The following is a 288,358-nucleotide window of genomic DNA, read 5'->3' on the forward strand; positions in this document are numbered from 1 at the left end:
ATACTGATGATAATGAAAATGTTTTAGGCAAAATGAGCACACTCCATGCTTCAGCCTAAAATTAATTAGAGTTTTTAACGTTTTACAATCCCACCATAATTCTTTAAATAGTACATTTACTTCATAGTAATAAATACTTGGATCATTAAGTAAAGTGCAAAATGCATGTGATGCGCTACATTTACCAACCTTTGGCCTTTTTTCCGTACTTCTGCATTCAGTTTTCCAGTGCATTGGATAAGTAATTGAAGAACACAATTAAATTTCCTGACTTTGCATATTTGAGATTCTTATTTCACTTAATACAAAAGGCAATTAATCTACCATTTTACAACTGAATTCCTACTTTAGTGGGCCATGATAGATACTGAAATGAACTTACAAGAGATGCTTAATTAAATTTACTGTAAAAAAGCATAAGAAGGTTTTTTCCTTATGACAGAAGTTGCATATTTAATTAGAAAGTCGAGGGCTATGTTGTAAACTAAAAGTAACCAGGGAGGTTCTTAGTAAACGTAGCTGAAACACATATGTCATTAAACAGAATGGAGCTATTTTATAAATCTCTCTCTTTTCCCCCTACTTAATGATGCAAACAAAAGACAGCTAATCAAAGAAATCTTCCTTTATTTAATGTTACAAACTCATATCCTTTATTTTAATAGCACATAAGATAGATAAAAGGGTGATGATGAATACTAACTTCCTGTGTGAGGACACGTGAATAATTCTAACCCCTTTGTGGAGCGAGCGCTTCTCTCTCCCACTTGTGATTCTGGAGCAGATCTAGTGGAATTGGGTTTGCTTTTCCAAGTGTTTGCCTCCTCTTGTCATTTTTTATTTCTTTGTGATGGCATCAGTAGCATGGAAATGGGGCATTTAAAAAGAAGACTTTGAATTTCCTAAGTGTGATTTGGGACCAGGAGGGAATCTCTGACTTGGGAAGAAAGAGCGTAAGGATTTGTCCAGCACTTAGGGAGGGTATATTTATAGTAAAGGAAATAAAGATCAGTAAATACAAGGGGTAAAAGTAAGGAAATAACGTGAATGATGGATGGTGAGATAGGGTAGACTTTTAATGAGCATAAACACAACTCTATAAGGTTATAATCTGCCCATAATCATGAAAAAAGTACAGCTTTTATAATGTGAATTTTTAGGTGTTTAAGATACACTTAAAATATGGCTAACTTACTGGGCTAAGAATACCATCATACTCTTTTATTCTTCTGACATGAGTTCCTGTATGAGGAATAGACCTAATGAACTCTGGGGAGCTTATGGTCTTAAAGATAAAACAAATAAACATACAAAAAAACCTGCCTCTCCTTCTCTAGTAGACTTCTAATATCTGGGCAATAAGCATAGAAGTATATGCTAGGACTCTGCATTAGAGGCCCCACACTGATAACTTTCCTTGAGTTATAGCATTTTTGGTTTAAAAGATATTATTTGCTTTTGAAATAATTAGATTGCTAAATTGGTATGTGTCAGCACTGATTATAAAAAAAAAAAAATAACACCTCAAATTCCATAACTGGCCAACATAAATACATTTCAAATGAGGACTCCATATAATTATCACCCAAGGATATTTTCCCATTGATTTTTAGAGTGGAAGGGAGGGGGGAAAGGAGGGAAGCGGGGGAGAGAGAGGGAGAGAGGGAGAGAGACATAGATTGGCTGCCTCCTGCACGACCCTGATCAGAGCCAGGGATCAGACCCGCAACCCAGGCACGGGCCCGTGATTGGAACTGAACTGGCAACTCTTTGGTCAGTGGGCCAAGGCTCTAACCGCTGAGCTAAACCGGGCAGGGCTCCAATATATTTTATTAAAGTTTATGGTCTATGAAGAGAAAATATTTAGAGAGGTCCTTTAGAAAATATTTTTATGTAAATTGTGTACTATCCACTAAATGTAACACTTCAAGAATAAAAATTGTGCTAATAGTTAAAGAAAATATATCTATATACAAACTTCTACTTTTCCAACAGGTACATAAAAAGAAAAGACATTTCCAAATTTATGTTATTTTATTTTTTGCCCTAACTATATACATACAGGTTTAAATTCCCAGGAATTTAAAAAATTCTACCAAATTAAAGTAAGGCAAAAATAATGTCAAAAAATGTTTGAGATATGCAAGATCACCAAATTATAGTCCCATCACCAAGAAATTTCCAGGTTGAATAAAAAGAATTAGTTATTGTTGGCTCATCAAAATTTTCAGATACACACATGCTTTGTTTTTTATGACTACAAATTATTCAATAACTTAGTTCATACATTTTATTTATTCATTAATATAAGCAATAACCCCAGTACTGAAATTGGTAGATTTCCCAGTAGTGCATACCTCAACCTAATTGTGAAAAAATAACAAAGACAGATCCAAATTGAGAGATATTCTACAGAATAAATGCAAAGTACTCTTCAAAAGTGTCAAGGTCATGAAAGACAAGAAGAGTTATGGATAATGAGAGTTTGGAATTTCCCTGACATGAACAGCTCATTACAGACTGCACAGTATAAATAAGTATTGACTGCTTGCTGGTAAAATCACACAGTTATTCAGCAATACTGAATGATGTTATCCACATTAAATTCATTGTCATATTTTGGGGATTCATTCAGTTTAAAACCATTAGAACAAAATTCAACTGATAATATAGTAAGATATAAGACCTGTTTGTATTATTTCACACTAGATTTTTTGGGAGGAGATGGGTAGCAGATGTACTTATTAATACTGACATTTCAGTATCTTTAATCAAGGGTTTCAAAACAATGTCTGACTAGTATGTGAAGGAAAAGAGGTACTTGGCCTAACAAAATAAATTTTTCCAAAGGAGCGTCATTTGATTTAAGGCTGACTGACTTGTGTACAAATATCAAAACAAAATGAAAATGTTAGTAAATAAAAAGCTAAAAAAAAAGGGGGGGGGGAATTTTTTCATATCCCAATGGCAAACTTGATTGTATGGATCAAATAACCTCACTTTAGAAGAGTCTGGAATATACTTGTCCCTTGACTCATATTAAACATTTAACTTTTCAAAGATGATCTTAACTCTTTAAGTAAAGTCAAGGATTCTATTCCTAGAATCCTTCCTTTCTTTCTCCTACAAATGTTTACTGAACAATGGGCAAGGTATTAGAAATAAAAATGAATAAAATGTTTTGTTGCCTAGAGGAGCCCATGTTCCAAAGCGGCGGACAGCTGTGCATAAAATTACAATACAATGGAGAATGTATATAATAAAGTTCATCGGGCATATAAATGTGATAAGAAAACAAAGTGATCCATGACAATATATAAGAAAAATTCACTTTTTAATAATTAATATTCTAGATTTGGGCTATGGCATAACGATACCCCACCACAATGTTCAAAGTTGGTATTGTGAATCTTTAAAACGAAAACTTCTCACTGTAACTTACACTGCTCTTTTATTAAGATAACCAACATCAAAGACTAAATCTTTCAGAAACAAACTTACGTTTGGAAAGTGAATTTTTAAAACTTGACTCCCAAGTGAGCAGATTAAGTTGCTCAAATATCCCTATTTCAAGTTGAATGCTATTTTTCCCAGAGTGAACCCATTAATCTTCACAGTTTTATTGGAAATTAATTGCTCATTAAACACCCAAGTAACATATCTCCTATGGCACATTAGTTTTTCATGCATGAAAAAAGTTGACTTTGCTTCAAAAATTAAATATAGTATTTTAGAAAATCCACACAAAAAATTCTCTAATAATGATATTTCATAATCAGTGTCAAAAATAGCCATATTTCCATATCTTAAATTTATATATTTTCACTTACCCACTATTTTGCTTTAAAAAAAAGATTTTAAACTATTTCCTTTAAACTGTTATAAAACCATGCACTGATATGTTCCTAAAATAGGCCACTTTGCAAGTAACCAAATGACTTGTAAAGCTCCCCTAAAAACGCATTCATTTAACCTATATTTTCTATGAACTTATTATTCTATAAGTATGAGCTATTTCTCAGTATTCCATAATCTTGGCCATATGACATTAGAATAAAATATTTTATATAGTGTCATTTAAAACTATTCTATATGAAGAAAACACATTCAGAGACCTGTATAAGCCATTTACGCATCCCCGTCTAGCTGAGTATCAGCTACGGAACAGGTATTGTGCTAGGGGCTAAAAAAAACACACAAAAACAAAACAAAACTGTGATATATAAGACACACAGTCCCTGACTTGTGAAGCTTGTAACCTGTGACTAAAACAACTGATTACCTGAGTAACTATAAAACTCAATCACAATCTGTTCAATGAAAGAAAAGTATAGTTCTATAAAATTTTTAATAGAAGGACCTAAAAGTTTCAGAGAAGACCCCACCCTCCTGCAAATGACAAATACCTTAAGACCTACAGATAAGAGGAGTAGGCAAGGACAGAAGAGAGGGAGAGCACCCCAGGAAGAGGGACTAGTGAGGAGGTCTGAAGTCAGCTGAAGTCCAGGGGCAGAGGAAAGGAGTGGGAAATGAAGGGAGAGGTACACACACTTGGTTTTAGCCTTCTCTGGTTCTAGCATTGACAATGCTCATGGATGGTTACTTGAGACATACTTTATATTTGTCCTGTTTCTTCTATGCAATTGTGTCCTGGAGGAAATTTGTGGCCAGCGACTGGCAAACCTAGATTCAAATCCTAACTGATACATTATTCAAAGCTATGCAGCTTTGGAAAAGAAACACTTACCCTTTCTGGACCTCATTTCCCCCCTCTATAAAATGGTACTAACTATTGTGGATGATGAAGGGTTTTGAGTGAAACAGCACAGATCTTGGCCCATTGAAAGTACTCAATAAGCTTTATTCTCACCTCCTTCTAGGCTTAACTTCATTACAGATTTTAAACATCAATTATCTACTGATATGCAGGTAGTGGGGTTCTCCTTCAAAAACAGTGCTTTCTTAACTGAATAACCATTATGACGTTAAATAGCACCCACTTCCACCTGTCTCTCTAATTTCTTGATCTTGAAATTGGTTGTATTACCAGATTCAAAAATAGCAACAGTAAATGAAAACATAAGTTAACCAGGTGAATGATTACACTGAAAGATACTCATTCATAAATGGTAATAATTAGGGAAAGGCAATAATTAAATAATTCTTAAAAATTATAACATGGGCCTTTGATTAACAATTTTGATTCTAGTTCCCAGGGTTACTCTATAGTCTGTATGATGATGTAATTGTAGATGAATATAAATTAATGATTTTCTCCCTGAATAAAACAACAACCCTAGTGTGGAGGTCCAACTGAAACAAAAATTATCTTGGAATCTAGGTAGGTCCAATATATAAGAACAATAAAAAATGCTTTGCTTTAGAAGTTAGAGAAATATAGTTCTAGAAGTTAGATAAATATAGTTCTTGCAAAGTTAACTTACGACCCTTTTAGGTCTGTTGTAACTTCAAAGGAAATAGGCCGTAACAACATAGACTAAGTCTTCAATTTTTAGAAATATTGAATCTTAGAATTGGAAGAGAAGTTTAAAGCAATTTACCCCCCTAAACTAATATTTAAAGTTTGTTTTTCTTTTACCTATGTATATACAGATATATACACACATCCTAAAATGGATAATATTTTAAATTGGAGAGGCATATACAGGGGATTAGCAAAAGTAGGTTTGCAGTTGTTCATATGAAAAATAACACGATTAATAAATAATAATACAAGAATAAACTGTTTCACGTACAACTGTAAATCTACTTTTGCCCACACCCTGTATAAATACAAGGTAAATATGGATATTCCTTATTATAAATGTAGTATTATTTGAATAAACAGTCAATACTGCTGGAAAGCAGGTCCACTGTGAGGTAAATTCCATATATATATAACACTTAGATAAATCTATGTTTCTTTCAAATGTGTTTCATTATCATGGTAGACCCTATTAGAAACATGAACAGATTCTAGACAAGCTATGTAGGGAAACCAATGGGGACCATCTATGAAAGTATTCCTCACTTTTTAAAATAAGCAACACAAGACAGGGACCACTTCATTCGCTTGCCTCTATGTCGAAAGGACACCATACTTAGAGCTCTTGTAGCCATCTTGTGACCATGAAGACAAGCCTAAAGTTAAAAGTCAACACACTGATAATTAATCCCATAACCACCTAAACTTCTCAGTTCTGAATATACAAAGTATAAAAGGTTAAAGTTGTTGGGTTTTCTGTTTCTTGCAGTTAAAGCATCTTTACCAATACATTGGCATTTTTCTTAAATTTCTTTCCCCTAGTTCTCTTTTTCCCATACCTTTTATTTCTCTTAAGATCCCTTTATTGCTACCTTTAATTTTTAAAATATATCTTTTCTTTATTGATTTTAGAGAAAGAGGAAGGAAGAGGGAGAGATAGAAACATCAATGAGAGAGCATTGATTGGCCACCTCCTGCACACCCCCCACTGGGGATTTGGCCCACAATCTGGGCATGTGCCCTGACCAGGAAGCGAACCTGTGACCTCTTGGTGCATGAGTTGATGCTCAACCACTGAGCCACAACAGCAAGGCACTGTCTTTAGACTTCTGTTATCCTTTGACAACCTTACATGGAGATGGCTCTAAAGAGCCTCAAATGCTGTCTATTTTTTGATGACTCTCTAATTAATGTCTTCAGCCCTGACATACATTCCATGCATTAAGCTCATATATCACTGCTACTTGATGTATCTATTGAACTTTTAATAGACACCTCAAACATACCACATGCAAAACCAAACTCTTCTTTTTCCTTCCCCAACCACCATCAATGCCCAAAAAAAAGCCTATAAGGCATTTTCAGACCTCTCTTGATCTGAAATTCACCTAATTCCTCAAGACCAAACTCTAGGGGTCATTCCTCAATTTATATATTTATTTCACCTCTGACAATTCCTATTATCTCTATCACTAAAGAGTATTTAAAATCTGTCTAGTGCTTTCTCTCTCCATTGTTACCATCTTGGCCCCAATTATCATATTTTTTCCTGGATTATTGTAATATCTTCCTAATCAGTCTTCTCGCTTCTATTTTATATTCATACAACCTATTCTCCATATGGCAGACAATAATTTTTGTAAGAGAGATGACATTTCATCCTACCCTAGCTTGAAATCCTCCAGTAGCACTGTGTTTAGAATAGAAATCAAACTCCTGTCATGGCCTATAAAGTCCTATGCCATCTGGCCCCTCCTATCGTTTGGGCTTCATCTTGTACTTTTCCAACTTGGTAACCTGGCTCCAAACATCTGGTTCAGCCTCTGATTCCTAAACAAATGGCACTAGCTGTTTCCGCTGCTTCTGATTTTGTAAGCCTCGGTTTTACGTTTTTTTGGGTTTTTTTTGGTTTTGTCTTTTTTGGTCATAAAGGTCTCGGTGGGGAGCTCTCTGACTTCATGCATGAAATCAGCTCTTCCTCCACCACCCAGATTGTTCTCTATTACATTTATCATAATGAAATAATCATTTACTTGCCTGTTTACATGTCTGTCTTCCTTCACTAGAGTGTATGCTCCATGATAGCAGATTTTCTATCTTGCTTACCTGTGTCCTCGGGCTCTCGTGCCATTTTTATCATATCGTAGCCTCTCGATGAATATTGCTTGAATCTATGAATAAATTCCCTACTATATAGATGCATAGTTTTGACTTTTTTAGTAGTCGTTCAATACTAGTATTTACATGCATTATATGTAATCCTTACAGTATTCCAAGATAAGTATTATTCCCATTTCCCATTGAGAAAATTAAGGAACTACTGTTGGTCACATACTTAAAAATATAAGGGGAGCTGGGTTTCAAACTCAGTTATCTCTGACTCCAAAAAATTATCTTTCCAATATAACAATTAGAATTGCTCATGATCAATAAATTTTAAAAACTTCATATACCGTTTCAAAACAATTCAGTTTTTGTCTAATAGATATTGACCACATTAATTACTTAGCTGTACTAATTTTATCTGGTAGAACTGATCCAAAAGCAATCTTCAAATCCCAACCAGTTCAACAGTGCTGCTCCCTGAAGATTATTTATAGAAATCTTGATAAACACACAAACTGCTTTTCATTTTTCAAGCATCCTGACATTATTCAGGATTTGTTGTGTTATATTTCCTAAATCTTATGAGGATACAGAAATACTTGAGGACAAAAAGGAGTATTGGAAAAATGTTACAAAAATCACTTTCTGAGCAACATAAAATATTGCCATTACCCTGGAATGACTGCTCTTCTAATAAGTTCATGTAAAGAGGATTTATTATGAAGGTCCATGGCTTCCTCAATTCTTTGGCGGCTATTAATGCAAAAACTTACTTTCTGAGAAAGAAAAAAATCTCCTCTATTTGTAAGAAGACTCACAGGGTCCATGAAGGACTCTTGAGGGCTCTTAGTAATGTTGAGAGTTCAAACTCATGTGTTTCAAAAGAAAACCCTGGTACACTATTAAATGGCACATAAAATTCTGACATAATGCAACAGTTAATAACAAATAAAATTATAAATTTAAATTTATAAAAATTAGAAAATAGCCCTGGCTGGTTTGGTTCAGCGGTTAGAGCGTCGGCCTGCGGTCCTGAGAGACCCGGGTTCGGTTCCCGCTAAGGGCACGTACCTCGGTTGCAGTTTGTCCCCGGCCCTGGTCGGTTGTGAGGGTGGCAGCCACTCGATGTGTTCCTTTCACATTGATGTTTCTCTCTCTCTCTCTGTTCCTCTCTCTCCCTCCCACTCTACCTGAACAAAAAATGGAAAAATGTCCTCGAGTGAGGATAAAAAAAAAAAAAAAAAAAAAAAAATTAGAAAATAAAATTTGATTTCATAACCACATTATATGACAACCACACTATTAATAAGAAATACATTAAATGTTTAAAAGTATTAACTTTTATAATACAGATGTTCAACATGATCCAGGAAACTTAAAATTCTCCATTGCACTATGAGAGGGTTTTAAATAAATAATTTTACTTTTTTGTGTGTGCCTTTTTAACTTAAAATTTTAGTTTTTATTTTTTTCCTTTGTATTGAATTTATTGGGGTGACACTGGTTAAGAAAATTACACAGGTTTTAGGTACACAATTCCACTACACATTATCTATACACTATATTGTGTGTTCATCACCTTAATTTACTTTTCTTATTTTTTAATTATTGGTGTATATTTTGTCACAGACAGAAAATTTATAAATCGTATGTAGCTTCTCTATTCAATTTGATCTTAAAATAGAATATGTCATTGGCAAAAGTAGGTTTATAGTTATGAGTAAATGAAAGTTTATTCTTGTACTTATTTATTAATTATTGTATTATTTACTTGTATTATAACTGTAAACCTACTTTTGACCACCACTGTTAAATTGTACACTCTGCATTTCACCACAGTATGAAATGCCTTATTTATATATTCAGTATCAAAAGAATAATAAAACAGGAGTATAACACCAACAGCAGGTATTTGGGACTGTGAGAGAATTTTGAAAGGAGGTAGCCCGAATCAGTGTTAGAACTTAGCACACAAGTAAGTATACCCCATAACTACTTTGTGTTACATGTTCACACATAGCACACGCAACACAATAAATGTTATAATATTTGATACCTGGAGATCTGTATGGAAAATTCAGTAACATTCTGTTCTCTAGGAAAAATGTAGGCTTTTAACACATGTAATGAATCTATATGCCTTATTTAAACCAAGCTTTATTTAAATTAATGGAGGAACTAAAAATATCCTCCTTTCCTTTCTTTTGTCCCCTCCTTTTTTTTTTAATCCTCACCCGAGGACATTTTTCCATTTTCTATTAAGATAGAGTGGGAGGGAGAGAGGAAGAGGGAGAGAGAGAGAAACATCAATGTGAAAGGGACACATCGAGTGGCTGCCACCTGCACAACCAACCAGGGCTGGGGACAAACTGCAAACGAGGCACGTGCCCTTAGCGGGAACCAAACCCGGGTCTTTCTGGACCGCAGGCCGACGCTTTAACCGCTGAGCCAAACCGGCCAGGGCTCTTTTGTCCCTTTTTAAAAAAATATTTTTTATTAATCCACACCTGAGAATATTTTCCATTGATTTTTACATAGAGTGGAAGGTGAGGAAGAGGGGGAGAGAGAGAGAGAAAGAAAAAGAGAGAGAGAGAAACATCGATGTGAGAGAGACACACTGCCTCTCTCATGACCACAACCGGGGCTGGGGATGAACCTGCAACCCACTGAACCCGCAACCATTTGGTCTGCGGCCAACACTCTAACCGCTGAGCCAAACTGGCCAGAGCCCTCCATTATTTTTTACTCAATAATTACCTAGTCAGTACCTACTACATGTCACATGTTCTTGGCAAAAGGAGAACAGAGCTGATCCCTGCTCTCAGGAATTATAACAGTTGAAATGTGAAGCTGTGTTCAATTTATGCCTCCTACCTTCTCTAATAGCTAGTCAACAGACACCATGTTTCCTTAGTAGATCAAATTATTGGGTCCCACAGCTCTTTAATAATAGAGCTGGAATCAGACTTCATGCCTTCTAAGTTGCTGTCTGGAACTAACTGTCTGCCATGATGAGTCAGTATTGACTATAATAAATCAATGTTTTTAAATCAAATGTTTGCAAAAATAGAGAATGTATAAAAACAAGACAAGTGGGTGAGGTATGTGTGTGTGCATGTATGTATTCTGTGAATTGATCTCATATTGAAAAACAGTTGTGGGATTTTCTTACCTAAAATATTTACATGAGCACAATGGACAAAGTAAAGATTTTGGTGTCACAGAAACCTATTTGAACCCTGCTTTGGCACTTACATTGGTGTGACTTTGGGGAGGACATGACCTCTCAGTCTCAGTCTCTCACCTGTAAAATGTAAAAAGGAAAAATAAAACAAAAAAACCTAACTAGCCTCAAAAATAATTTTGGGAATTAAATGTAGAACTATGCACAAAAAATGTTTGTGACAGTAGGTGCTCTAAATAATGGTAACTATGATTATAAAATTTAAAACATATTTCTAAGAACTATGTTCCACAGTTGAGCTCAGATGAACATGGTTGGAGAAAGTGTTTATTTTTTCTTACCAGAATTATAATGATCAGGCTTGTTTCCTTTTCTACCTATAAGTTTAGCATTTTGATAAAAAAATAATTGTTATATTAAGAAGCACTCAAACTTAGGAATAGAAATGTTTTAAAATAGGAATGTTTTCTAACCTACGAATAGGTGTTTATTTTGCACCAGCTCCTGTTCCATGAGATAGAGAAACAAGTGGTGGACAATAGCATGTCTTTATCCTTATGGATCTTAATTACCACAAGAAAAGATACACAGTAATCTATTAACAGAAAAATAATTTCACATTTTGATGTAGTAGGAAAAAAAAAAAAAAAACAGAGGAAAGGATACAAAGTGTGGGGTAAACTTTTTCTTGAAACAAGTACACAGGGAAGCCCCTGTACTTAAGAAGTGACAATCAGGCTGAGACCTGAATGATCTGAAGGAACCAGCCAGTCACGTACTCATCAGTGAGAAGAGAAGGTCCAGGCATGAGGAACAAGGGCAAGGGCCCTGCAGGAACATGAAGTTAGCGTGTCTGAGCACCAGAAGGGCAGCGTATTTGGCATGAAGTGAAATGTGAGGTGTGACTATGTAGGTCATACTGCTTATTCCATTTGCAAAAATAAGAATCCATTGGAGGGTTTAAGAATTTTAGTAATATGATTTGATTTTGAATTTTAAGCTTATTGTGGTTGCAGTACAGAGAAAGAAAGGAAGAGGTACATAAGACTTAAAATAAGGATATAAGGCAGAAGGCTACTGCAATAGTCCAGATCAGGAATGATGAAGTGAGTACTACAGTAGGAGTGAGAGGTACGATATGGCTTGGAGTCAGGGCAGGCTGACAGGTAGACAGGGAATAAACAAAAGAGAGTACAGTGATACCTCGGTTCTCGAACGCCTTGACTTTCGACCAAATCGGTATTCGACCAGGAGATTCGAAAAACTTTTGTCTTGGAATCCGAACAAATATTTGGAACTCGAACTTCCGAGATGAGCCGAGTTGAGCCGAATGGCGTTCATTCGGCCCAGCGCGCCTTGCTCGCGTCATCAGTGTGAGTGCAGAGAGAGTCACGCTTTGTGGAGAGAGTCACGCTTTACACTGAATTGAACCCTTAGACATACTGTACACTTTTATTTCTTGTTGAGACTTATGTTTTTCTACATAATATACAAATTAGGCCAGTAAATAGGCATTTTCTGGGGCTTGGAACGAATTAATCCAGTTTCCATTATTTCCTATTGGGGTTTCATTGCTTCGGTTCTCGAACAATTTGGTTCTCGACCGTCCTCCTGGAACGAATTATGTTCAAGAACCGAGATATCACTGTAATTAGTGATGATGCCTTTGCTTCTGGCATCCAAAAACAGTAGAAGAGAGTTGGGAAAGACTATGTGAGAAGGAAGTTGTGATAGCAATGAAGAATCAGAAAACAATAATTCTATTTTGGCAACATTAAACTTGAGACGATCTTTAGCTACTCAATGTGACTGTCAGGCAAATATCTGGGTATAAGAATTTAAGTCTTGGGGACAGTGTAAAAGCTCATGTTAGAAGTTTGGAAATCCCAACATATAGATATTATGAGATATATGCAATCATCTAGGGAATGATATATAAATAGAGAAAAAAAAGCGCAAGGACTAAGCTATGGTAATAAAACTTGGGTACAGTGGAGAAATCAGCTAAGAGATAGGAAGAAAATTAGGGGACTGTGGTTGGGGGTGGTCATATAAACCAAGATAAGAAAATGTCTCAAGAAAGAGGAACTTGTGAACATTATCAAATGATATTGGTAAGATTCAGAGGCATGACTACTGAATTTGACAAAAAAGAGATTTTAAGTGACAAGGCACTTTAAGTGTTAGGACAAGAGACATTCCAATGCAGTAGTAGAAACCAAAGCCTAATTGAAGCAGTTTAAAGAAGGAATGGGAGATGCCATTGTACATTTCATCCTTCCTCCTCATTTTCAGAAACATGGATGTAGTGACTGGAAGCAGCCATCTTTCAACTATTAACCAGGGTGGAAAGACCAAAAGAATCATAGTAAAATTACTTCTGATAGCCAGGGCTGCTAACAATTCAATTTCTGGGTTTTTTTGTTAAACAATATATTTTATATTTTATATATTAATCAAACTTCTCCCGTAGCATAAAAGTATCACTCCCCTAAAATCAAGATATAATATATTCTCTATCCTAGTCTCTAAGACTTTCAATCTGAATAATAATAATAATAATAATAATAATGATAATAATAATGAAAACAACTCCAGCATTGATTTGCACAGAGTGAGTTCAGCACCTTTACTGTAATGGAACATCTTTCAGCATCTCCTTTTGGGTTTGCATGTCCTAGTTATGCTGAAAATGACCGTATGGAGCTGACTGTATATAGTAAGGAAAAACTTTCACAAAAATCAGACTTCTATAAATGCTCATTTTTTAAAAATGTACATATGTTTCTTTATACACCCAACCATAAACAGTCAAGTTAGAGTTGTCTTCCCACATTCAATGTAATGTTCAACTTCAATTTAGTGTTCTGAGAATTTTCTCTACATGACTGTAATCAGGACATATATAATGTTTTTACTCTTTCATGTGTTTTTTTAATAAACATTTCCAATTTTGGAGCAAAGACAGAAAACGGAGGTACTGGCTATAATAGAAAACTGTTTAGATTCAGTGGTTCTCAATCTATGGGTTGCGACCCCTTTGGGCGTCAGACGACCCTTTCACAGGGGTTGCCTAAGACATAACAGTAGCAAAATAACAGTTATGAAGTAGCAACAAAAATAATTTTATGGTTGGGCGTCACCACAACGTGAGGAACTGTATTAAAGGGTCACGGCATTAGGAAGGTTGAGAGCCACTGGCAGAAGTTTTACTGTAGTACATAAATAAAATAAGCTAATAAAGGGATGAGAACAAGATTAGAATCTATGAAAGACTGGGAGATATTAAAACATGTTTCTGAAAGGAAATATTAAAAAATAAGAGATTCTTCTTGAAGGAACTAAAATTATTTCTATAGCTATTTCTCTGGTATTAGTTTAAAAAATAAAGTCTTAGATCATAACCGAAATTATTTGCTTTCAAAATATAATTTTGTAGTATACAAATAAGTAATCTATTTTGGGAAATCTGTAAAGCACTAGAAACCAGGTCATAAAACAGTGTCAGAGCCTAGATTTCCCTGGGAAATAATATAAAATAATTAATTTAATATAGTTAATAATAATAAATATTTAGGCTCAATACATTCAAGAGCTTATTTGCTATTGTTTTTACAAAAACTTTTTGAATATGAAATATGCTTCTACATTTTCCTTTCTAATACTAATACAACAAGTTTAAAATATGGTAATGTAGCCCAGTCGGTGTAGCTAAGTGGCTGAGCATCGATCCATGCACCAAGAGGTTGCTGGTTCGAGTCCTGGTCAGGGCATATGCCCAGGTTGTGGGCCAAATCCCCAGCAGGTGCATGCAGGAGGTGGCCAATCGATGTTCTCTCACATCAATGCTTTTATCTCTCCCTCCCTCTCCCTTTTTCTCTAAAAAAACTCAATTAAAAAAAAAATATATGGTAATGTATAACATATAGAATAGAATAAAAATAGACGTGAAACAGAAAACAAAAGACTTAGTATTCTAGGACATTGTTAATTTACTGTTTTAATGAAACAGGATTATGGCAATATTACATATATTTATAACATGCTACTTTTCACATTCATTAGCATAGTTCACAATGGTAAAAACAACGCACATGATTTTTTATTAGAAAAATAGATGTTTAATAGTTTGATTAAAGTAAATAAATTAATATAAAATTTTTACAAAATTGCTGTGAAACTATGCTAATTGCTTTAAAACAATAGTAGTGTTAAACTGAATAAAACAAAACACTTCCATAAAATATAATGAGTCAGTGTCTTTATATTATCATAAAGATAATTTGGAAATGCTAAATTATTTTCTGCCCATAGGGAAGTAATTGCCTAATAGACATTTTGGAGATTTGCTCATTTTCAGTCTATTTAGGTTTACAGCAGTGATAATGATACCAGAGTGGTTTTTAAAATAATGTGAATTTTTCAGATATAAAGGCTATAGGCACACAAGAATTCTTTTTCCTCCTAGATGCTCACTGAAATAGCCAATGAAATTTTTTAAATATAAGAAAGGGAAGAGAGAGCAAGTGAGAACATATGCCTATAACTGTATAGGAATCTAGGGAAGACTCCTACCACATTAAAAACATATCAAGAATATTTGCTGGGACCCATCAAACCGGGTTAGTTCCTTGCTTCTGGTTTTAACAGTACCTAGGGTTCTTTTTCCATAGTTTTCATTTTATTTGTCAATATTCTCTGACATCAAGAGAACAGAAGTTATATCCCGCCATGAACACCTGGTACTCCCAACTATTATTGGGCCTTAAACTTATAAGATGCTCAGTAAACATTTGTTAAATGAAGGCAATAAAAGAGCTAGAAAGAAATACACCAATATGTTAACAGTGGTCATCTCTGGGAGGGAGGTTATAACTTTCGTTTTCTTTATCCATTTTCCTACCTTTTCCAAATGAGCTATAAAGAACCTGTATTACTTGCATAATGAAAACAAAGTAATTACTAGCTTTTAAAATGCAGTTCTTAACCTGCCATTTAATTCCTTACTGAATACCACAGATAAGTAGCAATATCAAAAAAGTAAAAAAGTAGTAATTAAAATAAATTAATATGGCATGGTCATTTATTAAAAATATACTAAATAAAGTTAATATATCTTATTTATAAATTACTATAGCATACCATCTTAAAAAATCACTTAAAGCATATTTTAGTATATACAGAATAGTTCAATAAAATGTAAAGGTAAATCTGGATTTGCAAAACATGTCAAATAATTCTCACATAATTAAACCCTTTGTATCCCTAATTTTTAAGTTATACAGATCAAAGGCTGTATTGTTAGCTTGTTCCTATTCTATACAAATATTTAACTTTATTTAAAAATGCAAGCAATGCTAAATCACGGGGCTACATTTTGTGTATGAGCAGAAAATATCTATATTTTTCAACTTGACAACTTTTATCAACTAGCCATTACGTCATTAATGTAGTTTATAATTGTACTTATATGGGATCATTTTTTTTGAGAATTAAAATAGAAAACTATGAACTGTTAACATAAGAATTATTTCACTTATTTTTTAATATTTTAGAAGTTTCTGATGACCTTGTATATATAGTGAAACCGTGACTAAAACAAAATTGTACCATTATTTTTTCCCTATCAAAAATATCAGAATATTCTTTAAGCGAGGTTTGTAATCCTGATAGGTTAAACTTGCCATGCTATTTTTAATAAAATACTGCTTCCCTACTTTAATATATGGAAAGTACATATATTTTCCTTCAAGGAAGAAACTGCTGATGTTATCTCGGTTATAAGTTGGCTGCTGAAATGATTTAGGTGGTTTTGCTTTTCCATCCAATACCAGTATAAGGGCTTTCTTTTCAAACAATGAATTATAGCTGATACTTCAAATCTATTTTATCTGTATCTTTGAGTTCAGAAAAATGAGAAAACATAAATATTTATTCTATATAAACAAAACAGACACAAGATGTAGATAAAAATGATCCAGTATGGAGTAATGAATAACTGCTATATGTACCACTATAAAAACCAAAATGGACATCAAGTATTTAAATTTGATTATTCTTAAGATTACTAAAATAATTTAAAATCTGTAACTTTATGTGTTTGAGTTTCATGATTTTGCATTGATAATAAATTTAACATTGTTGTCTATTGCACACTTAAGAGGAAACTCAGTAAAACTATTTGTTTTGAAAAATTGTCTAAGAAATTCTAATATAAAAATAACCAGTAAATCTATTTGTTTAAGCAAATTATTCATTTTATTTTGACATACCTGATATTAGATATTCAAAAGGTGGCCACCTAAAATTTTGTAGGCAAACAATTCTGACAGTCTGATAACTTGAAGAAATTATGCCAGTATTTTTTTCTTTCATGAAGCAATATTTTTACATTTTGGAAAACTGCATGATAAGGAAAAGCAACTATCAAGTAGAAATAGCAATATCACTAATCAAGTGATATAAGTATAAAAACTTATAGATGCTAGAAACAATGTGAAACTAGGTTTAAAAATTCAAACAAAAATATAAAGAGATTCACATACACCACTTATGCAAAATAAAGTTGGTAATATCAATAAATAAATCTGTATATAGATAAAACCTCCTTATGTAAAATATGTATCAAATTATGCTCTAGATGAAACTCAGACTATTATATGACACAACACAAAGAAAATTTTAAAATAACATATCAAAATAAGGAAATATTTACTACATGTCAAACAATAAGCCCACTTAGATAATCACAGAAATTATGCAACAGTTGAGACTTTGTAGTTAAAAGAGATTAAACCACAAATGTACATAAATGTACTAGAGATTGGTACTATATAGGGCAAAGACCCATGGACTTGCAGACAGAAACTCAAAAATCTGAATCTGGGCCCTGGTACTTATATTATGAGTCTTCGACAATTTGTTCACCAATCTTCTCAAACTCCAGATTTCTATTTTCAAAATTTATGTATTTCTCTATTTTTCTTTCTTTTATTTTTCTTCCATCACCATTTATCCTTCCTATACCCTCTTCCACCTCATTCCACCCCCTCCCCCCCCAATAACCAGATTTCTTAACCATGGAGATAATCTTGAGTGAACTGAAGTCTAAGAGAATTTGACCAGTTGATCTATAAAGTCACTTCTACATTTAAATTTTGATTCCAACTACTCTAAATAAATAAGTATATTATTATGAATAAAACTTCAGGTGAGCCCTGGCCAGTTTGCTCAGTGGTTAGAGCATCAGCCTGGGTCCAGAGAGACCTGGGTTTGGTTCCTGCTAAGGGCACCTACCTTGGTTGCAGTTTGTCCCCAGCCATGGTTGGGTTGTGTGTGTGGCAGCCACTTGATGTGTCCCTATCACATCAATGTTTCTGTCTCTCTCTCTCCCTCTATCTCTTTCTCCCTCCCTCCCTCCTACTCTATCTGAACAAAAAATGGAAAAGTGTCCTTAAGTGAGGATTTAAAAAAAAACAAAACTTAAGGTGAAACTAGTATTTTCCTTAAATAACCTCGGAAAACAAATTCTCTCCGTGTCAATGCTTTATAATTTTAACAAACTGATATTTTAAGGTAAGTCTAAGCATATAATGCCTATCTACTGACCTCTATTATTAGCAATAATTTAATATCATATTAAATTCAACACTCAGGGCCTGAAATGAAAGATGCTTTACAAATACAGTATTCAGAGAATCCTGTATGAAAAAAATTGTGAGATAGTGCTATACTTTAATTTCATATTAATCCAGAAACCATAGGTTGTAAGTGAGGAAAAAGGGTCTGTAATCAAATTTATACATGGCACTCTTTTTCTCAAGCAATCTTTTTTGACAGTAACAATGATATAAAGAGCTACTATAGATTTTTAGGCATCTCTTATTCTTTGGGTTATGAAATATCAAACATACATTCAACAAAATAGCGTGACTTTGCTCATAAATTGGGATAAACATGAGATTAACAGCAATATTAATAATTGTAATAGTCATCATCATGATTGATGTGTGCTGTCCTTTATGGAGGGCTCAGTGGGCCGGAAATAGTGGTAGTCACTCTGCATGCACTATGCTCCAGTCTTCAGAACCTGCCTTACCTTTGCTAAGGAAGAAACTGAAACTCAGGAGGGCTAAGGATTTGCACAGAGTGGCACAGTTACTAAATGGAGGAGGAGATATTCAAATCCAGGTCTGTCTGACTATAAAAGTCATGCTACTCAGGTATATTTCACTTAATTTCAATTTTATAGAAATAGACATATAAAATAAGAAATTATCTCACGGATAATACATATAACAAAACAGTATTGGCTCCTTGACATTTACATGATAATACTGACAGTCTATCAAAAGATGTTTCCCAGGAATTAAACATTTCTCAGTGTCAGTACATAGTTGGGAGTGATTGCAGATAATGCCAAAATGTGCAGCATACTGCTATTCTACTAGCATGAAGCCCTTCATTTTAACATCAAGCATAGAAATTTTAATCTCATTATCTGAACCTCTTTCACATCCTATCATTTGAGTGTCTGAGTTTGAACTTCGGGTTTCTTTAACTATTTCTGCAAAGAGATATTCTTTTTCTTTTTTTTTTTGTGGTACGTGCCCTTAGCAGGAACCGAACCCGGGACTCTCTGGTCCGCAGGCCGACGCTCAATTGCTGAGCCAAACTGGCCAGGGCCAAAGGGATATTCTTGCATTTTTAAATATTATGTGCTGAGAATAAAATGGAACTTGTAAATCTATAGCTCATCATTGCTGAACAATAAAAGATCACATCACAAAGGCTTGGAAAAACCCTACACAATATTAAGATTATAAGCAAATTATTACTTCCTCCAGATTATCTGTATTTATGTGTGCACACACTTAGCAATATATAGACCTAGATATCATTCAGGATGTATTATAATACAAGCATGCTCTGATCTAGACAAAATGTGAGTTTTATGAGTTATGAACAACATTTGTTTTAAATGTGTAAATTAATAGAAAATAATAAAATAGGGTGCATCGCAAATAGTAAGGATAAGAAGGGTAAGTTTTGTTTTAATGTAGAATGTGTGTGTGCATATACAGGGAGTGAACTGGGAAGGGTCATGAAGGGCTGTGTGTAGATCTATGTGTAGAGCTGTGTATAGGAACATATGTAGGGATGTATGTAGGGGTATGAGGTTGCTGTACAGAGGTCTGTATAGAGTCATGTGTAAGAATGTGTACAGGGGCATATACAGGGTGTGTGTAGAATGGTACGTAGGAATGTGAAGGGAATTGTGGGTCCCAGTCAGAGATCTTTGAAAGTTACGGCTCCAGATAAATAATAGGCTGGGTCATCCCTACCTACTACCCTGGGTTTTCTCCTCTGGAAACCCAGAAATCAATACCATTATTATGTGAACCTGCTGATCATAAAGATGCATTAGTACATTATTAGCAATAGTACATTAAGTATATCCTGTGGAATGTTTTACTCAACTCTTATCAATTCTAGAAGTATTTACTGTATCTTTTATATACCTACTATACCTTTAAAAGTTACCAGTTACTTGTTATATATTTCATTTTTTGTCATTTTTTTTATTTCTTTCAAACAAAGCTAAATGCTTGGCACATTCCACATATTTGTCTGAACTTTTTAAATTACCTATAGGGTTAGTGTAAAATAGATACATTCTTCATTTAAATATAATACAACCTTTTAAAATCCTATAAAATTGATTTCAAACCAAAGGCTGATGATTATTATTTGTCTTTAATTTCCTCTTAATATGAAGTTCATCAGAGTGTGACAATTAGTTAACTTAATTAGGCGAACTTGATTAAGCTACTTTCTAGGTCAATATGTAAAGTTACTCAAACCGAAAGCAGAGTTTGTAAAATTAATATTATTATATAATGCAAATGACACTGGGTCATGTATTAAATACTCTCCAAATATCAGAAGAAACAAGTGAGTACACATTGAAATAAATAGTGGCTCTAAAAGGTTTAATATAGATAAATGTCTAATTCTAATAGAAAAACAAATTATTTAAGTATTTTCTCTTAATATGTCTCTTACTAATAAATCTGTAAGTATATAAAAAAAATCAGTTCTGTTCTACGGACAAATTTTACTTTACTCAAAACTAACTACTTTCTATTGTCAATTTCAGTAGGACTGAAAGAACATATCTAAAAAACTATCTGCTATAAAATAATATTTGCTTATGTATATAAATATTGTGAATATTAAGAACAACACATATTTTTTGCAGACATCCCTGCTCCTTGAGATTTTTGCAATAAGAATATTTTGAAGGTCTTTGTTTTTATTAGAGTTTTTAAAAGCTCATACAATAAAAAAAGTAAAATATTTATTCTAAAAAACAATACCCTCCTCAAGCTATAAAAATAAGAAATATATAAACACCACATGTTTGTACTTGGTTAGATTACTCGGGTTCCAGAATCACTTGTTATGTGGGCTCCAAATTCATTTAAAAAGGAGTAACATTTTTAAAAGTAAATTTTTATATTATGTGATTAAAGTCAAGGAGTTTAAATTTTACCAACAATGAATTAAATGACAATGAGAACTGAATATAAAAAACAAGTCTTCAAGCTGTAAAAATAAGTTCTCTGTCTTCATAATAAGTATTTGTAAATTGCTGGCATTTATGAATTATTAAGTCAAATAAAACTGATTATAACAATGCTGATAACACAAGTGAATCTACTATTTACTCTTAATTTGATAGTATGCCCACTGGCTTTGCTTAAAAGTAATTTCTAATACTTATTGTGTAATATTAAGCAAAAAAGGATATAAGTCATTTATGCCAGTGTTTCACAAGTGTTTCTTATTAACATACCCCAGAGTCTTTTTACAATTTTCACCCTAAATTCCCCATGAAGTTTTAAGACCACATATATACTATATATCTGTTTCTGTAGTTGGATATAGTTGTACTTTACATATCAAAATAATAAAAATAATAAAAATAAAGCTTAACTTTGTATTTGACACAAGATTGAGTGACTAAATATAATTTTTAATAAAAAATTTAAAGCTATTAATATATAACAACTTTATAACTACCTTTGAGTAATATAATTTTCATAAACGTATAGTAACAATATAAAATAAATTCCTAACAAATCAAACTATTATATTTCCAGCGAAAATAACTAAAAAAACTAAATAAATCTTAATAACTTATAGTTCATTTTAATTTTTCCTTGATAAGAGAAAGTAATTAGTTGCTAAATAACCATATATTGTCAACATTTTCTTGTTTCAATATCTGACAAAATTAATGATGGATTAACTAATTTTTATAATATTAAACTATAAAATATCTATTTTTATTTCATTTTAAAGCTAAGTTATACACAAAAGCACTGCCGATCAAGCGTCAACATCTGTGAGGTGGCAATGGCAGCCAACAGGCACACGCACAGCACTGCGAGGGAACTACCTTCAAGGTGAATCAATGGATCAAAAGTTATCTGATCATAATCATCTGTTTGTTATCGTTTTCTAACACTAATCATGTACACATTCAGTGTAGTTTCCACAAACTCAATGACAGTGCTACTTACACAATACCTAAAAAACCAGAGAGAAATTAAATACTAAGAATAAGATTTCATCAGAAAAGGTTACACTGTAGAGGGTCATAAACCAATTAATTTTGGTTTTTCACTCCTTCAAGGAGCAATTTTTGCCCCTTTGGGGTGACATTGTTCCCACTGAGAATGCATGGCATATGTTGTGGGATAGTAAGATCTTAAAAAAATACACATAGAAAAAAATAACAAAATGTTGGCAGCAGTTGTTATTCCTGAATAATTTTTATTTTCATCTTTATATATTATTTTATAATAAGCACTACTACTTATCATTTTCAAAAAAGGAATTAAAATAATTATGATCATGTTTACCACAAACATCATAGCCTTTATATCTGGACACCTAACTAGAAAGCTAGACAAGCTTCATCAAATAAACTATAGAATTTCTCAGTCTCTAACCTTCCGTTTATACATATATTTGTTTACTGACTTTTTTTTAGCTTAGATAGCCAAAACATTTGCAATTTACAAAATGTGATAAGCATGGTTAAGAATGATAAATGGACTTTTAAATGTTTCAACACTTTGTAGGATCCTGTAATAACAGAATATGGCTAAAGATATGCCCATCTGCACTGTCACTTATTCAAAGGAAAATAAACGTGCAAAAGATTAAACATAAAGAAGGAAAATGTAATCCATGCTTTGCTTGTGAATGCTGACATAAAATTTCTGAAAATCTGGCTTCTTTCATAGTACAGAATACTTTTCTATGGTAGTTGTATTATTTATGGGTCAAAAATGACTAAATATGCTAGAATAAAGAGATAAAAACAGCCAACAAGGCAAAAAAGCCAAATACTAATTTTTAAGCCCAAATAAAAATGAAGAACTCCAACTCCTTTCAGCTTGCATCCTGAAAAGATTATTTGTAATGAAAATGCTGACAGAACTATGTAGCAGCGGCCCTGCCACCACGGCAGACAATAGATTTGGCACTGGGGAAGTCACCACGCTGCTAACTGTACCAGGCCCACACTGACCTTAACATGTGATGAAAATGAAGGGCTTTAAAATATAAGAAACACAAATAGAACTGATTTTAGAAAGAAAGGACAAGAAGCTAGGCTTGAAATAAGATGTTGGGAAATTCAAACTGTTGTCAGCAATGTTACCTATGTGCACCAAAAGCTTACTGATCACTTTTTCTACCATTCCCCACCACCTGTGTTTTTTTGTTTTAATACCAGTTGACTTTAACAAGACAGGTCTGAATGTATCATGAGTTAATCTTTTATTAGTTTTCATATATCATCCTTTACCTTGGTCGGCCAGCTGAAAATTATGCAAGCTATAAATTAGCTTTAAACAAGCTGTGAATCAGGTTAGAACTGGTTTTCGAATTAAAGAGCCTTCAGTATATTACAAGGTGCTGTCATTTTATTACCTCGATCAATTCTGTGTGGCCTGAGGTGGAAGGAAATGAATGCTGTCTTCATTTGCAATGGGTTTATCTCTTACAGCAGGCTCTGGAAACATAACCACAGCAATGAATTGAAAGCTAAAGTACATTTAACATTACCAATGCAGGAAAATTGTTACTCCTTCACAAAGATGGAGTTTCAATGGAAATACACACACACACACATTTCTTTACCGTGAAAAAATATGCAAAAAATTAACACTTAAGTTTAAATTGTGTAGAGTATTTTTAAAAAAATTATAAAGCCAACATTTTATTAAAATAATTTTAAGTGGTCCTCAAATAAATAATAAAAACACAATGGATGTGCTATTCTCAGTGTTGTGGAAATATCAGACATAAATTTATATTTCATCTTTATCTTCGTGAAAGCCATTTCATTTCTTTTTCTGTGGCTATGCAATTAAATAGAAAAGTGAAATCAGGTACTAGTCAGGCTCATCATCATTGTTAATAGACTCTAAAACGCAGATAAAATAGCCACACAAAAAATCTAATAAGCTAATAAGTAGGTATTATTTATTACCGTGGAAATGAGGCTCAGAGAGAACAAATCACCCCCAAGTTTATATAGCTACCTAGACAATTTGATTCTGACTCTATATTCTTGAAGAATATTTGACTAAGAGTACAGGGACAGTGATTACATCTAAGAGATGAGTTTTTTAGAAAACACTGTTTATACCAGAAATAATGAGAAACATTGATGAGGGAAGGAATAAAGTCAAGTTTAGAAGCCTTAGAAGGGTATGTCAAATGAAGAGGTGGGTTTCAATGCCAGAAGACAGAGAAATCAGCATGTTTATGTGCAAGTACTCGTTGAATACACATATAAAGCCAAATGCTTTCATTCTTTTAACAAAGTGCTTAGACTACTGTGTTGCTCTACTTAATCATTCACTGTATCATTCTATGGATTTTAAAAAAAGATTTTTATTGATTTTCAGAGAGAGAGGAAGGGAGAGGGAAATAGAGACATTGATGTGAGAGGGAAGCACTCATTGGCTGCCTCCTGCATGCCCCCTACTGGGGATGGAGCCTGGATATGTGTCCTGACCAGAAATTGACCAGCAACCTTTCAGTGCATGGGATGATGCTCAACCAACTAAGCCACACCAGCCAGGGCTCATTCTATAGCTTTTTACTCATGTTTATAAAAAATGATTTTAGACATGAATTTGTTTTTAATCACTGAACATATTTAATATAAATATGCAATAATTTCCAAAGTGCTCAATGATAGAATAGTAAATGACTATAGAGAAAGCAGTGATTAGCACTAACCTGGTCCTTAGCTAATTGTGTAACCCTGAGGTTAACCTAAGCTTATTTCTTGAGTCTTACCTTCCTTTTTATAAAATAAGACACTTAAAAAAAAATAAGTAAAGCACTTAAGCTAGATCAATATTTTTGAAATTATTTAACCCTGTAAGTGGTAGTGGAATCAATTTAGTGGAGATTAATCAGTATTTTTTAATCCAAAAAGAAAAGAACAAAAATTTTCAGCATGATTTTATTCTATGAAATCTTTAACTTATATATAACAAAATGTATAAAATACATCTGATTTAAAAAGTTTGCAAATCACTGGTCTAAATGATATCTCCTCTTGTGATCCTTAATATCCTCTAAAGGGTACCAAACAGAACTTCAGTAGTTACAGCTCCATAACATAACATTGACAACCCTTTATAATGTGGTCTCAATCTAATCTCCCAACCACTTTGCATTAAAAACATTATTAACTGACCACAGGCTGCTTTAACTCAGTGGTTAGAGCACCAGCCTATGGACCAAAGGATAGCAGGTTCATTCCCGGTCAAGAGCACTTACCTGGGTTGCAGGTTTGATCACTGGCCCTGGTCAAGGTTGTGTGGGAGGCAACTAATTGTCTCTCTCTCTCTCTCTCCCTCCCTTCTATGCTGTCAAAATATTAAAAAAATAAAAATCCTCGGGTGAGGATTAACAAAACAAACAATAAATACATTAACTGAAAAAACTGTATCTTTCTCCATTGAATTACCTTTGCTATTTTGCCAAAAGTTGATTTTGTGTGTGTGTGTGTGTGTGTGTGTGTGTGTGTGTGTGTAGTGTCCCAAAATAATGTATACATGACCTTGAATAATTATAAAGCCAGTGTTTATTAAAATACATTTCATTTTCAAAATTTAATAGAATCTACCGATACCGTGTATACCTTTTTTGGGACATGTATATGGTTCTATTTCTGGGCTCTCCTTCTGTTCTAGTGATCTATTTGCCTACTCTTTTGCCAATACCACACTATTTTAATTACTGGAGCTAATATGGTAAGTCTTGTAGTCAGATAGTTTCAGTTCTCCAATTCTGTTCTCCTTCAATATTGTGTTGGCTACCCTGGGACTTTTGACTTTCCATATGAACTGTAGATCAGTTTGTCAATACATAAAATAATTTGCTGAGATTTTGATTGGAATTGTACTGAATCTATAGTTCAAGTTGTGAAGAACTATCATCTTGACAGTATTGAGTCTTCCTATCTATGTACATAGAATATTTCTCCATTTGGTTTTGATTTCTTTCATTAGAGTCTTGTCATTTTACTCAAATGGATTTTGTACAGTTATTAGATTTATACCTAAGTATTTAATTTTTTGGTGCTAATTAAAATGGTATTGTTTTTCATGTCCTATTCCAATTATTCATTGCTGGAATATAAGAAATCAATTGACTCTGAATACTGACAAATTCAAAGTCTGGAACACTTGAACATCACATGAAAATAAGAATCTACACAAAGACCTTACACTTTTCACAAAAATTAACTCAAAAATGGATCACAAAACTAAATGTAAAATGAAAACTATAAAGTTCCAAGAAGACAACAGGAGATCTAGGTGACCATGGGTTTGACAATGACTTTTTAAATACAATACCAAAAGCACAATCCACAAGAGAAAAAAGTTGGACTTCATTAAAATTAAAAACTCTCTGCAAAAGACACTGTTCAGAGAAGGAAAAAACAAGCTACAGACTGGGAGAAAATATTTGCAAAATACCTATCTGATAAAGGACTAGAATCCACAATATACAAAGATCTCAAAACTCAACGAGAAAACAACCAACCTAATTGAGAAACAGGCAAATGATATAAAGAGACAGCTCACTGGTGGGAAAGCAAAATGGTTAGTCATTTTGGAAGAAAGTGGCCGCTACTTATAAAACTAAACATACTCTTACCATATGATCCAGTAATCATGTGCCTTGGTTTTTCCCAAATGAGTTGAAAACTCACTTATGTCTACATAAAAACCTCTGTATGCATGTTTATAGCTGTTTATTTATAATTGCCAAAACTTGGAAGCAACCAAAATTGTTGTACATACAACAAACTAATTGTACACACAACAAACTAATTGTACACATATGTTTTCTCTCTCACCTTCAGTAGATGAATGGATAAATCAACTGTGGTACATTCATACACACCGTATGATTCCAACTACTATATGATATTCTGGAAAAGGCAAAACTATGAAAACAGCAGAAAGATCTGTGGGTGCCAGAGGTTTGGGGGAAATGACAGGGGGGTAAATAGGTACAGCATAATGGATTTTAATGATATTGTATATGGCATCACACATTTAAAATATAATACATCACAAAGAGTGAACTTAATGTAAATTATGTACTTGAGTCAATAATAATGTATCAGTATTGGTTCATCAAGTCTAACAAATATACCACACCAGTGCAACATGTTAAAAACAGGGAAAATTGGTGGGGAGAGGGGCAGTAATGAGGGGCTATATTAGATCTCTGTATTTTCTACTCACTTTTTTTTGTAAGCCTATAACTCAAACAAAAAAAACAATCTATTAAATAATCAAAATGAAGTTTAAAACACACTAGCAAATATTATTAGTAGAATTACTACTTTTCAAACTCTTAGGCATTTTTCCCATACCGATTGTACACATACTCTTTCTCCAGGGATTCCCCTATGTGGCATCAAGTACCAGGAAGGCCTTTGAAGTATGGTAGCACATGGTAGCATTATACTTCCCTGCCCTCTTCAACTATGTACCTTGTAGAATATAAGCTGGAATGGCATGTGCTAATCTTTAATTATGATTTTTAAATTCGTTCTGCAATTTTCCATGTTTCCTCCTACAGTGTCTTGGACCATATATGTTGAAATAAAACTATCATCAGCTTGCATCCTTGAGTGACCAAATGTGCAGACTTGCTCTCCAACCCGTATTGACATGTTACTTGCATGAGAAATCAACCAGTGTTAGTCCACCAATAATTTGGTAGTTTTTTTGTGTATGTGTATGTATTTGTGCTGTATAACCTAGCCTACCCCGATTTACATTCCTATCAAACCCTACCTAGTTCCCATAATCCCATTCCAATCACATATAATACACAATCTCTTTCTGATCCTTGGAGCTGAAAACAATGTTCCAGTTTCTCAATTCCCACAGTAGCTTATCTGCACCTACTAATCATATTTAACACTTTAAATCTTGTATTAATTACAATTATATACATACAGGTTTTGTATATCTTCTAGAGCATATGCTTTTTAAACACGAGATCATGTCTGATTATCTTAGTATATCCCAAGTACCTAGTAGAGTATGCGGCATACCTTTTGACTACTATACAGATTTTTATTTAATCAAATGGGGTTCCAACTACAGAAAGAAAAAAATAAATAAACCTGTATAAATAAAAAAGTTACTGTTCTCAAATTTATGTACAAAAAATATGAAATAGACATTTTCTTTTAGATTAGTTTTACACTCTTCAACAACCCCAAGTTCTTCATTCTGGAGAACCTGGTTTCTTTTTAATTTAACACTATATTCCAAAGAAATCTGTAATCAACAGGTACTCTTAAATGTTAACAGAAATGCTGAGAGAACTAGACAAGAATAGAAACTATTCTAAGAAAGAATATTATTTTAAACTGGCTCGCTCTCTCTCTCTCTCTCTCTCTCTCTATATATATATATATATATATTTGGTCTCTTACTCTCAGTATTTCTGCAAGTTTGGGTCATGGCATTTATATTTCAGACATAATTTGTTGTTTTAACAAATAGCCTTGGGCATCTAGGGCAAAAACTAGAATCTGCACCCTTCCACTGCTATTCAGCAACATAAAGGTATAAAAACAATTTCAATAAGAACTAATAGGAAACAGGCTAGCAATGAAGAACTACCAGGAGTAATTTTAAATCTTCCTACCTTAGAATAATATCATGTGCAACTATTCTAGTTCCTTGTCTTCAAGGAGGTATGAGAGAAATATTCTCTGTCATCAGAGTTGGCAATCTAGCTGGTAAAAAGAACCAAGACATAAAAAGATGTATAACAATATAAAGAAACATCTACCCAAATGCCAAATGAACAGTCTAGCAAATGCAAAGCAAATTTAGTCTAGTCCTAAGGACCAGGGTTTAAGGTGGACATTTACTTAAAAACAAACAAATAAGAAAAAACAAAACAAAAAACTGATGACATTTGTGAGAGAGGGAAGGAGGGAAGAAGTGGGGAGAGAGAGGGAGACGGAGATTAAAGGTGGCCTTCAAACTCAGGGGTATGGCCTGCATACCTGTCCTATGGTTTGGACAATGGAGAGCTCCTTCCTTGAGTTTTCTAACCTGGAAGAACATATGAAAAGTCACCTTTTAAAAAGACTGACTTGGGAAAAAAAAAAACTTCTAACATGGCTTAATGAGAATACAAATAGAATCTGAAGAGAAAGATTTTTGGATTAAAGAATAAAAGTAAGTGACTTTTTTTTTTCTTCTTCTGAGACAGAAAACGAGATTGAGGTGGGGAAGGTAACAAAGATTGAAGTAGGAAAAGTACAAAGACTATTTCTCAGGGTGAGAGGAGATAAGAGGAGGATATAGCCCCTTTTTCCTCAGTGAAGTAAGACGGAATCATCTTGATAAATGAGAGTGCTGGAAATAAAACTGAGACGTGAGATATGTGGCAAAGATCTGAAATAACTGTTACAAGGTATCTGATAAGGAGCTCACATGATGGCCATGAGGCCTTGGTTTAACTTAGGAGGCATACATTCGGAGGGAACCTAAGTCCATCATTTCCTCCAGTTATCTGGCCAGATAAAGAAACAGTTGCAATGGATCAGCACAGTGGATCCAGAGAAAGTTGAAGAATTGTAATACAGGCCTCTAATGTGTTGTAAAGGGCGACATTAAAATGCCATGTCTTAGCCCTGGCTGGGTTTCTCAGTGGTTAGAGCATTGGCCCGGGGACCATAGAGGCCCGGGTTTGGTTCCCACTAAGGGCACATACCTCAGTTGCAGTTTGTCCCTGGACCCAAGTGGGTGGCAACCAGTCCATGTGTCTTTCCACGTCAATGTTTCTCTCTCTCTCTCTCCCTTCTTCTCTCCTCCTGCTCTGTCTGAAGATAACTGCAAAAATGTCCTCGGTCCTTAGGTGAGGATAAAAAAAAAAAGCCATGTCTTAGTTGAGAAAAGGAGAAGGGGGTTCAGTGAGAAGGAGGAGGATGACCCGGAGTCCTGGAGAAGACCTGAGGAACTGGGAGAAAGTGGATGTCCTAAGAAAAAAGCTCACAAGTTGAATCACGGTGGTTGGGTGTTTGACATACTCACGTTCAAGGGCTCATGGGGTGAGTGAAATTTTCACTCTCAATCTCCTATAAATGGTTTAAAATTTCTTTTTTTAAAAAAACATATGCACTGAAGAAAATACTTCAGGGAATATTTCATTTCCTCTGAAGCATTTCAGACCAGAAGTTGGTCTGGTACCTCAGAGAAGAAGCCAGAAGAATGAGGAAAGGTGAGACTGGAGAGCAAGGATGTCTTTAGACGCGGTGCTTTAAAGAAGTCCCTAGACAGGAGGGACTGTCTGAAAAGCACTGAGAGATTTGTGCCCCAAGGGTTGAGGGACACAGAGACCAGGTGGTGCTGCATGTCTGTCCAGCTGTAGTGACAGAGCAGAGAGAAGATGCAGGGCTCAGGGGGAGCGACTGCTCTTGAGCTGAAAGGCAAGCGTTTGCCTGTGCTCACTTAGGACAAATGGTGACCCGTGGAAGAGAGCAAGACTATGGTTGTCTGGAAAGGTATCCACCAAACAGGACAGCCTAGTGTGGATGAGGTGATACCAATCAAAGATGAGGAAAGGAACTTAAGTTCTGAAAATGAGTTGTAAGCAAGCCACAGGCGAAGGCATCTCTCACGTCCAGGGAATGGCAGGTAGGAAGCCACAGCAATGACAGATTGCTAAAAGCCCACAAAGGAAGCAGGGACAAGATCTAAGTCCAGTAGGCCCTTCCAAATGATAGACTTCCCACTTTGGAGCAGACCTGGGCGGGTGAGAAGAAGCTTTGAACTGGTTGAGAGACTGAAGCCCTGACATTAAACTGGGCTGGGTTTTTCATATATTTTTTAAAAAGACTATTAATACCTCAGGGAGACTGGAAAAAAAATATGAGATATGCTTAGAGTCATTTAAGAAAAGATCCAAAAGAGCTTTTTTAAAGGCATTGGGCTGAAAGAATTAATTTGCTTTTCATTTGTATCTTGTCTTGAATTCAGGACAAATATTTACCTATATCTGAGTAAAAGTGGAAGATCAATCTTTTAAAAACAGGAATCTGGATAGTCATTAACACATTTCATATGGAGACTAGATAAGACCACTTGTACTGTCTCCTTTTGTACCTTATCTTTAAAATTAATTTGAAGGTTTTTTGTTAAAGGGGTTTTTGTTTGGTTTGAAGGAGTTTTATTTTTTCTTTTTTCAAATTGCATGGTGAATAAAAAAAAAAAAAAGGCAACTAACTATAGTTGACCCTGTTGTGGGGGGGAGTTCCTATGTTCAAGAAGCTATTTACTGATGAAAGAACACCAATATCCCTGATAAATATGTAGAATGTGATGTTTCCAAACGCTGCCTTCATTAATTCAAGGGCAAAAGAGAAAGAGTTGAAAAGAAGAGAAAATTTGGAGATTTGGGACCAAAATCATGAAGACAAAGTTTACCTCACACAAAATTAGATTCATGAGTAGTAGCCTTGGGGGCATTCCAAAGAAATGAAAGACAAGATGATACTTAGATACAGTCCTTATGCTGTGGACAGGTTCAAGGTTCCACAGTCACTAAATGTCACAGGGAAAAGGTAGAAAATGTCTAAATTATATAGCCAGTTGCCTGCGTGTAAAGAGAAAAAAATGCTTTCTAAAAATATCTACTTCATTCACAATCTTAAAATGACTTGAAGTGGGCGAAAATTGGTGATAAGTAAACTAATGACTGGATACTGGAATAAATGTTAAACTGAGTTATTAAATATTGTTTTATTGTTATATATGTTGAAACTGCTGTATTAAAATAAAGAAAATAATGCTTCATTACTGTATGTTTATGACTTGCTTTAACCTATCTAGATATCTGTACTTTGGAAACTGATTCACAAATAGCTGGTAATCTAAATTTATCTGATTTTAGAAAAAACAAAATTTACAGAATCTACTTGTTTTGAAAAGTTCAGAGAACAGTTCAGTTCCCTGGGAACACAAAAGTGAACTAATAAAAATGCTATGATGCAGCTTGAACTTTTCAAAGTGATTTTTAAAAATTTTAACCTCTATAGGGATACTTTAAAGAGTTTTCAAACCAGCGAAGCAGATAATCATTTGCAGGCATTATTGAAGGTACATTTAACAAAAAACCAACTGAACTTCAGTGAAGATGTAACACTACAACATAAACCTTTAAGAAACCTTCAGAGAAAACATTAAAATAGATTGCATCTTAAGTGACCAGAGTTTAAGTTTAGCCTATGAATATAGTTCAGAAGAAAAGAAGAGAACAATATATCAAGGCTAAAACAACTTGTAGGAGTTTGAAACCACAGAAGAACCTAGATGGCTGAGTAGGTCACAGATGGAAATAGAGTAGAGTAAAATCAGTTAAATATATGAATCCTTATCTGTCAAGGAGGAAGTAAACATTTTCTAACATTTTATAGGTGAAATAATAATTTCATACTCTTCAGTTAACAAACAAAAGAATTAACCAAAATGAGTCTGAATTGCATTATAATTAGTATTTGAATAAGAGAAGTTTTTACTGCAAAAGAATTGACATTGAAACAAAAAAAAATAAAAAATCTTCCAGTTTGTACATAATGTGGCTGACACTTCACAAATCAGAATATTCTTAAATTATTTTTGCAGAGAGAAGAATGTGGTTGGTTTTCGTTTCTTTTCACAATAAAGGTTTTCAAACTTTACAATTCATGATAAATATTATGAAGGAATATTTGACTCAGCTAAAATACAGTGCTTAATACCTAATAAAAATTCACGTTTAGATCCCTCCCTCCACATAACAGATTAGATTCTGCTGGCTCTACATAAATCATCTGTGGCAGCTCTCTTAACACAGATACTTATTTCATTGAATTTTATGAGGAAAAAGCCTTAAGGAGTTATAATCTATCTTCCACTCCTTACAGTAGGACCATCTTTAATCAATTTGTTTGTTTTAAGAATAACCTCCAGTTTTTATTCCCCTACTCGTTAGATAGACCCAAACAGAGCCCACTTAACAGTAGTGTTTATTTCTAACAGAAAAATTATGAGTTTCTACATTATGAAAATAAAAAATGGCTTCAGGACAAAATCCGACTTGAGAATCTCTTGCAACAAAGAAATAGAAAATACTTATTTCAATATATGTATAAAAGTAAGTTTCTAAAACATAGGATGTAGAACAAGGCAGATACAGGTTCGAATCACTGCTGTACCACTTATTAGTTGTATAATCCTTAAGTTCTTTAAACTTCTCTTTTCTTTTTAAACAAGGAGATAAAAACAACAACAACAAGAAACAGTAATTATCATAAGGACCAGGGTGAAGATCCAACATGATGATACATTTAAGTGCTTAGATAGTGCTAGGCACATAGATGTACTCAACAAATGTCCATTGCTGTCATTACCACCGAGGTGCTTTCTTATTTTAAAAGTATTTATATTTTGACCCAGGAATTACAGTAAGAGTATATGTATGCAAAGAAATATTTCACAGTACTTAAAAATCTGGTTAGAAAGGAGTATTTAACATGAAAAATTGTTATATATATAAAATTACATGAAAAAGGCCATTAAAACAATGTATGATTGCAATTCTTAAATTTAAAAATATTTTTCAATTACAGTTGACATACAATATAAGTTTCAGATGTACAACATAGTGATTAGACATTTACATAACTTACAAAGTGATCACTTTAATAAGTCTAGTACCCACTTGACACCAGTTATAAAAATATTATTGACTATATTCCCTATGGTATACGTTACATCCCTGTGACTATTTTTATAACTGGCAATTTGTACTTCTTAATCCTCTCATCTTTCTCACCCTATCCCCCCAACCCACTGTGTGTATATATATATATATGTACTACCTCTTTTTTATCCATGGACACTTACATTGCTTCCATATCTTGGCTGTTGTGAATAATACTGCAATGAACATAGGGTTGCATGTGTGTTTTTTTAATTAATATTTTGGATTTCTTTGAAAAAAAATACCCTTAAGTGGAAGTGCTGGGTCATATGGTAGTTGTATCTTTAATTTTTTGAGGAAATTCCATACTGTTTTCCATAGTGGTTGCACCAATCTGCATTTCCACCAATAGTACATAAGAGGGTTCCCTTTTATCCACATCCTCACCAACACTTGTTTATTGATTTATTAATGATGAACATCTTTTCATATGTCTATTGGCCATCTGTATGTCCTCTTGGGAAAAATGTCTATTCAAATCTTCTGCCCATTTCGTATTCACATTTTTTTTTTTTTTTTTTTGGTGTTAAGTTGTATGAGTTCTTCATAAAATTTTGGATGTAATCCATTATCAGATGTATCATTGCTAAATATCTTCTATTCAATATATTTTTTGTTTTGTTGATGGTTCCCTTTGATTAATATGCTTGCAATTCTTAAAGAGTAGCTTGTAGTAGCATACACTACCAAAACATGAACTGAAATATACTACTTTTAGGAGCTATTATTGCAGGTAACTTTAAATATTTTTTGCCATTCTACAATGACCATGTATTATATTTATAAAAAACTTAAACACACACATACAAAGTTTGTAACTTATTTTTCTGACTCCAAGTTTCTCCAGAGAGGTAGAATCAGAGAAAAGAAGTCAGGAGAAAAAGAGTCAGAAACACATATCTTTTTAAAGTCAGATTTTATAGAAATAGTTCTGTTATATTAAAAATTGTTATTTTTAATTATTACATTCTAGATTTAAAGTTAAACACAACTTAGAGTACAACACTCAATTATAGCACATTGAATCATATTTCCAGAATAATATATCATTTGGAGATCAGTTGATAGATATTCTGCTACTTAAGTAAATACTAAACTCTGTAGTAAAAAGAGTCTGTTAGATAATAGAAATGGCCAACTAGAACTTATTGGTAAATCTATCACTACATTATGTCTTAATTAGACCACAGGATAATATTTAAAACGGCAGAAATTCAGAGAAAGTAGATGGATCATTTTCCTTTAGCAAAACTAGTATGATACTGACCTTTGGGTATGGATGCTGTCATCTGCAGAGTGAGAAAAGACTGAAAATAAGCCAAAGAAACCTAGCAAAAAGACCAAAGAAATGGTCTGCTAAGACAGGAGAAAACCAGGAGGGAACTGGTTCACTAAAAGAGAGAAAGAAGTTTATAAAAAGTAGGAAATTACCGACAGTGTCAAATACCACAAAGAAGTAACAAAAACATGACAGAGTAATTCAGGAAGATTCTTGATAGGGCCGAACTGAATACAGCTCAAAGAAGAAACTTGAGATATTGCTGGACAATTCCAAAACTTGGGAAGAATGGGCATATGGTATACTAGTAATCCAGGAACAGTACTGAACCTGACTCAGGTGTCATCAATTTACCTTGAACCTGCTGTAGGGTTGAAAGACAGTCCTATTATAGAACAGCAAAATCTGAATACTGAAAATAGAGACAAAGTATGTATAAGGAATTTAAAAGAAATTAGGGTCAAAAGCAGTGGTTCTTAAATTTTATTTTTTAATTTAATTTAATTTTTGTTACAGATGTTTCTCTTTTTGTACCCCATTGACACCCTCCTCCCCATCCCCCCCCCAACCCGTCCACGGCTTTGTTGTCCATATCCATTGGTTATGCGTACATGCATATAAGTTCTGTGGTATATCTCTTCCCTCCCTCCACCCCCTCTTCTGAGGGTTGTCAGTCTGTACCCTACTTCCATGACTCTGAATCTACCCTATTCCTCAGACTGTTACATTTATTATATTCTACAAATAAGTGAGTTCATGTAGTTTTGTCTCTTCTGCTTGGATTGTTTTGTTTAGGATAACACTTTCCAGGTCCCTCCATGTCGTCTCAAAGGATAAGAGATCTTTCTTTCTTACAGCTGCATAGTATTCCATTCTGTATATGCACAACAGCTTTTTTTTATCTATTCATCTACTGATAGACACTTGGGCTGTTTACAAAACTTAGCTATTGTAAATAGTGCAGCTATGAACATGGAGGTACATATATTCTTTCTGATTGGTGTTTCAGGCTTCTTAGGGTATATTCCTAAAAGTGCTATCACTGGGGCAAATGGCAATTCAATTTTTAATTTTTTGAGGTAACACAATATTGTTTTCCATAGTGGCTGCACCAGTCTGCATTCCCACCAGCAGTGTACTAGAATCCCCTTTTGTCCACATTCTTGCCAACACTTGTTTGATGATTTGTTGATGGCCATTTTGACAGGTGTGAGGTGATACCTCATTGTTGTTTTAATTTGCATTTCTCTGATGATTAGTGATGTTGAGCTTTTCTTCATATCTCTCTTGGCCATTTGTATGCCCTATTTGGAGAGGTATCTATTTAGGTCCTCTGCCCATTTTTTAATTGGGTTCTTTATTTACCTTTTGTTGAGTTGTATGAGTACTCAATATATTTTAAAATTAACTCCTTATCTGATGTATCATTGGCAATGATGCTCTCCCATACAGTGAGGTGCCTTTCCATTTTGATGATTGTATCTTTCGCTGTGCAGAAGCTTTTGAGTTTGATGTAGTCCCATGTGTTCATTTTTCCTTTGTTTCTGATGCCTTAGGTGATGTATCAGTGAAAATTCTACTGCGTATGACATCCGAAATTTTGTTCCCTACATTTTCTTCCAGGATTTTTATGGATTCACGGGTTACATTTACATCTTTTATCCATTTTGAGTTTATTCTTGTGTATGGTGTAAGTTGATGGTCTACTTTCATTTTTTTGCATGTAGCTGTCCAATTTTCCCAACACCATTCATTAAAGAGGCTGTCTTTTCTCCATTGTATGCTCTTGCCTCCTTTGTGAAATATTAATTGAGCATAATGGCTTGGGTTCATTTCTGCATTCTCTGTTCTGTTCCACTGGTCTATATGCCTGTTCTTGTGCCAGTACCAGGCTGTTTTGATTACAGTCACTTTGTAGTATAACCTGATATTTGGTATTGTGATCCCAACTACTTTGTCCTTCTTTTTCAAGATTGCTGTGGCTATTCAGGGTATTTTTTGGTTCCATATGAACTTTTGAAGTATTTGTTCTAGTTCTGTGAAATATGTCATTGGTATTTTGATGGGGATTGCATTGAATCTATAGATTGCTTTGGGTAATATGGACATTTTAATTCTTCCAATCCATGAACAAGGTATGTGCTTCCACTTTTTTATATCTTCCTCCATTTCTTTTATCAATGCCCTGTAGTTTTCTGCAAATAGGTCCTTTACTTCTTTGGTTAAATTTATTCCTAGATATCTTAATTTTTTTTTTTTTTGCTGCGAGGATAAATGAAATTGTGTTTTCATTTTCACTTTCTGTGAGTTCATCATTGGTGTATAAACATGCTGTCAATTACTTGATGTTAATTTTGTATCCTGCAACTTTGCCAAATTCATTTATGAAGTCTAGTAGATTTTTGATGGAGTCTTTAGGGTTTTCTATGTATAATATCATGTCATCTGCAAATAATGACAGTTCCACTTCCTCCTTTCCAATTTGGATCTCTTTTATTTTTTCTTCATGTCTGATTGCTGTGGCTAAGACTTCCAGTACTATGTTAAATAAGAGTGGCGAAAGTGGGCATCCCTGTGCTGTTCCTGTTCTTAAGGGAAATGCTTTTAGTTTCTACCCATTGAGTATGATGTTGGCTGTAGGTCTTTCATATATGGCCTTTATTATGTCAAGATATGATTCCTCTATTCCCACATTGCTGAGTGTTTTTATCAGAAATGGATGCTGGATTTTGTCGAATAATTTTGCAGCATCTATTGATATGATCATGTGGGATTTATTCTTCATTTTATTTATGTGGTGTATCAAAATTATTGATTTGCGAATATTGTACAAGCCTTGCATCCCTGGGATTAATCCCATTTGGTCATGGTGGATAACTTTTTTGGTGTATTACTGGATCTGATTTGCTAGTATTTTGTTCAGGATTTTGGCGCCTATGTTTATCAGGGATATTGGCCTGTAGTTTTCTTTCTTTGTTGTGTCTTGTTCTAGTTTTGGAATTAGTATTATGCTGGCCTCATAAAACAAATTTGGAAGTCTTTCTTCTTCTTGAATTTTTTGAAATAGTTTGAGGAGAATGGATGTTAGTTTTTTTTTGTTTTTGTTTTTGTTTTTGAATGTTCGGTAAACGTCCTCCGTGAAGCCATCTGGGCCTGGGCTTTTGTTTGCTGGAAGAGTCTTGATTACATCCTCAATTTCCTTAGTTGTTATTGGTCTGTTCAAGTTTTCTATCTCTTCCAGGTCCAGTTTTGGGAGACTATGTGTTTCTAGAAATTTGTCAATTTCACTTAGATTGTTGAATTTGTTGCCGTATAATTGTTCATAGTAGTTGTTAACAGTCTTTTGTATTTCTGTGGTGTCAGTTGTTACTTCTCTTTCATTTCTGATTTTGTGTATTTGGGTTCTCTCTCTTTGTTTCTTGGTGAGTCTAGCTAAGGGTCCATCTCTCTTGTTTACCTTTTCAAAGAACCAACTCGTTGTTTCATTGATTCTTTGAATTGTTTTTTTTGGTCTCCATGTTATTTATTTTTACTCTGATCTTTACTATTTCCTTCCTTCTACTTGCTCTGGGATTTTCTTTTTGTTTGCTTTCTAATTCTTTATGTTGTGAGGTTAGATGGTCTATTAGAAATTTTTCTTGTTTCTTGAGGAAGGCCTGTAGTGCTATGAACGTCCCTCTCAGAACTGCTTTTGCTGCATCCCATAGATTTTGTGTTGTTGTATGTTCATTTTCATTGCTTTCCAGGAAGTTTTTAATTTCTTCCTTGATCTTCTTGGTAACCCATTCATTGTTGATTACATGCTATTTAGCCTCCATGTGTTGAAATGTCTTTGCATGTTCTTGTTGCAATTGATTTCTAGTTTCATGCCACTGTGATCTGAGAAGATGCTTGATGTGATTTCATTCTTCTTGAACTTGTAGAGACATAATTTGTGTCCTGACATGTGGTCTATCTTTGAGAATGTCCCAGGTGCACTTGAGTAGAATGTGAATTCTGTAGTTTTGGGGTGTAATTCTTTGTAGATATCTATTAAATCCATTTGGTCTAGTGCTTCATTTAGAGTCTCTGTTTCCTTGTTCATTTTTTGTCTAGAGGATCTATCCAGTGATGTCAGTGGGGTGTGAAAGTCCCCTGATATGATTGTATTGTTGTTGATTTCTCCTTTGAGGTCATCCAAGAGATTTTTAATATAATCTGTTGCTCCTATATGATGTGCATATATGTTTATCAAGGTTATAGCTTCCAGTTGGAGAGGTCCTTCTTTGTCTCTAGTTATGGCCTTCACTTTGAAATCTACTTTATCAGATATGAGTATTGCTACCCCAGCTTTTTTGTTCCTTTCCATTTGCTTGGAAGATTTTTTTCCCTCACTTAACTTTCAACCTATGTGAGTCTTTTGTTGTGAGGTAGGTCTCTTGTAAACAACATTTAGACGAGTCATGCTTTCTTATCCAGTCAGCTACTCTGTATCTTTTCATTGGAGCATTCAATCCATTTACATTAAAGGTGATTATTGATATGTACTTATTCATTGCCATTTTTGTTTAGTATGGTTATATTTTTCTTCCTATTTGTCTTGCTAATTACAGCAGTCCTTTTAACATTTCTTTCAGTGCTGGTTTGGTGCTAATGTATTATCTTAGCTTTTTTTTCTGAGAAGCACTTTATTTGATCTTCTATTTTGAATGATAGCCTTGCTGGGTAGAGTAGTCTTGGATTCAGATCCTTGTTTTTCATGACCTTGATTACCTCATGCTATTCCCTTCTGGCCTGTAGTATTTCTGTTGAGAAGTCAGCTGAGAGCCTTATGGGGGTTCCTTTGTAGGTAACCTATTGCTTACCTCTTGCTGCTTTTAGGATTCTCTCTTTTTCTTTAATTTTTGGCATTTTGATTACTATGTGTGTTGGTGTGGGCCTGTTTGGGTTCTTCTTACTTGGGGCTCTCTGTGCTTCTTGAACTTGAATGCCTTCTTCCTTCACCAAATTAGGGAAGTTTTCTGTCACTATTTCTTCAAATATATTCTCTAACCCTTGCTCATTTTCTTATTCTTTGGAGACTCCTATGATGAGAATGTTATTACGTTTCCAGTTGTCCCGTGGTTCTCTTAAGCTGTCTTCCTGCTTTTTAATTGTGTTTTCCTTTTGGTTTTCTGATTGGTTGATTTTTTTCTACCCTGTCTTCTAATTCACTGATCCGGTCCTCAGCTCCCTCTACTCTGCTTTTAGACCTTCCAATGTGTTCTTTATTTGTGATATGTCATTCTTCATTTCTTCTTGTGGTTTTTAATTTCCAATTGGTTGATTTTCAACATTTCTATGTCTTTACTCATTGTGTTTATGTCCTTACTCATGCTGTTTAGCTTCTTCAAGATCATGGCTCTGAATGCTAGCTCTGTTAACTTGCTTAACTGCTCCTTATTTATCTCATCTTCAATAGAGGTCTCTTGTTCTTTCATTTGGCATTTGTTTTTTTTGTTTCACCATTTTGGCTATCACAGTGGGCTTTGGAGCCCGCCAATTTTTTCCTGTGGGTGTTGGTGTTCTGCTGTTTGTGGTTCTCTCCCCTGTGTTTGGATGAGCGTCGGAAGACCCATGTTAAACACCACTGTCAAGTCTTACTTTAATGGGCAGAGCTGTAAGCCCTGGAATGGTTCAGTTATCCTCTAACTTTTTGTCTGCAGGCTATCAGTAGCGGTTACTTGAAGAGCCTTGGGTTCTCAGTTGAATGAAAAACTCCCTCAGGTGCTCAGCATAAGGGGATTTCCCAAGGGTGGGGCAGATGCTGGTGGTTAATGATCCTCAATTTTCATTTCAATGGCCCACCAGGTGGCGTTGAATCTCTGAGGGAGGGGCTGTCCCCTCTCCCCAGAGCCCTGGGAAGGAGTAAGATGGCCACCATCCTGCGTGGCTGCAACTCAGCAAAAGCTCTGAGTTCCCTCCAAATCCCGAGTGTCCCCACACAGTTCCAGTACAGTCTGCCTTCCCTCTGCCGGAGCCCAAGGTGAGTGGCTGTGGCTATTTTAGCATCTGTCCTGGCTCTGTGCTGTGGAGCTGCTTGGGAGTTTAACCCAAGGGTGCTGCTTACAGTAAGGCTGATGTTGACCATGGGCTCCCAGGCCCCCTCTCGCGCCTCTGCAATCTTACCAGGATTGAGTCAGTGTCCCTGTTTATATGGTCCTCGCAAGCTGCTTTTCTTTTGCTGTTTCTCTGAATGTTTGTCTTTACTTTAGTTGTAATTCCAGTTTGGTCCTGGGATATGGTCTGTGTTGCTTCCATTCACTCCTCTGCCATTTTTGAATCTGGTTCTTAAATTTTAATAATGATCACCTATGGTGTTTATTAAAATGCTGATTCCTGACCACCAATCCAGGGATCCTGGTTCAGCAGGTCTGCATGGGGCCGTCTGAGCCACATATTTAATAGTACTTTAGGAAAACCTGGTGCAGGTGGTTTGTAGACTTCACTTTGGAAAGAAATCACTAGCATTTGGGCTGTGTGGATTGACTAATGATAATTACAAATTATGAGGTAAATCAGAAAGTTAAAATATTTTTATAAATAAAGCATTAGAAGAAATATAGTGATGTTTACCTAACCTATTAAAATTAGTTAAAGGTAGCTCACAGGACCCTGCCAAAATAAGAACTGAGGCTAAGAATCTATGGAGAAGGGTGGACTATGCTGGGACTATGAGGCAGTGGAGGGTAGTGTGGACCAGTCTTGTAATTTGCCTTACTCATCATTTACCATTGGAAAATATGTTAATAATAACATATATGAAATTCCCAGAAGGAGATAAGTAAAGTCAAGTTTTTAAGTAACATGAAGATAAACAGAAAAATGTATATGCTACAATTAAGGAAATACAGTCATCCCTCAACATCCATGGGGGATTGGTTCCAGGACTCCCGGGGATACCAAAATCCTGGGATGGGCAAGCCCCATAGTCGACCCTCCCTATCTCAAGATCCCCATCCCTAGATTCAACCAACTGCAGTTCTCGGTTGGTTGAATCATAGATGTGGAATCCGTGATACAGAGGGCAGACTGTGAGTTCTTCCACTGGGAATCGGGAGCAGGTGTGAAAGGGAGAGAGAATGGGGTATAAAAATAAATCAGTAAACATGTCTTCAGTTAAAACAAATTTCCCTTGTATGCACATATCAGTCATATCTTCTCATTATTCAATATTTGGTAGAGCCATTGGTTTAAATATGAAAGTAAACCTTTACTTTCTAAATATAATGCGTTCTACTTATAAAATCAATATATTAATGTACAGTCTTTGTGATTCACAGAGGACCGTAATTCTATATTTAATGTCAAATAGCCATTGCCATAAATATTTTTAAAATACCAATTATTTGATAATGGTATACAATACATTTAGCAAAAATACTTTATGGAATACTATATAATTTTAAGTCTGAACTACCATAAGTGCCTTAGTTGAAAAATAGATTAATTACAAAAATACTTTTTCTTACCTCTTAACTCTAGCAAGAAATTAAAACGAATAGGTCTTGCTGTGAGTAAAGAATTTAGATATGACCTTACTCTAGTGTGAAACTCTAGAAGAGACAAGAAAGATTTTTCACTTTGTATGTGTGAAGACAAAAATGAAACACAAAAAGTTGCTCTTCAGAGTATGTTTTTAAACACATTTTTTTAAATTAATTTCTTTATGTTACAGATGTTTCTCCTTCTCCTCTTCTTGACACCCTCCTCCAATCCCACCCACCCCCGTCCCCAGCTTTGTTGTCTATGTCCATCGGTTATGCATACATGCATATAAGTTCTGTGGTTTATCCCTCACCCCCATTCTGAGGAATGTCAGTCTGGACCCTACTTCTATGACTCTGGGTCTATTTTGTTCATCAGTTTGTTTAGTTCATTATATTACAGAAATAAGTGAGATCATGTGATATTTGTCTTTTTTCTGCTTGGCTTGTTTCGCTTAGGATAATACTTTCCAGGTCCCTCCATGCCGTCTCAAAGGAGAAGAGATCTTTCTTTCGTACAGCTGCATAGTATTCCATTGTGTATATGTACCACAGCTTTTTTATCCACTCATCTACTGATGGACATGGGCTGTTTCCAGATCTTAGTTATGGTAAATAGTGCTGCTGTGAACCTAGGGATTCATATATCCTTTCTGACTTCAGATCATTAATACTAATTTTGAACTTTTTTTCACTGTGACTAAAATGCTTGCTTATTTTTATTTTATTTTATTTTATTTTATCCTCACCCGAGGATATTTTTCCATTTTTTGTACAGATAGAGTGGGAGGGAGAGAGAGAGAGAAACATCGACGTGAAGGGACACATCGACCCGCACGACCAACCAGGGCCGGGGACAAACTGCAACCGAAGTACGTGCCCTTAGCGGGAACTGAACCCGGGTCTCTCCGAACCGCAGGCCGACGCTCTAACCACTGAGCCAAACCGGCCAGGGCAATGCTTGCTTATTTTTAAAAATAAGAAGAGGTGCCACGTATTGAGTGTCTCCATTATTCCAAGTATTACCATTAAACTCTTCACATATGTGCAAACTGAAGGTCACACACATTGTAAATAGTTACTATATGAACCTAGTTTATTTCTTTTGAAAGATCATAAAGCCACTTTCTCTATTTCATATTGCATACTTTGAGTATTTTAAATTATTCTATTTTCTTATTCAACAATGCCTCAAATGATAAGAAGCTCCATAAATGAAAAAATATTATCACTTACAGATATAAACTGCTTATAGATATACAACTGAATTTCAGAAATGTCAAAAAATAAATGTCAAAATGTAAATAACATGGTATAACCCAATTTCACTATATCCCCAAACCCTAATCTATAATTTCTAATCAATCTTTGTAAGGATTCTATCAAAACATCAAGATTAGAACGCCTAAATATATTTAATTTCAGAACTCAATTTTATTAACTATCAGAGTTCACTCTTTGAATTTTCTAGCTTAGATTTGAAGAAGTCTGTCTTTGTTGTAGGCAAAGGTACTTCTTAAACCACAATATGTAGACAAATTTTAACAGATAAGTAATTCTACATAATGATGACACAGCTAAACTAAATATATTAGAAGGAATAAACTATCTAACTGTATCCACATCTAGAACATATGAAATCTCACTCTCTTTAAAGCTAGAATTTGAACCTTTCTGATTTGGGTGTTACTTTCACAGCTCTGATAATGGCCCAGTTTATTTCAATTAGGACCATATTTTTGCAATGAACAATGTCCCTCACACATTATATACAAAGTTTAAATAGGTAATTCATTCTACATTACTTCCGAATTTTTACATTGGAATATAATACAACTGAATTTTAATAAATACTGGGTTAATAAGGTAAAAATATTCTAACTTTTTAAAAGTGGTAATAAAATATCTTTCAGACAATCTACCATATTCTTAGTAAGTGACTTTCTTTTCTCAAAATAATAAAAATATGAAACAAAAAAAATTAAAAGCTAAAGAATATTATTAAGTTGGTGAGCTCTGAAAGACAACCCTAGTGTACTTGATTAATTACCTCAGTTTTGATTTAGTTTCTCATCACATAAGGCATTCCACAGCATGCTACGAAAATACATAGGCCCACGTGCCATTTAAATAAGAAAATGGCTTAGTTTTTCTAGTTTGTAGTAAGTATAACTTAAAAAGCAACTTAGTTTTTCAAGTTTGCACATTATTAATATAGAAAACACTCTTCTAATTTTAGAGGTTCCAAACCATTTTTTTCCTCTATGCATATGATGCTGAAATATATAAAAATGCATATCATGAACATTGATACATTTTACATAGAGGAAAAAAATCACATATTTGAAAAGATTCTTAAGGAATGCCTGACCATAATTTACTTAAGTAAACCAGTATGCTTAATATATATTACACAGTCCTCATGAAAACTACCTTAGGTTACAGAACTAAACAGATCAGCATAAATTCCAATTCTATTATAAAGAATAATCATAAACAATCTTTGTTTTGCTGAAAATTGTTACTTGATAAAAATATTACCTAGGGAGAAGTTTCAGCAACATGACTAGGACACTCAAGCAAGCAACCTCTTTGAGCAGGCCATCATGACAAATAAATAACAAATTTAGTTCAGTTATATTAATGCTTGGTTAAACCAGCAGTTCTCAATCTGTGGGTCGTGACCCCTTTGGGGGTCGAACGACCCTTTCACAGGGGTTGCCTAAGACATAACAGTATCAAAATTACAGTTATGATGTAGCATCGAAAATAATTTTATGGTTGGGGGTCACCACAACATGAAGAACTATATTAAAGGGTCGTGGCATTAGGAAGGTTGAGAACCACTGGATAACATACTCTAAAAAATGCACAGAATTGTTAATGGCTATTTTTATTGCATTCACAAATCATTGTTACAAGTCTGAAAGCACAGCATTCCGTTAGGAACTAAGGGCTTAAAAAACACACACAGCCCTGGCCAGTTTGGGTCAGCAGTTAGAGTCGGCCTGTGGTCCAGAGAGACCCGGGTTCAGTTCCCGCTAAGGGCATGTACCTCGGTTGCAGTTTGTCCCCGGCCCTGGTCGGTCGTGCGGGTGGCAACCACTCGATGTGTCCCTTTCACGTCGATGTTTCTCTCTCTCTCTGTTCCTCTCATTCCCTCCCACTCTACCTGAACAAAAAATGGAAAAATGTCCTCGGGTGAGGATAAAAACAAACAAACAAACAAACAAACAAAAAAAGACACACACACAATTTTTCCTGCCAGGGAAAATGCCAGAGTAGTGGGCCACATCTTGAACTTAGTCTAGGATAAGATAGACAACCAATTGGAAGATTGTGGGCTTTATCCACACTAACAAAGAGGGCATCTAAAATTTAAATATTTAACTATAGCCATCATCAAGGATAACCTGTTTACAGACTTACTAAAATACCTTAGTAAGTTTTATATTTGTTCTATGGGATTCTAATGCAGGGTACCACACACAACTTTTGTCCAGATTTTTACATACCTGTGTCATTACAAAGGTGAATCAACATCCAGTAAAGCTTAATGAAGTACGGAAGCTCTACTGCTTGTTACACCAATGCGAGAAGAATGCTGAATTAAAATGGTTAAGTGGCATAATTTTAACCTGAAAATGACCTATCTGTCAACCATGCTAAATTCAAAGATTTAAAATTTATCCTATTGCCAGATAAAATCTGAGGCCAAATAAAGTTAAAATATTAAAAAGCCTTTTTTTATAAGTCAGTTATCTACTTCAAATTAAAAAGGACCTTAAAGGATAACTCATTTTGAGTTTATATTTTTCACAAATCTTCATAATATATAAAATTCAGACATTCATTTTCTAATATTTCCAGGTTCAATTAAATGTGCTTGCTTAATGTATTGTAGCAAGAGACTTTGGAGAGAGTGTTCTGTTCCATTCTTAAAGAGGCAAAATTCTAATGATATTTTACTTGAAAATAAATATTTACATATGTTGCTTTGACATAAGTATATCAGTTATAGAATTCTAGTTGCTCAATGCAGAAAATTTGGAAAATAAAGCAAAGATGAAAAATAAAAACCATACTTCCCCTACTCAGGGATTTCTGATACAATGATTATCAAAAAGTATCACATGTCTCAGTTGCCATTTGTAGTTCTAGAAAATCTTCCATAGAGATTTGAATGATATTTGTATGCATATTTATGACTTAAAAAGCGTCGTGTACTAGAAATATCAAATACGAGCAAACCACACACAGGCCTCCAAGTTAAGACAGCTCATCTTGTACTAGTCAGATCATGACCTGTCAATGTGTACTCTGCAGCTTTTCACAGAACAGACTTTAAACAAGGATGAAAAGCTCAAATCATAACTGGCACAGTCACTGTAAAATATATGATGTATATTTAAGTTCTCAGAGGCTCTTCTGAATATAAATGACTTGGATGATGCACTTTAAAAATAAATATTTATACATATTCATTAACCATGTCAAAATAAGTTGTCTTTGTTTCAGGTGTTTCATCCACAAAAGTTGTTGAGATCTATATCAAGCATACCCTAGAAAAAGACTGAATAGTGAACTGTGCCCTATGTTTTAAAAAATACAATATTAAGTCTACCTTATATCATATAGGTAAGTATATATCATAATTTTTAAGTGTCAGTTAAAGTTTGATTTGGGTTATATGCATTGTGTGTATTTGTTTTAAAGTTCTAAAAAAGTTGATTTTTTAGCTTAAAAACTTTAATAATTGAAGAATTCATAAACTACATAAAACAGTGGTTCTTATTCCAGACTGCTCATTAAAATAATTTGAGGAGCTTGTAAAAAGTATAAACATCCACCCTCATGCTCCTCTCTCTTCTTCCTGAACAATTTAGTCTAAAAGCCATCAAGTTATGGTCAGCAAAATAGGTATCCATGTGGGGTAGAGGTAAAGGGTGAAAGAGATTTCTTTTATATCGGGGTTAATCATGTAAGAATATATATTAAGGATAATGGGAGCCAGTTTTCTGTCAGGGAGTTACAAATATGGACAGGGAGAAAATTAGAGGGTTTATAATACCTATAAAGACATAGAAATATAGGTGTAAATGTATATGTGTATGAATGAACATACAGGCATACCTTGGAGATACTGCAGGTTTGGTTCCACACCACCACACTAAAGAGAATACTGCAATAAAGTGAGTCAGTTTTTGATTTCCCGGTCCAAATAAAAGTTATGTTCATACTGCATTGTAGTTTATTAAGTATGAAATGCATTACATCTAAAAATACAATGTATATGCATAGCTTACCAAAATGTGACAGAGAGACATAAAGTGAGCAAACGCTAAGGGAAAAAATGGTTCCAATAGACTTAGTCAACATAGGGTTGCCACAAACCTTCAATTTGTACAAAACATAGTATCTGTGATGTGTGATAAAATAAGTCCTAGGTATTGTCTACTGAGAAAACCTAGTAGGAGCAACATCCCGGTAGCAATGAGGACATCTAGTACCCATATCTTGGTTCTGAACACCATTCTCTGCTACAAGGAACAAGAGCTTCTTGGAGAGAGAGCTGGTTCTGGGAGTAGGAGAATGCGAAGTGCAAGTGGAGCCTGGAACATTTTAGTAGGAAAATACACGATTGCTGGTCGTGTCAAAAGGACACGGATGCCAAGTTGAAGTGGCTTCCATTACCCAAATTTGGGACAATTTAAACATCAAAATAAATAATAATAATAAACCCATTGGAGTAAAAAAAAAAAAAAACAAAAAAAAAAAACAGAAAATGAAAATTTGATGAGGACTAGGCTATTTACATATTTTCAAGTTTCTTCCTTACAAATTACTTGTTAATTAGAAGAGGAAGGAGAATGGAGACGACTTGGAGATAATTCCTTGAGTCAAGTGATTAAAGTTAACCTCAGCAACTATGGTTCAAATCAAAATCATGTGTCATCTGACAGAAAGTATACTGTATCACAACAGTGTTCTTATCAAAGATGCAAAACAATGAATCTAACTATAAGAAAAATGTAATGGGAAAGACATTTTACAAAATAACTGCCCTGTAACCTTCAAAAGTGGCAAGATAATAAAAGTCAAAAAGTGATGGACAAAGATTAGAGACTAAAGAAACATGAAAACCAAATGCAGCAAGTGATTCTGTACTGGATCATTTTGCTATAAAGGACATTATTGGACAAATGGCAAAACTTGAACGGAGTCTGAAGATTAGATGGTAAAAATGTATCAACATCAATTTCCTGATTTGGGGGGGTATATTTTAGATTTGTAGGAGGATGGAAAAAAACACTAACAAATGTAAAGCAGAGATGTGACAAATACACTTTTTAAAGTTTAGTTAAGTAGCTGATAGGACTGTGGTCTTCAAATACTTTTGTTGCTATATTCCAATACTTAAAATATTTAAATATGCACATTAACATAAGTACATATGTGTGGCATTACATATACCTGTTCTACAGCATTAATATTATTTACACTATAAAACAGACTCAGACATATAAATTAAAATGGGCTATAACAGAATTAAGTTGATTTAATTAATCATCTTGTCTATCTCCTGGGGTGCAAACACTTCATTTGGGAGGCCTCTAGTGAAGTGAATGGATAAAAGGGGAGATGAGTCTGGTAGACCTATTTAGATAGCTTCTAAAAAATAGGAGGAACTGATAGAATGAGAAAAAAGCGAGACACTGAATCAAAGTAGTAGCAGTGGAGAAAAGGAGCAAAGAGCAGATGGGAGAAACATTTAAGGAAGATACTTTCACAGGACAGGAAGTGATCTTCTGTATGGGACGGGGATGGGGAAGGCAGTTGGCTTGGTTGAACTGATGGAAGTAGAGATGAAAGAACAAAGAAGAGATTGGTGGAAAAGAAAGAATAAAATACATTGCTTTTCCAGGCATATAGCATTCCCTACCAGTAGTATTTTTACAAAATGGTAAAGAGTAAAAAAATAATAATAATAATAATAATTCATGTTGATAGGAAGCAATGAACTAGCTCCATTGAAAACAAACACAGTTCACTGTCTGCATAGCTGCTGCCTTAATCAAATGTCTTCGAGGCAGAGCCTATGGGAGAAGGCATGTTTTGTGCATCTGGGTTTCCACATTTGCGTGAGTGCAGATTTGCATCACCATGTATACACATGTAAAGATGTATATTTTCATCCATGTAGTTGGTCATATTTCATGGAAACTAAAGTGACTACCTAGGTTTAGGAAGTTGACAAGGCAGAGAAAGTTTTATCATGCCATATTTCATAGGTATGAGTAGAATAAAAATTCATTTTATATACAAATATTGAATGGTTATGTTGTACACTTAAAACCAATATAATGTTTTATCAATTATATTTCAATTTTTTAAAAAGCCATTCTAACCTGGAAAGTATTATCCTAAGTGAAAGAAGCCAAGCAGAAAAAGACAAATACCACATGATCTCACTTATATACGGAATATAATGAACATAACAGTCTGAGGAATACAGTAGACCCAGGCACATGGAAGTAGGGCACAGACTGACATCCCTCAGAAGAGGGGATGGGGGGTGGGGGGGGTGGGAAGAGATAAACCACAGAACTTATATGCATGTATGCATGACCAATGGACATGGACAACTAAGCCGGGGACAGGGTGGAGGGGGGGTGGGGTGGGGGGTGCCAATGGGGTAAAAAGGTAAAATGTAACAAAAAAATAAATAAAAATTCATTAAAAAAAATAATAATAATAAATAAAATAAAATAAAAAGCTACTGCAGATTTCAATTAAAAAAAATAATAATAAAAAAATAAAAAGCCATTCTACTCTTAGGTAAATTAAGGCATTATTAAAACTAAGTAACTTAGGTATAGTTTATCTTTCATGTGCTAAAACTTAAAATTATATATTTAGATATGATGCATCTTTTTAGATTTTTGTGGAATTTCTATAAAAGTATTAAGCAGCCCTGGTCAGTTTGGCTCAGCGGTTAGAGCATCGGCCTGGGGTCCCGAGAGACCCAGGTTCGGTTCCCGCTAAGGGCATGTACCTTGGTTGCAGTTTGTCCCTGGCCCTGGTTGGGTGGTGTGGGTGGCAGCCACTCGATGTGTCCCTTTCATGTCGATGTTTCTCTCTCTCTCTGTTCCTCTCCCTCCCTCCCACTCTATCTGAACAAACAAATGAAAAAATGTCCTCGGGTGAGGATAAAAAAAAAAAGTATTAAGCATAATGACATATTAGTGACATAATGACATAAAGCCCACAGTGAAAAGCCTACTACTTGGAAGACAAAGTCATGTATAAATATATTATGCTGCTGAGAGTAATCATGGCAATATTTTATTTTATTTTATTATTATTATTTTTTTATCCTCACCCGAGGACATTTTTCCATTTTTTTTTGTTCAGGTAGAGTGGGAGGGAGAGAGAGGAACAGAGAGAGAGAGAGAGAGACATCGATGCGAAAGGAACACATCGAGTGGCTGCCACCCGCACAACCGACCAGGGCCAGGGACAAACTGCAACCGAGGTACACGCCCTTAGCGGGAACCGAACCCGGGTCTCTCAGGACCGCAGGCCGACGCTCTAACCGCTGAGCCAAACCGGCCAGGGCTATTCATGGCAATATTTTAGAGTTTCCCCTAGTGTGTAAAATTTGGAGACAATGTTAGCAGTTAAATAATGTTTCAAGTACAACGCATTTTAAAATAAATATTAAACTATATACCCTCATTCTGTATTATCTAAAATTCTAAGCAAAATAGATAATTTCTTATGTGGGAGTCAAGTTCTATTTGTAATAGAAGTTAACACTTCTTGAGCTTAGTAATCCTGACTATGACAGAGCAAGGGAGTTAGGTATATGTTTTATGACTATGACACTTTCACATCCATTTCCCCCTACCTAAATTCACTGGCAACCGGTTCACTTCCTTTCTTCTGGCAGTAACTATTTCTGCCTTAACTGTTTATATTGTTAAAATATATGAACACGGCAAATATACTCAGTATTACCCAATAAATAACATCCCACCAAAGCAAAGAGAGAAAACTAAAGGACAAGCAAAGTATATTAATATTCATTCTGAATTTCTTAGTGGCCTTAAGATGACATTAATTTTCTAGACTCAGATGTTAATAATATACTGCTTTTGTCATTGAAAAGCTTCTGCAGCAATTCATTGACTTACAACGCATGACATCAATGCTTTCTTCTTGGGGCCCAATACTAGCAAACATCTTTCAAGAGAGAATATAAAGAGAAATTTACTACCTGCTGGTCAGGAAAGAAAGTCTTCAAAAGTGAGCAAAACAGAGTCGATGTACACACATGATTTAAGTTTTCTTAATTTGCAGCTTAAATGTGAACACTAAACTTAAAGTGTATAATAGTTTGTTGGTATGACAAAAATACAAATTCCTTTCACTGCTGTGGTCCCTACAGTAAGCTATGACATTCCAAAACTTAGATACCACATTTGGATGAAATTTCAAAATGCTGGTTACTTATAGCTTATTCAGTCACTAATCAAATAGTATAGCAAATACAATGCAAGTTTTCTAACAATGTGCCCCCCTAAGGATTTCCATTCAGAGTCCAAAAGCCTATTTATTTCCTGGCAGAGAGGAAAAACAAAAACACCTTACCTTTCTCAATGGTTACTGGCACCTACTGCATTTACAAATGTATGATATACTCCCAAACTATGTGAAATACGTCCCCTTGCATTTTCATTAACAAAATTACTATATAACTTAAAGCAACTCTTTGCATTTAATACGATGCTACATATTTATAGTACAGAGCCTTTTCAAAAGAATGCGTGCAAAAAGACATATTTATAAAAGGCAATAAATCCTTTTCAAAAATTGTTTTTCTAATTTGCTTGTTAAGGGTAGGAAGAGACCCTAAACAAAAACCGTAATTAAAACATTGTTTTCTACTACAAAGAGTCCCATAATACAAGTATCTAAAATCTATAGTATGCCACTATTTTTTTCCCCCATTTAAATTCACTTTTTGGAAAGCATTTTAAAATTATGCAATAAAACCCTTTGATATTAAATACTCTCCCTCTTAAATCTGGGTCTTAATAAAATAAATGGAAAAATAATTCTTGATATTGTATAGTTTAAAACCTTGGGCAAAATGTTTTGTTATTAAATAAAATGCATACTATGTTTTGTTTTAATAATCATTGCATAAATATATAAAACTTTTAATAAATGTGCTACTTTGAATAGTTTATTTTTCATAGACAAATGCTCTTCTGCATTTTTAAATAAATAAAACATTTACAGATGGCCTCTATGGTAAGCTGGGCCAAATCATTTTAACTAATGGTAGAAAGAATACTTTTGATTTCATGATCAGATAGGAATTTAGTGTTAATTTACTCTAGGACAGATAAATGCATTTAAGTTGCATTTTTAAAAGGATGGCTTGATGTCCATATCATGATAGTTCATTTCTATTGTCTATTTAAGAAGGAACAATTTGATTAACCCACAGCTGACCAGAATGTCTTAGTTCAAATATATTCAATATTTCTGTCAAATGAATCAAAATATCAGGAGTTTAGCTATTCATTCATACACTTTAAAGAAACACAATGATCTTAAACTATAGATTACCACTACTTAAGGTTATAATAATAATATTCAAAAGATATAACTTTAATAGTTTATTTTTTGGAGACCTTATTAGAAATGTTATCCTTTCTACTTAGCTAAAATAATATCAGAAATAAATTTTAGAATATGAAAACTAGTTTTCTCAAAAAACAAACCTTATATTCATTCACAACGTACTTATTTATGTTAAGATGAGTCATCTACAAAATAAAATTGGATTTTATTGGTTATTCTTTTAGTCAACATTTACACATATTAATGTTATATTTGTCAAAACAAATTTCTGTGACTCAAGTAAGAACTTCCCTGTTATTCCCTATTCTCTAGGTGTGGGAAGTTATCAGAGGGTGACTTTTTTGGTAGCACTATCATAGCCTTATTTAATATGCTATAGTAATATAGAAAATACACAAAACAGCTAAAATATTTCATAGAGGAATTTATATAATTCAGTAGAGCTATTTATTCCTTACTTAAGGGCAATAAAATCACCATGGCAATATATTTTTTAAAATGCATTAGACAAAAATGTTGGTTCTTCATATTACAATTTTCTTTGAAGTTAGGAAGATGACAGTAGATACAGAAAAGCTATCAAAATGAATAGAAACGACACTTTTTCTTATAGGCTTTTCCCCCTTACCTTAGAAGATGAAGAATCACACTCCTGACATATCCATCCATAGCCTGTTTGTTTAGGAGACTTTTTCAAAGGAGGATCCAAACAGCCAAAATGATAGCACAGTCTGCATTCATCACATCTGCAGGGTAAACAGATTTATGGTATATCTAAATAATATTTTAACAACCACCTTTCTCAAAGATAAATAGCAAACTGTTGCACATTTCAACTTAAACACTGTTAATTCTACCTTTAGCTCACAAGATTATGAAATTAATGCTTATGACAAAAACAATCTAAACCTGAAATAAGAATGCCAGGAAAAATAAAATATAACAACAAATTTAACAAACAAAAAATATCATTCAGAACACTTTGATAATAGAAATGTTAAGAGCATATGAATGAATGTATGTGTATAGCCATATGTGTTCAAAACGAACACAACAATTTTTATTTTGAACTTCAAGAATTAATCTTTTGCCCATTAGATAGCTAGGAAACATTTAATGATATACATATAATTCAAGATTATAAATTCAATTCACTACATTATCATTGTTCTAAAAAATTTTAGAACTCTAAAAAATTCTGCTGGCTACATACACTAATCTGTAATTGATTCTATACAATTTATATCTCATCACTCTCTCCAAGTTAATGTAGATAGTAAATAAACTCTCCAAAGTTTATAGTATGCTATCACAATCTATAGCAAATAAAAACCATGCTAAGAACTAGATGTTATTGTCTCAAAAATAACTTTTCTCAAAGTTTACCTGTCATTTTTTCTCAGTGTATTTAGTTTTTCAGAGGACCTCCTAGTATATTGTAAATCTTATTAACAAATGTTTGAGTGTCTTTGCCACCTATGATGTACAAAATCTAAGAAAACTATCATACCTATTCTTCGTTTCAGACAATCTCATCCTGCTGACAATGAAGAAAGATTTGTATTATTTCAGTGTCTTATAAAAAAAAAGTTTTTATCAGTCGGAATAACAAGAACAAAATGTAACAACAAATAACAAAGATGTATACATCTTATAGAAAGAATTATATACCTCCTTTTCTTTGTGCTCTCAAGTTTAAAAAAAAAACTTTCTCTAAACCAATCTGTCAGGTTCTCTTTATGTTTTGTTTCTCTTACTGATATAAGACTTTTAAAGTTGAGAAATCCACAACTAAGAAACCAAGGGAAAAATTATAGGACCCACATTACTTGAATATATCCTAGTTACTATTCAATAACCTTTATTAGAAAAAAAGGGGAAGCAGCTATTGTTATAAAAACACACAAAAACTGTTAATTTTTAAAAAACACAATAAATGGCATTATAAATATACATCTATACTAAAAATTTCATATAATGCTAAAAAATCCAATCTCCCAAAGACCCATTTCAGAAATTAAGAATTTTTAGAAAATTAGCAGCTTAGCTAAGTTATTCCAGTATAAAGAAGCTTAAAACACAATTATATGGCATAAGTTTATATATGTCTTGTCTATAATTCCCCCAAATTAACATATGTATTTTTGGAAAAACCTTTTAGACTCAAGATATGGACTTGGAAAAAAAAGAATGTTTACTATAATAATTCTAACTATGGAAAAAATAAAATCAAATAAGTACTTTATTCACTATGCCAGTATTAAAAATGAACTATCCAAAATTATATTTAAAAGCAGTTAAAATATTTAAATATTTTTGTTCTGACATTAAGAAATAATAGATAATATATAGCTTATATCAAATATAGACTAAATGGCAAGCCCACACAATTTTATGTTCTTTCTTTTCAATTCAACTTATTTATCTTTCAATCGTTAAAATTTCAATTACATTAAATATATGGATGGTTATGGAACCTTCAGAGTATAAACATTTCTGAGTTTATAAGACTGTTGAGATTTCTAGATAGCGAGGGCACACTCCTTCAAGCATGAAAACTAGGATTTCGATCATCTTTGAAAGAGAAATTTGAAAAAAAATTACATTCTTTACTTCATCAAGAAAATACATTAAATATAATTTACACTATCTTTGTCATCTCATGGACATGAGTATGAGTAACAGATGTTGCTATGTATCTAACAGTGTGTCAGACTTTTCTGTTTGGAGCGAATACCATCAATCTGTTGTTCTGTTGGAATTCTTGTATTCAACACTTCCATATGTTTTCAGAGTCTGCATTGCTTGAAAATATCAGCCACTGCTTTCTGATATTGTCATTGTATCTGTCTAAGCAGCATTTCCCAAACAATAATTTGTTATGGATTCAGAAACCAAATCACCAAAATTATTAAGACAAATGGATTCAATTTTCAGTAACTATATAGTCTTTTTTTTGCTAACTTCAGGTTTTGGGGCAATATTACAGTTCAGAGTAACAGTAATCTGGGCTCCTGATAGGTGAAGAGTTATGGTGTTAATGTCCCCCTAGTTCATATCAAATTACAACAAAATTACTGCATATTTACTTTATAACTCTTTGTCATAATAACTTGAAAATTAATATTTCCAGTGGATATTTCAAATCCAACACCATGATGAATATAAAGAGTGAATCTTAATTCATTATTTTTTACCTTCATGTACGCAGGTGATTCTTGTTGGAATATCTATGAATTTCCAGCTAATACATTTAGAACAAGTTTGTTACATTGATATAGTTCCAATCTGTAGATAATTCCAGTTAAGTGTAAAATCAAGTTATCTTTGAGGTCAAGAATAAGTGCAAAAGGGAAAAGAACAATTTATATACTAGATTTGTTAGAATATAATGTTGAAGTATATGACATTTGGAAATGACCCAATCCATTACTAATTCCTTTAATAGTGACACATTTTAGAATAACTTAGTCTACATATGGAACTCTGATGTATTTGTGGTGGGTCCCAGAGGAGAAGTATTTGCTTGTTGGAACTGGGGTGAAATATCTCTCATGTTAGAGCTCATTCACCAGTAAATAAAAAACTGCAATTCCAAGAATAAATTAAAAAAAAAAAAAAAAAAGTAGTAGTTAATACACTTAGGAACTACCAAAATCCAGCAGAGAAAAAACAAAAACAGAAATAAATAACGCAATCTTGAAATCATTAGCTCTGTTAATAAACAAATATACATATATAAGCTCTTTATAGAAATTACTAAAATTATTTCCATGAGGAAAAAATCTGGTTGTTTCTACACTAGAAGGTTGAATTGAAGAAATCTTTATGTGCTGGTAATAAAAATATCCAGAATGACACACTGAACTCGAGCAGAATTTGCAAAAATACACCACATACAAATGTTAAGATATACCATTAAGAATCCTAGAAATGGAACAACAATGTAAATGGTGTAAATAGTGGATTACTTATTTCATGCACACAGACACTACTTAGTAAACTTTAGCAAATTTTGTCAGAACAAATTCTGGCTATGTTACAAATTTATATAATTTAAAAAGCTAAAAATGTCTGCAATCATTCTGTGACCTAAAAGTGAAATAGAGTTGAAGTAGTTATTGATCAAATTGTTATTGTTGTTCTCTACCTCTATTTATTACATATACTTGGAAACACATAATTATAGCACTTATATAGTACATAGTTGATTTATTAAAATAGTGAATAAAATGTTTTAAAATATTTTGCAAAAGCAGTGATTGACCCACAAAAACATAGTGATATCACACAATATATTTTATTAAATAACTCAAATGTTTATGTAATAAAAACAGATTGTTACCAATAGCACATATATTAAATAGGAAGAAAATGTCTTAAAATATGAAAGGAGAATATAAAACTAACCTGTAAAGAAACACTGAGAAATTTTTAACAAAATGCAAACTGGATGCTTAAAGAAGTATCCTTTAAACATCTAATAAATACTGTACACATCAACATGATAGGGCACTCTAAAATTACAATTTTAAATGAGATTAAATGAATCCCATTTATAAGATAAAAGGAAAACTGATTGTTTAGTTAGATTCTTATTAAATACAATTTCCTAGGTATCAGATTAATAATGAATACAGATGTAAATAATAAAACAGCTATAAATGTGGTATTTTACATATTGATTTAACAAAATGCAGTGAGCAAATAAGTATATTTCTATAGGTATTTAAAATACTTACTTAGCATATGGTTAAGTATAGCACCCTAGACAAAGAAGAGGAAGAAAATGATTTATGTTCATATGTCCTATGATCCATATAAAAAGCAATCGTTCATGTTTATCTGATTGCTGAGAATATACATATAAGTGAAAAAGAAAAAAAAAATTGATTTATTTCCTCCTGTGCCAGGTTAAAACAGGTTAAAAGCTAGTGTTCCAAAGGGTTTCTTTAACTTCTCTAATTTCCAGTTGATAATTTCACTAGGAGAGTATAATAAATAATTTTTAAAGTAACAGAAACAATTAAGTGCATCTCCTATGCATATAATTTGTAGCCAGATGATAAGCTAAGCTTCAGGAAGAAGAGATATATCCCCAACATGGGATTTGAAAAAGAATGTACTTTTTTATGATCAAGTTGATCCATAAACAAGCTATTTTTTATATCAATGAAACATTTTATTTAGATCCCTTCCGACTCTAGATAGGGTAAAATAAAATACTGACTCTAAACATAGATACTATTACATCTGTTCACTTTAAAGAAACCAACGGTAAATATTGAGAGAATTCATGGATTGGATTTTCTTACTTTTGCATTATTTCCGTGTAAAAAAAAAACTATACAAGAAAGATCTGGTCTTGAATATTAACATTACTTAAATAAAATCTCACTAGCAGCTTAAACACCTACACAAATCTATTAACCAGTAGTGAAAGATTCTTTCATTGAACAGTAGCCAGTTACTCATTTTAAAAGATGTTGAAAATGCAGATCTGTGGCCCATCTGTGGCCCATGAGTTAAATCACTTTTAACATAATACAAACATGCACAAAATTCTGCATTCTACCAATATCAGAATAACATTTACTATCAATAAAGACATATTCTATTCCTTATATTTTACAACAATTTTAGTGCAAACCACTTATATAAGCATTTTCTAAACAAAATAACTAGAAAATGTCTTCATAGAATTTTTCACAAATATAAGACTAATATGGAGGTCTTAAACATATTTTCATTAATGCCACTATAAACTTTTATCACAGCAGGAATGAATGAATGAGTGATCAGAAAGACAAAAATATTCTTTATACAAGAAAGTATATTAACTGAAAAAATATAAGGATAATTATCAAAATTCTAATTCATATTTAATGATCACTTAAATCATGGGAACACTTCAGGTAGCTACATCTGAACAGCCAGGTTACAAGATAAAAAGTGAAACAAAAAAAATGAAACACGAAATAAAAGAATTCACATAAAAAGACACAGTCAGGTCAAGTACCTCTTCACAGCATGAGAGAGTGATTCGACATTTCCATACCTGAACACGTCTGCTTTGTTCTTTAGTAAACTGATCTCCATCTGCTCATGTCCTTGGACATTTCTCAGCAGTACAACCTGCTGTGCTCAAGCCCCACATAACTTTGTATTTACCAGTTCATAATTAACTAATTATTCTCTAATCAATAGTGTAGATTTTCATTTTACAATGTAAATCAGATAAATGAGATAATGGCTGGGGGTCAATCTCATTTTATTTACAAAGCCCAGCATGAGCATCCAATTTCATTATACCTTATGTACCTGAACAGCAGTGAATCTTATCAACAGACCTGCAGAAAGTCTTAGAGGCAGTACTGGGAGAAAGAGGTCTACATTTTTATTAAGAATGTATTTGCAAAGCATGTCTATCTCAGAAAAAAATTTAATCAAAATCCTTAGTATATGTAAAATTTACAAAGTGCTGACTCAGATTATAGAAAAAGATTTCCGCCTTCACATGCCATACAACACTAAAGCTGAGTCTCATATACTGTTACAATCATCAAAAACTCTTTCAGAAAACAAAATTAATAATGTTAATACTCTGTCCTGCTGCAGAGTCCTTCCAAATTCCTTGAATAGATTTTGGTGAAATATTAATAAAATATTCCTATACTGTGAATCAAGTTTGTCAGTTTTGTCAAATAAAGAATATTAAATGTTTAAAAAGACAGTGGTATCATTAAGTAGTAGGACACAAAACCAGGAAATAGGATAATGGGTGTGAATATCCTTATTACTTATGGTCAGCAATCTATTTTTAATATTATAAATGTAAAATCAGATAAATATTCAAGAAACACATAATTAACAAGGATATACAAATGATACAGAAATATTATTTCTATATTTAAGATGGATAAAAGTTAAGGCTAAATTTTGTTTTCATGTTCAAACATAACCCTAATTTCAAATCTTTTTTTAAGGAATTAATTAATTATGGATGCAAATATATATGTCCCTTGATTCATTTCTGAATCTAAGGTACTGCTTCCCCCATAATAGGTACAAAATAAAATAAACATTTGTTTAACTGAATTTATAAAAATAAAGAAATTTTGTTGTATGTGTTGTGGATGAAACGACCACAAACTTTTTTATAGAGACACAAATCTTTTTGAAAGTGTAGGACCCTTTTAATGAGATTAAAACAACATTCAATCAATCAATGTCAACCACAACACAATGATTCTTTAAAAAATATTATATACAAATGGTTCTCAAAGTGGTGTCCCTGGCCAGCAGCATCAGCATCACTTGGGAACCCATTAAGAATGTAAAATATAAGGCCTCACTGCAGACCCACTAAATCAGAAATTCCTGGGAGCCAGGAGGAGGGAGTGAAGTGGAGAGAAGGAAGGGAATGAGGGAAGTAGAAAGAAATCCTGTGCGTCAGATGCACTGTAAGTTTGAGAACCACTGCTACATACTGCCATGTCATTCTTTTTGTATTTCAGTCATTTAATTTCCTTTCTGGTGTTTTAGTATCTTTGTTTGCCTTTCTCTATTGCATAACAAACAGCCATCATTTACCTGTTGTGCTGTTTTTGCTCACTATGTCTGAATTGATTCATATTTTATTAAGTACTATTAATATTTCCTTGACTAGCAGCTGGACCAATTGTGGAAAAAGATTAATTTTATACTATAAAGATATGAGAGCATTTAGGAGATTATTAGGAGAAAATATTTTGTACTCCCTTCAAAAGTTCTCAAATTCCAAAAAAATACTAGGACCAATAATTTTGAGTTATGCAGTTTATGTTTGTGATGTGTAACAAAGATTCTTAGGGCTAGCACCAAATCTGGAATAGCCAATCTACCACTGAAGACTGCAAGTTGGAGAATAATGATTATGTAGTATCCTAATTAGAACCAAGGGGGAAAGGATTTTGATTAATCGTGATACCAAAACCACAAGACTTAATGATGTCTCAAGAAATCTAAAATAAAATCACTAGTAGTTTCTCACCATATATCAAAGAAGGGCCAGGGTCTAACACATTAGCAAATTCTTTTCAGAAAATGGCAATCTGTAATTTTTCTTAAAACCAGGTGGAGTTCAGCAATAGTAATAATTATCAATATTAATAAACATATAGTAATAAATAATCAGTCCTTATTCTTAAAAAAAAGCTACTGGTTTTGTTATAGGTTATTTAATATTTTCCCTCCAATGTTATAAGATATTTTGATAAGTTAATCTCAATTTATACACGTTTTATATACATATTACTATTAGTAAACATCTTATCCCATAATATGGTTGATTACTATAACTATAGATTACTAGCACACAGCCACTTTTTTTTACACTTGCTTTTGATTATCTATCACATTGCCTACTCTATTTCTAAAGTTTAAGCGATTTTCAGTTGCGACTATACTTGAAAAGATGTCCAAAACCACATTTACAAATCAGGAAATTCCAAGAAACCAGTTGAGAATTTACATGTATATGTGCATTTCAATTTCAGCAAAAAGTCTTTTCTAAATCAGTTCAAGATGGAGTGATGAAATATTCAACATATGTCTGTAGTTGACTTAAAACTCGATCATTAAAGCTTGAAGATCAAATTTTAATTCTGTAAACCTCTGGAAAGGTAAAGATGTTGATGGAGATCTTTCAGCTGGCGGGTTGTATAGGAAATAACTTTGTATATCCCTCCTTATTTCTTAACCTCATCCTTAAGGTTGAAGAAAAAAAATTATACTGAACACAGAAAGTCTGTATTAAATCAAAGACTGAATAAGTTTGAGAATTACTAAAAAATATCTAGAGATCAACACAGATATACTCTTACTTAGGAGCTTAACATCTGAAGCGCTAAAAATTTCATGCTTATAATTTTAGTGCTTTCACACAAGGACTAATGAGCCAAACCTAGAATACATATGCTTTACAAATCTTTCACTTCTACTGAATATTATAAATAGAAATGTTTAATGTAAGAGTCTATAGTTGTTTCTCAATGCAGCAATTAATATATGAATAGTATTTAGTTGAATGGAACAGGATAGCAGACTAATGGAATGCATTGTCTTTCTTGTTTGTTACTGGTATTGTTCAACAACAGCGATAATAGCACATTGCATTTAAGTCCCATAGGCTTCCACAACTCTTCAGCAAGTCCAAATACTGTGTATCATCATTTGCCAAAGAAGCATGAGGGAAAAACATTACTTAATAGGACAATTCCAACAAGACATTATCTATTACTTTTCAACAATGCACATATCAAATATTTCTGATTAGTGCAAAAAAAGAAAAGAAAAAATCCGCACAGGTGAATTAAGTGCCTTGTTAGTCCAAGTAACAAACCAATCAGTTACATTCTATCCAAACCTGACAAGCAAAGGCAACTTTTTGCTGCGATAAGCTTATGGGAAGGACAAGATAGCTGTTCTCCTTTACTTTATGTACTCTATTGACAGTGTTATCCACATTTTTAAAATCACACTTATAAAAGAGGTTTCCAGGATTGCCTCCGAGGATGAGCTGTGGCAGAGTTGGGTCTCATGAAGGGTATCTACACAGTAAAGTGATAAGAAAAGAACATTAACATTTAAAGATCATAGCAGCTCTGCACTATGTCTTATGAAACATACTAACAACACCACAGTAGATTCAAATAACATATGATCTGGTCCAAAGAGATAGATACCTAAACCAAAATGCCACGATCTTGTGTAGGTTCTTACTGGTTAAAACGGAACTAATTTTTCATTTGAAATATTGAGTTGCCTCCTCTTGTATTATTATTACTTTTAGTTGTCAAAATAAATCTACCTTACTAAAACAAAAAAAAAGAATATATAAATCTGATGAAGGGTTTGTATTTATGTAAGCAAACATGTGTTTGCTTAATAAAGGTCTTGAAAAATAGCAGTTTGCTATTTTTTCTCCATCAAATATGGCATTTTAACAATGCTTGTAACTATGCTGAAAACAAGTACACCAGCTAGTATGTACAGGGCTGGTTCTCCCCAACTCTGGAGTCTCAGGGAGGACATTTTCAAATGATTCTTATTCCCCGTGCCAACATTGCCTCCCTTTTTAAAAAACTATACCAGAAATGTTTGGTTACAATTGTGAAAACTCTATCCCTAACTAGCTAGTTTAGTGAATTGCGCAACAAAAATGACAGAGAATACACCACACTGTAAACCTGGTCATTGGTTATAAATGCACCAATTTTAGTCAAATTTTCAAAACTCAGACACTTGCATTTATTTCTCAGAACTTTTTCTAGTGTTTCTTGTATTGACTCCCTCTATCAACATATATTAATTTACTACCATTGTTCCTTTATTTTTGGAGGGGAAATTATAGGTGCTTAGTGATTAGTATATTTTTTTTTACTAGGGTAAACTTAAAAATTGATCATTTCCTTCAGATATTTATATCAGTGTACATGAGGTGTAATTGCCAAATAGTCACACATCATAGAAGAAGTTCCCTTTAATATTTAACTATTGGAGAGATGTGTTTAATGCTTCTAAGTTCCACTGAGAAAAAGAAAGTGAAAAGTGGCATGATCACACACAAAAAGCACTACCGAGAAGAGCTCCCATGCTGAAACGAGTAACTGCAAAGAAAGCCAAAACAAAACTGTACAAGGAAAAAAAGAATATAATGGGAAAGTTTTTAGAGAAATGTACTCATCAACCAACATATGAAAATTAGAGCTGAATCCCCTAGTTGTATAACAGAGAAGTAGATAGGAAGATTTGAATTCCTTTGTTGAACAGTTGCATGTGCTAACTTTTCTCAATGCTTCAGTCTCTCAGTAAGAGCTTTAAGCACATTCTGTACCTAATATTCTGAGAATTACTTTGTCGACAAGGTAAACACTACTAGGTCAGCACAATGCAAAAGGAAATAACCACATCATTTATCACAGAAGTACAATTAACTCTTAATTATACAGGCACAAATGATGGAGGCTAGCAGACAACACAAAAGAAATACTTGTATTTAATTTTGATGTGAATATGAATATGAATATAAACACATTGGGTATTAGGAAATCTGCATTAACCATCAATTAAATATAAGTTGAAGTTTAACTTTGAAGAAATCAAAAAAGCTATTGCTAATATTCTCCCATCCTAAAATTTCACTTAATATTCCAAATCTCCCTTAAAGCCAGAATAAGCAATGTGACTTGTTTTGGCTGCTATCTTCCTAGGATAAAAGACTTCTGGTCTTTTACTTCAGAGATCAAGTTTTTGGCTTTGTCTTCATTCCATATGCAACTAGAAAGCTTACTTATAAATGTAAACAACAACAACAACAAAATGAACTCATTTCAAAGGACTTCCCTGATGATGCACCTGTAGTCTATGTCTTATATAGCTGGGATTGCCTGCCAAGAAGCATCTACTTCTTTTGCCCTGACAGATTCAAATATGCTGAAACAGTACAGGTGGTGAGGCAGTATGCCTTCTAGAGCATGAGCTACACAGTTCAGACTGCCTAGACTCAAACACTAATTCCACCACTTTCTAGCTCTGTGATTTTGGGCAAGTAATTCTAATTTTCCTCACCCATAAAGCAGGGATTAAATTAATACCTATCTTATGAAGTGACTGTGAGGATTACTTGAGATAAAGTACAAAAAGCACCAGAACACTGACCAGCCCATAATACATGAGAACTCTATAAATCTCAGTAGATTAACCAAACACTATAATAGTGTTCATTGGAAGGGACGACATTGTATTTTACTACATACTTAATTTACATAGTATAATTTCCATATATAATTGGAATAATTTCTATTTCATGATGCTTAGTGTCTCTGTACCTCAGTTACCTAATCTCTAAAATGGAGGTGTGTATACCTCATGGGACTGCTGCAAAAACTGAATGAGCTAATACATTTAGAGAGCAGAGAACAGTCTGGGACATAGTAAGATCTAACATTAGCATTATTTTAATTCTCTGTCAATAAAGACTTTAACATTTGTCTGGATTTAATTACAAATATTAAAAATATAAGATTCCTATATATTATTATCTAGATATCAAAATCTATCAACTCCAAACTGTATATCCAATCTTATTTTCAAATTCATTTCACTTTTAACTTTATTATTATATCCATTTCATATGTCCAAAACTATATAAAAATAATACAAATCAAAACCTTGTTGTGGGAGGAACAGATGAAAAAAAAAGTATGGTTAATAAAATAAGAAAAAATAGAAAACAAAATACAGCAGGTCCTTGAATAACGTTGTTTCATTCAGCATAGTTTTATTATAATGTTGTTAGGATGATGTGGGAATGTAAATCTTGTTTATATCAATTAGTCTATGGTAAAACCAGTTTTGTTTTTATTTCAAGTCGCAGAACGTATGCATGACAGTAAGTGAGGACTTACTGTTGTTGGTTTCTGATATTAGAAGCTGGATTATGCTTGTTTCCTGTGACTCCAAGGGCTGAAATTATTGAGAGACCTGTCAGCTCACTTGGAGAAGAAAACTACCAATGGTCAGAGCTGCCTCCAGAGGGAATAGGTTACTTACACACTTCTGTCCCCAGCAGAAGCTCGCTCTCTGTCGCTTAATAGTGACACTGGGCAGATGATTCAAGTCTCAGGTGAATAGTGGGATAACAGACTTGGAGAGCATTTTCAGGACTGTATAATGCTTGTTTTGGCATCTCTTTGAGTAACAAAAGTTATAAAATGACTTTAGTGGTAACTTAATTCAAGGTCATTCATCTATCTAGCCAGTAACATAATGGTGGCTACTCTCCCAATCTTTCCAAACAACTCAATACATAATAAGCAATCCCTTCTGTAAAAATTAACAACATTAACACACTGCAATAAAATATAAGTAAAAAATTACAAAAGCAAATTTTACTAAAAAATAAATGAATGAAACGAGAAATATTTCATTGCTATGTGTGCTTGAAATTATGATGTTTGCTACTCTAAAACTGCATACTCCAGAAATACCACACTTCACTATGTAATTAACGGATACCATGTTCAGGCTTCTGTTTAATTTAAATATGAATTACTTGTCAATAATGCATTTATTATTTTTTAATTTAAAAATTAAAATATTAACACAATATAAAAATATTTATGAATCATGAAAGTTACTTAAATATTTAGTATTTCAATACAGATTTTGAAAGTCAGGGAATGTCATACATTAAATACTAAATGTGTGAGGCAGGCTAGCCATTCCACACATCTAACAAAATCATCAAATCAACTTAATTATAAAAGAAAAAATATACTGAGTAAACATTTTCTTCTTAATCCAAATTTTATTAGAATACTACCTTAATACAAAAAAATTAAGTGGCAGCTTGGCTACTTTAGTTATATAAACACAAATATTTCAAAAATTAAATAGCCCTTCCCCAATTTTTACTAATAGAAAAGCAGTCTTAAAAAAATAACTTTTAAGTAAAGTTTCCTTCACAAGACCCAGTTTATTTTCTAACTTCCTCTTTAGAATTTCTTCTTGATGCACAACACAGCATCATTTTAGGTCTAAAAACATTAACCTAAATCATTGATCAGAGTTTTTTATAAAGTGAGATGTATGGCAAAAGGCCATATTCTTGGTGGTAGGTATGGCCAAGTAACTTATAAGAACAGTTATATAAAACATTCAATTTTAGATGTTAGACTGTTCTGTGTATAAGACCTCTCCATTACCCTAAATTGCTCAGCAAATGCTCAAGACAACCTTCGAAAAATGGCTATTTGGAGAATAAAGAAAGAACAGCTGATTCCAGTGGAGAATAAAGAAGCAAGAGAATATATGGCCTTCTCTGAATATTAGGATAATGGTGGGCTTTCCACAGTGACTGGAGTTCCAATTTGGGCCATTTATCAGGCAAGAGAAAGCCCCAGAAGGTTGGGGAATTGAGACATACGAGAGGTACAGAATGTGGTTATACATTAGCAATAAAAATGAGGAGAGCCAAGGCAAACAGATCCAAGGAGGCTAAACAGAAGTGAGAAACAAAAGAGCACAGGAGGAAAGAGTGAAGCAGCTAAGGCATACAGAATGACGTCGTACAGAATAGTGAAACAAACAGTGAGAAAGGTCTCGAGGAAACCACAAGAAGAGGAAGGAGAGGAAATGGATATCGAGAAATGCTATAATGAGCCTGGCTGGTGTGGCTCATGGATTGAGAGGTTCTGGTTCAATTCCTGGTCAGGACACATGCCCGGGTTGTGGGCTCGATCTCCAGTAGGGGGCAAGCAGGAGACAGCTGATCAATATTTCTCTCTCACATTGATGTTTCCCTCTCTCCTTACCTCTCTCTCAAAAAATAAACAAAAATAGCCCTGGCCAGTTTGGCTCAGCGGTTAGAGCGTCGGCCTGCGGTCCGGAGAGACCCGGGTTCGGTTCCCGCTAAGGGCACGTACTTCGGTTGCAGTTTGTCCCCGGCCCTGGTTGGTCGTGCGGGTGGCAGCCACTCGATGTGTCCCTTCACGTCGATGTTTCTCTCTCTCTCTCCCTTCCTCTCTCTCCCTCCCACTCTATCTGTACAAAAAATGGAAAAATATCCTCGGGTGAGGATAAAAAAAAATAAATAAAAAATAAAAAATAAACAAAAATATATATTTTTAGAAAGATGTTATGATGGAAAATTGTTCCCAAATTATTCTGATGTTTTTAGTTTTCAAATAAGACACAATAGCTATATATTTTTTATGGGCAGTTTTTTTTATTATCCTTTTCTGTAATTTTTTTTTATTGTTGAAACAACTATGTTTTTAAAAATTAAAACATAATCATTACAACTGCATGCATAAAAATATATGAAGATGCTACAAGAGCCCTGGCCGGTTTGGCTCAGCGGTTAGAGCGTCGGCCTGCGGTCCTGAGAGACCTGGGTTCGGTTCCCGCTAAGGGCACGTACCTCGGTTGCAGTTTGTCCCCGGCCCTGGTCGGTTGTGCGGGTGGCAGCCACTCGATGTGTTCCTTTCACATCGATGTTTCTCTCTCTCTCTCTGTTCCTCTCTCTCCCCCCCACTCTACCTGAACAAAAAATGGAAAAATGTCCTCGGGTGAGAATAAAAAAAAAAAAGATGCTACAAGAAATAAGAGAAGAGATTCAAAATGTATAAAGCAAAAATTAATAGAACTGAAAGGTGATATATACAAATTTACAGTTACAGTTGGAAGTTTAATATTTCTCTCTCAGTGATGAACAGTACAAGTAGAAAGTAAGTATATATAAAAAACACCTGAACACTATCAACCTACTTTTATAGGATAGTCCACTCAACAACAGATAAATGCACATTCTTTTCAAGTGCACATAGAATAAGACAGACCATAATCTGGGCCATAAAACAAACATCAATGAATTTGAAAAAACTGAAATCATACGAAATATGTTCTTTGACCACAGTGACATTAAACTAGAAATCTTTAACAGAAAGATATATGAGAAATCCCCCAAATATCTAAAAATAAAATAGCATACTTCTAAATAACCCAAGAGTTAAAAATAAAGTCATAAGGAAAATTAAAAGCTTTGAGTGTAAAACCTGTAAGTTTTGTTATAGACTATACTGCACTTTCTGACTATAGTAAAAAAAAAAAAAAAAAAAAAAAAATCAAGAGCTATTGGTCTTAAGAGCTATTATCAGATATTGCACTATTTCAGAGCTGCTAGAGCCACTGTTATTGCCAATCTGGTTCATGGGTCACTGTGAGGGGAAAAAATGTTTTTAACTGGTCTGTCATTTTGCATGCAGAGTTTTGAATGATTCTGAGGTTATCTGCATGCCTCCTTCAACATTTTATTATACTTAACATACTTAAGGATTTTGATCATGGTAAACAAAATAAGGACATTGGGCATGCGTTGAACTTTGCTGCATCCATGAAAATATTGAGTTTTTGAAAGGGCACATGGCTTAGGCCAGATACTCGGATGTTTTGAGTGCCTACAAAGAACTATATGATAGAAAAATGCATGAGGCAAAGAAGTCAAGCATACTGTCATATTTCAAGTCTTCCATATCAGCCACACAGATGACAAAACTTGACCTTTGACATCGTCAGCCAGACGTAGAAGACATGCCTGCCCTGATGGATTCAAACGACAGTAAGCTCCTAATAGATTACCTTTTTCCTCTCTCCTACACCCCAGTCTCCTGTACCTCCCACCACTACAACCTCGATCGACTTAGCCTGACATCACTAGCTCTCCAGTGTGCTCCCTGCCTTCCCACTTCTAGTTAAGTGAAACTACATTGTATGTACATTATTTTTACCTTAAGAGGCTGTGCAGTATATCATTCCTGCCTTCATTATATGTTAGTGTTATCTGAGATTTTATGTGTTATTTGGTAGGTTCTTTTAAGGGTCTGGGAATGATCAAAGATTTTTCCATATAAATTAATGGCAACTGCTTCTTTGCTTTACACTATTTCCACTTAACAAAAAACTTCACAGGAAAACTCTACTTTCAGATAGCAAGGAAAACCTTGTTATATTAAAATCCACCAGTTTTGTTTAACATACACCTTTCTTGCTTGTTGCTCATTTTAGTTTATTATCTGCTATAACCTCTAGTGTGAATTTATATCTTCTGAATCCTTTCCATTCATTTTTCTGTCAGTCTAGATTCCTAGCCCCCAAACTGGTCTACTTCCCGCTGCTCATTCATTCATCACACAGAACAACACAACATCAGTCTTCTAAAGCACTATCCTCCTTATCATCTCTTGCCTTCAGTGAATCCCCATTAGGACTCTTAAAATCTTTACCCCGAATCCCAGCCCCAATCTGCATCACACAGTGACTCCAACAATCCCGCCCTGTGTCTCTTCATGTTCATTCATTCTCTTGAAGAATTTGCTACCGTCCATACCAATCTTCTGCAGCTTGCCAATACTTCAAGATCCAACTCAAATGTCACCTTGGTTTAACATAAAGATTTCACCCTCCTCCTTTTAGAAATATTCCCATGACCCTCTAAATTCATATGCCACATATACACACCATATAACAATCTGATGAATGTATAAATGAATGGATTTTAATATCGTTCATGAATATGAAATCAATTAGGAAAATAAATTTGATGGCAATAAACAGAAATCTTATTTTTAAAAGAAGAGGAAAAAAATGGATGCTATAGTTTCTTTAAAAATGAAAGCTTCAAAAGAACAGTCAAAGAAATCTTTGTTCAGTGTGCTTAATGTTCTATATGAAACTCAACTTCTCTTTTGAAAAAGATCTACATTTATAGGCCATGTCACAAAAAGGTCCTTGATATAATCAGGCAATTTTTCAATTCTTTAATAATTGACACAAATAAGTAACCTGACAAGAGAAATTGGGTCTGGAAGATTTCAGTCACTTAAAAGGAAGGTTATTGACTGATGTAATTTCACTGGGATGTGACTGCACCCCATTGATTTAGTTTCTGGTAGGCCTATCTGCCTGGTGCAGCTGTCTGTGTCCATCTGATTTACTGAGCAATTACAGGGAGTGCCTAACAGTTTCATTCAAGGCGCAACTCCTCTGCTCGCAATTATTTAGAGAGAACATACTTAAAGAGTTACTTTTTCTGTAGTTCAATCTATCAGTTCTCACAGTGTTCAAGTGGTTGCTATTTATGAACTAAATCACTCTTAGAGTTCTTGGCTTCATATATTATTTTTACACTAAAAAATGGCATACATAGAATGCGTGGGCACTTTTACGCTAAAGTCACATCATGCAGTTACGTTTTTAATAGCATCATCATTAGGTAATAATCAACCTCTAACATGTCACTATTCTCTTTACCCATAATGCTTTACTCAAATTGCTGAAGTATTTTAGGAATATAGAGATATATTAAGTACTTCTTAAAAAATTTTCTAGAGTATTCATTTGCAGTTTAAAGGAAAACCATAAAGCATTAAACTATACTGGGCCTAAGAAAGAAATACTTAAGAAAATGGGTTATTCACTTTTTTTCCCCCTCACCCAAGGATATATTTTCTATTTATCATCAGACAGAGTGGGAGGGAGGGGGAGAGAGAGAAACATCGATGTAAGAGAGAGACACTGACTGATTCCCTCCCATATGACTCGACTAGGGCTGATGAACTGCAACCAAGCTACGTGCCCTTGACTGGAATCGAACCCACAACTCTGGTCTGCAGGCCGACGCTCTAACCCTGAGCCAAACTGGCCAGGGCTGGGTTATTTGCTTTAAAAAACATTTTTTTAATGTCTTTCTCTCTTTTTCACCAAAGAACTAAAGTAAGGTTACAATAAAACAAACTTTGGCTAAATAACAGAATACCTTTGCCTAGGATAGCATTAAATATTATAATAACCAATCTGCGTAAATAAGAAAATGTATTGCTTTAGAGAGAAATGATAAATCCTGGAATCAATAACTTAATTTTCAGATAATACATGCAAGGAAGTAAAGATCAGAAGAACCTTTCTAATATGCAAGGTTTTAGAAAAAAAAATCCAAATTTAACAGCAAGTAAATCTTTTGAAATTTATGGTAAGGCATGTCACTTATCTGTGTTCTAGTTTCTAATTCTAGTGCCACCAACAAATAAAGTTAGAGCAAATAAAAATTCTATTTGAGCCCTGGCCGGTTTGGCTCAGCGGTTAGAGCATCGGCCTGCGGTCCGGAGAGACCCGGGTTCGGTTCCTGCTAAGGGCATGTACCTCGGTTGCAGTTTGTCCCCGGCCCTGGCTGGTTGTGCGAGTGGCAGCCACTCGATGTGTCCCTTTCACGTCGATGTTTCTCTCTCTCTCTCTCTTCCTCTCTCTCCCTCCCACTCTATCTGTGCAAAAAATGGAAAAATGTCCTCGGGTGAGGATAAAAAAAAAAAAAAAAAAAAAAAAAAAAATTCTATTTGATAAAAATAGCAACTGGTCCTGGCCTGGTAGCTCAGTTGGTTAATGTGAAGTCTGCATACACCAAGGCTGCAGGTTCAATCACCAGTCAGGGCACATACAAGAAGCAACCAATAAATGCATAAATTAGTGGAACAACAAATCGATGTTTCTCTCTCTCTCTCTGAAATCAATAAATACAATTAAAAATAAAATAAAAATAACAATCAAGATGAAGACAAATAATCTAATTCCAAAGATAATCTTACCTTAGAGTATTACAGGTCAAACAATGACATAGAAAGTAAGCAATGCCGCTATTTACATACATATATAATATGTTTACATTATATTAATATATGAGTCATTATTATTTACCAGTATAAAAAAATGGGCTTAATGACACAGAAAACTTGCCTATAGATAGGAATTCTATATGATATCAATAAACCACACATTGTTACTAAAAATTGTTTTCAGGGATTTAAGACAGCCAAACATCAGAACATGAAGGTCTAGGACATGTGTAATGTGAATAATTTTATATATGGGATATAATACTATTGCTATACTGGCTGCAGAATTAAAAAGCTATGACTATGAAGATTAAGAAATATATCATGAATTGATCATCAATTACACTGAAGTGACCAGGCTAAATGAATAAAACGTCATAGACTAGAAGTAGTATTGTCACAGAAGGGAAATGCGGAAACCCAATGAACTACAGTGCCACAACACTGCAAAAGGTTTTTCAAGTAGTTAAACAATGAAGACTTGTACAATTTACGCAGAAGGGACTATATACTCTAAAACAACAATTAAATTGATAAAGTTAGGACACCAGAATAAAAGTGTTAAAATTATACACATTTCATTAAAAAAATAATACTGTTATGAACATAATGCTGTGGTACATTTACACAATGGAATACTATGCAGCTGTAAGAAAAGGATCTATTACACTTTAAAACAGCATGAAAGGACCTAGAGAGTAGTATGCTAAGCAAAATAAGCTAGTCAGAGACAGAGAAGTATCACATGATCTCACTTATATGTGAAATCTAATGAACAAAATAAACTCATGAATAAAATAGAACCAGAGGCATGGAAACATGGAACAGATTGATGAATCTGAGAGGGAAAGTGAGGTGGAAAGAGATTAACCAAAGAACTCATATGCATATATGTAGAGCCCACTGACACAGACAATAAGGGGTGAAGGCCTGGGGTGGGGCAGGAACTGGGTGGAGGAGGTAAATGGGGGAAAATGAAGTGGGGACGTCTGTTAATACTCTCAACATAAAGATGAAAAATAAAATAAAATTACAACCTGTAAAAAAAATGATAATGTTGCTGATAGGGCATATAAAGATACAACTGTGTATCCTAATAGGCTCTTCAAAAAGAGTAGGATTATTTTTTAAAATTTTGTATTGATTTTTAGGGAGAGGGAGAGAGAGAAACATCCATGTGAGAGCAGAACATCAATCCCCTATCAGGTATCAAGCTTGCAGACCTGGACATGTGCCCTGACCGGGAACAGAACCAGCAACCTTTTGGTGCACAGGACAATGCCCAACCAACTGAATTACACAGCCAGGACAAGAGTAGGAGTATTATAAGAACTTAATAACACAGACCCTATAGAAACAGTATGATAATTAACAGCAAATTTAGGAGGTCTGGGTTCCAAGCCTCACTCACACTAAACAAGTAATCATTTTACAAACATCCATTCAAAAAATTACTGAAATATTATAGCATCCCGAATTTTACCCTGGCTCTTCAGATATAAAGTAAAACTCTTTCATTAAGTTCACAGTCCAATTGGTGGTAGTGGTAGGGGGAGTCGGGGGTCAAGTGAACAAAAGTATAAGACTCTCAATTGGAAGAGGTTTAATCCAGTGTGACAAGTATTACAGAGGCCTGCATAAGCTGCTAATGAAGTATATTGGGTAGACAGACAATCTTTGCTTAAGAAATAGGAGAGAGGGTTAGGAAAAGGATTAACAAAAAAGAGTTACAAAGATTAAAGCAAGTGTTAAAAAAATAGTAGGAATTTATCAGGCAGAGAATACGTGGAATAAAATTTGAGGCAGAAGGAAAGTACAGAGGAAAATTTTCAAAAATTATTTTTAAAAATCAGTTTGCTGTGGCTGGAGTAAAGGGTGCTTATAGATGAGTGACAGGGGTCTAGATATTTTTCTGAACATAATCTGAAAAGATTTAAGCAAATAGATTACATAAGTATGTGATACAGAAAGAGGACTATGGATGAATTAACTGGAGAAAAGGAACACTATAAATAAGAGGAAACTTTTTTAGAAAGTTTTCTGCAAAAGCTCAAATAAAACAGTACAAAGGCCGAACCTAGGACAGTAGAAGTGAAGATGCAGATTGAAGGTATACATTGTCATGAGATGTGAGAAACTGAGTCAACAATTTACATATTGAATCTGAGATGCCTGTGAAATCTCAATAGGCGAGGTCACGCTAGGCATTTGGCTATACCTGTCGGAAACTAGAGAGTCTGGCTAGAATTAAAAATTTGGAAATATTCAGCATTAATGGAATAATCAAAGGTATGTCAAAGACGAGATTACCAGGGACTATGTAGAATGAAAAAAAGACCTTGAGCCCTGGCTGGTTTGGCTCAGCGGTTGGAGTGTCAGCCTGCAGTCCAGAGAGGCCCGGGTTTGGTTTCCACTAGGGGCACCTACCTCGGTTGCGGTTTGTCCCAGCCCTGGTTGGTCGTGCGAGTGGCGGCCACTCGATGAGTCCCTTTCACGTCGATGTTTCTCTCTCTCCCTCTCTTCCTCTCTCTCCCTCTTCCTCTCTCTCCCTCCCACTCTATCTGAACAAAAAATGGAAGAATATCCTCGGGTGAGGATTAAAAAAAAAACGACCTTGAACAGAATGTTAAGCACTAAATGTGCAGGGAAGGCAGACAGAGGCAGAGAGGTCTATAAAAGGACTATCCAGAGAGACAGGAGAACGACATGTCTTGAAAGCCAAAGGAAAGGAATCAATAAAGATATAGAAGAGTAGGAAATAATCAAGGAGAACAAGATACAGAGTATTGGTAGAAATATTAGCTTCAGAGGGAAAAAGTAATACCTCTTCCACTGTACTGTTATGAAAGGAGGAGAGGGAAGGGTTGTGGAAGAGATGTCCATGGATATTAATAAGTTTATAGGTAAGTTATAGGTTACACGTCAGAAAGGCATTTCTTAGGCATTTCTTTCTGATGGCTTCTGTTTCTAATGTGAAGCAGGAGGTGAGGTCATTCATTAAACATGGAGCAGGAGAAGAGGTGCTGAGATTTAGAGCAGGAAAATGGAACAAGGTGATACCAGGAACGAAAGCTCAAGATGCCAGGAAGGATGGCCCGACAATACTGGGGGCCTGATTTATACTGACTAGGTACATTAAAAACATACACATATATCCGAGTCAAGGAGTGAGAGCAAACAAATCCTTTCACCCTGTTTAGTTTTTTTTCAACAGAAATTATGTGCACAAAAACTTATTTAGGTCACTTTTAGTGTCTTTCTTGCGGAGGAATTTTGATGTTTCTTTCATTTGCATATGTTTTCCCTAGGAAATGGTTGTTTCTGAGCAAAGGTTTGTGTCAGGTTTTTTATATGCTATGGTCAACTGATTCTAGCCTTTTTTTATTATATTTAATCAGCCTTTCTGTGTGTGTGGTTAAATCGGGCTCTATTTGAACATTAAATTCATGTAAAATTTTGTAAAACAATTTTAATTTTACACATTCTTACCATACTAAAAAAAAAAAAATTTTTTGCTCATTTCTTGTTTCCTTTTAATCTCTATCTATCTACATGTAACAATTTAGTAATAGATACTTATGTCCTAAAATAAGTTTTATCATCCTATGTAATTATCTTGTAATTTATATAAAATACATAATATTTTTAGCTCTGGCCAGTTAGGCTCAGCAGTTGGAGCATAGGCCTGCGGTCCGGAGAGACCCGGGTTCAGTTCCCGCTAAGGACACGTACCTCGGTTGAGGTTTTCCCCAGCCCTGGTTGGGTCATGTGGGTGGCAACCACTCGATGTGTCCCTTTCACGTTGATGTTTCTCTCTCTCTCCCTCCCACTCTATCTGAACAAAATATCAAAAAAGAAAAAAAAATGTTCTTGGGTGAGGATAAAAAAAATACATAATATTTTTTATTCTACTGATTTGCTATAGTTTATCATAACCTTCCTATACAATCTTTAAGCTGTTTTTAATTTGGGATTTATGTGTTTCTAGTGTAGATAATTTTTCTATTATAAATATAGCTATGAATGTTCTTTTATAGCTTTTTTCCTTGACCATTTCCTTGTGATAAATTCTGAGGAGGATAAAAGATAAGCATATATAACTATCACAACCACAACAAGGAAATACATTTTTTTAAATGAAAAAGTAGAAATATATAAAAATTATACTAAATTTGTAAAACACACTTTTAAAGTGCCTGAAGATAAAAATTACTGTATTTTCTTTTGTTATTAGTGTTTGAATCATTTGAAATTTGTCAAATACTCATCTAGGAAACAGGTTGTTGAGTGTATGTGTGTGCATTTATGTGTGTGACCAATACAAATTTCCTTTTGAAATCTTGCAAAGTTAAATTTTATACCAAAGAAAACAAAGTAAGCAGTATTCTACCAGAAGATAAAACTTGTAAAATTATGTACTACAAGCAGTAATTTGTAGGTGATTTATAATCTTTATGTTAGTTTGAAGATATATATTTTAGTTTTTAATTTTGATTTTTGCCTCCATTTAACTTCTGGAAAATTATCATGATTTTCCTAAATTATTCATAGTTGATTTTCTTCTTACATATTTAAAATGCTTATTACTCAATACCAGAAGAGTGCTAGAGTTAGAGTCTTATATATGTGTCATACAAAACACACACACACACACACACACACACACACAGCAATGAATGTGAATGAAATTGCCTAGAGATTAATTATCAAGTGAGAAGGGTACTGGGGGGTCAGAAAGTTTATACAAAGTAATTCATATCAGTAAGAGCCACTGAAAGAAATAGCTGCATGAAGACCCCTTAGAAGCTGACCAGTAGAGTGAAGCAAAAGAATATAGCACTATATATCAAAGCACCTATATCAAAAAATACAAACCAACAAACAAAAACAGGTAACAAAAGCAGCTCAGTATCTTCTATTGCCATGGAGTTACCTCAGGATGCCAAATTAGGGGTTCTTAACCAGTTAAATTTCTTTCAGGCAGTTACACATTACAGAACAAAATATAGCCTTATTTCTTATATTTTGACCAAAATTAGGTTAAGATATAGTCATATCTAACTTAACTGACTCTTCAGATATAGTAAGGGCATACTATATGTTAAAGGCATTGAGCTTAGACTGGGAAAATTAAAATTAATTTGTTTAATTACTAAGCTATGGCACTTACACACTAAGAATCATGGACTGACCATGACACAGACTAAATACAAATGATCGAGAAGCCCTCATTCCAGGGAAAACAGGGAGGTCGTTTTAGATGAGAGGGTACAACATAAAGTAAAAGCAAGATGGCACGAAATTAACAAGAAAGTTTTAGGAAGGAGAATAGCCTGCCATGGTTTGAAAACAGGTCCTCTGGAACTGTGAATAACTGGAAATGAAGAAAAAAGAATAGACTGGAGGTTTGGAGGGCCTTATAAGCCATGTTATAAACTCTGGATTTACCTTGGAAGAAATGGGAAATTTCTGGATAAATTTAAATACAACATGAACAGATTCATTCAGACAACTGGATAGAGACTAGAGACATTCAATCTAGTGAAGGAGCTGGTTACTGCAAGAGACTATGAGAGAGTCGATGAAAGCATATAACCACTATGTATTTCTGTTCATTAAGCCTCATAGCAATTCTGTGAGGTAGAGATTATTATTATTCCTAGCACACAAATAAGGAAACTAAGGCACAGAGAGTAAATAACCAACTCAAAGTCACAACTAATAAGTTAGGCAAGAATTTGAACCCAAAAAACTGGTTCCAAAATTAAAGCATTTTAACCACTATTTTGCTGCTGGCAAGAACTAGACTAAAACACTGCACTATGAAAACTAAAGTTTTAAGAAGACAGGTTGATCAATAATGTTTAATGCTGAAATGAGACCAAATACAGTGAGTACTTGGAAATTAAAAGGCCATCAAATGTAGCAATATAGAGGTCACCAGTGACTTCTTCAGTGGAAACAATAATTGTTGCATTTGGAACCAATTTCCAAACATGTATTCAACTTACTCAAGGTCTAAAACACTATACAAAGTCGACAAGTAGCTTCAACATGGTTTTCAATTGGAGTCTAAATATTTAAAAATTAACAAACTAGAGTCCCTGAAAACTAACTTATGTTTTAAATCAACAGAAGAATATGGCATATTCCATTAGAGCAAACATTTTTATATTAGGCTAATGCCAACACATAAAATAAATAATTATTTCTAAATGACACAGCACTTTAGCAGATTTTTAAAAGGGCAAAGACAGTATGCAATGCCTGCCAAGTAATATATAAGATATTCATTGGCTATTTCATAATAACATGTCAGATTAGTTTTTTTCAGACATAAATATCACAACAAATAAAAATTAAAATTTTGATTTGGCAAAAGTACCATTAGCAAACAATGCTCACGCATGCATACACACACACACACATAAACACAGCTATACATACACACACCTGAAAGAAAATATTTGCAATTTATACAAAGATGTAATAAATTCATTTTATAGAAAGAAAAAAAAAAAACACCTCAGTAAAGAGGCAGAGGATATGGAAAACAACACGTGACTAATCAATATATGTATAAATGCTCAACCTCATTGGCAGTCACAAAATACAATCAAAATGCCAATTTCTCTCCACCAGATTGTCAAAAATCTGTCCCATGAGATTGTCACATATTTGGGTCTGTTGGGAAATGAAACAACAGAATCTATTAACATGTAAAATACATATATTTTTGTCCCAGCAAACTCACTTTGGATAGAAATCAAATAGAAAAAAAAGAAATTCCATCAATAGAGAAATATTAAAATTATGATACATGCACAATAGGATATACTTTGTAGCTATTTAAAAGACTCATTTAGTTCTGTATTTATTGAAAATAAGTCCACTGTGTATGCTTAAGTTTTTAAAAATAGGGTTTCAGAGTAAAGCCTATACTAGATATAACAAGGAAAGGAAGATAGGTTAGGAGGGAGGAAGCCAGTCAATGGGTCCTGACTATGTTGTTTGTACTTAGAAGAAAAAAAGTATGGATGATTAAATACTAAACTATACTGCCTGTTATCTCAAAGGAGAGGGATTTAGAGTAAGTAGGAAAAAAACATTTCTTTAAATGTTAAAAAATAACTTATTTAAATGATTACAAACAATATATATATTGCTTTGCTATTTAAAAAATAAATTAGTCTGTGACCTTGCTGGGTAGATCAGTTGGTTGGAATATTAGCTCATACACTAAAAGATCTCAGGTTCAATTCCCAGTCAGAGCACATACCCAGGTTGCAGGTTTGATCCCTAGTTGGGATGCATATAGAAGGCAACAGGTCAATGTTTCTCTTTCACATGAATGTTTCTCTCTCTCTCTCTCAAATCAGTAAGAACATACCTTGGATTAGGATTTAAAAAAAAAAAAAAATCAAATTGATAAATCAATAAATGTGTTCTGATCCATTATCTTTAAAATAAATCTATGCTGAAACATTTTTATTTTTTCCAGAGTATATGTGTATGTGTGAATTTTTCTTTGTGAACATTCTGAAGTTTAAATTTTGAAATTGTTACTTTTAAAAACATTTTTAACAAACAGTAATAGTTGTAAAAATAGCATCTTATAAAATATTTTTTATCTTACTTATGTAATGTTATGGTTCAAGCAACCACAAATTGTGCTGTTTTAGGTCAAGTAATTCTCCGTAGATCTCTACTTGAATCTATTGCCATAAAAGAATGTCCCGTCTTCCTGGCCTCTCTCCTCTTGTGGAACACCTTGCTCAGTTCTTCCTACTTAGACCTAATCATTCTCATATCGCCCCGCTGATTTCATTAGCTACCACTCCTTTTTTACATTATCTTATTGGGTAATCCTATGCTAAGAGTTCCCACTATATGAAATTCTTAAAAAAACACTATTTCTATATAACATATTTTTGTGACTTTCTGGTCATGATGATGACCAAATGATATAAGTGAATGAGTTAGTGAGTAGACTGGCTGACTTGGTGGGGTGGGGAAGGGAAAAGAAAGAGGAAGGAAAGGAGAGAGGGAGGGAGAAATCTGCTCAGCATGCACTTTAATTCTATCACGGACAAAGCCTTTAAGTCATTTTTAGTTGAAAGAATGGGGATATAAATCCACACAGTATATCATCCTGATTAGTTCTTCTAATCTAGATAGCCAGTTTTTGCAAGAAATTAAAATAAGATAAAAAATTGTTGAACTCAATGTAAACCCTTCTCTTTAGTGCCATTTGGAAGAAAAAGCAGCAGTTACCCTTTGTTAGAAAACTAAATCTGATCTACACTTATAGAGTTCATAAAGAGAAATAAAGTAGCCTACTAAAAAAGTTAAATGTTTAAAAAGAAAATCCGACTGAGAAATTCCAAGTTAAATTTCTATTTCTTTAATTGAAATTACATTTTATGGCCATCCCTGTAATAATGGAGTGGGGGACCAATGTAGTGTTTAGTCAAACACTATCTGATGCATTCTTTTTTAAATGAGATATTAAGAAACATGCATTTGTAAAATAAATTCTCAAGTTGTTAAAATAATCGTGTGACTGGGCCCATAGCCAGACACTCCATATCAACACTGAAACTGAAAACCCGATGCTACATACGTCTTACAAACTATATTTTGTAAGCTACTTTCTCTTTCTGAGAATGTTTTCATAGGTGTAAAAAGCTTTGTATTAGTTGTTATTTTTAAACCTGGTTTCCAAAGTTTATTAAAAATCAAAGAATAGAAAATCTCTACATAAAAATATATCAGTTTTAGCTTCCGCATTATTGTCTACACACACACCCACATGCAAATTGAAACATGGTATTCTTTTGTTAAACATTTAGCGCAGGACCAGTGGTAGCCAGGCCAATTTATGGGGTTCACCATAGGGGAGGAGTATGGCAACTATGCCTGTGAATTGAGTTTCAAAATGGGCACCTGCAGGACACTAGCTGCTGTCCCCACAGTGGTGTCCTTAATGTCGGGTTACAGTCAATATTTCTAATGCATAGCTTTGTGCTACTTTTTTGGGACAACTTGATGATTTCATTTCCAATGGAAATGTAACCTGACACACCATTGTGGCTCAGTGGTTGAGTGTCGAACCATGCACCAAGAGGTCGCCAGTTCGATTCCCAGTCAGGGCACATGCCCAGGCTGTGGGCCCGATTCCCAGTGAGGGGCATGCAGGAAGGGGCCAATTGATGTTCTCTCTCATTGATGTTTCTATGTCTCTCTTCCTCTGCGTTCCTCTCTCTCTAAAAATCAATAAAGACAAATAAAAAATGTATCCTGACAAAGTTAACAGACATTAATCTTTTGGAACTCTGAGTCTGTTCTACTTTGTTTTCTTATATAATCAGCTCCAGTGATATACATCCAAAGTGACAGTAAAAAGTAGGACATTTTCGGACTTACATGTGGTAAGTGAGATCTGTGTAACTACTAAACAAAGCTTTCCTGATTTATTGACCTGTCATTTATGATTAGGGGTTGCTAGGAAGAAAAAAGAAGAGAAAGGCAATGAAGGAAAAAAATTAACCTTAAAGAAGAAAATAACACCGTTGTAAAATATAATAGAACAAAGTGATTTGTATATCGCAGTTAACATACAATGTAAAGCGAGAAAAGCCACGTTCCTAAAATATTTATTTATTTATTTAATTTGAAAACAGATTCATATAATAGAATTCAGTGGTTGGTCTCTCTTCCCCTACATCCCTATCCTAACTTTGGTTTCTTTTTAATGAAAAAAAGGAGTCAGCAAAACAAAATGCCACCATTAAATCACTTTGCAACATTTGGTGTCCAAAATGTAATGGGAAATGCACACATCAAGGGAAAGGTTACTGTTCTTCCAGAACATCTTTTCGCTTGGTTCATGGCTCATTCTTCTACATAACTGTGCAGGCACTACTGATGGTTTTCTCTCTCGGTTTAATGTGGCATTTGAAGGATTACGGCATTTTCAGGAAACCACAGTGCAGTGATTTTAGTGGTTATCTGGCTGAAAGTGATACTGTGATTGAGAGTAAGTGCATTGTTTATGTGCGATGGTAAAAGTCAGCTACCAAGTCATCTCACAAATTCAAACCAATCCTTGATTACGTATTTTCTTAATAATATATGAGGTCAGTCTAGAAAGTGAGACAAAATTAGAGAAAACTTCTTTTGAATGGGAGTCTGCTGTATGTGTATAGGTACACTATATTTAGCTTTAAATCCTAGTAAGAACATGGTAATAGGAAGAGCCAATTTAGAAACTGATAATCTTAATTCACTTCAGTTTAGGATAAATGTATACTCATTTAAACTGCTTCACAAAAAGGAATACAATGAACTAAGAATTAAATTAAAAATTCTTAAGAATTGAAATGAAAAGAAACCATATATCATATATGCAAAACAATTAGGAGCTATCAAATGAATAAATATGAGAAATGCTATAAATATTTAACTCAGCTAACATGTCATTATTACCAACTAATAAATTTTAGCCTATTTCAAAGCTTAGTATAATAATAAGATAACAAAATAAAACAAAAAAAAAAACTTTTCAGATTAAACTAATATAAACCATTCCTGACAAACCTACATCTCAGTGAAAAATGAAAAGTGGCTGCCTTATAATTAACACATATTTGTGACAGGCTATGATCTATAAAATACATAACTGAATTTAGAAAAATATTATGGGCTGACAATACAATTAATAGCACTGTTGGTAAGAAATTTGTGTCATAAATTATTCAGAATTCCTTACACCTGGATATTTTTAATTTCCAAATTTCTCTTTTTCATTTCTATAGTATTATAAAATCAAAGAATATGAAAATTAAAGTGATCTTGAAATCGATCTAATACAGTACTCATTTTATGAATGAAATAACTGATTCCCAGAAAATCTGTCTGCATGCCTCATGGTGACACAGCCTCTGGCTGGCAGAGCCTTACTGAAAATTCCAACCTTTCAATTTCAGCCCTACGCCCTCCCCATCATTTTCCTGGTTAGTTACTTAAGTTTTCAAGGGAGGCTCACTTTTTCAGCTTATTAAGATAAATAGTAAATGCACTACCATTGCCAAATAGAAAGAGAGAGAGAGAGAGAGGAAGACTGTCCCATAATAAGCAAGTAAATTATCATTTTGGTTTTCTTAATTGACAACCTCTCCATATACAACAATAGTCAATGGAAAATTATTTATACTGAAGATGCATACCACATGGAGAGAATGAGTGAATAAAGTAAAATAAGGGGGGAAATTGGGTTTGATAGCTTTTCTTCTCTATTCTTAATCATAAAATACAAATGTTCAGGGGGGACTTCCAGTCAAGATGGTGGCATAGGTAAACGCAATATCACGTCCTCCCACAACCACATCAAAGTTACAACTAAACTACAGAACAACCATCATTCAAAACAGCCTGAAATCAAGCTGAATGAAAGGCCTACAACTAGGGAATTAAAGAAGCCACATCGAGCCTGGTAGGAGGCAGGGAGGTGGGCAGGCTGGTCCCACACCCACATGTGGCAGATAGAAATCAGGAGGACACCTCAGCTGTGAAGGTCCTCCCTGAGGACTGAGGGGTCCCCGTTCCACACTAGGTGCCCAGCTAAGGGTCCCAGTGCCAGGAAGAGAAGTCCCCATAACTTCTTGCTGTAAAACCAGTGGGAACTGAGGCTGAGAGAGGCTGAGGCTGCGGGAGCACCATACAGCTCCTCTTAAAGAGCCCGCACGAACTTACTCGGACTCACTCCCTCCAGGCTCCAGCTTGAAAGGCACCAGAGACATATGGGGAAGAACTGAGTAGCTTGGAATTGGAGCGAGGGCTGGAGAAGTAGCTCTGTCCTAGACAGATGTGCTGTCAGAGGCCTTTGTTCCTTTGGTGAGCTCTTCTCTGGGGCAGCAGATGGCCGCCATATCTGGGACTCCAGCAACCTGGCTCACACTGTTGGCCCCACCCTGGTGATTCCCTGAGGCCCCGCCCCACCCAACTTTCAGGCCCACCCAAGCTATTGCCAGTTGCTTTACCATAGGATTGGCCTGTCTTGGATCCTGCTTCAAGTTTTCCTAAATGCTTTCAAACAAGCAGCATCTGGTCTCAGGTAGCCCCATACCTCTTGTTAAGTAATACATAAAAACAAACACAGGGAGGCAGCCTAAATGAGGAGACAAACAAATAGGTGCCAAATGAAAGAACAGAACAGAACCCCAGGAAAAGAACTAAGCAAAATGGTGATAAACAACTTAACAGATGCAGAGTTCAAAACACTGCTTATAAGGATGCTCAATTAACTTAGAAAGAACTTATATGAACTTAGGAAGGGCCTCAAGAGCATAAAAAAAGGACCAGTCAGAAATGAAGGATGCACAGTCCAAAATGAAGGAGGCTCTAACTGAAATAAAGAATAATTTACACAGATACAATAGTAGAGTAGGTAAAGAAGAAAACCATTGATTTGGAATATAAGGAAGCAAAAAACACCCAATCAGAACAGCAAAAAGAAAAAAGAATCCAAAAAAAAATAGGGATAGTGTAAGAAGCCCCTGGGACAACTTCAAGTGTGCCAACATTCGCATCTTGGAGGTGCCAGAAGGAGAGAACAGGAAATCGAAAACCTATTTGTAACGATAATGGCAGAAAACTTCCCTAACTTGGTGAAGGAAATAGACATACAAGTCCAGGAAGCACAGAGAATCCCAAACAAGATGAACCCCAAGAAGCCCACACCAAAACACATCATCATCAAAATGCAAAAGGTTCAAGACAAAGAATCTTAAAAGCAGCAAGAGAAAAGCAGCTAGTTACCTACAAGGGAGTTCCCATAAGACTGTCAGCTGATTTCTCAAAAGAAACTTTGCAGGCCAGAAGAGAGTGGCAAGAAATATTCAGTGATGAAAAGCAAGAACCTACGACCAAGATTACTGTATCCTGCAAAGCTGTCATTTAGAATCGATGGCCATATAAAGAGTTTCCCAGACAAGGAAAAGCTAAAGGAGTTCATCACCGCCAAACCATTATTATATGAAATGTTGAAGGGTCTTCTTGAATAAAAAGATAAAAAATATGAACAAACAAAATGGCAATGAATACATATCTACTGACAATTAAATCTACAAACAAAATGAACAAGCAGAACAGAAACATTCTCACAGAGACAGAGAACATTTTGTTGGTTGCCAGATGGGAGGAGGGTTGGGAATGGGTGAAAAAAGTGAAGGGATTAAGAACTACAAATTAGTTGTTAGACTGACATACCTCAAAGAGAAGAAATAAACCAAAGAACTTATATGTATATATGCATAACCAATGGACACAGACAACAGTGTGGGGAAAGGCAGGAGGGGGGTGAGAGTGGGGCGGAGGCGGTCAATAGGGGAAACATGAGAAACATCTGTAATACATTCAACAATAAAGATAAGTTTAAAAAAATACAAATGTTCAAATACCAGTGTTCACTAAAATATACACACATACTTTAATACTTGAACAAGGTTACCTTAAGTTTATATAATTCTGAGTGCACGTATTTCTGAGATTTAACTCTCAGAAATGTCTGCTAAAGTTAAATGTACTTAACCCTCAGTTTCATGTGCACTAAAGAAAGAATCAATGATGCAAAATTTCTCAACTAAGGAACAAATGGCCATTTTATGAAGGTTCTGCCACGACAATGTTCTTATTTACTAAATATCAAAGGGCTGTAATTCTTTGTCTATTCTGTTCTATTGTTCCACTCATTTAAACCCCTCCTCTCAGAAAAACAGAAACAAAACCCCTCAGATCACAAGTAATCCAGAGGCTAGCTATATGCAGTTATATATGATTTCCAAATTTTATTCACAAAATATCAGTAAACTGTGCTTGTAATCTTGCCCCCCCCTTTTTTGCACAACTGCAGGTTAATAGAAATACTCACCTCTCTAAAATTTCACACCATTGTGTCTGTAAATTCAGAGATTTCGTCAATCTACTGTTAGAACAATGATATGTGTTCTTCAAGTAAAGACAGACTACAAAAGCATTTAGTAAACAGATGACCACAATTAAAATTACTAATGACCACAAAAGTAAAACTATAGATGGCATCACACATTTTCATAAATAGCTAATTCCATTAGTATATAGGATATAATATTAAATATATATAGATGTGTGAACTAAATATGTACACAAATACCATTTTAATATGTATATATACAACAAACACAATATAAATATATTCATATATCATTAGATGTTAACATATCTTAAAATAATCTGAAAAAGATGTAATCTTGCCCCCCCCCCAATGACAGTTATTTCCTTAAAAACAAATATTTCAGAAATTTCTACAAAGGTCAGATCCATTTAGTACTATGAAACTCATTCAATATAAAATATAAATAAAGAATAATTCCATAACATCTAGAGTTAAAAAGAAAAAGTAGTACAATTTTAGAAATTCTTTAAATATCAAAGAAAATCAAATAGCATGGTTAGAAGAATAAAGATTATAGCACTGGTCTTGAAACACATTAACTACAGTCTTGAAAACCATAAAATAATTAGAATAAAATATCAAATATAATCTTGAAAGGGCTGTCATGACTTAGCCTGCAACAAATACATTGACCAAAGGCAAGTTTATCCAGCCAGAGAGCTGTCATGTAAATTACGCTGACAGTATAGGGGTAAGAGTGTAGAACCTGGAGCCAGACTGCCTAAATTTACATATCAGTTCCTCCACTTTCTAGCTATGCAACTTTTTGGGAAGTTACTTAAGTTCCCTATGCCTTAGTTTCCTCAATTCAGTGGAAATAGCAATACTGCTTACCTCATAGAATAGTTGTAAGGTTTAAATGATTTAATATGTACATATGGGGTGCCTGCTATATAGTAAGCATTATACAAGTGTTTTATTATACTTGTTATTTGCATATATAAAGCATTCATAATTCCCTAACTATTGTGCCAAGCCCTTTACTTGTATTTATCTCATTTAATCCTCCAACAACTTATGGCATATTATTGATTATTGTTATTTTACAGATAAGAAAACTAAGCCACAGGGAAGATAAAGACAGAGTTGACAAATAATAGAAATACTAGGTTTCAAACCCAACTTAGCAGGTGTAAATCCTCATGATTAATCATTCATTATACAATACTGTCTTCAAAAATGTAGAAAGACTTTGAAATTTAATAAAATTTAGATTCTTCACATAAATTTAGCAGGCCTCTTTTTTAAATATCCAATGTTAAACAATATCAATTTGCAGAAGAAATAAAATGGGATAATTTTTTCACATTTCAAGGCTGACTTTAGTATTTCTTTCATCAGAAGTTCATTTGTTAAGGGAAAAAATATACACTTGTTAAAGATGGTAAGGCAGACTTTATTTAGGACCATCTTGATAAAGGGACCACTGCAGTGGTATTTTTATAGTGGAGGAGAGAGTTTGGGCTCAACTTTGAAGTTGGAAAAGTGGGAATTTATAGCCAAAAAGCAGGGTGGGGATCAGTGGATGAAAAATTACTAAGATAAAATGTCAGGGGTGAGGGGGTTCTTGCTGAAGACAGGCCAGGGTGATCCAACATCACCTGGAGGAAGGAGGGGAGGGGGTCAGGAACCTAATTAGACATCTCTAGGGTAATGAGATAGCAAGGTTTGAGGGGTTCTGGTTTAAATGACTAACAGGGTTCATGCTAAAACTGGATTTTACAAGGAAGTGAACAGATAAATGAGCCTAGAAGATTCAGAAATCTGACTAAAACTTGGTCCAGGAAATGATCATTGTTGCCTTTAGTGCATTAGAAATTTGGGGGGGGGGGGATCTAATTTACACATAATCAGAAACATGTATCATAGTAATATTAAGATAAAAAAACATGAGTCAAGAAAAATCTAAGCTATGAGGAATGACTGACAGGAAAACATCTGCAGTGGGTGGGAGCTAGGACTGACAATAAACAGGCACACTGCTTTTTGAGGCAATGGGAATATCCTAAAATTGAATTGTAGTGATGGTTGAATAACTCAAATTTACTAACAATCATTAGACTCTACATTTATCATTTTTTATGGTATGAAAATTAAATCTCAATATAGTTATCTTTAAAACAGAAATATTTGCTATTTATCAAAGAAGTAGGTATTTTGACATGGCTTATTTTCCACTCCTCTTTAGCTAAAAGAGACAGAAGGCAATAAGAAAACTGCTTTCACTTTAAAAGACGTAATAATTAAAAATAATAATAATCACATTCTACATAGTTACATAGTCATATAGAAATATTCTACTGAGAGTATGTGTTTACAGAAAAGCCTGTGATAGAATTTAAACAAATGGGCAGGATGGATTTGGGATCTTAGAATTACACATAATCTTTGAATAACATAGCTAGTGTGTTAGACATCAGAGATGATATACCCTAAGGTCCTCTCCTAAACTGAGGAAATTGACATCCATAGAGATTAAGTTGACTGGCCTAAAATTACAAAACTGGCAAGTGACAAGCTTGGACTAGCTAATATCTCCAAAGTCTCAGTGACCAAATAATCAGTCAATCAAAAGCCTTTATTCACCTACTCTTTTTTGTTTGTAACATGTACATACTATTTTTAAGTTTGTTTTTAAAATTAAAAATATTTGTAAATTTTAAAACATAAAAAAAGTCAATCAGGATTATTTAAAGAAATGTCCTGCCTTCAAAGAGATTATCAACTGTATAAAGCTGCAAATGTGTACAAATCCAGCAATGCATCAGTAGATAATTTAACAGGCATATATTCTGAATTAACTGCCTGTGCCACATTGTATTAGAGAACCATCATAAATAAATGGAAGGCCAAGAATCTGCTCTCATTTAGTGGAAAAAGTAAAAAGAATTCATAGATAATTTCTAAGAAAGTGGGTGACAACATAATGTAGGATTTTATGTGGGTCCCTAGAATAAGCAACACAAGAAAAAAAATCATTATGGGATCATATACGTCAGGATGGATACAAGAAATAAGTAAATACTGATTAATCTTAGAGGGAAGAAGAGAATATGATCTAAAATATTACAAGAAGCATAAAAGTCTTAAGCAAAGAGTTATACACATTCAAATGATAAGTATGACTAAAGCAGCAACTGACAACTGAGATGAAATAAATTCCTTGAAAAACACATCTTACCCAAACTAACACAAGACAAAAAAGTCAATGGCTCTCCATTTTTTAATAATTGAATTAATAACCTTCCAACAAAGAAAACTCGGATCCATGTGGTTTCATTGGGGAATTCAACAAAAATTCAATGAAGAATATCAATCTTAAACAAATGCTTAAAAAACAATAGGAGAGAACATTTTCTAAGGCCTTTTAGAAGGTCAGTATAACCTGATAACCAAACCTGATAAAGACTTTACAAGAAAACAATTAACAGAACAAGACTTGTGAATAGAGATACAAAGCCCTTATCAAAATATTAGCAAATTAATTCCAAAAATATATAAAAGAGACTATACCCCATATTCAGGAATTTTTTCCAGGATTGCAAGGTTGGGGGAATTGCACCCCCACATGGGGCTTTTATTGGCTTCCAAAGTCAATCTTTTGTTTCTTCTTTTTTCTTTTTCTTTTTTATTGTTAACAGTATTACAGATGTCCCCCATTCCTCCCCAACACACACATACAAGGCCTCCTTTTGTGGAGGAAGGAGGAGCTAGACTAAAACACTGCTCATGCACCTTTACCAAGATCCCCTTGTTGAGGGAGGGGTCTTAAAGGCACATTTATTCACTAACTCAGTACTTTTCTACTTTATATCCCTTACCCACTCCTTCCCCCAGCCCCTGGGTTCATAAAACAGCAAGAGCCTTTTGTTCAGGGCTGTCAGCAGAGACATTAATGCCCCCCACCCCATCCAATGTTTGCAGTGATCCATCAGAACTTTTTTACTCAGTTCTATTTAGTGGAGAAAAATGGGACATTTGGGGAATCAGCAACCATTCCTGTTTAGCCTCTTGCTTATACTACTGCAATAAATAAGTAATTTTAACTGTAACTTTTAGTTTGGTTTGTGATCCTAATTGACCACCTCAACAACTGGCAGCTCTCAACATGCATATACAGTTAAAAATTATATTTAATTTTTTCCTATACAATAGCATCAAAAAACATTAAATACTTTGGAATACATTTATAAGATTTCTACAGTGAAAACTACAAAAATACTGATGAGAAAAAGTAAAGGATAGCTGAATATCTGAATAAATGTAGAGATATACCAAGTTCATAAATTAGAAGACAATACTGTTAAGATATTAGTGCTCCCCAAATTCATCTATGTGTTCAAAATAAAGCTAATCATAACCCCAGTAGGCTTTTTTTGTCTTTTTTTTTTTAATTGTGTTTAAATACACATCACAAAGTTTAGCACTTTAACCATTAAGTGGACAGCTTGAAGACAGTAAGTATATTCACAGTTGTGTAACCATCACCACCATCCATCTCCAAAACTTCTTAATTTTCATCAGTTGAAACTCTGTATGCATTAATCATGAACTACCCAGTCACCCTGCCCCTGGCAACCACCATTCTACTTTCTGTCTCTATGAATTTGACTATTCTAATTCCCTCATATTAAATGGAATCATACAATATTTGTCATTTTATGACTGGCTTATTTCACTTAGCATAAGGTCTTCAAGGTTCTTCCACGTCATAGCATGTGTCAGAATTTTCTTCCTTTTTAGGGTTGAACAATATTCCATTGTATGTATATATCGCATTTTGCTTATCCATTCATCACTCGATAGACAAGGGGCTTCCACATTTTGTCTATTGCCAAAAATGCTGCTATGAACATGGATGTATAATATCTCTCTGAGTCTCTGATTTCAGTTCTTTTGAGTGTGTGCCCAGAAGTAGAATTGCTATATCATATGGCAATTCTATCTGTAACTTTTTTAGCAACCATCAGACTGTTTTCTATAGTGTATGTACCATTTTACACTATAGTGTATGTACCATTCCTACCAACAGTACAAAATGGTTCCAATTGTCCACATCCTCACCAGTACTTGTTATTTTCTGGGTTTTTTGTTTGTTTACTTATTTTCGTTTTTGTTTTCTAATAGTCATTCTAATGGTACCTCATTTGAAGTAGTACCTCATTGTGGTTTTTATTTCAATTTCCCTAATGATCAGTGATGTTGAACATCTTTTCATGTGCTTATTGGCCATTTACATATCTTCTTTGGAGAAATGTCTGTTCAATTCCTTTGCTCATTTTTAATAAGGTTTTTTGTTGTTGTTGATGAATTTTAGTTCTTTATATATTCTTTATAGTCCCTATCAGATATATGATTTGCAAATATTTTTTTCCTATTGTGTGGGTTTCCTATTGTTGACAGTGTCCTTTGCTATACAAAATAATACCAATTTATCTATTATTGTTGTTGCCTATGTTATTTCATCTAGTATCATACTTTCCTTTTTAATGAAAATAGACACAGTGTTTCTAACACTTATAGGGAAATGTAACGGATATGGAATAACAAAAGAGCTTACTCTAATGCCTCACAATCAAGGCAATTGGTACATAGCTTAATGGAAATAAATACAAAGCCTAGAAATAGACCCACATTTAAAAAGTCAACTGATTTATAACAATGGCACCAAAGCACCTTAATCGAGTAAGACAAGAATTTTCAACAAATGGTGCTGGAAAACTGGAAACCACATGGGATAATAAACAAAACTTCCTTAACTCTACGTGAGAACATAATTAATTTTGGGTGGATCACATATCTCAATATAAAAGTTAAAATTATAAAACTTCTATAAGAAAACAACAGAGATAATTTTTGTGAGCTGAACCAATGAAAAGAAGTCTAAGATAGAAAACAAAAGCAATAATCCTAAAAAGGAAATGTTGCTAAATTGGGCTTCAGCAGAACTAGTATCTTCTCTTTAAATGGTACCATTAAGAAAAATAAGCCCAGCTGGTGTGGCTCAGTGGCTTGAGCATTGTCCCATGAACTGAGGGGTCCCAGTTCGATTCCCAGTCAGGGTACATGCCCAGGTTGAAGACTCGATACCCAGTAGGAGGTGTGCAGGAGGCAGCCAATCAATGTCTCTCTCTCACATCAATGTTTCTATCTATAGCTCCCTTCCTCTCTCTCTCTAAAACATCAATAAAAACATACCCTGGTCAGCATGGTGCAGTGGTTAGAGCCTCAGCCTGCCTGCACACTTAAGGGTCATGGGTTCAATTCCCTATCAAGGGCATGTACCTTGGTAGCAGGACGGATCCCCAGCCCCAGTCGGGGACAGGATAGGAAGGCAACCAATCAATGTGTATCGCTCACATCGATGTTTTTCTCTCTCTCTCCCCGCCCCCATCTCATCCACTCTCTCTAAAAAATCAATTGAAAAAAATATCCTTGAGTGAGGATTAACAACAAAAATATATAATATTTGTAAATTGACTCTCAACCAGAATATATTATAAACCCTATACTTCAACACTAAACATACACCACAATCTTTTTATAAAGGGGATAAATAATTAGTTCACAACCGAAGACATACCAATAGCCAGTGGATGCATGAAAAGATGCTGGAAATCATTAGACATCAGGGTAATGCAAATTAAAAAATAGATTCCCTCAACATCCATTAAAATGACTGACATCAAATAAAAACTAAACATGCCATTTATATAAAATTCTACAAGAGGTAAAATAATTTATGATGAAAAATATAGAAGAGTGGTTCCCTCTAGAAGGAGTGATTGGGAAAGGGCACAGCTTTTTGGAAGTGATGAAATGTTCTATATCATAATAGAAATAGGGGTTACGTGAGTGCATATTTTTGTTAAAATTCACCAATATTTTTACTTAACATGTATACATATCATTGTATATAACCTTTTACCACCCTTTCCCCCATACACACACAAACAGCTATTGAATTTAGATTTACTTTTTGAGCTGGTTTAGACTGGCAATTCTGAAATGACTTCCTATATATTCTAAGTTTGAGCAAATAGGTAAATATATTGCCCTGAAAATCAAAATGTTAGCAAGCTACTGAACAAAACAATTTGTAAATAAATTTTAATATAGGAAATAGTATTTCCATGAAATTGTTTTAGCTTGTTTCATCATTCTGTCATCACTTCAAAATTTACAACTTTAAGGAAGTTGAATTATTCAATGTAGTTTATAAAATCTGGATTTAAAAACACCGAAACAAAGCACATATGATTAAGTTTCTATTTAGGTACAGCCATTCTTTTTAAGATGACTTTTACTTTTTTTGTTGTTTTCATCTAAATTACTTTAATTATATTTCATCAAAATACCTATTTTTAAAAACATATCATCAAAAATATATTATAAAATTTAAAATAGTTTTAATATTGCTATTTTTCCTACTTATCTTTAATAAAAAAGGAAAGAAAAATATATTTATTAATCAATGTTCAGACTGATTTCCTTATACATTCTAGCATTATTCATATTAAATACTGGCATTCTTATAGAGTTTCACTTCTGGTATAAAGCTGATTTAATTAGTTAGCTTTATAAAAGGTAATACAATTGAATGATCAAGTTTTCAAAAATAATAATAAATTAAGCTTTCAAAACAAAAGGAGACCTCATTGGGTAGCTTCTCTTTTAAAATTAAATCAACTACTAAACAAAATAGAAATTTATGAATATTTTATCAAATAGGGATATAATTATGTTAAATACTCCAAAATGTGGCAGAAATAGGTGTTTCTAATTTTACTGAACTTTAATTTTCTTAAATTTAGATTATATTTTTGTTTGGTGATCATATCAGAATTTCCTTGAAACACAATGGTCTCTATAACAGTTATTTAAGAAATAAAGTAAATGTATAAATATAATGAGAGAGTTGAAAACCTTAGAAAACATAAGGTTCAAATGGTCATAATTATATTCATTTGTTTAAATGTTCAAATAATTCCTAATGCTTCATCAATTTGGATTTAGAATGCCAGACTTTTCTTCTCTTTCAACATGAACTCTGTTAAAAGAGACGGGCAGCATATTTCGTCAGGCTAAGAAGTGCAGGGAGTCCAGATGTCTTCTGAGACATCTTGATATGCTGCTTTATCTTTAACTATTAAAAATTAAATTAATATAAAAATTAGGAATATTTAGTATCTTGCCAATGATTCCTTAATGCAACTTCCTATGAAGTATGTGAGTCACTAACCACCATGGAGTAGGAAGGGGCTCTTTGTTCAGTGATTGGAGCAACAACATAGAGCTAGCTATACAAGGACAAGATGGTTATACTTTCAAGAGAGAAAGCCAAATTAGATGTACACCAGATATAAGAGTAGCCAAACTTGAAGAAAGAGGTATATTACACAGGTTCTCAGTGTGACATGAAAGGATACATTTTACTACATATAACTGAAAGAAATATTAGAAATATAAACTTTGGAAACAATCCCTTAGGATATAGTAATTGCACTATAGTAATCACTGACTCAGGAATACAAGAGTAAATTAAACAAAACAAAACCCTGAAATCTATGCTTGAAATTGCTCGTAGAGGTATCAAAAGGAAACAGAAATGTATCCAGAAATGTCTTTGTACAGAAAATGTGTTTTTAAAACATTTGAAATTTATTAGAAGACAAATCATTTTAAAACTTATATTTGTTTCTGAGTTTTAATTTTTACCTACCCATATGATATATATTTGCACCACCACTTTACAATCATACGATATTCCTACATTAATATGCATATTGTATCATCCATAGTGATTATGTGATAAACTGCATAAGAAAAAATAAGTACATAAAAATTTAAAAATCTATTTGTTTTAAGAAATATATCAAATGCAGTTGTAAGCAATCTTAATAGAGGTAAAACTAGGTTTCATTTTTTTTTATGTTAACTGAAACCATTTTAAGTGACCTGCTGTTCTATGAATATAGTAACTAAAGTTACATCTTAGCTTTACTCTCTTAATCTAATCAACTCTCTGGTAGAAAACAGCCCTTCAACTCTGATCCAGGCAATCTAGAAGCCTCCATACAAATTAGAAGAGAAAAAGTAAAAAAAAAAAAATCTGAGTAATTAGAGACTAATATTTAAAATAAAAATATGATAAATATGAATTCTTGCTGATGCTCCTAATAACTGATGATACAATCAAATTTAGTTTTGAGTGAAGCACTCAAAGGCCAGATGTTTAAAATATGAAATAAATAAAAGTGCTGACAAATTGTTAAGATACCAAACAGACATCTAATCTTGTACCTAACATGGTTCAATACCTATATAATCTGTCATATATTCAAATAAGGAGGAGAATATAGCAGGCACTTAATAGTTTGGAATTAGCTATAAAGTGATATAGCTTCATAGATCATTTCCGACCCTCTGAGTAATGGCCATGATACAAAATAATATTAAAAATGCTAAGGTTCTTAGTTTTAGGAAACTGTTTTCCTCTCCCGTCTTCCATTAAGTAGAAAATGTGTCGCAATGAGTTTACACATTTAAAATAAAATTTGAGGTCTTATTTCTAATTTGATAGCCTGATTAAAATTTATAGAGAAGAAAGGCCCACCTATCTTTAAAACTTATCTTTTAAAAATCAAATATGTCCAAGGAGAAGAATCACTTCATTTCTATTTATCCACTAACTCATCTCAAATTTGTGGTTCCAATTTCCTTACCTAATACCCAGGAAAAAATGGTCCACTATTCTTTAGTGACATAAACAGAGTTCTCCTTTATTAAACTTTTTAAACATGTTCATCAAATACTTATATTTAGTGACCGATTTTTTCTAGGAAAAAATTAAGATATTAAAAGTTTTGGATTAATTTAGCAAAGGATAATCAGCCATTACTTATGTGGGGTAGACATTCATTACCAAGCATTTATTGAGCATAAAATGTGCTAGGAACTGTGGAAATAAAAACAAATAAGATATCACTAAGTGGGCCCGTAATTACCTCCAACAAAGAACATCCATCACAAAGAGATAAATACCTTAAGAAGATCTTACATTTCCAAGTCAGAGTTTCAATTTAGCCTTTAGCATTTAATTGCTAAATAACATAAAGAAATATATTTTAAATTGGAAACTTCTCAGGTAATTTTTAATTAAATTTAAAACATAGATGGCAAAAAAGGAAACACTATTTATAAAAAGTCCATAAAATACTGTAAATTATCTTTCTCTTTAAGACCTTCACAATTTTTATATTTCCCATATCTAATGGAAATAGTTCATGCTAATCATTTTAGAAAAACATGTTTCAACAAATTCAATTTTCTTGTCCCACATATTCTAGAAATAATTATAAACAAAAACCGAACACGTACATTCTCTGAAAGGTAAAGTAATAATAATAAGCATTTATTGGAACATATTTACCAATTGGAACCCTTAATTCAGAACCCATGTATATGTATCCTCTGCATGTATTACTAAATTATATCACTACCCCACTATTTTATACAGAAATAATTTACTTTCACTCAGCTATTATTACAAAGTCCCTAATGAAGCAGAATGGGCTTTTTACCATGCACAATAAAGGAAAAAACTTAGATACAGAAGTACTAAATTACATGCCAAAGGAAGGCCTAAGAAAAACTTGAGGCAAAACAGAAAACAACAGTTGGAACCTACTATTACAATTAACTGGTAAGTGGAATGTAATTTTCTAGTGATAGTAAAAAATTATACATGTAAATTGTCATACACACACATATATATAAAGAACTGGAAAAGAAGAAGGAATTTTTTATATAGCCTGAATTACATAGAGAAGTGTGGTTTCAAAATCAAAGCTGTTAAACAGCAGGTTCTAGTGAGTCATGTTTGTTTGTTCAAAGACACTTGAGAAATAAATATGGTGCATTCAGAGCTTATTAATTAAATTGTGTCCCAAGTTTAATTTTATAAGAGAACCTAATAGACATATATAATAAATATAATGTAATCTGATTAAGCACTGAAATATATCTTTAGAGAAAATAAAGTCTAATTTAAAATGTCTTAAAATAAAAGTTACCAAAAAAAATTTCATGTGTACATATTTAAAATGCAAATTAATCAGAAAAGTGTGGACTTTTTAGGGAATTTGCAAACAATGATGGTGCCACTTACAAAATAAAAGAGATGTTAAGGGGAATGGCAGATATTATTAGCTTATTACCTTTTTAAACATTAAATTCTACATGAATTGAAATTCTGCTTTAACTGAAGAGCAATAGTGCTTACACTGACTGTGTATTTTTTTTATATATAACAACCACATTATAACTATAAAAAATTTTATGGCATTGTTTTATATCTAGCTTAATTTGTCCCCAAAAACTTTAATAATAATATTTATAAAACTTTTTAAGTCCCTCTCCATTACCTCTTTAAATCCTTTGCAGAAAATCTGTGATGTTATCTTTTTAACAAGGTAAAACCAAGAAAGAAGGTTTTGTATATCCATCATTTCTATACTATCAAAAATATCTTTACCTTCTACAAGACTTTCACAGAATCCCAGTCACTGGCATGTTATAATAATGCAATTAGGAATGAAAACTTTATAATAGAAACTAATTCATTAGTGAAAAGAAAGACTAATATTATTCAAAAATATTATCAGAAATCAAAGATGGTACCTATTTTTTTTTAATACAACTAAAATACGTATTGAAGATGCTTTTGTTATAAAACATTTTTTTAAATAAAAAATGTATTTATTTCCTGGATTGTTTCTTTCAAATACATGACCAAATAAATAATAAAACCTGGTAAAAACGTATAGGTCTTGTAGTAAAAAGGTCTACTATTTTAAAAATAAATAATAGAGTAGATATTTCCATAGGTTTAGTTAATTAAAAAGAAGATAACCAACTCTCTAAGTTTTTAAGTATTGTTTCAAATTGATGTGATCAACAACACCAACTGCAACTCCAAGGAAATTGCCCCTAGACTAAATTTTTGTCCACTATATAAGATTGTTTTTATCCTTTCATTTATTAATTTTTGTCATTTTATTGTTTGATGCATTCCACTATGCTATGCTTATGCTTGGAATTTCTTTTCTAACATAAATCAGAAAACTACATTGTGGTCAGAATTATTTATGAATATCTTCTATTAGAACTGCTTTACCCTAAATTTAAATGAGTTTAATCTCAGGAGAGCTCTCAAGACATTCCAAAAATACGGGCCAAATGTTACAGACTTTCTTGACTTTATTAAAGCACTTTGTATTTCTTCACTATAATTTTAATTTTCTCCTTATCTTCTTTATTGATAGTATAAAAAAACTCATAAATTTAAAACTTCTTGCCTTTATTTGATGCATTAAAACAATAGAAGTTATATTTTAAGTGACAAATAAATGACATCATTTTAGAACCAAATATTTAAAATATAAAATAGTACTAATATCTGTTTTATCAATTTACTGCTTTTGAAACATTTCATTTCTGTGCCCTCAGGTAATTTAATAGGGGTTTATAAAAAGATAATTTTGCAAGAAATGAGAAAGTGTTCCCTTGACATACCAGAAGATTACTTATGTCACTATCCTTTGATTGATGACTCTTAAATGAGGTCTCCTTAGTTCACCCACCCACTCCTCCAGCTCACCCAGGGCTTTGAGCAGTTTTTCATCTCAGCAAAAGAAGCAAATGGCTAAAATTAGCAGGGTCTGGACCATCAGGAATAGTCACTGTGCAACATCAGCTGAGATTCCTGATTAGCAATATGTCTGCTTTAAAAAAAAAAAAAAAAGTACCAAAACAAAACAAAGAACAAAACAAAAAACAAAGTAAAATCTATCTAGGCCATCTTTTCACCTTTCTTTATTTCATAAGAGAGAAGCATTTAACACATTTGTTTTGATAAACAGTAAAGAACTACCGATGAAGCTCTTATCAATAAAAAAGTATCTCTATCTTACCATTATTACTAATAAACTTCAAGTTTTATAGCATGCTAAGAAAACGTGGTAATTTTATTGTTTAACGAGATAAAACATAATAATCTTAGTACATAGTGTTTGGATTAAATTGTTTCTGTGGCCCTTATATGCAGAGTATTGTCAACTTCTCTTGTGCTCAATTCAGATTATTGCTCCTAATTACATCTAACTCCAGAGAATAACCAAGTGTGGCAGGTTAGTAAGTGGGTGAAATCTCCTTCTGAAGTATTCTTTCCACTAAATAAGGTTTTTAAAAAGGCCCTGTACTGTGATTTCCCTCCCATTATATCTGTGATGAGAAAATGATGAAATGCAACCTTAATGCCCTAAAGACAAGGTCTCAGCATCCAACTTACCTGACCAGATTTTCATTGTCTCCCGTTCCCTTGCAGGTTGCACACTCAGTTCGTAAATCTTCAGCCTTGGGCTTCTTTTGTAACACAGACTGCCTCTGTCTTCTCTCTCTAGGAACTCTTTCCTGCCATCCCAGGGAGAACAAAACAAAACATTAAAAAAAAAAAAAATCAGGCTATCAGAAAAAACAATTTTATGCAAAACTTTTTCAAAGTTTAGACTGTGTAAAAAATGCTTAACTTATTCCAACCTCATGTTTTTCTTCATCAGGAATGAAGCTTCTTTTTCTTCCTCTGGTTCTCTAAAAATAAAAAAAAAAATCTATAAAAATATCTAATGTTTAATTAATGATAAAAATTATTTTCTGTTAAATAATATTGTTTAGGTAAAGCACTTGCAAAATTAGTATTTCTAATTAAGATTTATTGCTCTATTGCACTGTTATAATTTATGTCACAGGAAATAAAAACATGACAAATTAAACATACTTTGCAGTGCTCTACTTTTAAATAACACAAGTATCTGATAGGGAAAAAAAGTTATCCAAAATTAGTTTGAAGAATTTTTTCAATACTTCATATATATCACACAATTATGATTTATGCAGAGAATTTAAATTTTCATAACTTATAATATATGATTTCTACAGCTGAAATACTAAACCTAGATTCATACTACCTCTGCCATAAGCCCTTGTATGTGTGTGTGTGTGCATTCATGTTTGTGTAACATAAACAATTTTAAACAGCCATAAAAAAAAAAAAAAAAGGAAGGAACTGATCTTAGATGTCCCTAAATCCTAATTAAAATAAAACTAACCATGATATAAATGACTTATTTTAAGCTTATTTAATTAAAATTTACATCCTATATTTTAGAACACATTTATCACTTGAAAGACAACACCTAAATGTTGAAGAGTAATTGAGTATGATATACAGAAGTATTTACAACTGATATGTTAAAAATCTCCACCCACATAGCACAGCCTCTGGAAACCTTTAATTCCATGTGTAGATCACTACTCTTCAGAGAATGAAAGAGAATGGAGGCACCACTCCCACAAATTACTGTATTGAGATCCTAGGTTAGAGTAGTTACCAAATCATTCTAAATAGAATTGCTGTCCAACATAAATACATTGATGTCTTCCTAAACTATTGTCATTTCAATTCACAATACTGAGTCCCTTGTTATTTTAAAACCACGGCTCACTGCATACTATTTAATCTGCCCCTAGATAACCAAGACTTGACTGAATTAATCATTCAAAAGAAGTCCATTTATAAACTATTTCTTTACATTTGTACTGCCAATTAGTATGTTTTAATCACAGTATGTAAGGAATTAGGAAGAAAAAGTAAGACCGTATCAGAAAGTCTTTAAATGCAGGACCTACATCTATTCTCAATCCCAAAGAAGAGTACTGAGCCTTGCTCTTCAAAATACCAATCATGGCTCATAAGCACTGGCCTTCTCCAGGAGCTTGTTGGAAATGTTGAATCTTAATTCTTACTAGATACAGAATTGGAATCTGCTTTTTCACAAGATCCCCAAGTAAGCCACACACACACATCAAAGTTTGAGAATATCAGAGCACAAGAGTCTGTAATATTGACAACACTTATCTAAGATCTAACTAAAACTTTTTGTCTAGCTCTTCACATACCCATGCTTCCCTTCTGTAACATGCCTGTCCTTTATGCTTCAATTTCTGTCCCCTAACACAATTCATCCCCAAACTGGTAAGGATTATGTGATACTCATGTTTCCAAACTCAGCTTACTACAATACGTATTACATAAAGGCTGAATAAATTTGTTGTGATCAAATAAATAATGAATGGTTAGATTGAAATTCATAAATGGCTATGCTGGATAATACAAATGATAATACAAAAATGGGTGAATTATTGTTTTCTTATCTAATAAGCTATTTTTCAATTTGCATAATTTTTGCATAGAGGATATTTCAAAAAGGAGGTTAGAATACCCAATAACAAAGGAAAAATATTTAAATTACTCATTTTAGTTCTATAAACATCTCAGAATGCTCAGAATGCCTTCACACACTCCCATATTTCTCTTCATTCAACCCATCTTTTAGGTATTGAAGTAGCAAATGAATCATTTAGTTTTTGAATCATCTAATCAGTGAATTATTTTTGAAGTATATATGTGAAAGCTCCAAGTTCACATTTTCAATTCTTTTGAAGATATACAATTATTTATAGTTTCTAATTAATACTTTAAATCTCTAAGCATCTGGAATGACTCCATCAGTCGGAAGTTTTTCACACTCATACTGCAATTAGTATCATAAGGCACAATACTGCCAATAAGTGATCCTAACACACAATGACAGTTACATTTCTCTATATTTATAATTTCCTTCTTATATAAGTATGCATATATTTAAGTTAAGTGCTATTTTTAAAGTGAATAAATGTATTTATTATTATCTAAAACAGTCCTTTTAAATTAAGTGCGTTTATTACCAAATAGTAATCATTGATGTTTTCCTGTAATAATTTTAAATAACTAGCCATAAGCAACATAAACAATTTCCAGCCAGAAAAACATTGCTATAAGCAATATGAAATGACAGTGCCTTAGAGCTTTGAAAAGGTAGTACAGGAAAGGGACTGATCACACAGCTGATAACTGACAGAGGTAAACTTCAAACTCAAATATCTCAACTCCCAATTCAGTGATTTTTCTTGCATGCCAAATCCAAAATTAATAAATTTAATCCCAAATAGAGAAGAGCAAAATCATCATGAGAAAACAAATCTCTAATTCTCACTTGACTACTTAAACTGTAACATCATAATGCCTAAATGAAGAATTCTTACATTTTGAAGTAAGTAAATTAGAGAATTGAACCCAATGGAGAGACCTTAATACCTCAAATGAATACTATATCCTACCCAATTTGCTACCCTACACAGTATAATGACTACCATGATCTATTACCAAGGAAACTATAGCAAGCTTCTTTAGCATTTATCACATCACTAAGATTTACTAAGAAAAAAAATAATAAGGTGATTTAATCCAAACACAACTCTTCACAATACTAAGTCTTCCATGAAAATGCCAAGAGTTGTTGGTTTCTTTTTAGCTTTAATGAAGTAGCCATGACAAATCACAATCGCCTATGAACATATCTTAAACATGGTGCCCTGAATAAATCGGAAAATATAAGGGGAGTGGAAAAGTGGGAGAAATGATGCAAAAAAGCAAAAAGAAGAACAAACAAAAACATGTTTGGCTCATCCAACAAATTTCAATGATCAAAGATGTATACAAGTATTCATAACCAAGTAGTTATTTCATGATATACATTGAGGCTGACACTATTTTAGAAACAAAATAAAGCAGCAGGGTGTAAATAACATGTGGAAAGAATAAATTTAGTTAACAATTATTTGTCTTAGAACTTAATATAGATACATTATCTAGAAAATTCCAAATGATCAACTGGGGGTTCAATTCCAAATTGTGGTTCCTTTAGCAATTCTTTAGCTAAAAAGGGAGGACATCTGTACTATTTTCAACAATAAAGATAAATTTTTGAAAAAGCAAATGGAAAGTCTGAAACTCGATCCAAATCTTGACACATTACTATTTTTTCTGTTTTGTTATATTTTAAGAACTTTATTTGTCTAGGGAACAACTTAGTCTGAGATGCTTAGATCAACTGGCTCTTCATCTCTCTGTTGTACATTCATTTGAAAACAGGAGGTGATAAAAACATCCACAAAGAGTATGAAATGATATTGTAAAAGAATAAAATATTATTAGTCATCAGGCATTATTTTAATAGTTTATTCATCTGCAACAAATAATTAAATGTTTCAATAACTTCATTTGGACTAGAAAACATGTAACAAATTTAAATTCTGTAGAGCTGGGGTTATTTTAATTTATAATTAAGTTTGATGCAGGATAATTTTTCCAAGGTTAGAATAATTCATTTGACAAATAAACTAAAGAGCATTGACCCATGCACCAAGAGGTCGCTGGTTCAATTCCTGGTCAGGGCACATGCCCAGGTTGTGGGCCAAATCCCCAGTGGGGGGCATGTGGGAGGGGCCAATCCATGTTCTCTCATAATGATGTTTCTATTTCTCTCTCCCTCTCTTTCTAAAATCAATATAGAAAAAAATTAAAATAAATAAATTTAAAACTAAAAGACAGTGCCTTCTCTTCTTTAAAGTCATAAGATGGGTTTCACACATTCATAGGTGCAGCTTTCTCCTTTCTCTAAATTTAACAATATGCCTTTTTTATGACAAATCAACATTTACTAATAAATAAGCCATTATGTAGTCAGATAAAACATAAGGAATGCTTCCATATGTAATTTATATATAAAAGAGAAAATGGTTAGCCCTGGCCGGTTTGGCTCAGCGGTTAGAGCGTCGGCCTGCGGTCCTGAGAGACCCAGTTCGGTTCCCGCTAAGGGCGCGTACCTCGGTTGCAGTTTGTACCCGGCTCTGGTTGGGTCGTGCGGGTGGCAGCCACTCGATGTGTTCTTTTCGCATCGATGTTTCTCTCTCTCTCTGTTCCTCTCTCTTCCTCCCACTCTACCTGAACAAAAAATGGAAAAATGTCCTCGGGTGAGGATTAAAAAAAAAAAAAAAAAAAAAAAAAAAGAGAGAGAAAATGGTTATTCTTGAGCAAAATTTCAAATTCAGTGTTAATTAGGACAATTAAATGAAGCCTTGAAAATCTCTGTAAAGCTAAATATCTTCAGATTTACACTGAGGAATAAATGCCAGCAGCTGTCTGGCAGCTGTTCAAAATGCTTCAATATAAATTTTATATGTATATATAAAGTTTACATACATAGTCTAAAAAAATAAGTCTTTTTTCCCCCAATTATAGAACAATATATTGAAAACAATCATATCTTACGTAAAGCTCATGAAATATGGAAAAGAAAAACGTTACATATATAAACAAGGTTGAACAAAGTGCCATCTGTTTCTGTTGGCTACTGGCATACAACAGATGGACCAGTGAGCTCTGAAAACGAGAGTTTCCCCTTCTCATCAACAGGCTGAAGGGTTTATTTTTATCTAACTTAATGTACATTAACAGGGTTTGGGAAATACATGGAAGAATAAAGAGAAAATTATGACCAGTTGGGTTAATACTGTAAAATAACTACAAACTTAATAATATAAAATAAAATATACACTTTATATAATAAATAGGAAATCTTATAAAATCTTTCTAATGATAATGGTATATTCAAAATAAATAATATCCTGATCTGCCTATTCTTCATTCTCTTTATTTCATATTCTTGTTAATAAATAAAAATGATAGATTTTCAAGAGGTAAAAAGCATAGAAGAAGCCTTTAGGTTCCAAAGATTACTTGACACCCACAGTGAATCTCTTCCAAGTGAGCCAAAATGAGTTAAGTATGGTCCAGTTCCATCACAAAAAGTTTTGCCAGCGTTTCTTCTAAGGATGATAGACAGAGGTTATATAATCTGTTTAGTTCTCAAAATTCACCTTGAGTCTCATAATAGATTCATTAATAGCTCTGATATCTATAGCCTCCAAATGAACCTTCCTTCACAGATCTGTAATAATTTAATTAAAGCAGTATAAAATAATTAAATTGAGAAAAGGACACAATTCATGGTAACTGTTAGTATTTTATTAGGGCTAATTCATCAAAAAAAGTAAATATATATAATTAAGTTAAAAATTAAATTTAAAACATATATATATAAACATATTCCAGATTTTCAAATTCTTAGGACTTAAGCTCTAACTTTGTTAAATAGGGTGCTACTTTCTATCTGTAAAACTAATTTAACAACAAATGTAATAAAAGCAGACTCTAGAATATTTGATTCTCAAATGAAGACTGCCACTTGGAACAGGCTTTTGATTTACAGTGTTAAGTAAAATGGAAAACAGATTAATGAAGTTAAGTCTATTTCCAAAATAATGATCTATAAGAAAAGGTACATCTTGAAAAACAACATGTTTTCAGTCAAAACTGCTAAAATATTCTTTGACTTTCTGTTTTTGTTTTTTTTTTAAAGAGAGATATACAAAACAATTTTTTTTTTAAATGTATGAGAGAGGAAGAAAGATCTGACAACTTCAAAGACAACAGAAGATGATGCTTGTGTGCAAAAGACTATGAATAGATAGTCCCAACAAGTCCTTTGGCATTTGTATAAAAGATGAAAAGTTACTACATAACATAGAATAAAAAGAAAATCTGAAAGCTTTCAATACATTAAAGTTGTTAGAAAATATGCCAAAGAGTACAAACATCAATTTTAAAGTAACTTCAAAAGGGACATTAGTAAGCTAATTTATGTTTTCTTCAAAAGTCATTTGCTTGCCCAAAAGGAAATGAAAAGTTTCCACATAAATAGTAGTGCCGAGAAAATGTCTAAATAATGGGCACTTAAACAGAAGTATCCCAGACTACCTTTACAGTAATTCTCTAGTCTTACCAATGAAAGGTGATTTGCATACAAGGAGAAAGGGACTGATTTCCTTCCTAACAATAAAGGACTAGAAAATAAAAGTCTTCCAAAGTACACTGGCTTCAAATACATCAACATGCTGGAAGATGGAAGAACTTACTTTTGAAATACTAAGTACTACTGTGAACCAAACCTTATGGTAGTTGTGAATAGAGTGGTAGACAGGGCAGCTCCTGTCCACGGGGTTTCAGGTCTATGAGTCTACAGATAGCAAATAAGTACATGAATAAGTACTTATAAATAAAGTAAATACAACACAGGTATAATAAAAGAATACAATCACACTGCTCAGATCTTTCCAAATCTCAACTATAGTCAGAACTGTTCTTAAATTTAAGAGTCATATTTGTAACACCCTTCATAATGATAAAAACTCTACATTCATCTTACAGGTGGGTGTAGATAAAATGCCTAAAGGAACACATTTCAGGAATGGGAACAGAGCAAGTTTGGATTAACAAGAGGGTGAGAGAATCAAGGATGGTAGCAAAAGCGCTATACAATGACTAAACATAGGACCCATGTCAGATATTAGAAGTTTAAGTGAGAGCAGGAGGTGCCTGGGGAAGTAGATTGCTGGGTCGGATGAGAGTACAGAAGGCTATTGGACTGGAAATGTAAAGGAGGACCCACAACATACTGAGCTCAAAGGAATCTGGATGTAATCATGGTTATTTCACATATACCTTAAAATTATATTATCTAATCTTCTCTCTCTACCTCATACAGAAAGCCCTTCGTAAAATGTAAAATATCCCTGATAGTCATGTAGCTTTAACTATTTCAAAGAACAAGCAGTATGTTCCACTGTAAGACAGTTCTAGTTGTTGGGCCCAGTTTTATTGTCTGAACTTATCCTAGTATTCATGGAACAGCAACTTAAATATTCCAAGATAAATGACCAGATCATTATTATGTAACGAGTCTCTGTTCATTCATTCAGTAAATGGATAAACATACAAAAAATTTAATTATAATTGTGATAAGGGCAGTAAAAGAAAACAGTGCTATGAGTATACTCTTTCAATTATTCTTGAGTATCTTTCTGGATCTTCCTCATATCACATTAGGTTTTTCTTTCCTAACTCAGGGGAAATAGATTTGGGGGATGATGGCAATAACGAAGAGGATTAACTACACTTTACTACAGATGTATAATCTCAGTCACTTTTCATTTGTTTGACAGTCCAACTAGAAACATTTTAGCATTATATGAAATAGCACAGGTAACTGGGAGGGAAAGGGGGCGACATTTTTTTTTTTTTTCTTTTAAAATATCATCAGTGTCATTAGCCAACAAAGAAATGTAAATCAAAGCTACAGTGAGATACCACTTCACACCCACTAGGACGGTTAATTGAAAGGACAGACAATAATAAATGCTGATGAGGATGTGGAAAAACTGGAGCCCTCATGCATTACTAGTGAGACTGAAAACTAGTACAGCCACTTTGGAAAACAGTCGGGCAGTTTCTTAAATGTTAAAATTAGAATTACCATGTGACCCAACAATTCCACTCCTAGGTATATACTCAAGATAAGTGAAAATTCATGTTCATAGAAAACAACTTGTAGATGAATATTCACAGTAGCATGACTTATAACAGCCAAAAGTGGGGGAAAAAAATCGAAACCAAACAAATGTTCATCATGTGACAGATGAATAGATAAATAAACTCTGGTATACCCATAATGAGGTATTATTATATAAAAATAAAAAGAAATGAAGTACTGATATATGCTATAACATGAATAAATATTGAAAATATTATGTTAAGTGAAAAATTGCAGTCATTAAATAATACATATTATTCCATTTATATGGAATGTTCAGAAAGCAAATTTTTGTGACAGAAAGTAGATAAGTAGTTGCCTAGGGCTTGAGGTTGGAAGAGTGGAAAATGGGCGGATAAAGGATTTAAGATATTTTTTTGCATGACAGTGATGAAAATGTTCTAAAATTGATTGTGTTAATTGCGGCCCAAGTCTACAAATTAATAAAGTCACTGAATTGTCCAATTTTAATGGGTGAATTGTATGGTTACTTGAATTATATCTCAGCAAAGCTGTGATTAAAAAAAATCATCAGCCATAACTGGATCATGAGTCAATTTTAATAGTAGTAAACTTAACAAAATAAACAAATTTTCCATTACTACTTAAATAATTAGATTTCATATTTGTCATATCTAATAAGGCTAAAATGCCACTTACAGAATTATTTTAATTTCCATTGATGAAGAAAAAACTAAGCACTGTAAATGCACCTATGGACTCTATATTAGTTAATGATGTAAAACATTTAAGTGAGTATGAACTACTTGCACTGCAGAACTTTCCAAAAGTGTGACTGAATATATCATTTACTTCTAACATCTATGCCTTCAAGTAAAAATTATGTGGTGTTATAAATCATTTCCCATGTCAAAAGAAAAGTAGAGTCCTGGCTGGTTTGGCACAGTGGATAGAACATCGGCTTGCGGACCAATGAGTCGCGGGTTTGATTCCAGTCAAGGGCACATACCTTGGTTGTAGTTGGCCCCTGCCTTGGTCGGGTCGTGCGGAAGGCAGCCAGTTGATGTGGCTCTATCACATTGATGTTTCTTTCTGTCACTCTCTCTCTCTCCCCCCCTCCCCCCCACTCTATCTGATGATAAATGGAAAAATATGCTCGGGTGAAGATTAAAAAAAAAGAAGAGTAGAAATCATTCTGTGTATTAGTTTCTATCACTGCCATAATAATTATTACAAGTGTAGTGGCTTAAAACAAAAAAAATGTATTAACTCACAGTTGTGTAGGTCAGAATTCTGACACGGGTGCCACTGGGCTAACAAAGGTGTTGGTGGGGCTGCATTGCTTTCTAGAGAGAATCAGTTTGCTTGCCTTTTCCATCTTCTAGAGGCTGCCTTCATTCCTTGGCTCGTGGCCCTTTTCTTCTATCTTCAAAGGCGGCAATGCTGCATCTCTCTGACCCATTGTCTGCAGTCACATCTCCCTCTTACTTAAAACCAGGAAAGATCCTCTCCTTTTAGGTACTCATGAGATTGAATGGGGGCACAAGGATAATTCTAGTTAGTTTTCCCATCTCCAGGTGCCTAACTTTAATCATACCTGCAAAGCCCCTTTTGCCATGTAAGGTAACATTCTCAGGTTCTGAGGATTAGAACATGAGTGCAAACAAGATAAATTATAGTACTTACCCACAGCAACATAAAGGGTTACTGGCAGAATATGGACTAGAAATCAAATCAACCTTGTGTTAATTCAAGTACTTTCCACCATATGCTATACTGTCTTCTAGATTTTAATGTTATCTACAACCCTCGATTTGATTTTATAGCATCTAGAAAGAAAAATACCATTACATTTTAAATGGTTAGTTACTTTCTTAAGTGTAATTCTAAATTATATCCATATACAACGTATTTCTAATGGAATAAATTCAAGAAATTTATTTAAGCTTAAAAAACTTGATCAATACACGAATGATTGGAATTTTCTTAGTACAGAAATGATTGCAGTGGGAAGGAGTATGGAAAAGGGCATAGAGGGGACAAATGGTGATGGGAAAAGAAAAGAGCCCAGCCAGTGTGACTCAGTGGATTGAGTGTCATCCCATGCACCAAGAGGTCATTGGTTCGATTCAAGTCAGAGCACATGCCTGGGTTTTGGGCTTGATCCCCAGAAGAGGTGTGCAGGAAGTAGCCAAGCAATGTTTCTATCTCTGTCTCCCTCTCATTTCCTCTCTCTCTCTCTAAAAAAAAAATATCAATAAAAATGTATTTAAAGAAAAGAAAAAGAAGAAGAAAAAAGACGCTCTCCCCAAAAATATGCATACCTATTTATCTGAAAAAATTAAATGGTTGAAATAGTGATTTTTTTCTTTCAAAAGGTGTGCTAATACTCAGTCATTAATAACCTTAATTTATCAGTAAATCTGTATTAAAACTAAATTAGTAATATTTAATTCAATTAACATCTTTAATATTTTGCCAAGATAGTAATGCAAGAGGCTGTTGCCATCAAAATGCCTATCATAAAAACATGCTGTAAGAAAGATGGCTATAGGTACTACGATACTCAAATGTGGTTCAAAATTTTTACACTAAATTTTATGCTAAAGGTTCCAATGCTTTTACAAGTGTCTGGTTTGCTCTTACTTTAACATTTTCAGCTTATTAATGCCCAGGCTTTGGGCAATAACAATCAACTTGCAGTCTTTGTTGCTCACCTCAATCTTCTGTCTTTTCTCTTCCATTTCAGTACTATCATGTTACCTACTAGGGCAATTTAACTATGCCTCTCAGTATGGATACTTTCTAATTTATATTACATTTCCTTGACAATCAACTTTCTGTTTCCTAGAGGGCATAGAGCATGTCTTCATTTTGGTATTCTATTCATCATCTACTGCACAGTGCCTTACATTATTAGTTCCTCAATAGATATATGTTGAAAACATTTACTTGACCATGGTTTAAGAGTAGGACAAGAAGTCACAAGCAAAAATTAGAGAGTACACAAATACCTAGATTCCCATGCATCCAATTTTTACTGCTTAACATAAAGAACTATTCAACTTAGGAATAAATATGACCAACACACTCATACCAAAAATAATTACCTACAATTTTAACAATTGTGAGGAAAACATAACATAAATTCATGTTTCTCTCTATTATAAACAAAAGTTTACCTTAAAGTATTATCTTCCCTTTACTGGACTCTGAAGGTTCACCCAAGAGGACAAAATATGCTAAAGATCAAATCAGTGAGCCTGAAAATTATGTTGCATGCATCAGACATCATGATCTACCCTTTAAGTGCTGTGAGATAAAGCTGAAAATTAGCAAAATCGAAATAGATGAAATAACTGTAGAATTACTGGGATCTCGAAAGATGTGAAAAACAAAACGATTAAGTACTAAAACTAGAATATTATAAAATCATAAAATGGACTATGTGATACTAGACAGTGAATGCTTCATGGATCAGTAAAACAACAACCTACAGGATCAATGGGATTAGAGTTGTTTTGGCTTAATGTCAAAGAAACGACCTGGAAAGGTGGAAGAAAAAATATACTATTTGAAACTAGTGGAAGCACTATAATAAAAACTCAAAGATTAGAACCATATGTTTTAATAAGTTCAAGAAAAAGTTTTTCTTAGTCCAAGTAATATATGAAGTATGGCAGTGATTCTCAGCCTTCTCCATCTCATGGCACAGGAACTAATTACTAAAATTCTGTGGCACACCAAAAAATGTATCTTTTGCCAATCTGACAAAAGAAATAAGTATAATTTTGATTCATTCACACCACATGGCTAATATTGTGTTGGCTGTTGTCATTTTTTTATTTGACAATCGAAAGGAAAAGAGGTGGGTATCCCTGACTAAACAGTCAAGTATTGCATGTTTTAAAAATTCTTGTGGCACACCGGTTGAAAATCACTGAAGTATGGTGATTTAACATTTGAAGGTGGGCTAGGTATATAAATTAATTCACTGTCCTATAAAAAGCTCTCATGCAGGAGAAGAAAAGCAATTTTCCCAGTATAAAGTAAGTTGAATTATATTATGATAGATGAGATTCCAGTCCTAAAGACTAAACATTTTCATTTCTACAATAAGTGTATTAAAAAATTATCCCCAGTTGTTATTACTGGCTATCAGTGCAGAAGTTAAAACTACTAGAGAAAACTATTAGCTTTCTCCGGAATGTATAATTAGACATATGAAAGTTATTATTTTATAAAGTGATATTACTATATAAACAAAATGTAGATTCAAAGCATCAGCTCAACCACTAAAAAATAAATTATATCAAAGCCAACTTTTGAAATAAACACTGACAATAAATGGTACAAATTATAGGAATTGTGAAGGAAAGAGTTGCCTAATGCAATCAAAATAAAAGGGCTTTTCATTGCCAAAGTCACTAATGTAAAAAGACCTCAAGTCATTTGTGTAGCTTCTATAAATAAAAAGAGAGAAAGAACGTCATCTATCACAAGAACCTTTATTTTTTAAGATTCTCTACTTCACTAATGTTACTCTCTTTTAATTAAATTTTTTTCAAAAAAGAAAAAAGAGGGAGAGAAAACCTGTGATTCACTCATAAATGAATGGCAAACATTATGAAGGCTCTGCTGGATATTCAGCAAGCTAGGGAAGGAGTTAACTCTCTATTTTAAATACCGCTGGGCCTATAAAAGCCCAGTTTCACTTTCTTTGGCCTACACTTAGGTTATCCTCTTGGTATTTTGCAACTCTTCAATTCGCTGTTTGCCTTCATGCTATCAGTGAGTGATTCACTGAACCACTTTATCAAGAACTCACTGCATGTCATGCAGAATGCTCAGAGCAGGGAGAATATGAATGAAAAAGACAATATCACAGTCCTCAAAAAGGAAGGAGAAGGGGACAGAGGAAAGGAAATGTCAATATTTTGGGCACCTTACCCATGTGGCCAGTAAGCACTACAGTATCCACTTTTAAACAGCAGCTAGTTATGTCAGATTGCCTGTGGTCACTTAACCACAGCCACCTCACTTACTCTAATGCTGGAAATCACATTTCCTGGAGTCCACCTCCCTGTATAGTTCCATGATAGTAACCTCAGAATTGAAACAGAAAAGGAAAGTGAAGGTCATTTTTCTCAGGCGATCCAGGGACTCTGATGTTTGCCTTTTACAGATGCTGCAGCCTTGTAGACCTTTCCATTAACTTCCACATCACAGTCCTGGCAGGCTTTGCAGACTTCCCCCCAAATCCATTTCTCCACCCACTCGCCAGTGCACTTCAGGCTGAGATCTTCACTGTCAAGTTCTCTGACCTAACGTCAGCTCCCACCACCTCCTCAGTGCTACAGGATAAATATTTCATTGACAATTTCGTTCATGTTCAGCAGAGCTCCTCTAACCTATGGTGACAGCTTTCTTAACATTCACACCCAGTGGTATAAGCCCCTATTCCTCCACAGAGTGACTTTCATTTTCCTGACCAAACCCTCAGACTAAGCTGCTGGAAGCATGAGGAGCTTCTGTTTCTGGCCCAAGGGGAAGACTACTCTAGAAGGCAGCACGATAAAGTAGTTAATATGGACCCGGGAGCTAGCTAAGTTTGATTTCGGGCTTAGAAGCTGCATGTTTTTAGGCAGCTATTTACTTAAACTCTGTCTCAGTTTCTCATCTATAAGGCAATGATATCAGTAACTATTTCATAAGGTTGTTATGACAAGTGGGGAATATAAAATACACAGTAAATAACAAATAAAGGTTAATAAAAATATGCTTTTCATTCTTATTCTTCTTTAGACTTACTTCTCCTATTTGTATCCAGAAACAAAAATAAAGAATAATGGGTACTGAGATGCCAAAATACTGGAGATGGGATATTTGTGAGCCATCTGAGATGTTACAAAGTTATATCTTGGAAGCAGTAAACAAACAGTATGTGAAGATTTTTCTAAATCCAGATCACTCTTTTACTTATTAATACTTTAATATTTCTATGTTTCTTGAACTATCCCCACACTACTTTCCCAGATGGCTCATTGATAATTCATTTCTTTTTTTTTTTTATGTATTTTTTAAAAATACAACAAAAGAAATATCAGATAATCAAAGTTCAAAATATGCACCCTTGTATTAAAGGTACACTTGAGGAATGTGATTGGGGTTGGGCGAGCGGAATGCTGGCAGGGAAAAAAGGAAATTTTAATTATATTTCTAATTTCTTACAATTAAAAAGTATTCATTCACATATTACTTTATACTAAAATTAAATTTAAAAATTAATTCTAATATTTGGAATAATAAATTACAAAAAAATTGATGGTAATTTAACAATTAAATATATTAAAATATGAATCAGAGAGAATCTCCATGTTTGTATAAGAAAGGTATTTTCTGAAAGTATAGTATTTTCATTTTCACATTTAGAAATAGCTCTTTTAATCATTATTTTTAAGCACTGAATCTTCAATGCTATATATTTCTTTCAAGTAACTTCTTTGGCTAATCTTTTTATCACCTTTAGGTAGAAAAAGAAAATCTAAGAGAAAAATGTAATTCTAGGGCTATTCACTTTGAAGAGCATCCATATCTTATGGAATTGAATGTCTCAAAATATGTTATATTCGTTCAGGTTTCTATAAATCCTTATTAAGGAAACCAGAGTAGAATGAAATGAAAACTGACTTTCCTCAGTATCCAAATAATAAAAATATAGTAAGCCTTGCCGAAGTATTCTATTCCCCACTGCACTCTCTGGCCATGATTAATGGAAACTGCCTGTCAGCAGGAAAAAGTGGATGCCATTCTTCTAATAGCAGCCTTGTCTGGCACAAAGGAGGCATCGGAGCACAAAGATTGAGTCTATGGGCCCATCTCTCTTAACAACGATAGAATCACGTGAACAAATCAAAAAGATATTCGTTGCTTAATCAAAAAAGCTAAGATTCTCCATGGCTGCTTTGGTTCAGCAGTAAGAGCATCAGATTGAGGACAGAAAGGTCGTGGGTTTGATTCCCGGTCAAGGGCACATACCTGGGTTGCAGGCTCCATCCCTGGCTCAGGTTGGGGTCGTGCAGGAGGCAGTCAGTCAGTCGATGTTTCTGCTTTTCTCTCTCTCTCTCTCTTTCCCCCTCACTCCCTTCCACTCTGTCTAAAAATCAATGGAACAATATCTTCAGGTGAGAATAACACACACAAAAGAGCGGAGATTCAATAAGCTAAACATTTTAGGTACATTTGGAGTGACTACTTAGGAAACAAGAAATTAGGAAAGAAAACCACATACTTTCCCAATTTCATTCTCAATACAAAAGCATACAATCTTTTTTTCCAACAGCAGGTCTCATAGTATTCATAACTTGGAGGAAACACAAGCAAACCGACATAGAAAAATAGCAAAACAAACATCTGCTGGTGGCTCAGGTATGCGTGCTGTCAGTGGACTTACTGATTGCTGCTTCCAAGTTTTTTCTTTTCTTTTTGTTTAATTTTTTAAATATCAATTTCCTCAAGGTAGAAACTTTCAAACATTTTATTCACTTCAACACCTTTGCATTATGATTGGCAGGACTGATGCCAATGCTCTTGAACAAGCTTGAAAAGGAAAACTGTTCACACTAAACTAAGAGTACAAAGAAAAAGAGTATTGAATCTATATTTAATGTGAATGAATTCAGTTATGCAAGACAGGAAGTGAATAGGTGCCTGCATTCCCATTACACTACGCTGTGGAAAGGCACATGAACATTCTGCTATCGGATTAGAACACCAAATGTTTTACAATTCTATTTGTCCCTCAACTAAATGCTCCTCTACAGACCTCTGTCAAAACACGATATCTGAATCAGGCCATCTGGGTTCTAATCTTATCCGCTTACTATCTATAAAAGCACATATAAATTACTCAAGCTTTCTGTTCCTCAGTTTGAATAATACAGAGGTTATAATAGTTAAATACTAAGTTAATTTTTTAAAAGGGGGAATAGGGTGGAGAATTATAATACAGTGTCTGGCATATGATGCAGCATCAAACATTAGCTATTATTAAATCATCTTATATACAGGTGAAGTATTTACCCTCTTCTGACTTACCTACCTTTGAAAAATGTAATGAAGTATAAAACACCTAATGGTTAAGTGGTAGGAAGAAATACAAAATAGATGGTTGGATTTTTAAGCAGTATAGATAAACAGAATTTAAATTAATGGTAGCAATATACTAGAATTTATTCAACTATTCCACCATATGAATCCCTTCCTCTCCCCTTTCAGTATCTTACGCCTGAGTTTACTTTTTTTAAAAATTATTTTTACTAATATATTTTTGTTACAGATGTTTCTCCTTTTTCTCCCCCTTGACACCCTCCTCCTGATCCACCCCCGACACCGTCCCCAGCATTGTTGTCTATGTCCATGGTTAGGTATACATGCATGGAAGTTCTGTGGTTTATCTTTTCCCTCCCCCACCCCTTTTCTGAGGTTTTTCAGTCAGTACCCTACTTCTATGTCTCTAGGTCTATTTTGCTCATCAGTTTGTTTTGTTCATTATATTCCACAAATAAGTGAGATCATGTGATATTTGACTTTCTCTGATTGGCTTGTTTCACTTAGGATAATACTCTCCAGGTCCCTCCATGTGGTCTCAAAGGATAAGAGATCTCTCTTTCTTACAACTGCATAGTATTCCATTGTGTATATGTACCACAGCTTTTTTATCTACTCATCTATTGATGGACTCTTGGGCTGTTTCCAGATCCCAGCAATTGTAAATAGTGCTGCTAAGAACATAGAGATACATATATTCTTTCTGATTGGTTTTTCAGGCTTCGTAGGGTATATTCCTAGAAGTGGAATCACTGGGTCAAATGGCAGTTCAAGATACAAAGTATAAAAAGTGAGCGCTGGCCAGTTTGGCTCAGCGATTACAGCGTTGGCCTGCAGTCCAGAGAGACCCAGGTCCGGTTCCCGCTAAGGGCACGTACCTCGGCAGCAGTTTGTCCCCGGCGCTGTCTGGGTTGTGTGGGTGGCAACCACTCGATGTGTCTCTCTCACGTTGATGTTTCTCTTTCTTTCTCTCCCTCCCACTCTATCTGAACAAAAAATGGAAAAATGTCCTCGGGTGAGGATAAAAAACAACAAAGTATAAAAAGTGAGAAAGTAACCACTTTGAGTAAACAAAACTATTCAATAAAAATGGGACTTCAATCTATAGTAGCCCTGATCATTTCAATTTTTGATGGTCCTTGGACAATTCTACAGAGAGGACTTTAAAAAAAGACAGTATAGTGTTGTATGCTTAATTATACAGTAAAGTCTGAATTCTTAAATATTTACTCTAACAGAATACCAATTCTCATAGACCACAAAATAGATCATTACAACAAAAGAAAAATCATTTTACTAGTATGAAATAACCTCAAACTACTTCCCCAAAAAATGTACTATACCTGTAACCCACGGGAACAAAATTGAACAGAATATGATAGAACAAATGATGATTTTAACAGTTTTCTTAAATGATATATTATTTTGAAATGAGAACTAAAGCTTAGAGTATACCATAAATCCCTTATATCACAAAGGTCAAATTTTCTTCAAAATTTTGATAGAATAATATAACTATTGTAAAATGAACTACACTGTGATCAATAATGGCAGAAAAAATATAAACTAACAAAAGCAAAAATATTATTATAAGAAATTTAAGCATGGACTATCCCAAAATGTTATATATGTACTAAAATAAAAGTGCAAAGAGAAGAAGATACTAGGAACAATTTAAAAAATTAAGGGAGAGCCCTGGCCAGTATGGCTCAGCAGTTGAAAGTCAGCCTGTAGACCAGAGAATCCCGGGTTCGGTTCCCGCTAGGGGCACATACCACAAAAAAAAAAAAAAAAAAAAAAAAAGAAAGAAAATTAAGGGCGAGAGAAATCAGTGAATTATTGTGAAAGGTGTGTGGCTATACAATTCAGTAGGCAGTTACCTACCTAATTCTCATAATCAATAGTGTGCTAAGAAACTAGAGCGCTTCATTTTAATATACCATCTAATAATTTAAAATGATAATACAACTCTGGCCCTGGCCAGTTTGGCTCAGCAGTTAGAGCGTTGGCCCATGGACTGAGGGGTTGTGGGTCTAAGTCCTGTCAAGGGAATGTACATAGGTTGAAGGTTTGATCCTGGGCCTGGTTGGGTTGTGCAGGAGGGCAACCAATTGATGTGTCTCTCTCACATTGATGTTTTTCTCTCTCTTTCCCTCCCTCCCTTCCACGCTCTCTAAAACAAACAAACAAAAAAGGTAACATATCCTCAGTGAGGATTAACAAAAAAATAATAATAAATAAATAAAAACAATGTTTATACAACTCTGAAACGAAAATGATATAAAAAATTAAGGTAAAATAGGAATTTAGCCTATATGGTTAAGATAAAGATCAGTATGCTTGATCACTCTCTTTTGCATCTTATATTATTATGTTCTTTGATCTGGTACCTGACAAACTGAGCGTGCTCATCAAAGGCTTTCTACATTGCTGTACAGGTTGACGGAGGGACGAATGAAGGTAAAAAGTAAGAGTAATGATCATAAATGCCATCCAGATAGTCTGCATAAAAAACAACACCTAAGAAGTCTACTATGGCTAACCCCTAATTAAAATTAATTAGCTCTAGGATACCAAAAGTCTACATTTCAACAAACACCCAGGTGATCCTAATGCATATAATCCATGGCCTCTGGAACACAATTTCCAAAACTGGTACCCTAGAGTACTCTATGTTCCAATAGGGAGAAAAAAAAAAAAAAAGTGCCCTGAAAAAACTACTGTTTGATAAAAGAAGTTAGGAAAAAAGATAAATCAGAAAAAGTAACCATTTTTCTAAACAGCAGTATTTCTCAGAGCTTCAATATGCATCTGAATTCCCCCAAGAGAGAAAATAATCATAATCATGCTACATTTCCTAAAATTAGTGGCCACGGAATACTTTCTTATGTTTTACCCACCAATATCTACAAGATTAAAACATTTACACAAGAAAATTAGAAACAAAGCCTAAGACGAAAGCAATTAGAATAAATTAGAAAACTTTAAAGCTTTGTTATAATTCTAATTATAAAAAAAATAAGGGATCCTCTTTTATCTTAAATAATACTAAACTATGGGCACATATATATCACTATAATATGTATAGTATGCAAATATCACAAACGTTCCCTCTGCATTAACTTGAAAGTTATAGATATTAATACTGGCCATAACCAACAGAAGCACAGACCAGCAGCTGAGACCCATCCCCAAAACTACAGCAAAGGCTGAGCAAGAACTGAGCCCCACAGTACAGCAGCACTCCCCAGCCGCCAGCAGTGGGACCTGGGTTTCCACAGAGGCCTGTGATACCCAGCGGCCTACAAGAGCAGTGGGAAGATGGAGCCGGAGAGGTACTGGAGCCCGAGAGGGACTGGTGCGATCCTGCTGCCCGCAGGACCTGCAGGCTGCTGGGGCACCAGACAGGCCTGTGTGACCCAACTGCCCACAAGAGAGGCGTAGAGCGGGATCTCCAAAGGGACTGTGCTATCCAGCTGCCAGTGGGACCTGTGGGGTGCGGAGGCAACAGAGGCCTGTGTGACCCAGGTGCCCACAAGATAGGTGTGGAGCCTGGTCTCCAAAGAGATTGAGCAATCCAGCTGCCCGCGGTACCTGCGGGGCACTGGGGCACCAAAGAGGCCTGTGTGAAAAAAAAAAAAAAAAGAGGCCTGGCTGACCCAGCTACCCACAAGATAAGTATGGAGTCGGGTCTCCAAAGGGACTGCAATCCAGCTGCCCGTGGTGTGGGCAGGGAGTGTGGCTCCAATAGGGCCTGAGCTATACAGCTACAGGTGGCACCAGTAACCTGCTGGGAACACAACTCCAGAGGGGCCCACGTGATCCAGCAGCAGCACCTACCAGGACACACCAATACCAACCCCCAGTAGTCAATCCTCCAGGATCCACAGCAAGCAAGAGGCGACACACAACAAAACAGAATGGGAGGCACAATAGCCTTATCTGATATACAGTGAGCTGCATACACATCCAAACATCCCTCAGTGGATCTAGAGCTACCAGATGGCTAAAATAGGAAGACAAAGAAATAACACCCAAAGGAAAGAAAAAGAGGAATCACCAGAAAAGGAACTACAGGAAATGGAAGACAGCAACTTGTCAGATAAAGAATTCAAAGCAATGATTTTAAAGGTGCTCAAATAATTTGGTGAGAACTACAAGCAACTTAATAAGAATTATAAAGAGCTCACTGGGAACTACTTCAGCTTTAAAAAAGATGTAGAAGCTATGCATAAAAATCAAGAGGAAATAAAGAATGACATAGTGGTTATGAAAAATACCTTAGAAGGGTTCAGTAGTAGATTAGAAGAAGCTGAAGACTGAATCACTGACTTAGAAGACAAGGTAGAGAAAAACACTCAAATAGAACAGTAAATGAAAAAAAAATTAAAAAGCAAGAGGAAAGTTTGCAACTTAATAAGAATTATAAAGAGCTCACTGGGAACTACTTCAGCTTAAAAAAAGAGGTAGAAGCTATGCATAAAAATCAAGAGAAAATAAAGAGTGACATAGCGGTTATGAAAAATACCGTAGAAGGGTTCAGTAGTAGATTAGAAGAAGCTGAAGACTGAATCAGTGACGTAGAAGACAAGATAGAGAAAAACACTCAAATAGAACAGTAAATGAAAAAAAATTTAAAAAACAAGAGGAAAGTTTAAGGGAGCTGTGGGACAATTCAAAACATAGCAACATTCGCATTATAGGGATACCGGAAGGTGAAGAATCACAGAAAGGAACAGAAAACCTGTTTGAACAAATAATGACAGAAAACTTCCCTAAACTGGTGAAGGAAAACCTCACTCAAGTCCAGGAAACACACAGAGTCCCAGCAAGATGAAGCCCAGAAGACCCATGGCTAGACAACATCATAATAAAAATGGCAAACATTACAGACAAAAGAAGAATCTTAAAGGAAGCGGGAGAGAGAGACAGAAAGTTACCTATAGGAGAACTCCCATTAGACTGTCAACAGATTTCTCAATAGAAACCATGCAGGTCAGAAGTAAGTGGCATGAAGTGTACAAAGGAATGCAAGGCAAGGGTCTGAATCACAGACTACTCTATCCAGCAAAACTATCATTCAAAATTAAAGGAGAAAAAAAAGAGCTTCACACACACACAAAACAAAGCTAAAGAAATTTACTACCACTAAACCAGCACTGCACGCAATGCTGAAGGGACTATTGGAAGAAGAAGAAGAAACAGAGAGAGAGAGAGAGACACAGAGAGAGAGAGAGAGAGACAGAGAGAGAGAGAAACACAGGCATAAAATTAAAATAGCAACTAGTAACTATCAATAATTACCCTAAATGTAAATGGCTTAAATGTTCCAATCAAGACTTCCAGTCAAGCCCTGGCCAGTATGGCTCAGTGGTTAGAGGGTTGGCCTGCGGTCCAGGGAAACCTGGGTTCGGTTCCCGCTAAGGGCAAGTACCTTGGTTGCAGTTGGTCCCCGGCCCTCGTTGGGTTGTGCGGGTAGCAGCCACTCAATGTGTCCCTTTCACGTTGATGTTTCTTTCTCTCTCTCTCTTCCTCGTTCTCCCTCCCACTCTATCTGAACAAAAAATGGAAAAATGTCCTCAGGTGAGAATAAAATAAATAAAGAAAGAAAGACGTCTGGTCAAGATGTCAGTGTAGGTAAATGCAGTATCGCGTCCTCCCACAACCACATCAGTTACAACTAAATGACAGAACAACCATCATTCAGAACCACCTCAAATCAAGCTGAATGGAAGTCCTACAACTACGGAATTAAAGCAGCAGCCACACTGACACTGGTAGGGGGTGGAGGTGCGACAGGCTGGCCTCACACCCACCTGTGGTGGAAAAACTTCAGGAGGACACCTCGGCTGGGAAGGTCCTCCCTGAGGACTGAGGGGTCCCCATCCCATACAAGGCGCCCTACTCAGGGTTCCAGTGCCAGCAAGAGAAGTCCCCATAACTTCTGGCTGGAAAAACCAGTAGGAACTGAGGCTCAGGGAGGTTGAAGCAGCTGGAGCCCCAGGCAGCTCCTCTTAAAGGGCCCATGCACAGACTTATCAGACTCACTTCCTCTAAACTTGGAAAGGAGGCAGTTCGAGGAGCACTGAATACATACAGGGAAGAAATGAGCTGTTTGGCACTGGAACGAGGGCTGGAGAGGGGACTTTCTCCAGGACAAACGTGCTGTCAGAGGCCTTTGTTCCTTTGGTGAGCCCTTCCCTGGGGCAGCAGACAGCCACGATATCTGGGACTCCAGCAACTTGGATCACAATGTTTACCCTGCTCTTGTGATTCCCTCAGGCCCCACCTCACCCAACGTTCAGGCCCACCCAAGCTGCTGCCACTTGCTTAACCATAGGATTGGCCTGACTTGGATCCTGCTTCATGTTTTCTGAATTCTTTCAAACAAGCAGCATCTGGTCGCAGCTAGCAACATACCTCTCATTAAATAATACACAGAAACAAAACAGAGAGGCAGCCAAAATGAGGAGAAAAGAAATAGGTCCCAAATGAAAGAACAGAACAAACCCCAAGAAAAGAAATAAGCAAAATGAAGATAAGCAATCTAACAGATGCTGAGTTCAAAATACTGTTTATAAGGACGCTCAATAAACTTAGTGAGAACCTCAGCGAACTTAGTGTGGGCCTCAAGAGCATAAAAAAGGACCAGTCAGAAATGAAGGGTGCACAGTCAGAAATGAAGGAGGCACTAATTGAAATAAAGAATAGTTTACACACACCCTGGCTGGTTTGGCTCAGCGGTTAGAGCGTCGGCCTGCAATCCGGAGAGACCCGGGTTTGGTTCCCGCTAAGGGCATGTACCTTGGTTGCAGTTTGTCCCCGGCCCTGGTTGGGTCGTGTGGGTGGCAGCCACTCGATGTGTCCCTTTCACGTCGATGTTTCTCTCTCTCTCTCTCCCTCTCACGCTATCTGAACAAAATATCGAAAAATGTTCTCGGGTGAGGATAAAAAAAAAAAAGAATAGTTTACACAGATTCAATAGTAGAGTACGTAAATCCAATAAGCAAACCATCGATTTGGAATATAAGAAAGCAAAAAACACCCAATCAGAACAGCAAAAAGAAAAAAGAATCCAAAAAAAAAAAATGAGGACAGTGTAAGGAGCCTCTGGGACAACTTCAACTGCACCAACATTTGCAACATGGGGGTGCCAGAAGGAGAAGAGAGAGAACAAGAAATCAAAAACCTACTTGAAACAATAATGGCAGAAAACTTCCCTAACTTGGTGAAGGAAAGAGACATACAAGTCCAGGAAGCAGAGAGAGTCCCAAACAAGATAAACCCCAAGAGGCCCACACCAAGACACATCATCATCAAAATGCACAAGGTTCAAGACAAAGAGAGAATCTTAAAAGCAGCAAGAGAAAAGCAGCTAGTTACCTACAAGGGAGTTCCCATACGGCTATCAGCTGATTTCTCAAAAGAAACTTTGCAGGCCAGAAGGGAGTGGCAAGAAATATTCCGAGTGATGAAAAGCAAGAACTTACAACCAAGATTACTCTATCCTGCAAAGCTGTCATTTAGAATCCATGGCCATATAGTTTCCCAGACAAGAAAAAGTTAAAGGAGTTCATCACCACCAAACTGTTATTGTATGAAATAATGACGGGTCTTTTTGAAGAAAAAGATAAAAAAATATAAACAAAAATGGCAATGAATACATATCTATCGATAATTGAATCTACAAACAAAATGAACAGGCAGAACAGAAACATTCTCATAGATACAGAGAACATTTTGTTGGTTGCCAGATGGGAGGAGGGTTGGGGAAATGAGTGAAAGAGATGAAGGGATTAATAATTACAAATTGGTTACTAGACTGACAAACCTCAAAGTGATGGGGGTTGGGGGGTGGGAAGAAATAAACCAAGAAACTTATTTGTGTATATACATAACCAATGGACACAGACAGCAGTGTGTGGAAAAGGAGGGGTCAATGGGGAAAAAATGAGGAACATCTACAATACATTCAACAATAAAGATAAAACAAAAAACCAAATGCTCCAATCAAAAGACCTATATAGGGTAGCTGATTGCATAAGAAAACATGACCCATATATATGCTGTCTACAAGAGACCTCCCTCACAGCAAAAGACTCAAACAGGATGAAATTGAAGGGATGGGAAAAATTTTTCCAAGCAAATGGAAATGAAAAAAAGCTGGTGTAGCAATACTCATATCTGACAAGATAGACTTCAAAACAAGGGCCATAATAAAAGACAGAGAAGGTCACTACATAATATTATAAGGATCAATCCAACCAGAGAATATAACCCTAGTAAACACATATACACCAAATACATGAGCACCAAAATATATTAAAAAACTTCTGGAGGACTTCAAGAGAGAGTTAAATAGCAACACGATCATAGTGGGTGATTTTAACATGCCCTTGACACCACTGGATAGATCTTCTAGACAAAAAATTAACAAGGACATAGAATCCTTACAAGACAAACTAGATCAGGTGGGCTTCCCTGATATTTACAGAACATTTCACCACAAAGCTGCAAAATATACATTCTTCTCAAGTACACCTGTGTCATTCTGAAAGATAGACCACATGTTAGAACACAAAGCAAGTCTCTACAAATACAAAAAAAATTGAAATCTTATCAAGCATTTTCTCAGATCGCAGTGGCATGAAACTAGAACTCAATTACAATAAAAACACAGTAAAACATTCAAATACTTGAAGGCTAAATAGTATGTTATTAAACAACAAATGGGTTACTAATGAGATCAAGGGAGAAATTGAAAATTTCCTGGAAACCAATGAAAACAAACATACAACAACACAGAATCTACAGGACACAGCAAAAGCAGCCCTGAGAGGGAAGTTCATAGCACTACAAGTCTACCTCAAGAAACAAAAAACAATTCCTAATGTTTGTCTAACCCTATAACTTAAAGAACTAGAAAGTAAACAAAAAGAAAAAACCAGAGCTAGTAGGAGGAAGGAAATAGTAAAGGTCAGGGCAGAAATAAACAACACAGAGACTAAAAAAAACAATTCAAAAGATCAGTAAAACAAAAATCTGATTCTTTGAAAAGATAAACAAGATTGATGTACCTTTAGCCAGACTCACCAAGAAACAAAAAGAGAGAAACCAAATAATTAAAATCAGAAATGAAAGAGGAGAAGTAACAACTGATACCACAGAAATACAAAGGTCCATCGAAACATACTATGAACAATTATACACCAACAAATTGGACAATCTAGGAGAAATGAACAAATTTCTAGAAATACACAGCCTCCCAAACTAAATCAGGAAGAGATAGAAAACTTGAACAGACCAATAACAACAAAGGAAATTAAAGATGTAATTAAGAAACTCCTAACAAACAAAAGCCCAGGCTCAGATGGCTTCACAGGGGAGTTATACTGCACATTCAAAGAAGATCTAATACCCATTCTCCTCAAACTATTCCAAAAATCCAAGAAGATGGAACTCTTCCAAACTCATTTCATGAGGCCAGCATAATCCTAATTCTGAAACCAGATAAAGACACTACAAACAAAAGAAAACTGCAGGCCAATATCCCTGATGAACACAGATGCCAAAATCTTTAACAAAATATTAGCAAATCGAATCCAGCAATACATCAAAAAAATTAATCATCATGACCAAGTGGGTTTTATCCCAGGCATGCAAGGATGGTACAATATTCGCAAATCAATAAATGTCATACACCACATAAACAAAAGAAAAGATAAAAACCATATGATCATATCAATAGATGCCGAAAAAGCCTTCGACAAAATCCAGCATCCATTTCTGATAAAAACACTCAGCAATGTGGGAATAGAGGGATCATATCTAGACATAATAAAGGCCATATATGAAAAACCTACAGCCAACGTCATACTCAATGGGCAAAAACTAAAAGCATTCCCCTTAAGAACGAGAACAAGACAGGGATGCCCACTTTCACCACCCTTATTTAACATAGTACTGGAAGTCTTAGCCACAGCAATCAGACATAAAGAAAAAATAAAGGGGATCCAAATTGGAAAGGAGGAAGTGAAACTGTCATTATTTGTAGATGACATGATATTGTACATAGAAAACTGTAAAGATTCCATCAAAAATCTACTAGACTTAATAAATGGATTTGGCAAAGTAGCAGGATACAAAATTAACATCAAGAAATCAACGCAATTCTTATATACCAATGATGAAAACAAAGAAAGACAAACCAAAAAAAAAATCCTATTTACCATCGTAGCAAAAAAAATTAAGATACCTAGGAATAAACTTAACTAAAGAAGTAAAGGAACTCTTCACAGAAAACTACAGGTCATTGAAAAAAGAAATAGAGGAAGATATAAAAAAGTGGAAGCCTATTCCTTGTTCATGGATTGGAAGAATTAACATAATTAAATGTTCATATTACCCAAAGCAATCTACAGATTCAATTCAATCCCCATCAAAATACCAACAACATACTTCACAGAACTAGAACAAACACTCCAAAAGTTTATATAGAACCAAATAAACTTTTGCTTTATTTGGCCCCAAATAGCTACAGCAATCTTGAAAAAGAAGAATAAAGTTGGAGGGATCACATTACCAGATCTCAGGTATTACTACAAAGCTACTGTAATCGAAACAGCCTGGTACTGGCACAAAAATAGGCAGATAGCTCAATGGAACAGAATAGACAACCCAGAAATTGAGCCAAGACAATATGTTCAATTAATATTTGACAAAGGTGGCAAGAGCATAGAGTGGAGTCAAGACATTCTCTTCAAAAAATGGTGTTGGGAAAATTGGAGAGCTACTTGCAAAAAAAGAAGCTAGAACACCAACTTACACCATACATGAGAATAAACCCAAAATGAATAAAAGACTTAAATGTAACTCGTGAATCCATAAAAATTCTAGAAGAAAATGCCAGCAACAAAATCTCAAACATCATACGCAGCAGAATTTTCACTGATACATCACCTAAGAGAAACAAAGGAAAAAATGAACACATGGGACTACATTAAACTAAAAAGCTGCTACACAGCAAGAGTCAACCATCAAAACAGAAAGGCATCCCACTATATGGGAGACCATAATCGCCAATGATGCATCAGATAAAGGGTTAATTTCCAAAATATATAGAGTGCATGTACAATTCAACAAAAGGAAGACAAAGAACCCAATTAAAAAATGGGCAGAGGACCTAAATGACACCTCTCCAAAAAGGATATACAAATGGCTAAGAGACATACGAAGAAATGCTCAACATCACTAATCATCAGAGAGATGCAAATAAAAACAACTATGAGGTATCACCTCATACCTATAAGAATGGCCACCATCAACAAATCATCAAACAACAAGTGTTGGCAAGGTTGTGGAGAAAAGGAAACTCTAGTACACTGCTGGTGGGAATGCAAACTGGTGCAGCCACTGTGGAAAACACTATGGTATTACGTCAAAAAAGTAAAAATTGAACTTCCATTTGACCCAGTGACCCTACTTCTAGGAATATACCCTAAGAAACCTGAAACACCAATCAGAAAGAATATATGCACCCCTATGTTTGTAGCAGCCCTGTTTACAGTAGCTAAGATCTGGAAACAACCCAAGTGACCATCAGTAGATGAGTGGATAGAAAAGCTGTGGTACATGTACACAATGGAGTACTATGCAGCTGTAAGAAAGAAAGATCTCTTATCCTTTGAGACAGTATGGAAGGACCTGGAAAGTATTATGCTAAGCGAAATAAGCCAAGCAGAGAAAGACAAATATTACATGATCTCACTTATTTGTGGAATGTAATAAACAAAACAAACTGATGAGCAAAATACACCCAGAGACATAGAGGTGGAGTACAGACTGACAAGCCTCAGAGGAGAGGGGATTGGAAGGGAAGAGATAAACCACAGAACTTACATGCATGTATGCATGACCAATGAACATAGACAACAAAGCTGGGGATGAGGCGGGGCAGGGGGAGCGGCGGAGGGTGTCAATGGGGGGAAATGAGAAACATCTGTAACAAAAACAAACAAACAAATAAACAAACAAATAAATAAATAAATAAAAAACACTGGCCGTAAGGATTTCTTTAAACAATAAAGAAACTAGAAAATACTGTTTAAAAGGATAATTTTTGCAGATATTGATGTATGAAGTAATAACAGCTTTTCTCTAGGATCTTAAGAATAGCTGTAGATATTGCCATCAAACAGTTACAGAAAATATTTTAGAAATAGAGAAGAAAGCAGACTTATTCAAAGAAAGAAAATTCTTTCTAGTTCTTTTGTAAACAAAATATATTTGTGAAGCTTTAAAAATGTTTTTTTTTTTTATTTTTTTATTTTTTTTTTTTATCCTCACCCGAGGACATTTTTCCATTTTCCGTTCAGATAGAGCGGGAGGGAGAGAGAGAGATAGAAACATCGACGTGAAGTGACACATCGAGTGGCTGCCACCCGCACGACCAACCAGGGCAGGGGACCAACTGCAACCGAGGTACGTGCCCTTAGCGGGAACCGAACCCGGGTCTCTCTGTACCGCAGGCCGACGCTCCAACCGCTGAGCCAAACCGGCCAGGGCTAAAAATGTTTTGAACTTGTGATAATTTACAAGTAAAACTATTTAAAGTTGATCAGCTTAGAGCACCCAAAATTAACTATTTCAATAATCTAAGAGAGAACAATTCTCAGATTTGCTTCATCAATATCAAATGAGCTCATAACACAAAACTGAATGAAATAATCTTGGTAACTCTCTTAAATGAGTTCATTGAAGTGATTACAATAAAGAGGGTTACTATGGATTAAAGAAAAATTTTATTTTAAGGAAAAAAATAAAAGACTCTAAAACTGTTTAGATAACAAAACGAATCATGACCACTAACCCTAAAATACTTTTATGTCTTCCTCAAGGGATGTCAGATTTTTTAAAAGTGACTGCCTAGGCTCAAGATAAAAAACTAAAATATCTCCCCAAAGAATTAATAACTGCAAGCCAGCCCTCATGGGTTTGGAACAGAAATTCACACATTCGTGTAATGGAAAAGACACACAATAAGCTTTAGAGCTCCCAGGCATCTGGTAGTAACTCGTATAAAGGTTTTCCAGAATAAATTCTTTAAACTCTGACCTCGAAGAATTTTTAATGTAATACAGGCTAATGACCTGATAGAAAAGCTGGAAAAGACATGAATATACATTTCCTGAAAGGAGAAATACAAGTGAGCAAAATATATAAAGAGATGTTCAAACTCATGAGTTTTGAGAAAAATGAAAAATAAAGCAACAATATACTATTTTATATGTACAGCATTGAAGAGCATTAAAATAGTGAACAAAACAAGTTTGGTAGCAACAGTGACATTAAACATTGCTGGTATGAGTGCAAACTGGTCTGAGGAACACTGGAATTATCTTGCAAAACTGAGATACAAATATCCTAGAGCTAAACAAAGCCACACTTTATAAATACACTAATTCCTTGTAACCATGCTGCAGGAGACATTTGTAAAAATATTTAAAACAGAGTTGATTATAAAAGAAAAAAGATGCAAACAGCAAAACTGACAATCTACAGAACAAAAGGTACACTAAATAATGATCTGATATTTCAAATAAGAAACATCACACCTTAGTGAAAAATAACTGAACTTCAACTACACAGGTCAGCATATATTAATCTATCAATATACTGCTGGTCAGAGTATCAAATAAAAGAAATGTTTGACTCCATTGATACAAATTCAAAATCAGAAAAACCAATTATTATTTATGAATACATTTGGAGTGTAATTTTAAAAAATGAGGAGAAATATGAAGTTGAGGAGGGAGATGACTTCTGGGCTAAATGGATGGGAAGATGACTACTGAGGAATTCATAATGGACGAACAAGGCTTTGGTAATGTTCTATTTTTGAAGTTGGTTGGTACGTTCATTATATTAATGGGTGTTTATTATGCTTTAAATGGAATATATAAGCTATAAATTCTTAGGTATGTATGGTATATTTCATTATGTAAAACAATACAGTCTTAAGAATAACCAATGGCAATATATATGTTTATTTCTTTGTCTCCTGAGTATATGATCACCCTTTGTCTTTCTGAATTTAAGTTTCAGCCTCAGAATTTTTTGATGATTATGATAAGTAGGGGATAATTACCGTGTTTCTTATTGGAATCTTCTTGGGTTCCGGAGGCATGTCCTGCGGAACAAATTTCACTGGTTCCTTAATCTGCCGCCTTGATCGTTTGGTCCCATCTGGTAAGGTTTCCATGGCCATCTCTGCTTCCATGTCACTGCTCCCAGCCTGGTCACACTCCGAACACTGCCTACACAAAGAAAAGGAATAAGTTCATACATTTATTTTTACCTTCTAGTGTTAGCATTGGTTTCTATAAATACAAAATTCAGGTATATGTGAAGAATATATAAAAATATACATGGGTATATGTGACCACAGGGTATATAATGACTATACATACAGAAAGGCATATACACTCCTGTAATAAGTATAATAAGAACATATGTTATAATGCTGCATGTTTAAGTGAACTAACATAAAAGAGTCAGCACTGATTAAAAATGTAGTTTCCCTGATCTGGCTGGTGTGGCTCAGTTGGTTAGGCACTGTCCCGTGCACCAAAAGGTTGCCAGTTTGATTCCAGGTCAGGGCACATGCCCAGGTTTTGGGCTTGATCCCCAGTAGAGGGTGTGCAGAAGGCAGCCGATAGATGTTTTGCTCTCACATCAATGTTTTTTCTCTCTCCCTTTCCCTTCCTCTCTCTCTAAAAAAAAAAGAAAGAAAAAAAAATCAATAAAGTGTTTAAAAAAAAAAAAAAAACAGGTAGTTTCTCTTTGGTAATTATGACTTTTCCATGAGTGACATGTACTATGGCACCTGGAAATCAAAGTCATTTACTGACCCTGACTCAGCTATCATCTTTTCATCTTAATGACAAGCCATGATGAATATACCAACTAAAAAACTCTGTAGAAAGTTTCTAAGAAGTGTTGAAAAATAAATGGGTCATTTAGTTAGTGGCCCATACTATTTATGAAAGAGGAAATATAAACTTACTCATTAAAAGAATTCAATGAAGCGTTTTTTAAAACACGGGGATGTGGGAAGATGGCAGATTAGGAAGCAACAGGAATCTGTCTACCTAGAACACAATTGTACTAATGGAATCTGTCTGAGGTAACCGCTTCGGAACTCTGGAGTCTATCGAAGGCTTGCAGCTTCCAGGGAAATGCTTGCATGGGCAAACTGCTGTTATTTCAGTCACCCTCAGCTCGTAGCGCAGTAGCAGCTCCCAATGCCCATCCCACCCCACGGCAGGCAGTTGTGTACACATTCCTGCACTAGCTTGCACATAGGCATTAGGAGCCAGGGTGGGCAAGATGAACCCTGACTTCAAATATTGGGATCTGTTCTCTGATCAGATTGCTGCTTTTGATCGTAGAAGTATGGACAAAAAGGTGGGTGACCTCCCCATCAGTCTGAAGTAACTTCCAGGACTTAAAGACCAGTGTCCTTTATCCCTCCACCTTCATTTTCCTCTTCTTCCCCTTTTGGGAGCCATACATTAAAGACTAGGACATTCAATGCCCGGCCAGTGTGGCTCAGTGGTTGAATGTCGACCCATGCACCAAGACATCACCAGTTCGATTCCCAGTCAGGGCAGATGCCCAGATTGTGGGCCCTATCCCCAGTGGGGGACATGCAGGAGGCAGCCAAATGATGTTCTGTCTCATCGATGTTTCTCTCTCCCCCTTCCTCTCTCGCTAAAATCAATAAAGAATTTTTTTTTTTTTAAAAAGACTAAGACATTCAAAAATAAGTGCATATATGAGAAATTAGAAAGTGACCACCCTTGCCCAAGAAAAAAAAAGAAAAAACTCAGAATAGCTATGAGAAGACCATAATATTATACCACAGGCTGATCCTCAGCACAGAGACAGCCCCTATAATAAACAAACAGACAAATAAAAAACAATAACAAAACACAGCATACCCTGGGGGCAGAGGAGAATTTAATTTGTAGAGTTATCACATTATTAAATTTAAATATCCATTTTTTATGAAAAAACATAAAGCACACAAAGAAAGGTAAAAGTATGGTACATTGATGGGACAAAAATTAAGTAAACAGAAACTGTGTCAGAAGACTTGATGGCAGATCTATAAGACAAAGACTTTAAAACAACTCTTATAAAGATGCTCACTGAACTAAAGGAGGTTGTGCAGAAAGTCTGGGAAACAATGTATGAACAAAATGGATATCAATAAAAAAACAGAAAACCATAAAAAAATTAAAAAGAAATCTGGAGCTGAAAAGCACAAAAACTGAAATGAAAACTTTGAGAAATTCTTACAATAAAGCAAAAGAGAGTTACAAACACACTAGACAGAATTCATGCTTTAAGAATCCACTAAGATACCAAAATAGCCTCAATTAACTTAAAATTCATTTCTCAAAAAAAAAAAACCCTTTAACAGGCTTATTCATATAATACTACAATAAACATTTATGCCAGAAGCATTTTTACCACAAAAATAGAAAACAGTAACAATGTGAGGTGATGAGCATGTTAATTAGCTTGATTGTGGTGATTTTTTTACAATGTATATGCATATCAAATCGTTAAGTTGTACACTTTAATATATATTCAGTTTTTAATTGTTGATTATAACTCAATAGAGTTGAATAAAAATGAAAGTATCAATTTTAAAATTGCCACAAACTTTATTAATAAGCAATATAACACTTCATCTTATGCTGTTGAAATGAAGCCAACTCAATTCTAACATCTAAATCCTCCCCATTTTACTTACCAATAACTGTTTTTGGTCTTTCTTGGCATCCTCGTAAGAGGAGGGTCCAGACATCCAAGATGGTAATGAAGTTTACAGGTATCACACAGTAAAAGAAGATGCTGATCATGGTTCTTCTTACAAATTCCACAACTTTGAATAAAGGCAGCAAATAAAGTATTAGATTATAATTATCATAGTAAAACAGTTAATTTATAGCATACTTTTAAGTTTCAAAATTTCATCACAATTAAGATTCTTTTGTTGAAATCAAATATTTTTCATAACCTATCTTTTTGTAATGTCAATAACAAATTTTTAATTCTAATACTTTTGAAAATATAGAAAAATAGCTCAGATCTAGTATAAATTTAAATAGTGCTAGAGATCAACCTTTTGGAGTAGGGCATTTATGAGATATTTATTCTCAACATCTTTATCTGACTTATCACTTAAAACCCATTTAACATTAGCTCAATTTTCCTCTAAAATTATAAATTATTAAATAAGAATTTTCCAGCTTTCTACTTCTCTAAAACTATAAAAGTGACTTTAAAAACAAAATTCAATGTTGTCTTTTCTACCATTAATTATAAATCTTTCAAAGAGCCCTCAATATGTAAATAAGCTACTTATATACATGAGTCTCTTTTCAAAATCAGACTTTCAATCTTTAAAATATACTATAGCCCTGGCCAGTTTTGTTCAGCAGTTAGAGCATTAGCCCATGGACAAAGGGGTCTCGGGTTCGATTCCTGGTCAGGGGTGCAAACCTGAGTTGCAGTTTCGATCCCCGGACTGGTCGGGGTCATGCAGGAGAAAACCAATCAATGTGTCTCTCTCACATTGATGTTTCTCTCTCTCTGCCTCCCTCCCTTCTACTCTTTCTAGAAATCAATGGAAAAATATCCTTGGGTGAGGATTAACAACAACAAAAATGTACTACTGTATAGATGTTTACTGCAGAGAATGAGGAGCTTTACTATTGGTATTACTGCTATTTTGGATTTTTGCTTTTAAGGAATCTAACTTTTCTTATGCATAAAGGCAACTTAGCTGAGAGCACATGTACCATGACCTGAAAATCTAGAGTATATTTATTTATATTGGGAATGTAAAGACTGGGGAAAAGCTTATGAGAACCGAAAACAGCCATCCATGTACAGAAATAGCAATGATGTTTGAATTTAAATAATCCTAGGAAAAAAGATCATACACACACACAACAACAACAACCACAACCCATATTTGGTTTCAAAGTTGCTCAGGGTTAAAAAAAAACAATCACCTAAAATATATTCAAAAATTGAAAATGAACTGTAGTGATAAAACTCAGAGGTATAGTGATATGTCTGATGATTCCAAATGAACCAAATTGTTTGGGAAAAGTTTGATTGAGAATGAACTTGTCTTCACACAATACACTAAGACATTAGTGGGTTTTCCCCACATTTCAAGGAAGTTATTTTGTACTACCTAAGGAGGGAGCCTTCAACCAAGATTGGAAAATAATTATAAAGATTGATGTTGTGGCTATTGCTGCTATTTCCGGAAAAGGAAGAGGTTGTAGGGATATTTATGTATTACATAAGCATATATGCATGTTTACAAGAATATAAAGGTTTGTGTATGTATATATAAACACAAATGTAAATTTACTAGCATCTTCTAAACTTTTCTCATTTAATCAATATAATCAGTTATATTTAAAAGAAGATTGTTCGGGGTTGAGAACACAAATACAGTGCAAAGATGATGTGTTGTGGAATTGTGCACCTGAAATCTGTATAATTTTGTTAACCAGTTTCACCCCAATAAATTCAATTAAAAGGATAAATAAATAAATAAATAAATAAATAAATAAATAAAAACAAGATAGAAAGAGGAAAGAAAGAGCAAAAAAAAAAAAAAAGATTATAACCTATTAAGGTATGGAAAGAAGTCTGAACTATGCAAAATTACTATAATGGTGGACACTGTAAAATATTGAGCCAAAAAAGTAAAGAACAAAAATTTTCTGAAAATAAAATTATTACAACTTAGCATAGAGAGAAAAAAATATAGACAGATTTAAATCTAAAACTTATCTTCATTATCCACCACTGTACAAAGGCAATAATTCAGAATATATATATATATATATATATATATAGTACCCATCAGTATCTGAAAACACATGCAGAACTCTAAAACTCATTCAAATAAAACACAAATGCCCATTATCTAATGTATTGTTTAATTATTTATAAAAATAATTAAACTCACTTTCCAATTCCCCAAAGAATGAAGTTTATGCACATATATCCTCAGTTACTTAAAAGATACAAAAAGTCATTTACCTTATTAAAAGATGAGTAAAAACACTCTTCTATCAAACTTGAAAAGAATCTTTGATGATGGTATTAATAAAATTGAACTTTAAATGCTATTAACTTAAATTCTGGTGTGGACATAATTCATTCTCAAATACCTGAAGTATCTTGTTACTAAAAAGTATTAGTTTAAAAATACACAATATTAATTTGTGATAATTTCATTACTTGCCTATAAAGTACTGTAGGAAGAGTGGATATCTTTTGCGCGCCTCCTTCTTTTTTACTTGGTTTTCGCTCCTTGGGTGCTCGCAAAATTGCCGGTATGTTCAACTTCTATTGATTTGAAGAAATGCAGTTTATTTTGTTTTAAAGAAATATAAAGTAACATTTTCTCTCTATGCCACTCAAGTCAAGTGACAGTGCTAGGATTGTGAGGGGAAAATGTTTTACCAGCTATTACACTGGCAAAAAGGATTAAAATGAGTTTTTGTTTCAGTTACTTCCATTAGAAACCTATAATTACATACTTCCATCAATTTTCAGTGGAACAGTAAAACATTATGAAAATTAACTTCTTTAGCTTTAAAAAGCGAAAGACGATGACAAGCATTTAAGAACATTAAAAAAAAACAAACAAAAAAAAAACCCACATACAGTACACTTAACAAAAAGAATATTAAAGCCGTTTATTTTCCTCAACATCCCAACTGCACTGGTGCTCCATAGGTTAATTAGAAAAGTTATCTTATTGGACCAAATTCTCCACAATGTGAATGAGATTCTCTTTGGTTTTCTACTACTCTGTAGTATGCTGGCTCCTCAGACAGCAACCATCTATCAAAGTCATTTGTCAGTGGCCCAATGGGCTAGCATCTGTTCAACCTACCGGAAAAAAAGTGTCATGCAAGCAGTACAAATGAATTCTACCTCTGCTGTGTATTTTACATTTGTACAAGGAAATCTGTGAACTTCTGTTAAAACTCATTTAATAAATGAAAATGCACTTTTATAGCAGATTTGTGTGACACCAACATGCAAATCAAGCCAAAAGATAATGCTACCTTGGCAAATAAAGAACAGGCTTGTACTCAAAATTAACTTCTCTAAATATAAAATATATAACACCAGCCCTGGCCAGGTAGCTTGGTTAGAGCATCATCCCATCCTGATATGCCAAGGTTGTGGATTCCATCCCCAGTCAAGGGCACATACAAGAAACAACAAATCAATGTTCCTCTCCCTCTGTCTTTCTCTCTCTCTCTCTCTCTCCCCTCACCTTTCTCTCTGTTTCCCCTCCCTCTTTCTCTCTAAAATCAATAAATTCATGTATATAAAACACCATAATCTTACAAAAATCCATCAACAACCTATAGCTAGAACAATGTCAGTTCTCCATAAGAGAGTGTTCGTTCTCACCTTTTAAATTGTTATTCACTATAAGCCAAATACACCCTGTTCACGAAAGCATCCTCAAAGCTAGCATAGCGCAATACATATCATCAGTACGTGTTACTTCCTGAAATAATATGTCTATACAAATTATATGATGAATTTGTCTCTTTGTAAACCTATGAAACAAGTACAATAAAAAATATATTTTCTTTGAAAATCATCCTTCACAAATAAAACTACTTTCATAGTGGAAAGACCACAGAGTGTGTCCATCATCCTTAAACAATATAACTGAAATTACTTGAATGAATTCTTAATTTATGAATTATACACACTATACTAAAAAACAAAAAACAAAAAAAACAAAACAAAACAAAAAAAAAAACTTCAAAGAAATCCATTTGGCAAGGATTCTTCTTTTCAATGCCAAGAATGTTAACAGGCTAAAAATGTTCAAGGGTAAAGTTATTTTTTTCACAATAAATACCTACTGAAGGGGAAAAGCTACACTTTAAAGTTTCAAAAATCATTTCTTACATAGCTAAAAGGTAAATCAACACAAAAACAAATCTCTTCAGCTTGCCTTTCAAATTTTACATTAAAATTACAAAATCTCTCATGTCAATGTTTCTCTCTTTCTCTCCCTCTTCCATCCATCTCTCTCAAAAAAAAATAAATAATTGAGAAAATATTATTTTTTAAAAAGCCCTTGCCAGTGTAGCTCAGCTGGTTGGGCATCATCCTATACCCAAACGATTGCCAGTTTGATTCCCAGTCAGGACACATGCCTGGGTTGCAGGCTAGATCCCTGATAAGGGGCATGCAGCAGGCTGCCAACTGATGTTTTGTTCTCACATTGATGTTTCTCCTTTATTTTCCTTGTCCTAAAAAAATATTTTTATAAAAACCCAAATATATAACAAGAACAAGACAGAAGAAAATATGACAAAGAATCTAAAACTGCTACATTTTAGGAGGGAAATGCTTCAAATCTTAACTTCATCACAATGATAGGTCAATCATTTAGAGCAAATGAGAAAAAATCTGGAAACAAGAAAGCTGTTAAAACAACCAAACTAAGCTACAGGTTTGCAACAGGCAGCTTCTAATGCTCTAGATGTATTTCAGGCAGAAATCATTACACCAGAGGATTAGGTGACCCTAATCAAACAGAATCCTTTAGTTAACAAAGTGACAGTTGTATCAGAGATGTGGTTTTCGAAAATAATACAGAGAACAAAAATAGAAGGAGAGAGCAATTGGAAAGAAACTAACCTGCCCTGTGATTCTGCCTAGTAAGGCCCATATTCCTTGTCCTTCACTCCGAAGTTTCCCATTTAGGTTTTGTAGTTCTTCTAAAGATTCACATAGCTACAATGCAAATAATTAAAATTAGTAAACCATTCAAATATATAGTAAAATATGTAAAAATATAAATGACTCATCAATGAATATCCAAGAATATCTGTATTTATATTCCATACAGTTTTAATATATTCAAGTCTCAATACTACTGACAGATGAGGCTATCCAATTAGTTAAGAAACCGCAACAAAATATAAGCATTTTAGTTTATGTTAGCATTTTTATTAATGACAATGATACCTAATTTATATATTGTTATAGTTTAATACAAAACTTCACACACATTATGCTAATTAATTCTGATTATTAGCAAAGCGCATTTCTACTATATCCCAAAGAGAACACCAAGAAACACAGGGTTTTTGTGACTTGGCCAGGATCATAGAACCAGCAAGAACCCCAGGTCTTCTGAATCTAACCCCAGTACTCTTCACTACTATGTGGCTAATTATGGGATTTTTCTTCCTACTAATTTTTTATCACTTAAAATGTTACCTAACAGTAAGTCAATACCAGTTTTATATGCTCATATTACTTATTACCTAACATTTTAGCTACCTATTGTTTTTTTTAATTATTTTTATTAATTTGTTTTTGTTACAGATGTTATCTCCTTTCCCCACCATTGACACCCTCCTCCCCTTCGCCCCCATCCCCGACCCATCCCCTGGTTTGTTGTCCATGTCCACTGGTTATGCATACATGCATATAAGTTCTGTGGTTTATCTCTTCCCTCCCCCTATCCCCTCTTCAGTCTGTATCCTACTTCTATGTCTCTGGGTCTATTTTGTTTATCAGATGTTTTCTTCATTATATTCCACAAATAAGTGAAGTCATATGATACTTGTCTTTCTCTGCTTGGCTTGTTTCGCCTAGCATAATGCTTTCCAGGTCCCTCCATGTCATCTCAAAGGGTAAGAGATTTTCCTTTCTTACAGCTGCATAGTACTCCATTGTGTATATGTACCACAGCTTTTTTATCCACTCATCTATTGATGGACACTTGGGCTGTTTCCAGATCTTAGCGATTGTAAGTAGTGCTGCTATGAACATAGGGGTACATATATTCTTTCTGATTGGTGTTTCAGGCTTCTTGGGGTATATTCCTAGAAGTGGGATCACTGGGTCAAATGGCAGTTCAATTTTTACCTTTTTGAGGTAACACCATAGTGTTTTCCATACTGGCTGCATGAGTCTGCATTCCCACCAGCAGTGCACTAGAGTCCCCTTTTCTCCACACCCTCGCCAGCACTTTTTTTTTGATGATTTGTTGATGGTAGCCATTCTGACAGGTGTGAGGTGATACCTCATAGTTGTTTTAATTTACATCTCTCAAATGACTAGTGACATTGAGCATTTTTTCATAGGTCTCTTGGCCATTTGTATGTCCAATTTGGAGATGTGTTTCTTCAGGTCCTCTCTACATATAGTTTTTTAGGATATTTCTTTTTGAGCTCCCTCATCATTAGAATAAAAAAGTAGCCCTGGCCAGTTTGGCTCAGCAGTTAGAGTGTCCACCTGCGGACCAGAGAGTACCAAGTTCGGTTCCCGCTAGGGACATATATCTCAGTTGCAGTTTGTCCCCAGTCCCAGTTGGGGTCATGTGGGTGGCAACCAGTCAATGAGTCTCTCTCACATCAATGTTCCTCTCTCTCTCTTTCTCCCTTTTTCCCTCCTGGTCTATCTGAAGTTACATGCAAAAATGTTCTTGGGTGAGGATAAAAAAATAAATAAATGAAAAGGTAGAATAATAATTTTAATTGGGAGGTATGTTTTAAAACAAAAATAACATTACTAAACAATTCAAGATAAAAATAGCCATTTAATAATAAGCTTTTTATTCTCCTCAAACTATTTCAAAAAATTCAAGAAGGAAGACTTCCAAACTCGTTTTATGAGGCTAGCATAATTCTAATTCCAAAACCAGAAAAAGACACTACAAAGAAAGAAAACTACAGGCCAATATCCCTGATGAATATAGACACCAAAATCCTGAAGGCAAAATACTAGCAAATCGGATCCAGCAATACATCAAAAAAATTATTCACGATGACCAAGAGGGGTTCATCCCAGGGATACAAGGCTGGTACAATATTTGCAAATCAATAAATGTCATACACCACATAAACAAAATGAAGAATAAAAATCATATGATCATATCAAGACACTGAAAAAGCATGTGACAAAATCCAGCAACCATTTCGGATAAAAACGCTCAGCTATCTGGGAATAGAGGGACCATATCTCAAATATGAAAGACCTACAGCCAACATCATATTCAATGGGCAAAAACTAAAAGCATTTCCCTTAAGAACAGGAACAGCACAGGGATGCCCACTTTCGCCACTCTTATTTAACATAGTACTGGAAGTCTTAGCCACAGCAATCAGACAGGAAGAAAAAATAAAAGGGATCCAAATTTGGAAAGGAGAAAGTGAAACTCATTATTCGCAGATGACATGATACTATACATAGAAAATTCCAAAGACTCCATCAAAAATTTACTAGACTTAAATAAATTTGGCAAAGTAGCAGGATACAAAATTAACATCAAGAAATAGACAGCATTCTTATACACCAATGATGAATTCACAGAAAGAGAAACTGAAAAAAAATCCCATGTACAATTGCAGCAAAAAAAATTAAGATACCTAGGAATAAACTTAACCCAAAAAATAAAGGACCTATTCGCAGAAAACTACAGGTCACTGAAAAAAGAAATAGAGGAAGATATAAAAAAGTGTAAGCACATACCTTGTTCATGGATTGGAAGAATTAACATCATTAAAATGTCCATACTACCAAAGCAATCTACGGATTCAATGCAATCCCCATCAAAATACCAACGACATACTTCACAGAACTAGAACAAATACTTCAAAGGTTCATATGGAACCAAAAAAGACCTCAAATAGCCACAGCAATCTTGAAAAAAAAAAAAAACAACGTTGGAGGGATCACATTACCAGATTTCAGGTTATACTACAAAGCCACTGTAATCAAAACAGCCTGGTACTGGCACAAGAACAGGCACATAGACCAGTGGAACAGAACAGAGAACCCAAAAATGGACCCAAGTCAATATGCCCAATTAATATTTGAAAAAGGTGGCAAGAGCATACAGTGGAGTAAAGACAACTTCTTTAATAAATGGTGTTGGGAAAATTGGACAGCTACATGCAGAAAAATGAAACTAGACCATCAACTTACACCATACACAAGAATAAACTCAAAATGAATAAAAGACTTAAATGTGACTCATGAATCCATAAAAATCCTAGAAGAAAATGTAGGCAACAAAATTTCAGACATCATACGCAGCAGAATTTTCACTGATACATCACCTAAGGCAACAGAAACAAAGGAGAAAATGAACACATGGGACTACATCAAACTCAAAAGCTTCTGCACAGCAAAAGATACAATCATCAAAATGGAAAGGCAACCCACTGTATAGGAGAGCATAACTGCCAATGATATATCAGATAAGGGGATAATTTCCAATATATAGAGAGTGTTCATAAATTCAACAAAAGGAAGACAAAGAACCCAATTAAAAAATAGGGGGAGGAACTAATAAACACTGCTCCAAACAGGATATACAAATGGCTAAGAGACAAATGAGGAAATGCTCATCATCACTAATCATCAGAGAGATGCAAATTAAAACAACAATGAGGTATCACCTCACACCTGTCAGAATCAAACAAGTGCTGGTGAGGGTGTGGAGAAAAGGGGACTCTAGTACACTGCTGGTGGGAATGCAGACTGGTGCAGTCACTATGGACAACAATATGGTGTTACCTCAAAAAGGTAAAAATTGAACTGCCATTCAACCCAGTGATCCCACTTCTAGGAATATACCCCAAGAAGCCTGAAACACCAATCAGAAAGAATGTATGTTCCCTCCATGTTCGCAGCAGCACTATTTACAATAGCTAAGATCTGGAAACAGCCCAAATGTCCATCAGTAGATGAATGGATAAAAAAGCTGTGGTACATATACCCAGTGGAGTACTATACAGCTATAAGAAAGAAAGATCTCTTATCCTTTGAGATGACATGGAGGGTCCTGGAAAGTATCATCCTAAGCAAAACAAGCCAAACAGAGAAAGATAAGTTTCATATTATTTCACTTATTCGTGGAAATAATGAACATAACAGTCTGAGGAATGGGGTAGTCCCAGAGACGTGGAAGTAGGGTACAGACTGACAATCCCCAGAACAGGGGGTGGTGGGGGAGAGATAAACCACATAACTTATATGCATGTATGCATGAACAGTGGTCATGGACAACAAAGCTGGGGACAGGACGGGGAGGGAGAGGGAGGGGGGAATCAGTGGGGGGAAAAGGAGAAACATCTGTAACAAAAATTAATTTTAAAACAATAATTAATTTTTAAAAATAATAATAAGTTTTTAAGTTTTCTACAAACTTAGAGAAGTTCACAGTACAGGGGTCAGGAATGAAGTCAGAGTGCTTGGCCTCAAACACCAACTCTATGATTTGACAGACTACCTGAGCCTAAGCAAATTACTTCACCTGTTTAGGACTCAATTTCCTTCTCAAAAAAGGGAGCAGTAAGCATAACCCATATTGTAAAGTTGAAGTGAGAATTAAGTGAATGAATAGATGTAAAGTTCTCAAAATTGTGGCTGGCATATAACAGAGTAAGTGCTAAGTGTCAGAGATGAATATGAAGATGATGAGGGGTGGGAGCCATAAAGGGCCTGAAAACTCCAGAAGAATTTCAAAATGAAAGATAAATAGTAATACTGTAAAAATCACAAAAGAACTAATCAGATCTATGATGTTGTTTGATTGATAGCCAACTTACCTTATTATATTCCACATGAAGCTTTTCTTGTTCATTCTCTAATTTATCCTTTATATTCTTTTGTTCAGCCATATTTTCCTGAATTTGAATCATGCGCATATTTCTTTCTATTTAAATTAAATATCCAATTTTACTTTAGTAGAAAATAAAAACTGATATAAAAAATACACAAAGGAAGAAGCTAGCCCTAGAGATGAATGTAGTTTTAAACCTACATTGTTTACAATACTTTTACCTCTATTCACAAACACATGAACCTAGCATGTTACAAAAACCCACAACTGATTAGGAAAATAAACATGCTTTTGCTTGATATATGCAGCATGGCTAACACATTAAAAATTGAGACTATATCAAATAGATTCATTAGCAAATTATTTTCATTGACAATATATATGTAGCAGTGTCTATACTGACCAAAATAATAATTCACAAAGTCAGCAGTGAGAGCAGGTTGCTTATGCTTTCTCCTTCCATCCACACTAGAACTAGTATCTGAATTGTCCACTGGGAAGATATCTGTACTGATCCCCATTAGTTCTGCTTTCCGCATCAGTTTACGAATAGCTGAAGCACTGCTAGTGAGTGGTCTGGGCAGTTTTTCCCTTGGAACCCAGGCCTGGGGTCTGGTGGATCGAGCTAGTTCTGCTTTCGCACGATACTGCTGAAGCCGGGCATTGATTCTTGCCTATAAAAAAATGTATACAAATTTTAAAATATATTAAAATGGAATCTATTCCTTATGATTTTTACTTCCATACTCAGGGAAAGTAAAGATGGCCAGAATTTCCCATATCAAGGCAAGTTAGATTTATCCACAGTCCTTAAGGTTTACTGGTCCTTAAGATACACTGTATAATTCTTGGGTGACAGTAAATTAGGTTTACCCCTAGTAACAACAGTCTTCCTCTATGATCAGAACTGTCACAAACTAATTTGATTCCGCTAAGTTTCTCTTCTTAGTAACTGTAATAGTGGTCATAAATTTACTTCATTTACATAGAAATACATTTTAAATGATGGGCAAACTGATCAAATCTTTTGCATAAACATCAGAGCAGACTGAAAAAAATGTGGTCAACATATTGCACTGATGGAATAATTTCTTCTAAGCCACAATTTTTTCAGTGTATTTGGAAACATGCTTTATAAATGTCTCCTCTGTTGACAAGATGAGGAGCAATGTATTTAGTCACAAACTATACCCGCCATGTAACTTAATGACAATCCATTTCCTAAGTAACTAACCAAATTTTATAACTAGACTTCATTTGTCATTTGCAAACACACATGAGATCTGAAATACATAACCTCAAAAGAATAAACATGAGTTTGGCATAAATTCCGTACCTGTGCTTCTGGTGACAGCTGCTTCTCTCTTTCTTGTAAAGACATTTTACAGTAGGATTGTAGAGCCAGGTAGTTTTTTCTCTTCCACTTTCTGTCTAACCTATCTGCATGTTGTTTACAATAAGCAAAAAATGGATCTGCTATATCCTATATCAAAAAATGGGAAGAAAGTGAACATTTTTTACTTCAAAAGACCATAAGACAAACCTAACACAAGAAATCATTTTTTGAAGATTCTCTGTCAGTGTTGGTTATTTCTAAAACAAATTCTAAAAGTAATTTATACACATAGTGATAAAAATTACTTCTTTAGAAACTTAATCCTGGTATATCAACGTCAAATTAACAAACTTTTTTCTTTAAAGGGCTTTGTGGAATTAAAAATACTAAAATCAAATCTAATGTATTATATCTAATTATACCTATATACCTTTAAAAATCCTGTTTATAATAAGATTTTATCAATCTTAGGTAGAAATTATCATTAAATAGTAAAGCTATGCACACATAGATTAATATTATAAAACAACAATATATTCAGAAAATACAGAACTAGCCAACACAGATAAGTGGGACATTTCTAACTAGCTAGTAATACATGAACAGACTCTATGCAGGACAAAATTGAATTAAGAAGGTTAGGTCCTGTCAATAAAACATCTTAGATGACCCTTTTAACTCTATATAACCCTAAGACCGCAAATGAAAACACAACGCTGTCATAGCCATCTTTCACGGCACTAGCCTAATGGGTACATTTTCATTCATAAAGAGTAGGGTACAAAAAAAAAAAGAGAGAGAGAGCAAGAGAAAGAAAAAGAAATTTATTCTATCAAAAACAAAAATACTTTTTAACTACATAGCCTAAAAAAACAATTTACAATGAGATTGATAATGAAATAACAGGTAGTCTCAAGGAGGAGAAATAAAGATAAGCTATCCATACAGGTTTTATCTAAGTTATAGTAAAAGGGTCTCTTAGTAAGGTGGAGTTTTACAACCCAAAGAGAAATGATGACACTAAAAACAAAACAAACAAAAAACAGAAAGAGAAATAATAACTAAAAAAGAATCTAAGGCATGCTTAACATAAAAAAAAAGATGCAATTCTGTAGTGTGATATCCACAGATATCATACTTTAACACTGTAGATAAGGTCACAAAATTAAAAAATATAAAACCCTGGATACAAGTTTTAACTCTACTATTTATGGGTTTTACAGCTTCAAACAAGTTGTTAAACATCTTTGGGCCTCTGTTGTTAACTCATTAGTAAAATGGACTTAATAATAACTACAGCATATGCTATAAATATAAAATATAAAAATGTAGACAGAAGGTTACATTCACACACACACACACACACACACACACACCCTACACCTGCTTTTTCATGACATGCTCTAAATTTTGGTGACAGAAAATCCTAAATTGAAATAAAGATTATACTGAACTTCAGCCAAATGGCCAGATCTGAAGTATTATTCTTTTGTTTTAAAGTAGGAAAGTTTGAAATTGAGTTATCACCTATTCATGCTTACATAGGTGAGTTAAACATTAGGACCAAGCCTAACTTAGGAAAAAGATCAGTCATCTTTGTCATAAAAGATATCTGAAAGTGAATAAGTAGCCCAACTAATTTTTGGTGTTGTTTTAGTCAGTTAATTTTAGACTGAGAGATGTTTTAAACTCTTAATTCTAAGGCTATCATGACCAAGGGATTAATCTTATTTAGAGAATGAAACAGAGACATCAAGCAAATATTAACTAGTATAAAAACCACTGCCTTCCAATACCTATTTCCCCCTTTTCTTCCGGTTAGTACCAGAACCCTCTGAGTTTTCACCGGATGCACGGCTACCCTGCTGGGAACTCTGCTCCAGCCTCCTTGCAGCTAGATAGGCCATGTGATGAGCTCTGGCCAATGAGGTGTGTGAAATTTCCAAGCCCTTGAAAGAAAACTGCCCACTCTTAATCTCCTTGTTCCTCCTTCTAATGGAGTAGAACCTAGTCAAAGTGGTGATAAACTATCTCTGAGCATGTGAGAAAAGTACTGTACTTTACACACACACACACCCATACCCACCCCCCCCACACACACACACATACATAGAGATTTAATAAAAGTGGCACCATTTTACATTTTTGCAAATCACTTTAATGTCTAGATAACTGACAAAAAAGAAGACTGCTAGATTCTCAGAACTGTTTCCACATTCAAAATGTAATATTGTTATATAATCTCTGCACATCTCCACTGTTGCTCATGACAGAATTAAGAATAAAAACAGTATATACCATTTTCATATTGTCATGAAGATAGCTTTAACCTCACAGACCCCTTGAAAGAATATTAAGGAGTCTCCAAAACACACACTTAAGATAACAGTTTGCTTAATCTAAAGCTGATAAACCTAGAAGGAAAATTATAGAATTAAAAATAATTGTAAAGAGATAGAAATGCAGATTCTCAAGACAAGGTGATGATTTTATTTAGACAGTAACAGAGCAAGATTATTACCCAAATACAATGTCAGATTCTCATATAAAATATACTGATATTTTAATGCTTTAAAACACTTTGGATTGTGTTTCACTACCAAAATTTTAACATTTTCCAAATGTCTGACTTGCTTTAAAACTAAAAAAAAAAACCAACTCATATATATTGTTAACTCTTTTCTTAGAGAGAGAGAGAGAGAGAGAGGAAGGGAGAGGGTAAGAGAGAGAGAGAGAAACATAGATGTTAGAGCAGAACATCTATCAGCTGCCTCCTGCACTCCCCACATCAGAGATGGAGCCCCCAACCTGGTCACGTGCCCTGACCTGGAATTGAATCGCCAACTTTTCAGTGCATGGAACTATGCCCAACCAACTGAGCCACACTGGCCAGGACTATATTGTTAACTACTGAAGTTTTAGACCAGTGAGCTAGGCAAAGACTTTAAGAATACACTTGTATGTTTAATTTATGATGCATACCTGTTGTAGTATATAATGGAGTAATAAGAAGTCTCATGAACAAATTCATCAACTATAGGTTCAAATAAACCTACCTCTTCGGCTGCTGCTTCTGAAAGCAAACCTTCCTTCTGGGCGCAAGTCACATGGAAGTAGGCTCTGCACATCCCTGCATCACAGCTAATGCAAACTCCAGTTCTAGCAAAACGAGCGTCTTCACAGAAGCTACACTCCTGCAATGGAACAAAAGGAAAGTGCTCAGAGTACAAATATTTCCAGAACAAAGGTAGCATTCTCATACAGAGCTCTACAAAATACAAAGAGTGAACCAATTAAAACAACAATGAGGTATCACCTCACACCTGTCAGAATGGCCAGCATCAACAAATCATCAAACAAGTGTTGGCGAGGGTGTGGAGAAAAGGGGACTCTAGTACACTGCTGGTGGGAATGCAGACTAGTGCAGCCACTATGGAAAACAATACGGTGTTACCTCAAAAAATTAAAAATTGAACTTCCATTTGACCCAGTGATCCCACTTCTAGGAATATACCCTAAGAAGCCTGAAACACCAATCAGAAAGAATATATGTACCCCCATGTTTGTAGCAGCACTATTTACAATAGCTAAAATCTGGAAACAGCCCAAATGTCCATCAGTAGACGAATGGATAAAAAAGCTGTGGTACATATACACAATGGAGTACTATGCAGCTGTAAGAAAGAAAGATCTCTTATCCTTTGAGACGACATGGAGGGACCTGGAAAGTGTCATCCTAAGCAAAACAAGCCAAACAGAGAAAGACAAGTATCATATGATCTCACTTATTTGTGGAATATAATGAACATAACAATCTGAGGAATGGGGTAGCCCTAGAGACGTAGAAGTGGGGTACAGACTGACTATCCCCAGAACAGGGGATGGGAGGGGGAGATAAACCACAGAACTTATATGCATGTATGCATGAACAACGGACATGGACAACAAAGCTGGGGAGAGGGCAGGGAGGGAGGGGGACGGGGGAATCAGTGGGGGAAAAGGGAGAAACATCCGTAACAAAAATAAATAAATTAATTTAAATTTAAAAACAAACAAAAGCAAACAAAGAGTGAACCAACAGTATATCAATACAAACAATAACAGTAGGCAAGCCAAGAGTTCATATGAAATAAGTAATTCTCTGTGTGATTCAAATAAACCAAAGTTCCACTGACATAATGACAACAATAATGGTATTTGAGGGCTTACCATGTGCTAGGCACTATTCTAAGCACTTGACACATATTAATAGCATTTGACAGTATTCTACACTAATATGTGAATGAGGTACTACAAGGATTCCCATTTTACTCCTGAGAAAGTTTAGGTGAAGACAGGTTAAGAAATCCACTCAAAATAACACAGGAAATAATTGGGAACCATTCATCAAACCACAGCAATCTTACTTTACATTCCATGCTCTTAACCATGAAGCTACACTGATAGAACAATGTAATGCTGCTTGGAAAAGTGAATAAAAATGAATAAAAAGTCAGAGAAAATGCATCAAAAGATCTAAGCAGTACAATCAAAGAGATCATGCATTTTAAAAATATCTTTAAGAAACTTAAAAGTAGTCTTAAATAAACAATTTGGTGAAATCAGTAGTGGGACACAATATAGAGTCAATTATTTATATTATTTTTGTATGCAAAAGGAAAAACTATAAAACTAAAAGTATAAATTGCTGAAATTACCCCAAGTCCCCTCCAAATTTATTTATTTTTTCCTTTTAACTATCTTAACTAGAGAGAAAACAAACAAACAAAAAAAAAATCTAGTCTCAAAATACATACTGCTCTGGTAACAGGAATCTTTATCAAGGAAAAACTTGCTAACTGGTGGAAGACTTCCAGCAGACAATTAAGGAAGTACTATTTAGTAAATGTATTCTAAGTAAATTAAATATGAGAGAAACATATCAAGGGAAAAAAATTTCAGTAGGCACTAAAAACATCGTTATAATACTGTAACAGTTAGTGACTACCTACTGGGTAGACATCACCAGACGGACACCTCAGCCATGAATGAAAACAGCAGGAACAGGGCTCTGGGTACTGATGTGAAAACACTCTCAGATCCTGATACTTTCCTGCCTAGGGAAGGGTCTTTTTCCAATAAGAGTAGAATGTGGCCCTGGCCAGTTTGGCTCAGCGGTTGGAGCGTCGGCCTGCGGTACAGAGAGACCCAGGTTCGGTTCCTGCTAACGGCGCGTACCTCGGTTGCAGTTTGTCCCCGGCCCTGGTTGGTCGTGCGGGTGGCAGCCACTCGATGTGTCCCTTCACGTCGATGGTTCTCTCTCTCTCTTCCTCTCTCTCCCTCCCGCTCTATCTGAACAAAAAATGGAAAAATGTCCTCGGGTGAGGATGAAAAAAAGAAAAAAAAAGTAGAATATGTATGCCATGTAATACCAGCAAATAGTATTCAAACCATGATACCGAAAAAAACAGGAGAGAGAGAAAATAGAGAGAAGGAGCCGGGCCACAGCGGCTCAGTGGTTGAGCGTTGACCTCTGCACTGAAAGGCAGCCAGCTGGATCCCTGGTCAGGGCACACACCTGACTTGCAGGTTTAATACCCAGTCAGGGAGCCTATGGAAGGCAAGTGATCAATGTTTCTCTCTCGTGTCTATATTTCTCTCTCTCTCCCTTCCTCTGACTAAGCATGTCCTCAGGCGAGGAATACAAAAAGAGAGAGAAGGCAGTAGAGAAAAAGAAAAACTAAATTATTTTTAAAATGTCAACACTATGAACCAAACCAAATTGTTTAGAATAGTTTTCTGAGCAATTTAATGTAATGTGACAAAATTGAGCAAGGGATTTAAGAGTGAATACAAAGAAAAATTTCCTGACAATAAAGTTTTATAACAGTATAGAACAACCGATCAGAGAAAATTGAATATTCCTCTAATGCCTAAATGATTTAAAATGCTAGGGAACTAAGCAACTGAGAACACAGGGGAGAAAGTAATCAGGATTAGGAACTGGGTAGACAGTGTGGTCTAGAAAGGCTGTCCCTGTTATAATTCACAGCTGTTTGATTTCACAGAGAAGCTGGAGAATACATAATTTTCTACTCCATTTCCTAGTAATACTTCAAAATCAAGTGATAATGAAAAAATCAGCTGACAATTGGACATTTAATGACTCTTCAGTCTAGAGGTCATTGCTGGCTTCAGTTATATAAAATAGTATCTAGTTACTATCTTTTTGTTCCTAGATTTATATTTATGATAATAATGTATACCAATTAAAAATTGGTATACAAGCCGGTTCCTTCTAGATCTGTGCTTGTCAATTATGGAGCTGCTATCAAAAGTAGTAACTTCTACTTCCAATAATGATGGACTAGGTAATTTGTATTCTTGTGGCTTAACCAGAAACTGTGGACCTTAAAGGCACAGAGAAGTAACAAGATAGTGCAGAATTACCTGAGGACCAGGAAAGTAAGTTCAGTGCTTGGGCCCACTTTCTGCCCTGGGGTCTTTAGCTAATACTGGAGGGCAAAGCTGCAGACAGTTTAACAAAAATTACCCAAACTAAAGCACAAAAGTACTGGAGTGCAAGGGGGTGCAGGGTGGAGCATGGGGGTGGTTAGTGCCTAAGGAAGATATTCTGACTGTAAGAGCAGAAACTGTCAAATTTCTAAATGTCCAATATCAAAATTTTTCTACAGTCTCTAAGTTTCCCACACCACCTTTAATGTGTTACTTATGCTATTCAAGAGTCTTCCTTCACAATTTCCCAATAAATAGTAATGGAAAAAGAACATATTGGAGCTCAATTAATTCTAGTATTCCAGGGAGTCTGTAGTAATTATATACCTGTTTAAATTAATAAGTGGGTATTTTTAACATTTATAATCCAAAAGGTCAGTCAAAAAAACCTATTTATTTATTTTAAAGAGAGAGAGAAAGAAACATTAATGTGAGAGAGAAACATCGATCTGCTGCATTCTGCATGCCCCCCACTGGGGATGGAGCCTGAAACCGTGCATGTATCCTGACCTGGAATCGAACCAGGACCTCTCAGTCCATGAGAGGATGCTCAATCCACTGAGCCACAACAGCTGGGCTAAAAACCAATTCATAAACAATCAAGGCTAAGAATCATTTGCTCGACGGGTTATGTAGTCATAACAATAAAACCAGTCCTTGAAATCTGAGCAAAATAACAAGTGCTTCCTATACTCTTTTTCACTATTTTGATAAATTCCACTCCAAAAGTAAAGTAAAAAATTGATAAAAAATTATTTGATCCAACTAATTAAAAATAAGGATTTGTTCTGAGAACTCACTGTATACTAGGCAATGTGTTAAATGTCAGGGAAGTAGTCGTAGTATCAATTACCACTTTATCCTGACAGGTTATTCTAAATTAAAAATACATGGAAGAATTTATACATTTTTGGCTTTCTGAGAAAATGAATATAAATAATGATTTAGTGCTAACTGTTATACAAACAGCATGATTAGCATCTCTGCAGTCAGTAATATAAGTAAAAAGCCATATAAACTAATAAGTAAAAACTTAATATTTTAGACATCAAAAACAGTGTCTCACCTTGGCACCATATTTGGAATAATTCATTTCAGTTAGTGTTACTGGTCGTAATTTGTCAATATCTCCAAATGCTACTCCAGGAACATACAGGGCACAAACAATGTGAACCCATCTGTAAGAAAAGAACATATGATTTTTCTTATCAAACCCTTTTATAAAATGTCCACAAGGAAAATGCACATAAAACATACACCATCTCAGATAACTACTGAGAAAGTTCTATGGTCAGATTTCAAAATCTCAGACATATAACTGAAGAATATGGAACACATATAGAATGATGCTATTTTGTTACAGAACGAGAGACTGCAATGAGCACCGCCTTCCCAGCTGCACACTAACAACCATAAGTGCCTTTCACTTAAAATTCACTGATCTTTGCCCTCTTAGTCTTAAATGTTTGCACAAAACCATTAATCAAATGAAACAAAAAATCTTTTTCATATGCGTGAAAAAAATATTCTCTATTTTAAGAACTTTGAAAATGGAGGGTCCTAATTTAAGAACTTTGAAGTTACTCTACAGTAATCAGGTAAAATTGTTCTTGTTACATTTTTTCTAGAGGGTAATCCTTAAGGACATATTTTCAAACAATTTTTAGTGTGCACCTTGACTTTCTTTCCAGGTTACAACTGATGGCTAGAAAACTGTACAGAACAGTTATAGCGATATAAGAAAGTCATATTTCATTCACTCATCTCTTCACCATACAACCTATGTGTTATAAAACAGTCCCCACATACAAATTTTTTAAAGTCTGACTGATGCTGCAACACTAAACAAAGAATGCTCAAAGTTTCAGTGCACTAAAAAAGAACAAATAAACACCAGTTGATTCTAACTCTGTTTTTGTTTTTTGTTAACTGCTCTGAACCTTTTTTATATATTAGGCTCTGTTTCTGTATGCTTATAACCAAACAAATACGGATCACTGGATTTTCAAATTTAAACAGATCTGTACCACTTCTGTAAAAAAGAGGGTAAAAATGAGATGTATCACACCTCTCTTACCCTTGTGAATATATTAACAACAAATTCTGCTTTATCACAGGAGCCTATGATTGCTACATGGTTCTGTTTTGTGATGCACTATGTGTTTTAACGAAATAAAACTAAGAATCATTGTATAGAGGTACTTGGGAAAATAGTTACACATCTTTAAAAAAAATTTTTTTTTTTATTGGAATAAAGTCCAAGGTTTTGAGATTGTTCTTGATAGAATGTTTTAATCCACCCTCCCAAAGGCATCCTGTGGAGTTCAATATAAAGATACACATCTGCAACAAGCAGCTTTCTCGATTTAATTTACGCAGTTTTTTCATGCTCCACTGGTGTAGTAAATGCTGCTGTACCCTACAGGAGCTTATCTTTGATAAATCCAACAGCTGGCTGCTCACTTCATACTGACCTTCTTAAAATGTTTCAGTACAAGTCATGCAAGTACTACAGATATAAACTGCCATTTCAGTGTGATTGGCACACAAGGGTATCATTTCCCCCAACCACTCATGAGAGGATGCCAACATGCATCTTTATTAAAATGCATATCAAAAAGCTGAGGCAATGTTGCTCCTTATTAATACCTGTTGTGAAAAACTTTTTGTTCATTTGTTTAGCTGCACATGCCTTAGAACTTTGTGATTAAGGCAAATCAAGAAATCAAAAAGGAATAATCTTCCTTGTTACTTTACCACCCATTTTGCTTGGAGCTATGATGACAGATGTTGATTGGGGAAAGGGGCAGAAAACAAGCACCACATAAAACCACCAAAACACAAAGAGTCAGACTTGTCATTCTAGTATAGAAACTATTAATAGGTTCTTTTAAATTCACATATTTTAATAAAGCAAAATAAGGAGAAAAATACATCACAAAAGACTCATTTCAGAATAGGAGCTATTAATACTAGTCAAATTAGTCCAATTTTATTCTGAAATGCTTTGAATTTGTAGTGCCTTCACAACATATAAAACAAATTCAAGCCCTGGCCAATTTGGCTCAGTGATTAGAAAGCCAGCTGTGGACCAAAGAGTCTCGGGTTCAATTCCGGTCAAGGGGATGCACCTGGGTTGCAGGTTCGATCCCAGGCCCTGGTCAGGGTTGTGCGGGAGGCAACCAATCAATGTGTCTCTCTCACACTGATGTCCCTCTCTCTTTATTTCTGTCTTTATCTCTCTCTCTCTCTCTTTCCCTCCCTCCCTCCCTCCACACCACTCTATCAAAGTCAATAGAAAAATATCCTCGGTAGAAGATTAAAAAAAAAACAAATTCAATTGCAATATGTTATTTTCAGTCCCTCATTTCTTCATTCACCAATTAAACACCAGGTATCTGCTAGGAACAGAGCACCACAGGCAGTCTGGAAGTCATGACAATGAACGTGACCTGCTTGCAGTTATCGTGCTGTCTCTAGATACTAGAGTGTGTTTAATATTTCCCATAATCAGGTTTATTAAACCACTTAAGACAGGGTAAAATACTTTAAGAAATAAAATAAAAATTTAATGACAAGAATATACTGACGGTTTTCTCACATTCAATTACATCATTTTCTACCATCAGAAACAGGGAAATAAGTCTAATTAGCCCATGTGATAGAGGTCAATTTCAAAACCTTTTCATTCTTTCCTTTCACTGTTCTTTCTTTTCCATTTTCCATGTGCAGCTAGAATACTAGATGCCTTGCCAAATCTTCTTGTCTTTCTTTTGCCTTGAAACAAGACCTATAACTTCCACTATAGCCTATAGGTGAGTGTGGACATAAACATAAATAAATTGTTCAAATAGTAGAAAGAGCTTTTGCCAGACTGCACAATCAAGGGAAGTGCTTATAGATATAAGGCCCACGGAGTCGATGCAAATATCTCTCAGTAAGTCTGAATGGTTAAGGAGGCCTCCCTTTTCTTCACTCAGAAACAACTTTATAAGTTGTTTTGTGGATTGTGATAGCATGAAGAGACATCTACTTTAAAGATATTCAATAGAACTTTCAAATTATTAACAAACGAACAAACAAAAATTCTCCTCCCTGAAAGGAAGTTCTATGTTTTCCAAAGTTGCCTTATTTATTCACCACAATTTACCTCCATAAACTTCAACTCTCAGAACTGAAGAGTTACCAGAAAGACCTTAGGCAGTGGGCACTCTATGATTACATTAAATTAGTAGAATAATATTTTAATAAGAAAGCGCTAGCAGCAGCAGCAGCAGCAGCTGAACTAAGGTGACATTCAGTGAGCACTTAATATGTTTTAGAGACTGTATAAATGTTTTACGTGAATCATCTCATTTCATCTTCTCAAAGTGCTAAAGGAAACTGAGGCACAAAAAGGTTAAAAAGCTTCAGTAAAATCACAGTTGCTAAAAAAAAGTACAAGAATCCAAATACAGGGAGTCCAACTTGAAAGCATCCACTTTATTTGTTTTGTTTTGTTTTTGTGGTATGTGCCCCTAGCGGGAACCAAACCCAGGACTCTATGGTCCGCAGGCCAATGCTCAACCACTGAGCCAAACTAGTCAGGGCAAAAGCACACACTTTAAATGCAGTACTAGCTCTTCCCAAAAGCAGCCAGAGGTGACCTCTGAAAATGGTTTGCTATTCACTTGACCCAGAAAACCCCACAAAATCATACAAATCAAGAGGTTCAATTCTTCGTTTTCACTTTAAGAACACTAGGGAGACTGCCCAGGCCATCAAAGACATGCATATTCGAAGGCCACCAAGTATCTGAAGGATGTCACCTTACAGAAGCAGTGTGTGCCTTTCCATAGTTACAATGGTAGAGTTGGTAGGTGTGCCCAGGCCAAACAGTGGGGCTGGATGCAGAGTCAGTGGCCTCAAACCTGCTGAGTTTTTGCTGCACATGCTTAACAATGCAGACAGCAATGCTGAACTCAAGGGTTTAGACACAGATTCTCTGGTCATTGAGCACATCCAGGTGAACAAAGCTCCCAAGATGCAGCGTAGGATTGCAGAGCTCAGGGCCAGTTAAGCCACACATGAGCTCCCCCTGCCACACCGAGACAGGATCCTACTGAGAAAGAGCAGGTTGTTCCTAAACCAGAAGAGGAGGTTGCACAGAAGAAAAAGATATCCCAGGAGAAACTGAAGAAACAAAAACTTATGGCCTGGGGGTAAATTCAGCATAAAATAAAGACTAATAACAGTAAAAGCAGGAAAAATATATATATAATAAATGCAGTACTAAATTCCCTAATTCTAGGCCACAGTCAGTCCAAACATAAAAAAATGCCCGTGTCTATGATATAGCCCACAGACTCATGTCAACACATCAAATTCTTTGTTATATATTTCTTTTATTTTATTTCTGGGATGGGCAATGAGAATAAAGAGGTAAAAAGTTTAACCTTTTTTCTACACATCGACACACAGGGTTCTCCGAGTTTATGGTAAAGTGTGCCCCCACAATGTTATATGACAACATTTCTCAAGGGCCTACGTACCAATTGAGGCAAAAATGAGAAAAGTAAGTAAAATATTTCTTTTTTTTACTTTACTAAAGTAATATTTATTACATTTAAAATCCGATCCTTTATTTGGGGACAGAATGTATTCTACCCTTTCCAATGCTAAAATATGAGAAATGATGGTGATTATTTTTTATAGGTTATTTTGTTATTGTTAAAATATTAAACAAGTTTGTTGAAAATACTAAAATGTCTTTATGTTGCAAAATTAAAAAAAAAACTCAGCACCTCCTTTTTTGGGGGGTGGGGGGAGATGGGAGGTGGTGTGGGGAGTAATCCACCAAATATAAAAGATTGGGGACTACCCTTACATTTCAGTCATCCATCCATATGGTGGTCTGTGGGGAGAAAACATGAAAGACAGCAACACTATACTGATGACAAACTGCTCAGAGGTGATAATAAAGATGAGTGTGAACACAGCAGTGAAAAGAACATAGGCCTGAGCCAGTTAACAATGTATTGCCTCTTAGCTCCAAATCCACCTTTCCACATCTGCTCTGCAAAAATGGACAGAAGCCGTCCAGCAAGCATGTCTGCTTTACAGTGAGCATGATGTTAAGCCTTCTTAGAGAGGTGGAGGACATTGCAGGAGGAAAGGGCTTCTCAGCAGCAATGGAGGATGGGAGCCCTGCCCCAACCACATGCGTCATCCCTCAGTGACCTTGCAGGCCTGGACTGGAGATCACTTTTCTGTGGCTCTCGAAACACAGACACCACATATAGGGCCTCAGCTTCCTCTGCAACCTGTACTCAGCCACCTGTACTTGCCAAGAAACAGATTAGTTCTGGTCAAGGCAAACCATTAGACTTCTCTGCCATCCAGTAGGCTGCACCCTCATCTTCTCCAACAAGGTCGGAACGCCAGCCTGGGAGAAGGGGCTACCCTTCCACATTTAGAATTCTTTTATATCTTATGGTTACTTTTTTTTTTTTTTTATCATAGCTTAATAATTCTTTAAATTAAACTTCCCCTTTTAAATCACTATATGGGTCTTATCTTCTAATATATTCTTGGAGTCAAAAAGTATGGGTTCAAACTTGACTATTCACCAGCTTGTGGTTTTGAGAAAATGAAAATTACTTAAGTGATCTGAGCCTTAGGTATATAAATAAAATAAAATAAAAATTTTTTAAATATATATATAAAAAAATAGGTACTACATCTGTAAAATCAGAAACTTTATAACTCGTCTCACCATAGGGTTAATATTAGGATTATAATGGGTATAAAGGCAAATGTAGGTACTCAGTAAATGGTCTTTCCTCCTCCCTGCTCTGATCTTTGGCCTACTGTTCATTTACTCTTTGCCAAGAAGATACAAAAAAGTGATCGAATGAAAGGGTGTAACTCAGAAAGTCAGAATTTAGAATAGTCAGAGGCAGATACATTGTAAAGCAGATATATCAACCCAGCAGAACTGTGACATCAACCTGCCAGCATCTGTCTCCTTGAAGATTCCATCCTGATTAGGACACAGTTCACAGCTGGGGGAGACACCACATTTACAGGCATCACAAAACCATGGTTCAGTGGAGTTTTCAGAAGCCGAACTCATAATAGAGTCACTCTCTCCATCAACTCCATAGCAACCTGAAAAAAAAAAAAGGCATGATTAATCTATTTTTTTAACTTACATTTATAAAATCACCAAAAGAGAAGGAAAGAGATATAGAGAAAAATTCTGAAAAAATAGTTTATAATAAGGATATTAATGTTAAAACACAAAGATGAAGTCATTTTATAAAAGATACTTTTTCACCTACCATAGTACATGCAATAAAATAAATGACTTTTTAAAACAGTTTTAGACCTACTGGAAAAGCATTAGAGAAAGGAAAAACTTTACAGTTCTTTTAAAAATGTTTTGATTTAAAAACATACTTAAATATGAGTTTTCACTAGTAAAAAAAAAATCAGACTGAGTCTAGGAACTATTGATTAGCAAATATATTTTGAGCTCCCATTCTACAGGACACTAAAATATATATAAAACACCATATTATGCAAAACTTTAAAGCCTCTGATCTAATTTTGGAGGTGGCAACTTAAAGTGCAAACTCATACAACCATACATGCACAATAAGTGTCAGTAAAAGGAAAATAATACAGAAGCATGTGCACCACCCCTCACACACATCACATACATAAAGAAAGGCTATAGAACATCTGAACAGTTCAGAGTAGAGTTAGACAAGCCGAGTTCCATTAAAAAATGAGCCAATCTCTAGTATATGAATTTTTTTAAACATTTATAATTCTATCTTCTGTTAACATTTATTCATAACTGAAATAAATGAAAACATTCCTCTTCTCATTCACTAATAACTCATATTCTGAGAGGGCTGGGCATTTTTTTTTTTTTTTTTTTTGATCTCTTAAGACACATTTATTACCTCTCAAGATATGTTGCTTCTACGGAGAGCCAAATATCAACCATCTCAGGATACTTTTGACCAGGTTTATTCTAAGAAGGTAGTCTTAGTGACACCTCCCATAAAATAAAGACATTAGAAAAACCTCCATGAGAAATATCTAAATAATGATCATGTCTCAAAAGGCTTTACCACTTAGGTAAGTTTATATATCCAATGTAAGATCACATGAGTATTTGAACTGGTTATACACTAAACAGACAAAAAAACCTAAATTGGAGAGTGCTTTCTTATAACCACCAAAGATACCCAAATTAAAATAAATAAATAACTATATAAATAAGTCATCAGCCCGCGGACCAATGAGTCATGAGTTTGATTCTAGTCAAGGGCATGTACCTCGGTTGTGGTTTGTCCCCAGCCCTGGTCTAGGTCATGCAGGCAGCAGCCAGTCAATGTGTCTCTCTCACATCGATGCTTCTCTCTCTCTCCCTCTCTTCCTCTCTCTCCCTTCCACTCTCTCTGAACAAAAATGGAAAAATATCCTCAGGTGAGGATTAAAAAAAAAGAAAGAAAGAAAAAGAACAACACACAACTAGTAAATAATTTAAAGTAATAACATTAATTTACTAGATGTCATTAATAGGTCAACAGTCATGTGTACGTATTTCATTCATATATTACTATCATTCAATACAGACTAATTAAAACAATCAGTATGCAGAAAACTAAAAGTTGTTTTGCAACTACAATTTACATAAGTTGCCTCAACAATCCAGTGGTTATTGTCATCCTTAAGCTCATCAAGGCTGTATGGTAGTGAAACTTAACATGAAGTCATATAAAAAAATACCAAAGAAAAGATGTTAAAGAAACTAGACTAGAGTATACAAGATAAGCAAATTAAATTGTAGTTGGTACTCATCTTCATCACTTCTGTTGAGATATACATTTTTAAAATGAAAACTCATAAAATTAAAAGAAAATACAATGTCCTTCTTGGGAGCAGTTATTATTGATTTTCACCAACAAAAGACAATTTTTCAGTAAAGGCAAGAATAAGCAAAATATTCTATTTAAAGAAAAATCATAAAACAAAATAAAATAGTCAATCTGCTTTCGCAAATGGTTATGCAATAATACAAAGGAAAAATGTCTATTTTCTTCACAAAATAATGTTCCCTGTGAATCAATTCTTTTATCTGTATTAACACAAAGGAGGCAATTACCGAAATAATAAATCCCCAAAGGGGCTATCCATTTTATTATTTCTGCTCACCAAAATCAAAATAAATCACAGCATTGTCATTTTTAGATAAAGCAAAATTTCAATTCTATTTCTTGAAGAATATACTACACACATAGCAAACATTTGCACAGAGATTTAACCACCTAGGAACAACCTCCAGAATGATTTCTGAGAACCTCTCCTAGAAAATTTCTACTTGTAAGCTAGAAGACTGAAATCGTGCAAGCTCAAAACACAGAAAGTGGATAAGTATTTCTTTTTATTTTTTTTATCCTCACCCAAGGACATTTTTCCATTTTTTATTCAGATAGAGTGAGAGGAAGAGAGAGAGAGAGAAACATTGATGTGAAAGGGACACATCAAGTGGCTGCCACCAGCATGACCCAACCAGGGCCGGGGACAAACTGCAACCAAAGTATATGCCCTTAGCGAGAACCAAACTCGGGTCTCTCTAGACTGCAGGCCAGTGCTCTAACCGCTGAGCCAAACCAGCCAGGGTGATAAGTATTTCTTCACTGCCCCTGAAAAATAAACCACAATGTGTAATCACCTTTAGAGAGTTTTTCTCTTGTCTTTCACCTGCCACTTTTCCCAGATTTTTTTGCCATATCTTTTGGGTTTACTCAGCAAAGTTATAGCACTTACTATCCACTCTAATCCATTTTAATTAGTGACTAAATACATTTTTAAATCTTTTTTTCTTTCTTCCATACAAAACAGAATTTAAACTACCACAAAACAATATTTATTCTATTTTACCTATCTAATTCTGAGTAGAATATGCAAAAAAAATGCATCTTCAATATGATTATTGGAAAGGTTTTTTTATATAAGTAAACATAAAATGAAAAATATACAGACATAAAATCCATTTCAGATGGATTAATCATGTCAAATGAATAAACACAGAAAACATGTTTCTCTGGCTATCTAATTAGGATCAACATCTAAGTAACACATGCAACTAACTCAAATTATAGGTAAGAAAAAATAATATAAAATGTATTTATAATTGTTTTGAATTATACAAGGGTATAGATAGTCCAAATAAGTGCAATTTTTCCCCGTTTAGCTTGTCACGAGGGACCAAAAGACCTGAAGTTTTCTATCTTCTGGATATATAACTACAATTCTGAGACTGAATTGCCTCATCTGTAATATGTATTTAATTATATCTATCCTAATTATCTCTCAGCAAAGAAAGGAAAAAAAATAGAAACACAAAGGTTGCCATCTAAAAATTTAAAACAATTTTAGTTATTTAACATCCTGTCGCTAAACCTCTGATTATGATATCCACTGAAAGATTTTAAAGTGAGTAATGCTGTTTATGAGAAAAGAATTGTACATGACATCTGTAAGAAATATATCCTAAAGTATAAAAGAACCAACTTTACTACCCAGTAAACACTCATGCAAATCTATTTCTACATATACTGAGAAATAAAAATGGTCTAGGGCTAGGCTAACAGCAGAATGAAAAATAAACAAACGGGTGGAAAGCATCTCTTGGCAGACCTGATCTGATTGAATGCATAGCAACTAAACTTAAGAGTAATTGCTGGCAAGTGCACTGCCTAATGCTCTGTTATGTACTGTGACACATACCTGACATTTGTCTTCAGACACGGTGCAATCAGTGTATCATGATGACTGACAGCACAGTCAGGGGTACCCTAGTATTACAAGTCAGTTACAAGATCTTGTCACAAAAGTGTTTATGCTGACAGTTTGGAACCCTTCTATTTTAAAAAGAAAAGAGATTTATCTACATTTTGATGAAGTAAGTCCTCCAAAAACTAATTAGACAATCATGCATTTAAAAAGCAACTTCTGAAGTACTACCTCTTAGCAAAACCTCAATTTAAAACCCTCTCTTAATTGTGATTACTTAAGGAGTATGTTTAAAAAGAAGGAGGACTAGCCCTGGCCAGTTTGGCTCAGTGGTTAGAGCGTCGGCCCACAGACCAGAGAGTCCTGGGTTCAGTTTCCGCTAAGGGCACATACCTCAGTTGCAGTTTGTCCCCGGCCCCAGTTGGGGTCCTGTGGGTGGCAACCAGTCAATATGTGTCTCTCACATCGATGTCTCTCTCTCTCTCTCTCTCTCTCTCTTTCTCTCTTTTCTCTCTCTCTCTCTCTTTCCCCCCACTCTCCCCCCTGCTCTATCTGAAGATAAATGAAAAAAAAAAAAAAAAGTCCTTGGGTGAGGATAAAAATAAATAAATAAAAAGGAGGAGGAGGAGGAAAAGAAGAGAAAAAAAAGTAAAGAAATACACCAAAACACTAACATGGTTATCTGCATATTAGGACTAATGGTTTTTCTTTTCTCTGTTCTCTATTTCCCACATTTTATTTAATATTTGTGTATTATATTATGATGGGCAAATTGTTCCTCTCTAAAATAAAACATTCAAGATGTTTAGGATTAGCCATGAGATATTTAAGGGAAAGTTGCATGACTGAACTATACACTATGGAAATATGTCAATTAAGCACCTGAAGTTTAATTTTATTTATTTAATTTCTGTTATGTTTTAGAAAGTTTCCCTTTCTCTGGATTAATTAATTTTAGATGAAAATTCACTTAAGGAGTTAAAAATTAGTAAGAAAGATCTACAAATATGACTGTATAAAAAAGAACATTCTAAACAGTGAAAAATAGCACAAAGTGAAAAGGTACAGGACGGGGTGGAAAAAATATTTGCGAGGATGGAAAATAATTTTAACATACAAGCAGGCAAAGGATTAACATTAAAAAAAGAAGAAGAATTCTAATTAGTCAATGAGAAGACAAGTATAACCTATTAAGAAATGACAAAGAAAATGTAAAGCAAGTGACAAAATGAAATGCAAATGGCCTGTTGGGGAAGGTCATCACAAGGTTGACCCAGGAGCTGGACCTGGGCAACTGGAGGCTTCCCACTCACTCCCCTGTGTTTGGAATGTGTTTCCCTGCGTTAGAAGCTACCCAAGGACATTGACTTGAGAAAGAAATGTGCCGATGGGATTATCAGGGCTTGGTATATGGCTGACCCCAGTTAAGGCTTCTCTGTAAACTTTTAAGATTTTTGCATCAGTGGGTGCAAAAAACTTCGGCTTGTGGCTGCCTATGACTAGCCTCCTAAATTCCTTGGCTTATTAAGCCTGCCACCTACCAATCTGGAGTGATCTGCCTTTTCTTCAGTGGCTCCCTGCCCTCCAGCATACGGGGGCCAATTTCAGATTTCACCTGGGAGGCTTTCCCATGGTTCTCCTCCTATCTCCTCCTATGGGCCAGCCATGTGTTGCCCATCCTCTGAAGTGCTGGGACCACTTTTACATCCCAGAGAGCACATCCAATCTCACACCTTTAAATAACATCTGTAGGCTGATGAGTCCGAAATTTGTATCTCTAGTCCCAACATCTTACCTATGCCCAGTTTAAAACAAAACTTATACTGTCTACCTCAAAACCTATTCCTGTCTTGGATCTCTGCAATGGTCTCCCTAAACTGTATCCCTGATTCACACCTTAGACCTGATAGACAACTTCAGTCTACTCCCAACAGTCAGAGTGATCCTTCCAAAATAAATCAAATCAGACTAATTCTCTGATCAAAACTCATGTATGTGTTCCTATATCCATCACAATAAAATCTAAAACAGGCCTGGCCGGTGTGGGTCAGTGGTTGAGCATCGACCCATGCACCAAGAGATTGCCGGTTTGACTCCTGGTCAGGGCGCATGCCCAGGTTGAGGTTAAAGCCCCAGTTGGGGCATTCAGGAGGTGGCCAATCGATGTTCTCTCTTATCAATGTTTCTATCTCTCTCTCCCTCTCCCATTCTCTCTCTCTAAAAATAAAGAAAGAAAAAAATTTTTCTTTAAATCTAAAACAGTACTATGACCTGCAAGGCCTCACTGGTTTGTCCCAATCTCTACCCCACCACTAACCAGCTCACTCACTCAGCTCCAGCCATACCAATTGCTGTGTCATTACACAAACATCCCAAGTATGTTCCCACTTCAAGATCTTGACACTCACTACTCTTTCTTCCTAGCGTGCTCTTTCCCCAAATACTCACATGGCTTCTTCCTCTCATTCTTCAGGTCACTGCTCAAATATCACCTTATCAGACAAGATTTTCTTTATCACCTTTTATAAGTGCAACCTTCTACCTATCCACTCAATCAGCTGCACCCAAAGCATTCCCAATACTCTTTGTCCTGCTTTGCTTTTCTCCATTGTCCAGATTACCACCTAACAGATATTTTATTTATTTTATTTTTTCATCGCCTGTCCCTCTTATGAACATTAAGTTCCACAAAGTCAGCAATTTCTATATTCTGTTTATTTTACATGTATAAACCTTACAGAATGCCTACCACATGGAAGGTAATCAATGAACATTGCTGCAGAAATAAAAAATGAATGAGTAATAGGAAGAGGAGACATTCCCAGAGTGAGCCTTAGCAGCCAGCGAGGGCAGCTTCATACGAAGCAAGAGGATGGGTTACACAACACAGGCCCCACAGGCCCCAGGCCGACAAGTCCAGCACACTCCCAGAACTATCTGGGAGAAGGGCTGTAATACCGAAAAGGTAGGTAAGGGCAAGGCCACAGAAGTACTGTTTTGTGGAAGTCATGGCCCTGATCGGAAAAAATAATAACTTTATCACAGAGAAACCTGGAAATCACCTTCTCACCCAAGTAATCAAAGTAACATCACTAGCAACTAGACAAATATACATAATATGATACACTGAGAGTACAATGTAACTTTTGTGACAATCCTGCCTAAAGTTCATAACCTGAATCTAATCATAAAAAAACATTGGGGAAAAAAAATTAAAGACATTCTGTGAAAGAATAGGCCTGTATTCTTCAAAAATACCATGAAACATAAAAGCTCAGGATATGTTCTAGATTAAAGTTGACTAAATTGTCAAGACAAATGAAAGCAATCAATGATCCTGGATTTATTTTGTTAGAATTGACATTATTGGGATAAGAGGTAAAATGTCAATACAGTTGGTAGATTAGAAAATAGTACTCTATCAGTGCTAATTTGCTGACTTTGATAACTATGTGCTTATGTAAGAGAAAGCCCTTCTTCTTAAGAAATACACACTGAGGTATTTAGGGGGAGAGGAGGCATTATGTCTATAGTTTACTCCCTCAGAGTTCAGGAAAAAACAAAACAAAAAAAAACTATTATATGAGAGAGAAGATATAACAAGTAGAGCAAAATGTTACTATCTGTAAAATTTGAGTGAAGAAAATATGGGTGTGCTTTGTATTACTCATAACTTTTCTGTAAGTCAGAAATTACATCAAAAGAAAAATTTTAATTAAAAAAACATATAATGAAGGTTTGAAAATTATCATCAGAAAATAATATTTTCAAGTATATTACAGTGACTCCTATTTCAGATTTAAAAGATGACCTCTGCTCTGGCCGGTTTGGCTCAGTGGTTAGAGTGTCAGCTTGTGGACCAATGGGTCATGGGTTTGCTTCCCAGTCAAGGGTACAGACCTAGGTTTCAGGTTCATTCCATGGCCCCAGACAGGGTTGCGCAGGAGGCAACCAGTCAATGTGTTTTTCTCATATTGATGTTTCTCTCTCACTCTCTCTCTCTCCCCCCTCTTCTACTCTATCTAAAAAATAAATAAATAAAATGACCTCTATATATTCTCCTTTCAAGTTCAAAATTAAAAATAACTATGAAAGAAGAAAGTGTATAATACCACTAGACTTAGAATGTAACTTTTTAAATACTGTAATGCATTCTACTGGACTAATATATTAAGACTTTTTCTACAATTAAATTTCATTTAAAAACTAAAAATAAATAATGCCATGAAAAAAAAACTATAACACTGACCATCAAAGAAATACTGTGGTTTCCACATAATAACATTTCTATTTTAATTATTTAAAAACACATTTAAAGTGGTGAGAGGTTGAAGAGGGTAAAAAAGGTCAAATATATGGCAACAGAAGGAGACTAAACTTTGGGTGATGATCACACGATGCAATATACAGATGATGTACTATATTATACACTTAAAGCTTATATAATTTTATTAACCAACATCACCCCAATAATAAAAAAAATTAAAAACACATTTAAAGTTAACATAATCTGAAAAAGAATAGCCATCATACTTTAAGGATTCAGTATGTCTTCTATTGATTGAAAATTATATGAAAATCTTAGAATAATACAAATATAGAAGAATTGATTTTACTTTTTTAAATGCAGGGTCTATCAGCCATTTCTAAAAGGAGAAAAAACAAAGCAAAATTACCTTCATGGACTGTAATGCCACAATTGTCACACTGAATTATTTCATCAGCATCTTCGCTATTATCTCCCAGACAAACACAGCAAATCATAATATGGTCCATTTTTTGAGAACTCCAGTTTTGACTCTTCTCAAGAATCAGCGAGTCCTAGTATTAAAATATATCAGAAAATCACATATTTAAATTAAAAGGTAATTTTAATAAAATTCTCACTTAACATTATTTTATGCAATTCCATAATTATGCTGCATTCTCTATTCTTGTAGTATATTACATTTGAGAAATATACCTCTTTGTCAAAGGACCATATAAATGCCCTCTAATTTTTCACTTCTCTTTAAGTCCCATATACTCTCTCATGGAAATGAGAAAACAACCATGCAACTAACAACTCTACATCTGCTTTGCCATTCTAAATTATAGTCTAACCCCTTAAACTAGGAGAAAGAAAAAATTAACCTATAAGTAATTATTAATCTTATACATCAGTTTAAAAAGTATAAAACATTGGGCTCTTACTCTTTGGAAACTTAATAATCCTACCTAGGGAAGACAAGACATACATATATTAAACAGGAATAAATCAGTAACATATAAGCAACCGTGTATGCGATGGCATAGTTATAGACTCTATAATCCTAATGTGTATAAGGGGCATTCAGAAGTTTCAAGGTCATCCAATTACTGGATGATAGATACATGAGTGCCTACCTAGGTATATCTGTGCATACAGGTACCGAAAACCATCTAGAAAAGGATCCAGGTTAAATAGTTGTAGAAGAATCAATGCACTCATATTAGGTTTATGTCAAGAAATATCAAATGTAAACTAGGTAATAAAGATACTTAGCTAATTGTAATATAAAAGGAGAAAGATATATTAATAAATATAAAAATATAAAATTTCAAAAAAGGGGAGAGTTTGCTTCTTTTAATTTAAATCTTCTGAACTTTCAAGGATAAGTTAACAAGATAATTCTTGTCATATTTAACAGATTGGGCTTAGTTTTCATAATAAAAGAGGCACCTGAGTCTATATATTTTAAGGACCTAACCATATTCAGAAACAAAATTAATAAATTAGCTACATATTGTACATTCACTAAATACATTTTTATATTAATTTTTTATATTCTTTTAAACTGACCAATATAGAAATGTAACACTTAATCATTTCAATAGCAATTTGTGACACTAAATGACATCAAATGTCACAATAATACTTTCAATATATTTCTGTGTAATACATGTAAACTTGCAATTGATCTGTAAAAAAATAAGAAAAGAGTACACAAGTCAACAAGGAGGTATGCCATTTCTCTTGAGAATTCTAGTATTCTAAAATGTTATATTTTGCTTCTTTTTGTTATAAAAGTGAGATAGATTACGGGCTTTGGACATGGCAAGCAAATACAAGTAAAAACTTCCTAAAAAGAAAACAAACTCATGTTTTACAGTACATTCATACAGTGAGCAAAACAAAAATATGCCCAGCTTTTCATTCCATTAGCCATACTTCAAATGTAATAGCATTTATCTTAGAGGCAAATGTGTGGTTTCATTCTCATCTCTCATATAATAACTGCTGAACCTTGAAGATGTAGTTTTCTCAACTCTAAAATGGGATGATAAATACCTACCTCATGAAGTTGTTGTGAGAATTAATTACATAATGTATGAAAGAATGTTCCCAAGACATGCTAGGTACTCATTCCCATTCTCCTTTCCTCTGCATTGCTTGTAGGTGGGTCAAAAGAGACACTGAGCTGGGAATCTTCTTTGGAACCCCAAAAGAAAAGTTATAAGCCTCAATGACCATCGTTACTGTAAATATTTCCCCATGGTTAAATCCAAAAAGACTTTTTTTTTTTTTTTTTTTTTTTAGAATACCATATCTAGGTTTAAAAAAAGCACAGGCTAGGGAAAGACCTAACAAACAACCAGAGTTTGATGACTGAGAGAATACTGGTGTTTATGGGCTGTGACAATATTTCTTTGCTGGAATTACAAAAATTAATCAGCCCTTGGAAAGGGTTTATCCATGTGGGGAAACAAGTAAATTTTCACGGATCAGAAAAATTAACATCAACAAGTAGCTCTAATTCAATTACTTTCCTATTTTTCTATTTTGCTCAGGGAAACAGTAAGTGGGTAAGTTGTATCTCTGCACCAATTTCTCTATATACACATTATCATTTAGAGGCAGAGATAACAGTTAACTGGAATCTTTGGCCCTCTGTTCCCATTAGAAACTCATAATAGAAATGTAATGCAAAGAGAGAGAAATGGGGAGAACTAGTGCCCCATAATAATACTACCCAATCCAATGGTTGGAAGGCAATGTTTCCACAAGAAAATCTGAATAACACATTCTCTTAAAATCATGCTCTAAGTTGTCTTTAATAGATCAAACATGGGTTTAAGCACACTTATAATCAGAATATAAAAGCCAATTTAATATCAACTTTTATTATATTTCTAAAGCTGTATATCACTTTTCAAGTTTCTGGAAAAATACTTAAGTTAAAGCTTTCACTACAAAACATATCACTTGAAAATATAATTTTTACATAAAAATAGAAATTGGGAAAGTCGGTTTTGAATGGCACAAGAGAATCACCTAGAATATAACTTGAATATTGTGGAATAATTTAAAGGATTTCTGTGGTAATTATAAGAATAAGTGAGCCCTGGCAGGTTTGGTTCAGCAGTTAGAGCGTCAGCCCGAGGATCAGAGAGACCCGGGTTTGGTTCGCACTAAAGGGCACGTACCTCAGTTGTAATTTGTCCCGGGCCCTGGTTGGGGTTGTGTGGGCGGCAACCAATCCACGTGTCTCACTCACATCGATCTTTCTGTGTCTTTCTCTCCCTCCTTGTCTATCTGAAGATGAATGTAAAAATGTCCTCAGGTGAGGATTAAAAAAAAAAAGAATAAGTGGGACACTTCTGTAAACTAATTATAACAAGTTATTTCATTTTGTTTTCCCTTGGGACTTAAATGTTATACCAAAAATGATAACATTGCCCAATGGTCTCATGACTCTGAAGTATGTTTAGTGTTCATTTATTTGTGTATTCCACATAGATGATTATAGATAATATACACAAAGAGTAAATTCTAAGTTATATGTATTTTTAATAGAAGGAAATTGCAGCACACTACATATAAAACCAGAACTAAATGAATCTATTGCCTTGAATAAGAGAAAATAATTAGTATAGCAAAAAGTTTGACCAACAATTCTTCCTCTGTGCTTTTAAAGAAGGTTAAATTCATAAGAATCTCAAGTAATTTTTATACAGTGTTATAAATTGACTTTTTAGGCCTTAGATAAATTTGTTTTATTTTGAAATGTGTAAGAAAGCAAGTGATTAATAAATAAAAAGCCCTAAACAGTGACAATTTATAAATTTCAGCAAAATTTTTACATTTTAATTAACAAATCAGATGACAATTGCCATTTCCTCACATGGCAAGACACTAATATACATTTAATATAACTGAGTCTTTTATTTAAAAAAATACTTCCATCTGAAAATTTCTATTGATATGATTTCCCATCATATATTTATCCAAAGCTCTCCTTGTAAAGTCCTAAAAATGAAAAACAGACTCTAAAAATACTACACAGCCCTCCAAAAAAGTTTACTTCAGAAAACTAAAAAGGTGAGATAACCTTAGTGAATCTCAAAGCGTCAAGATAAAAGTTTGAAACGACATATAACTGTATTCCGAGGGGATTGTTCAAACTGTAACAAATTCGAAAATACCATAAAACCACTGACAAAAGCAAGTGCCCATATGCAAAAAATGCCCAATTCTAGAACAGTAGTTCTCAAGATGTGGTCTAGGAACTCTCCTTTAGGGAGGTCCACAAGGTAAAGGCTATTTTCATAATAATACAGAGGTTGTCTGCCTTTTTCAGTCTCTGCCATGGGTGTAAGGTAGTTTTTCACAAGCTATGTGACTTGGGATAGCATTATCAACCCAGTAACTTATGTGCTTCTATATGTCTTATTTTTTGAAATTTCAGAGTTTTAATTTGAAATGGTAAATATTGATATATAAACTACATAAATAATAACTGGGATTCTCAATATTTTTTAAGAATGTACAGAGGTCCTGAGACCAAAATGTTTGGGAATCACTGCTCTAGATATTTCAAGGTCTGCAGCATAGATAGGTATGTTCAGGCCATTAACAACCAACAGTTATAAAGGGCCCCTTCTCAAAAAAATATAAAATTCCCCCAAGAAACTTCAAAATTATTCAAGTTCCTGGGTATCATTTACATGACACCCAACACCCTTTCCCTCCAACGTACTAGACATAGAGGCCAAGAAAAATGTGTATCTCCTTATAAAACTAAATATAATTCTACTAGGTATTTCTTAAGCTGTATTTTAGCTATCTCTGCTACACAGTAGTATTTGACACTTAAAGTAAAAGCAGAGAAAAATAAAACTTCAAATAAATACATAGTAACTAACGGACACTTGGCAAGGTATAACTACCTAAGACAGCTAGGAAGATACAAACATTGGCTATAAGGCAACAAAGATTACCTTTAGTCATCTTTTTACAAAATCAAGATCATATGAATAGGAAATTTAGAAACATAAGATGAAATAATAATCTCAATTGATTAGTTTTTATGAAAATTTTGTATCTAATTTGAGTAACATTTAAATAGAACTAAAGTAAAAGAATTATTGAAGAAGGTGAATAATAGTCTTTGGGGGAAAACATTTATCAAACACTCAGACAGACTATTATTCAGGAAAAATTAACTTTCTATAAGTTTTCCTACATTTCTACATAGAGTAGAGCAAAAGGAAAATAAACATAAAATAACAGAAGAGGAATTAATTTAGCTATTTAAGAAGAAACAAGGCACTTTTCCAAGAAATGCTCTGGAATCTCATTTCCTTGGGACTGTTAACCTAAATATATCAAGTCCCGTTATTCACTAAGGTCTTTTCTGGTAAGAAATAAACTACACAGCACATGTGGCCTTTAAATGCATCATAAAAATAGCCTACAACCTCTTAATATATTATATATTACAGGTTATTAAGAAATGGAAAATGAACAGATTTTATGTGGCAAATTTCTAAACATATGAAGGTATCCCCGCACCAAAGCATAAATCTAAACCACAGTGCCTCAATCATTAGCCAGCCTACGTTTGTGAATGTCAGGCCAATAAAAATGAAGAGAGGAAGTGATGCTGCCGAAGGTAAACGTATTCAGTAAGTACAGCTGGAATACTAAGTGCTGTAAAATAAACTGCAAGCACACCTATAAATCAGATATGAACAATTGGATTCTCCATAACTTCCATTTCCACAGATTGGCATTGAGAATATGGAAATACTGTACTATATTCCATATGACAATTTTCCTTTACCTAAAGAAATAGTTAAGATAGCACTGGAGGCAAGCAATACTCTTCATATGAAAGTGGATACATTAGAACTTAAAAAATGTTTATAATCTAAAATATAAACTGTTGTTTCATCTCTATTGACATATAACCCCTCACCAACTGCTATATAGTATTTGGTTAAGAAAAATCACCAAATGTTTAAATGAAACTTAATTAAGATAGATAATCACTGCTATATAAAATTTGTAAGCAAAAGAAATGTAAAATAACAAATAAAGCATAAAAAGAAAAACTTTCTACCAGTTTAACCTATTTCAATGGTATAAATAAAACAAAAAATAAGTGCTTGATAAACTGAAAGTGAATTTTCATGACTATAAACACGCTAACAAAATGCCAGACTTAATTATTGTAATTCTACATATGATGTAACAGATACATCTACAAGTGAGAAGACAACTCAATCTTTCTTTTGAAGGAAAACATATACATAAACACACAGACAAAAAGACACAAATGTGTTTGACTGAAGAGTCTTGAATGTTGCATCTTGGGCCCCATGGATAAACCTAACTTTCAGTAGTAGAACTTCAAGTGGAAGAACTGAGTCATTACTGTAGTTTTATGATAGAAATGTTTGTTTTATAATAGAAATGATTGTTTGTTTTCATTTCTTTGTAGAGAGAAGTTATTCACTAAATACATGTAAACATATGGTTTACATTTACTCCCATACATCTAAAGCAAAGATTTAGTGACCATTCAGTTGATGGTGCTACAACGGTAAAAAAAAATTACCTTGAAAATTAATCTCTAAAAGGCTGAGACAATCCTTAAGCTGTTTTCTGCCCTGCTCTAAAGTATTCTAAAAATCTAAACTTTTAGGTGGATATGAATATAAATAAGTTGAAAGAAAGGTGACTATTCTCAGAATCCACTTAGCACCATTCAGCAGTCCTATGAACAATGGGGTGAGAGGATAGAAAGGTAAAAGAAAAACCCTACCATTTCCCAAGCCTATGAATATAAAAATATTCCTCTAAATATATAGACTGTGAGCTCCTTGAGAACGATGGTTGTGAGCTCCTTGAGAACGGTGACAAATAGTAGGTACTCAAGAAAGGTTGGTTGGTTAAATGAATAAATGTTAGTTAGGGTGCTCAGTCATTCCCACAACTGTCTATAAATAGGATTTCAAGGAAGCCACTTAATATAATGAGTAGACTTGCTTAGAGAAGAATTCCCTTTACCCCAGACAGACAGATATCATAAAAATTGGGTTGATCTACCTCATTACTCTTGCTTTGAGATAGTGTCAGGCTATCATTGGTCAGTTCCTCATCATCAGCACTGTTTCTGCTAAGAACTTTACTCTTCTTCTTCTTGCAACCCCCGTCACTGGCTGGGCTGCTATGATCTTCATCATTGCCTTCATCATTCTCATCCTCATCACTCCCACTCCCCTCATCTTCATCATCCTCATTGTCTCCATCACTTCCTTCTTTCTGAGATGCAGATCTTCCCTTTCTCTTTACTACAGTAGGCCGCCAATCATTGTCATCTTCACTGTCATAGTCATCCATGTCATTCAGTTCTTCCATGGAGACAAAATCCAAAAGTGGCCGATTCCGACGAAGGTTCCACTTTTTTGGCTCACTGACTTGTTCCTCTGTGGCAGCTGTCGTGGGGACTGAAGGAGATGTGTTAACAGCAGGAGGGCTTGTGGCTGGTGTGGAGGCAGCAGCAGAAGCAGCCACATTATCAGAGACTGTTGCTTTTTCTTTCTCCTTCTCTCTCTCCTTCTCTTTCTCTTTTTCTTTCTCCTTCTCTTTTTCTTTTTCTTTTTCCTTCTCTTTCTCCTTTTTCTTTCTAGGTCTTTCTCCATTTTCCTCTTCTTCCTTCTTTTCCACTTTAATTAACTGTTTTTCTGATGACAGTATTTCTTCTTCTGCAGAATTTTTAAGTTCTTCTTCTTTTACTTTAATATCTTCATGTATTTCTTCCTCTAAAATATTTTCTTCAGAATCACTACAGGAACCTTCTCCACTGTCCTTTGAGGGGTCTTCACTTCCATTACCACTCCCTTCAGAATCTGTTGAAAATATGAGAAAAAAAAAACCACACATATGTATATACATACACACACACACACACAACGCTGACACAAATGAAACCACCAAAATCTGTAACTTGCAAAACAATATAAACAAATTTAAGTCAAATGATGGTAGACATTACTAACCTGATTAAATAATAAATCAATGAAGTTGGTGTAATGGTTTTAGTTCAGTATAGCACTAATGAAGATGAATATATGTAACTTTAAATTAAAATATGCTTTAAAAAGAGAAGCACTCTTGTGTCATATAGCACATGCTTTATTTGGTACCCCAGAGGCATTTTTTTTCTAAAAGTAAATGTCACTTTAAAAATTGGGCACCAGATTTTAACTTAATAATAGAATGCACTCCAAAATCTTCTTCCCTTATATCTTCCTTTCATAAACTATATGGACTTACAAACATTGAGTCACATTCAGAACAAAAATATCCTGGCCCAGAAAACTTTGTTTCGTTGTTTCATGCTTTGCTCAGCAAGATTCAGCATAGATATTAACAACAGTCGACTTGTACCACATCCCTAAGATACCAATCAATTTGAGAAGCAGCAAGTACACAGGTGACAAGAGACAATAGCAATGGCACAGAAACTGGAAGCTGCAAGAGAAGCAAGTTATCAATGTTCCTGCTTTCTAGGATGCTTTCTAGGATATCAATAAAAGAGTCCCCTAAACTTTCAAAAATTCTAGGCAGTAATTGCTATATCCCCTAGAATGAAAAAAATTAATGATTTTTTAAAAACTAAGCCTTGTAAATGAGCAACCATAGTAGTCACTAAAAAGATAGGCTAAGGACATTAAAGAGTTCACATAGTTCTAGACTAGAAGCCTTCTGGCAAGTCTTTTCCGTTCCTGCCTAGCACCGCCCACACGCTCTTTGCCCAGCACTGCTCAGTAACCTTCAAATCATCTTTATGCCTGATCAAATAAAAATCTAAAACATCTAGGGAGAGGGATACAGGAGAGGAGCACAAAGGAAGTAAGAAACAATCACAGTCAGGTCATGGCCAACACCAATAGTAAAATCTGCGGGGTGATGAATATTTTGCATCTATAACCAAGAAAAGAGTAGTAGTAAATGATGAAAAAGTGTATGTTTCCACACCATTTTAATTTCTGTTAACCAGCCTTAGCCTCTGTAATAAATTGGGCATTAGATGTAAAGAAAGTTGTCTATAATTAGTACCTGGTATTTAAAATAGCTCAAAAATCCTTTACAAATGGTGATAAAATAAAAATCCTGCTAGTTAAATCACATTTTAAAAACAGAGCCCTGGCCAGTTTGGCTCAGCGGTTGGAGTGTCCACAGGCAGACCAATGTGTCACGGGTTCAATTCCAGTCAGGAGCATGTACCTTAGTTGCGGTTCCTTCCAGCCCTGGTCGGGTCATGCGGGAGGCCACCAGTTGATGTGTCTCTCTCACATCGATGTTTCTCTCTCTCTCTCTCTCCCCAGCCCCCACTCTATCAAATGATAAATGAGAAAATATCCTCAGGTGAAGATTAAAAAAAAAAAAAGACTAACATTTAGTGGATGTTGACTGACTTTATAAAATTATTGTCAATCTCTAGATTATCATACAGGTACCCACAACTTATTCAGGACTGTTGTGAAAAAACACTCTCATCCTAAACAATCTTGCACAGGACACAAAATCATGTAGGTCAATAATTCCTTCTCTTAAATTTTTGGAGCCAAATGTGATTCAGAAGTTAGATTTCTTTTTAATAGACTTCTATTGATTTTTAGATAAAGATAGAAACATCGATGAGAGCGAAACATAGATTGGCTGCTTCCTGCATGCCCCCTACTGGGGATTGAGCCCACACCCAGGGGATGTGCCCTGACCAGGAATCGAACTGGCAACCTCTTGGTGCACAGGATGAAGCTCAACCACTGAGCCACACCGGCTAGGCTAGATTTTGTTGTTGTTGTTGTTACTTTTAGAAGGGTAGCATGGTATATGCAAAATATATCACACTAGCACTCCATTGAAGTCTATGGTCCTGTCCTATAATCAAACACATTATTTCTGCAGTAAAATATATGAATATTTATGTGTAATAAATACACACTAAAAATAAACTCCTATCAGTACCAATCAGGTTTTACCTTCAAATAAGTTCACGCCAAACTTAGAAAACACCTCTGGATTTGTGAGCTCCTTGGATTTCAAAAAAGTATATGAACCCAATATCACTCACAAATAGGTGATTTCTTTCAGGCCAATAGCTCTATAAATCATTAAGAAAATTATGATTTTTTTATACCACTCACAACAATTAAACCCAACCTAACAAAAACAAACAAAAAATCTACCTCTGGAAAATAATAATAATAATTTCTTGATATTTTAGATATGGATCTATTAAATAATAAGTAGAGTTGAATAAAACATCCAAGGTACAAAAGAATCTATGTGCATACTGACTAAAGAATATTGAAAGGTCTTGTAAGCAAGACAATACTAAAGAAAGCTGGGAAATGGAGAAAAGGTACTTTTCTTTTGGACTAATCTTCTGGAAGTCTTTTTAGAAGTACCTAATAAGTATTCCTAGTTATTTTACCAATAAAAATGTAACAATACAAAAGTAAAATTAACTGGGGCACAAATGTAGGTTACTGATCAAGAGGAATCCAACTTTGCTATTAGTAAATTTTGCAAAACATCAAAAATATTTGTAATTTTGATTTTGTAATCTTTAAAAACTTAAATGCTTGCCCTGGCTGGTTTTGGTCGGTGGTTAGAACGTCAGCCCCTCAGACCAAAGGGTTACAAGTTCGATTCCCTGTCAAGGACATGTACCGAGGTTGCAGGTTCAATTCCCAGCCCAGTAGGGATCATGTGAGAGGCGACCAATTGATGTATTTCTCTCATATCAGTGTTTCTCTCTCTCTCCCCCCCCCACCACCACCTCCCTTCTACTCTATCTAAAAAAAAAAAAATTTAAATCAATGGAAAAATATCCTCGGGAGATAAATAACAAACAATAACAACAACAAACAAACCAAAAAAACTTTAACATAACATTAGAAGAATATGAGTTTTTCCACAAATCCAAATCCTAGTAGCTTACCCAACCCTTCATTCTCCAAATATAACATATTAGCCATATTCCAACTGCAGGCATCAGTAATATATCAAATTTTATTTTTCTTTGATCTCTGAAAAATAACTTCCTCATCTGATTAGTCATCACTTCTTTTTTGGTACATATGCACTTGAGGGATGGAGATAAAAATATTTAGTTACCGGCATAGCTTGGCAATAATGACAATGAGTAAATCATAGTCCTTGGCTATCTATATTTTTGTAGGCTGCAAAGAAAAATTTCCTGTTGCTATGAATTCAAACAAAGACTCTCTGCCATATTCCAAATCTATCATTCTTATACCCTTCAAGAAAAAAGAACAGATAAGAGAAACAATCCAAATACTTCGAATACAGCTAACCGTGGGGATAAGGACCAGTTAATTCTAATCTGTAATAAAAATGTTTATGCTAGAACAAAATATTTAAAACCAAAATCCCTACTTCCTACTCAGTTAAACAAAAGGTAACCTTCTTAAACATACTATCAAAATCTGTCTAATCAATAGCTATTTCAATTTATAGACAGTTACAGATTATTTTACAGTTAACAGAATTAAAAAATCATCATTCAAGAATCCCTTCACAATAGTCAATACTTAAGTTTTCCCCATGATAAATATCAAATAAAACCAAAAACAAAAAATAAAACAGTATGATTTAAATCAGAGTATCATGTTAGCTTTGCAATATAAAGATTCATCTTTGTTCATCAAATCAAATTATTTAATTATTCTGTTCATTGATGTAGTCCAACAGTGATTAGTATTATAAATATACACAATCGACAATAGATCACCAGTCTATTGGATATTCAGTTATCGTCTTGTGACCATATTGACTAATCCTGTATAGCTCTTTCTAAAAAGCCAATCAGTGAACACAACTCACCCTCTATTTCCAGCTGTGGCAATTTTTCCCACAGAGGACAGTTGGCAGTGTCTAGAGAGAATGGTTGCCATGAAAAGACAAGGGGTTGCCCTGGCTGGTTTGGCTCAGCGGTTAGAGCGTTGGCCTGTGGTCAGAGGGACCTGGGTTCAGTTCCCGCTAAGGGCATGTACCTTGGTTGCAGTTTGTCACCGGCCCTAGTTGGGTTGTGTGGGTGGCAGCCACTCGATGTGTCCCTTTCACATGGATGTTTCTCTTTCTCTCTCTTCCTCTCTCTCCCTCCCACTCTATCTGAATAAAGAATAGAAAAATGTCCTCAGGTGAGGATTAAAAAAATAAAGAAAGAAAAGACAAGGGGTGGGGAATGCTACGTAGGGAGGATGCTACTGGCATTTAGTACCTAGAAGACAGGGATGCTGCTGAACATCCAACAATATATAGGACTGGCTATTGACATAAAATGTCAATAGCGCTGAGATTAAGAAATACTGGTCTAGCATATAAGGCCTTCAGTTGATCTCATTTTAATTTTCCAGGCTCATCTCTTCTATTGTTTTATTCAGTCATGATCTAGGATTAATAACCAACATTCCAAACTCTACATTTTTAACACAATGCTTTCTCCACCTAGATTTCAGTTCCTAATTTAACTCTTATCTCCTCATCAATTCTCCTAAATCAATCCAGTCTAAAGTAGTCTCATATCCTTTGAAAGATTTAAACTGTATAAGTAAGTGATCAATCACTATCCATTATTTTCTTTAATTATTCAAATACTATCACTATTTCTTAGTGCATCCACCATTACATCCAGAAAAGTGCTTTTAAACAAAACTACAGATGGTCAATGAACATATCTTGATCCACTTAAGCTAAAGTCAAATTTAGCACAGAACATTACCAAAGTCAATTTAAGCACAAAACATTTCCAAAGTCGCAGCCTGACTCTTCCAGTTAAATTACTTTATGACAATTTCACCTAACTAAACTATGACTTAAGATACAAAGTTAACCATCTTACTTTGGCCAGAGGGTTGGGGGACAAAGCATTGCTATTTTTTCTTGTTTAATAAAAGCAATACAGGTATTATTTTTCAAAAAGTTTCTATTTATATAGCAGATTACTAAATGGAACTTTCCTAGCCCTAATCCTAGGTCCAATTCTCAAATACAACCACTTTAACTAGGCCAAACCATGAAATTGCCCATATTTGACAGTTTTATACCTATAAAACTGTTAATTTTATATGGTTTCACTGAACATTTCTACATATATGGTTTTTCTGGTGGTTATCACCATAATTCTAATATACTTATATTTTGTTTTAATTTCAGATTTTTATTTATTAATTTCAGATTTTATTTACTAACTCTATTCAATCAAAAATAAAAAATTTAGCTCTATTTTCACATTATATATAAAATAAGAGATAATCTATTTGCCCTGGCCGGTTTGGCTCAGCGGTTGGAGCGTCCGCCTGCGGTCCGGAGAGACCTGGGTTCGGTTCCCGCTAAGGGCACGTACCTCGGTTGCAGTTTGTCCCTGGCCCTGGTTGGGTCGTGCGGGTGGCAGCCACTCGATGTGTCCCTTTCACATCGATGTTTCCCTCTCTCTCTCTTCCTCTCTCTCCCTCCCACTCTATCTGTACAAAAAATGGAAAAATGTCCTCGGGTGAGGATAAAAAAAAAAAAAAAAAAAAAAAGAGATAATCTATTTTTAGTTCATATTTTTTAATAGTAGAGGCTTATAATTATTAACTGTCAATAATCACTTGAGAGGTAATTTTTGAGCACTATTTGTCTTTTTAGATTTTATCATCTGAAAAACACATGAATAAAATTATGTTTATCTACAAGGGTCTTAAATATAATAACCTTTTTCTATAGAATTATATATATTTATTATTAAAACCGAACAGAAATATGAAGTTTTGCCCCGGACGGTTTGGCTCAGCGGTTAGAGCGTCGGCCTGCAGTCCTGAGAGACCCGGGTTCGGTTCCTGCTAAGGGCGCGTACCTCGGTTGCAGTTTGTCCCCAGCCCTGGTCGGTTGTGCGGGTGGCAGCCACTCAATGTGTTCCTTTCACATCCATGTTTCTCTCTCTCTCTCGGTTCCTCTCTCTCCCTCCCACTCTACCTAAACAAAAAATGGAAAAATGTCCTCGGGTGAGGATAAAAAAAAAAAAAAGAAAGAAAGAAATATGAAGTTTTGTAGTTAGAATTTCAGATGTCAAAATGAAGATCAGAAGAAATTGATGCACAGAATCCAAATAAATATTGAGGCCAATCAATCTAAGCATTTTAACATTTAGTTTTAAGGAAGTCAGGAGTCATTTCTAGAAATTCTTTTGAAAGAAGCTATGATCAACAAATGGTTTCTATTTCTCCACTTTCAGTTTAATCTCCTATTCATAAGTAAGGCTGGGATTCCACAAACTCTATTTAGAGTTTACAAAATCAGAATGTATTGCCAAAAATAATTATGGAATACTTAAATAAATTAAGCTTTGGAGTATTTCCCATAATGGTATTCAAATAAGTCAATTTCTGAGACCCAGCTTATTTTGTCACACTTTACAATCTGGACCGTAACAAACCAAAATAACATTCTAGCCAAGAATATTCTATCTGCCAAGGTTTCACCAAGAGAACTAAAGTAAATTTGGATTTTACCCCCTTGTCCTTCCTTTCCTTTCCCTTCTCTGGAAGTACCAAGCATCAGTGAATCAACTAAATGGAAGATACAAGTGCTAAGAAGCCATGGTTAAAAAAACAATTAATCAAGATAAACTTAACAACTTTTGATTACTGGGAGTGATCTCAATTAGGCACCAAAACATATAAATTGTTTAAGATTATATCCTATCTCTTTTTAGGATCTAAACAGAGAAAAGATTGTAAATTTTGGAATCAAAAGACAGATTAGATTCCATTATGGCCTGACTGACCTCATACAAGTTCTTTAAACTCAATTCCCCTATCATTTGTAAAATATTTCCTTCACTAAATTACTTTAAAAATTAAATGAAATTATAGAAACAAAAAGTTATCAGTAAATCACAAGTAAATTCTGATTGTTGATGCTATTAAAAGTAATAATAGTAACAGAACCTAACTTCATCCCTTCTTATCACCCCTAGCAGGACAAAAACAGAAAGGAGATTGACTAAGCATAGACAATCTCTATGCTTAGAGATTTTGTGGAAGAATACTTAGAAACCAAAGGGATGAGCCTTGGCCAAGTAGCATAGTTGGTTAGAGCGTTGACCTGATACGTCAAGCTTTCGGGTTCCATCTCTAGTCAGGGCACATATAAGAAGCAACCAATGAATGCATAAATAAGTGGTACAACTAATTAATCTCTCTCTCTCTCTCTCTCTCTCTCTCTCTCTCTCTCTCAAATCAATAAATACATTTTAAAAGTTTTTTTTTTAAGTTAAAAAGATGAAATTATAAAGGTATTCATTTCTCACTTTATTTAAATTTCCATTCTAAAGGGAAAGGATTGTAAGTAATGTTTATTGTCCATGTGTCTCTTGGTCTTTTTCACATAAAATATGTAAATATAATTTGTATCCATTTCTCAGATTCCTAAGATTAAAACTTTGTATGTATCTCTATATGAGTTACAATGAACAGAAGATACAAAGTAAACTATGCTTTTATGTTTTCCAATTTTGTACAATGTGAATATGTGACCCTTTTAAAAAGTTCATTGTTTTCAAAATCATGAAATATAAAGCAATCAAGCATGCATGCTTTACATCTCAGAGATTTCTGAAAAGCCCAACCCACTAGGTCCAGTGGCTACTAGGAAGCACAACTTTTTTCTCTGGTCAGAGGGTGCCAAGTGATTTGAAAAAAGAACCTGGCTCATGAACAGTTCCTAGCTCACATCACTCACAGGATGTTACTCTACCTAGTAATATCTCTCAATTTTTTTTCCCTCTATCCATAAAATAAGTATAAATGTACTTTCAAGTAAAGAATAGAGAAAATGTTTTTGCATCTTTGAAATAAGTAAGTCCTCCTGCAGGCTCATTATCTAAGTATCAACATAAACAGAAGCAATGATAGGACCTAGTGACAGGATCTTAGAGAAATGTGGGAAATCAAATGGACAAAATAAATAAAGTTTATGTGCTTTAACTTTAAATTGGCATTTTTAATAAAAACCAATTCTTAAAAAAAAAAAAATCTGAAAATAAACCCAACTCCAGAAAGCTGGGAAAGGGAAGAGAGAAACATTTACCTGATGCATCTCCAACTTTAAAATCACTGTCATCTGAACTATCATAATCGAGAGCTTCTAGCAGAGAAGCTGCCAAAGGCTTCACCTGCCTCCTCTTGGAGCTTCGATCCACTGTTAAGAAAAACAAAACAAAACAAAACAAAACAAAACAAAACAAAAACATTATAGAGTCATTTAAAATCACACAAACTATAGGGGAGAGCTCTGGTGCTAAGGGAAGGCACAGAAGACCTTGGCCCGGGATCTTTATAATTCAATTCTCAGCAAAAGGCGTTGGGGGAGGTTGGGGTGGGAACGCGGGCTGGGGAGGACCGGGAAGCAACGTGGGCAGCTCCAGCCACGGGGTGGGCCGAAACCAAAGCTGACCCTCAAGCACATTTTGTGATGTTTCTGCGACTCGCTCGTAAATCCTCATTTAAGAACCGTAACAGTCAATAGAAAGAAAACGCAAAGCTCAGGTAATAAAAGCCCCGATCGTTCCCGCGGACAGTGGAAGGGAAGCGTCCACGAAGTGCCCCACCCCCGCCCTGCTGTCCCACCGGCTCTGACTTCCAGAAGGGCTGAAATGGACCTTCTCCCCGCGGAGGCCTTCGACACTTACTAAGGAATCCGTGAGGTGGTCGTTTGGAGGAGACCTAGGGAGAGGCTGCGAGACCCAGGCAGCGCCGAGGTCGGGGACTGAGACCGCGGAAACGAGTCGGAAGATGCTATTTAAAATCGGGGGTGCCGCCGAGCGGATCGGGCGTCCCAGGTGCAGCCCCGTGGTCCCCTCCCGCACCCCACCCCCCGACCCGCCCCTTAGTCCTCGCAGAACCGGCCCCAGCCGCTCGCGCCCCTTCCCACTGTGCTCCCCGGGCACAGGCGCCCTCCGGTCCAGGCAGCGCGGCCAACCTGGCAACCCTGGGGAGTTAATTTCCCCCGTTAAAACTGTTAGAAAAAAAGAAAAGAAAGAAAAACTTTATTAGCCTGCACCAGAAGCAACAAAAGACCCAGAATTTGCACTGTCCAAGGCCGATTGCCTGAGACAATAGGGAAAGCAACGACCCGGATACAGCTCGGAAGAGAAGGAAGTGAAAACACAAGGCTGAGAGAAGCCCTAATGCAGCAGGAGCCGAGAGCGCCTGCGCGGAACTCGCCGCCTCTCTCCCTCCGGGAGCCGAGCAGAGCCGAAAGGGAGCCGAGAACAAGCGAGCGGAGCCAAGTAGTGCCAGGGAGAACAGAGAACACACCCAGACCCTGTGTGGCTCCGCCCACAAATCCCTGAGGCTCCACCCTCAGTCCAAATCTGTAGGGGGCTGGTTTTTGCTTTCTGGTAAATCCTTTTTTTAAGGATTTACTCAGAATATGATATCCACAAAGGGACATTTGCTAACTTGCGTCACTATGAAAAATCATAAGCAATACCATCTCTTCTGCTACTCTATAAATTGCATCCCTTAAAATATCTTGGAGCATGGGGAAATTTTATTTCCCGGAAGTGGGTAATGTGAGAATAGCCTTAGACCTTGTTTAATTGCTGCTTTGATATTTACAAGTCTAACAGAAGAAAAAGCATTCATTTAATTATATTAACTGTTGTTTCAATTATTGTAGTATGGACAGACATTTCCGCATAAATAAAATATACAGCGGCCCAGCCGGTGTGACTCAGTGGTTGAGTGTCCACTCATGCACCAAGAGGTCACCAATGCAATTCCTGGTCAGGGCACATGCCCAAGTTGTGGGCCCAGTCCCCAGTGTGGGGCATGCAGGAGGTGGCCAATTGATGTCCTCTTTCATCGATGTTACTATCTCTCTCTCCCCTCCCTGTTTCTATCTTTCCCTCCTCTCCCTTCCTCTCTCTCTAAAAGTCAATAAAGAAAAAAAATTTGATAAAATATACACAGTAATGCTAAGAGAAAGATAATACGCCTAGGGGAAATATTCCCTCTCAGAAGTATAATGTGCATTAAGTCATGATGTGTGTTCACATGAATGTGAACTAGTACCTTGCATCCACTTAGATAATTTATTTATTAAAATGAATTTTTAAACCTATAAAAACATGAGGACAGTATGTACAACCAGACATGGCAGTCTTCTTTCAATGGATGTTGGCACCTATTCAACGCCAACAGGGATCCCCAGTTTGGGGTGCAGTAAAGAAAGAAATTGTACTCAGTGCAAACAGCTTAATTGTGATACAGAACAGCTCACTAGTGTGCAGCTCAATTATGAAGCAGCACAGCATGGCTGGGAGGCAGTGCCTGGGACTAAGCCCATCTCTGGCTAGACTGCTCTGCTCCTGGTCGGCTTCCCTCTGCTCTAGCCAGATGTCTTCAGAATATCTTTGGTGTTTCAGCTCCAGCCAGAGAAACACAGTTTTCAGTCTCCTTTGGAAAGTGCATTTTCTCAGTGCGAGGAGAGTTGACATAGAGACAGAGGTCTCCACCCATGGGACTTTTGCAAATGAGGACTCCAAATCCTCACAGTTTGATTGGTTCAAAAAGCACTGTCCTGATTGGTCAAAATGAAGCTTCTCTGATTAATCAGTGAAGATTCTGATGAGGATATAACTGTACAGCTCTAATTGGATGATTGGTTAGGGAAAACCTCAGTACTATTGATTAAAATACTATTTTAGGAACTTTTTTACAAGGGCTGGCTCATCTGGCAGGAACACAATGGAGGCAGGCAGTTCAGTATAGGCTTCGCTCTGAAGTATGGTTTGCATAAGAGGCCCCTATTTAAAAGTGGCTGCTTGGTCCAGCTAGTGTTGCTCAGTGGTTGAGCATCAACCCATGCACCAAGAGGTAGCCAGTTTGATTCCTGGTCAGGACACATGCCCAGGTTGTGGGCCTGATCCCCAGTGGGGGGTATGCAGGAAGTGGCCAATCGTTCTCTCATTGATGTTTCTATATCTCTTTCCTCTCATTTCCTCTCTCTGTAAAATCAATAAAGAAAAAATAATAAATAAATAAATAAATAAATAAATACAGGCTGCTTGGCTCTGCATTTAAATTTGAGCTCAGCTACCAGGAATCCTTTTCTGTGGGTATCTTCTTTCTTAGGGGTCTACACCTTCAACAGTTATAAATGCCATGCTTAATTCACATACAGGTTAGCTACTTTTTTTTCCTTTATTGATTTTAGAGAGAGAGAAAGGGAGAAGGAGAGAGAGATAGAAACATTGATGAGAGAGAACATCAATTAGCCACCTCCTGCATGCCCCCACTGGGGATGGGGCCCACAACCTGGGCATGTGCCCTGACCAGGAATTGAACCAGAAACCTCTTGGTGCATGGTTCAATGCTCAATCACTGAGCCACAGTGGCTGGGCATGCTTAGCTACTTTTAAAAGCAACATTAAAATGTTAGAATCTGAGCAGTATTAATACTTTTTTAAATGTTAATATATTAAGGATAGAGAAAGATTTGCATGAAGTTGATTCAATTCATTTGTTTATTCTACAAGTATGCATTAATAATGTGGCAGTGTTTGTAACAAGGAAATACAGTGTTATGAAAGACTGCAAATTAAATATGTAGGTATCAAAACAATGCAGTAGTGGAGCTTACTCTTTAAAGAAACATGTTTAATGCTTTTATAAACTGGAATTATATTATATACCATTAAATTTGAAAAATAGTAAATATTTATGTGGTGTGTCTCTCAGCCTGCCGGGATCGGTGCAACACAATAAAACTACAAGCACTTGTGGCTTGGAGTGAGGAGGAGCTTTGCAAGGTAGCAAGAAAATGCTCCAGTTCTCTGGATGCAGTCCCATTTATTTGCAGATTCATACACCCAGGTCACAAGTGGATTTAAGTAAATTATTTCCTTGAGATGGCATTAGTGCAAACATACACCCTAACTTTGTCTCTTGCCCAAAGATAACAAACCCTTATTCACATGCAAATAAAGCACCCAATACATCTGGGCAGGCCAAATATCCCCCTGGGCTAGGATTCTGAGAATGCATTAACACAAGGTTGAGAGTGCTTAACACAAGGTTAAAAAAGTCCATCTTCCAACCCCCTAGCCCCACAATGTGGTACAATCTGTGGGATGATTATAGAGAGGCTGGACTTTCTGCAGGACAGTTGTTGTCTTTTCCTTTTCCAGAGCCTAGGATATAAGTGAGGATACAAACCCATCAATAAACAGTTGCTGTATATTGTGAAAAGCATTACCAGAGAGAAAGTATACATGTATACAGGAGAGAAGGCATTCAGGGAAGGCTTTCTGGAGAAAGTTATATTTAGATCCAGACATAAAGTATCTGAACTGGCCTGGGGAAGGAAGGAAAGGAGACAAAGGTATTCCAGACTAAGGAGAGGGCATGTGCAAATGCCCAGCTCCAAGATGGTATGATTAGTCAGATTCCTTAAAAGCTGGACTGTGGACTACCTCTAATGCCCTCAGGACATGGCTCCATAATGTACTTGTACCTATTATTATTTTTTTAATCCTCACTCAAGGATATGTTTATTGATTTCAGGGAGAGGGAAAGGAAGAGAGAGAAGGGGGAAGAGAGGGAAATATCAATGTGAGAGAAAAACATCGATGGGTTGCATCCTTTATTCACCCACACCAAGGATGAGCCCACTACCTAGGTATGTGCCCTGACTGGGAATTGAACCCAAGACCTTCTGGTGCATAGAACAAAGCTCCAACCAACTGAGCCACACCAGCCAGTGCTCTTGTACCAATTATATTGCAGCCTCATCTTGCTGTTTTCCTCATCACTGCTAAAAATGTAACCTTCCAATCTTTCCAAACCTCTAGTCATCTGACCCAAACTATCCCTGCTATGTGCCCCCTCAAACCTTTCTATTATGCTGTAGAAACTTCCATTCCAAATTTCAAAACCTACTTAGTAAATTATTTTTATGACTGAAACCAAATCCAAGAGGTTTTGAGGTAAAAAGATGGGGTGTTTGGGGAAAGTAAAATAAAAGAAATGAAAACAAAAACTGAATAGTCTTACCTGGTGTGAGGGAGAAGATGTAGTTCCTGATTAATTTTTTAAGCATGCAAGAAAATGCAAATCAATTTATTATAAGTCTAAGGATAATAGGTCCAGTTCATGAAGGGTAATTGAACATCTGAATTGCCTTTCTACCCTCCCCAAATTTCACTGAAGTCACAAATATATAAATAGAAATACAGCCATAAAACCATAGTACTGCCATAAACCTGATAGAAATGCCACCAGCAAACTTTTGAGGGCTACTGAAGAATTTTGACAGTTATAGAGGTGGGCTCAGATTGCCAACAAAATGCACAAGACTAAGAAGCCAATAATCTTATCCAAGTGACAGAGAGGAGTTATTGAATAAGTCTCACAGTAAACTCTCCATATAATACTCAAATGAGAGATAATGAGGCCTGTGAGAAGGGCTGACTGGGACAACAGGGTGGATAATTCATTACAAGGAAAAAAGCCACTTAGCAATCCTGTTTTCAGAGGAACTGAAAACAGTGTTTCTCCCCAGAATACAACTTCAAGTTCAGTTCTACTACGTAGGAAGTCTGACTCCAGAAATTACCAGAATGGGTACCACATTTATAGGGGAAAGAAAGAGTGAGCTCAGTGACTATCAACTGCCACAAGAAATAGAAAGATCCAGTATACAAACTACTCATAAACCACAAAGGGAGCCTACTCATGTGCATCCTCCCTATACCCTGAATCTTCTCTTCCCACCCACTACAACCATTAGAACAAGTATATCTATAAACAGAATGTGCATTCATATCTTCTGGGTGAATAGGGCTTCTTATTTAGGCAAGGAATATACATTCTGGCTGCCAATACCACACTATCTGTGTTTATAGACATAAGGCAACTGAGAATCATTAAATATTTAAGTAAAACTAACAACATCAGAGAACCTAAATTTTTTAAAACCTTTAAAACAATTATATGATTCAGATATATACATAATGAGATTTAGAAGGTGAAAGGGAGACAAAGACCTTCTCTTAATAGAATCTCCCTTCTAGCTTCTACCTTCAAAGATATAAGGTCATGATGGAGAAGCAGTTCTGGAAAAGGTCAGCAGCAATAACTACACTGGTTTTCTGACGTCTAGATCACAGCTACATTGTATGAACTTGAAACTAAAAGTCTCATTGTATCGGTTTTCACTCCACTAGCCTTTCAAATGATTTTGTATGCACCAAATTTCTCAGTATAAATTACCTACAGTGGTTTCTATTTCCTCTACTAATATCTTTTCTGATACAACATTTGGTACAGAAAGGTGTTCATTAAATAAATAAAACCTCAACAATAGAAATTTAAGAATTATTATTTGACTTGGTATTGGTCAAAAGACAGTGATAATTTTATTACCAGTGGAAAATAAGATAGTAGTTGAAGGCATACAATGGTAAAAGAGTTACTTATATTATCACATATAAGCACCTGGAATAAGGTGAGTGTTAATGGCAAGCCTTTGGTAACAAGCATTTGATAGAACATTAAGATGTAAATAAGAAATACTGAGCAGGGGTAGAGGCAGCAGCTCCAAACATCTGTCATTTATGATCCCTAAAGGACATCTTTTGCAGAAAGTCCATGGGTCATTAGATTTCCCTGTAATTAATATTTTCAAAGATATTTAAGAGAAAACAATATTGATGAAGAAAAGGTTGTGCTGCAATTTATGAACTTCAAGAGAATCTTATATGTTCACGTAGAGAAAAGACAGAATATCTACAAAGGAATAGGAATCAGGTTTAAATTAGAATTCCTAATTGCAACTTTGGATGGCTGGGAGCTTCAGTCTTTTCAATGTTTTTAATAAAGGATTTACTGGTAATCACCCTTCTCAAGTTATGTAAAATATACTGACTACAGAATTTTCTTCAAGGATTTAGGCAGTAAGAATCTATTCTATTATTACATAAGTCAAAACTTTTCTATCATATAGCAAAGAATAATATTGAAAAAATTTAGGTTAAGCAATTAAGCTTTCATAGCTATATATTGTACAAATGAGTATCATGAAAATATATTTTCATCTTATCTTTGTGCTCTAGCCAGTCAGTCATCTCTCTAGACATAACAAGAGTAACTTTTTTTTAAATGTACTTAACTCAGGGCTGAGTTTTTATAACAGTTTTATTAAGATATAATTCATATAACTTAAAACTTACCCTTTCATGTTTTAAATTTAGTGGTTTTAGCATATTTAAAAATTTAACCATCACCACTATTTGATTTTGGAACATTTACATCACCCCAGAAAGAAACCCCATTCCCATTAGCAGTAACTCCTCATTTTCCCGATTTCTAGCCTTTGATAATCACTAATCTACTTTCTGTCTCTCTGGGTTTGTCTACTCTAGACATTTAATATAAATAGAATAAAAAATGTGTGGTCTCATGTGTCTGGCTTCTTTTTGCTAACATAGTGTTTTCATGGTTTATCTACATTGTGATATAGCTTGTCTTTAAATTAATATGGTACTGTAAAATGTGATTGGAATTTGTGCTGCATGGAGAAAAAAAACAAAAGTGAGAGGTGAGTACCTCAATAGTTGCTATAATAGCAATTTACTAGGCAGATCTCTTAGACAAGCCAAGGTATTTTACCTTGTTTCAATGCTTATGAATAGCAGTCTTAGAGGCTGAGTCTCACAAGGGGCAAGTCCCAAGAAAGCAAAGCAGATGGGCAAAGACAGCATTAGTGGAGCAACATCATAAAGTTTACATTACATGTAAGACCGACAAATAAGGTTAGTTAGAGGTAGGATGTTTCATGTCATCAACTCAAAAGGTGGAAAAGCTTTCAAATAAACACAAATGTATAAATGATGCCTTCTGTTCTTTTGAACTCATCAGATCTTTAAGTGATAAATCATAAGCAAACTTCCTAACACTGTTCTAAATCTATTCAACTTAGTTTTCAAATAATTTTCATTGGCAAATATAACAAAGAAAAATGAAAAATAAGTAAATATTTAGATCAAAGGATCATCAAGAAGTAAACGCCCTTATAAATACCATCCATGACAAGACACAGTTAGCCTTTCTTGAGCCCCCTCAATTAATACTCCCTTGGTGCCTATAAAGATAGTCATTACTTTGAGTCTAACACTATTTTAAAATTTTATATGAATGAATTCATACTGTATATGTTGTTTTGTTTGTCTCTGATTAATCTTTTTTTTTCCTGAGGATAATCTATGTTGTGTGTGTAGTTGTAGTTCATTTGCATTGTGGAGACACATGCTTGAATGTACCACAATTTATTTACTCATTTACCCTTAGTCAACATTTTGGCTCTTTCCAGTTTAAGGTATTATAAGTAATGATTCTATGTGTATTCTTGTTTGTGTCTCTTGGTGTATATAAGCACATATTTCCTAAAATAGGTTTCTGCCCTCCAAAAGTTTACATTCTAGTTGTAAAAATAAGTTAGAGTACCAGCTGGATCATAAATAGGAAAAGATAAAGGAGGATACTTCTCTATTGCCTAGACTCCTTTCTGTTTCTGGTTTCCCAAATCTTCCTTTTCCCATTTATACTTACCAAAACATGAAAACCACTGAAATAAAAGGTACAAGAACAACTGTAAAATATTTTGAACTATGGACCTGCTTACAAAACTGGACATAAATTACAATTAATGATGCCAGACTTATATATGCTAGTATTGAGGAAATTCCGATGACATTCTTTTTTTCTTTTCTTGTTTTTGAGAGAGAGGGACGGAGTGGGAGAGAGATAAAAACATCAATGAGAGAACATTGATTGACTGCCTCCTGCACGCACCCCACTGGGGACCTGGCCGACAACCTGGGCATACGCCCTGACCAGGAATCAAACCCAGGACTCTTCAGTTCCCAGGATGCTGCTCCAACCAACTGAGCTACACCAGCCAGGGCAAACACCAAATTCTAATTTATTATATCACCAAGTGAAATACTTGGTCATTTAGTATTCAAATAGTCAACTCTAGTAGAAAAAGTCAAACAGATCTTCAAAGTGCAGTCACTTTTTAAATTGACAGTCTAAGAGAAAAGAGATCAGTGCCCTGGCTAAATAGTCAGATATTACATGCTTTAAAAATTCTTGTGAAAGGGGGACATCTATAATACTTTCAACAATAGAAAATAAATAATTTTTTTTTAAAATAAAAATTATTTTGGCACACCAGTTGAAAATCACTACTCTAGTTTTCTACTCTTCTCCAGAACTTCAACTTCACATATATTTATATATATATGAATATGTATATATATGTATACATATATATATAGATACATGAATATTACACTCTTATTTTCTATGTGTCTTGGACTATCTCCATTTTGTTTCACAGTTCCTTTTCTTTGGCTGGGTGCTTGTCGTTTATTTTCCACTCAGTGAAAGGCACACGGTTACAGGGTGTCAGAAAGTCTCGGGTATGGCTTGGATAGTAAATTTCCTTTTTGGTGCTTTGCTGTTTTGATATTTAAAAAATAATAAATAGCCCTGGCCGGTTTGGCTCAGCGGTTAGAGCGTCAGCCTGCGGTCCTGAGAGACCCAGTTCGGTTCCCCCTAAGGGCATGTACCTCGGTTGCAGTTTGTCCCCGGCCCTGGTTGGTCGTGTGGGTGGCAGCCACTCGATGTGTTCCTTTCACGTCGATGTTTCTCTCTCTCTCTCTCTGTTCCTCTCTCTCCCTTCCACTCTACCTGAACAAAAGATGGAAAAATGTCCTCCGGTGAGGATAAAAAATAAATAAATAAATAAAAAATAATAAATAAATAAACCATCTAGCCCTGGCTGGTTTGGCTCAGCAGTTGGAGCATCAGCCTGCGGACCAGAGACACCGGGTTCAGTTCCTGCTATGGGCATGTACCTTGATTGCAGTCTGTCCCCACCCCAGCTGGGGTCATGTGGGTGGTAACCGGTCAATGTGTCTCTCTCACATCGATGTTTCTCTCTCTCTTCCTCCCTCTCTCCCTCCCACTCTATATGAAGATAAATGCAAAAATGTCCTTGGGTGAGGATAAAAAACAAACAAAAACCATCTGCTTCTGCTTGCTGTAGCCTGCCTAGTCTATGGGATGGGGTAGGGAGGAGAGTAGGAAAGGTGGGAGAAAGGTAGCAGGGAAGGGCTCAAAAGAGCCTAGCACTTCTGGAAGTCTGGTGGCTGGTGGTGGCCACTCAAGATGGGAGTCTGGCATTGGCTTTGCTGGGCTGGCTGCCAAGCTGCTTCCTGATGGCTTCCTGAGCCAGGTCAGAGGTGGTCATGCAGCTGGAGGCTGAAGGAAATTCCAAGTGCTCTGGGGACTCCAACACTGTGGCCATGAACAGCAGAGTAGACTTCCCCAAGTAGAAGCTCACCCAATTAGGTCTTGGAGAGACCAGAGTGGTGCAGGATGGTTTCCCCAGGGTATTCAGTCAGCACTTTTTTTTTTTTTTTATCCTGACCCGAGGATATTTTTCCATTTTTTGTACAATAGAGTGGGAGGGAGAGAGAGGAAGGGAGAGAGAAAGAGAGAAACATCGATGTGAAGGGACACATCGAGTGGCTGCCACCTGCACGACCAACCAGGGCCAGGGACAAACTGCAACCGAAGTACGTGCCCTTAGCCGGAACCGAACCCGGGTCTCTCCAGACCGTAGGCCGACACTCTAACCGCTGAGCCAAACTGGCCAGGGTTCAGTCAGCACTTTCAGAAGAGCTATTACTAGAAGTGGAATGCAGGCGGTGCTGGCAGTAAACTTGAATAGCCACTAGCAAGCCATTGGAGGGGACCACTGTCATGCTCTTGGTTGGGGGCTGGTGGAAACCTCAGTGGTGACCCCTCAAAGGCCTTGGTGCATGATCACACATGGCAGGGAAGGGGGCACCAAGTATGGAAGCCCAGTTGCAGGGAAACAGGTGGGAAGCTGCTCTATGAATGAGTCCATGGAGTAATAATCCCTTCTTTACTTTAATCTCTTTCCTCTTGCATTTTACTGTATGTAGCCAGGAGAAACAAGGCTCTTTCTCCCTTCAATACTTCACTTGGAAATCTCCTCAGCTAATATCCAAAATTATCATTTACAAGTTCCACATTATGTTCAATAATAGAACACAATTCAGCCAAGTTCTCTGTCACTTATAACAAAGATCACCTTTCCTCCAGTGTCCAAAGACACGTTCCTCATTGCTTTCTGAGACCTCACCAGAAGCACCTTTAATGTTCATGCTTCTATCAATATTCTGCTCATAGCAATTTATGTATTCTCTAAGATGATGCTCCTCACTTCCATCTGAACTCTCACCAGAACTGCCTTTGATGTCCAGATATCTAGCAATTGTCTCTTCAAGGCAATCTCAACTTTTCTATCTAGTGCTTCAAAATTCTCCCAACCTCTACCCATTGCCCAATTCCAAAGACATTTCCCCATTTTTAGATATTTTTTTACAGCAGCACCTCATTTCTGGCACCAAAATCTATTAGCTTTCAAGGACTGCCATAAAAAGTACTAAATTGCATGACTTAAAACAATAGGAATTTATTTTCTCACAGTTCTGGAGGTCAGAAATATGAAAGCAAGGTATCAACAGGGCACATTTCCTCCAAAGGCTCTAGGGGAAAATCTTTCCCTGCCCCTTCCAGTTCCTGGTGACTCCTGGTGTTCCTGGGCTTTTGGTAGTTTAACTCCAATCTCTGGGTCTTTCACATGACCTCCTTCCTTGAGTGTTTCTTTGTCTATCTGTCCACTCTTCTTCTTATACGGATACCAATCATTGGATTTAGAGCCAACCCTAATCTAATATGACATTATCTCAACCAGTTACTTCTGCAAAGACCCTGTTTCCAAACAAGGTCAGATTCTGAGGTTCCAGGTGTTCACAGATTTTCAGTAGACACTATTCACCCTCTACACTCTTCATTGTCTTTGAACAGAAAAACATAGTCTGCATTGTCTGAGTAATCTAGAGTGAAAGTCTGTGAACAGTTTTAAATCAAGTAATTTTAAATCAACATTTTACTAGGGCCCTACATTTTGAGGAATCTGATATTTATTTGATAAACTGCTGTCATTAATCTGGTTGGGATTAAAGAAAACATAAGTGGACTATTTGTGTCAAGTTTTATTTATGAGGTTAATACTTGCTTTGCAATGCGAATTTGGAAGACTCTTTTTTCAATGTTATGGGGCAAATTTAATAGCATAGGAATCATCTATACCTTGAAGGTTTGATAAATGTTATGAAATGAATGTTTGTGTCTTGCAAAAATTCATATATTGAAGCCCTAATCCCCAATGTGACAGTATTTGAATATGGGGCCTTTCAGAGGTAATTAGGTTTAGATGAGATCATGAGGGTAGAGTCCCTATTACTTGATTAGTGTCCTTATAAGAAGAGAGAAAACCATATGAGGACACAGTAACAAGGCTTCCACCTGCAATCCAAGAAGAAGGTTCTCATCAGAAGCCAAATCTGAGGGCACCTTAAACTTGAGCTGGTGAATGCTTTTATATCTACAGCTGTTATGAAAGACCATCAAAAGTAGTTTGCTTTCTGTTGACTAGTAACATACTTTGACTGTCATACCTCAGGGATATATTAACTGTGGAGCCCTCCTGAAGGGTCCTTGATCATCACTTAATTCCACAGAAAATCATAATGGTCAATTACATTGATGGTATCATGTTGATTGGACCTAGTAAGACAGAAGTAATACGTATTCTTGACATATTGGTAACATAATTGTAGACAATTATGGTAGGAACTAAATCTGACCCAAAAATCAGGTTTCTATCACCTTAGTGATATTTCTAGGGTTCAAGTTGTCTGAGACTTGTCAAGATAACCCTTTCAGAGTGAAGGACTATATCTGGCTCCTCTGATCACAAAGATGCATAATAATATATAGGCCTCTGGATTTGGGAGGCAACATTTACCTCATCTGGGTGTGCTACTCTGACCTACTTAGCAAACTGAAAAGCTGCTAGTTTGGGGCAGGGCCCTGCAACCAGTCTGGCATGCCAGGAAAATTGCCCTTCAACTGAGGTGTATAACCTAGCAGATCTATTAGTGCTTGAAGCAAATTACTACTTGTTACCTGAGTTATCTATCACGAACTGGGTCATATCTAACACAGTCAGAAGACTGAATATGCACAGCAGTAATCTGAAAAGGAAACCAGATGGGTCTGAGCACTCCTGAAGGCATAGATAAGCTGCATGAACAAGTATCACAGATGCCCATGTCGATGCCTCCTTCCCTCTCAACCTGCACTATGGTTACATGGAGCATTCCCTATGACCAGTTAACTGAGGAATAAATATTTGAGCCCTGGTGCGTGTAGCTGTTGGTTGAGCATCATCCCCTGGACTGAGAGTCACTGATTCAATTCCCAGTCAGGGCACATACCTGGGTTGTGGGCTAAATCCCCAGTAGGGGGCGTGCAGGAGGCAGCCAATCGATGTTCACTGCTCATTGTTGTTTCTCTCCCTCCATCTCCCGGTCTCTCTCTCTAAAATCAACAAAAACATTAAAAATATATATTTGAGCCCTGGCAGGTTTGGCTCAGCGGTTAGAGCGTTGGCCTGCGGTCCTGAGAGACCCGGGTTCGGTTCCCACTAAGGGCACGTACCTCGGTTGCAGTTTGTCCCCGGCCCTGGTCGGTTGTGCGGGTGGCAACCACTCGATGTGTTCCTTTCACGTCGACGTTTCTCTCTTTCTCTGTTCCTCTCTCCCCCTCCCACTCTACCTGAACAAAAAAAGGAAAAACGTCCTCGAGTGAGGATAAAAAAATAAATAAATAATATATATATACATATATATATATTTGATATATATATATACATATGTATATATATGTGTATATATATATATATATTTGAGCCTGGTTTACAGATGGCTCTGTATGAAATACTATCAATATACCAAAGTAGACAGTTGTAGCACTGCAGTCTCACTATGGATTGACCCTGAAGGACAGTAGAGAAAGATAATAAAGGATTGGCTCTTCTTAGTATTTTCCCTAGTGATCTGCTAACAAAATTTTGACTTACCTTCTCTGCAGCATGGCTGTGCTGGTCTAGACGTCTGTTTCAAGGGAAAAATGCTTCTATCAGGAGATAGGGTAATGATTCCATTACATTCGAAGCTGAGACTGCCACCTGGTCACTTTGGGCTCCTCATGTCAATCAACAAACAGGCAAACAAGAGGGGTTACTGTATTAGCTTGCATGATTGATTTTGATTAGCAAGGGAAAATTAGGATACAACTCAATGGGGGTAAGGAGGAATATGTCTGGAATGAGTGAGATTCTCTGGGGTGCCTCTTTGTACTTGCCAAATTACTCTAGTTTCCATATTCCTTGATTAGGTTTATGTCTAGTTCTGTGACAAATGGTTCTCATGTCTTCTGCAGGACACCTACCGCATTGAATTTGAGTTTGGAGGCAACAGGATCTTTCTTTCCTCATGGGTTCCACTCATTCTCACAAGTTCTAATGTGTCTTTGCTTCTGCAATTCATGTCCCTCTTCTCTGCCCAACTGCCTCCCCTGAGGACAGCAGGCTGCAATAAGAAACACTGCTCCACAATTGCATATGGTCAATTCCTTATAATAAATCCTTTATTATGTATGTATATATCCTTGAAGTTCTGTCTCTCTGATTGAACCCTGACTGACATATCTTCCTACATTTCTGACTTATTCTAACTTTTCTATTCTGACTCTTCCCTCCTGGTCTGGTCCTCATTTTGTTCCTGTTTTCTAGGGTTTAAACATTGACTTTCTTCTCTCCTTACACTTTCCTTCTTACACATTCTTTGTAGACAAACTCCCCAATATGTCTTGCAGAGAGATAATAAGTGGCAACATAGAAGAGTAATAAAACACAGAACTTCTAAAAAAAAGCTATAACCTGATGAGTTAGAGGTATGGTTTAATATTCTAAAAACTGTAAATACAGTTATTCTAAAATATTATTTAACCATAAGGTTCCAGTGATAAGAAGTACCACTTATTTCAAACTGCTAGAGTTTCTTTACTTTTTAGTATTCATTGAATTTTGCACATAAAGTGCTTCAGGTACTTATTTAAAATGATGAAAGTATATGAAGCTTTGAGATTTTTAATAGTGGAGGTAAACTTTCACAGACCAAATATGTTTTCATTTTTCTAATAGAAATTTTATAATTAAATACAGTTTGTGCTGTGTAACCATGATACTAATGGAAGAACATATTTGTTTTTAGATTAAGGATAGCTGCAGAATCTTTATTAACAACTGAAGGTATAATTTGTATTTGTATTATCAGAAAAACAACTCCAGTTGTCAATTTACCTGCTAGAAAAATAATTAAATGCCTAAATGCAAACAGAGTAAAAAATATAAGATTCTGCTTTCAATTTGCATTAATATAATTATATTCCATGGCTAACTTTTCAAATTATTCCTCTCTAAAGAAGCTTTTTTTACTATCACACATTAATAACAGTACAAAATCACTATACCTTCCAGAATTTTCTATGCTTTAATATTCAGAGAAACTATGCAAGAGAAATCATTTTGGGGGATCCTATTGATACACTTGCCTAGACTTTTTTAGAGCTATTCACTGTACAATTACATTTAATTTGGACAACTAATATTTATACTTTCTTTTTATATTTTGAAATTGTCCACAAAATTAAATCAAGAAAGGAACAAGAAATCTAGAGAGCATAAGTCTCAGAGTGGGAGGATAAAAAACAGCTGCAATTCATTTATTAAGATATTGTGCCCTGCGTTTGTTTTATCTCATTAATAGGCACAATTTTTATGAGTCTTTGCTGCCTAAAGAATAGTTCTAAATCTAAAATTCTTTAAAATATAATTCAATTAAAACAATTTAAGAAAGAAAAAAAAAACAAAAAACAATGTCATTCCCCCAAAATAAAATGTAAAGAAATAAAATTCTTTAAAATCTGGGTTAACTTTTTCCATTTCATTTCCTATAACTTCGTATGCAACCTAAACCCTAATCAGACGAACCGCATCTCAATTCCTTCTACACACTATGAACTTACACTGGCCTTTCATTTCTGCTGCTTAATTTAAGGTATTTCATCTATATGGAATGCAAATTTCCCTCTTTTTTTTTTTGGTCTGATCATTCTGCAAAGACCACAGTCTTCATTAAGTTTTTTGCAGGCCCCACACTCTTCTTTTTTTCTGTATTATTAGTACTTTTACTTTTGTACCCTTCTTGCTCAAATCAAGTCATCTGGCTAAGCTTGGTATAAACAGGGAAATACAAATATAATCTTTTCCCAGTAAGACATTACATATTTATGAACAAAAAGACAATCTACCACAGTCTGCCTTTCTGATTGCAATCATTTCAATTGTTCTCCTTTCCTGTATCAAAATATACTCACCCTCCTCACCAACAGAGATAACCTAAAAGTCCCATATTATCATTAATGCCAGCTCAAAGCCTACGATCTCTGAGTGATGCTGTAGTCTCTGTGTTTGTTCTGGGTATGTTTCCTCTTGATCTGGAGACCTGTGAAGTAACAAAGTCAAGTTATTTGCCTCACAACATGCAAAATACAATGGCAGAACAGGGATTGGATAACCACAATGAATGATCCTATTCAGAAAGAGAAAGAATGGGAGGCATACACTGGACCTGAAATCTTACAAGACAGGTGTTGCTATTGACTGAAGGTGTGGAATATTCTTTGATTAGACTCTGATTTTACTATCTGGGGATTTGTTCTAGTCCACTCTTCCCTGTGGTTCCTGTCTCCCTCTCTGGGAAGTATTGCCTTAGATTCAATCTAAGGCAATTATAGAATAAAAGGATATTATAGAACAGGACCTCCTTGGAAGAAGATCACATCTCTCAACCTATTTCTCATCTTCAGAAGATTAGAGAGTCCAAGTGTCATTACGCATCTCAAACAGTCACTGACTCATTATTCCAAGGCTGATGTTTCTTTTAGCAGTAATTGGTCTACTTCTCTTGAAGCAAACTCCATCCATCACAGGCCATACTCGCAATTCTTTTTAGAGACACCTCTTTTTTTCTTTCTCTAGACTTGTCACTTTGATCCTATCAAACTTTGGTGAGAGAGCTACACCTTTATCTGTTTTTGACTTTCAAATTATTCAGTCGAGAGAATTTACTGAGACACCTTAACTTACTGAGATGTTTCAACAAAGGTATGATGGCTACATTCTTGAATGGGTCATTAACTTGATGTTTGAATTGACCTTTTCAGCCAAACACCTTCTCACTTTTATCTTATACAGCTGGAGATGAGAATCAGTTTCATCTTCCAACTAAGCATGTCTACAAATTATTAGATGCTCTATTCTCATTACAGCTTGCAAACTGACAAATTATTTTGAGTCCATATCTTTTGTCAACTGTTGCTAATAATACCTGACACATGTTGCTAACATACCCTTTGTCTGCCATTCACTGAAAGCTAGGAGTTCATCAGTAACACTGACTGTCTTCCAATTAATTGAGAACTGTTTCACCAAATGTTTCAGCACTGCATAAACAGATTGCCATCCTTCTAGTCTCTGTTACCTTGTCACCCGTTGCTAGGAATCAAATACCACATATTTTAGGATTTTTATTATAAACTGCCATCACATTTTCAGCGCCAAATTCTTTATTAGACAGAGTAGGCTAGGTTATGCTGCAGTAATTGACTACTCTCAAATCTGGTGACTTGTAACAATATAGATTTATTTCTCATTCTCAATGCATGCCCACTGCAGGTCAGCAATGTCTACTCCAGGTAGTTTCCATCCTGACACCCAAATTTCCATCTAGAACATTACTGATCTTGTGGCAGAGAGAAAAGAGAGAATATAGCACCCTTTGACTCTTAGAGCTTCTACTTCTGCATCACACATTTCTTTTCAGATCTCATTTGCTAATAAAACAAATCACCTTATGAAGCTTGACATTAATGAGGCAAATAAGTGATATCCCTGTCTAGGGTGAGGCAGCAGGTATAATACAGTCTACCACAATACCAGTTCTACTTTCAAGTCTAAAATTTATTTTTATAATATGTAACCTCTACTATGGCTTTTTTTTTCTAGACTGTCACTTGTACTTTTTCAATTCCTGCTTAAAATATAGGTCACAGACTCTTTAACCTAACTTCAATGTGAAAAATTTAAATTTTTACAATTTGACATTTTGGTTAATATTTAATGAAATTTATACTCTGTAACCCTGCTTTGTTAACATTTCCAAAGGCATCACTTGACTGCCTATATTATTGTTACATTAGAAACTAGGTCAATGACAAAAAAGTAAGCCACTGGATTTTACTTTCTTATTAGCAGTGGTATTCCTTATTTTATTATGAACTGTTTTCATTAAAAACAAAATATTGCTAAGGAGAGGTCTTCCCCTTTCTAATTATTTTGCTGAAACCCTACCTACACTTACTGCTCTTAGGTTTCTATATTCATTTCTAAATATTTTCCATGATTTTTGTGTTTATTTTTATTTTAACATAGCCATACTCCTTATCATAGTCTATAAGGACAATGTCAGAGAGGCCTTTATAATCTCTGATTTCATTTTTTTCTCATCTTCTCTGTTATGGATCAGCTACAGTGGCCTCCTTGAGCCTTTTTTTTCTTTAACTTCAAAACCATTTCTCCTGACAATTGAAATATTCTTTCCCCAGATCTTCACCAGATTACCTCCTTCCTTCCATTTAGGCTTCAGCTCAAATATGACCTCCTCAGATGGACTTTCCTTGTCTATTCTCATTAAAATAACTTTCTTTCCTCCACTCCCCCATGTCTTTCTCTCTATTCATTCTACTTTATTGGTTTATAACTATTGAAAATTATCTTGTTTATAGTTTGTCTTTCCAGCCAGCATGGAAGCTCCATTAGGGCAGAACTGTTTTCTCATTCCCTGATATATACCTAGTCGAACAGTGTCTGGTGCAGAGTAGATACTTAATAAATATTTATTGAATGAATGAAAAAGACACCAATCTTCTTAAGCTTCATGATACATCATCTTGATAATAACCATTTATCTTTTTTTTCCCTACCTCGCTGGCCATTATTTCCTCTTCCAAGCATTGCATGTTGGAATTTCTCAGCTCTCTATGTCCTTGTCTCTCGTCACTCTACCTTCTCTCCCTAAACAAACTCATTCAGTCACGTGGCTTCAATTCTCACCAATAAATGGAGTCCTAAATATAGGGTGTCCCACAAAATGCATACACAAAAAAGTATGATTATAAAGCCAGTGTTTATTAAAATCCATTTCATTTTCAAAGTGTAATAGAATCTACAGATACCCCGCATACATTTTTGGGGACACCCTGTACATTCTTCCAGTCCAGATCGTTCTTCTGCCCTACAGAAATGCGCTTGAATTTTACATACATATCCATCATTCTCTATTGTTCTTATCCCAATAATTGGCATTACATCAATACAGATGGTTAACACTGAATTTCTGAACCAAGTATCCTAGACTCCTCTCTCACTTCTCTCTCTCGTCACCAAGTCCTGTGGGTGCTACCTCTTAAATATCTCTGGAATCTTGTCTTCATCATCACATTCCCTATTCTAGTCCAAGCTACCATTATCTCACACGTGGACTATTGCAATGGCTCATTACCCAGTCCCTCCCCCTTCATGCTCATCTCCTTTAATCCTCTCTTCATAGACATAACAATCATTCGAAACCACAGTTATCTTGTTTTGCTTAACTTCCTAATTGTCTCAGCACAAAACCCACGATGTGTAAGTGGTCACTGGCCCAGCACATCTGGTCTCCACCTTGCTGCTCTCCCTTTCCGACTTCCAGCCGTCCCAGACCTCCCTCACCTCCTCAAAAGCCCTCTGTAGATTCAGATCCTATCACCTATAACCTCTGTTCTGCACACCTGCATCCTCCGTTTCGGTCGGTTATCGTCTACTCCTCCAGGGCTCACGTTACTTTTCCGGAGGAGCCTTTTCCTCCTCTTCTCAGACCCAATTGCTTGTGTGAGCATTAATGCTTTAAAATCAGATGATCCCTAGCACCTCCTAAAATCTGACCCATGGAAGGTTTGGGGTTAAAAAAAGAGAGAGAGAGAGAGATAAATGAAAACTGTACTGGGGTATTAGAAAAGACGTGTAGGGACACGATCATTGAAAACACATTTTAAGAAGACACCTTTGAGCTCAGCGAGAGGGCAAGGTCGCAAAGGTCTTTGTGGCGTTGAACATTAATTGAGGTCCAGGGCCTGAAGGTCTAGGGATACCCACAGAAGTATTGCCATCTTTAAAGCATTTACACTTTTAAACCTCGGCGCATAAGCGACAGTCAAAGACAGGAAGCAGCTGCAGTCTTCTGAAACCGCAGTCGCTGACCTAAGCCGCAAGAGACTCGACCTGCCCTCCAAACGCCGGGCGCTCAGCTGCTCCAGGCGCCGCTCTGCTCCCTCAGCGGCCGGCCGGCCGCCCGGCGCGCAACCGGCACGCGCGTCCCCAGCGCCTGGGCGCGCGGACCCGGCTGGCAGGCGCCTGGCCAGAGGACCCGGCTGGTGGAGCGCGCGCCTGTCCGACCGCCCGCCCGCCCCCGTCTCTCAACGCGTGGCCTCCCGAGAAAGTGCCTGCCTATTCAATACCAATGTTCCAGATTTGGCGGGAAAAATATTGCCCATGGGAAATAAGCATTGCACAGGAATAAGAATATTGCCCTTGGAGTGCACCCCTGAAGGTCTGGTCAGGTTAGGGCAGACGCCTGAGGCGCTGAAGGAAGCAGGCATCATGATGGACAGCCGCATCCGGGCCCTCCTGCCGCAGGGTGCCCTCCGAGCCAGGGGTCCTTCAGGTAGGAGGTCCTGAGTGACTTTGGACGTCCGCTGATCCTCGGTGAGCTGACTACCTGCGTACCGGCTGTGCAGGTTTGTTTTCCTCTGCTTCCGGGCCCTCTGCCGCAACCATGCTCCGCCAGATCCTCAGCCAGGCCAAGAAGCATCCAAGCGTAAGTTCGTGACCCCTTTCCCAGTGGCCCACCCAGTGTCGGACTGCGGCTGCCTCAGTCCCCTGGGAGCTTCCTCCTGCACAGCCTCTTACCGCTCCTTCCTCGAGGCTGGACCTGGCCTAATTTGTCCTGTCCTGCTGGTCGCTCCAGGTCCTTGAGCTCTGACCTTCCACGCCGTGCATTGTGGGCTCTGGGCTGGCCGGCTCAAGGTGAGGGAGACGTTGGAGGAAAAGAAACTAGTGACTGTTGGAATAACGTGGCCGCGCCTTCTTTCAGGTTGCTCGGGCGAAGAGGGATGGTTGTGCGCGGTGTGGATTACGACGAGGAAAGCTTAGGTTACCCATTTTTTGGTGCTGTCTGTTAAGGATCTTGTATACACTGGATTGCACCACCAGGCCTTGTGGCAAACGTGAGGGTCTGTGGTCTTGGAATCCTCAGTTCGTCTTGCTGCCTTGACATTTTGGGGGAGTTTGATAGCGCAGAATATAACTGCAGTGAAGTTCCTCTGAATCCCTCGTCTCTCCCCCCCCCCCATCCCCCCATTACGTCAATGTATCTTGGTTTAAAAACTCAATTACGCAGCCGGTAATCTGTACCCTAAATGCACCTGTCGACGCATTAAGCATTGGTAGCAGTGTGTTTTCAGAGGTTCTGCCCAAAACTAATACGTGTATCAAGTGTGTTTATGTTTACTCATTCGGGCTTTTTATTCCACACAGTTTGTGTGTTTTTTGTAACGTATATGTCGAGAGAAGCTTAAGTAATTTGCCAAGAGCTTGTTTTTCAAGCTTCAAAATAAAGGAAGCTGGGGAATGTATTGGTAATGATGCATAAATGTTAAAAAGGTAAAGTAGATGATATGTTTTATTGGAAATTTTAAATTTTGGATAATTTTTCCACAGTAAGCCAATATCATCCTCACATTCGTTGGAATTTCCACTTATTTGAATACAGTTTTTTAAAATATTACTTCAATGTAACGTCTACCCTTTTTAACTTTTTTTTTTTTTAATCCTCACTCGAGGACATTTTTCCATATTTTCTTCAGATAGAGTGGGAGTGAGAGAGAGAGAAACATCGACGTGAAAGGGACATATGGAGGGGTTGCCACCCGCATGACAAACTGCAACCCGCATGACAAACTGCAACCGAGGTACATGCCCTTAGTGGGAACCGAACCCCGGACTCTCTGGCCCGCTGGCCGACGCTCAAACGCTGAGCCAAAGTGACCATTTAACATTTTAAGACAGAATTGAAAAATAGCAGTTTGAAACTTGGGAATCAATGAGTAGAAACTACTGTAGCCTTCCCATCATCAGTGTCTGGGTACTTGAAGATAACTATTAATTCTTGGGTTTTGTGTTTGATTCTAGTTGATCCCCCTCTTTGTATTTATTGGAGCCGGAGGTACTGGGGCAATGTTGTATGTTACACGCCTGGCATTGTTCAATCCAGATGTCTGGTAAGTACTTAAAAACGTTTGTAACTTTGATGATTCATCAAGCTGGTTTTGGAGCCACAGTCTTTCTGGGGAGGCAGCATCAAGTAATAGAAAGAACTTGAGTTTTGTAGTCGTACAGCAAGTTCAGATCCAAGTTCTGTCATTGTCATTTGCTTTTCCTAGTTCATGAGATTATCTAAATTTCTGAATCCCATTTTCTCATCAGTAGAATAGAACTGCTAATATCTATCTTGTAATCTTGTAAAAATTGAGATAATTGTTTTTATAAAATAATCAGGGTTGCTGGTACTGTAAAATTTTTTTGCCTGCTTTTCCACAATAACATATGGATGATTTTTGGGGTGTTGTTTTTTAAAGTTGGAAAACAATAAGCAAGGAGAAAAGATTGATTCATTGTCATTCTGTGCACGTTTCTATATATCACTTCATTGATGAAGCAGAAAACTTTAGTAACAGCCAGGTTTGAAGTTTTCTGTGCCAAGAATAGGGACAAGGACAGCTGCCCCATGAAGCTCTGTGTTTACCTTGGTACTAATCGATCACATGGAATTGCTTATTATACATTCAATCTCTCAGCTTTATAATGAAAACAAAATCGTATTTCACCTAATAATAAAAGATTGATCTATTCAAAACATTAGCTTTTTAAGAAGTACAAAACTATTCTAAATAGTTTTTATTGCTATAACAAGTATAATGTTTTATTTTAGTTGGGACAGAAAGAACCCAGAACCCTGGAACAAACTGGGTCCCAATGAGCAATACAAGGTAAGCTATAGAATTGTTTAAGAATTGCTGGAAAGTGTGTTTTAATACATTTTGTCATGGAACAGTTTTTATTTTAAATTGGATGTACAAGTAAAATTTCATTATAAAGAACTTTGAAGAGCTTCTAGATTATTCTGTGAAATTAAAATGGTACATTTTTCTAATAAGTATTTTTTGTTAAGGATTTTATTCACAGACTAGACTCTGGATATGAAATTAAGATAATGTCTCAATTCTACTGATTTGATGAAGGAAAAAAAGAGAGAGAATATAGCTCCTATTTACTGTTTTCATAGCTTTTAGTCCAGGTAGTTTTTCTCAAACTTCAGTGTACATAGGTGTCATCTGGAGAGTTTGTGAAAACAGATTTTTTTAGCTCCACCCCCAGAGATTCTGATTCAGCTGATCTCTTGTGGAGAATGAGAATTTTCATTTCTAACAAGGTTTCAGGTGATGCTGACACTGCTGGTCCAGGGACTATGCTTTGAGTATCACTAATCTAATGGATGTTTTCATTGGCTGTTCTTTTTTGTTGGTGTGGTTGAAATATTTCATGTGAAGATTAGTAGGAAGAAATGAAAGTCAGTTGGAACTGAAATTTTACCATGGACCTTCTAGATAAACTTTTTCACATCTTTTCTGAAGAGTGGTTCATGGACTGAAACCATTTATTTATTTTTTTGAGATATAATTGACATATAATGTTGTGTAAGTTTATATGTGTTGGTTTGATACATTGATATATTGCAATATGATTACAGTAGCATTAACTAATGCTTTCATCACATCACATAATTATTTCTTTTCTTGGGTTGGAACAATTAAGATCTAATTTCTTAGCAACTTTGAAATTTATAATACAGTTAACTATAATCACTATGTGTGCATTAGGTCTCCAGAACTTATTTATCTACTAATTGCAAGTTTGTACTTTTAAACATCTTTCTGTTTCTTTCACCTTTTAGTAACCGCCATTCTACTCTCTGTGTTTATAAGTTCAACTTTTTAGATTTCACATATAAGTGATATCATACAATGTTTGTCTTTCTCTGTTTAATGTGTCTCACTTAGCATAATACCCTCAAGGTCCATCATATTGTTGCAAATCTGAGACCATTTATTGATTCCCCAAACATAACCTTTCTTATGTGTAAAATTTTTGTATATAAAGACAAGCCCTTGCAATGCCAAACAAAACAAAAAACAGGACAGTTTTATTAGGGCATAATTTACATACCATACAATTTCCCTATATGTTCCACTATACAATGCTGCTTCATCAAAAGAGAAATAGCAATTTACTTAAGCACTTTCAAGAAGAGCTACTCTGACTAATGTGTGCCTAAGACCCCTTAGGAGATATACCTCCATAATGGAGTTGGATACTAGCATTAATGATAAAAGCAGCTTTTAAGATAATTGTCACCTTTTGCTTATTTCAAGCTTTCTACTCAAACTTTAGATTATAATTTGGCTTCCAAATCTCTAAAAAGATCTCCCCACAAGAAACAAACAAAAATACATCGGCGAATCTGAAATGAGCCATCTGATCGGTGTGTTAAATTTTGCCTCAAAAACGTGATAAACAGGCATTGCGGTTTATTTTTCTTTCTTTTAAGTTTGTTTAAATTAAGTCCATTCTAGAGAAAATGGTATCATATCCAATGAAGTTTAAAAAAAGAAAACCAAAAAAACAGATGTTGATCCTCCATCAAGGAATATATATTGGAGTCTCTGGCTCTGTGTAGTTCATAAAGCTCCCCAGGTGATTCTGATAATGAAGCCAGTTACCAGTGCTCTCGGACATGATAACACATGCCAGTGTGAGGCCATGTGAATTTGGAAATGGAATGTTGCTACAACAAAATACTAGTATGTATGTCATAAAGTGGGCTCTGAGTAGCTATGGCACTGACGTTAGAAACTGGAAATATGAGTTATATAATGGCAGAATATTTGATAAAGTGTCACCTGCTGTACTTGGAAGGTGGACCATGAACCTGAAGGGCTTTATAGAAAGATTTTAGAAAACGGGATATTAATGGACTATTACTGCTGGATGTATTTGCCAAGAGATGAGCTTATAAAAAAATTGACTGATTTGCAAGAAGAAATAAAAGGGGACCAGTCTAGAAATTAGTGAGCCTATAGTGAGTGAAGCCTACTACTGCTCCTAAACCCAAACAGTGAAGTAGACTAGGTTATTCTATCATTCACTGTCTTTCACCTAAAAGAATTTGTTTTTCTGGCACACCCATGTCCGGTTTGGCAACATGACTTGCTCTGGCAAATCCTAAGTGAAGGATAGTGGTATCTGCCACTACTGAACCAGTGTGTGGTTGCCTCCATTGTTCCTTTCCATCTGTCATGAGAGCAGAATTGACCATTAAGGATTACTCATTCATCCAAAGATTGGAACATGGAGAACATGGAGCTGTCACTTTGTAAGTGTTATATAATGTGAGTTAAAAATAAACCATTGTTGTAATCCACTAAGATTTGGAGGTTATTTGTTGCCACTTTATCATCTACCTAAAGCTAACTAATACAAACCAGAGAAAGTACTAAAATAGGATTTATACATCAAAGGCCAGGAACACTTCTCAGCTGAATAAAATGTCCAAAACCAAGATAAGAATATGTCGTGCCTTCTCAACTGTTCCACAGACCTTCAGGATAGCCACCATTAAATTGAGAAAAAGAATGGGGACATGGAAGCTGAAAAATAAAGCAGATTTGAAAATTACTTCAACAGAATTTTGATACTGGCACATGGAACCTAATAGAAGCAAATATATCAGAAGCCGGCTTAGTTTTGAGAAAATTGAGAAAGAGGCTATGACCTTTCCACTCTGCATGCGTATAGGGACTTGATCCTGCTTATTCATTGTTTGGCAACTTGATTTTCACTTGTCTCTTTTATAAAGTAAGAATGAGTAAGGTTGTAATAATGAACTAAGGTAAACACAGCCTTTACTGCCTGAAGTCCATTAAAAGAGCCCAACTAATGTTTATTTTCTTCTTAATATATAACCTGCAGTTTCTTTTATAAATATTCCCGTAATATTTTGTTAGGGATAGCACTTTTTTTTTAAAGTCTCATTATTTTGGTTCAGTTGCTTCATAAGAGAATACTGTAAACAAAGAATACTGCTTTAGTGCTCATTTGTTCTTTTCTCTTTATGAAAGTCAGTGCATCTGAAGGATAAGCTTTATCACCTGGGTTGTTGTTTTTTTAAGAAGTCAAATAAATAAGAATTTTTCAGTTAGATTAAAAGAAAATTGGGGTATGTTTGGAGAACTAAAGCAAAGGGCTTGAAGAAATAATGGATACAGATTTATGAGCTTCTTGCTTAAAATCCCTGAAGACAATGTTAATGGTTCTGCAATTTTGTTTTGGTTTTGTTTGTTTGTTTGTTTGTTTGTTTTGGAATTGATTCAGTCTTCAAGTAATTATAGCACAACTTTTTTAGTTTTCTTTGGCACAAGAACGAGCAGACTCAAAATTATAGCCTTATTTGGGCTTATGTACAAATTCTAATGTTTCTTCAGTCTGGAGCAGTTTACAACATGAACCATTAAAAAGAAAAGTTATTGAGTGTTAAAGCTAGTTTTTTAAAAGCAATTTTAGTAACATTTCTAAAATTAAGTCTAATTGAATATATGGAAATTACATAATTTCCAAATATACAGTGTTATTTAAAAGCAAAAATACAGTACTATTTAAAAGTTGTTGTACCAGAAATGATCAGGTGTCAGTTTGATATTGATGCAATCTGGGTTAAAAAAGTAGTAGGAAAAAAGCCACCAAGGCAAGCCAGTATTTGTCTAGAAAGTTATGTAAGCCACACATCAAAACATTACCATATTACTAGCTATCTTGGTTGCTATACATCTCTCCTATCTAACTTATAAAACTTGGCTAACCAAAATAGAGATTTGTCTATTCTATCAGAAATTCATCTGTGTACTTAGTGGACATAAAAGTAAAAACTTAAGAATTGGAAGTATGAAGGAATTCTTATTCACTATGAAGCAAGACTTTTTTTATGGGTTCAATAACAGATTATACTAATACTGCTTTTCTGTGGTAGACTGAATAAATTGTCCCTATAAAACCATTATTGAAGGACTGGAGTTTTAGTGTCTTTGAATGACTTTCACCTTGTTAAATATTCTTAATAAAAAATTTATGTCTTTAATTTTTACTATAGAAAGCGAATAAAAATAATTCTAAAACTCTGTACCATCTCTGGGTTATTTGATAGATAATGTAAAATATCTTTTTTCTTTTCAAAGTTCTACTCGGTGAATGTAGATTACAGCAAACTGAAGAAAGAAGGTCCAGACTTCTAAGTGAAATGTTTCACTATAAAGCTGCTTAGAATGAAGGTCTTCCAGAAGCCATCCGCACAATTTTCCACTTAACCAGGAAATATTTCCCCTCCAAAAGCTATGAAATCATGTTGGTGTATTATATTGGGGTTTACACTGATTAATAAATATTTGAAACTTGATAATGTCTCGCTATTTAATGCTGAAAATGTGCTCTGAATTCTATAACTAGGGTATAGGAAATAAGTATTAGAGTTTAAGGAATTTCATGGAAAAAAAAAATATGTACGTATAATATGAAAATAAGACTTGAGGTTGCTCAATAAAACATTTATTTTGTGTATAGACCATAACTTCACTAAAGCATAATTAACAACTGCAACTGGAAATTATACAAAGGTAGATCGGGAAGAATATTTAAGTCTCTTTGGCATTGGCAAAATGGAAACTTCTGGATTTCTGTTACTGGCTGATAGTGAAGCATGTGCAATTGTTAACAGTGATTTTTACTGTGGCATTCTCTTTGCTAAAGATTTTCAAGGCTATAGTCTCTGTGGTCTAGCTGGGGATTTTAGTTGGATCAGAGTCTATCACTGCTAACCACAGGGCCAGTGGCCAAGAACAGATCTTGGGAATTTCTGCAGTCTTGGCAGGTTTTCAAAGGCCAGGAAGTATATTAGTAGTAATTTTAAGGTGGGGAAAATGTGAGAGAATTATCTTTTTCAAAATGGGCTGTGGAATTGGAATTCAGTTGAAGAAAATGTATGTGTATATTGATATTACCTGTTATGTGGCTCAGGCCTTATAGCCAAGTCTGAAATTATCCAATGAGTGAACATTTCAATGGTGGCTAATCAAGAATTGACCGTATCTTATGTATCAAGTTTTCATACAGGTGTGTGTGTGTGTGTGTGTGAGTCTACACCATAGAAAATTTTGGATTTTAATATGTAAATATTTTGTGTAAAAGATAAATAACACATTGTACGTGTCAAGAACTGAACTAAATATTTGAATCTAATAACATTTATTTTTAAAGTTGAGAAAACTAAGACATGAATGAGTTAAATTACTCAAGTGCGTTCTGTTAGTCAAACATGGATATTTGAATCCTAGTAATTTTGAGTCTACGGTGTAGGGTGCATTTCAATTATTTTAAGCTCCTTTGTCTCTTGGATAATTTTGGCCTCTGGAGCATGGTTTCCCAGCCTTGCCACTGTTACCAAATCAGATAATTTATAGTAGCCTGTCCTGTGCATTTTAGCTTATTTAGCACAACCATGTCCTCTCTCACTATAGGCCAAGAGCATTCCTCTCTTCCCCAGGTTCTGAAAAGCAAAATGCCTCCAGATATTGCCAAAAGCCCCTGGGCAAAGTTGACCATCTTCAGCCGCCTGTTGACAACTGCTATATTTGTACATTGGCACAAATCAGAAGTTTAAAATTATGTAAAGACCCATGGTGGCCAAAGTTATAGGTATGCAACTAATTCATAAACATTTTATTTTATTTATACACTAAGCAGTTCCAAATGAATGCTACGTTACTAAAGGAATTAGTAGTAATGTTTTCGAGTATTGAAGATAATTGTATGTATCCTTAAAGATTTTTAAACTTTAATAGCATTCGCTTTGTGTTCAGTATTCCTGGAATTTCCCATGTCAGAATGAATGTTAAATTTGGCATGAAATATAGTACAGTTTTGAAGAAACTAAATCCTATTACTGCTATTTAAGAAGCTGCAATGGCAGTTATGTAGACTCACTTAGGCAAGCATCAGGTGTCAGTGCTGCCAGGAAAGATAACTTGCTCTTTTTTGTGCGTGTCCTTAAATGAATTTGTTTGGAATTGTACTTTCAGTGTGCTTATTTAATCAGACAACAGAATGTTGTGTCAGTTGCTGTCTTAATGAGGTCACCAGGCAAAGCTGCATTTAAATACAGATGTCTTGGGTTAGCATTTATGTGTATTCAGGAAGTTGCAGTTATAAGAATTTATAAATGCTTTCCTGTAGGTACTTGAAAAAAGAAAAACAAGCAAAAATTATACTATTTTTTTGCTTTTAAGTTTATTAACCTACACTGATGAGGTTTTATCCTACTCCACTAAAAATGCTTTTAGTCATTGATGATCTTTATATTTCTAAAACGAGTCAATTATTAGTACTCTCTTTGACCAGTTGACACAGCTCCTCCTTGAAACATTTTCATCCCTTAGCCTGCCATACTGTCTTTGTTTTTCAACATCATTGGCTTTTCTTCTCTCTTGGTGGTTCACTTACATTTCGTTACCTTTTAATGTTGGAATGCCACAAAGGAAAATCACTTTGGCCCTTTTAACTATCTGCAGTCTCTTCACCCAGTCTCATATCTTCATATACCATACTCTAGATGTTCAAGGTTATTTTGCAGACCAGGTCTTTTTCCATCTGTATATGTATGTACATGTGTAAACCTTACATATTTCTGTTCATGTAGATGTCTAATAGGCATCTTAAATTTAACATGTCCAATTTTGAATTTACAAACATCTTAATCCCCACATCTATAATCTTCAGTCCCACTGTTTTTAATCATATCAGTTTATAGTAGCACCATTCTTTTTTTTTAATTAATTAATTTTTGTTACAGATGTTTCTCTTTTTTCCCCCCACTAATTCCCCCCTCTGTCCCCACCCTGTCCCCATCTTTGTTTTCTATGTCCATTGTTCATACATACATGCATATAAGTTCTGTGGTTTATCTCTCCCCCCTACCCCCTTTTCTGGGGATTATCAGTCTGTACCCCACTTCCACATCTCTGGGACTACCCCATTCCTCAGACTGTTATGTTCATTATATTTCACAAATAAGTGAGATCATGTGATATTTGTCTTTCTCAGTAGCACCATTCTTAAAGTAGTTCAGGCCAGAATCCTTGGAATCTCTATTACTCTTTTTTTTTTTTAACCACCCTATGTTCAGTCATTAAGTCATCTTTATTAAATCAGTTCAGTTTTGCTCTTTGTTCAAAATGTACTAAGAATCTCACTGTTTTGAACACAATTTCCCTACCATCACCTTGGTCTTAAGCAATCATCTAACCAGGATTATTAAAATCTCTTAGCTGATCTTTTTTTCTACATTATACTCTCAACACAACAGCCAAAATGATCTTTTTTATTAATCCTCACCTGAGGATATTTTTCCATTGATTTTTAGACAGAGTGGAAGGGAGGGAGGGGGAGAGAGAGAGAGAAACAAACATCGATGTGAGACACAGATTGGTTGCCTCCTGCACAACTCCAACCTGGGGCCAGGGATTGAACCTGCAACCCAGGTACGTGCCCTTGACTGGCAATTGAACCCACGACCCTTCTGTCCAGAAGCTGATGTGCTAACATGAGCCAAACCGTCCAGGGCCAAAATGATCTTTAATGCATAAGTTAAAGTATGGCATTTCTTTGCTCAAAGCCCACCAACATTTCCCCATTTTATTTATTTATGTACCTTTTCAAACTATAAGAAAATTTGTTTAGGAAGTCACCTAGGAAGAAGTGATCTGTAGAAGAAATGGGTTTAGAAAACAAATTACAGAGGAAAAAACGGGGCCTTTGGAGTTTAGGAGAGAAGGGTAGAGGTAATGGGCCTGGGGGAAAGAGGAGGCGGGTCCAGGAAAGGCTTGGGTGTACTCCCAAGAGGGAGAGGTGCCAACATTTCACCATTTTATTTTATTTTTAAATATTTGTTGATTTTAGAGACAAACATCCATGAGAGAACATCAATCAGCTGCCTCCTGCATGCCTTCCACTGGGGATTGGCCCACATCCTGGGCATGTGCCCGACTGGGAATTGAACCTGGGACCTCCCGGTGTAGGGCTCGACTCTCAACCACTGAGCCACATGGGCCAGGCAACATTTCACTATTTTGATCATTAAAAGCTACATACTAAAACTTTCTGACTCCAGTTTGTACTATCCTCCACTTGCTCACACACCTCAACCGACTGATCTTCCACAAATAGAAGCATATTCCCACCTCACAGCTGTGCCCTTCCCTGGCTTAGAATTCTCTTCCCTAAGTATTGGCATGGCTCACCCTTATTTTTCTAATTTTTGTCCCAGCATCACCCTTTAAATACCTTCCCTGTCCAAAATTTCACATCCTACTTCACCCTCTCGACTTTTTATCTTCTTTCCCTTCTTTGTTTTTCACCTTAGTAGTTATTACCATCTGATACGTAATTAGCTAACTTGTTTGAAATATCTCCCCTCACTAAAATGTAAGCTCCATGAGGACAAATATTTCTGTTTTTTTGGTGTGTATCCTCAACACCTACAATGTTACCTAGCACATACTTGGTGTTCAATAAATACTTGTTAAATGAACAAATAAAAGGCCAGTTCATCACTTGTCTAGAACAGAGTATCTGGTATTAAGTGGCTACAAGTGACTCTTGATGGAGGCAGAGTATCAGATCTGGAGACGGTGTAGTGCCTTTTGCCAAAGGACTGAGCTACACTCATCACCACACCCTGCTGACAATTTTTAATAGGTTTTTGTTTTTTTATTTTCCACTAGAGCATTATGCTTGTACTAAAATATCTCTTATCCTGAATTTTCAAGGCTACTTTCTTATTTCACATTTCAGTCAAGATCAATTTGAGTGAAGAAAGAAAATAGATGAAAGCACAAAACCAGATAGGTCCTCTTTTTATTTTATTTTTTAAATTCCCCTCACCTAAAACTATTTTCTTTTGTTTCCATTTATTTTCTTCCCAATAGTAAAAGCAGTGAATGCTCAACAGAATTAAAATTATTCACAGAAAACATTTTTATATAGCCAAGGCTGTCCTTTAGTGGTGTAGAGGATATATTAGAATGCTATTCTGTATCTACTTTCTCAAAAATGTTCAAATATGGCATTTAGGAACTTCACCATCTTAATAAATAATAGTTACTGTTGAGCAAAACAGACTTTATATAATTTTTTTTGTTTTATTTGTCAGTTAAAGTTTACATTCAGTATTATATTAGTTTTAGGTGCATAGCATAGTGGTTAAGCATGTAATTTACGAAGAGTTCCTCCAATAAGTTATGTTTGCAGTAAAAATAATTCTTAAATGCTTATTTTCTCTAAATAGAGAGTAATTATGTTTTATTTCTGTTAATTTGACATTTAAAATTTAAATCAAATAATAAAAATATACATATAGCCCTGGCCGGTTCGGTTTAGCAGTTAGTGTCGACCTGGGGACCAGAGTTGTAGGTTCAAGTCCAGTTAAGGGCATGTACCTGGGTTGCAGTTCGGTCCCTCGCCCTTGTCAGTATTGTGTGGAAGGCAGCCAGCCAATCGATGTGTCTCTCACATTTCTCTCTTTCTCTCCCTTCCACTCTATCTGAAGATAAATGGAAAAATATCCTCGGGTGAAGATTTAAAAAAAAAATTATATATATATGTGTGTGTGTGTGTAGACATACATATATATATAAACTATATGTACATTTACTGCATTTTAATATTTTCCATTTTAGTAATTTGTCCTTTTCCTCTAGTGTGGTTGATAGAATTCATTTTTGGAGGGAATCTCCACTTTTCTTGGTGATGTAGAAGGTAAAAAAAGACAAGAGAAAGGGTCATATTCGTATCAGGATGACAATAAAGCAATAATAGGTAGCATTACTAAGCCAGGTACCACACAAAACTCTTTACTTCATTTACTACTAATTACAACATTATAATGCAGACTTATTACACCTTCCTTTTTTTTTTCAGAAAAATGAGGAAACCAAGGCATAAAAATGTGCCCAATAGCAAATAATTATAAAATGGTGGAGCCTGATTTTGAATCCATGCAATTTGACTTCAGAGTTCACTTCCTGAACCATCTAGACCTGTCTTATAGGATTGTTGGGGTTTTTGTTTTGTTTTGTTTTGTTTTATGTTTTTATTGATTTTAGAGAGAGAGGAAAGGAAAGGGAGAGATCCCCACTGGGGATTGAGCTCATAGGGTTGTCTTTAGAATTCAGTAATATAATGTATGTAAGAGGCTTAGTATACCTCCTGGCAGAATAAATGTTACTTAAGTATTAGTTATTAAAATTATAAATCTGGAATAATTTCTTTCTCTCCTTTCAGAAGCTTTAATGGAAAACATCTAAAAGGTGTATTTTATGAAACTAAGAGGAAAGAAAATGACTATTTAGTAAAAGCTTATCCAACTACCAACAATGTGATCAAATGATTTTTTTTTTTTTATTACATGTATCATTGATTTCACCATGTGGACAAGGTTACCATCTTTATACCAGACCTGTAAGAGTGGTATTTATGTTTCTCCTTAGGTTTGCTAAAACAATGTCTACCTACATGGTAGGCTACAATAATGTTCCACCCTCTCTGATTTGCATTATGACTCAGTGAATTAAAATCTTAATATGCAGGACATCTCTCCTAGGTTAAAAATGATACTAAGTTAATCCATGTCTGATACTGAAAAAATTATTTGATGCTATATGAATGACAAATAGCACCTGGAAAATTTTATCTTGGGTCTCGTCTCTTCTTCCACTGTTGTTTTTTAATCTTAAAAAGCAACAGCTTTTATCCTCTGTAATAGCCTTTTTTCTGTTTGTTTCTAAGCAGAAAGATTTTTGGACTTCATTTAATTCATCCCAATTGAAGATACTTTGCAAACTTCATTTGTTTAAAACTGATCAAAGAGTAATTTGTCCTCCCATTATGTAGTATATTTAAACATCTTATATTAGAAAGCAACTTGGTTAGAAGAATCTTACTGAATTTCTTTATTCCTATAATTCATATAAGGGATATTTATAGGAGCGGTATGCTGGTGTTTAACAACCATATCTCCAAGGTAAAAATCCTGATTTGTAGAATTTGCCAATTTCTGTGGTTGGCAGATTAATGCTTCCCCCAAAGCAGTACCCTTCCTAATGCCTGGAATCTGAGAATATATTGGGTTACATGGCAAGGAGAGTAGGGTTTCAGATGAGGTGAATGTTGCCAATCAACAGACTTTAAAATCAGGAGATTATCCTGGATTATCCAGGGCCCAGTGTAATCAGAAGATTCCTTAAAATAAAAGAGGGAGGTGTGACTATAAAAGAAAGATCAGAGAAATACAATGTTGCTTGCTTTAAAGATGGATAAAAGGGCCATAAACCAAGGAATAAAGAAGGCCTCCAGAATCTGGAAAAATGATGGAAATGAATTCTCTTAGAGCTCCCAGAAAGGTATTCAGCTCAGCGGGACCTATGAGGGACTTCTAACCTACATAATTATAAGATAATATATGTGTGTATTATGCCACTAAATGCATGGTAATTTGTTACAGCCAAAGAAAACTAATACACCCACTGTGGGAGGTGCAAGGACATCTTGGAGTTGCTGGTCACAGGTTGGAAAACAATGAGAACAATCAGTTCCTGGAGCCAATGTGATGCAGCCCCAGCACACCACTGAGTGGAGTCAAATGCAAAAACTGTCTATTTCCTCCTTATATTTTATAGTAGAATAATGAATGAGATGAAAAATGACTAATCGGAAACGTCATGCTATCATTAAACTGTTTCCTAGTATTTCCTTTTCTTGCTTTTTTCACCCCCTTGGGACCTAAGGAAGGTAGAAAGTGAACAGTTATGGAGGGGAAAGGAAATGGGACAGGTAATCACATTAACTAACTCCCAAGGCTAAGGAGTTTTTCACATAGGCGAAGGCACAAATGATGTGCCGTGGAGTTGAGCAAAATTAAGTGTCCAACATTGTTTTAGATTTTTAAACAAAAACGAAAACTGCTGCTCTGATGAAGTGTTTCTTTTAAAATTTTGACTAGAAACTAAAGTAATTTTTTTAATTAAAAACTCAGAGCCAAGCCCCGGATGGTGTGGCTCAGTTGGTTGAGCGTTGTCACATGCACCAAAGGATGGTTGGTTACATTGCTAGTCAGGGTACATGCTCAGGTTTTGGGCTGCATCCCTGGTCAGGGGCATGCAGGAGGCAGCCTATTCATTTTGGACTCTCACATCAATGTTTCTCCCCCTCTCTCTAAAAATGAGTAAAATATTGTTTACAAAACAAAAAAACTTTGAGTCATGTAGGAAAAAGAGCATTGGGTTTGTAATCATGTACAACTTGGTTTTGGTTTCTGTTTAGCCAAAAGAACAGAGAGGAAATGCAAGAGATCAAAACACTGTAACAGAAATGAAGAATGCTGAGGAAAAGGTAGAGGATATATCAACAGAAAATTTGATAAATGAAAGCAAGGAGAACATGGACTGGAAAACAAAAAATAACCTCAATGCCGTCTCTTGGCCTGCCAGGAACACAATGAAACTATAAGCACACACTGCGTGGAGTGAGGGGGAGCTTTGCAAGGTAGAAAATGCTCCAGATCTCTGGACTAGTCCCATTTATTTGCAGATTGGTACCCCCAGGTCACAAGTGAGTTTAAGTAAATTATTTCCTTGAGATGGCATTACTGCATACACCCTAGCTTTGTCTCTTGCTTTTTATGGGAAGAGACCTTGAAGCCAAAAGACAACAAACCCTTATTCACATGCAAATGAAGCACCTAATACACCTGGGCAGGCCAGGTTCCCCCCTGGGCTAGGATTTCGAGAATGCATTAACACAAGGTTGAGAGTGCTTAACACAAGGTTAAAAAACATCCATCTTCCAACCCCGCAACCCCACATCAGAATATCCAAGGACTGGGACAACTACAAAATGTATAACATACATGTAATGGAACTACAAGAAGGAGAAGAAAAAAGCAGGAAGACATATTTGAAACAATATTGACTGAGAATTTGCCAAAATTAATGTCAGAGATCAGACCACCACAGATCCAGGAAGCTCAAGAATACCAAACAAATGAATGCCAAAAACCTACTCCTAGGCATAACGTTTTAAAACTACAGAATATCAAAGACAAAGAAAAAAATTTCTGAAAGAAGCCAGAGGGGTAAAATTACCTATAGAAGAACAAAGGTAAGAATTACACTTTATGTTTTCTTAGAAACCATGTAAGCAAGAATAAAGTGGAGCAAAATATTTAAAGTGTTGAGAGAAAAAAAAATTATCATCCTAGAATTCTGTGTCCCACAAAATTATCAACAAAAGTGAAGGAAAAATAAAGCATATCTCAAAATTGAGGGAGTTTTTGTTTGTTTGTTTGTTTGTTTTTGCCAGTAGATCAGCCTTGCCAAAAAGAAGCGGTGGAAGAAGGGAAATAATGTACATCAAAAACTTGGATCTACATAAAAAAATAAAGAGTATTAAAGATGGATCCCACTGTTAGGAATATACCTTAAGAAGTCTAAAACATCAATCAGAAAGAATATATGTGCCCCTATGTTCATAGCAGCACTATTTACAATTGCTAAGATCTGGAAACAGCCCAAGTGTCCATCAGTAGATGAGTAGATAATAAAGCTGTGGTACATATACACAATGGAACACTATGCAGCTGTAAGAAAGAAAGATCTCTTATCCTTTGAGATGACATGGAGGGACCTGGAGAGTATTATCCTAAGCGAAACAAGCCAATCAGAGAAAGACAAATACCACATATTTGTGGAATATAATGAACAAAACAAGCTGATGAACAAAATAGACCCAGAGACATAGAAGTAAGGTACAGACTGACAAACCTCAGAAGAGGAGGACACGGGGGAGGGAAGAGATAAACCATAGAACTTATATGTAGGTATGCACAACCATGGACATAAACAACAATGCTGGGGACAAGGGTGGGGGTGGGGGGCTAGGGAGGAGGGTGTCAATGGAGGAAAAAGGAGAAACATCTGTAGCAAAAATAAATTTTTAAAAAAAGATGGAATAAGTGAAAGTGAAAGAAAAACGTTTACTTTTCTCTATAATTCATCTAACACATAACAGTGTGTTCAAAATAGTACCAACAATGCATTTCTTTATTTATGCTATGTGTATACCTTAATATTTATATATGCATTCATGTATTATATATGCTTATATCTAAGTGAAATGAATAATATCAATGATATAAGGGACAAGAGGAAGGAGTTAGGATTATTTTGTTATAAAATACTCATGCTATGTATAAAGTGATACAGTGTTATTTAAAAGTGGACCCAAGTCCACTTTTTTACCTTTAAATGTATATTGCAAACTCTGGTAATCACTAAAAGAGATTTTGAAAGAACTATAATCAGTCTGGCAAGAAAGAAGAAAAAAATTAACTCATAAAATGCTCAGGTAAAACCACAAAAGGCAAAAAAGGAGTGGAAGACAAAAATAGAAACAAAGAACATGGGCAACACATAGAAGACACTAACAAATAGGGTATATATCATTCCATCTATATCAATAATCATTTTGAATGTTGATGGTCTAAATGTACCAAATAAAAGAGATTGTCAGAGTGCATCTAAAAACAAGACTCAGCTATATGCCACCTACAAGAAACCCACTTTATTTTATTTTATATTTTAGTTAAAGGTGAATACTTTTATTCATATACTGGCATGTACAGATTTATCTCACTGAACAGAGAAATAGAGTTTGATATGGAAACAGGCCACAGTCTGCAAAAGAGTAAGTGGTGCTTTCTCATTTTTTCACCCCCCCCCCTTTTTTTTAATTGAGGTATAGTTGACCTAGAACATTATATTAGTTTCAGATATACCACATAAGATTTGATACTTGTATATATTGTGAAATAATCACCACAATAAGTCTAATTAAAATACCTTCACCATACAGTAACACACTTTTTTCTTGTGATGATCTTTTAAGATTTTCTTTTAGAACTTTCAAACAAGAAACTGACATTAAATATATGCCCAGCTGGTGTGGTTCAGTGTTGAGCATTGACCCATGCACCAAGAGGTCACCAGTTCAATTCCCAATCAGGACACATGCCCAGGTTGTGGGCCAAATCCCCAGTGGGGGGCATGCAGGAGGTGGCCAATTAATGTTCTCTATCATTGATGTCTCTATCTCTCTCCCTCTCTCTCTCAAAGCAATAAAGAAAATTTTTTATAAATAAATAAATAAACAAACACATATAGATTAAAATTAAATGGATTAATAAAGATATACCATGCTAATCAAAAGAAAGCAGAAGTAGCTATAATAATTTCAGAGTACACAACAAAGTAAAGAACATTATCAGGGATGAGGAGGGGCATTACATAATAACAAAGGGGTCAATTCTACAAGAAGATAATTATTAAAGTGTATGCAACTAACAACAGAGCATCAAACTACATGAGGCAAAAAGTGATAGAACTGAAAGGAGAAATAGATGAATACACCATAGTTGGAGACTTCAACACCCATCTGTCAGAAATGGACAGGTCCAGCAGGCAGAAAATCAGTAAGGACATAGCTGAACTCAACACCACCATCAATCAACTGGATATAATTGACATCTATAGACTATTTCATGCAACAATAGCAGACACATACTTTTCAGGCTTACATGGAATGTTATCCAAGATAGAACACATTTGGGGACACAAAACACACCTTAACAAATATAAAAGAATGGAAATCATACAATGTCTTCACTCAGATTACAGTAAAATTAAACTAGAAATCAATAACAGAAAGATAACAGAAAACTCCTCAAATACATAGAGATTAGAGAATGTACTTGTAAAGAACATGTGGGTTAAAGAAGAAATCTCAAGGGAAATTTAAAAATATTTTCAACTAAATGAAAATGAAGACAATGTATCAACATTTGTAGAATACTGTGAAAGTAGTGCTTAGAAGAGAAATTTATATCATTGAGTGCACACATTAGACAAGAAGAAAGATTTTATTAATAATCTAAGTTTTCACCTGGGTAAACTAGAAAAAGAAAATCAAATTAAATTCAAGGTAAGCAGAAGAAAATAATAAAAATTAGAACAGAAATCAATAAAATTGAAAACCGGAAATTAATGGAGAAAATCAATTAAACCAAAAGCTGGTTCTTTGAAAAGATCAATAAAATTGATAAGCCTCTAGCCAAGATAACTATAAAGAGAGAGAGAGAGAGAGAGAGAGAGAGAAAGAGAGAGAGAGAGAGAGAGAGAGAGAGAGGATACAAATTACTAATACCAGAAATGAAAGAGGGCACATCACTACAGATAGCATGGATATTAAAAGTATAAAAAAAAAGAATATTATGAACAATGCACAAATTTAATAAGCTGGATGAAATGGACCTTGAACAACACACTTTGCCAAAAGACACACAGAAGAAAGAGACCATCTTAATAGGCCTATATCTATAAAATAAATTAAGTCAATAATGAATAACCATCCCAAATGAAAAGCAGTAGGCCTAGATGGGTACACTGGTAGATTCTACTAAACATTTAAGTATGAAATTGTACTATTTTTTCATAATCTCATTCAGAGTATAGAAGTAGAGGGAGTAATTCCTAACTTATTCTATGAGGCCAGCATTTCCCTAATACCCAAACTAGAGAAGACATTATAAGAAAAGACAACTATATATCAATATCTCTCATGAACATAGGTGCAAAAGTCCTCAACACAATATTAGCAAAACAAATCCAACAATGTATATAAAAATTATACTCCACAACCAATTGGGATTTATCCCAGATGTGCAAGGCTGGATCAACATGCTAAAATTAAAACTTAATTGAAAATTAAAGTAGTCCATTACATCAACGTGCTAAAAAAATAAAAATCACATGATTATATTAATAGAAGCAAAAAAAGTATTTGACAAAATCCAGTTCATGATAAAACGTCTGAGTAAACTAGGGATAGAGGGGAACTCCCTCAACTTGATTAAGTACATCTGCAATAAACCTACAGCTAACATCATACCTGATGGAGAGAAACTCAAAACTTTCCTACCAAGATCAGGATCAAGGTAAGCATGGCCTCTCTCACCACTTCTTTTCAACATCATACTAGAAGTCCTAGCTAAAGTAGTGAGACAAGAAAAAGGAGAGAAAATGTATATAGATTAGGAAGGAAAATGTATATAGATTAGGAAGGAAAATTGTTTTTGTTCTCAGATGACATTATCATCGATGTAGAAAATCTGAGAGAATCAACTAAAGAAATGTCTAGAACTAATAAGTGACTATACAGCAAGTTTGTAGAACTCTAGGTTAATATAAAGATATCAATGATTTTCCTATGTATCAGCAATAAACAAATGGAATTTGAAATTAAAAAAACAATACCATTTACTTTACAATGCCAAAATAGAAATAGTTAGGTATAAATCTAATAAAATATGTACAAGATCTATAAGAGAAAACCATAAACTTTGATGAAAGAAATGAAAAAAAAAACAAAACACTTAAATAAATGGAGAAATAGGCTATGTTCATGTGTAGGAAATTTCAATAGTTTCAAGATGTTAATTTTTTTTCAATTTTATAGATTCAATGCAATCTAAACCAAAATCTTGATGAATTAGTTTGTGAATATTGACAAATTGATTCTAAAGTGTTTTTTTTTTTTAATTTTTGATTTAAATTATATTTTATAGGTCAAATATGTAATATTTTAATTATTTTATATATACTCTTTTTAAAATAATTTATTAGTTTTTAAAATTACAGATGCCCCTCCGTTTTCCCCCTCTGACATGCTCCTCCCTGCTCTGCCCCACGCCCTCCCCCCTTCAAGGTACTGTTGTCTGTGTCCATTGGTTTGCATATATGCATATAAGTTTTTTGGTTAATCTCATCCTGTTCCCCTACCCTCCTTCCCTCTGAGGTTTGTCAGTCTGTGATTCTAAAGTTTATAGGGAGAGGAAAAAGACTCAGAAGAGCCAACACCATATTGAAGGAGAAGAACGAAGTTGGAACACTAACACTACCCAACTTGAAGACTTGCTATAAAGCTACAGTAATCAAGACAGCGTGGTACTGGCAAAAGAACAAAGAAATCAATTAATGGAACAGAATACAAAGCCCAGAAAAAAGGTGCAGCCACTTTGGAAAACAGTATGATGGCTTTCTTATAAAACTACACATACCCTTACCACAGAATCCAGTAATTGTGCTTCTTGGTATTTACACAAAGGAGCTGAAAACTTGTGCTCACACATAACTTTACATGGGTGTCTATAGCAGCTTTGTTTATAATTGTCTAAACTTGGAAGCCAGCAAGATATCTTTCAGTAGGTGAATGGATAAATAAACTGTGATACATCCAGACAATTGAATACTACTCAACACTAAAATGAAATGAGTTATCAAGCCATGAAAAGACATGGAGGAATCTTGAAGACATATTACTAGGTGAAAGAAGCCAATCTGGAAAAGCTTTACACTGTATGGTTCCAGCTATATGACATTCTGGAAAAGGCATAACTATAGAAATGGTAAAAAGTTCAGTGGTTGCCAGTGGGTGGGGGCAGGGTGGCAATACAAATACTCTATGTGATACTGTAATGATGGATACGTGCCATTATTCATTTGTCTAAACCCATTGAGTGAACATCAAGAGTGACACATAATAATAAACTATAGACTTTGGGTGATTATGATGTGTCAGTGTAGATTCATCAGTTGTAACAAATGTACCACTCAGGTCGGGGATGTCAATAATAGGGAGGCTGTGCATGTGTGGAAGCAGAGGGTTATGGGAAATCTCTGTACCATCCCTTCAGTTTTGCTGTGAACTTAAAATTAAAAAAATAAAATCATAACTTTAAAAAAAGAAGAAAAGAAGGTTAAAACAATTTTAGAATATGACTTCAGGACAATCCACAGTTCTTTTCTCCCTTGGACCTCTAACAACACACTGCCATGGTTTTATTATATACAATGACTACAAAAACCTTATGCATAAATCCACTTACCAATTTCACATGTACTGAGTGCAGCAGTGAGGTTTTCTATATATCCATGAGAACAGGGCCTATGTCTGTTTTGCTCGTCATTATATCTCCAGGGCCTGACAGTGTCTGCAATTAATAGGCCCACAAGTATCATTGATTCAATACTTAGAACATAATGTGATTGCAGAGGCTTTTGATTCATAGACATTTTCTCAGTATGACTTAATTTGTAAATGGTAGCGGAATTTTGAATAAATGTTTAGAATAAACTCAAGTGCTTATAGGTTATTAAAACGAAAATAAAATGCAGTAAAATTTTTTATAAACACTGAAGACATCATATATAAAACAGCAATAAAATTGCTGTTGAAAATTCTAATTAGTGACAATTGTTTACCATGTTGATACCTTATATGACATTTCTAGATGGAAACTATTAATTTGAATTACTCTAGAAAAATAATGTATATAGGCATTTGTAGTTTATCATTATAATATGGTGATATACTCCCTCTTCTTTATTAGAATCCTACAGTGCCTAACAGTCATGAGTAAATTTATAGACTTGTTTTTCATATTGAAGCAAATTGACTATGAGCATGAAATGTCCTCTTCTTTTAGTTTCCCTACTGCAGACAAAACAGAAGACCTAATGAATAATGAGAACAAATTACGCCATAGAGAAATAACAACTAGATGCTTATTATTAATTTTGGGGTCCATAAACAAACAAGCAAATTTGATTATATTACTTGGTCAGTATTGGTACAAAAAATAATTTTAATTCTAGTTTTAAACTTGACTTTCAAATAAATATTATTTTGGGGTCAAAATAATGTTTTCAGGAGAAGAAAATGAGTATGGTGTTTGCGGGCATATCAGTATATAGACATGATCAAAGATCATAAACAGTTGCAAGAAATACAGTGCTATTTATTTATTAGAATGCAGTGAGAATTAGTTCACTGTAGAAAACCCAGAAAGACATTTGAACTAATTTATATTGATTCTTAAGAGTACAAACCTAATAAAAATATTATGTTAGGAAATTAATGCTTTGAAAACAAAGAACATGGAGAAACAAATAATCAGAGTGCTAGGGATACAATATAACACTTCAGGAATTAAGAGGATTACTTTTGCTCTTGCTTCTGTAATGGATAGAGAGGGGAGAGAAGAGAGCTCTTGTTTAAATGTACAAGGCTATTTACATGGGGTATCTCACTTTTTATCCTCACATCAGTCCTTGGGCTGCCATTATTTAACTCTGTTCCTAAGAGGCTGGTTGAATAAGTGATTCAAAGTCACACTACTATGTTGTAAGAGCAGGTATTTGAATTCAAATCTACATGGCTCAAAAGTTCATTCTCCTTCCACTATACCATGGCTAATGATGAGCAAGATTCTCTCTACTTGCAACTATGTTTGTCAGGGCAGTTCGTGAAAGATGTCAGTAATTTTGAGTCCTAAAGCCATTTTAAAAATGATCTGGCTTTACAAATAAACCTGGTGGGAGTGGCTTAATCCGGCCTTAACTATAGCTAGCTCTTTTCATTGCCTTTGGGTTATTTTTATTCCTATTTTAACAGATGAAGAATCTGGAGTATTGAGGTTAAGTAGATTTCCTCTGGTTACACAGAACACAAATTGCTAAAATGGGATTTGAGACCAGGCAGGGTAACTCCAGAACACACATGCTTAACCACTGTGCTAAAATGTCAGGCCTCATGGAGAAGGAACGACATAATCCTTCCTCCCTACCACAGGTTTCATTACCTCATGCTGGTTTATACTGTGTTTGGACAGGTGACTGGGGATAAGGGGATGGGGGTGGGGAGTGCACAGGGAAGGGAACTCAAACGCAGTTCTTTAATACTTACTCTGGTGCATTCTCATTCCAGTTAGTATACATACATGTGCATATGACAGTGGAAATAATACATGTAGAATTTTCAGATCAATTACTCTCTGAGAATAAAATTTTGGAGAATATTCAGAAAATGAATGTAAATCAGCCACCTGTAGAGAATGCTCTTTCTGAGCTAAGCAAAAGAGAGATTGAATTTTAAGGACTTCCAAATCTATCAGTTAGTAGAATATAGGTTCAGAATAGTAGTCAATAACTTATTTATCTGTTAATTTATTCAACACAATACATTGAGTGACAAGCATTGTGATAGGTACTACAGATGTAGACATAGAATGCCCCTTTTCTTATTGGGTAAGATAGATAAACAGGTAAATGTGTTAGTTATAGATTGTGAAGGGAATTAACAGGATGATAAGTTAGAGAGCAAACAGAGGGCAATGAAGAGGTGGGAAGATTTTTTTTTTGGTATGTGCCCCTAGCGGGAACCGAAACCAGGACTCTGGTCCACAGGCCGATGCTCCAACTGCTGAGCCAAACCGGCCAGGGTGAGGTGGGAAGAGTTTTAAGTCAAGTCGAAAGGGAAGTTCTATGTCAGGAAGTCATATAGCTGAAGTCTGAGGGGGTAGGAACAGCTTTACAACCATAGTGTTAGCAAGTGCAGAGACAGTGAGGCTTGAAAGAAGAGCCAAAGGAAGCCCACATGGCTAGAGTGTAGCCATGGGGAAGTTGCTACAAAGAGAGGTGGGAGAAGAGGCAGGAGCCAGGGAGTTTGAATTTTATTCTGGTAATAGAAAAATTTTATTCAGTAAGTGATAAGATCTGTTTTTTGGTTTGGTTCGGTTTGGTTTGGTTTTACAAAGAACAATCTGATTGCTCTTTGGAGAATAGATGGAAGAGGACAAGAGGGAAGGCAAGGAGCCTAGTTAGGACCACTTCTAACAATTTTGGTGACGCATAATGCCCTTTGGATTAGGGTAGTGGCAATGGGTAAGAGAAGAGAATGGATTTTAGATATAATGTGGAAGCAGCCGTAATAGGACTTGATGATGGATGTGAAGGGGGATCAAGGATGACTCTCTAGCTTTTGGCTTGAGCAACTTGAATGGATGTAGCCTTTATTGACCTGTGGAAAACTTGGAAAGACACAACATCTGTGGGAAAATCAAGATTTCTGCTTGGATAGATGGTTTGATATACTTGCTGGACATCCAAGCGGTTGTATCAAGTAAGTGCTTGGATAGGTGTGGGGTGGGTCTGGAGACCTGGAGAAAAGGCTGGGCTGGAGATGCCATTTCTGAGTCATCAGCATATCGCTGGTTTTCAAGGCAGGGGAGTGGTTAAGAATGTCCAGGGAGACGGTGTACATACAGAAGAGAATATAGTTCTGGGCAGAGCCGGTGGCACTTCTACACTTAGAGGTTTTGCAGAGAAGGCAGAACAGGAAAGGAGACTAAAAACACAATGCAGTGTAATGGACAGCTAGAGAGGAGAGTTTCAGGAAGTGGTGGTGGTTAATTGAGCTATTGCTGCTGAAAAGTTCATAAGAAAAGGACAAAATAGCCACCCAATTTGACCACGTGGAGGAATGAGTGGAAAATGAGGCAGTGGGGACAGAGAGTGTGGATAAAGACCCGCAGGCATAAACTAATCATATGAACTATAAACAGCTGTAACATAATTAAATCGCAGCTTAATATATCAGAGTAAATAGCAAATTTACCAGTTTATAATTATATTACTTATCTCTAGATGGAAATTAATTAACCAAAGGTGGTAGTGAGCAGAGAACCTAGCAAGGGGAGACCAAATCCAGGAATCCAGCGGCTGGTCCAACAGGCTCAAAGGGACGGCGACAGCGAGCCTGCAGGGAAGAACTGCTGTGGTGACCACGGAGCTGACTCTGACGAAGAGCTGGGGTTCTTCAGATTTCACTGTTGTGGGAACATTTCTCAGAGCTCCATCTCTCTTCCCTTCGATCTGTGCCCACCAGACAGCCTTCTCCCTAACGGCCCGGTGTTCCAGAGTGACTTGGTACTAGGGAGAAGGGAAGGGAAAACAGGAATGTTGATAAAAGGTTACAAATGGAAGGATTGAAGATAAGAGGTTTTTATTTTTATTTTTTATTTTTATTTTTTTCTAAGAGGCAAGTGGAAAGATAGGATCCAATCAGACAGTGAAATGTGTCGTAAGTGGCCAAGTGTGGAACTCCTGTAGGTTGGTGTTAGTCAGCTCAGGCCACCATGCAGAGTACCCCAGACTGGTGGCTTAAACAGCACTAATTTATTTCCTTCCTCAGAGTCAGGAGGCTGAAAATTCAAGATCAAAGGCTGGCAAATTCAGTGTCAGGTGAGACCTCTTTTCCTGGCGTGCAGACTGCTGCCTTCTCCCTGTGTCTCCACGTGACCTCCCTCCTCTGCGTGTGCCTGTGATAGAGAGAGGTCTCCGTGTCTCCTCCTCTTTGTATCAGGACACCAGTCCTGTCAGAGTAGGGCCCCAGCCTCATGACCTCATTTAACCTTAATTGCCTCTGTAAAGGCCCCATCTCCAAATACAGTCTCTTCGCAGGATTGGGCTTCCACATATGAATTGGGGAGGAACACGATACAGCTGGATCAGATGGTTTTATTCTTCTTTAGAAAGTGTAAGATGCATCTCTGCCCACGGACATTCCGTAATAAGAAATAGAAGGGTCGTGCACCATTTATTCCTGTTTGAGTGTTTTCCTAGGAGAGACTTGGCAGCCTGAGAGTTGGACTGTGTCATAGCCAGGGGTTAGACAGAATTGGGCAATGGAGTAGTAGGCATGAAACCAAACTGGCAAGGAGAGTGGGGAACAGATGATATTGTTAATGAGAGCTGCCTTAAAATGCTTGGCTATTGGATTTCACCTAATGCCTTTCAAACATTTTTTTTTATGCCCTGGTAGGAAAATGACAGAAATAACAATTTTGTGGCATTTGGAGGCCTCTATATATGGGTGTTGAAGAAAGTTTGTGTTATAATATATATGATAATGAGAATAATGAAGAGCAAAGGACATGGAAGATACTACTGTTGAATTTGTAACTTTAAATAAAGTATTTTTTAAATATGTTTTTATTAATTTTATTTTAAAGAGAGAGGAAGGGGGAGAGAGATAGAAACATCAATGTGAGTGAGATACATTGATTGGCTGCCTCCTGCATGCCCCCTACTGGGGATCAAGCCTGCAACCTGGGCATGTACACTGACCAAGAATTGAACTGGGACCTCTCAGTCCATGGGACATTGCTTAATCCACTGAACCACACCGGCTGAGTGAATTCTTGATGAAAACCATTTTTCATATAGTGTGTAAGAAAAAATCAAAACAAATTCTTTAGGAGAATTCACTTTTATAGGAGTTAAAATCAACTTTAAAAATGTTTTTTAAAAAGATTTACCTTTTTTAATTTATATTTTATTTTTGTTAATCCTCACCCACGGACATTTTTCATTGATTTTTTGATAGAGTGGAAGGGAGCGGGAGAGAGAGAGAGAAAGAGAGAGAGAGAGAGAGAGAGAGAGAGAGAGAGAGAGAAACATCGATGTGAGAGAGACACATTAATTGGTTGCCTCCCACATGACCCTGACCAAGGCCAGGAATCAAATCTGCAACCCAGATACGTGCCCTTGACTGGGAATCAAACCCATGATCCTTTAGTCCGAGGGGTGGCGCTGTAAACACTGAACCAAACTGGCCAGGGTGCTTTACTTCTTTTTAAATTGACAAATATAATGCTGGACTCTTTTGAGATAGTGGAGATGTCAAATCCAATTGAACTTTTCCAGGCACATGGATTGTTAGAGGAATCATCCTGGATAGCAAGCTTGGTGGCCACTGAAAGGACAAATGAACCATGCATATTATTTATGAGGGCAGACTTTGGGATGTAGTCTCCGGCTGATTCTGCCAGGTGCACTGCCTGATCTCTTCTCCCGTCATTCTGGAGCATGGGCTGTATTGCCTAAATGTCTGGAACACAAACTCCTTCAACAGCTTCCTGGTGCACTTGTGGAGAAGGGGCAGTGACTGAGTGCTGAGGCAGAATTTGAGGATGTCCTGATGATGGAGCACATCCTTGTCCATACTCATCATTGTATGACAGCACAGGGGGCACCAAAGGTCCCTCATGATGACTTTCGGGCAGCACTTGACTGCCCTCTGAGGAGCCCCAGAGGAGGTTGTTTTTTGCTCCACTATGCTCCCAGAGATTAAAGAGCCCATCAGGTTAGGGAGCTGTGCTTAGGGTTTATAAAGAGGCAGTGAAACCAGGGAGGGGTGATGGTTTCAAGGGACCAGGGGAGTTGTAATGAGAAAAAAGCAGATTCGTTTACTCAGAACTTAAATTCTAAAAACTTTCTGTTCTGGTATCCTGGTTTATCTTTGTAACATACAAAACCCCCCCAAATGCCATATATTTATTTAGACCAATGGATTACTCAGCTTTTTTTTTTTTTTTTTTTTTTGTATACTGGCACCAAGAAACATTTTATCGGAAAATAAAATTCTCTTCAAGCAAGGATTAAAACCAAATTTTCAATTTTCTCAACAATCTATTATAGATAAGGCATTTGTGCATTTGTGTCAATCTTCTAGAATATACTGTAATATCCTTCTGATAGTAGCCAATATATTTTTTAAACAGCTTTATTGAGATATGAGTTATATAGTATAAACTTCACCCCTTTGAAGTATATAATTCAATAGTTTTTAATGTTCACAAATATTTGCAACCATTGCTACACTCAATTATAGAACACTTTCATCACCTCAAAAAGAAACTCTGTTCCTTTTAACAATCACCATCCTTCTCCTCCATAACTTTCTTAGCCCTAAGCAACCACTAATGTATTTTCTGCCTCTCTCAATTTACTTATTCTAGTCTTTCATATGAATGCAGTGATATAATGTGTGGACTTCTGTGACTAACTTCTTTCTCTTAGGCATACTGTTTTCAAGGTTCATCTAAACTGTATTATGTATCAGTACTTCATTTCTTCTTATAGCCAAATAATAATTTATTGTATAAATATACCACTTTTTGTTTATCTTTTTGTTCATTGATTGACATCTGGATTTTCCCCACCTTTGAGCTATTATAAATAATGCTGCTATAAATATTCTTGTACAAATTTTTGTGTGTGGGCATATGTTTGATTTCTTTTGGGTATATATAGGAGTGGAATTTCTGGGTCACATGGTAGCTCTATGTTTAATCCTTGAGGAACTGCCGGACTGTTTTGCAATATGGCTGCCTCATTCTGCATACTCATCACTAGTGTATGAGTATTCAGATTTGTCCATGTTCTCATCAACACTTGTTATTATCTGACTGGTTAATTTTAGCCATCCTACTTTGGTGTGAAGTGGTATATCATTGTGGTTTTGATTTGCATCTGTCTTTTGACTAACGATGTCCAACATCTTTTCATGTGCCTATTGGGCACTTACTTGTATACCTTCTTAGGAGAAATAACTCTTCAGATCTTTGTCCACTCTTTAAATATTAGGATGTAAAAGTTCTTTACATATTCAAGATATAAGTTTCTTATCAGATATGTGATTTACAAATATTTCCTCCCATTGTATGCATTGTCTTTTTACTTTTTTGATTGTGTCTTTTGAAGCACATTTAAAATTTTTTTTGATAAAGTTGTATTTATCTACTTTTTCTTTTGTTGCTTATGATTTTAGTGTTTTACCTAAGAATTCTTTGCTAAGTTCTATGTTTTCTATGAGTTTTATAGTTTTAGCTCTTGTATTTAGGTCTTTGATTTATTTTGAGTTAAGTTTTGTATGTGTTGTAAAGGGCATCTTGATTACCTCCAATTTACCCAGTTGGTGAGAGAGATGTTCCATATCCTAAATAGTATGAGACAGCAGAATACATGATATCTAACACTGGACAGATGAAATCAAATGGGAGTTTATTGATCAATCATACAGGTGCAGAGGAGGACATAGAGTGTCGTATAAGGCCACATGGGGGTAGAACTGGGAATAGTAGGAATAAGCAGAGGCTGTGGAAGTTATATGTTTTATATCTATCTATCTAGATATAGATATGGACAGGTAGATATAAAACATATGTAACTTGATTTTATCTTTACTACACACTTAACTGCTTCTCTAAAAAGGAGTAGACTCTAGTAGATAATTAAGGCACAGTTGAAATAACATTCTACTGAATCTTTGGGATATAGCTGCTAAGGTATTTATTTAATATCCTTACATTATCAATCAGTGTCAACTTTCCTGCCATTAGCTGTGTTTGGAATAAGTCAGGAGACATGAAACTCAAGGCTGGCCCTGTGAATTGGAAATATTTTGCTACTTGACTTTTTTTTTTTTATCCTCACCCGAGGACATTTTCTTTTTGCATTTATCTTGAGGGGGAGAAAGAGAGAGAGAAAAACATCTACGTGAGAGAGACACATCAAGTGGCTGCCACCCACACGACCCCAACCAGGGCTGGGGACAAACTGCAACTGAGGTACGTGCCCTTAGTGGGAACCAAACCCAGGCTTCTCTGGTCCGCGGGCTGATGCTCTAACCGCTGAGCCAAACCGGGCAGGGCACTACTTGACTTTTTAATTTAATTTAATTCATTTGTTTTTGTTGTGTTGTGGTGTGTGTGTGTGTGTGTGTGTGTGTGTGTCTAATGTGAGTGATGATCTGCTACCTAACTTTATACTTAAATGAATTGGGAGCAATTGGGACTAGCTTTACAAAAACAAATTCAATATAAGACTAGGGATATATTATAAAACCATGTTAACTGAAAAAGAGAAAGAAGCTGCTCATGTAGCATTTGCTTTGTTGTTTTTTTATTATTTTAACATTTTAATGAGATTTGAATATAGATGTATACAGATCACATAATTAACTTACATTATTAAATTATTTAGCATTTTATTAAACTACTGTTTATATATCTGATACTTTATGTAGGATAGAAATTCCACTATACTTACTATGTAAATTAGTCCCAAAACAATTTGGTTGTTACCTTCAGCTATAAACAGATATGAGAAATTCAAGCTGATTTGGGAAATTATTTAATCAGTGAGAGACAAAATGTGTACAAATGAAAATAAAATGTCATAGTGTACAAATCAGTTTCAAGCTGAATAATATAATTTCTACATATAAATTGAGCTTTCCATAAATATTAACAATGTAAAGTCAAAGCTACATTTTTATATTTATATCACACTATGATATCATTTTCAAGGATATGTTAATGTGACTTACAGAAAATGAAACTCAAGTTGTAAAACTTTATCAGAATGAAACTTAGAAGGAAAAAAATACAAGTTTGTGTATTTTCCTTTAATTAGGTTTATTGCATATTGGTGAAACTGGAGTGAATCACTGTCTTTCTGACTATAAATCTTATGCTATAATATTCCTGCTGCCTCCCAAAATATTCTCATATTAATTTAACCACATTCTGGAGAACTGTATGATTAATAAAGAAATATGTAAAAATACAAACTTACTTCAGATTAATTCTGTTCTTTCAAATGGAAATTTCATATGATTTTTTTTTCAGTGTACATTTGAAAATCTCATTAGATGATTTAACAGGATGTTGTGACTTAAATTTGCCCTAAGAATGTTGGAAACTTTAGTAAAATTGATAGAAAAAGATTTAAAAAAAAGGTTCATTCACCCTGGCCCGTTTGGCTCGGTGATTAGAGCCTCGGCCTGCGGACCAGAGAGTCCCGGGTTCGGTACCCGCTAAGGGCACGAGTAGTTTGTTCCAGGCTCAGTTGGGGTCATGTGTGTGGCAACCACTCAATTTGTCTTTCTCACGTCAATGTTTCTCTCGCTCTCTCTTTCCCCCTTTCTCCCTCCCACTCTACCTGATGATAAATGCAAAAATGTCCTTGGGTGAGAATAATAATAATAAAAAAGGTTCAATCAAGCCTAGTAACTTCTCCCCCCTTTAAAATCTGGCCTAAAAAAACAGCTAACTTAAATTGACTTAAAAACAGAGTTTCTCTGTTCAGCAAAAAATGGGCCTTTTTATTCTACAAAACTACCAATGAAATTGGAAGAGTCTGGGCATCTGTGGCTCTAAGGGGCTCCTCTGTACTTTATAGTTAATCAGTATTTGTCTAGGTGCAGGCATATCTACATTTCTGCAGCAAGTGTTTCCTTTGGAGAGCAGATTCTTTTTCTATGCATGTCAGGCAAACTATACCTGAGGACTGGATGAGTCAATTCATTAAACAAATCGCGTATAGATCAGACACCATGGGAGGTGCTAGAATACAGCAGTAGAAATGATACAGAAATCTACACAGCCTATATTCTAGTAGAGGAAGGCAGACAACAATCACACATAAGTAAAATACATTGTGTAGGAGATGTTGATAAGTGCTCTGACGAGAAATAGTGGAGAAGGGAATGAGAATGTATTGGGTGACTTTACAATTTTATTTATTTATTTAGAAATAACTACAAACTTACAGAAAATGTAAGAATAATGCAAGAAACTTTTGTTTTCATGAACAATTATAGAGTAAGTTGCTATTGCCCCTAATTACTACAAACGTGGACTTGCTCTGACACAACAATGATACAGCCATAAAGTCGGGAAGTTAGCATGGATTCTTCACTGCCGTCTCATCCAGTGTCATCAACTGTCCCAATAATGTTTCTACAAAAGGACTCTATCCAGGATCATGCACTGCATTTAGTCATCAGGTCGTTTTAGTGTCCTTCAATCAAAACCAGTTTTTTATCACCAGAGGAAATCCTTTCACAATGTATATGTATATAGAATCATCACACTGTACACTTTAAATACCTTACAATTTTATTTGCCAATCATACCTCAATAAAGCTGGGGTAAAAACCCTGTTTTTCATTGTTTCTTTGACTGTCAATCTTTTGAAGATTATTGTCAAATATTTTGTAGAATGTCCCTGTGTAAGGTTTTGTGTGGTGATTCCTCATGGTTAGATGCCAATTACACATTTTTGGTTAGAATGACACATAAGTGAAGTTGTGTTATTACTGCCTCTATCAGGTGATAGGTGATTTCAATTTGTCTCATAGTTGGTACTGTTAACTTTGAACACTTCATTAAGAAGATGTCTGTCAGGCCCGGGCCGGTTTGGCTCAGCGGTTAGAGCGTCGACCTGCGGTCCAGAGAGACCCGGGTTCGGTTCCCGCTAAGGGCATGTACCTCGGTTGCAGTTTGTCCCTGGCCCTGGTCGGACGTGTGGGTGGCAGCCACTCGATGTGTTCCTTTCACATCGATATTTCTCTCTCTCTCTCTCTGTTCCTCTCTCTCCCTCCCACTCTACCTGAACAAAAAAATGGGAAAATGTCCTCGGGTGAGGATAAAAAAAAAAAAAGAAGATGTCTGTCAGCCATCTTCACTCTAAAGTTAGATTTTTTTTCTTTTGTAATGAAAAGGCATTTTATGGGGAGGTATTTTGAGAATATGTAAATATTCCATTCCATATTAATATTTTTTTTTCTTCATTGATTTTTTTTTTTTTTTAGAGAGGAAGGGAGAGGGAGAGAGAGATAGAAACATTGATGAGAGAAAACATTGACTAGCCGCCTCCTGCATGCCCCCCACTGGGGATCAGTCCCACAACCTGGGCATATGCCCTGACCAGGAATCAAACCAGAGACCTCTTGGTGCATGGGTCAATGCTCAACCATTGAGCCACACTGGCTGGGCCATTGCACATTAACTTTCATTCACTAGTCTTAGCATCTATTGATGTTAATTGATTACTACTATGATGTTCCGTGATTTTCAGTACATTTATTAGAGAAAGTTTTTGTCTCAGAAAAAATATTTTTTTCTCCAGTTATTTATTATTTTATTTTTAAACTTTTTATTGAACTTATTGGCGTGACATCAGTTAATCAGATTATGTAGGTTTCAGGTGTACGATTCTATAATACGTCATCTGTATATTATATTATGTGTTCACCTCCCCAATCCAATTCTCCTTCCATCGCCATTTATCCCCCTTTTACCCTCTTCTACCTCCCCCACCCCCCTTCCCTCTGGTCATCGCCGTATTCTTATTTGTATTTGAGTTTTTTGTTTGGTTTTATTTTGCGTAATCCCTTCACCTTTTTCAGCCGGCCCTGCAAACCCTTTCATTTATTTATTATTTAAAAAATTTATATCAGGATGAACTCATGAATTTTATTCTATTCAGTAGGTTATAATTTTAGCATTATTATTTAGCTTGATGCCCGAATTTTGCCACATTTGGTCAGTGGGGGCCTTTTCAAGCCGATAGCTCTGTCATTTTGACAAAGCAGCATCTCTGAGCACTTCCTTTCTCTTGGGCATAAGAAGATGCTTCAGGCTGATTTTACAGTTCCTCTGGTCAGCCCTGGAATCAGCCACATTGAAGGATCCCTGGATCTCTTAAGCAGACAATGACATTGTATATTTGGAAACTAAGATCTCAGTGCTGGGTATGCTTGTTGCTAATAGGGTATTGGCTCCTAGGTCTTTTTAGTGGACAGAGCTGGGGTTATATGTATGTATGCACACACACATACATATATTTATATACATAATGATTTCTATATTTATATATTCTGAAAACATGAGTTAACATTAATCTCCTGCTCCAGTCTCACACCACAGGGCTCATTCTAACTTCTTCCCTTTCCATATTAATAACTCCCATCTCTCCCAGAGAGAAACATGGGTGCCATGATTTTTAACATATTTACTTTTTTTTTTTTTATCCTCACCCAAGGACATTTTCAATATTTTGTTCAGATAGAGTGGGAGGGAGAGAGAGAGAGAGAGAGAAACATGACGTGAAAGGGACACATCGAGTGGCTGCCACCCACGCGACAACCAGGGCCGGGGACAAACTGCAACTGAGGTACATGCCCTTAGCGGGAATTGAACCTGGGTCTCTCCAGACCACAGGCCAACGCTCTAACCACTGAGAAAAAACGGCCAGGGCTAACATATTTACATATTAAAGTCTCTTTGAATAGAACAAATCTCCTGCTCCCGCTCCTGCTTCTAGCTCCCTTCCTCCACATGGCTGAATTTTTCATTCTCCACCTACTTTATCCTGTTTAGACTGGATATCCTGCTCCAAGCTTCCTCCGTCTGGGCCCTCTGCACCGACGGCCTCCTTACCTGGTGGATTCCACACCGCGCACAGGCCTGCTGCCCAAACCTGACCTGCGTGGATGTCTACCTCGCTGGGCTTCCGGACTAATTATTTAGGAAGGCAGGAAGACTGCAGGCTTGCAGTTTTCAATGAAGAGGTCAATGAACACATCTTGGTAAGAAGATCCGTTTTGAAAGAAGATCTAAAGTTGGTGAGGAGTGGGTCATGTGGGTATTTGCAGAAGAGTATTTCAGACAGAGGGAGTAATACTTGCAAAGGTCCTGAGGCACAGAGGTGCCCTGTGAGTAAAAAACTGGAAGGCTACCATCATGGGAGCACAGTGAGAAAGGAAGAGAGTAGTGGGTGAGGTCAGAGAGGTGTCAGCAGGCCAGATTCTTCAAGGCCTTTAGATCACTGTACATCTAAGTCAGCTAGGGCACTGTAGGAGAATTTTGAGCAGTGAAGTGATGTAATTTGACTTTTCTTTGAAAAGGATCATTCTAGTTCCCATGTTGAGAGTAGACTGTATATATTTGTGGGGAGTGGAGGGAGAGGGAAGTTGAAAGCAAGGAGGTCAGTTAAAATACTACTGGGATAATCAGAGGAGAAATTAGACTAAGTGTGGCAGTTGGGGTGGTGAGAAGTGGTCAAATTCTGTACATGTTTTGAAGATAAAACTGATAACATGTGCTTGTGGTTTATATTAGTGTAAAAGTAAAAGGCACGTAAATAGCAAACACTTAAAGGTATTGAAATGTAAGTTTACAGAGGTTGGGATTATTTTTTGTCAGTTTTGTTCACTTATAACATTAGTTATAAGGTTACTTCCTCCAACTATGCCTGGCCCATGACAGATATTCAACAACTAGTTGTAGAATTGTTGAATTAAAAATAAAAAGTAAGGAGGAAGCCTAGTCTTTGTGCTTGTTGGGAAATTAAAATATTATTTAATGATAGGTTTAGATATTACTGCTGAAAAATATAAGGAACATATTTAGTCAACTGATAAAATGTGAGATGAGAACAATAAAAGAGACTCAGAAGGGCCACAAAAGAAGAGTTTTAAATGTTTTCTTTTACCAAAAATACCTCCTAGAAACTAAAATACTGAAGGTTCCTGACTGTGTTCAGCACTGCCTCCAGGACGTCAGCGCTCAGCTGCTGTGACGTGGTGGATTCTTGTGCACCTGGGGTGAGAGGCATTCAGTTTGCTACCCACAATGAGGATGCACCAGAATTTGAGTAGGATTTCTTTCTTTCTTTCTTTTTATTTTTATTTTTGCCTATATTGATTTTTAGAGAGAGAGGAATGGAGAGGGAGCGGGAGATAGACACATTGATGAGAGAGAACATCGATTGGCTGCCTCCTGTATGCCCCCAATGGGGATCAGGCCGACAAGCTGGGCATGTGCCCTGACCAGGAATTGAACCGGTGACCTTGTGGTGCATGGGTCGATGCTCAATCACCGAGGCACACTGGCAGGGCTGAGTAGGATTTATTCCAAAGAATAAAATAAGTGCAGATATGCTAACTATTTGCATTATGACAGAGTCTCCCTACTTTTGAATTGAGACAGCAGAAGATTTTAGCAAGTATGCTAGAAAATGTACACAACCCGCAGCTATCTCATGAATCCCACATCTCTATGTAAGTTGGTATAAACTTTCTAGAAGGATATTGACATTATACACTGGAGACGTTAAATGTATTTGTGATGACTGATACCACGATTCCCATTCTGTATCCCCCTCAGTTTTATGTACATAGACTGATCTACTTCCCCATCCTGTTTACACAAAGTTCACATTTCGTTTAAAAATTCACATAAGTCATGGAAACTTTCCAAGACTCCACACGTTCACAGCAGTAGACTATCTGGTAACTTACTTTTGAAGTCTACCCCACATAAATTGTTGAAAAATTTAGTGGCCTTAATTTGTCAAAAGGGATTGTCTTCCCTAGAGATTCTCTGGGCAGAGAGGCAATAAGAGAATGTGAGTAACCCTGTGATTTGTCTGGCCATTGTAACGTTTATCCCACCCAGACTGATACTATCCATGTCCTTGCTACAATGATGCCACTATCATCACTATGGTGTCCTGCACAGGCCACAGTAGTTCTTTCAGAAGTGTACTCAGTCTTACAGCCAGACATGAGTGACCCACAGCTTAGCACTCATGGATGCAACCTTGATGATTATATAATGTTACATAGGCTTATTGGATAATACAAAAAAAGACTACCAACTAACATTTCAGACCATTTCTTTTCTTTCTCTATTATTGGGGTCTTAGTGTAGTTCTTCTTTATTTTTTAATGTTTAGATATTGCATTTAATTTATTATTTATTGATATATGTGAAAAGCTATAGTTTTGGAGTTTTTTAAAACATAATTTTTAATAGTCACAAAATATACCATTGTAAGAGTTACCAAAATTTCTGTTTTTTTAAAAAAAAATTTTTAAATCTTTATTGTTGAATGTAGAATGTATTACAGATGTTCCACATTTTTCCCCCATTGACCCCCTCCTCCCCACTCCCGCACTCCTCCCGCCTTTTCCCACACTATTGTCTGTGTCCATTGGTTATGCATATAAGTTCTTTGGTTTATTTCTTCCCACCCCGCCAACCCCTTTCCCTTTGAGGTTTGTCAGTCTAGCAATAAATTTGTACTTCTTAATCCCTTCACCTTTTTCACCCATTCCCCCAAACCCCCTCCCATCTGGCAACCAACAAAGTGTTCTCTGTATCTATGAGAATGTTTCTGTTCTGCCTGTTCATTTTGTTTGTAGATTCCATTGTTGATAGATATGTATTCATTGCCATTTTGTTTGTTCATATATTTTATCTTTTTGTTCAAAAAGACCCTTCATCATTTCATACAATAACGGTTTGGTGGTGATGAACCCCTTTAACTTTTTCTTGTCTGGGAAACTCTTGATATGGCCATCGATTCTAAATGACAGCTTTGCAGGATAGAGTCATCTTGGTTGTAGGTTCTTGGTTTTCATCACTCTGAATATTTCTTGCCACTCCCTTCTGGCCTGCAAAGTTTCTTTTGAGAAATCAGCTGACAGCCTAATGGGAACTCCCTTGTAGGTAACTAGCTGCCTTTCTCTTGCTGCTTTTTAGATTCTCTCTTTGTCTTAAACCTTTTGCACTTTGATGATGATGTGTCTCGGTGTTGGCCTCTTGGGGTTCATCTTGTTTGGGACTCTCTGTGCTTCCTGGACTTGTATGTCTGTTTCCTTCACCAAATTAGGGAAGTTTTCTGCCATTATTGTTTCAAACAGGTTTTCAATTTCTTGTTCTCGCTCTTCTCCTTCTGGCACCCCCAAGATGCGAATGTTGGCACGCTTGAAGTTGTCCCAGAGGCTCCTTACACTATCCTAATTTTTTTGGATTCTTTTTTCTTTTTGCTGTTCTGATTGGGCGTTTTTTGCTTCCTTATATTCCAAATCAATGGTTTGCTTTTTGGATTTACGTATTCTACTATTGAATCTTTGTAAATTATTCTTTATTTCAGTTAAAGCCTCCTTCGTTTCTAACTGTGCATCGATAATTTCTGACTGGTCCTTTTTTATGCTCTTAAAGCCCTCACTGAGTTGAGCATCCTTACAAGCAGTATTTTGAACTCAGCATCTGTTAGGTTGCTTATCTCCATTTCGCTTAGTTTTCCTCCTGGGGTTTTGTTCTGTTCTTTCATTTGGGACTTGTTTCTTTGTCTCCTCACTTTGGCTTCCTCTCTGTGTTTGTTTCTGTGTATTACTTAACAAGCGGTATGGGGCTAGCTGAGACCAGATGCTCGTTTGAAAAAATTTAGGAAAAGCCCTGGCCGGTTTGGCTCAGTGGTTAGAGCGTTGACCTGCGGTCCTGAGAGACCCGGGTTCGGTTCCCGCTAAGGGCATGTACCTCGTTTGCAGTTTGTCCCCGGCCCTGGTCGGTCGTGCGGGTGGCAGCCACTCGATGTGTTCCTTTCACATCGATGTTTCTCTCTCTCTCTGTTCCTCTCTCTCCCTCCCACTCTACCTGAACAAAAAAATTGGAAAATGTCCTCGGGTGAGGATAAAAAAAAAAGAAAAGAAAAAATTTAGGAAAAACCTGAAGCAGATCCAAGACAGGCCGATCCTATGGTTAAGCAAGTGGCAACAGCTTGGGTCAGCCTGAAAGTTGGGTGAGGCGGGGCCTCAGGGAGTCACCAGGGCGGGGCTACCAGTGTGAGCCAGGTTGCTGGAGTCCCAGATGTTGCGGCTGTCTGCCGCCCCAGGGAGGGGCTCACCAAAGGAACAAAGGCCTCTGACAGCATGTTTGTCCTGGAGAAAGCCCCCTCTCAAGCCCTTGCTCTAGTGCCAAACAACTCAGTTCTTCCCTGTATGTCTCTGGTGCCCCTCGAGCTGCCTCCCCTACGAGCTTAGAGGGAGAGAGTCAGACAAGTCCATGTGCGGGCCCTTTAAGGAGCTGCCTGGGGATCCAGCCACCTCAGCCTCCCTGAGCCTCAATTTCCACTGGTTTTCCAGCCAGAAGTTATGGGGATTCTCTTCCTGGCACTGGAACCCTGAGCGGGGCACCTGGTGTGGGACGGAGACCCCTCAGTCCTCAGGAAGGACCTTCCCAGCTGAGGTGTCCTGATTTTTATCTGCCACACGTGGGTGTGGGACCAGCCCGTCCCCTCCGCCCCTCCTACCAGTCTCGTGTGGCTGCTGCTTTAATTCCGTAGTTGTAGGACTTCCATTCAGCTGGATTTCAGGCGGTTTTCAATGATGGTTGTTCTGTAGTTTAGTTGTAACTTGGATGTCCCAAAATTTCTTTAAGTAAGTCCTGACTGTTGGACATTTAGGATGTTTTTGTCCCTTCTTCCTTTGGCCGTGCTCCTATTCCAGGATTTCAATTGAGCAGGTGAGGGGAATAAAGAATTGGACTGGTGAAAGGCATTAGACATGGGCCGATAGATTAAGGTGTAAAAGAATCTGTTGCATGAGGATACATTGTCATTAGCCCGTTATAGACCTAAGTTTAAAACCAGGTTCTGACTCAGACCTATGGGTGGGGGCATCACAGACAGTGTCATCGGTAATATGTCAATTTTTAAAGGTTGTATTTACATGATGCTGAAACAACACATGGAGGAATTCAATTCAGTAAAACGATGACTTTATTGTCTCAGATTCTGCCATGGTACTAATGGCTGCTAGAGGGCAGCAGAAGCCAGAAACTGGTAAGAAAAGCAATAGCTTGAACTGGCTAAAGAGGCTCTGCCTAGGCCTGGGGGAGCCATCTGCTCAGGGTTGAGGCAGAAGATTGGGTTCAAAGAGTCTGCAATAAAGGTCAGTTTAGTAACTTGAGAGACCAACAAAATAAAGAAATAACAAGAGTGCTGAAAGGTTTATGTATTTAACAGGCACTTACCTTAAAGCTTTTGAAGGATTAAAACAAACCAATGAAGACTAGGAAGAATCACTAAATTTATGCCAAAAGCCATGGGCTACCAGGTAATCCATTTGAAGGAGAGGGTAGAATGTAAGCTGTGGTAAAGTTTGAAGTGCACGTATTAGGGAAGCAAGATGTCTGTCCATGAACCCGGGATGCCAGAGGTCCATGACAACATGGCTCTAACTTCATCTGAGCAGACCGTCCGTTAGAGGAAGCCACATCTGAGGGCAACACGTCAACAAGTGTTAGGCCATAAGAACCTATAGAAAGAGGTAACATTTTAGTAAGACAATTTCTAATTTATGGTAGAAGAAAGAACATGGGGCAGGTGTCCTGGGAGCTAGATTTAATGTATAGCCACTAACTAGTGATCAAGTCACTTACCTGTGTTGGGCTTCTGGTTTCTCATGGACAAATTGTGGCAGGGAGTGTTTGGACTGGATGAATTCTAAGATACTGAGGATATCTGAAATTCCAGGGCTGGAGTAATTGGTGATTAGTTTAACCAAAATCATCACCCAGTTATACTGTGTAAATAGAGGGAGAGAACAATGGAGCATCGGTCTTTCCTTAGTCTCTACAGAATGCCCAGTGTAGCTAGCCAGAGAGTGTTCCATTCAGTGATAAGGAAGGGAAATGATAAACACTTTGACAATTCTTGTTTGTAATTCAAAGAAGCGAAGCCACACTATTTGATGTTTCATACTGCTCATTCATATAAAAAGGAGAAGAAGAAGCAAGGCTTCCCAGAATTCATTGATCCTGTCTGAAATAAACTGCTGTGTATCTTTGTGAAATCTTTCAAGAAATTGTAAAAGAATACACAGAACCACATCACTGAAGTTCACACTCTTAAGATGTTAACACTTTGAGTCATAGAGTTAGAAAGCTTTTAAAGGATCTTTGGTGTATTAGATTTTTTTAATCAGAGCTTATATTTTTGAATTCTAAAATATTATTAGATAATGATGAACATATTGTCAAAATGTTTATCATTTCCTCTTCCCTATCACTGTATGATTACAACAATTTTTTTTCAAATTTCTTTTAAATTTCTTTGTAATGCTATTTTAAATTGGGAGTTACTGCTGTTTGAATTTTATACCTTTATGGAAAAATGTAGTAAGTAGAAAAATCTAAGAAGGCTGTCTATAGTTATTAGATAAGAAAACCTACTCTCTTGTAAGTAGACAAAGGAGAAAGTAAAATGTAGACATTTTACATTTTCTCTGAATTGCAATTATTTTTTATCCTTACCTGAGGACATTTTTCCATTTTTTGTTCAGATAGAGTGGAAGGGAGAGAGAGAGAAACATCGATGTGAAAGGGACACACTGGTTGGCCACCCGCACGACCAACCAGGGCCGGGAACAAACTGCAACTGAGGTATGTGCCCTTAGCGGGAACCGAACCTGGGTCTCTCTGGACCGCAGGGTGACGCTCCAACCGCTGAGCCAAACTGGCCAGGGCGACATTTTACATTTTCAAGCAACTTTAAAACAGCTTGGAAATAAAATCTGATCTGCTTTCATTAATTTTATACAAAAATTTAAAAATATTAAAAATGATGCATAATTGATTTTTGAAGTGGAATGTATCATCACCATTGTGTGGTAGACTGCCAAGAGCTCTTTTAATTATTTTTTTCTCTATGATTCAGTATTTTGAAATATTTTGTCTTAATTTTCCCCACCTAAAGCATTCCTTAAATTACAATTAGATTTTTTTATTTCAAATTAATCAGAAACACATACGACGACTGATCTTTTTAGCATGAGTTCAGCAGTAACACCTCCCTGAGATGATGAATTTCAACCAATTAAAAAAATCCTAGTGTTCAGTACAGATGCACTATGAGCACATACATTAATTCTATTATAGTTTTGAAATATTGAAAAAAGCTCCAGGACTCCTGTGGACCCTGGGGAGCTACTTCTTGTCCCTACCTGTCTCACTTTGCAGGCGAGTAGTTCAATCAGTTGTTTAAAGTTACAATGATGCAAGTCCAGTGCTCTATCTCTAAGGCTGGGTGTTCCCTCTTCTGTAGGACTAATCATTACAGCCAGGGCACCTTTAAAAACAGTCAAATAATTATAGTAATAAAGGAAGTTAAGTTCATACTTATCTCCAAAAAATGAGTTTAGAAATTTGGGTTGGTTATTCTATGACATTTAACTAAACAAATCTAACTTTAGGCGGCATCTCGGGTAGCAGATTCAAGGAACTAAGTTCTGGCTATTTCCTGGAAAATAAGTTCCAAGGTAATATCTTTTACATTGTTTACTTTATGGAATCCTTCAAGAATAACAATTAAGAGATTATTTTGTTTTGTCAGCATGACTATCATTTCATTACTTAAACTTTGTTAGGTACTAACTTATTTGCAAAACAGGAATCTTTAAGTTCTGACTCCATAGAAGCCAAATAGTAACATTATGCATACATGCATGTGTGTGTTTGCTAATTTCACAGGCAGCCTTCCCGTCCCTGCCCATAAACATGTTACACATGTATAGTTTTCTAGAGGTGAGGAAGAAGACTCTTTTGAGTACTCCTGAAATACCAAAGTGTAGTTACCTACTCCTACTTATAGAACTAGCTCCTTGCATATACATAGGCAAAACTGTCTCTTGCCATTCTCTACCTTGATGCTTAGAAGTCCTGTATCAGCCTTTTAAAAAACAAAATAGCCCTGGCCAGTTTGGCTCAGCGGTTAGAGCGTCGGCCTGTGGTCTGGAGAGACCCGGGTTCGGTTCCCGCTAAGGGCACATACTTCAGTTGCAGTTTGTCCCCGGCCCTGGTTGGTCGTGCGGGTGGCGGCCACTCGATGTGTCCCTTCACATCGATGTTTCTATCTGTCTCTCCCTTCCTCTCTCTCCCTCCCACTCTATCTGTACAAAAAATGGAAAAATATCCTCGGGGGAGGATAAAAATAAATAAATAAATAAATAAATAAAAATAAAAAACAAAATAAAAATATGCAAATATGTTATCTTGGAGGGCTAACATAATGATTTATTATCAGCATAACCAAGTCAACATGAACTAGGTTAACTAGCAGAGAGTAGAAATGAGAAATAGGAAAAATAGAATTTGGAAGGGTGGTGAGATGAAGGACAATGGAAGTCAGAATGCTCAAGAGACCGACAATGATAGCCAGAGTTCTGCTCAGAAGGCACCAGGCAGCTGGAGCCGGAATCAAAGAATAAATGAATTTTGTACTATTATTAGTTTTGTTTAGGTTGGTTCTATCCACAGTATTTGTGTTCTGAGGAAAACCAGGCCTTTAAGAACATATGTGGCAGTACCTGCTTCTAACACTGATCTAGCATTGGAACCCTCCCTGCTAGACTTTGCTTTTAATACTGCAGTTATTCCTAGAGTAAAACAAACATCTAATTTTATAGTTTTAAAAAGATAAATAATTAAGAAATACTTTAGTCTTATACCTGAAAAAACTCATTATATTTTGTCTCCAGAGAATATTTACTTATTATTTATTTTAATCCTCATCTGAGGATATTTTTCCATTTATCTTCAGATAGAGAGAGAGAGAGAGAAACATCAATGTGAGAAACATACATTGACTGGTTGCTTCCCGCACAGCCCCGACTGGGGCCGGGAGCTAACTGCAGCCGAGGTACATGCCCTTGACTGTAATCGAATCCACGACTCTTTGGTCTGCGGGCCGTTGCTCTAACCGCTGAGGCAAACCGGGCAGGACTCCAGAGAATATCTAAAGAAGGGCACCTTGAAAAACAGTCAAATAATTTGACTAAAAAAAGAAAAAGAAAACACTTAGAACTCCGTGGGAACAGAACATTGCAGGGTTTTTATAGAATTCTGTAGCTCATATAGCATAGTTGGTTAGTGGCAAAATCTGGCATAGAGACAAGTGTCCTGCTCCTCTCGAGATGTTCAATTCACAGGGCAGGGCCTCCTGAAGAACGGAAAATAAACCTGAATTCAAAATGTTTTAATTTCTGCCCAGCCAGTGTGGCTCAGTGGCTGAGTGTCAGCCCATACACCAGGAGGTTGCCAGTTTGATTCCCGGTCAGGGCACATGCCCAGGTTGTGGGCCCGAACCCCAGTGGGGGGCATGCAGTAGGTGGCCAATCAATGTTCTCTCTCATTGATGTTTCTATCTCTCTCTCTCCCTTCCTCTCTCTCTAAAATCAATAAAGAAAATATAAAATAAAATAAAATGTTTTAATTTCTCTGTTAATAATAAGTACCACTTTTCTTTTTTCTTTTTTTTACTCATCTTTATCGTTCATGTATTACAGATGACCCCCTCCTCCCCAATCCCTCCCCCTCCTGCCTTCCCCACACTATTGTCGGTGTCCATTGATTATTCATATATGCATAGAAGTTCTTTGGTTTATCTAATCCCCCCCTCCCTCCACCCTTCCCTTTGAAGTTCATCAGTGGTACCACTTTTTCATCAGTGTTTCATGAGCCAGGCATTAACATGCATCAGCTACAATCTTTAAAGGCACCTGTAAGGTGGTGATAGCTAACACTGAGAGGTGGAATAGCACAGTGGTTAGGAGCACTGGTTCTGAATCACATGGAATAGTACCTGGTACCCATCTGGATTCAGATTTCACCCTTGTCACTTAATGGATGTGTAGCCTCAATGTCTTCATCTCTAAGATCCTGATAAGTTGTAGTTACCTCATTGTGTTGCTGTAAGTGAGAAAGAGGAAAGCAACACCTGAGAATCAGGAGCTGGCCTGGCTCTATCAGTTAGGGTTTGGTGTTGCTAGAAGCTGGCTAGATTGTTGGTAGAACACTAATGGCAGACAGGGCCACTCTGTGATTGTGATGGATCAAGGCAAACATTAAGACTACTCTCTAATCACGTCTGAACACAGACAAAACCAAGAACAATGTCCAAACCACAAAAATGAAAAATGAACATGTGTCTCCCTGTCCTGGCTAAAATGAATGACTGTAACTTGATCAATTGCAAATCTAGCTTTACTTTATTCTTCCTGCCTCTTAGATAAAAATCACTAGGATAGCAATTACAGAATTAACTTCACTTTCTTTTTTTTAAAAAATCTTTATTGTTGAATATATTACAGATGTTCCTCATTTTCCCCCCATTGACCCCCTCCTCCCCACTCCTGCCCCCCTCCCGCCTTTACCCACACTATTGTCTGTGTCCATTGGTTATGCATATAAGTCCTTTGGTTTATTTTTTCCCACCTCCAACCCCTTTCCCTTTGAGGTTTGTCAGTCTAGCAATGAATTTGTACTTCTTAATCTCTTCACCTTTTTTACCCATCCCCCCCCCCAATCTGGAACCAACAAAATGTTCTCTGTATCTATGAGAATGTTTCTGATCTACCTGTTCATTTTGTCTATAGATTCCATTGTCAATAGATATGTATTCATTGCCATTTTGTTTGTTCATATATTTTATCTTTTTGTTCAAAAAGACCCTTCATCATTTCATACAATAACGGTTTGGTGGTGATGAACCCCTTTAACTTTTTCTTGTCTGGGAAACTCTTGATATGGCCATCGATTCTAAATGACAGCTTTGCAGGATAGAGTCATCTTGGTTGTAGGTTCTTGGTTTTCATCACTCTGAATATTTCTTGCCACTCCCTTCTGGCCTGCAAAGTTTCTTTTGAGAAATCAGCTGACAGCCTTATGGGAACTCCCTTGTAGGTAACTAGCTGCCTTTCTCTTGCTGCTTTTAATATTCTCTTTGTCTTGAACCTTTTGCATTTTGATGATGATGTGTCTCGGTGTCGGCCTCTTGGGGTTCATCTTGTTTGGGACTCTCTGTGCTTCCTGGACTTGTATGTCTGTTTCCTTCATCAAGTTAGGAAAGTTTTCTGCCATTATTGTTTCAAACAGGTTTTCAATTTCTTGTTCTCTCTCTTCTCCTTCTGGCACCCCCAAGAATGTTGGCAAGCTTGACGTTGTCCCAGAGGCTTCTTACACTATCCTCATTTTTTTGGATTATTTTTCTTTTTGCTGTTCTGATTGGGCATTTTTTGCTTCCTTATATTCGAAATCAATGGTTTGCTTCTTGGATTCATGTACTCTACTATTGAATCTGTGTAAATTATTCTTTATTTCAGTTAATGCCTCCTTCATTTCTAACTGTGCATCGATCATTTCTGACTGGTCCTTTTTTATGCTCTTGAGGCCCTCACTGAGTTCATTGAGCATCCTTATAAGCAGTATTTTAAACTCAACATCAGTTATGTTGCTTATCTCCATTTTGCTTAGTTCTCCTCCTGGGGTTTTGTTCTGTTCTTTCATTTGGGACCTGTTTCTTTGTCTCCTCCTTTTGGCTGCCTCCCTGTGTTTGTTTCTGTGTATTACTTAATGAGAGGTATCGGGCTATCTGAGACCAGATGCTGCTTGTTTGAAAGAATTTAGGAAAACCTGAAGCAGGATCCAAGACAGGCCAATCCTATGGTTAAGCAAGTGGCAACAGCTTGGGTGGGCCTGAAAGTTGGGTGGGGCGGGGCCTCAGGGAGTCAGCAGGGCGGGGCTACCAGTGTGAGCCAGGTTGCTGGATCCCAGATATGGCTTCTGTCTGCTGCCCCAGGGAAGGGCTCACCAAAAGAAGAAAGGCCTCTGACAGCACGTTTGTCCCAGAGAAAGCCCCCTCTCCAGCCCTCGCTCCAGTGCCAAACAGCTCAGTTCTTCCCTGTATGTCTCTGGCGCCCCTCGAGCTGCCTCCCCTCTGAGCTTAGAGGGAGTGAGTCCGATAAGTCCGTGCGCGGGCCCTTTAAGGAGCTGCCTGGGGCTCCAGCCGCCTCAGCCTCCCTGAGCCTCAGTTCCTGCTGGTTTTTCCAGCCAGAAGTGATGGGGATTCTCTTCCTGGCACTGGAACCCTGAGTGGAGCACCTGGTGTGGGACAGGGACCCCTCAGTCCTCAGGGAGGACCTTCCCAGCCGAGGTGTCCTCCTGATTTTTATCTGCCACACGTGGGTGTGGGACCAGCCCGTCCGCCTCCGCCCTCCTACCAGTCTCGTGTGGCTGCTGCTTTAATTCCGTAGTTGTAGGACTTCCATTCAGCTGGATTTCAGGCGGTTTTCAATGATGGTTGTTCTGTAGTTTAGTTGTAACTTTGATGTGGTTGTGGGAGTGCGCGATACCGCGTTTACCCACCCGCCATCTTGACTGGGAGTCTACCTTTACTTTCTTACAGGATGAAATACACAGCGATGTTCTTCTTCTTCTGGCTCTCCCTAAATCATCTTACTCAACCCTGAATACCAGTCCTTTCTAACACCCACTTACTGAGATACCCCATAGTTCTCCATGTGTGTGTGGTCACTCTCATTGTAACAACTCAGTAAACTCAACCTTGGTTGACCAGAGGTGTGCTCCTGTGGTCCTCAGCTGGAGGGCATTGACCTGAGGAATGCATGGATTAATCCATGTAAAACACTTAGAATGGTGCCTTATACCTAGTAAGTGCTCAATGAATATTATCTATGTAGTGTTTTATGATTTTTACAGACGGTGATATGGAAATTCAGAGAGGGCCCACAGCCGGGAGGTGGTAGCGCTGAAACTCCAGTTTAGGTTGACTGTGCTCCAGAGCCAGGTTTTCACTACACCACACTACTGTGCTCTGATTCATCACCATTGTTTCCCCAGCCCTCCTGCTAGGAGGTGCCTTTATTGGCCTCCTGGGGTTCTAATTTTGTCTTGGTCTATGTTTAAATCAGGATTATTTTTTCTTTAAATGGCATTAAAATTCAACCTTTAATTCTTTTCTTTTATGCAAAGGCTTGTTAGGTGAAAGACTTTAAGATGGTCTCTTTTACTACAACTTTAGTCTTTTGATCATGATACAATTTTATTTTATCCTTTAAAGTCTCATTGACTCAAAAGGCTGTGGGAAAGAATGTTGACTTCGATTTTTTAAAAAAATCTTTATTGTTGAATGTGTTATAGATGTTCCTCATTTTTCCCCCATTGACCCCCTCCTCCCCGCTCCTGCCCCCCTCCCACCTTGACTTCAATTTTTGACATGATAAGGTAGTTGAAGAGAAGAATGGCAACAGTCCTAAGCTAGCACCGATGTAGAGACATCTGAAGAGGGGAGCCCAAATATAGGCCTCAGTAAAACCATCCAGCCAACTGCTGATGTGATACAGGGATACGGAAAACCTCAAGGAAAGACACTGACAGCCAAAGCATGCGTGACCTTCAGAGCCAAAGGTGAAACAGACATTGGTAGCAAATTAGACTATGGGTGGAAGTGTCTTTTGCATCCACTCGTGTTCTGGTTTATTGATCATTGGAATTTGTATGTGTTCAAGGGTGGTGGAGTGAGGTCATCTGCATATATTTTCTTTAGGCTAAAACTTCTAATTGAGTTCTTCCCGAACTGTGTTTCTGGGAATGCTGGTATTCTAGGAGATGTTAGTATCTGTGCAAGAGAATTTGAGGGTTATTTTTTTGAATTGTTCCAACTGTGCCTACTTCTTGTGGATCCACAAAGGCATATTAACAGCAATTCAAAGCTCTTAAAAATTCAGTGAAATATCTGTTTACTCTTGTAAGTCAGACATTTATCAAATACTTTGGAATTTAAGACTTTTTCCTACAATGTATCATCATCATCATCATCATCATCATCATAGCTAACAGTTATGGAGTATTACCATACCCTAGACACTACTTTAAGTTTTTTTCATGTATTAACTCATTGCCTCAACAATTTTATTATTGTTAGGGAAACTGAGGCACCGCTAGTAAATCAGTACAGAATACTCCTTTAACTGCTAATGTCTTCAGAGAAAAAGTGGGAAGTGCTCTTTTGGCTTAAGGAGGTAACAAAGATAAAAGAGCTACATTTATTCAAGTATTTTGTCAACCTTTATTGAGAAACTAGAATGAATTAATGCTATTCAAAGTGTTGGAGATACAGCATTGAGTAAGATAGACAAGATTCCAATTCTTTTTTATCTAAAATTTTTTTTTTCTTTATTGGCACATTTGTGGTGCTACTGCATTGTGATAATTAGGTCACTTAAAAGAAGTTTTGATCTTTTGCATTGATTTAGAATAATTCCTTAGTAAATTCTCCTCTGTTAGAGTTCTGAACAGAGGAGAAACAGCCAAGTTTCAGTTGCAAGAGAAATAATATTTCATAGAAAAGTACTGCTCTTACCCTGGCTGGTTAGAGCATTGGCCTGCTGACCAAAGGGTTTCACGTTTGATTCCTAGTCAAGAGCATATAGCTGAGTTGCAGGTTTGATGCCCAGCCCCACTCAGGGTCAGGCAGGAGGTAATTGATCAATGTGTCTCTCACGTCGATGTTTCTCTCTCTCCCTCCCTCCCTCAGTTTCACTCTATCTAAAAATCAATGGAAAAAAATATACTTGGGGAGGATTAACAACAAAAAAAATAAATAAAAAGAAAATTACTACTCTTTAATATTCTGAAATCTTATTAATTCTGTTTGCTGGCATTTAGGTTAGTGGGTAGAAGATTAGACTGAGAACTAGATAAACTAGTTTCCCCCCCCTTGGCTCCTTGTTTTATTATTGTGAATCCATTTTTCTTGACTAACCTATACAACTCTTGGCTAGTGGGCACGATGTCTTATGTGCTGTTTCTCTGTCAATAGGTAAAAGAAATTGTACAGCTTTCTGTCTTTGTCATCTCACAAGAACATAACAAAAACAGGAATAAAGCTTTCCCTGAATGTACAGTGAAACAAGTTTTCCCCTCACCAATTTTCCCAGTTCCCAAAGGCAAAAATTGTTACCAGTCCCCCGTATATTCTTCTAGAGATATTTTATTATTATTATATGTATATTCTAAAGATATTGTATATAATATACATGTTATTTCACAAATACATAATAATATACATATATTATATATCATATCTACACATATTATGTATCATATTATATATGATATACATATATGTAATTACACTCACATACACATAATACTTCCCCTTTTGAACACAAATGTAACATATAATAGCACACTGTTCTATCTCCACTTCATGCATGTTGCAGTTCATTTTGGAAACGATTTCATATCAGTTAGTAAAGTTCTGCATCAACAATGAAAATAAAAAAGAAACAATAACTCCTACAGAGTATTTCATTATATATCCAACTATATCTAATTTATCCAACTATATTCCACTGTATGGATTATTATAATTTATTTAGTCTCCATTTTATAAACAATTTGGGTGATTTTAAAATCACTGTCTAAAATAAAATAGCCCCTTAAATATTTTCTTGTGACTGAGAGAATTTTGCCTTGGCATTTTTATTTTAAAAATGTCATGATTTCTAAATTGACTTTTTACAATTTGTAAAGCTTTTTCACTTATTATTTGACTTGGTATAAAAAAGTTTTTAGGTTTTCAGAACACTGACATTTTAAAACAGTGCTAAAAGCAGCAGGCTTATAAAAATCAGGTGTCCTTTATTAAAATTCTAATTTTTATTTTTGCTGATGTTGTAAGTTTTCCTATTCATTAAGGCCTAATATGAACTACATATGTGCACCAAAATATTAAATTTTAATAAAACTCTTATGTTCTTAATTTTTGAACTTTAGACCTAGGACCCTTCTGCGTGGATCATTGTTCTGAGGTACACTACACTGCACATTTGGTTTACTTCTTTCTATATAAACAAGTCACGAGTAATATAAATGAGTTTAGATTGGATCAGATACAAGGAGGGTCGAAGAGTGATGGCTGATGCAAACAAGAGGGGTGATTAGTATTGTTCTTGCTGCATGATGAATTACACTATACCATGCTTTAGAAAACGGATTGTCCTTCAGGATATCAAAGACTTTTTAGCAAACAACATAATGGGAAATATATAGTCCTTTATCATTTTGCAAAAAGTGAGTTACAATAACAATTTTGAGAAGTCTTTTCAAGTCTCAAAGAACATCATGGTGCCAGCACTGATGAGAATGTACGCACCTTGTCCTTGGTAATGGGCACGGTGTATTTTATTGTTCTTTTTCTCTGCAGTACTATTCGGTGTCAGCTGTTTTGATCTCTGGGTACGTTAGCTGAAAGTGGACCAGGAACTCTGCTACCCTTGAGGGTGTTAGTAGAATTCTAATGATTCTGTTTGATCTACCATGTTAAATACAAGTGAAATAAATCAGGAGAAATACACATAGTGAGTATATCAAAAAGTTATTTCTACTTCTGGGTATAAGGCAGTTGCTAAGCAACCTGTGTTAGGCTTCATGGTCATCTGTTAGGAAGGACACAAAGTCAATGCTCACTCAAGACACATAAGATCGTAAATGAAAAAAGCCATTTTGTTGGATTCAATAAAAAAGCTGCTTGGATGAATGTATAATGGTTGCAGGATACAAAGCGTCTATTTGCGGATGTGTTTTAAAGAGCAATGGAATTGCACCCCCCCCCCAAAAAAAAAACAACAACAAAAACCCTACATTCAATCCAAGCAGGTTGGAAGGACAAAGAATATAAATTAAATTTTGTATGAATTGTTCCCAATTTGCAGAATCCACCTTCAGAACACTGTGGTTATCTGTGGGATGTAATAGCCTTAATAGGCTGTGCTGCCAACCTTCTAACAACAGGGTAGTCCACAGTACACCTTTAGGATTTGGGTTTCTATTGATAGTAATAAAATCACTTACAATCTTCTTTCATGTTATTTCTCAATGCCACATTTTAATATATGAAGTCTATAACTTAGAAAAGAATTTTTTCAAAGACAAGAGATATGGGATAGGTTTCAAGCTGAGTTTAACAAAGATACCCAGGGCACAAAGTGTGGAGGAATTATACTTTGTGCTTTGCAGAACCTATATATTCAGTATCTAAAAATGACTGATGGTTTTCCTTCCTTGTTTTTTTCTTTACAATTTATTTTATTTTTTATTAATTAATTATTTTATTTTTGTTACAGATGTATCTCCTTTTTCAACCACTGAATCCTACCCCTCCCCCCTCTCCGCCCTGTCCCCAGCTTTGTTGTCCATGTCCATTGTTCATGCACACATGCATATAAGTTCTGTGGTTTATCTCTCCCCCACCATCCCCTCTTCTGGGGATTGTCAGTCTGTACCCCACTTCCATATCTCTGGGTTAACCCCATTTCTCAGACTGTTATGATCATTATATTCCACAAATAAGTGAGATCATATGATACTTGTCTTTCTCAGTTTGGCTTATCTTGCTTAGGATAATACTTTCCAGGTCCCTCCATGTCATCTCAAAGGATAAGAGATCTTTCTTTCTTACAGCTGCAGAGTGCTCCATTGTGGATATGTACCACAGCTTTTTTTCCATTCGTCTACTGATGGACACTTGGGCTGTTTCCAGATCTTAGCTATTGTAAATAGTGCTGCTATGAACATGGGGGTACATATATTCTTTCTGATTGGTATTTCAGGCTTCTTAGGGTATATTCCTAGAAGTGGGATCACTGGGTAAAATGACATGTCAATTTTTAATTTTTTGAGGTAACACCATATTGTTTTCCATAGTGGCTACACTAGTCTGCATTCCCACCACCAGTGTACTAGAGTCCCCTTTTCTCCACACCCTCACCAACACTTGTTGTTTGATGATTTGTTGATAGCGGCCATCCTGACAGGTGTGAGGTGATACCTCATTGTTGTTTTAATTTGCATCTCTCTGATGATTAGTGATGTTGAGCATTTCTTCATATGTCTCTTGGCCATTTATATGTCCTGTTTGGAGAGGTGTCTTTTTAGATCCTCTGCCCATTTTTTAATTGGGTTCTTTGTTTTCCTTTTGTTGAGTTGTATGAGCACTCTATATATATTGGAAATTAACCCCTTATTTGATGCATCATTGGCAAATATGCTCTCCCATACAGTGGGTTGCCTTTCCATTTTGATGATTGTATCTTTTGCTGTGCAAAAGCTTTTGAGTTTGATGTAGTCCCATGCATCCATTTTCTGTTTTGTTTCTATTGCCTTACGTGATGTATCAGTAAAAATTCTGCTGAGTATGATGTCTGAAATTTTGTTGCCTACAGTTTCTTCTAGGATTTTTATGGATTCATGAGTCACATTTAAGTCTTTTATTCATTTTGAATTTATTCTTCTTTTTTTTTTTTATCCTCACCCGAGGACATTTTTCCATTTTTTGTTCAGGTAGGGTGGGAGGGAGAGAAAGGAACAGAGAGAGAGAGAGAGAAATATCGACGTGAAAGGAGTACATCGAGTGGCTGCCACCCGCACAACCGACCAGGGCCGGGGACAAACTGCAACCGAGGTACGCGCCCTTAGCAGGAACCGAACCCGGGTCTCTCAGGACCGCAGGCCGACGCTCTCACCTCTGAGCCAAACCGGCCAGGGCTTGAATGTATTCTTGTATATGGTGTAAGTTGATGGTCTAGTTTCATTTTTTGGGATGTAGCTGTCCAATTTTCCCAACTAACTTTCTTTCTTTCTTTCTTTCTTTCTTTCTTTCTTTCTTTCTTTCTTTCTTTCTTTCTTTCTTTCTTTCTTTCTTTCTTTCTTTCCTAACCTGAGGACATTTTTCCATTCTTTATTCAGACAGAGCAGAAGGGAGAGAGAGGAGAGAGGAAGAGAGAGAGAAAGAAACATCGACATGAAAGGGACACATCCAGTGGCTGACACCGGCATGACCCAACCAGGGCCAAAGACAAACTGCAACAGAAGTCCGTGCCCTTAGTGGAAACCAAACCCAGGTCTCTGTGGACCACAGGCCAATGCTCTAACTGTTGAGCCAAACTGGCCAGGGCCCAACACCATTTATTAAAGAGGCTGTCTTTACTCCACTGAATGCTCTTGCCACCTTTCTCAAATATTAACTGAGCAAATTGCGTTGGGTCTATTTCTGGGTTCTCTGTTCTGTTCCACTGGTCTATATGCCTGTTCTTGTGCCAGTACCAGGCTGTTTTGATTACAGTGGCTTTGTAGTATAACCTGAAATCTGGTAATGTGATCCCTCCAACTTTGTTCTTCTTTTTCAAGATTGCTGTGGCTATTCGAGGTCTTTTTGGTTCCATATGAACCTTTGAAGTATTTGTTCTAGTTCTGTAATGTATGTCATTGGTATTTTAATGGGGGTTGCATTGAATCAATAGATTGCTTTGGGTAATATGGACATTTTAATTATGTTAATTCTTCTAATCCATGAACAAGGTATGTGCTTCCACTTTTTTATATCTTCCTCTATTTCTTATTTCAATAACCTGTAGTTTCCTGTGAATAGGTCCTTTATTTTTTTGGTTAAGTTTATTCCTACGTATCTTAATTTTTTTGCCACAATGGTAAATGGGATTGTTTTTTTAGTTTCTCTTTCTGTGAGTTCATCATTGGTGTATAAGAATGCCATCAATTTCTTGACATTAATTTTGTATCCTGCTACTTTGTCAAATTCATTTATTAAGTCTAGTAAATTTTTGATGGAATCTTTCGGGTTTTATACATATAGTATTATGTCATCTGCGAATAATGACAGTTTCACTTCCTCCTTTCCAATTTGGATCCCTTTTATATTTTCTTCCTGTTCACTTCCTCCTTTCCAATTTGGATCTCTTTTATATTTTCTTCCTGTCTGATGGCTGTGGCTAAGACTTCCAGTACTATGTTAAATAAGACTGGCGAAAGTTGGCATCCTTGTCTTATTCCTGTTCTTAAGGGCAATACTTTTAGTTTCTGTTCATTGAGTATGATGTTGGCTGTAGGTTTTTCATATATGGCCTTTATTATGTTGAGATATGATCCCTCTATTCCCACATTGCTGAGCGTTTTAATCAGAAATGGGTGCTGGATTTTGTCGAATGCTTTTTCAACATCTATTGATATGATCATATGATTTTTATCTTTTATTTTGTTTATGTGGTGTGTCACATTTATTGATTTGCGAATATTGTACCAGCCTAACATCCCTGGGATGAGTCCAACTCGGTCATAGTGAATAATATTTTTTATATATTGCTGGATTCAATTTGCTAGTATTTTGTTCAGGATTTTGGCATCTATGTTCATTAGGGATATTGGGCTGTAGTTTTCTTTCTTTGTAGTGTCTTTTTCTGGTTTTGGGATTAGAATTATGCTGGCCTCATAAAACGAATTCAGAAGTCTTCCTTCTTCTTGAATTTTTTGAAATAGTTTGAGGAGAATGGGTATCAATTCTTTGAATGTTCAGTAAAATTCCCTCATGAAGCTGTCCGGGCCTGAGCTTTTGTTTGCTGGCAAAGTCTTGATTATATCCTCAATTTCTTCTGTTGTTATTGGTCTGTTCAAGTTTTCTATCTCTTCCCTGTTCAGTTTTGGGAGACTATATGTTTCTAGAAATTTGTCCATTTCGCTTAGATTGTCGAATTTGTTGCCGTATAATTGTTCATAATATCTGTTAACAATTCTTTGTATTTCTGATTTTGTATATTTGGGTTCTCTTTGTTTCTCAGTGAGTCTAGCTAAGGGTCTATCAATCTTGTTTATCGTTTCAAAGAACCCACTTTTTGTTTCATTGTCCTTTGAATTGTTTTTTTGGTCTCCATGCCATTGATTTCTGTTCTGATCTTTACTATTTCCTTCCTTCTACTTGCTCTGGGGTTTTCTTTTTGTTTGCTTTCTAGTTCTTTAAGTTGTGAGGTTAGGTAGTCTATTAGAGATTTTTCTTGCTTCTTGAAGTAGGTCTGTAGTGCTATGAACTTCCCTCTTAGAACTGCTTTCGCTGCATCCCATAGATTTTGTGTTGTTGTGTGTTCATTTTCATTAGTTTCCAGGAAGTTTTTAATTTCTTTCTTGATCTCCATGGTAACCCATTAATTGTTCAATAATATGCTATTTAGCCTCCATGTTTTCAAATGTCTGCATGTTCTCATTGCAGTTGATTTCTAGTTGCATGCCATTGTGATCTGAGAAGATGCTTGATATGATTTCAATCTTCTTGAACTTGTAGAGACTTTGTGCCCTAACATGTGGTCTATCTTTGAGAATGTCCCATGTGCACTTGAGAAGGATGTAAATTCTGTTGTTTTGGGGTGTAATTCTCTGTAACTATCTATGAAATCCATTTGATCTAGCGCTTCATTTTGAGTCTGTGTTTTCCCTGTTAATTTTTTGTCTAATTGATCTATCCAGTGATGTCAGCAGGGTATTGAAGTCCCCTGCTATGATTGTATTGCTGTTGATTTCTCCTTTGAAGTCCTCCAGAAGATTTTAAATATATTTTTGTGCTCCTAAATTGGGTGCATATATGTTTACCAAGGTTATATCTTCCTGTTGGATAGATCCTTTCAATATTATTTAGTGCCTTCTTTGTCTTTAGTTATGGCCTTTATTTTGAAATCTACTTTATGAGATATGAGTATTGCTACCCCAGCTTTTTTTTTGCTTTCCATTTGCTTGAAAGATTTTTTTCCATCTCTTCACTTTCTACCTATGTGAATCTTTTATTGTGAGGTGGGTTTCTTGTAAACAACATATATGTGAGTCATGCTTCCTTATCTAGTCAGCTACTCCGTGTCTTTTTATTGGAGCATTCAAACCATTCACATTTAAGTTGATAATTGATATGTACATATTTATTGCCATTTTTGTTTAGCGTGGTTATATATATTTTTTCCTATTTCTTCTGCTAATTACAGCAGTCCTTTTAGCATATCTTGCAGTTCTGGTTTGGTGTTAATGTATTTTCTTAGCCTTTTTTTTTTCATCTGGAAAGCTCTTTATTTGACCTTCTATTTTGAATGATAACCTTGCTGGATAGAGTCATCTTGGATTCAGATCCTTGTTTTTCATGACCTTGATTACTTCATGCCACTCCCTTCTAGCCTGTAGTGTTTCTGTTGAGAAGTCAGCTGAGAGCCTTATGGGGTTTCCTTTACAGGTAACCTGTTGCTTATCTCTAGCTGCCTTTAGGATTCTCTCTTTGTCTTTAACTTTTGGCATTTTAATTACTATATGTCTTGGTGTGGGCCTTTTTGGGTTCTTCTTACTTGGGGCTCTCTGTGCTTCTTGAACTTCCTCCTTCACCAAATTAGGAAAGTTTTCTGTCACTATTTTTTAAAATATATTCTCTAAACCTTGCCCATTTTCTTCCTCCTCGGGAACTCCTATGATGTGAATGTTATTACATTTCCAGTGGTCCCACAGTTCTCTTAAGCTATCTTCCTGTTTTTCAATTGTTTTTTTCCTTTTGGTTTTCTGATTGGTTGATTTTTTCTACTCTGTTTTCTAATTCACTGATCTAGTCCTCAGCTTCCTCTACTCTGCTGGTTAGTCCTTTCAATGTGTTCTTAATTTCTGCAATGTCATTCTTCTTTTCCACTTGGTTGGTTTCCAATGTTTCTATATCTTTACTCATGGTGCTGATGTCCTTACTCATGCTGTTGAGCTTCCTCAAGATCATGGCTCTGATTTCTACCTCTGATAATTTGCTTAGCTGCATTTCATTGATTTCATTTTTGATAGAGTTCTCTTGTTCTTTTATTTGAGATTTGTTTCTTTGTTTCACTATTTTGGCTATCACAGTGGGCTTTGGAGCTGCCAAATTTTCCCTGTGGGTGTTGGTGTTCTGATGTTTGTGGCTCCCTCTACTGGGTTTGAATTATCTTGGGTGGGCCCAAGTTAAACACGACTGTCAAGTCTTACTTTCCTGGGTAGATTTGCAAGCCCAGGAAAGGTTCAGTTATCCTCTAGCTTTTTCCTGGTGGCTAGTAGTTTCAGTTACTCAGTTCCTTGGAATGTAGCCCTGGTGTTCTGCATAAGAGAATTTCCAGAGGGTGGGATAGATGCTGGTTATTAATGAGCCTCAATTTGCATTTCTTTGCCTCACCTGAGAAAAGCTGAATCTCCGAGGTGGGGGTAGGGGGCTGCTGCTTTTCCCCACAGCTCTGGGAAGGAGCACAATGGCCACTATCCTTTGTGGCTGCAACTCAGGAAAAGTTCTGAGTGCCCTCCAAATCCTGAGTGTCCCCACAGAGTTCCAGCTCAATCTGCACCCCCCCCCCCAGGTGAGTGGCTGTGGCTATTTTAGTGTTCTGTTCTGGCTCTTTGCAATGTGGAGAGGGCTTGGTCTTTATTCCCCCAGGGCTCTGCTCACAGCTAAGACTGCTGCTGTTCTTTGGCTCCCAGCCTGCCACCCTCTCACGCCTCCAAAGATCCTACCAGTGTCCCTGGTTATATGTTCCTGTAGTGCTGCTTTTCTGTTCCTTTTTTCGAGGACTTGTCTTTATTTTAGTTGTAATTTCCATTTGGTCCTGGGAGATTGTCTGCGTAGCTTCAATTCACTCTGTCTTCGTTTTTCACATCCTCTGTGCCTATCTTGTGTGCTGGGTTTCACAGGCCTTCCTGGTGCCCCAGCACCCTGCAGGCCCCGCGAGTAACTGGATCGCACAGTCCCTTTGGGGACCTGGCTCTATGCCTGTGTTATGGGCTGCTGGGTCACATAGACCTCTCTGGTGCTTCAGCACCCTGCAGGTCCCATGGGTAACTAGATCGTGCAGTCCCTCCTGTGTTGCACAGGCCTCTCTGGTGCTTCAGCACCCCGCATGTCCTGAGGGTAACTGGATGGCACAGTCCCTGCTGGGTTGCACAGGCCTCTGTGGTGTTTCAGCACCCCACAGTTTCTGGGGGTAACTAGATCGCACAGTCTTGCTGGGTTGCACAGGCCTCTCTGGTGTTTCAGCACCCCGCAGGTCCCATGGGTACCTGCATGGCATAGTACCTGCTGGGTCTCACAGGCCTCTCTGGTGCTTCAGCACCCCACAGACCCTGTGGGTACCTAGATCGCGCAGTCCCTGCTGGGTTGCACAGGCGTCTCTGGTGCTGCAGCACCGTGCAGGTCCCATGCGTAACTGCATCACACCGTCCCTGCTGGGTCACACAGGCCTCTCTGGTGCCCCCGCACCCTGCAGGTCCTGAGGGCAGGCAGCTGGATTGCACCAGTCTCTCTTGGGCTTGGGCTTCCCACTGCTCTTGTGAGCTGCTGGACCACACAGGCCTCTGTGGAGCCCCAGGTCCTGCTGCTGGTGGCTGGGGAGTGCTGCTGCCCCGTGGGGCTCAACTCCTGCTCAGCTTTTGCTGTAGTTTTTGGGGATGGGTCTCAGCTGCTGGTCTGTGCTTCTGTTGCCTGGGGATGGATTTCTGCTCCCAGCCTCTGTTGCTGGGGGTATATCTGGACTCTGATCAGGCTGCTTCTGTGGTGGATGGTGCTGGGCTCCGGGGCTGTCCACGGCTTCTGTGACCAGCACCTTGGGAGCTCCCCTACTGTGCACCAGTCTGTGTTGACACAGAGTGTCCACTGGTCTGATGGTGCCAGGTGCGCTGGTGGGCTCAGGTTGCTGGGGCCTAGTCACTCCCAATGCCTCCTCTCAGGGGAAACCCGGGATCTTCCAAATGGTGGGACCTCCCCACGGGCAGGGAGAAGCACCCTGAAGGGCCACTGACCGCGATAGCTGGCTGCTCCGTCCACAGCACAGAAACCTTCTGCTCCACAGCTCTGCACTGCTCGGGTTTGGTCGTCCACCTTCGAGTCCACTCACACTCTCTACACACACTTGCTCACCCTCTCACACGCTCACCCTCCCTCCGGTCCTGCCCGCCGCCATCTTCCTGCTTTTTTTTTCTGTAATATATATATTCCCCTCACCCCACCCATATTAGACTATTGCTTGGCTGATCAAAGCATTATTTGTGCTGTGTTTCACAGACACATGTTTAACAGCAAGGTACCATTTACTAGCCACTTGACCTTAGACAACATTTCCTTTATTTTTTTAAATTCCTCTGAGACCAGTTTTTAAATGTAAAATAGGGCTATAAACAATTATCTCAGAAGTTATGAGAATCTAATGTAATAATATTTATACATATATAAAGTTTAGTAATTAGTATGTTTTTATTTTGTAATAATTATTACTACTTATGGCTTAGACTATTATATTAGGACATAGTATTCCAAGTAGAATTACTGCATTTTGTCCACCAAAGGTGTAAAAAATTTTAATGGGAAAGCACATCAATTCACATTTTCTCCATATTTTTTGATAAATTAATCTTATATAATTAGGATTTAGATAATTATTACATAGAAGTTTAAAAAATATTGCATCTGTGTTCGAAGTACAGAAGGCAGCTCTTTTTCTTTTTGTTTCTGCAGTAAGTATAAAATACCTGAAGTTCATCAGTAAAGTAATGTTTTTTTCGATAACTTAGTTATAATATCCTTAGCGTATCACTGATACAAAAAAACCTCTCTCACAGACTCATAGATTCTCCTTGAAATTTGAAGCCAGCTTTTTGTTTTTGGAGAAGAACTTTTGCATTTAATTTTGAAGTCTATTAAAAATCTGTTAACATTTTTCACAGCAATGAGCTCAGTAATATTGTGAAGTCAGTTGAGAAGAGCATGGTGATGATGAGGTAAAGATCCAGAACCATCTTAGGGAATTATAGCTCATTTATTTAGGATTAGTTGGGCCTGGGTGTTCCCTCTGTCGCAGAAGAACATTTGTTAATTGATTTAGTAACTATTTTTTTACATAGTTACGATGTGCTAGACACTCTGGTAGGTGCTGGGAATGCATCCGTGAACAAATTTGAAGTGAGCTCTGCCCTCTTGGAGCAGTGGGACAAACAGTAAAGTTCTAAGGGTGTTGAAGGAAATTAACAGGGCGTAGGGATAGAGGATGTTGCTTCTGGGGTGGGTGAAGGAACTGAAGGGGGCCTGGAACGATCTTTGAGCAGGTGTCATTTAGATTAAAACCACTCAGAACCAAGATGACTCCCTGGACCTTCAGTGTGGTTACGTACCTCCACCACAGCTGATGAACCTGTCAGTGACCTTTCTTTGTCTCCAGGACTCATGAGTTTGAATAATATAGCATGGTCTTTCATCTCCTTTTACTTTATGAAGGCATTCAGCTTTTATCTTTGTTTTCTGAGACAGGTGTTTCATTTTACTGATAGATGCCATGTCATTCTTAAGCAAGCCAGTGCTTCTTTCATTTTATGAGGATGGTTTCTTTTACACAATTTCATTTCAACCCATGTTTTTTTTTTTTTTTTTTTAATATTCCATATAAATGATGAGCTCTTTAAAAATAAACTAATCTGTTGGTACAGATCAGAGAGAAGCTGTAATCCACAAATTAGAGTGGGGTTGTTCTGTTTTGCAGGTTTGTTTGTCTATATCTTGATTTCCAGTTTCTCATACACAATTGAACATTAATTAGAAAGGGATTTCAAAGGTCATTTATGTAGTACTAATTACTGCATTTTCATAGAATTTTACTCTTTCAAATTATTATGTTATATATATTTAGAGAGAAGTCTAGTTTAACAGCAATAATAAAAACATCCTTGCATTGGCGGGAGTGGTGTATTCAATTTGGTTACCTTACAAAATGCCCACAAGTGGTAACAGCAGGAGCATATTAATCTACACAATTTAAATATTAATAGACTAGTAATCATGTTTATACATTTATGTTATTAAAGCCTAAAGTGCACAAATTCTATTCTAATACAAATCAGTGTCTACATGTCTATTTGGATGATTGGGGGTTTTCAAAATTTATAATTAGCACCTAACAACTACTAGAAAGGTGTTATGAGAAAGGAAGGCAAATGATGTGTAACATAAAAGAGAACGTCACATTATAATAGCATCTGTAACCCATGTTGTATCTTCATTGTGTTAAATGCACTATAGGTGAGCAGCTTCTAAAACGTACTGAGGTATACAAATGTGAATCAGTTGTGTACATAAAAGAACTGGTTAAAATTTATTTTTTCCTAAGGATTTTTTATTGTCTACCTTTAATTAAAAAATAATGGAAAACTAAGCTGTTCCTTAGTAAAGTTTTCTATTTTTAAAGATTAGAAATAAGCATAATTATAAAGCATAAAGTCATTCAGTTATGTTGGAGAATGAAACCATTTTTCCAGCTGTATATACGTTTTTATAAATATTTTTTCAGACTATATATTTTTTCTAAATCATACATATATTATCTTCATAAATATCCATATGTTATTTTTCAGCCCCTAGCTCTGTATATAACATATATAACATATATATATCATACCCATAAATACTTTGACACATACATTTGGGAATAAACACAAAAATAATTTTATTTAATTTACAGAATGGTGTGTTAAAGAATTTTCTAAACACTTAGGAGAATTTTTGTGGTTCAGCTGGCATTTTCTTATGGTATTAAGACTTGAATTTACAGCAATAATTTAATTACACTTGATTAAAATGTTATGTTTATCTTTGACTGACTAATAGGATCACAAAATACTGATGTGTTCAGTTTGACCCTCTTAGTGATCCAAATCAATTACTCCAGCTATATTTCTTTGTAGTCATCTTCTTAATGGCCTTGCTGATGTACCCTACCCCCCTTTTTTTTTGGAGAATAACCCCACCTTTACTCAAATGACTCACTATGCCTCTGTTTAATGAATTCATTAAAAAAATAAATCCTGCTCCCTTTTAGAGAACACTTAGACCGAGGACAAAGCTGTTCCCATTGTGACCTGACCCTCATCTGTTAAATGTAACACATTGAGTGAGTGCATGGGAGGAGGTCTGGCCTGGATAATGCTCTCTCCTCACCATAATTTTTCTGGGTCTGAGCTTTGGAGTCCTGGTCTATCAAATCAGGCACCAGGTCCAAAGTGGAGGAAGCAAACGATATTTGCTTTCCCCCTCTAATCTCCCGTTTCAAACTAATGAAAAAATACCAGGATATAAATTTATTCTATCCCAGTTTTGAAGTCGAAGTAGGAGTTAACAGGGCATAATTAACTAACTGTTTTATTTAAATATATATTTCTTAGTGTGCATTTCCATATATCCCCTCTCAACTCAAAGAGGAGGTGTCTGTATATATATTTTGCTTGTAGAGAATTTTCTATTTTTATATGCATCTTCCCATCTTATGACAGTTGTCAGTACTACAGTCCAGACACCTTCAGTTGAATAGCCCTTGAGCAGGTTCCTGGGTGAATGAGCAGTTAATCACTTTTCACACCCTTTTTACTATCATGGGACCCAGTGGATTAAGGGGAGGAGTGAAGGATTTTTCTTTGCTGCAGTTGCCACTTAGATTCATGGAAATTTGAGTAATAACTATTACTGAAAAAAAAAATTGCTTTGGCCACTTTATATATTAAAAAAAGATCTTGGCAAAAGGAGTAAGAAGTGATAATAGAAGTATATTTGATTAACAAAATTTAAGGTAATATATTACTACCTCTGTTACTGTATTCTTCTAAATGTTCTTTATGAATATACAAGCAAATATAAAAAATTTTTTATTTTCTCCTTTAAAGAAATCATGTTAAAACATTATTTGGTGTATTATGTATTTTAAATGTTTTCTATTTTTTAATTAAAAAAATAGCACACATATATTTGAATACCAGATTAATTTTTAATTGGTAATAAGATAATTCTCTGTGGTTAAAAAAAAAGCAACAACCCTAAAATTTCTATTTTCATGTATATATATAATTATAGGCATGTGAATTTTAAGTGCTTGGTCATTTGGTGGGCACATTAACAGCCATAAACCTTCATTTCACTCCCCAAGCTTATGATCTAATTCTGGGAAACTGACTTTCAAATGTATGTAGAAGACATAACTATGTCTGTGAAACTCATTGTTGTCATTTGACACTAAACTTTTTTCCATAAAAAATTACTTTATCATTTTTATATTAAAGGATTTAAGCAATTCAAAAATTATAGAAAAGAAAGTAATAAAAATGATCTCTAATCTCACTCTCCCCAAACAATTATCATTTTAAGAACATTATTCATTTATCTATCTATGTAGGCATGCAAATCGAGGCTAGGAAGAAAGCTTTGAAAAAAGGGGTCATATTGTATGTGAAATTTTAAGAATAAAGTATATTAGATTTGTTTTTATTTGAATTTAGAGGTAGCAAACGGAAGTGAGGTGAAGTGAAAGGAACTGCTGAAACTAAAATGTTTTGAATGATTATTTCTAAGAAGATCCTTCACCCGAGGACATTTTTCCATTTTTTGTTCAGACAGAGTGGGAGGGAGAGAGAATAAGAGAGAGAAAGAGAGAAACATCGACGCGAAAGGGACACATCGAGTGGTCGCCACCCGCATGACCCAACCAGGGCTGGGGACAAACTGCAACCGAGGCACATGCCCTTAGCAGGAACCGAACCCGGGTCTCTCTGGACCTCAGGCTGATGCTCTAACCGTTGAGCCAAACCGGCCAGGGCCAATTTATGATGGTGTTGATTGTACAATGGGCATTCGTGCTCTCAAGTTTCCTTTTACTTCTCTTCTTTAATCTCCTGTTTTGTTAGTAAGATTATTATTTTCATACTGTCAAGGTTTATGGCATTGACATTCTATTCTATAATCTGCACAGTTTTCTGTGTACTTAATGAAGACAGGACTCGTCCATTTTACATTGTTTTATCATTCCTGAGTTCTTTATTTTCATTCAGCTTATAAAAGCAGTTTTAAATTTTGATACGTTTCTTAAAAGCAGTTTTTGAACAAAAGCCCATGGGCTTTGTGGTCACCCAGTTCTTTCATGTTTTAGAATGACTGCCATTGGTTTTATACTCGACTAATCTCATGCATGTTGGGCCATTACCTTTTCTTTAGAATTCTGTAGACATTGTTCCTATGCTTATGGTATGAAATAGTAGGTGTAGAAATCTAAGGTCAGCCTGATTGGTGTTTTTATCTTTATAGGTGATTCTTTTTTCTTCAGACATCTGCCTGAAGAATTCTGTCTTTAATTCTTGAAGTTCAGTAACAACTATTTATTGAAGAGGTTGTTTGGACTCCACTGTATGCTCTTGCCACCTTTATCAAGTATTAATTGAATATAATTACTTGAGTCAATTTCTGGGTTCTCTGTTGTGTTTCATTGATCTATATGCCTGTTCTTGTGCCAATACCAGGCTGTTTTGATTACAATGATTTTGTAGTATAACCTGATATCCGGTATTGCAATCCCTCCTACTTTATTCTTCTTTTTCAAGATTGCTGTGGCTATTCGGGGTCTTTTTTGGTTCCATATAAAGTTTTGGAGTATTTGTTCTAGTTCTGTGAAATATGTCACTGGTATTTTGATGGGGATTGCATTGAATCTATAGTTTGCTTTGGGTAATATGGACATTTTAATGATGTTAATTCTTCCAATCCATGAACAAGGTATATGCTTCCACTTTTTTTTTGCTGCAATGGTAAATAGAATTGACTTTTTAGTTTCTCTTTCTGTGAGTTCATTGTAGATGTATACAAATGCCAGCGATTTCTTGATGTTAATTTTGTATCCTGCTACTTGTAAAATTCTTTTATTAAATTTAGTAGATTTTTGATGAAGTCTTTAGGGTTTTTTATGTGCAATATCATGTCATCTGTGAATAATGACAGTTTCACTTCCTTCTTTCCATTTTGGATCCCTTTTATCCTTTCTTCATGTCTAATTGCTGTGGCTAAGACTTCTAATAATATGTTAAATAAGAGTGGTGAAAGTGGGCATCCCTGTCTTGTTCCTGTTCTTAAAGAAATGCTTTTAGTTTTTGCCCACTGAGTATGATGTTGGCTGTAGGTTTTTTTATGAAATGTGGTGTATCACATTTATTGATTTGCAAATATTGTAGCATCCTTGCATCCCTTGGGTGAATCCCACTGGGTCATGATTAATAACTCTTTTGATGTATTGCTGGATTTGATTTGGTAATATTTGTTAATGATTTTGGCATCTGTGATCATCAGGGATATTGGCCTGTGGTGTTCTTTCTTTGTATTGTCTGTATCCAGTTTTAAAATCAGGATTATGCTGGCCTCATAAAATAAGTTTGGAAGTTTTCCATCTTCTTGGATTTTTTGAAATAGTTTGAGAAATATTGGTGTTAGATTTTCTTTGAATGTTCGTTAAAACTCCCCCGTGAAGCCGTCCAGGCCTGGGCTTTTATTCACTGGGAGTTTCTTGATTACATCTTCAATTTCTTAGTTGTTATTGGTCTGTTCCAGTTTCCTATATCTTCCCGGTTCAGTTTTGGGAGACTGTGTTTCTAGAAATTTGTCCATTTTACCTAGATTGTCCAATTTGTTAGCATATAATTGTTCACAGTATGTTTTGATGATCCTTTGTATATCTGTGGTGTTAGTTGTTACTTTTCCTCTTTTGTTTCTGGTTTTGTTTATTTGGGTCCTCTCTTTTTGTTTCTTGGTGAGTCTGGCAAAGGGTTGATCAATCTTGTTTATCTTTTCAAAGAACGAGCTCTTTGTTTTATTGATCTTTTGAGTTGTTCTTTTTTTTAGTTTCTATGTCATTTATTTCTGCTCTGACCTTTACTATTTCTTTCCTTCTACTTGCTCTGGGTTTTTCTTTTTGTTTACTTTCTAGTTCTTTAAGTTATACGGTTAGAAAGTCAATTAGGAATTTTTCTTGTTTCTTGAAGTAGGCCTGTAGTGCTATAAACTTCCCTCTCAGGACTGCTTTTGCTGCATCCCATAGATTTTTGTATTGTTGTGTGTTTGCTTTTATTGGTTTCCAGGAAGTATTTATTTTTTTCCTTGATCTCCTTGGTAACCCATTTGTTGTTTAATAACTTGTTATTTAGCCTCCAAGTGTTTGAATGTTTTTGTAGTAATGGATTTCTAGTTTCATGCCATAGTGATTTGAAAAGATGCTTGATATGATTTCAATCTTCTTTAATTTGTAGAGACTTACTTTGTGTCCTAAGATGTGGTCTGTCTTCGAGAATGTCCCATGTGCACTTCAGAAGAATGTATATTCTGCAGCTTTGTGGTGAAATGTTCTGTAAATATTAAGTCCAATTTATCTAGTTCATTATTTAAGGACTCTGTGTCCTTGTTAATTTTTTGTCTAGAAGATCTATCCAGTGGTGTCAGTGGGGTGTTAAAGTCACCCACTATGATTGTATTGCTATTGATCTCTCCCTTGAAGTCCTCCAGAAGTTTTTGAATATATTTTGGTGCTCCCATATTTGCAGCATATATATTTACCAGGGTTATAGCCTCTTATTGGATTGATCCTTTTAATATTATGTAGTGGCCTTCTTTGTTTCTTATTATTGCCTTCATTTTGAAGTATATTTTATCAAATATGAGTATTGCTACACCAGCTTTTTTTCCATTTCCATTTGTTTGGAAAATATTTTTCCACCCTTTCACTTTCATCTTATATGAGTCTTTTGTTGTGAGGTAGGTCTCTTGTTGATAGTGTATGTATATATATATATATATATATATATATATATATATATATATATATATATATATATGGGTCATGTTTTCTTATCCAGTCAGCCACCCTATGTCTTTTGATTGGAGCATTTAAGCCACTTACATTTAAGGTTATTAATGATAGATACTTATTAGTTGCCATTTTTATTTTATGCCTGTGTTCCTCTTTCTCTTCTGTTTCTTCCCCTTCTTATAACAGTCCCTTTAGCATTTCTTGCAGTGCTGGTTTGGTGGTGGTAAATTCCTTTAGCTCTTTTTTGTCCATGAAACTCTTTATTTCTCCTTCAATTTTGAATGATAGCCTTGCTGGATAGAATAGTCTTAGATTCAGACCCTTGCCTTTCATTACTTTGTATACTTTATGCCACTTCCTCTGGCCTGCCGTGTTTCTATTGAGAAATCAGCCTACAGTCTAATGGGAGCTCCCTTATAAGGTAACTTTCTGTCTCTTTCTTGCTTCCTTTAAGATTCTTTCTGTGTCTTTAATATTTGCCATTTTTATTATGATGTGTCTAGCTGTGGTTCTTTTTGGGTTCATCTTGCTTGGGACTCTCTGTATTGCCTGGACTTGTGTGACTTTTTTCTTCACCAGTTTAGAGAAGTTTTCTCATTATTTCTTTAAACAGCTTCTCTATTCTTTTCTCTGATTCTTCTCCTTCCAGTACCTCTATGATGTGGATGTTGTTATGTTTCTTATTGTCCCAAAGCTCCCTTAAACTCTCCTCCTGCTTTTTAATGTTTTCCCCCAGTTGCTGCTCTATTTGGGTGTTCTTTTCTACCTTGTCTTCTAACTCAGTGATTCAGTCTTCAGCTTCTTCTAATCTATTGAATTCTTCCAAGGTATTTTTCATAACAGCTATCTCATTCTTTATTTCTTCTTGATCTTTATTCATACCTTCTACCTTTTTTTTTTTTTTAAGCTAATGTAGTTCCCACTGAGTTCTTCATAATTCTTATTAAGTTGCTTGTAGTTCTTACTAAATTGTTTGTGCACCCTTAAAATCTTTATCTGAATTCTTGCTTTGAATTCTTTATCTGACAAATTGCTTTCTTCCTTTTCATGTAGTTCCTTTTCCAGAGATTCCACCTTTTCTTTCATTTGGGTGTTGTTTCTTTGTCTCACCATTTTAGCAGTCTGGTAGCTCTAGGCCTGGTGAGGGATGTTGAAATGTGTAGGCAGGTCTGTGTGTATCAAATAAGGCTGCTGTGCCTCCCAGACTGTTTTGGTGTGTGGTACCTTTTGGCTGCTGTGAATCCTGGAAGCTTGATAATTGGTGGCTGGTATTTGTCTGTCATGTTAGGTCTCTCATGCAGGTCTTGGCTGCCTGAGTCTTGGTGTTGCTTGGGCTGGGGCACTGGTCCTGATCAGCTTCTTCTGACGCTGCTGGGGATGGGTCTCATCTGCCAATTTGTGCTGCTGCTGCCTGGGGGTGGATGTCTGCTCCGGAGCCTTTGCTGCTGTTGGGGGTGGGGCTCCACTCCGGCCCAGTACCTGCTGCTGTAGGGGAAGGTGCTGGGCTCAGAGCAGGCTTCTGCTGTGGGAGAAGGTGCTCGGCTCCCCCTGGTTGTGACTACTGCAGCAGGCACCTCGATTTTGCCACTACTATGTGCTGGTCCCTGTTGACACAGCAAGGTCCACTGGTCCAGTGATGCAAGGTGCTCTGCGGACTCAGGTCGCTGGATCCTAGCAGCTCCCTGCTTCCTCCTCCCAGGGAAGACCCAGGATCTTCCAAAATGGTGGGGCCTCCCGGCTGAGCAGGGAGAAGCTCGCTGACGTGCTGCTTACCTTCCTTCCACAGCACAGGAACCTTCTGCCCCACGTCTCTGCACTTCTCAAGGTTAGTAGTCCACACTTGCATTCACTCAGACTCTCTCTCACACTCGCTCACTCTCACACACTCACCCTCGCTTCATTCCTGGCTGCTGCCATCTTCCTCAGAAGTCGATGGCTGCTTATTTCTTTTGTCTTCCATGGTAAAGGGCTGTGGGCAGGGTAGCTGGGAAGAGAGTTGAGTTCAGTTTTCTGCAGGCTTTGATAGACTGTTTGGACTCTATTCTCACTTCTGAGGTTTTGTTAAACTAATTGGAATACATCTCCTATTTTTACTGAGGGGACAGGGCAATGGATCATTACCTGTGTTGCCCTGGAGGTCTTGCTTCCATTAGAGCTTCTTAGCTTCACTGTTCATTTCCCAAACTTGTTTCTTCCCTGTAGCTCTTTCCACTTCTTCCCATCAGAACATCACTCAGTTCATTTTCCCCAGATTTGGGGGTATTCCGAGAGGGCTCATTGTGTGGCTTCTGAGGGAGAGGGCTGGGTGAGGGGTTGGGTGCCTCATGATAAAATATGTCCTACTCTGCTCTCTTCCCCCTCTTGGCTGCCACACTTTTTGAGCTTAGTTGCTTCTGCTGAATTTTTTCTAGGTTTTGCTATTTTTATTGCATTAACTTGGATATTGGGAGAGGAAATTCTGTGCAGCAGTTTTATTCTACCACCTTAGCTCAGAAGTCCCCAAAGTTTTTTATTAACCAGAAAAAGTATTTCTAGACATTGTGCAGATATGAACATTTCAAAGAGATGATTAGGTAGGGCGCGTTATCATGTGAACAAGTACTTAATTACATTAGAGATGTAAATGTTTTTTGAGATTATACTTTTGTAAACAAGATGATCTTATTATAATGGAGGATTTGTGATAACTGCAATGTAAAGGAGTCTCAGAGCAAAAATGAGGGAAACTGAATATGTGAACTGTTTATTGCCCGAGTATGCATAAAATCCAATGAATACCAAAGACTGTGTGCAAAATCACAACACAGCTCACGCTAGAACACAATCTCATTCTCTTATTTAAATATCTAGATTACTTTTTCATTTCTTGTAAGTGAACTGAAGAAATGTTGTCTCAGACTGACACACTTCTCAATGTTTTAAATCTCTAACAATCAAAAACACACTTGGCAGAGAACTAATTTCACACCTCAGGCATTAAAACCTAGGGACTGTATTCATTGTTTATTTTACATAATGTAAACCAGCATGAAGCATGATGTATTAAACAATGGATGAATGGGAATTTTATCAAATAGGGAATCATTTTACATTTACACCTGGTAGATGAAATTTTATATGTCAGAAGTTGTCCTGATATATTAAACATGATTTTTTCCCAATCAATTTAATATTTTGTCAATAACATACCTTAAATAATAAAATATTTCAATGATTATTATTTTATTACATTTTCTTAGGATATAATGGTAATTTATGAGTTATTATGATATCAATGTCAGTACCTAATAATCCAGCCTTTGTTTTAAATATAGGATATATAAAAGTTAGAGATCACTGTAAAATCTATATCAATAAAATGGGGGCATGGTGATACTGCAGAGAAGTGAATGATTAAAGAGATATTTAGGAGTCAAGATTGACAAGACTTGGTGAAGTGCTGGATATTGGGAATGAGGAAGGGGGCAGTTTGAAGATGTCCATACTGGTTTCTGTCACAAACAATGAGAAGAGCAGTATTAACCAGGGACTCAGACAAACGACAGAAGTTTGAGTTCTAGTTTTGGGCATTTTAAGTCTGAAGTACTTTTGAGACATCACCGTGGAGGTCTTGATTGTTAATTAGATGTACCATGTTTTTGCCTTTTATATTGTGTAATGAACCCTGGCCAGTTTGGCTCAGCGGTTGGAGCTTCGGCCGGCAGACCAGAGAGACCCGGGTTTGGTTCCCGCTAAGGTCACGTGCCTCTGTTGCAGTTTGTCCCTGGCTTCGGTTGGGGTCGTGTGGGTGGCAACCAGTTGATGTGTCTCTGTCACATTAGTGTTTCTCTCTCTCTCTCCCACCCCCCACTCTATCTGAAGATAAATGCAAAAAAAAAAAAAAAAAAGTCCTCGGGTGAGGATAAAAATAAATACATACATATATTGTGTTATGATTTCGTATCTCTTTTGAGACTATGAACTCTTGCAGGCTAGAATACATATTATATCACTCAAAGTTCTATTTTCAGGCTGCAGATGCTAACCCCAATTAAGCAGAAAACAAGTTTATTGAAGATATCGAGTACCTCCCAGGCTTACTAGGAGGCTGAAATACTAGGCATGAGAAAATGTTTTTAGGAACAAAGCCTTAAATCCCACATCAGAAATGGACCATGGGAAACCATGGCAGAGCACCAGGTGCTACCCGTGTACTGCTGACACCTCTTTAGTGCTGACACCTCAGCTGACCACAGCTGCTACCTCAAGCCAACTCTGTGCCTCGACTTTGCGGCCTCCTTTACCGATACTGCACCTGCAGGTAGGGTGCATGAGTCAGATATGGTTGCATTTGATGACCAGAACTTCCATCACTAGATTATTCTTATCTGTAAGAATGACTGGGAATGAGTGTCCAATATTTTCAGCTCCTGTGAGGGAACAAGCTTTTGCCTTTCCACCAAGATAAAGTAGAGATCCTGCACACAAAATAGAAGGAGGTTCAGGTAGATTCTGGATAGCCAACCCAAGTGGCAGATTTCCACATCTATCTCATTCATCTTTCTATACTTAGCACCTCATGTAGCAGCAGTAGCACACATGTAATAATGAGTCATTGATTTTGGTTGAAATTGTTTTAACAATGAATTAGAGTAATTCAGATAATATTTTTCATCATTCAAATAGCCTTTCTAGTACCAGATGATCAGGTATTATTTTAATTTGTTTTTATAAACGAATCTCACTATCATATTCCATACTTGTCATTATAATTTTTTCTTTAGAAAAATATGTTTTTGTTTTTTTTTTCAAAAATGGTTTTACATTTCTTATTTGAGGGATGAAGAGCACATTTCAATGCCCAAAATATCTTAAGACATTTTATTTACAGAAAACATTTTCTGTCCATTTCTCCTGTTCTACCTGTGCCTTATAATGCTAAGCAAATAAATAATATTTGTTTCCGATTTGCTTCCTATTGTTCTATGGTGTGTCTTCACCCCAGAATTGATTTCACATTCCATTAGTCCCATTCAGATTGATGGAACGCGATCATTTAGCCCTTCTCTTGCCTTCTTCCTTTTTACGTTTGGCCTCCTGAGTTTTATTTTTGCCTTCAAAAATTTGAAACAATTCCTTTGAAAAATCCTGCATTTTTTAAATAAGCTATAATAGATAAGAGACAAAGATTTCAGTTGAATCTTGTCCAATGGTGGTGATGAAGAAATAGTTTCTTATTCACTTGAGAAGAATAATCTTACTAAATCATTTCTTCCCAGATATGCAGATTAGACAATGTTACTTGCTTATTCCCATTTTACCTCTCAAAGTTTTGGTGTGAAAGAAGCCTTTTGCTTTTCCCCTCCAACTGATGTCACAGTTTTCCTGGATATTAGTGTCTAGATGTTTGTTTGTTTTTTCTAAGATAGCAAGAGCTGTTGCTAGCAGAGACATGCTGTATTAAAATGCTAAGGGTCTGTCCTTTTAATCCAAACTCTTCCAATGTGCTGTAGTGTGTCAGTTTTGCAAGACCATATGTGTTAAGATGCTTCTCCCTGTGTGACGCCACGTTAGCATGGGCTGAGAAAGGACTTTACGCAAGATTTGGGAGGCAGAAGTGAAGCAGTAACCATTCCCCTAGAAGGCCCCACGTGGTTAGATGCGGTGACAGACAGATTCAAAAGTGCAGGCGGGTGTCACAGGCTCCAGCTAGGTCTTGCTCTGCATCCAGCCTGCTCTGCATCCAGCCTTTCTTTTCGATTGCTGATCCTATTGACCCACAGTGGTTCCGGGCCCACTCCTGGACCCTCTGGTGGACTCACAGGAGGGGCGGCTGCACGGGAGCACACTGCCCACGGACCTCGCCATCAACTTTCCTTTCCCCGCCCCGGTTCAGTGGTTGAATGTGCTTCTCGGATTGCCTGGTGGGTTACCCTCACTCTGACCCTCCAGCTTCCTTCTTGGACCTGTACTTGCCCAAACCTTTCTCTAATTGTGTGAGATCTGACTCTTGTAATAAATCTTTTAGCTGTAAAAATAATTTAATATTTTTATAATTATACGAGTTTAAGGGATTAGAAATCTAAGGTACAGAGGGTATAAGTAATTTATCTAAGATCACGGAGAGAATAAGTGGCAGAAGTGGGTTCTGAGCCAAGATTGTTGGACGCAAGTGCTCATGGTTGTAACAGCTACACAGTATAGCCTCCCAGCTTCCTGCCCAGCATAACATGTTGTGAAGAGAGTGGCTGTTGAAGTTGGAAAAGCCGGGAGTAAAATATCAGCCCACAGCCAAAGAGTCACGGGTTCCATTCCAGTCAAGGGTACGTACCTCTGTGGTGGTTCAGTCCCTGGCCCTGGTTGGGGTCATGCAGGAGGCAACCAGTCAATGTGTCTCTCTCACATCGATGTTTCTCTCTTTCTCTCTCTCTCTCTCTCTCTCTCTCTCCCTCCCTCCCTCCCTCCTACTCTATCTGAAGATAAGTAGAAAAATATCCTCAGGTGAGAATTTCAAAACAAAAACAAAAAATACAGCCCATGGCTTACTAATTGTCTGTACTTGAGTAGGGCAATTAAACTCATTTGTCCACAATTTATTAATTTGAAAAAGTGAGACAATTACACATCCCAAGGTAGTTATGAGAATGTTAATAAATTGTAAAGGACATTATAATTGGTAGTCATTAATATATTCTGTAGATACATGTAAACTCTATATACTGTTTTTAGTAATATAAAGATGCTAAAAAAAAAAAAAAGAAGACCTGTTATGTGATTGGGGAGTTTGGTGTATTATCCATTTCTAGATGGAAGATCTATTGCTTAATTTAGAAATGAAAAAGTTCAAGTAGTCCAAAAATGGGCAGTGAGGTGAAATAACAGTATTTATAAGAATAAATATTGGGCACCTTCTAAATATCTGACATGGACAAATGTTTAATCAACTTTCTTATATATTCTTAAAGAAATGTTATGTAGACATTAAACTGTTTATGAAGACTTTATAATAACATGGGAAAATGTTGAAATATTAGTGGAAAAGTAAGATACCGAATACTACATATAAAAATATGTTAAAAAACTGGAAGGAGACTTGAAAATATTAAGAGCAGTGGGCCCACAAGTGAAAATTTTTCTTTGTTTTATTTTTCTATGATTTCCAAATTTTCTCTGTCCCCCTTAAAATAAAATATAAGCTTTATTTGAGAAGTTTATAAACTGCTGTTGAGAATGGTACTCTGCTATTCATGGGTGCGAATCCCACAATAGAATGATAGAGAAGGTAATAAATTGCTTTTTATTTTATTGGCAAAGCTAAAGAGATATGTGAGCAAACTTCTTAAGTGGCTGGCATACATTTTCATTCTTCTCTTTCTTTTTCTACAATTATTGCTAGATGCAAAGGTGTTGGCACCAGTATAACATTTTATTTTCTACAGAAGAGTGCATGCAATATTACATATTATAGCTCATTACTCTGAAATCATTTGATAATAAAAGGAGGCAGAACTCTTCCATGGGGATGCTGCTTTTTGTTTAAAGAGGCATCTTTTCATTGGAGTGTAGTAATGGCCATAGTACTTTAGCAAATAGCTATAAAACATGAAAATGTCCTCCTTTCTTGTATTAATCCGTCAGGAAGCTTTCAGGAATCCTTCTGGTCTAAAATATTCATAGGCAACAAAATGTCCTGAATGCCCTACAGAATTTGTGCAGAGCCAGGCAGATGATTGATAGTGAAGTTCTGTTCTGAGTCACTCACAGTATGTAATTCTATTTGTCTTGCCAAATACGGGATAGCTGGCAACTCACAAAAAGTAAAGGTAATAGACACTGCATTTTCTTACATTTAAAAAAGAACTTGGTATCTCCAAATGTTGTATACTGTAATCCACTGAATTTTTATTAAATAATCCGCAGATTTTTATTAAATAAAAGAAAAGGCAGGTGAGCTATTCTTTGTAGAGTGGTATAAACTTTTATTAATCAGATATCATTATTGTATTGAACATTTTTTGTTCTATGTATTTGAACTACATGAGTATGTCTTAAGTGTATGGTGTTCAAATGTTGTCTAATTAAAAAAAAAACAAAACAACCCTGGCCAGTTTGGCTCAGTGGTTAGAGCGATGGCCTGCGGTCCAGAGAGACCTGGGTTCGGTTCCCGCTAAGGGCATGTGCCTTGGTTGCAGTTTGTCCCCAGCCCTGGTTGGTCATGTGGGTGGCAACCACTTGATGTGTCTCTTTCACGTCGATGTTTCTTTCTCTCTCTCTTCCTCTTTCTCCCTCCCACTCTATCTGAACAAAAAATGGAAAAATGTCCTCGGGTGAGGATTAAAAACAAAAACAAAAAACAACAGGCTGCTCCTGGTCAGTGTGGCTCAGTGGTTGAGCATTGATTCATGCACCAAGAGGTCACCAGTTTGATTCCCAGACAGGGCACATGCCCAGGTTGTGGGCCAAATCCCCAGTAGGGGGCATGCAGGAGGCGGCCAATTGATGTTCTCTTTCATTGATGTTTCTATCTCTCTCTCCTTCTTCCTTCCACTCTCTGTAAAAATCAATAAAGAAAAAAAAAACAAAACAGGCTGCCTCATACAAACAAGGTATACAGTAGACATTCAATACATTCCTTAACTAATAAAAGTCATTTTATTCTTCCAGTATTTTTGACATTAGGATTTTGGTTTTTTTAAGGTATTTATTATTCAATTTTCCATTAAATCAATGTCAAAGCTGAAATTCTGTTCTGATTAATCTCACAAAGTCAGGTAATGCAATAGATAAACAATAGATGATATTGCAGCTGCTAGCTAAATTTAGCACTTTGATACACTCCTATTTCCTGAGAGTAGGAGTGTATCATTTACAGAGGTACACAGGTCTCAGTTTTGGCTGAGTCAAGACCTTGGAATCAGATCTGGATGACTTGTTTTTAGTGTATGTGCTTTAGTATATACACTATTATTGTTCATTTCACATAGGGTGCTGCACTATATCTAAAATAAATTGCAATGTAAGGAATATATTAATTACAGTGTTTTTTTCTGTAGTGAAAGGATACTAGAAATATGCCATCATTGTGAAGAGATTCTTGATGCATGAGATCATTAAAGTCAGTTGGGACTTGCTATCTATGTGGAAGAGGTATTTGAGCTAAGAGTTGTTTATAAGTGTGAATACTTTGGTAGACTATAATCAGTTAAAGAGCAGAGACCATATTTCAACATTATTCAACTTTCCTTTTAAAAACATTTTTTTTAACTTATAGATGTCCCCCCTCCCCCCATTGACCTCCTCCTCCCCGCTCCTGTCCTCCTCCTGCCTTCCCCACACTATTGTCTGTATCCATTGGTTATGAATTATGCATATAGCTTCTTTGGTTTATCTTGTCCTGTCCCCCTCCCCTCTTCCCTTTGAGGTTCATCAGTCTAACAACCAATTTGTACTTGTTAATACCTTCACCTTTTTGCCCATTCCCCCAACCCCGCTTCCATCCGGCAATCAACAAAAAGTTATCCGTGTCTCTGACTCTGTTTCTGTTCTGCTTGCTCATTTTGATTGTAGATTCAATTATTGATAGATATGTATTTATTGCCATTCTATTGTTCATATGTTTTATTTTCTTCAAGAAGACCCTTCAACATATCATGTAATACTGGTTTGGTGGTGATGAACTCCTTTAGCTTTTTCTTGTCTGGGAAACTCTTTGTATATCTATTGATTCTAAATGATAGTTTTGCAGGAGAGAGTAATCTTAGTTGTAAGTCCTTGCTTTTTATCACTTTGAATATTTCCTGTCACTCCCTTCTCTGAAAAGTTACTTTTGAGAAATATGCTCAGTCTCATGGGAGCTCCCTTGAAGGTAACTAAGTGATTTTCTCTTGCTGCTTTTAAGATTCTTTCTTTGTCTTTAACCTTTTGCATTTTGATGATAATGAGTCTTGGTGTGGGCCTCTTTGGGTTCATCTTGTTTGGGACTCTGTGCTTCCTGGACTTGTATGTCTATTTCCTTCACCGAGTTAGGGAAATTTTCTGTCATCATTTCTTTAAACAGATTTTCAATTTCTTGCTCTCTCTCTTCTCCTTCTGGCACTCCCATGATGCAAATATTGGTGCACTTGAAGTTGTCCCAGAGAGTCCTTACACTAGCCTCATTTTTTTTTTTTTTTGGCATTTTTTCTCTTTTTGCTGTTCTGATTGGGTGTTATTTGCTTCCTTATATACCAAATTGACAGTTTGTTTCTTGGCTTCACCTATTCTACTATTTTTTTTTCCTTTTTGACTTTAGAGAGAAAGGAAGGGAGAGGGAGAGAGAGAGGGAAACATTGATGAAAGACAACATCTATTGGCTGCCTCTGCATGCCCCCCACTAGGAATTGGGCCCACAACCTGGGCATGTGCCCTGTCCTGGAATCAAACTGGTGACCTCTTGGTGCATGGGTCAGTGCTCAACCAGTGAGACACACCAGCCAGGCTCACCTATTCTATTGATGCCCTATAAATTTTTAATTTCAACTAGTGCCTCCTTCATTTCTGACTGGTCCTTTTTTATGTTCTTGAGTTCCTCGCTAAGTTCCTTGAACATCATTATAACCAGTGTTTTGAACTGTGCATCTGTTAGATTGCTTATCTCTATTTTGTTTAGTTCTTTTCCTGGTTTTGTTCTGTTCTTTCATTTGGGACATGTTTTTTTGTCTCCTTATTTTGGCTGCTTTCCTGTTTGTTTCTATGTATTAGGTAGAGTTACTATGTCTCCTAGGCTTCATAGGGTGGCTTATTGTAGCAGGTGTCCTGTAGGGTCCAGTGGCACAGCCTCTCTGATTTCCTCAGCTGGACCCATGAGGTGCATCCCTCATGTAAACTATAAACCCTTCTCTTGTAATTGAGTCTTGATTGCTGTTGGCACATCAATGAGAGGGATTTACTCAGGCTGATCAGCTGCAAGGACTGGCTATGCCCACTGACCACTGACCTCTGACTACCTTGGAGGATCAGCTGTTTAGGGGCCCATCACACAGAGCAAGACTTACTTCAGCAGGGCTCTGGTACCCACTGTCTACTCCTTGAGTGTGTTGCTTGTGGAGGTGGTTAAGTAATAGTGCTTCACCATGGTCTGAAGCTGTCCACTGGGTGTGCTGGCTCTGGGGCAAGATCATCCACTGCCTGTGTTCTATCTGGGGCCACCAGGCATAAGCTACAAAACAATCTGAAGCTGGCTGCTTCTTGTGCTGGGCCTGGGGTCACTTAGGGAGAAGTGTGGGACTCACTGAGGCCAGGTAATCTTTGTTTAGAGAATTTAGGAAACTCTGAAGCAGGACCCAAGACAGGCTAATCCTATGGTAAAGCCTTTGGAAACAGCTTGGGTGGGCCTGAAAGTTGGGTGGGGCAGGGCCTCAGGGAGTCACTAGGGCGGGGCTACCAGTGTGAGTCAGGTTGCTAGAGTCCCAGATATGGCCACTGTCTGCTGTCGAGGGAAGGGCTCACCAAAGGGACATCAGCCTCTGCCAGCACGTCTTTCCAGGAGAAAGCTGCCTCTCCAGCCCTCATCTGGAGGCCAAACAGCTCAGTTCTTTCCTGTATGTCTCTGGTGCCCCTCAAGCTGTCCCCTCCAAGCTTAGAGGAAGCAAGTCCGAGTAAGTCTGTGCGTGGGCCCTTTAGGGAGCTGCCTGGGGCTCCAGCCGCCTCAGCCTCCCTGAGCCTCAGTTCCGCTGGTTTTCTGGCCAGAAGTTATGAGGATTCTCTTCCTGGCACTGAAACCCTGAGCTGAGCCCTGGTGTGGGATGGGGACCCCTCAGTCCTGAGGAAGGACCTTCCCAGGCGAGGTATCCTCCTGATTTTTATCCGCCACCCGTGGGTGTGGAACCACCCTGTCTCCTCTGCCCCTCCTACCAGTGTCGATGTGGCTGCTGCTTTAATTCCGTTGTTGTAGGACTTCATTCAGCTCAATTCCAGGCGGTTCTGAATGATGGCTGTAAGTAGTTTAGTTGTAATTTTGATGTGGTTGTGGGAGGAGGTGAGTACTGCATTTATCTACGCCGCCATCTCCGCTGTGTCCTCCTTCGGATACCCAAAAAGGTGCTTTTTAAGTGGTATGAGACCTAAGTGGAATTTGTGAACTCTAAGTCTATTATTTTATGTTTTTGAAAACAAACAAATGAAAAGCATGCAGAGGAGCAGAGATAGGTTAGGTTACTTTATTTTTCAACTTCTATTTTCAATTTCAAATTATTTAGAAAATGTGACTATTGGCCTAAATTTATGAGTTTCAGAAAGCATTATGCCCATCCAGAATTTTTTGCCAGGCTTTTCAATCAGATTTATGATTGTAGTTGATGGTAGATATATTATGGAAAGATTTTCAGCTTCTTTTATGGTATGTGTTTGTGTACAGATTTTCCTTGATTTGATGAATATCTATCTAAGAAATTTCCATAGCTAGATTTTTTAAACAGCCAGTCAGGAAGTTTGGGGAGTTCATTTTTTTATTTAAAATTGTTTATTGAGTTTCTATTTTGTATCAGATCTTTGCTGTGTGTGGGACACATCAATAATTAAGAGGGATGTGGTTCCTTCTCTTGGGCTTTCAGTTTATTAGAGAAAGCAGATAATAACTTCACGTTCTGGAAACAAAGAGTAGACTCTGATTGATGGTAATGGGCAGGGCAGGGGGGGGGGGGGTATGTGTGTACACTACTCTAGACAAGTGGTCAGAGAAAATATCCCTGGGAGAGTGACATTCAGCTGAGTCCTAATAAATGAGACGAAGCCAGACTCTTTACAAAGGGCCCAGTGAAGAATGTCCTCAGGAAGAGTAAATGCAAAGGCCCTGAGGTGGAACTAAGTTTACTCTAAAAGAACAGAAAGAAGATCTAAGTGTCTAAAGCACAGTGAGCAAGGGGGAGAGTAGTATGAGGTTGAGGAGACCAGATTCTGAAGGACTTTGTGGCTATGTTAAAGAGATTACATTTTATTCATTGAAAGGCTTTTAAACATGAAAGGGACATAATCTGATTTAAATTGAACAAAAATTATACTACTATGTAGAGGGGTTGCATTGTATGGATTTGGGGAACTCTAAATGAAAAGAAGATAAATTAGGAGACTATTTTGTAGTAATCTAGGAAGGGGATGACAGTAACAGGATAAAGTGATGGCATGGAGTTGGTGAGTAGTAGACAGCTTCAGGGTTCTTCTGAAGACAAAACTGACAGGTCTTGAGAGTAGATTTTGGAGAATGAAAGAAATTGTGATACAAACATGCAATAAAATTGTGTGATATTGAAATATACATGGTATAGATTGAATTTGAAAATATGAAGAAATATTGCAAAGAGTTTGTCTCTCAATGTTGGAGTTCCTACTTTTAATTAGACATGAACTTATCTGGTGAACTGTATTTTGCTCATGTAAATTAAAAGAAGGCAGTAAAGTTAGTGGTTACAAGAGCAGGTTTAGAAGCCAGACTGCATGTGTTGAATCTCAGTTTAATCACCTGCTAGTTATGTGATCTTGGAAACATTGCTTCTCTTTTCTATCTCCAGCCTCCTCGTTTGCAGTTGCACCTGTCCAGAAAGTTGTGACCAATAAATGAGGCAATTCACCTCTTGCTGCTATTATAATCTTATAAAACGGGCAGTTTATTTTTGAGAAAAGTTTATTTGAGCCAAACTGAGCAAGATCTCAAATGCTCTTAAAATAAGCAGTTTAAAAAAACCAAACTAGATAACCTCTCAGGTATCTGGCTCTTTGTGGTTTCCCGGGGGTGAATTACCTTAATTTTATTCTACTCAAGTGCAAAGCTTTTAGTTTATTCACATCTTTTCCCCAAAGGAGTGTCTGCCTTTAAAATATCTTGCTTCCATGGAACATTCAAACCATATAGAAATATTTTTATTTAAACGGCTAAATTTGCATTGAAAATTTTCTTAAGCCTTGAAAAAAAAAAATTTTACATGTCACTAGTTTTTCTAATAGTAACATACTGCTCACCTACTGTAAAAACCACCTTAGAATACTACTTGGTTTCTCCCTAGTTGTTGTGTCAACTGCTATTTTCCTGGATAGTCTGATTTCCTAAACATGGTATGAGCTGGCAACACAGATTTAAAGGCAGAGGATCAGTGCTGCTCTGATTATTGATGTTGCCACGTGGGAGGTTCTGGCAATAGAGTGGGTCTTTTCTGTCTGTCTCTGCGGCTGCCCCTCGGAGGGGTACGTAGGCGCAGGAGCCATATCAATGGGAGGCAGCCTCATTAGTGCCGCAGCTATCATCAATTAAAACTTGTCCTTGGCAAGGATAGTCCCTCTTCCCCCCAGTTTGCTAGTAGTGCAAATGTCTGTTTTCAAAGAGTAACTTTATTTGGCTGTCTTTCCCCATGGTTGACAGAGGAACAAATAGAAATAAGATTTGCAACAACAATTGTAACAGCCATTAACACTTATTGAGGACTCCCCTCCTTTTTATCAGCTTCATATGCTCATCATTTGTCAAGCTTGAAAAAAAATGAGGAGAATTGCTTCGGTAAGCCAGGAGGTAGCATGCCCCCGCCTACTTTTTCACTTACGTGTTCAGCTTTTATTTCTCCTCATTCTGTACTCAAGAATGGGATCCTGGAGAGGGTTCTGAACGCACAGCTGGGAAAGTCTGATGGGTTTCAGACTGAGCGAGAGAGTAGTTGGAGGGACAGTAGATGGATTTCGACCAGAGGAACTACGTGGACAGGAGGTTCTGCAGGCACCCAGGAGCTATCTGGATGCCGCTGCCCCTGTGTGATTGGGTAATGAAACTGAACAGTTTTGACTTTAGTGCCCCCATTTGGACTTCTGCTTTGGAACTGGCGTAAGGCTGAGCAGCAAAGCAGTACCAACATTGCGTGTAGCTTGGACATGCTCTATGCTTTCAAGAATCCAGGCGTGACATTCTTTTCCTAAATTAAGAATTTATGGCCATGGATATATTTACTCAAGGAAATGACAGTCTGAAAAGACTGCATGAGCCTTTAGGTCAGTGGCCTGGGTCCAAATGAGAAGAAACGTGATACAGATACGGATAGATATAACACAGATATATAGGCATAGATAACTGAAGTTTTTTAGGGAAAGGAAAATACCACAGCTGTTTGGAAAGCTATTGGGCTTTTGTTTTGCTGACTAGGGAATACAGTAAACTCTCGATTTTGTGGACCTTGATTTAACCTATTTTCTGATGAAAATTTGATTAACATCTCCATTTTGAGTTTGAGTTTGTCTTTTATTTGGGAGTATTATGCACCAAGGTGGGTTCAAGGGGTACACAGGATGAGAACTGAAATTGTCATGCAGCCCTACACATGCCTAATTTGCATGACGAAGAAAAGGGCGGATGTGGAGTACCCAGCCTTCATGAGTACAGGGAAGAAAAGGCGCCCAGAAAACATTGATCAATGGACTCTAATGTCTTTTCCAATGCCTAACATGTGATAGATATTCAAGAAATATTTGTTGAACCATTTTTATATTTTTGAATGTGTGAAAAGAAAAAGGCTGGATAGAAGACATGCTGAGAGCCTTCATGAAACTCTCCATGTTCACTCTGAGCAAGTGAAGTGCTTAAAGCGTGTGTGTGTGTGTGTGTGTGTGTGTGTGTTAAGGATCAAAGGTGTGCAGGGACTTTGCAAGAAAGTCCACTTTTTGTAGTAAGCACAAAATCAGCAAGTCAGTACATTTACACATCAGTCTCTAACATTAACAGCTTCTATTTGATTTCTTAAGAATATGATGGGCTACAGGGGGGTGTCTTTGGTTAATAAGAAGCAAGATAATAATCCATTTAAACTGAATCTTGATTATTAGTAGTTTGCTTTTCTTTGAGGACCATGAGACTCACCACTATTTCTTTTTTTTGTAAAGCAGGCTAAGTTTCTTCTAAGAATTTTCATCTCAAGAAAAATCAAAGAAACAAAAAGAAGTAAAACAGAGACTATTGTATTTTTGCCCTTTTCAATTTTTTCATTCATACTTCTTTTGGCTATAGTATTGATGAAGTAAATAGATTGGAACCTAGCTGATTCATTAATTTAACCCTGATCAATGTAGATAGCTATAGGACTAGTTAAGTTGTTGAAAGTGACCAAAATTAATTGATTTTTAATCAAATCTACATCATTCACCTTACCACAGACTATCTTTGTTTTAAGTAATTGATTTAACAATGAAGTGGATAATCTTAAAGGGCAAAGAAAGTCCTTTTTATTATTCTTATAGGCACTGTCACTTCAATTCTAATTCTCTTTTTGTGCAAAACAGGATGGATTATTGTTTTAAACATTTGATTCCCTGAAATAAAGCTATCAACATTGGGACTGTTATAAATGTAAGTGAAATCCAACGAAGATTTAGTAGACAATAGCTCTTGAGTATTTCAAGTTTTATTTCCACTGTCCCCTGTGGAAAGAAAGCTATGTGACAGAAAGTAGGAAACGTATGATGGAAAATAAATTATGGATGATTGTGTACATATTCTGATCACCAATGTTATGCTTTTAAGGGGAGAAATACTTATACATATATATCACAGAGTGGTCTAAAAACAACATTGATTTGAAACCAATAATATGGCAAAGAAAACTTTTTCATTTGATGTCTATAATAGGGTAAAATTCACTGCTTTGAAATTGTAACAAACAGAAGTGAAATTTTATCTATTTATCTTCTGTGGATATCTTCTAGCTTGGATATAGTGTCTGACAGCATTCTATTCTGATAACCTCTCTTTGATGTATTTCTTCTTCCCGGAATAGTTTGTTACAATTTGGTATGACTCATAATAAGAATGTAGAGATGCATTTTTTTTCCTTCTTCCCAGGGAGTATTGTTATCTTTTAACAACCCTTTTGTTGGATATAGCAGAAAGCAACTTGCCATATTTTTCTTTTGAGGTGAATTCATTTACAAAACAGCCTAGTAGTGATTTGTAGCTGAAAAGAATCAAATTGAAGGGACACGTTTATAAAAGCATTGCTCACTCTCCAAGAAAAGGAATTCCACACCTAGATAGTATACAGCTTCCTCTGGGATCTTGATGTGATATCATTTGCATAGACATATGTGAGTACTCTTCCTCTTACTAAGTCTATGTCTATGCAGTACAGACATGTATTTCTTGCTCTGCAAAAATATAGGATTGATCCAGGGAATTGGAATAACCCTGATATCACAATTGGGATATTCTGGATAGTTCCAGAATATTAGGAGCTGTATAAAAACTTGCAAAACTACTTATATTAGTTGTCTCACAAAGTAATCAGGTATAAAATGGGTCTGACAGTGTTTTGAAAGGTTATGGAGTAACTAATGGGGTCCTCAGAAGAGAGCTGATTCCCGAGACTAGACTCCCAGTCTGCAAAGTTTAGTGCTAGTTAAGTGAAGTGGGTAATAAGGCATGGTAGTATTTGTTTAGGGCTGAATGGAGAGGTGCATGAAAGGAAGGGGAGAATTTAAGGAAATATGACAGTTTTGTAATTTAGATAGACCAGATTCTTCTCAATTTCACTGTGCCTCAGCCAGACTATGTCTGGGTGTGGGCTTCCTTGAGAGGCAAGGACCTTAAGTGAGAACTTAATGAATGAAATTACACTTTATCATTATAAATCCTTCTTTATCTCAGGTAATACTCTTTATCTTAAAGTCTACTTTATCTGATACTGCTATAGCAACTCTAGTCTTTTTTTTGTTTTTTTAATTTTATTCTTTTTTAATTAATTAATTAATTTTTTTGTTACAGATGTTTCTCTTTTTACCCCATCGGCACACCCCTCCCCACCCCACACCCAACCCGTCCCCGGCTTTGTTGTCCATGTCTATTGGTTATGTATACATGCATATAAGTTCTGTGGTTTATCCCTTCCCACACCCCCACCCCCTCTTCTGATGGATGTCAGTCTGTGCCCTACTTCCATGTTTCGGGTCTACCGTACTCCTCAGACTGTTATGTTCATTATATTCTGTATATGTGGTATTTGTCTTTTTCTGCTTGGCTTATTTCACTTAGGATAATACTTTCCAGATCCCTCCATGTCGTCTCAAAGGATAAGAGATCTTTCTTTCTTACAGCTGCATAGTATTCCATTGTGTATATGTACCACTGCTTTTTTATCCATTCTTCTACTGATGGACACTTGGGCTGTTTCCAGATCTTAGCTATTGTAAATAGTGCTGCTATGAACATGGGGGTACATGTATTCTTTCTGATTGGTGTTTCAGGCTTCTTAG

At 35.9% G+C, this 288,358-nt stretch overlaps 2 protein-coding genes across 5 annotated transcripts; one reads left to right on the forward strand and one right to left on the reverse strand.

Moving 5' to 3' along the window:
- Positions 1-23,782: 23,782 nt before the first annotated feature.
- On the reverse strand, positions 23,783-202,432 carry PHF14 (PHD finger protein 14). 4 transcript variants are annotated; one of them, XM_036246815.1, is made up of 25 exons: positions 202,415-202,432; positions 201,946-202,094; positions 198,433-198,560; positions 196,073-196,197; positions 187,042-187,067; positions 182,072-182,182; positions 173,012-173,814; positions 166,335-166,479; positions 157,854-158,013; positions 151,931-152,042; positions 147,426-147,563; positions 144,370-144,516; positions 143,437-143,707; positions 143,020-143,126; positions 138,092-138,187; positions 135,654-135,757; positions 133,131-133,262; positions 130,455-130,623; positions 100,407-100,457; positions 100,159-100,280; positions 55,117-55,146; positions 54,235-54,352; positions 29,425-29,473; positions 29,058-29,148; positions 23,783-23,865 (listed from the first exon to the last, which is right to left on the reverse strand). In XM_036246815.1, the coding sequence occupies exons 4-24, from the start codon at positions 196,084-196,086 to the stop codon at positions 29,099-29,101; spliced, it is 2,955 nt and encodes a 984-aa protein (XP_036102708.1). In that variant the 5' UTR covers positions 196,087-196,197; positions 198,433-198,560; positions 201,946-202,094; positions 202,415-202,432; the 3' UTR covers positions 23,783-23,865; positions 29,058-29,098. The 4 variants fall into 4 exon arrangements, with proteins under 4 accessions (XP_036102708.1, XP_036102709.1, XP_036102710.1 ...); XM_036246816.1 differs by lacking the exons at positions 187,042-187,067; positions 196,073-196,197; positions 198,433-198,560; positions 201,946-202,094; positions 202,415-202,432 and adding an exon at positions 182,673-182,816; XM_036246817.1 differs by lacking the exons at positions 55,117-55,146; positions 187,042-187,067; positions 196,073-196,197; ... (1 more) ...; positions 201,946-202,094; positions 202,415-202,432 and adding an exon at positions 182,673-183,155.
- Positions 202,433-202,877: 445 nt separating this feature from the next.
- On the forward strand, positions 202,878-209,775 carry NDUFA4 (NDUFA4 mitochondrial complex associated). Its single transcript, XM_036247517.1, has 4 exons — positions 202,878-203,030; positions 204,404-204,492; positions 205,203-205,260; positions 209,560-209,775. Exons 1-4 carry the CDS (start codon positions 202,989-202,991, stop codon positions 209,614-209,616), a joined length of 246 nt encoding a protein of 81 aa, XP_036103410.1. The 5' UTR covers positions 202,878-202,988; the 3' UTR covers positions 209,617-209,775.
- Positions 209,776-288,358: the final 78,583 nt, after the last annotated feature.

The sequence above is a fragment of the Molossus molossus genome, unplaced genomic scaffold (assembly GCF_014108415.1).
Source record: "Molossus molossus isolate mMolMol1 unplaced genomic scaffold, mMolMol1.p scaffold_m16_p_7, whole genome shotgun sequence".
In the NCBI taxonomy this organism is placed as follows: domain Eukaryota; kingdom Metazoa; phylum Chordata; class Mammalia; order Chiroptera; family Molossidae; genus Molossus; species Molossus molossus.

Coding starts and splice junctions, on each gene's coding strand:
- PHF14 (XM_036246815.1), bottom strand. Junction 166,480..173,011: donor CTCAAAGCAAGAGTAATGAG/GTAGATCAACCC, acceptor TTTTAATACTAG/GACTCGCTGATTCTTGAGAA. Junction 133,263..135,653: donor CTTCCTACAGTACTTTATAG/GCAAGTAATGAA, acceptor CTTTATTCAAAG/TTGTGGAATTTGTAAGAAGA.
- NDUFA4 (XM_036247517.1), top strand. CDS start 202,989: ATGCTCCGCCAGATCCTCAGCCAGGCCAAGAAGCATCCAAGC. Junction 203,031..204,403: donor AGGCCAAGAAGCATCCAAGC/GTAAGTTCGTGA, acceptor GTTTGATTCTAG/TTGATCCCCCTCTTTGTATT. Junction 204,493..205,202: donor TTGTTCAATCCAGATGTCTG/GTAAGTACTTAA, acceptor GTTTTATTTTAG/TTGGGACAGAAAGAACCCAG.